General features: G+C 36.2%; 3 protein-coding genes across 5 annotated transcripts; 1 reads left to right on the top strand and 2 right to left on the bottom strand.

Annotated features, from left to right (window-relative positions):
• The first annotated feature begins 66,498 nt into the window (after nt 1–66,498).
• On the top strand, nt 66,499–210,520 carry LOC150097601 (32 kDa beta-galactoside-binding lectin-like). 2 transcript variants are annotated; one of them, XM_090407758.1, is made up of 9 exons: nt 66,499–66,656; nt 85,818–85,906; nt 106,784–106,985; nt 139,772–139,897; nt 153,280–153,374; nt 176,881–177,202; nt 190,259–190,330; nt 195,789–195,874; nt 208,111–210,520. In XM_090407758.1, the coding sequence occupies exons 1-9, from the start codon at nt 66,576–66,578 to the stop codon at nt 208,433–208,435; spliced, it is 1,398 nt and encodes a 465-aa protein (XP_090263884.1). In that variant the 5' UTR covers nt 66,499–66,575; the 3' UTR covers nt 208,436–210,520. The 2 variants fall into 2 exon arrangements, with proteins under 2 accessions (XP_090263884.1, XP_090263885.1); XM_090407759.1 differs by lacking the exon at nt 85,818–85,906 and having other exon boundaries at nt 66,529–66,656.
• A 9,869-nt stretch (nt 210,521–220,389) lies between these two features.
• Nucleotides 220,390–255,111, bottom strand: LOC150097600 (galectin-8-like). 2 transcript variants are annotated; one of them, XM_090407561.1, is made up of 9 exons: nt 254,953–255,111; nt 246,567–246,658; nt 245,619–245,820; nt 240,977–241,111; nt 239,583–239,668; nt 235,538–235,868; nt 230,957–231,031; nt 229,050–229,138; nt 220,390–220,936 (listed from the first exon to the last, which is right to left on the bottom strand). In XM_090407561.1, the coding sequence occupies exons 1-9, from the start codon at nt 255,013–255,015 to the stop codon at nt 220,597–220,599; spliced, it is 1,413 nt and encodes a 470-aa protein (XP_090263687.1). In that variant the 5' UTR covers nt 255,016–255,111; the 3' UTR covers nt 220,390–220,596. The 2 variants fall into 2 exon arrangements, with proteins under 2 accessions (XP_090263687.1, XP_090263688.1); XM_090407562.1 differs by lacking the exon at nt 240,977–241,111.
• Nucleotides 255,112–258,572: 3,461 nt separating this feature from the next.
• Nucleotides 258,573–285,082, bottom strand: LOC150097599 (32 kDa beta-galactoside-binding lectin-like). Its single transcript, XM_090406861.1, has 9 exons — nt 284,924–285,082; nt 277,131–277,219; nt 270,331–270,538; nt 269,040–269,168; nt 264,405–264,493; nt 263,164–263,485; nt 262,125–262,199; nt 260,331–260,419; nt 258,573–259,039 (listed from the first exon to the last, which is right to left on the bottom strand). The coding sequence occupies exons 1-9, from the start codon at nt 284,987–284,989 to the stop codon at nt 258,721–258,723; spliced, it is 1,386 nt and encodes a 461-aa protein (XP_090262987.1). The 5' UTR covers nt 284,990–285,082; the 3' UTR covers nt 258,573–258,720.
• Nucleotides 285,083–288,358: the final 3,276 nt, after the last annotated feature.

Here is a 288,358-nt window from a genome sequence, read left to right as displayed (position 1 = left end):
CAGTGCGTAGCCTCTCAGTTTTGGATTGTCTGTAGGTCTTAGATGAGTTTCATTAATTAGGATGATGTCAGGGTTGTATCTGTGAGAGAATTCTTGAAGTTCCAGTGTCTCGTTTTTTAGGCCATTGACGTTCCAAGCGGAGATCTGTAGTGAGTCTGGGAGTAATCTAGTTTTATTCATTAAGAAGCATTGATAAGATGGTTTGAGTTTCTTTTAGAAATCTTTTTGTGGAGTTTGGTGAAGGGTTTGATTTACTGAAGTCTTGAAGCATGTTTGCCAATGAGGCTGTGAGACTGTTGTCATGTTTGGAAGAATTTGGTCCTGCTGGATATTTTTGGATGGGCGGGTTACTTCGGCGTATTATCTGCTTCAACGGTGGCTTTCCAGACTGTTGGTATTTTCCATTTGTGAGAGCTGGTGTTTTGTTGTCTTTTGTTGGGTGTCAGGCAACTGGGGGAGCCGTCGACTCTGGTACCTGAGGGCAGGGTTGAGAGATATGTTTCTTTCTGTTGTCTGTTTTGTTCTTAGGGTAGTGACTGCAGCCTCAGTAGTTTGCCGGGTGGGGGGGGGGCGCAGTTCGCGCATTTGGCTGGTGAGGTCCTGAGTTTTGAGCAGGTTGTTGTGGAGTGGTTTTGCCCACATTTGAGGCATTTGTAGTCTGCTCTTCAGAGTTTCTGTGCGTGACCGTACTTCTAACATCTGTGGCACTGGCCCTACGAGGCTCTTTTCCTTAGTGGTTCAGTTGTGATTTTTAGACCACAGATCGTTGTTATGTTGTATATGTTCTTGTGTGTGTTAGGTATCTCTACGAGTACTAGGCGCATTGGACTCTTGTCGGCCCATAACATTCTGCTGACCTTGACAGGTGGGAGATCGTGGAGGCAGAGGTCTTCAGTTATTTCGTCTGTGCAGATGTTTTCTGTTACTCCCCTGAGTACAACTTTTAGGTTTATCTCTGATTTCAGCGAGTAAGTATAATATTTAATATCTAACTCATCCATGGTTTTTGTGAGGTGTCTCTAGTCGCCTATTGTGGCAGGCTGGATTTTAACTCCGTCGTCCACGTTTTTTTGCCAATGAATAGGCAATTTGGTGGTTTTGCATAATAGGCCTGAGGGCCGTCCATCGTTCTTTTCCCCATAGTATAATTGGCGGGACTTTTTCACTGATGGACGTGGGGAGGTCAGTGTTGGGGGCATCTTCTTCCATCCCCTCTTTTACCTGAGTCTCCGCTGTTTTACGCTTTTTTCGAGCACGGGTTTTTGTATGGTCTGTGGGTGCAGAGATTATCAGGTTCATCTTCCCTTCTTCCCCTGGTGTTGAGTTGTCCCCTTCTGTGGAGTCATCTATCGCTGAATATAGGTTTAGAAACCTTGGCCACTCTACCTCAAATTTCTTCAACAGTTTTTCGAGGAGGTCGTGCGACAGCTTCTTATCCAGAGATTGGACAATGTCGTCGGGACTTAATATCTTCATGTTTAAAAGTATTCAAATATGCTTACCTGAGAAATATATATAATGGCAATGAGAACAGGGAAGGGCCGGAAAATTGCATCAAAAGTCAAAGTCTTACCTTGTACTCCGCAATCAAAGAAGATTCTTGTATATATTTCACCACTGAAATCAAAAACATTCTTCGGAACAACAACCATCATGCCGGTCTCCGATGCACATATTCGAAATTCATAAAATCATTCCAAGCAATATTAATTAAGGACTGGCTTAAAGGGGGCAAAGCAAGAATGCTTTTCATCTTCCCCGTTATCTGTAGAGGACAGTGTAGGATTAGGTGTTATTGAGCTAATTATTGCTATTACCCTCTTGCCATGACCACAGCAATAGCCAAGCCCCAGTTAGAACGTCATTGACTACAGCATTGCCATCCATTACCCTCCAAGGGTAATGGATGGCATCTCAATCACCGCATCTCACTGTTGATTCAACGGAACCTCACCATGCAATATTAACTACCAATGTTAACTACCCATGTTAGACAGTTAAATAAACAGCCAAACAAGCATTATCTTATAGTTCTTATAAGAACTGGGCGATGGACTGAGTCCTTGACTCTTTATCCCGTCATCTGAATGAAGTAAATCTGTGTGGATGGAGTGTTATTGAGCTGAAAAGCTCTAGTCATGGCTGGGTAACGGCAATAGCCGAGCCTCAGTTAAAACTTCATTGGCTACAGCATTGCCATTTGTTACCCTGGAAGTCCTAAAAAGGACCTCAGATATCAAACAAGCATTAACATTAACATTAACATTTCTGGCTAGATGGGTGAAGCAAAATTGCTTTTCATATTCCCCTTTGTCTTGTAATGGTAGGACTTTAAATGGAATGTTTGTGAGCTTTATGCTCGCCCATTGAGGGCAGTGAAGTTAGTTGTGTTCAGCTGAACTTAAGATGGACTTTGGTCTTTTATATTTGTTGATTTCTTCTTCATTATATTCCGAGGCTTCCTTGATTAACGGGTTTGGGTGGTTACTTGTCTTGGTAAAGAACTTCTCAGCTAGATTTTTGAGAAGGGAAGAGATATAAGGGATATTAACTTCTCTATGGATCTGGGTGTTTCTTATGTACCAGGGGGCATCCAGAATCATCCTCAGGCTCTTATTCTGTAATCTCTGAAGTTTTAGAATGTTTGAATTTGCGGTGTGGCTCCAAGCTGGGGATGCGTAAGTGATAACCGGTCTAATTACCATCTTGTAGATTGTTAATTTTGTTTGCATATCCAGTTTACTTTTTCTGTTGATCATAGGGAAGAGCTGTGCTAAGACGTTGGATGTCTTAGAGGTAATGTAACTAATATGTTTGCTGAATAGGAGTTTACTATCAAGAATCACTCCAAGATATTTAACTTCAGTCTGCCATGGAATCTTTACTCCCAATAGATAAATATCCTCCATGGTGTGAATTTTACTTTTTTACTTTTTCTGTTGATCATAGGGAAGAGCTGTGCTAAGACGTTGGATGTCTTAGAGGTAATGTAACTAATATGTTTGCTGAATAGGAGTTTACTATCAAGAATCACTCCAAGATATTTAACTTCAGTCTGCCATGGAATCTTTACTCCCAATAGATAAATATCCTCCATGGTGTGAATTTTCTTTCTAGTGAACAGTATGGCTGAGCTTTTCTGGGGGTTAACTTGGATCCTCCAGTCTGCCATCCACTTTTCTAAGGTGTGTATGCTATTTTGTAATCTTTTAGTTGCCAGTTTTGGGCTCAGTGATCTTGCCATCAGTGCAGTATCATCTGCATATAATAACAAGCATTTAGCTATTAAAGCTCTGATCATGGCAGGAGGGTAACAGCAATAGCCGAGCCTCAGTTAGAACTTCATTGGCTACAGCATTGCCATCCATTACCCTCCAAGGGTATTGGATTCTTGATCCACGGAAAGTGAATGGTGATCCAATATTCTTAACAAGCATTAACTATCTGTTAGACTGTTAAATACGTCATATCTGAACTTACGGTAGGTGTCTAATTAAATATCTAAGAAAAGAGCCAGAAACTTCAACATAATAAAAAATATGAAATAATAATAAATAATATTATAGATCCATTTATATTTTATAGATAAATATAGAAAATAACTTAAAAGTTTCGAAATTAATCAGATTAATTATGAGAAGATAACATTCGACGTAGCAGTAGGCCATTGAAACCCAATTCAAGCACTAATAAAAGGCTAACTTTCGCGCCCCTGGACAGAGTTTGTCTCTTAAACAATATAAACCAAGGCACTACCTGTCATCAATTACCCAACTATTAGATACGAAGGAAATATTACAGGATATGATGGGTCACCTTCCGGACAAACAAGGACCGAGGTCATCTTTTGGAGACACCAGGAGAGAGATGTTGAAAAATGTGTTACTGGTGACAATGACCTTCCCATGAATATAAAGATATTTAAAGACGAATTTCGTCTGGAAAACGGATTTATGATCATGGAATGTTAGATCACTATATCAACGTGGTCAACAGAAGATTCTGAAACAAGAATTAGCGCGATATGAATGGTCCATTGGATTATGTGAGACAAGGTGGCCAGAATAATGGAGAATTAACAACAGAAGATGGAAATCTCTTTCTTTACCACGCAAAAAATTACGAAAAGAAAACTTTAACCTTATACAACTCGAAATACTTGTAAAGAATTATTTAAAACAAATCTTGAAGCAAGATTTGTTTTAAATCTCTTTCTGAAATCTCTGCTTTCATCAGGATGAAGATATACTTTCATGCATTTTCTTCCTAGGATGATGATACCTCTTATCAACAGTTTTCAAGAACAGGAATTGAAGCGGTTGAAAATATTCTTGGAAAAAAATGCAGGATTAATAAATCTTGGAATACTGAAGAAATATTACAGCTTTGTGATAAGTGGAGAAGATTACGGCCAATTTGGCACATTGGGAACAACACTCGACAGTATAATTATCTGAACAGACAGATTAAAAAGGAAGTAAAGTTTGCAAAAAAAATAACCGGTTATCTGAAGAAAGCAAAGAAATTGAGGATAATCTTCACCAGAATAATCATACGATAGCATACCAAATAATTAAGAAATTATCAAAGTCGTAAGAGCTGGATTATTGAGAATGAGGATGGAACAAATACTATTGATCATGAAAAAATATTGTAAAAATAGTAGGATTGGTCAGGTAAACTATTCAAGTGCGATGATAATTTGGACCACAAAATTTAGAGGGAACTGTCCCGATGATAAAGAGAACAGCGATTATTCTATATGTAGAGAAAAAGTAGAAAGAGCCATCTTAAGATCAAAATTGGGAAAAACAGCAGGAAGTGAACAGAACTACTTAAAGAAGGGGAGAACGCATTGTTAGTGCACTCCACAAAATTTTCCTGCAGGTGTGGAACACTGAGATCTGGCCAAAAGTTTGGCACGAAGTTATCCTTATTCCCATTCAAAAATCAAAATGAAACAGCATACGTGCAATCATTGCAGGACAATTAACCTCGTCAGCCACCCAAGCGAAATATTTTTGGACATCTCACTCTCATGTATTGAAGAAAAAATGGAATTTAATTTTTCAAGCTGGATTTAGAAAGAACGGGAGTACAATTGACCACATATTTAGGCTCCATATCATTAGAGAAAAATATGTAGAACATAATAAAGTACTGTGCCATAATTTTATTGACTTACAGAAAGCCTTTGATTCTATTTATTTGGCATGATGCCCTTTGGAAAATTCTACAACATTACAGAATAGACAACAAAATAATGCTACTGACTGAATCCCTGTACTCATCTTCTGAAATAATGGTTGAAATCAATGGGGAATTTTAGTTGATGTTTGCTGATGATATTGATCTTCTAGCGGAAAACAAATCCGATCTTTAGGAAATCACCATAAAATTAGCTTATACTCTTAAAAATATGACTTAATCCTAAGCACCCAAAATCAAAAACAATGACCAATATTTATGCTTCTGACCAAGAAGGAAGTGCTGTAGCTGAAACTGAAAATAAATTCTACTTGAGGATACACCCATAGAAGACGTTGATCAGTTGAAATGTATATAGGCGATGTCTTTAATAAAGATGGATGATCAAGACAAAAATTAGAATAAAAATTGCAAAAGCAACAACAGCACTCCAAAACTAAAACAACTATTGATAGATAACAAGCTTGCAATTATAGACACATTAGTTAACTCGCTATTCTATACGCAAGTGAAACTTGGTCCAAAAAGAAGATGAAAAAGGGTTGCTGGGATTTCACATGAGGTACGCTATAGATGTCTCCTTTCAGAGCTGAAAGCAAAATATCAATCAAGGAATGAGTGGAAGATTTCTGTGAGAAATATAAAGAAGAAGAAACCAGGACGCTTCGATGCCGAAGGATATATTCTCATAATTTTCAAAACTTTAAGTTTCTTTATATATTTGGCAATGAAATATGAATGGACCCATAAGATTTTAAATTTTAATATCTTATTTATTCCAAGGAGCTTCCGTAGCTAAGTCAATATGGACGAAGCCCTTTGGTCAGAAAGACCTGGGTTCGATTCTCGTCAGTGACGTGATCAGATAAAGAGACCTTTATCTGGTCTCTTTCGATTAAAGGTGAGTTAGCCGGTCTCATACGGAAGTAGGGTTTTTTTCACCCGGAAACTCGGGTTTTTCGTCCCCAGAATAGGAAAACCAGCCCGTGAACACACACGGGTTGCAGTCATAAAATATACTACGAAGTAGTGTATTTCCCTAGTATGGTAGCTCCCTAGCATATAGCTTCTCCCCACCAGCCATATTGCTGAGGGGATAGGATAGGATTTATGCCAAAGTGATGTCAAAATATATAATTTTTGATTATATATAACATGGAGCCTACGTAGCTGAGTCGGTATAAACGAAGCCATTTGGTTGGTAAAATCTGGATTCGAATTTCTTCTAGGACGTGAAGAATCTTTTCAGGCCTTTTCAACAGAAAGTGAATTAGCCAGTCTCATGCGATTCTCCAAGAAACAAGCAACCCGACTTCTGAACACACGCACATCTACAAACAAAATACCCTTAGATGAGGTGGGCAGAGGAATGGTAAGCACGCTGCATTAAAATTATTTCATCAGCGGAGTCAACCCCCCCTCAGACAGGTGAAAAGATGAATAGGTTATATAGATAACAATCTGCATTTTAAACATTGAAATTATTTAAGTTAAGGGATAATACATCCCATATTGTTTCATAGCCGAATAAGAAACTCAAAGAGTTTCATGCCGAATATAGAGGAGTTGGGTTTCACATTATGAGTAAATACCAAGAACAGTGATCGGAGCTTGCTCCACCCTTGCTATGAGTTGCCTCAGTGTTGCACTACCAAATGGGTTCTGTGTAGCACTATCCAGGTATTTGCTTACGCTTGGACTCGCCGAACTTTAGGTATTTACTATATTCGGCTATGAAACAATATGGGCTGTAATATCCCTTAATTTAAATAATTTCACGTCGCCGAATTGAAGCCTTTGGCTCTTCATATAATTAGTAATTGAAATTATAATTTAAAAAAAACAAGATTTCACTCACAGAATTTGAGATATTTTTTGCATGCTGGGCTAGTGAAATTTTATAGATGATATTTACAGAACATTTACAAACGGTTGAAATGTGAACCACCTCATCACCCTCGCTTTCATTTACTTTTAATCTTTTCATGCGGTATTAATTTTGAAAATTTTCCATAAGGGAAGAAACACTAAAATTAAAATTGCTGAAAATTGCAACATGGAAAAAAAAATCTACGATTTACTGGACTTTTACTTCAAGAAACATGGAATACTGAAGGGAATCGACTTAGATATAAATTTAATAAATTTAATTCGGTTGAAAAATCAAAGTAAAATTACTGCTTTTATTATTATTATTATTATTATTATTATTATTATTATTATTATTTTAATTCTAGAATCGACTTAGATATAAATTTAATAAATTTAATTCGGTTGAAAAATCAAAGTAAAATTACTGCTTTTATTATTATTATTATTATTATTATTATTATTTTAATTCTAGAAAATCCATCTGTTGCTTATAGTCAAATTGTTCCGAGCCTGCATATTAATTCTCTGATCGATTTCTCGGTTGATTATACCAGGATGTCAGAACATATCGTGAATGTGTTTAATTAATTTAGAATAACAACACTTAAAAGGCTTACAAGCTCAACATTTCTCAACATATTACACTTATGAATATACTTAGTCCAGCAGTGAACAAGCCTTAATGAGAGTGTGGGAAAAAAGAATAAATGAAAATCATGTAGGCAGTAAGCTATGTCTCCTTTACATATTGATCGCTGGCAGAATGACGATTTTGCAGGTCCGCATTTATACTTTTGGAGGCCCGAGGCGCAACATCATTATGAGGTCTCAAAAAGAAGCATTTTTTTAGTTTATTGAAAATAAAAGTCAACATTTCCATAATAACTCATTTCAATAACACAATACAGCATTAGTATACATATATTTGCATTTTAAAAAAAGTATAAAAATAAATCAGTTCAAATTTAAATAAAAAAATTAATAACTAAAAGTTTTTTTTTTTCTGGCTTTGGTTTTAGCAAATATATCTAAAATGTCATCATAATTAATCGAGTCCTTTACATCGGATTCAATGCATAATAATTTTAATTAATTTATTAAATAATTTTTTATTCGTTTCAACACTGAAAATGAGCGTTCAGCACTTGCATTTGAAATAGGCATCCTCAAAAATATTTTTAAAATTGTGTCTACGTTCGGAAAAGTAGACCTTAACCCATTGTTTATAAATTTGTACATATTTTTAATTGAAGAATTTTCTTCCTTTATTATTATTAAAAATTGCTTAACTTCATCAGTAAATTTTTCTAGATCAATATCAGTTCCATAAGTATGTAAAATTTTATGAATACTAGTCTTGTACTTGTCTTGGTCTATATCTTCCTTCAAAAAATGTCAACCATATCTAATATGTCGAAATAGCTTTTTTGTTCTTTCATTAATTTACAAAATTAGCTTATCGCAAATGACATTAAAAGTGTCATTTGCGATTAGCCTAGCCTAGCTTGTAAACCTGTATAGATATCTTTCATATTAGCAGGGTTATCATAGCTTTGCACTCTGCACATTTTTATATCCAAAGATTATTCTTCTAATTTTTTTAATACTACCGCTTCTAAATATAAGGAATTGTGTTATCTAATTCTGATGAACCCGATAAATGTTTCTCTAATGTCAGAATTTGCAGCAACATACCTAAATATCATTGCTGGTTGGTCATTATGGGCAATGTCTGGCGTTGAATCGAGTATTATTGCAAAATAAGCAGCTTCCTTAATTTCTGATATTAATATTTCTCTTGTTTTTTAGCTACTAACGTTATGAATTCATCATAAATGTGGTAAGAAAGATAATTTGATCTAATAGAATCATAGTTGGCGTACATTTTCATGTGATGTTTTAAAAAATCATCGATTTCACTTTCGTTTCTCCTTTGTTCCATTCGCCTTTTTATAGTAAAAATGGGATTCATTTACATTTCTGACATATTCTATTGCGTTCTGTGTATTCTTTTTTTTTTAATTTTCGATTTTACCAACATTCTGAGGCATATTTATTAAAATATGCTCGATAAACTGTTCATTAATAGTAAGTATCCCCACTGCTATATCGGTAGGATAAGAGTTAGCTGGTAAGTACAGACTCCGATTGAAAATTTTCTTCAGAACCCTCTTGATTTGTTTCATTTACTTCTTTCTCTCCTTCTATGTTTTCCACATCATTTTGATGTTCTTCATTTTCACTTTCATCTCCTCCGGATATTGATACCAATGTTTCGTTTTCATTCCGAGAAGTGTGAAGTACAACTTCAGTTCTACGAAATTCTTCATTTTCAGAACGCAAGAAAGACAAAATTGCCCCCTTTTGACTATTTAGATGTTTTTTCATTTTCGCTTAGTCGTTTTCTTTTACTAGCTCCGGATTCAAATTTTCTTGGCATCATACATATCTATCAAAAGCGAAATAAATATTTATTAAATCCAAAATAAACATATATGAATAAATAAACAATTACTTTAAAAGCTAAAAAAATACCTTTTAAAGCTATTTGTTTCTATTTTTACAAAAATAGAAACAGTAGTATCTTGGTTTTGTTAAAATAAACGAGTAACAGTAAAATAAGAATAATAAATTAATTGAAAAATATATTCTTACCGACTGCGACAACTACTTTAACCATACAATTAGGTATATACACTTGTATATAGTATACTGCTTTACAAGTACAGTACTAGCCAAATAACTTATCCTTATCCTTATAAGGACTGGCTTAAAGGGGCAAAGCAAGAAAGCTTTTCACCTTCCCTGTTATCTGTAGAAGATAGTGTAAGGATAAGGTGTTATTGAGCTATTAAAGCTCTGATCATGGCAGGAGGGTAACAGCAATAGCCGAGCCTCAGTTAGAACTTCATTGGCTACAGCATTGCCATCCATTACCCTCCCAGGGTTTCTTCCATCACACAACTTTTAGCCTAGCCAAATAACGGTAACTAAACTATCAGTTTAATTACCATTATTTGGAATTTCCTTTGCTGTTCTACGATATTTGACCCTTTTTGGTGCACAATTTATTTATTGTGTCTCTTCCCAAAATTAAAAACGAATTTCACATGTATATAATAAATATTAATATTAAAAAAACTTGGTAATATTAAACCAGCAACGTTGTAAGTCATTTTATATAAATAAATGACTAACTTATATCGATGGATTATAAATAATTATACAACTTCTGCGATACTTTATATTTAATGTTAAATTTTCTAAATAGTTTAAAATCTTTTAATGTAATTCTAAATATATATATTATTTGCACTTTTAAATATTCCATGTAATTGAATCATAATTAATTTAAAGAAAGATGCAATTAAAATCTTTCTGTGAAAGATTTCAATTGCAGTGTTGATTATTGATTTTGAGAACGTGATTTTGGTTGACAAGCTTCGTTAACAAGCATCATAGTTGCTACAAAAATTCTGAATACCGAAAAAATATTAATAGGTAAGGTAATAATTTAGTATGGCAATAAAAGTTTTTTTTTTAAAAAATAAATAAATAAATGCAATCAAATTAAGCTTGCTAATCAAGGTAAAACTAGGAACTTCATCAACTGTAAAGTTCAGATATTCTCACTAAAAATAAAAATTTTGAATTTACGGTAATAAAAATTGTAGCAAAAATCGTCATATTTATGGAATTACAACATGGATCTAAATATAAATATAAAACGTTTCAGTTTTTTACTTGACTTTTTATATTCTATATAGTTTATTCCTTAGTATATAGTTTTATATTCTAAGGAAAGAACAATGTATTTCAAATGGAAACGGAAGGCCTCGCAAAATTTTCAGCGGCCTCTAGTTTTTATATTTTGCAACTATAACCACGCTGTTTTTTTATTGTTCTTTGTGAGGAGTAAGGGTTTAAAATATGGCCTCCATAGAGAGTGAGGCCCCAGCTTGCGCCTCATGCGCCTAATGGTAAATGCGGCCCTGCGATTTTGTAAAGCATTTTTATGCGTCTTGAAGAAGTGATATCACTGCTGCACGCACTATTTACTGTTTACTCCTTTTTCAAATAATATTCAGATACTGGTCCCTGTAAAGATCCCAAAAAAGTGTGGGAATTCGCTGGTTTCAGAGAATGATGTGATTTGAAAGATTTTTTTTTTTTCCCCATATCATGTACTTCTATTCCAAATCTCTTCTGACCATAGCGGTGTTCTACTTTTTCTTCATTGGCATATGAGCCATCGAAGCGCCAGTGTTCATGAGGATAATTCAGCAAAGCAACTGATTTTATCGCATACTATTTCACTGAAATAATGACGAGATTTCATTGAATATGTTGTGCCCGCTTTCGACAACTAACTTTAAAAATTGAAATACAATACAATAAGGATATTTCTCGATTTTATTCGTATTTAATTTTTAAGTGATTCTTGGGATAAAACTTGAATTTTTTTTTTTAAAGCTTCAACATTCTTACACGCATGTGATCATAGATCTCGTGTCAGTTTAGATAACTTATTGCAATAGATCTAAAACTCAGAGAAATTTTTTTGTTAGGAGTAATTTTTTTGTTAGGACTAATATGAAGATTATAAAGTTTTTCCCGAACTTTGAGTGTCCAGAATTGCTACAATTTCCCGAATTTCAAGTGTCCAAAATTTCTATATGATCTACTACTTGTCAATTACTACAATAACACCTAAATGCTGTAATAAGTGATGCGTTTATTTTCAAAGAAAATTATTTAAAAAAATAAAGGGTGTTGAAATTTTGTTATTTATTTATATAAAAGAAAAAATAATTCATAGGAGTTATCTGAAATTAACTTAAATGATACATTTTTTTATAAAAGATTATTATTAACTATAAATCCTAGATAATTATTAACAATGCATTATTCCTTTAGCCAATTATAACGTATCAACTAGTAGTTGTACTGATATGTTGTTATTGGAGTGTATTGCGCATTTGGACTGCACTAAGGAATTTTTTTTTTTTTAAATTATTTTTACACATTTTTTGTAATTAAATAAATTATTAAATTTTTACTAATTTGATAATATCATTATAAAAATGTTATTTAATTGATAAACCTTAACTTTTATTATATCCTACTAAATTTAAGAATTTTACCAATGGTGTTTTTGTTTATCACAATGAAAAAGGGTGCTTTAATGAATTTGCCTTTGCTTCAGCAAAGAAGGTAAACAAATTTTAACTGTGTTTGTTATTGCTTCCGTTCTTGTGATTGTATTTGTCCCAAGGAAATTAGCCATGCGGAGTCGCGGATGATCTGACAGATACAAACAAATTGTTTAATATAAATTTAATATAAATATAAATATTCTTACACATATCCAGTGTATAGCTTGGTCATGAGTAGCTGAGCATGCATATATATTACGAGTGATATTCCACACTGTTTATGCGGTCAGTTTTGGTTTAACACTTGCTATATAAAGGTGTGTGATATTTGATAGTAAATTGTATCTGTGAGATACCGCGAACTCCAATGTCATCATAAGATTGTTTTTTTTTTTTTTTTTTTTTTTTACCGTTGAAAATGACTGGAAAAATATATCGATTGGATAATCCATCAGATGTTGAAGAAATTCAGCGATTTTGTTACTCGAACCGATGATGAGAATGATAGAGTCGAAGGCGAAAGTGATATTTGATTACTTAAATTAAGGGGATATTAAATCCCACATAGTTTTAAAACCGAATAAGAAACTCAAAGATTGGAATCAGAGAGTTTCTTGCCGAATATTGTAAACTATAAAGTATCGGCGACACTAGCGTTAGCCAATGCAAGTGATCCTAGTACGTAGTACAATACCAGGGCAACTCGTTGCAAAGGAGGAGCAAGTTCAGATCGCTATTCTTAGGTATTTTCCATAATGTAAAAACGCATTTCCTAGGAAATGTGTTTTTACATTATGGTTCCAATCTTTGAGTTTCTTATTCGGTTTTAAAACTATGTGGGATTTAATATCCCCTTAATTTAAGTAATGTTTTCATTGCCGAAATGAAGCTTATTAGCTCTTTATACTTAAGTGATATTTGATAGTAAATTGTATCTGAGATATACCGCGACTTCCGATGTCAGTATAGTATTGGTTTAGCTGTTGTTTCTTTCTTTGTTTCTTGTTCAATAATTCCTAGATTGTAAAAGAAAATAAATAAACCATCATGTATTATATTTGCAGTGTTTTTTTTTTAAAGTTTTATCAGATTTTAGCACATACTAATAATGAATGTATCTCTCAGATACACGCGACCTATGCTGCAATTTTTTCGACCTCGACCTCCGCAGGGGTAAGAATACATTTCAAATCGAACCCTGTCGTTATCATAAATATTTATTCAGTTGGCAATACAACCTCAAGGAAAACTTTAGTTAATGAGGTGGTTCTAATACGGAAGAACAGTATAAGAAAATCTGCTGAGTTCTATCCATAAATTCATATGATTTCCAATAATATTATAAGTTTTCTCTATATCTGGTACTTAAAAAAAAAAAAAAACTAAAGAGAAGTTTCTTTAAGAAATATGGAAATCCTTATCAGACATTTCAACACTATCTGCACGTGTAAAACAGATAAGAAAGTGACCTAGGAAAGAAAGAAGCTATAAAATTAAGAAATCTACGTCTGCTCAGAAGAACTGGTGTAACTGAATATTTATTACGCCCACCAAAATGAATGGGAGCACTTACTCCAAAGAGAAATAATTAAGATTTTCTTCTGAGAATAAGGTTGATTTGTTTTGAATACCATGGCAGCTTTTAAGACGTTTAAAAAAAAATTTCTGGCGTCAGACTACGGCGTTAAGTTTTATGAGCATCTGTATTGGATTATCATTTCTTTAATCATTTTATGGCAGAAATAGAGACTCCACGCGTTTTTTCTTTTTTGTGGGGAACAATATTTTTAATTAAGAACAACTGACTTCTTTTTAAACAGAAGTAATAAACGGAAAACTAATACAGGCCTTTCCTTAGCACAAAAATCTACACAGCATCCACGAGATCACAATTTCTAATAAAGCAGTGTGGTAAACAGCACTGTAATTAGGGCACAGAGAAAGCGAAGAAGGGTCCTTTCAAAGCCTGCAAAATAATTTATATAAAATACAGGAAAATGGTTATCATCATCATCTTCAACTTTCCATAAAGAGACAAATCCACTGAAGGAGGCAACAGCATACATTCACCATTTTATTTTAATATCATTCATATAAGCGAGATTTGGAGACACCTATAGGACATTAACAGCATCATCCAAATTTCTATTTGATTTTTTTTTCATAAAAATCAATTTTATATTTGGGAAGGGAGAATTCGAGAACTTAGAACAAAACTAATCCCACAGCCACAGTTCAACACTCGTTAACTCAGTGCTGGAAAAAAAAAATGGACAGTAACTGAACATATGCTAGTAATCACCACTATGGCCAAACCAATACGCGTGATAATTGTGCCTAGAGAATAAGTTAATTCAAATTTATGTATATGGTTAGCTGATTTAGTATTATTTAACATAACTACAATACCGACATGTTAAATAATGCTAAATCCGTTAACAATATACGTAAATTTGAATTAACTTATAGGCACAAATCTGATTTTTTTTAATTTAAAATTAAAAAAAAAATCAAACTGACCTCTTTCATAATCCATTGTCGTAGGCCTTTCAGTCAATTTTCACTTCAATAGTAACAAATGAACGTCGTAAATTGTTCTAAGTCGCTTCGTTGCGACAATTTTTAAATGCCTTCTCGCAGTGCCTGATCATCCAAGTGTAACAAACTCTTATCAACTATGCCCTCAACTAATAGCTGGGGACTCATTATGAACATTAATGATGTGCCCCGGAAGAGTATTCAAATCTGATCTGTTGTACTTTACCGAACCTCGACAGGCATCGTGTACAATCACCCTAACTACATTTCACACGATATCTTTCTTGGGTGTTTGTCAGGTCTGATATTTGGTTCTATGAAAATTCATCGAAAGAGTTCGCCGAATCTCTCTCTCTCTCTCTCGATATCCATTAAAATCTAAGGAAGTAAAGTTGTGTCTAATAGTCCGGTATTAGCCTGACTTGTATACAGGTTTCATAACTTTCGTTCCCCTAAAAATTAACCATTAGTATTGTCTTATAATATGACCGAGAAATATAAATTTCTAATTAACCAACTTTATTTTACATATTCATGTTTATCCATGCATTGCTTTTAACGAACGGACTCTTAAAAATGCAATACTCAAAGTGATTCTTTATATAAATATATATGAAACTCATAAAAGTTGAAACATTCATAGTACCTTAGCAGAGATCAATGCCAAGAATTTAAATGAAAGTAGTTATTCCGATTTTGAAGAATAAAATAATTTTACACGAGCTACTGTGCTAACTGCTGTGTTCACCTTTTTTTTTTAATTCAGGAAATAGTTGCCTATGATTTTGACATGGAATTAATTTGATATGCAAAATACTCAGTCCTTTTCGAGCGTGATTGCTTCGAACAATATGCAAAGTCCAAGCGAAACTTAATTTGCAATTTAATGATTATTACAAGTGTATTATAAACTACAACTGCTCGGTAAGTTTTTTTAAATTAATTTTTTTAAGCTTCTGACACTTCACATTGACAGACATGGAAAAACAAATAGATGGGACGATATTTGAGGAAGAATATATTACCACCAGCTACAACTGGCATCAATACACTGGAGCTGTTTTTCTTGATTTATCCAAAGCATTTGACAAAATATATCACTTCGTATTGCTACCTAAACTTATCTCAGCAGGTATCTCACTGAAAATGGTACACCTACTTAGATCATATATACAGAATAGAAGCATGCAAGTCAAGATAAATGGTACTACCCATATCTTGGCCGGAGTACCGCAGGGATCCCTGTTGGCTCCATTATACATTCCACACAACCCATTGTCATCCATCATGGCCCTATATGCGGACGATACAGCATTATTAGCCAGATCTCTTAGGCCACTTCTTGTTACTAAAAAACTTCAACAAAACCTTCTAAAGTTATAGAAATGGTTCTCCAAATGGAGACTACAAGTAAATCGCCAAAAGAGCTCAGCCATTCTCTTCACGAAAAGATCGATATCTCCTGCAGGAGACGTCTTACTATTCAATACTAAAATCTCTTGGCAGACAGAAACAAAATACCTTGGCATCGTGCTCGACAAAAATTAACTTTTAACCAGCACATCAGGACTACGTGTGCAAAGGGATCTAAAGCCATCGCCCAGATCTACTCCCTAACTAATAGGAACAGCAAGCTAAACATCAGAATCAAACTGCTTTTATACCAGCTGCTGATTCGTCCCATAGTCACTTACACTTCTCCAGCCTGGAGCCATACCTCCAACACTAATATCCTCAAACTGCAACGTGTACAAAATAAGTACTTTCGAATGACTCTAAACCCTCCATGATTCGTCAGAACCAAGCAACTTCATCGAGATACAAATATCCCATATATTTTCTCTTTCCTACAATCTTTATCAATAAACGTTTTCCTAAAAACGTCCATACACTCCGATCTAGTTCAGCAAGTTGTAGCATACGATTCAACGGATATATTTAAACATAAAACACCAAAAGGCATTTTAATTTCCTGTAGCGATACGTAATCTCCATGCCCATTCATGGAGAGCAAACTGCTCACAAAATTTTTCCTTCAGTGTAGCCGTAACAGATAGCGAGGAATATGAAAAGCATCTTACTTCACCCCTAAAGACATTAATGTCAAATGTAAAATATTACATTTCTAGTTCTCCATATATATGGCAGATCTCCTCAAGTTATCACAATCCATTACCGCCCTGTTATGCCTACGACACGACCATTATATCAAGTACTCCACACGCATGGCAGATCTCCTCAGGTTATCCCAGTCCATCACCGGCCTCTTATGCCGACGACACGATCATCACAGCCAGATCCCTCCTGCCACAACTAGTCATAAACAAACTGCAGACAGCAATCAACGAACTAGAGAATTGGGACAGCAAATGGCGCATCTCAATCAACCCAGAAAAAAAAACGCTCCGCAGTACTATTCACCAGACGAAAAGAAGAAACGAATATAACCATACAAATGTTCAGAAAAGTCATCCCTTGGCACAAATCAACCAAATATCTAGGAGTTCAGCTTGATAAAAGCCTAAACGTTTAGAAGCACATCCATAGTGTTTCTGCTAAAGCCAACCAGACTATATCAGAGCTATATCCACTCCTGAACAGGAACAGCCTCCTAAATATAAACAAAAAAATTCTCCTCTACAAATCAGCGATAAGACTTGAACTAACCTACACCTGAGCAGCCTGGGGACACACGGCTAAAAGAAACATCCAAAGCCTACAAACGATCCAGAACAAATGCTTAAAAATGGCGCTAAACGCTTCCTGGTTCATCAAAAATCTTCGGTTACACCGAGAAGCTAAACTACCAGACATCAAGGCCCACATGAGAGAGGCATTACAGAAAAATTCTTCACAGTCACAGACACGAACAAGAACTTAGATAAAGGGATAAGAAGTCAAGGACTCACTCCATCACTCAAAGAAGTTAACAGTTAACAAGAGGTTAGAAGTTAAAAAGAACTGTGATAGTGATGTACATTCATCAGCACAGTAATCGTATTATTGGGTGTATTTATATTAACTAACGATGATTTCACTATTCTTCTAGTTTCCTAAACGGGAAGTCTAATTTAATAGATCTTGTTTAACATCTATCGTGTAGAAAGACCTTTTTCGGAAAGTCATTTGCTTATTTAAACGCATCTTGTGTCTAAAAAGTTGAGAAGCGCCACCCAGCGATCCAAATACAATGTATTTGCAATAATACATTGTGCGTCACGCGGAAGTGATATCTAAGTTAAAAAAAAAAAAAAAAAAAAAAGTAGTTCCAAAATTCACCACCAGAGGCGCTGTATGGTGTACCGAATGTAGATGTCGTAATTCTTCTATGTATGTAAGAAGGAGAAATGCAACAAGTTTAAATAATACTTTTTATTCACTTCCATTATTCGTTCACGGGGTGTATTGTTCAATGTGCTGCCCTTCCCAGTATGCTATAAACTGCATCCTTTGCACAGTATGTTCATTGGCAGCTGGACAGGACTGATGTTGCACACATGCTGTGTTTCAGCGCTGGCAAGTTATCAGTATGATCCCGATAAACCCTGTTTTTGAGAAATCCCCACAGCCAGAAGTCACAGATGTCAGATCAGGTGAAGGACGCGGCCATACAGTAGGAAACGCATGGCTGATTACTCTGGCTTCCGTGAAATGTTTTCGAAGCACCTCCTGTACGGATCGACCGATGTGTGGAGGGGCCTCATTCTGCATGAAAATGACTGAATCCATGCACAGGCGCTGCTGTAGCTGTGGCACAACAAAATTGTTTATCATATCTCGATACTCTTCGGTAGTAACTGAGCAGGTCACAAAAACGCGACTGGTGAATGTCCTCAGAGAAGAAGAATGGTCCAATGATACGAAGCTGCAAGCCCGTATCAGACAGTAATTTTAGGTGAATGCAAAGGAGTTTTTGTTGGATTGCATGCGGGTTTCGCGTAACCTATACCCGCCAATTGTGGGTATTCCCAGCTCAGGTGAAAGTGAGCCTCATCTCCCACAAAATCATCCACGCCCTGCAGTGTCCAACTCCACTCGAGCAAGGAATGTTAAAGTGAAGGTCAGTCGACTTTCAAAGTCCTGAGGGCCTACCTCCTGTCAGACTTATGTTGAATGTAGAAATGCAGTGTCTTCCGTAGCATTTTATCTATTATTCATGGCCTGTTCTACAACGGCAGAAAAATTTCATTCACTTGTTGTGAAATGATTGGTTTGCGACCTCAGTCAAGTCGAACTCTCAACGATCCCGTTTCTTTAAAACGACTAATCATTCGACGCAGAGCAGGTGGGCATAGTGGACCTCGTCAACATTTGTTCAGGTGACCGAATTCGCAAGGTACAGTTAGGTAGTACAGCTTCACGGGCAAGGTTACTGTGGAAAATGACGGGAAAAATCCCGTGTCCATCTTTTATACACTCCTCCTGGCACCTGCCGAGTTGCATGATATGCAAATCCCTACATGGTGTTTACAACGCCTGTTCGTGTTGAATTTTGGAACTCCTTTTTTTTCCCCCCTCAGATATCGTTTTCGCATGAAGCACAATTTATTCCCACAAAGTTTCGTAGCATTTGCTGAATGGAGCTCCTTAACCACCTTGCTGACCATTATGGATCAAATACGCATCCTCATACACTTCGTATCCATCATATATTTCAATGTAATATCAATGGTATTACAATTTTAATATACACTTCGCTTCCATGGTAACCTGGACATATATAGACATCTTGGCCGGTAGCGTGGTTAAACAAGGTTACTTTTAATTTTGATCACCTTGTACTTCATAGATAAGAACATATATCTTTAACCATTTAACTTACCAATAAAATGGTCTTATATTATTTATTAACTCCTCAGTCCATTAAGTTCTTGTTAGGTGAATTTTATTTGTTTACCGTTCTCAAAAATTAACAGTTAAGATGTGATCGAGATTATTCTAAGGGCTCAACCCCTCTTTTATTTAATGCATTATACCCAAGATGCATCATACTTCACAGAACTTCGTACAGAGAGTTAGTTAAAATGAACTTTGCGGACATTTTGCACAAAACATGACGAATAGTCTTGAAATACCTCATTTTCCGTTGAACCAATGCTGCCATTACACATTCATCTCGCTGGACAAAATTTAACGACCAAAACCACTGTTACAGAAGCGTTGTTTTCTTTTTCAGATAAATAAATATCGAGGAGTTTTGCTACCAAGAAAGAAGAATAAGACATTTTGCTGGAGGAAAAAAAGTTGGAAGTGAATTGCTTGTGCCTTCAATTTCTTAACTTTCTTTTTTATTATGATATCTTTCTAAACGCTAGTGATTGATTATATAGGAACCCAAGGAACGTTATATTTGAGTAGCATATTCAAGGATTGGTATCTCTTAACTTTTTTCCCTCCCAAATGCCTTATTAAAATCAATAAAATGCAGATGCTTTTCTAAATGTTGTTTACATTTTTTAAATCAAACTTTTAAAGTGAATATTGGATTTGTTTAGAATCGTCTTGTGAAATCCATTGAACTCGGTATTGGTTCAATTAGCGAAGTTAATTTTTTTTCTAAGTTATCTAAAATTTTTTGTTACTTCACTGTGGCGTTCGGCAAGGTTATTTATTTGAAAAAAAACCCAGCAACAACCTCTTTTATTATTCTTATCGTTTGTCGCACTACTTATTGAGAGTTACGAAAAATTTAAACGAAGTATGCATATTAACTGCATATGAACTCTGATCATTTATGTGTTTTGCTAGATAAAAAACTAGAACTTCTGGGAGGGAAATGCTACTTCCTTATTCAGTAAATTGTTGACAAATTGGGCCATCCCAGGTCAAACAATCAGTGATACCATACTGAAATGGAAATGCAGAGCAATGGAGTCTGCTAACCGCAGTAGACGACTCTCACACTTATCGAACACGACCTTAGGGTGCTACGAAGGATAATATGTAAAAACCTCCATTCGTCGGCCGACACGTTGAATGCGGAGTTCCGGGCATCGACAACGTAATCATTATAGCTCTTGCTTAGATATCTCCAGGATTTAGAAAGGTGTCTAAATCCTTTTCACTGTGAACAACGCCTTTGATTGTTCACATCTCACACTTTGACACCTAATGCATTTGCAATTGGAAGTGTCCTAGATGACATTGAGTGGCATCCTCTTGGGTTCCAGAGCTAAGATCGATTAGACCTTTATTTAAATTAAGGGGATATTAAATCCCACATTGTTTTACAACCGAATAAGAAATTCAAACATCGGAATCAAAGAGTTTCATGCCGAATATAGTAACTATAAAAGTATCGGCGACTATTACCGTAAGCTAAAGCACATAGTTCAAGTACGTAGTACAAACTAGGGCAACTCGTAGCAAAGGTGGAGAAAGTTCTGATCGCTATTCTTAGTATTTTCCATAATGTAAAACCCATCTCCTAGGAGATGTATGATGTTATACATGGTTAAATGATTAGACCTTTGTTTACCTATAGGTCATCGTTGAAAGTAGCCGCCTTTTTTCCCCCTTTTTCTTTTCTTTTTTTTTCTTTTGCTGCGCCATGCAGTTGGACTGCAACGCATCAATGAATCCCCTCGTTTGATTTCCACACTATCTTAGATGACGGCAGAGATGATATTGTAGAGAATATGTTTTTATGATCAGAAATATGACTCCTTTCACTGACCACCTGATGTGGTTTACTGGCAACTCACAGAAGACCACGCACACTCTTCCATGTTGCACGGAGACGGAATCTTCCGGGGAAATAATGCTTCTTGTCATGCAGTCATCGTTGTAAAGAAGTGGGTCGAAGAACTTAGGGAGGACACGACTCATTTTGAATAGCTCGTAACAAACTACATACACTCTGCTATGTTGCACTAGTTTTTAGGGAAGAAGTATTCAAGTACAATAATGCCATGTCACCAGATCCACGATATAAGGAACTACTTCGGGAAATACACGCTGTTGGGGAGGAGGGGGTTCCAACCACTCTCAGTTATTAATTTCGGCATGCAATGATGAATGTCGAAATGAATACGTTTTTCTTCCAACTAAACACCAAAACCAACCAGAAGCTAGTTGGTTTTGGTGTTTTCGATTGAGTCACAGCTGAAGCAGCTAAGGCAAAAAGGTCAGTATATTCTGTCTGTTAATTGCATATATTTTTCTGACTGATTTGCCTGGGGGGGTGAGACAATCTTCCCGTGGCCCCCGTCAGTAGTGTTTCCATTGCTGGTACTTCATACATAAGAAACTCCAGAGATGTAATACTGGTAGCATGAAGCTAATGCCTTGCTACCCCTTGTTATTCTGGACCGCTCGATTGTCGTCCAGAATAACAAGGATCGCGTTGCTTATTTGGGAGGAGGGCAAGCTACGAAAAATAAGTTACAGTCCCCAAAACAACACTCTCTCGAGATCTATTCTTTAAACATAGAGGGACTATCTAAATCCAAAGCCGAAGTCATCGGCAAAATAGCCTAAGACAAAGTGATCAACGTCCTAGCACTCCAGGAAGCCCATGTACCTGATACAGCTCTCGATAGACTACAGATCCCAGGCCTAATTCTCGTGTCTTATAACTGCTATCCAAAGCATGACCTAGCAACCTACACCTGGCCTGGACTCAGGCACATAACTTGATGTGTGCCTGAAGCCAAATACTCCATAGGAATTAAAATTCAAAATACCACCATCTACAATGTCTACAAACTACCACCGCAATACTGGCCTGACCAGACGGACCGGCCGCCACCTCACCCTACTATCTATATTAGTGACTTCATCTTTCATCACACCATGTGGGGCTGTTCCTCTAACAAGCAAGATGGTGATAATCTAATTAACTGGATGGATACATATAACCTATATTTGATCTCTGACGCCAAGCAAGAAGGCAGTTTTCACTGAGCCAGATTGAACAGGACCTACACCCCAGATCTGTGCATAGTCTCTAAAGTCACCCTCTGCCAACAACCAGCATCATCCTCAACATATTCCCTTACAGTCAGCATTGTTCTATACTAATAGAGACAGGCACATCAATCCCAATTATTAGTAGAACACAAGTTGCTAGATGGAATCTTCCCAGATTCAACTGGAATGTATTTGAGAAACAAATTGAACAAATCATTACAGCAATCCACCAACCCCTAATAGCTACCAGATTTGTTAAACTAATCAAAACTGCAGCCAATGCTCCAATTCCCAGAGGCTACAGAAAACAGTATATTCCATGCTGTTTTCTGTAAGGAAACTGAGGAACGTTTAGTCAAATATGAAGAAACTGAAGACCCAACTGTTGCTAAGGGGCACATAGCAACGTTCAACAAAAACAGAAAGGATAGATGGATCTCAACCATCCATGAATTTGACTTCACCAGAACTATCCAGAAAAGGTCACTTCTGAGAAGATGAGGTGGGGCAGAGCCAACAACATACAAACCACCAGAGTTAACTCCTGACCAAATAGCTGATCATTTACTGAAAACCTGCAAGAAAAAGTCCAACTCTACCAGGAAAATAACCGTGCAATCTACCATCAGAAAAAAATCTGAAGATGGGGCTCCTAGCTTCATTAACTTGTATGCCCAGCATCTCTGGAAGAGGTACAGGAAACCTAAAAACTCACCAAGAATGGCAAGGCTGCAGGAGTGGATGGTCCCCTCCTTAAGTTTCTAAAACATCTCAGTCAACGACATCAAACATGGCTGGCTGCTTTGTTCTCAAAAATTATAGCAACTGGAGAACTATCAAAATTATGATGGGAAGCCAAAGTAATTGCTGTGCCCAAATCAGTGAATGATCCAAATAATGTCAAGAATCTACGACCTATCTCCTCGCTTTGCTCCACCTTTAAGCTCTTTAAAAGAATTCTCCTCAAAAGAATTTCACCACTTATCGAAAGAGCACTCCCGATTGAACAAGCTGGCGTCAGGCAGGGGATAAGTTGCTGTGACCAGGTCGTGGCCCTGAAAACACAGACTGAAGCAGGCTTCCAGAAAAAAAACTTAAATCCAGAGCCACTTTCAGTGACCTAACATCAGCTTATGACACAGTCTGGATCAGGGGGAGGCCTCCTCCTAAAGCTAGGCAATATTATAAGGTGCAAAAAAACTTTCCAGCTTTTTGAATCCATCCTCTCCAACAGAAAGATATGGATCCATATTGGTGGAAAAAAAGAGCAGGCCCAGATTCTTCCACAATGATCTCCGACAGGGCTCTGTGTTAGACCCTTTGCTCTTTAACATCTACATGTCTGACTTACAATTTCCCAGCTCAAGTAAATACATGTACGTCGATGATCTAGCGATCCCACACCAGTCTACTTCCTTTGTCAACCAGGAAACAACCTCGAACACAGACCTAAACATTCTGGAAGAGTACTGGGCCTGCTCTTTTTCCTTTTTGAAGAGTACTTCAAGCAGTGGTACCTGAAGCCAAATCCAACAAAAACTGTGTGCTATGGACACAGTTTTTGTTGGATTTGGCATTCCACCTAAACAATTCAGAGGAAAATCGACACCTCAACCACTCTTTCTGTGGCAAAATGGTAAAACACGAGCCTCTCCAGAAATACCTTGGAGTGAGCCTGGACAGAAGCCTAACCTATAAAAGGAACATCACCAGCCTGTCCAACAAAATTAAAACGAGAAATAATATCATTGCAAGGCTTGCTGAAACAACCTTGGTGTTTAGTGAAGAAGACCTAAGGTCGTCTGCACTAGCTCTCGCATTCTCTGCAGCAGAATTCCCCCGTCTGGGAAAGTGCACACACTAATATTATAGACACCCAGCTAAACTCTACCATGCGCACAATTAGTAGGACACTGAGAAGTACCCGCTCTCTCTTGGCTGTCTCCTATCTAACATTGTTCCACCAAATATACGGAGAAGACAGGCCTCGATTAAAGAATTTAATAAAGCAATAAGCAACCCACTCCTGCCTCTGCACCAGACTCTCAAAACTCCACCTAATCTTCGCCTAAAATCAAGAAACACTTTCTAGTCCAGTGACGAACTCTCTTCAGCTGCCTTACCATCAACATCTGACATGTGGAGAGAACACTGGTCCAACAATCTCCCAAAAAATGGTTTCCTAGTGAAGATCTCTGTGTTCTGGTTTTGCTCTTCCTAGGAAGATTTGGTCATCTGTCAACACGATCAGAACTAAACAGGGTAGATGTAGCTAGGTACTACACAGATGGAAACTGTCAGACCTCCCTTATTGTGACTGTTCCCGCATGGCCAGATGATCACTCATATTTGTGAATGACTGCCCAAGAGCCAATTTCCTGGTAACCTCCAAGATATCCACGAGGTGACAGATGAGGCTCCGGATTGGCTTTCTGGACTACACATTGACCTATAGCTGCTTTGTGTTCCTTTTACCATAAAAATAAATAAAAAACTGATTTGCCTGTTTTCTCGGACGGAAATTCCCCGAATTTTGGGGTAAAAACCTTTCCACCTCCGTAAGAGAGAGAGAGAGAGAGAGAGAGGGGGGGGCTAAAGCACCTCCTGTTGAAAGATTCTTCGAGTCTCAGACGGGATCCAACACAAGTCTTTTCAACCAAAGAGATCGTTGATACCAATCGAGCTATGAATGCAACAGTTTTGGTGTTGACCATAGTGTTGCAGCGCCATTTCTTTTTTCCATTTGACTCTTCGCGCCGAGTAACAATACAAAGTAAAAATAAAAAAATAAAAACTACAAAACATCGACTAGAGAAACTTTTTCTAGGTTTTTTTTTTTTTTTTTTTTTTTTTTTTTTTTTCGGCCGGTTTCCAAGTTAGTCAAACTTTAACAGAGACAAGTAGGTTTTTGTTTCGGAAACTCTGGATCTGTTCTCGAGGGGGTTATCCTTGATAAACTGTATTCAAGTGTATAGTGAACGTCTTATAAAATTACCAATAACAACTGACTATATGGATAGAAAATTCTGAAAAGCTTGTCATGCATCTCTTCGAATCCGAAATTGTTAATGTGCCATAAAATGTTTAGCAGTGTATTCAAAATATTATCGCCTTTGAAGATTCTAAATGCACTCCTAAAAGCCAAATGATAAACTAGAGTGTTTGTATATGATATAGAGAAACTTTAACTACTAAGGATACAGTAAGAATCAAAGCGATTAAGTCTTATTTATTATTTAAAATTAAGGAAATATTTCATAATTTAAGATATTAATAATAATCTAAATGTTAGAACAGCAAAGCTAGACTAACGTAATGCAACGTTCATTTTCTAGGTTGTTCTGAAAGGCATAAAAAGTAGTCCTAATTTAGAACACGGGATGGACCACTGCCAACACAAAGAGGTCAGTACAGTCTGCTAACAGTAACCATTAGTTTCATGCAAACGCCTCTAAACTTTGAGTGTTCATTTTCCATGTGCAGCAAGCTAGCTACTCGGATTACATATCGGACTAGACATACAGTATATAAGACTGAGAACGGATTGTATTTTTCCTTTTTTTTTTTTTTTTTTTTTTTGATACATCTCTGACTGGGTTGTCATAGAAACAGAAAGCGAAAGAAAGCTTCAAAATGGAGAAGTAAATACTGAGAGGATGAAGTCTGACTAAGAACGCACAGAGAGGAAGGCTTTGTGCGGATTCGCTAGCAGCAATCTACAGCATTCACCTAAACGTAATCGGGAAATCAATACATACATCCTTTCTTGCCAGTAGGGAGGCCAAACAGAGCTTCTGTAGGTCGCTTAGCTTCGTCAGATCCGATGTTAGGGCCCAAAACGGCGTTTTTCATTGTGGTCACGTCATATGACAAAAAAAAAAAAAAAAAAAGTTTAGTTATGATCTGTTTATAGTTGTACAAACTAATCATATACTGCTATTATATGGTATATTTTAAGTATTATGCGATTATGCGTTTAAAATATTTTTGAATTTCATTTCTTTTACTGTCCCAAAGCAGTCAAAAGGAAATTTTATAAGTAGGATATTTATTTTTTATGTTTCTGTAACTATTTCCCGAAGCAGACGCTTAGGAAATAGTATCTAACGCATGCGCAGAAAATTATAACATAAAGCAATATTAAATTATTAAATATGAAATTCTATACTAATTATAACTGAAAATCGCATGACGAAAGCTGGTTTCTAACTGAACTTGCAACAAGTCTTGATTTCAAATAATTTTCAAAAGGTTTAAAATAAAATATTAATTACAAGATGGCGTTTATAATTATCCTTTATTTAAAAAATGTTAAAATGTATTTTCTACATAAAAATAATTAAAGGCGTAAAATATTTTTCGCACCTAAAACTTTATTGTATATTGGACAACAAAGGAGACACACATTATTAAGAAAACGTTCCAAATGAATTAGTGCAACAAGCAGCAAATTATGAGGAAACAGACTTCTCCAAATATAAGAAACCCAAGGCCATCCTACTTCCAAATGAATATCTTTAAACAGCACCCACTCAGGCAGAGCACTTAGCTCATAAACTTTTTCTCACACAGCAACCTTATCGAATAACAGGGGTTATAAAAGCATTTTGCTTCACCCTTATAGTCAGCAACGTCTTGCGTAAGAAAATGAAATACCGTGATCCAGTACCCTTGGAGGGTAATGGATGGCAATGCTGTAGCCAATTAAGTTCTAAATGAGGATCGGCCATTGTTACCATATGTTACTCTCCTGCCATGATCAGAGCTTTAATGACTCAATAACACCTTATCCCTACACTGTCCTCTACAGATAACGAGGAAGATGAAAGCATTCTTGCTTCGCCCCTTTAAGCCAGTCCTTTAAGGACTATATGAAAATGAAATTTGATCTGCTTACAAGTTGTCTCTGGAGAGCTGATTATGATTATAGATTATATATTTTAATGATGATGCATTAATGAACTAGTGCCATTTAGCAATTTATTAAAACTCAGTAATCCTTTAAGAGCATTCGAAGTTTAATATTCTTTTTTTTTGTTTTGTTTTTTACAAAATGTGAACAAATTATAAATCTTAATCGTAGAGTTTAAAGAAATTTTCTCATGGGATTTTTGCCATAGCATACATTAAGATTAAAATGCACTTGAAAAACATCCCATCACAACAGATTTTAGTCTTTAAAGAAAAGAATATCGATTTCTCGTTCACATTTTTCTATCAAATGAAAGACTCCATTTGTTTCGAAATAACAAAGAACACTTGCCAGGATTAAGTTCAGATGATTACCTCCATTATGTTGAACCACCGGGATGCGTATATTGAATCGGTTTCCAAGGAAACGGGATAATTTACCTGTCCAAGAGACACATTTTTTGGTAAATTTAATTTCCACGGAGAGCAAAACACACACACACACACACACACACACACACACACACACACACACACACACACACACACACACACACACACACACACACACACGCACACACACACACACACACACACACACTAGAGAGAAAGGATAATACAAAGTTTTAATATCTAGTATTTGTGGTTGGTTTTACATATGTAAGTATTATGCGATTAATTTTGGGCCATTTCGTACACGTTTATTTTTGCATTGATATGAGTTTTTACACCCAAGAGTGAAACCAGGATTAAACTAATGGAGCAGTTTTTGACAAACAAATATCAAGTAACCCATGATAAACAAGGAAAAATTATGTTTGTTAGCATGGAACGGACAGACAACAACAGCGTTGCTGTCAGTTTTTAGCGATCTATGTTAGGCAATTCCCAAAAGCGAGTGACACGTGTATGTTTAGTAGGTGTGCCATGCATTTGTAAATATAATATTATTGTTCATACAATCATGCATGTTTTCGTTTGCGTTAGAGGAGGGGGAGCTCTAAATAATCCAGAAGAAACTAAAAATTTTATTATGGTGTGTATTTAGGTTTAGAATTGGCTATAACAAGTTGTTTAGCTTAGAAATAAAAAGCATACCATTTACTTAAAAATAATCAAATATATAGATTTTCTAATAAATATTATAAAATAACATAAATATAAAAGTATTTGTCAGAACAAGATATTCTTCTATATCGTTTTTAAGTGAAGACATTGAAACTGTTATTATCTCTTAGGGAGATCTAAATCGAGTATTTTACTTATTTTATTCGTAAGGTTTAATTTTTAAATAATTCATGTCATAATCCTGTGCATATACATCCACTTCTTTGCTTCCCTTTGATGAGACTACTTGGGGGCCCTCAAATAAGCTATGGAAATTTCACTTTCTATATACAGTGAAAAGATGTGACAGTATTCCTTTAAAAGTACCATATTCATTAAATTTCTGATTTTTTTTGTTTTTTTTTAATTTCTGGACTATTCTTTGGATGGTTAAGGTCGTGTAGATTCAGAGTAAAAAATTATTTTACAAAAGGAAATAAATTGAAGATAAAATTTATATTTATAGACAGCTACTTATATTCCTTCTAGTCAGCTGTTCCAGATTAACTACAGCAGCTGATGATTCATTCGGCCCCTGAACATGGCCTTTTATCCCTTTGTGTAATAACTTAAGCTGGAGGTCCAAAGCTGATATCGAGTAGGCTGTGAACGCAAAGAAGAATGAAAAAAAAAAAAAAAGATTTAATATTTGAATGTAATAGTGTGATATTAAAACGAAGAAAATGTATATTTAGTTAATGTACGAAGAAGCCTTTTTTTTTATTCTTTTAAATACAATACGTATTGAAATACTAAAGAATTACTATTTCATTTCTAAGAATTTATCGAATCATTTTTCGTTTCTTAATAAAAATAAGTCATTGGTTTAGTATGCTATAAAAAGCAACGTCTATGTCATAATCACTGGCTTGTACACAATGCACAACGAAAGACAGAAAAACATAGGATTCCAACATAAATATAAACATAGTGTGCCTCATAAAATAGCTTTTATGTCAATAACCTGCTGTTTTTGTAATGCACAGCTTAGTACATCTGGCTGTGATGAGTGACAGATGGCGAAAAACAGTTCGGAAAAATCTCCATCTAATACGTACGAAATGAGATTGCATCCAATATCAGTTTGTACTATATAAGATAATGGTGACTTCATGTGGAGTATGTGATATATGGAATGTAAGATAACTGGAAATAATGAACGCCTATGATGCCTTCAATAGTTCTATTCGGAATCGTTGGTAATAATAGAACAGAATCTCTCTCTCTCTCTCACACACACACACACACACGTGCGAGCCTGACTTCAGTAAATAAATAAACATCATACCTATTTCTCTCTTTGATACTATCAACTAGGTTTGCGACTTTTTTTTTTTTTTGACAATAACCATTCTATATTAGGTGACTTCTGTTTTCAATCCCAAATTAAGTTCAGAAAATTTATGTAAATTGTTTTATCAGATAAAGTGTATTTATTTCTTAAACCGAATTTCTGTCAACTGATTATAATATAAGTTGATTAACATATATGAATACTTCTCTGCTCAAGTATATCCACCATTAAAACTCCTCTTTCCTAAAACATTATTATAAAATTCACATTAATTGTGTAGTATTGAAATGATAAATATATTGCTATTCAATATTATAACATAAAGGATAAAGAGAAAATGTTTGTGTTAATATTATTTGTCTATACCTATTTCTGCAATGAATGGCATTTACGACGTTATCCCAAATAATTTCAGTTGTTGAGATATTCTGAAATATTTGCGACTGGATAAATAACAGTGCTGAAAATACGTCAAAATCTGTAGAAAATATTAACGAAACATTCTAAAATTATTACAAATTAGTAGTTCGATTTGTTAAAACTAAACATGCAATTTGTATGCAATACGAAAATAAAGTTGTAGAATAGAACACCAGACGACTTTGTAGCACTTCGAACTACGGACTGCGCTTGATAATACGTTTACGGTATTTGTGTTCATTGGATGCCTACTTAGATTTTTATAAACAGCTCAGTTAAACCATAATATCTAGAGATAAGGGATTACCAGTTCTTTCCATAACGTCTGAAGGGATTTATAATTTGTGAGAGAAGGAAAGGAGGATATCTAATGAAGGATTGCATTACAGCGAACATTTTTCGTTTAGATGGCGCTGGTGACCAGTAATTAACAATGAGAGCGGTACAAGATTATTTTCGTTTTTTTTTTTTTTTTAATCTGGTTCATCGGATATCAAATTTCGTAAGCAATTTTTTACTGAAAGGAAGATAGACATGACAAATAATACATATTATAAATGCAAGAGAACAGAAATCAATAATGAAGGATTTTATTACAAACGAGATTGAGCCGACATCTTTTAAATTATTAAATTTAAAAGCAGACAGAAATAAATTACAGATCGTTTTCTGTTAAAGAAAAAAAATTGAGATTTCTACCAAAAATAGATAGAGAAAATTATAAATATTGAATAAGAGTACTAAATGATTTAAATATGAGAAATATATACGGACAAAAGATCAATTTTCTGTTTAAAAATAGAGGAAAATATACAGAGAGAGAGAATGAAAAAAATAACATGAAATAATTACACTGGTTGAATATAAAAGTTTAAGAGTATACAAATAGATGAGATGATTTCATAAATCTTTGGACGGACAGACTACAGTTATATTGAAATGTTATAATACAACACACAAAATGACATGGAAAAGAACTAAATTAACTTCGGAATAAAAAAAAATTAAAATTAAAAAAAAGAAAGGAAAATTATCAGAAGAAGAGGAAAAATTGAAACTGATTTATAAAAGGACACTCTGGAATAAGTTTTGTTATTTAAAATTAATTATGGAAAAAAGAAGAAAAGGACATTAAATTAAAAGCTAATTTTTTTGGAGTTTTTATAAATTGAATTTGAATAATAAAATACAGAATAGTACACTGGTGTCCAAAACCTAAGGACAAACACTATTTCTGAAGATTATAACCGCAAATTCAGAAGAAACCGGCTTGTCGCAATTTATATAACTAACGACTTCGAATAGAAAGCGGGTACACATTCATATTTGCGAATCGCGAGCAAAGGGATCACGTTGTAGCACTCAACATGATTGAAAGGCAAAAGGCTGAGCTAAGCGAATTGTGTTTGAAGGAAGCTCTTCTCGTAATAAAGTCGCAAACTTGGATATCCTGTAATGTCACAAAGACATTACAGGATATCCAAGTAATGTCTCAAAGACATTACTTGGATATCCTGATCTAGATGATTTCACACTGGGAAGAATTATTGGAAAGCTTGAAGCAGGGCGCAGAATTACTGATGTTGCCAGAGGGTTTGGAATCGCACATAGCGTTGCATCCAGGCTCTGGGCAGTGTTTCAAACCAATGGAATGAGTTCCTAGCTCTACCACGGATCACGAAGACAGATTTTTGGGTTGTAACAGTAAAACGCAACCGACGCAGCACGGCAGGTCAACTTGCAAGTCGGCTCCATTCAAGCACAGGTACTCGGATATCTCGACAAACTGTGGCAAGATGTCTGCGACATACGCCCGAAGGCCTGTAATTTGCGTCCCTTTATCCGCAACTCATCGTAGAGTACGTGTTCATGGTGTGGTATCCATAAAAATTGGAAAAGACACCAATGGACCAATGCACACTCTTTACAAATGAGAGTCATGTTAGTCTTTCCTCCGATTCTAGATGACACTTTATCTGGCGAAAGTGGTACTGCTTATCATCGCATGGATGTTTCTTGAAACGGAGAGATACGCGGTGATGGAGTCATAGTGTGAGGAAACATGTTTAATGGCCGCACCGAGCTACAAATGCTGAAAAAAAGGGACTATGACCGGTGAACGATTTGGCGACGAAGTTCTTCAACGTCATGTGCGTGCTGTGGTGCTGTAGGCGAAGAATTCATTTTTATGGATGACAATGCAACACCACATCGTACACGAGCAGTGGATATACTTCTGGAGACCGAGATATTAATCGAATCGAGTGGCCATCACGCTTCCCCAATCTCAACCCCATAGAACACGTTTGGGACGCAATAGGGAGACGAATTGCTGCTCGAAATTCCCCTCCAGAAAATAAATAAATAAACAAGGCCTTACTCTGAAGAATGAGTGGGCCAGTTTAACTCAAGAACTACTGAATTAAACTATTCCAGTAATCCTAGTACGTAGTACAATCTCGGGCAACTCGCAGCAAAGGTGGTAAAGTTCTGATCGCTATTCTTGGTATTTTCCATAATGTAAAAACACATTTCTAGGAAATGTATGCTATTATTACATTATGGTGGGCGGTCACTACCCAGACCGGTTTCAGCCATTATTGAGGCTTCATCAGTGAGTAGGTAGACCAAATTAATACCAAAGGGTATAGCGAAAAGAACTTATATACTCTGCTATACGAGTTGTCAAAAAGGTGCAACCATTAAGTTACTTAAATATAAAGAGCCAACAGGCTTCATTTCGGCGATATAATCATTATTTAAATTAAGAGGATATTAAATCCCACTTTGTTTTAAAACCGAATAAGAAACTCAAAGATTAGAATCAGAGAGTTTCATGCCGAATATAGTATAAAAAACTATAAAAGTATCGGCGAATACTAGCGTGAGCTGAATGCAAGTAGTCATAGAACGTAGGACGATATCCTTATCATCCTTCTAGGCACGATTTATTTCACTGACCCTTTCATTGTTTCAATGAATTTAGAGATGCATGTAGATCAGCGCTTCCCAAACTGTGGGCCGAGGCCCCCTTGGGGGCCGTAGGTTTTGTTGAGGGGGGTCGTGAAATAATGAAAACAAATTTAAAATGTTTTAAGACTAAGTATATATTTTTTTATTTTAAAAGAAACGTATTTAACTTTTATTATTTCTTTTTTGTTATTTTTTATATTTTAATGGAAAAATTCACACATTGGTGTTCGTTCACAAACTTTGCTTCCTACGTATTTCGGCGCTTAACGAATATTAGTAAATATTGCTTATTCATATGTTTCATTTCAAAGCAGTGGTTAATTGTATTTACTTCGAATGTTATCCAGGGAAGTTCCAAATCTTTCTATCCCTTTCATAATGCGTTCGTAATCAGGGACTGTTGATATTGATTTTATGTTGATATTGACTCTATATACATATCAAAACTCGTTTTATATTATCACTGTCATCCGAGCTAGTTTTCTGTTACCAATAAACGTTTCGCATATACTTCACACATGAAAAAAAGCTTAAACAAGTTCATGTGGGGAGATAGTAACTCGCTTACAGTGGTAAACAACACGCCTTCCCTAAGAGCCACTATACTGCAGAGGCAATAAAAACAAGTACTTTTATTATGCCAGTGAATAAGGTATGAGGAGTCTGTGTAATATATTTCTCAACAAATAGTGCAATTAGAGACAACTGGGATAAAAACACACTAATTAATGAATCACATGTCCCCTCATACTGAAACTATGTTGTATAGACTGAAACAAAACCATATGTTGCACCAGCAAACACAGTATCTAACTAAAAACTATTGTTATTAATTAGATGTGTGTGAGTTCGATTTCCCAAGGCAGCAATAAAATTCAACCGAACGTGTTAAAATTCGTAAAAGTGTTAAAACTAAGTAATATAGTTTTAACACTTTAACAATAACTAAGAATTCGGTTGAAGAGAGTTAGCATTTCAACTCAATTGTCAGCTATGCTTTTATCTTTCGGTTGCGCGATCTTTTGTTAATACCGCACCAATCATATGCACGTTTTAATAAACAGACTGCCTTTGCTGTCTGTTTCGCGTTAGGCTTAATTACCGTAAAAGGAGAAAAGTCACAAAAGTGAAAAATGTTCCTGGTCCGGGGATTCCCGTATTCAGGTAATATTCACTAATTTCATGTTATCAGTCTGTGGTGTGCCAGTATTGGTAAGTGGTGATATTATTTGATCTAGTCTACGTTAAAAAATTTAACCCTGAGATGGATAAGTGGTTGATAAAAAATAAAAAAAAAATCCCGCGAACAATCAGAAGAAGCAGAAACAGACTAAAAAAAAAAAGGACAGTATTTCATATTTTACCAGAACAGACCGCATCGTCTTCAGAACCAAACGGTAAGAGGCAAAAATTGTAATATATGCATTTGATTTTTGCAATATTCGCTGTGTATGTTTTGTATTGAATATAAATACAATAAATATAATAATAATATATCTCTATTACGATTTTTTTCGAGGGGGGCCGTGAAATATTTTAATTTTTGCAAAGGGGGCCCTGACATCCAGAAGTTTGGGAAGCACTGATGTAGATCGTCGTAAATGATTTGCAATTGCCACATGCTTTTCAGATTTCCACATACTTGATTAGATCGAGAGAGAGAGAGAGAGAGAGAGAGAGAGAGAGAGAGAGAGATTCTTATACTTTAAATGGATTTAAGTTGTTGTATAGTTTAGCAGCGTCACCTACTGCAAAACAAGACAGTTTTGCGGTAGGTGACGCTGCTAAATATTGGTTGCCACATCGATACTGTCAGCAGTTTCTTTACAAAAAAAAGAAAAAAATCTACCCAGAAATATTTGCTTAGCCCTCTCTTATTGTATCTGGGACTTAAGTTGTATTCGAGCTTGCTATGAATGTGATATTCGTGTCGTTTCTTAGCCTCAATGATTTTCATGCTTTTAGTCTATTATTGCCCGTAATGAAAAATATCTTGCTTAAAATAACTTCTGCCACGAGATATGAACTCAGAATTCTGTGGGTGCATTGAAACAAGGATCCAAACAATTGGCAATACACTACATGACTGCGTGATTTTTTTAAAGTATTGTGAAACCAGGAAAATAAATTTGTGTCAAATGAAAAACAGTCAGTGAATCTATCGGAGAATTTATCTCAGCAGATATTCAGGACAGTTTCAACAGTTATTGTTATAATTTTCGGTAGCGATGGCCAAAGGTCGGAACTAGGGATTCAATTCTTTGCTGGGGAGAATTTTTTGGTAGCCTGGCTAGCAAAGTGAAGTGTATCTATTCTCCGTGGAAAAAACTGTGGATTCGAATCCCATTGTACTAATATCGATGCAGTACAGCAGGCCTACACAACTTGATTGTCTTGGATGGCCAAACCCAACTTGGGTTTGGCCATCAAAGACCACCTGACCAAGGGCCAGATAACTTCGGACCTTGAATCTTAGACTAGTCCACTGCAACTAAACTTAAGTAAATTTGTTAGTAGGTCTACAGTAAATACTAATTAATATGCATATTTAAATTTTTTAGAGAGTTACAATTAAAATTATAATCAAAATTATTTACAAACAGATATAGCTGCAAAATTTCTCAATAAAAACTACTTAAACATAAACACAAAGTTGACTAATAATTTCACTGAGAATATCACGCTTATTCTCAGTGAAATATTCTCAGTGTTTGTCCACTCAGGGTTAAATGCTCGATGTTCCGAATCAATTTTACGCTTTTTACTTAAGCTCATTGTGTCGAGATTGACAGTATTAATTACAAAAAACGAATGATGAAAAACTCATTATAATGCAGGTTATGATAACAGTTATGTAATATATTGCTCCAGCTACAACCAACCACTACACTGCCAAAGCCAGTGAAGGCACGGCCAACTTTGTGTAATACGATTCGTTCTTGTTCGTAGACATCAAGTTGTTATCACGGAGATGTAACTTTGAATTTCCCCGCAGCGACACTAGTGTGCAAACAAAACCTCGAAGCGATTGTAATAACGTTAATAAATACGACAGTGGGAATAACTCCAAATGCAATTTATTGTCGAGTTGAAAGAAACATGATTGTGACATTAATCGCATGAACGTAAACACGCAATCTTAGTCAAAATTTAATTCAATAGGAAAAAGTTGTCTAATTTCATATTCCCCGTATGAATTTCAATCAGGCAGACGGGTCAAAATAAATAGCATTGCGGGCCGTATGTTGTGCAGGCCTGCAGTACAGGCTCACAACCTTTCAAGAAAGGATTCACACTTAAAAAGCAGTTCGTTGCCAGATCTACTCCTGAGTACTTTCCTTATTTAAAAAAAATGAAAAACTGTTCTATAAATTTCCCCTTCCCAATTGCAACTTCGCTCTTTTCTATCACGTCAGATATTTGAATGAAAGAAGGTCCCATCCCATCCTCTCCGAGAAGAAATCAGTGGGCCAGCGTTGCCATTCTATCTAAATGGTGAGGACCACTTTGAGTCTTGCATTATGCCACACAAACATTAAACCTGACAAACTGAAAAGCGACATCTATGATACAGAAAAAGAACTAAAAGGTAGCATCTTATTATTCCTTTATGTCAGCTTAGCTCTGAGATAATGGAATCTTCGAGAAGTTCTTAAACAGGGTGCAACTCTCTCTCTCTCTCTCTCTCTCTCTCTCTTCGGCTACTATCCTGTACTTTCTGCGATATCCCAGGCTGTCTTGTTAGAGATAACTGACAGCACACACTGCTAGTTAAACTGTTTCTCACAGGAAAGGAAGAAATTTCCTAGGAACTAACGTTGAGCGACACGAGGGGTGAGTTGAAAGAGCAATGGGAAATCACTCCCCCCCTTTACTCATCTTTTTTTTCGTTCTCTGGTAGCCTTATAAAAGACAGCTTTCCTCTAGCGATTTGCTTATCTGGCAAGCTTGTTTTTATTTTGGTTTAAGACTAGGAAATCAACTGAACGGGATAGGTGACTCAGGTGGTAGCTGGTACAATGAGCGAAAGCGCTAGTGTAGTTTCGATAGATAGAATGTGCTAAAAAAAACTCACTTTATTCTTTACCAGCTGTTGTCATCGTAGCATGTCTGTTCAGCTTGATGCAGCGTACCAAAGAGGGACGCCTACTTCACCAACCAAGCTTCTTTCCTCCAGCTGTTCTGTATTTATATGCGCGATAATTTTTCACTGTAGAAGTTTATCACGTGATTTCTTGAGAGTTAAATTGCGAAAAAAAAAAGTTACACCAGGGATGTTTTTAATTGTTATGATAAATGATAATCGTATTTGAAGTTTAAAACTTCACACGCGACTGATTGATGACCTCATGCCTATTTGGTAAAATAAAACTTGGGAAATGATTATATAAATGTTATAATAATACAAAGAAATTGTTACTGCTATTGTTAATATATATCCTGTTAGGAATAACTCCATATCCACTACTGTACACGCCGAGTAAGCAGTGATCGAAATTTATGTGCAGTTACGTATCCATCTAATCGATTGTTGGCGCCACCTGCAATATCCACATTTTCTTAGATATTTCTATTTAAAAATGTATGATGGTTTTCTATTTAAAAAATGTATATACAAGTAAGACAAATTGCTTAAATATAACATTTACTTTTAACATAATAATTTTTCACCTTTAAATAATAATAATAATAATAATAATAATAATATAAATGTTTTATGTAGAGCGAACAAATAGACATCGTTCGAGATATTAATAGACTCTTGGATTGTTATGCAACAGCAGTTTTCCACGACTCAATATTCCCTAACCGTTTTCTGAAAAACTGAGTTCTTAGGTTTCCTTCAGAAATGGGTAATAAGATGTAGTAGCATTCATGATCTCTCCAGCCTTTGGATAATGCTAGAAGACTCTCCGGATTTTGAGTACCAATCGCTCGCCTGCTTCAAAATTTGCTGTGGTCAGAATTTGCTTGCCCATGGGAACATTCCACAGCGTTACACCATCAGTTCATAACTGTAACCGTCTGTCGGTTGAGATTATTGATTCCGATCGGGTCATGACTACTTTGTTCCCAATTTCAAACGAACATTTTGGACTGGTATTATCTTGAATCTTCGAATGTTCTTGCGAAAAAATTCTCACGTAGTTGTAAACAGCCTTACGCGATAAACACTTTACTTCCTACCACACACACTGGAATCTTTTATCTGTGAATATGTGGACAGGCCGGATTTAATTCATGATCTCTCCAGCCTTTGGATAATGCTAGAAGACTCTCCGGATTTTGAGTACCAATCGCTCGCCTGCTTCAAAATTTGCTGTGGTCAGAATTTGCTTGCCCATGGGAACATTCCACAGCGTTACACCATCAGTTCATAACTGTAACCGTCTGTCGGTTGAGATTATTGATTCCGATCGGGTCATGACTACTTTGTTCCCAATTTCAAACGAACATTTTGGACTGGTATTATCTTGAATCTTCGAATGTTCTTGCGAAAAAATTCTCACGTAGTTGTAAACAGCCTTACGCGATAAACACTTTACTTCCTACCACACACACTGGAATCTTTTATCTGTGAATATGTGGACAGGCCGGATTTAAGGATGTTGTGGACCCTAAACTATTACTTTTAAGAGTCCCTCCATTCTAGTGACTAAAGTTTAGCTTACTTATTCTGAAGCGGAGGGCTCTTGTAAAGTGATTGCCCTAAGCTATAGCTTGTCTAGCTTTATGTGTATATGCGTCTCTGTCCGTGGATGGAAATCGTTCGACCTAAAGAAAAAGTACACAACGCTGTTCTTCGATAGTACACTTCTCAGTACATTATCGATCTTTCACATAGCAAAACTAATTGTTAAAATAAACGTTCAGGAGGGAAAAAAGAGGAATATGCTGCCACCTACTTACTGCTAACAACGCAAAAACTTTATTTTTTATTTATGGCGACATGCTTGTGGATTATTTACGGTATCTCCCTCCTATATTACAGTTGTAACTTGGTGTTATTTTAGAGATTAGGCGTTTTAAAGGTATTTATTAAAAAGAAAAAAGAAGTAACTACTTCTTTTTTCTAACTAAAAAATTGTTACTTTACAATGCTCCGAGTTCTATATTGTCATTTCCTATGCTTTGAGCCTTATCGGAGACATCGCCTTCAAATGATAAATTAGTTACGATGGTTGAAAATTGGCAGAGCAGAAATCTATTTCCTAATTTTCAAATTAAAGGTAAAATGAAGTTCAGTGTTCATTCCTATCCTTCTCATCCGTCAAACGGGTTGAGTCCACTCCTAATAAGGGGTTACTGGCGTGTTAATACAGCGGGTTCGCCACTCTTCTGCTGCATCCCCCTAAGGGCTATATTAATGACTATATTGTGTGTTCACGGTACCGGCTTGCCTGCTTGCGGGATGGGGGAGGTAACCCTGCTGTCCACGCCCAAGACCGGCTAACTTAGCTATGTCTGAGAAAGATCCTCAAGCTCCTTACGTCGTCGACGAGAATCAAACCTAGGATATATATTGCGAAGCGCATAGCCACTAGGCAAGTGGTGTTCAACTTTTTTTACTACGCGAGATACTTTTCTATAAAAAGTTATTCGACGATCTACTCTCTTATATAGATCACATTCTCCCAACCTGATATCTGATTACGCACAAGTAAACAACTGAAAATAAACAACTAAAAAAAAAAAAATACACAACTAAAAACTTTATTTGTGTATTTAAAAATTTATTTATCACTTTTAATTATTTTATATATATATATATATATATATATATATATATATATATATATATATATTTATTTATTTCTCTTTTTATAAATATTTATTTCTATAGAGAAATAAATATTTATAAATATTTATTTCTCTATTTTGGAAAACTGAAGTTAGAAAAAACAACAGATTGATTACAAACTCACAAGTTACAGGAAATGCTGTTGATTTAAAAAAAAAAGTTAATGTGAAATTCGGCATTGTTTGGACCTCGCAATATTTTCATAGTCAAGTTGATATGAAGAAGTTGCCAATCACAGACAATCATCCAAATGATCATTTGTAATTTGGTTTCTTAATTGATTTTTTATGACGGTCATATTTGAAAAAGCGGATTCTGACCAGTATGTCGATCCGAAACACGACAGAATTTTTCGCGCAATATCAGTTAATATTGGGAATTTTTCATGTGCATACTTCCAAATGACTTCATTGTTTATTGATTTTAAATGTAAACTATTCTGAATGTTTATTATCTCAAGTTCTACTTCAGCTTGGTTTATATCAAACAGCCCACTAATTTTATTTGAAATTTCTGTGATGTTCGAGTTTTCTTGAAATGGATTATTGATAAAAGATACAATCAATTCGGTTTTATTAAAATCTTTAAATGTTGAATTTATTTCTTCCTCGACTAATTCTATTTCACGAATAAATTCTTTTAAATCATAGCGAAGCATTTCTTGATTTTATTCAAAAAATTTTAATAAATATGGGAGATGTCTAAATTAGCGGTCATTTATATTTTTCTTTAATAAAAGTAAGTATTGTTGGAAAGTTTTTATTGAACTTAACATGCCAATTAAATTTTTATCTCTACCTTGTAACTCTAAATTTAAATTGCTTAATTTTGTACAGAAATCTAATAAAAATGATAAGTGTAACAACTATCTTTTATCACTCAATTGTGAATAAATATCTCCTTTTTCATCAAGAAAAATTTTTACATCGTTAATTAATACAAGAAATCTTTCTAAAAATTGGCTTCTGTTGACCCAGCGAACATTATTGTACAACAGAAGTTCTTCCCTATCATCATCATCTGCCTGTAATTTAAATTACTGCTGTTGAAGGGCTTTTCCTCGAACAGAATTTACAATTTTAAATGTAATATCTAAAACACCTTTTGTGTTTAATCTTTTACTACACAGTACTTGTCGGTACTGTGTAGTAAAAAATCTGGATATTTGTCATCGTTTTTACATAATGAAATGAAGCCTGATTCATTACCTATCATTGCAGGAGCCCCATCAGTAGTAATAGACACAACTGTAAAAAGCGGAAGTTCGTGTTGTTTCACAAATTCATCAAATGCCGAAAAAATGTCTTCTCCCCTAGTCCTTCCCAATAATGGTGCAATTTTCAAAAGTTCTTCTTTACTTGAATAATCTTGAAATACCATGCGAATAAATACCATTAACTGAGCAATATCAGTGAAGTCGTTTGATTCATCAAATTGTAATGAAAACGCAAAACACTGGTGAATGTCTGACATTAACCTGGCCTGGAAACTTTTCTCCGGCAATTGGAACTCTTCCTTTTGGCAATTTGAAACCTTGTCTGCGGCCTAGAAGTAGTCCCTCTCTCTAGCGACGTCTTGAACCGAGAAGCTCCTTTCTGGAAGCGGGAAACTCATCTCTCAAGCAACGTGGATCCGGGCAGTCTCTCTGACGGCGACTCTGGACCGGGCGGCCTCCTCTCTGACAGCAATTCTGGAACCAGAACCCTTCTGCTTGCTTCAGTCCCTTTTATTAGGCCTCCTCTGAGACCTCGCATGAAGTTTGGAAACCCCCCCAAAGAATTGGTATGAGTCTTTCATCTTAAGTTTCAAGTTCGGCACGCCTTTTGTTCTCCTCCGCTTTCTTTTGATTGTAAGTTGCCAGCCATCGGAAAGTTGTTTGTACTCTTTCTGACTGACTTCGGAGATGTTTACACTTAGAGCCGGCAAGCCTTTCTCATACATACAAGTTTCAGTAACAATCTTTCTAATGCCGCCATGTACAGCTTCGGCGACAAAAACATTGCCTTTGTTTTTAACACTCTAACACATTCTTATTAAAGCAGTATATACAGTTAGCTTCAAAAGAGTTATTTACAAAAACATCTAATACAAACTATACCGAGACAAACAAAGTTTATTTTTTTTACAATATTCACATGAGACTTAACCTAAGTAAAAAATCGATGTCATGTGCTTTGGAATATTTAATATTTAAGCTACAATCGAGCTTTTACACTTTGCTTATAACCGTATTCACTCGGCTCGCTGTTTGACTTCCACTGATCCAAATCAATTCATTTACCCGGACTTATAAGAAAATTACTGATTTGACAATTTTAACGAAAAATAAATAAACAATAGCAATACACTTAAAGCGAATTAAAAATAATACAAAATAATGATAAATAAAATATTATGTTTTCAGTTTTAACTAAATTTGTAAGGAGGAATGCACAAGAGATCGACCAAAAATCGCTCCACGATCGACGGGTTGAACACCCCTACACTAGGCTAACCGCGCTGACTTTAGAGCTCATTACAAACTTATTACAGTACTAAGAAATTGTCTTAATATTCCATTAGAAAATCCAGCTATTACTTTCTAATAGCGTACGTTGTTTTTGTAAAGGACTTTCACAAAAAATTCCTATGCGATCAACTTTTATTGGGTTTATGTGTCAGACTGGAAGCAGTACATTTGATAATCTAGAGGCAAACTGATAGCTTATTTACTTACAAAATTATACTATAAGCATAGAGGGTCAAGAGGTTCTTGGAATAGTATTTTCTATTTATTGAAGAAATAGTTAACGCCTCGTGGAAAGAGGAGGAAGAAAAACCTGTAACCATCGATTCTTTATATATTTCTTTAGATTCCAATCAAAACTATTCTATTATCAAATGTGACTAGACCACGGAATGCTTTGATTTCTGACATTATTATGCTTATTGATATGCAAGCAATATAGCTTATGCTGTGAATATACAAAACCAAAAAAAAAAAAAAAAAAATAGCATTGTCTTTTTCTTTTTAAACCTTTTTAGGAACGTCTGTAGATACCATTTTATTTATCCCCAGCCTGTGTATCAACTGCTATTGTCTCCGGTTACACATATGTAAGGATATACGTTTCAGATATTAATTTTGAAGAATCAGACGGCATTTGAGGATCTCATGTTACCTGCCTTTGTAACACAGTCAAGTTCATTTTTAAACAAAGAATCGACGATCTCTCTGTCCACGATTTTTTTTTGTAACATTTATATCTCTTGCAATATACAAAACATAAAAGGAGGCAGAAATTATGAAACGTACAGAAATCAAATATCCATTTAATTCTGGTATTTGCATTTTCAATAGATTTTAACAAATTGAGCATGCGCAAATGTATTTATTTTTAATAGTATAACATTCATAATTTAATCATTAAAGAACTACGTTCGAACCTTTATAAGGACTTTTCAACTGGCAAGTTAGTCGTAGGGTTTTTGATCCCCAAAATTCGAGTTTCTTAATTCCCTCACAGAAACAGACAACCCATCCAGAGTATATATGCAAGTAGCAGACATAACACCTTATGCAGATAACCTCCTCATCGTTACATTGATTATGTTTATATGACGTCATGTTCTTTGGCACAATAGGCCATTGAACTCAATACGTTATGGAGAAGACAGATAGGATGCAATGTCAAAATAATCCATAGAATTAAATCTAGAAAAGGGGAAAAAGAAAGACAGACAAACGTCTAGACTGAGTTGACTACTTTAAGTTTTGTACTTTTTTTTGACATTTTCGTTTTGCTCTGTTTACAATCTTTTTGAATATTTATTTCCATCTTCATCGATTATAAGTTTTTAATTTTTTCCCCTTAGATAATTCTATTATGTATGTTCGTTCTTCGTTCTTCTAAACATCTCAGATGTTTGGAACGAGTGAATGTTGTCAAAGACACATTCATGAAAAACGGAGTTTCTCTTATTGGCCTGAAATTCATCATTTAGTTGTTCGAAAAAACATAACAGATAAAAAAAGATGTATAAACAGAGTAAAGAGACCTCGGGTATAAATTCTAATGATAAAGAAAAAGTTTATGCAGCATCATTTCTACAAGATGCATTAAACAAATTCTAGAAATGATTGATACTGGTGGAGTAGTTCAAGTCTATAACCTCTAAGTTTGTTGCATTGCATGGAGGATGATAAACGATTCGAAGTCTTTATCATCATCACAAACTTAAGAAGTAGAGAAGAGGCAAGGAGATGTTTCTTAGCAAGATCAGGAAAGAAAAGGTTAATCCAAACTAAAGGAAAAACACAAGATACAAACGAGCAAATCTACTGACTTAGAACATCAGGAAAAAGTTAAACATAGAATAATCCAAATGCAAGGGTAATAAACCCAAGGGAAAGTCTCTTCTCGGATCAACCAAGTGATATCTAGATCTTTAATTCTTTAAGAAAAGAGAAATTGACTAAAGATCGCCTTCAGAATCAGCTATTAGCTACTTAGATAGTTTTGGAAATCAGAAAAACGATTCAACGCGAATCCTCATCAATATTAGGATATTTTAAGCCACCCAGAAAGATACGAAGTCCTTTAAGGATAGTTTAATTTTGAATATACAAGGCATGTTCAAAAAAAGACCGAACGTTTGCTATAAAGATTTATTGCTTATTTTACAACATTTTAAGTACTGTTCCCTTCAAAGTAGTCCCCTCTACTGGCAATACACTGTTCCCAATGTTTCTTCCATAGTTGGAATGCTTTCTGGAACGCACTTTCTGTGATGGTGCACAGTTCTCTTATGGCAATTTCCTGAATCTCCTCTATGGTTTGGAAACGACGTCTTTTCAAAGTGGATTTAAGGTTTGGAAACAGGAAAAAAGTCTACTGGGACAAAGTCCGGAGAATATGGTGGATGGGGCACAACGGATGTCTTCACAACGCACAAGTCTGGTTTTTCCAAAATTCAGGCCTCTTCCAGCGTACAGACGCAGGAAGAGGCCTGAATAAATCCCTCAAACGCGCTAAATTTCATAATGGAACAATTCCTTTCCAATCAAAAAACACAACCAACATGATCTTGATCTTTGACCTACTCAACCGTGCTTTTTTTGGTTAAGGAGACCTTTCCCCACCCACTGCGATGATTGCATCTTGGTTTCAACATCATAGTCATAAACCCACGTCTCAATTTTTACGAAGTTTGCAGCAAACTTTCACTCACATACTTAGTTCTTCAAGCTCTTTCATTGTCACTTGCTCACTAATCCGACGAACAGCTTGTTCATGCTTGCTTCAGTGGATGTAACTCGACGACTAATGCTCACAGCAGAAAGGGGCAAATGGCAGTTTGTTGTCAAAACATGCTGCTAGGTACACTCAGTAGCCTCAGTGCGCTCTTTGTGTCGGTTGGCGCGCTATTTAAAAAAGTTCGGTCTTTTTTTGAACACGCCTCGTATATTACGAAGTAAACTTGGGGAAAAACGGATATTTCGGGGAAAGAGTAGGCAACTATCTAAGTCATTACGCCACCATAATAAGTAACAGAGATCTTAATGGGGGAATGGCAGACCTGAAGAGGATGAGAAGATCGTTTCATCAAAACCAAGTTTGATGTACAGAGATGGCAAAAGAACTCTCTTTGGGGGACTGCACATTTTTATTTCAAGTAAATAAAGAAAACATTCAAATACGATCTCTCACATACACGTTCATGTATGTAATCTTTCGATACAGTTTTTAATAGTTTGTATTCAACTAAAGGGAGTTTTTAGTGGAGTTCCATTGCATATTCATTTCTCGAACTACCATACAACGAAGTTCCTTGATATTTAGGGAAGAAGAAGGCAAACAACATTCAACCACTGAGATGTCGCTAACTGATATCTGAGCTCTATCTACTTTTGCACTCAGAGGAAGAAACTTTTCGTCAAATAAATTACTGTTATTATTATTAATGACACTTCCACAGAGTCCTAGCACTCATCACAGATGCCACCTACATGATAAGTAGTCACACTCAATCTTCCCTTTAAGTAAGGAAAACAAACAAGCAAGTCATGATGTCTTCTGCGCAGCAACTGGGTTGCTCTAGGAAACTACCAGCCTCGGGTGGGGGAGGCAGTGACTTTCGAAAAACTTCATAACGTACTTTACATATACAACTCCCAAAATTATATTTTCAAAAATCAGAAAGATGTTATACATTGTTATTCCACTGAAAATGCAATTGTACCTAAAATATACGTATACCTATTGTACTGTATGCTTTTACGAGGTAAAAAAAAGACTGTTAGTGCGTCTTTAACACTCAGTGAACGAGTCTCATACAACGGTCATGCAACGCCCTCTGCGCAGCCGACATGCGCGCAGCTTAGAGGAAATAATCATACGTAATCCATTGTATGAACTGCATCATCTATTGCATAGCAGATACCGCATTTATTTACTCGAATATAACTGGCTCGCACATATAACTCTCATCCCCGATTTTACTTCACGAAAAAAGAAATTAAAAAGTTTCGCATATACCTCGCACATGAAAACAATTGTCGGCTTACCTTTGTCGTTGAGTCGCACAATCTTCGGTTAATACCGCACCAATCATATGCAGGTCTTCATAACTGCTCTATCTCTACTGGTCTACCATTGCTGTCTGTTTCTCGCTCTGCTTTCACTTTTCATTAGTCATTTGTGAAATTGTTCATTACGTATCTCAAGTCTGTAAATTGCTAGTAATTTTTACTTGAAATAATGGGAAAGAAGATAATGCTATTTGGGTAGATGATTTTGATGATGCACACAAAGAAACCGCTCTTGAGGTCGGAAGTAGCGATAGCAAATAGGAGATTCTTGGTAAGTCATAACCATTTTCAGTTTTTTTCCTGAAAACTTTAATTTCCGAAAATCCACGCACATATCTCGCACCATGATTTTTTAACTTTAATTTTTGAAGAAAAAAGTGCCAGTTATATTCGAGTAAATATGGTAATATATTTTTTTGTCTAACTGCGATATTTTCTGGTCTATTTTGTTGATCTTGCGAGAGGAAAAACCTACGTTTTCAGGAAAAAACCATGCTTCCCCCATGAGATCAACAGATTCATCTGGGGAAAAATCCATATAAAGATTACTCATGTCATGACGAGAATTGAAACCTGATTTATGACATTAAATATAAAAGAATAATATAATATAAAATAGCACAATATAATAATATATAATATAAAAATAATAATTAGAATATATCCTCTAACAGCTTTTATTCCCCAAAAGGGAGTAGGCAGACCTCATTTAGTTTCAACAGGTTGTCAGCCAGAAAGTTTCTATTCTTCAGCCTTCACTGATAATAAGCTCAAGTTATTAATGAAGTAAGACTTTTTGGGGGGGAGAGTACGACAGACAGCTGTCACCATCTCGTTGCCCTAAACCATAACATATATATTGCATGTAATAGTGCGAGTTCTATATAATGATGCAGTTTTTATTGTTTCTTTTCAGTATCAAACATACACTGGTGTGGTTACTTTTTAGTTCTGCAGTACTTTCATTCAAAAATGAAAATATCTCATTCGTAAGTATAGTATCATCACTGTAAGGAGATAATGGTGTCCCTAATAGTATTTGCCATTCATGAAATGATTTAAACTTTCAAAGAATTTATTTGGGTTTAAAAGCAAAAAAAAAATCAGCTAACGCCTTTTTCCCCTGTATAGGGAGTAGGCGAGGCTGTTTTAGCCTTATCTAACTTTTGGAGACTAACTGGGCAGTTCAATCTCCACTGGTAGCCAATCAGAGATAGCTAGTCCAAGGCAATCGCTAAATTATCGGTACGCAGTGAATAAGACAGCTAGCAAGTTCCGCCATCTCGTGTTCCCTAACCCTAACATATTATTTTTTACACACAATATTTTTTAATGTCTAAAAAGAGTGTGGGTTCGACGGCCGATTTTCTTGAGTTTACGGGACGAAAAACCCGAGTTTCCAGGCGAAAAAAACCTGCAGTACCAGAGATCAACTAACTCGGAAAACAGTCGAGAAAAGGCTTAGAAAAATGTTCCTTTCGTTGGTGCCTAGATTCGAACCCAAGTTTTTCGTCACGCGGCCAAGCAACGTAGAGTGCAAACTGAGCTACACAGGCTTTAAAAATTCCATTCTTAAATTATATTTTTAATATTAGCATCTGCTGCTGATAAAGACGATGTTCCTTGGTTGGAAATATCTAGATTCCTTTTATATTTATATTCAAAATATATTTTTGTTTTATATTTGGATCATATTCTGCTGCTTTTGCATTCCTAATTCGCAAAGTCTGAGAATTCTTTATGTCAAAAAACTATGATAATTCAATCCTTCAAGTTTAGTTTATTCTTTATTTGGATTATGAAGCGGTTGATTCTTTTTCTTGTAAACCTTGTTTTTAATTGACCAGTCACATTAATGCTTCCCCCTCCCCCTGAATTCCCCTTCTATGCCTATAGATTGTATGTTAATCAGGCCGGCTTGTACGTGGAAAAATCCGAATTACTGTGAGAGAAAAAATTCTACCACTTTCATATTATGAGACCGGTTAGCTTTTAGTTGAAAAGCACTTATTGTAAAGATGGACTTGAACCCAGTTTTTTTTTTTTTTTTTTTTTTTTAGCCAAATAATATCGTTGCAACACAGAACTAAGGATTAGATAAAACTCGTTGTATCTCAACAGTAGATAAATCTTATTCTATTTTCGATGCTAAAAATAAAAATTAAATTACGATTTCGAGCATGAAGTTCACTTTTCGATTCAGTTTTTAATGCTTTTTCTACGAATAACGCATCTGCTTCTTCTTTCTCCATAAAGTAGTAGCTTAAGAACTTCATTCTTCATCATCTGACTTACCAAATGTCGATCGAACGATATTTTAAAGCTAGTATCGGACTGCAGAAAGTTTGACGAATTACCTTTAACTTGAGCACAGAACAACTTTACCTATAATAGACACCGGCAATAAAGTTCCCTAGGAAGGGGAAAGTAACATCATATTTTCGCTATGACAATAGCTGAGTAATACTTTACATTGTATGGAAGCTTACAATATTTGACACGTTCTTTACGTATGCATAAATGCCAATAGCTTGTTAGTTAATGAGATTGGTTTAAAAAAGTTCAGTATCTGCATTGTGTCATTGAACTCCTGGTATTGTTAACTATAGGCAAAATACACTAGATGAGCGTGTTTTTAACACCACGATATCAATATTATTTAGCTTGCGTGCAAAACTTGTGACGTCTGTTTAGTCTGAATGATGGATTTGGAAGAAGATGGATTTGGTTTTCGTGAAATATTTAGTGGGATTGAAACAACGACAACAAAAAAGCCATTTTGTAAATGAAATGAAGGGGAGGACGAACTTTGGTTACAACAGCTTTTAGTCAATAAATAAATAAATAAGGAAATTTTTTTTTTTTTTAATGAAAATCTTCAATATTTCTCATTACAGTTATTCGGATGTTTCTACTCTTTTTTTTCTATCTTAAAGTAAATGTAATAATTTTCACACAATTGCATAATTTTATTTTGCCTAATTTTGCCATTAAAACAGTCCTACTTGAAAACAAAGTTGAAATGACTCGATATTTTAGGATTCCAAATAAAGACTGCATTTCAATAAAAGTTGACCATACATGTTTTGCGAAATACATCTAATCATTATTGTTTATTTTTCGAATATCTATCTAGCGATGATTGTGTAATGTTATCTTAAAAATAAAATATGCATGAAAACTATTACTAAAATGCTTTCTCAAAGAAAAAATAATAATAAAAGATAAATAAATAAATAAAATAAACAATATGTAATTAAATGCGTTATTATTTTACTTGCGATACTCTAATACCGCCATTATAAGAGGGGGGGGGGGGATTTTATGATTATTGCTACACTGTTGTTTACATGTAGTCCTCATATTTCTTCTTTTTCCAGCTATTCTAAATATTTCAAAGAACTATTTACACCTATTTCTCTTTATCACTAGAATCCTGGAAAATATAAAGCCAGTTATAGAAATATTCTCGTTTAAAAACATTTCATATCTGATGATTCCGTACTTGTCTTCTCTCATTTCACCAACTTCAAGTCTAGCAGTTTAGTGATTTACACCCAAGTGTATCATATCGCGAACATTCGGCAATGCTGCGTCTACAAGGCATTTACTTCAGACAACACTACATAAAAGAAATAGCTAGATCAAATTTATTTCAAAATGCTCACTTATTAGTAGATTTACAGTCGAATTAACTACTTAAAATTCAATAATTAGTTTATTTATTCATTCTTCAATCAATTATGAGAAATTTACTTATTTCCATTTCCGGTTTCGGAAAATTGACCGCCAGTTGTGATGTCTCTTTTTGATGGTTGCGCCATCTATGGATAAATCACATAACTATAACAACTTGCATTTCATTCATTGAAATATAATTCTGCTTTCCAAATAACTGGTAATTAATTTATATTCTAGAAAGCAAAATTTGAAACAAACAAATAAATAAAGATAAGAATAGGTAGAACTTATTTTTAGAAGCTTCAAGCTAAATGCACTCTCGGACCAGTGTTTTAATTGAAAAAAAAAATACATTTTATTCAGATCATTTAACAAAAAGGGATCAGAAGAGCAAATTGTATGCGATTTATGTACAAGATTCTTGATAATACCTTTATAATACCCGACTGTGGAACACACACACACACACACTGTATTAAGACTCAATAATATATTAGGATTAAGAACAAGATGGTGGCAGTTGCGTCATGTATTCTCGTATCGCTTTAGTCTGTGCTTGCTAGCAAGATCACACTAATATTTAGGCGAGGACCAAGGCGAAAAACCTGCAGCCAACCAATTTCTAAAACTTTTGGAACAACAGGTCTAGCTACTGATTTGGAGAATAAAAAAAAACAGTATTCAGGGTTTATTTTATTTGAAATTAAGGAGCGAATTTTCATGGGACTTATTAAAATAATATAATTTGATATTACAGCTACATGATTTAAGTTGATCCGAAATCCCTGATCGTCACAACCTATCTAGTAATGGGTTTCTGAAAAGGCTTAGTGTCACACTAATTTATTCATAGGTTTTTCATTTTAGGAATAAAATCATTAAGCTGCCTCACCTGATATGTGACAATGCTCTTCAGATCAGACCCTATCCTGCGATTTTTGTTTTCTCCCGGGTTTAGTAATATATTACACAAAAATAAAACATTTTTCTACCATGTGAATGATTTGTAGTTGGTAAATCTAATAAAAGTTTAAAAAAAATGACTAAAATGCATTAAAATCAGTTTATAAACCATGTAGAATTTTCATTCTTTCTAGCACAATCATCACAAATGTCTTTCCTGTGATCCACACACGCAAAATGTCACATACTGAACAACGGACTTTGGTTTTCCGACCTTTGGCTCGTGGACAGATCTGGCATCTAGCTTGCTTCTTTACTTTTGGTTCTGGAGGTCCCTCAGTTTCAGCAAGATCAGCATTAGTGTCTTCATCACCTTGGATGTTCAGAACTTTCTTTATAATATTCGTAAGTTCTCTAGACAATGGATGAGTCAGTCTCCTTTTCAGGAGTAGTGTGATCCAAGCCCAAATTCTTCAAGTATTGGCGCCTGATTATCTTGTTCTTAGTTGCTGGCTGGAGAATTATCTGCGAGTTGATTCCTGCTTGATCCAGCATCCCATAAAGATAGCACAGAGGCCATCTGGTTTTTGCGGCTTTTTGTATATTTATGAGCCGTCTGATCGAAACTGTCAACATCACCTTTTGTGTTATTATAAAAAAGTATAACTTCTGGTTGCTTAGAGACCTCGTCAACTTTCTTGTCACTGTGCATTGATAGAAATAGATGTGGTACCTAACAGAAATTTACCACACCCTACAGGAGTATAAGAAAATCTTGGAAAACACAGCCCTACCAATACATTTAGATCTCCCAGACGATTGAGATCAAGACATCCACCACTACAATTAGTCCAACTACTATTACAATCTAACTTTGACATGAAGCAAAAGTGGCAAGAACAGCGGGAGAGCCAGACAGATGACATCACAAAATTTTCTCTCAATGAATTACAGTTTTGATGCTTGCTCACACCTCCCTCGAAAATCCTGGACTCAGCTTAATAGAATACGAACTGGTCATGGTGTATGTGCGGACATGCTTTTTAAATGGAGTAAACGACCATCCCAGCAATGAGATTGTGGAGCTCAGAGACAAACTGCGGATCATATTGTGACTCAGTGTTATCTCAGAGCATATTCAGGAGACAAATTGGACTTTTTAAGTGCTACACCCGAAGCTATGAACTATCTGACCAATATGAATGTAACCTTTTAATTTTATTGGTTTTTAAAATGACTTTTAATTTTATATGTTTTTAAAATGACTTTTAATTTTATATGTTTTTAAAGTGACATTGTATTGTACTGCATGTTTTGATATTCATGCCATACGAATAAATAAACCACACCCTAATACTCACTGGGGTATGCTATCACCCCAATGGTCTTAGAGAACGACACATACTTCATGAACTACATTCACTGATTGACTGATGTGGAGAAGGATTGTTAATTAGAGTATAGCTGGGTGGGGGGAGCGCTGTGCACATCTGCGACTAATTTGTAGAAGAAAATGAAGTCACCTGGGGTAACATATCACCCCAGGGAGCAGTCTAGGGTTAAAGGATTTAATTGTAATGTCCAAAAATTGTAAATCCATTGCTTTCATTACAATGAAAGGAATGGATTTTATTTTTAAGCAATTTTGAATTATACCAAATTATAATTTTATCGATAATTAACAATATTTTTTCATGTTTAATTTTTTTTTTAATTTTTCCATAATTTTGATATTTTATTCAAACACGTATACGCTGTACTTACAGTGTGTATGTATATTTCGAAAGTTTGCAGCGCCCCCACGATTTCAATACCCGAGCTGCCATTGCTAGGGAATAATTATATTCAAATTCCCCTGGGTAGACAAATGATTTTAAAAGACGTCTCTAGTAACATGGATTTATTATGAGACACAACTCTGACATGTGCAAAGGGTATAGAAATTTCTTCTATTTTATTCTGCTCGTTTGTTTTCACTGCTGAATCATTCTCTTCTCTCCAAGGTTTTGCTACACCTCTACTATGCGGTTCATTTGCATTCATACCTTGTGGAAGCAACCATATTTAATTCGAAATTATAAAGATTTTCTCTTTTTCAACAACAACAAAAAAAAAAACTTGAAGATTTCAACTTAATTTAAGGGATATTTTCTGTCGAGTATAATGACATTAAACACTTCAGATTCAAAATTCATGACACTTTTTTATTAGGATTTATTTATTGATTTTTCCGGTAAACCAGAAAAAAACATATTCGAAAAGGTTTTTACGACAAATAAAAGTATTTACGACAAATAAAATTTCTTTCGTTTATTTGAACAAATGCTCTTCACGTAGCTGTTATTCTGTATCAAGAATATTTTTCAGTAAGTTTGAAAAAGTGTATCCCTTCATCGCTTTATTACCTTGCTTAACAGTAAAACTTTGTCAAAAAAATCGGTAAAGAAAGCTCGCCAACTACGTTTAGTTTAAATATTTAGATGGGAAAGTTTTAAATATAAAAAACGCTTAATTTATGATACAATTATTTCAGCCAGTGCACTTCAAAATAATGTGATGATGTAGGAAACGTATAAGGATCAATGACAAAGCTCTTTAAAATTTATTATCAAATGATATTCGATAAGTATTGCAAGCAAATAAATCATCTAACACCTTATTATTCCCCGCAGGAAGCAAGCGAACTGTTTTTGAGTAGCTTTTTGAAGTTGGTAGGCAGTTGGTGTCCATCCCCTTTTGTTGATGGCCGCCATAATGTTTCGATCTCCTGGAAAAGCAAAGAATCGTGTTAGTTCTTCAGCCGGTTCGACACTCCTTTGCTGCATCCCATAAGGGCGAGTATTCGTGACTGTAGATCCGTGTGTGTGTGTGTGTTCACGAGGCCGGTTTGCCTGTTCTGAGGACGAAAATAATTTCTAAGTGAAATTTCTGTGTTCTCTGAGCCATCTGGTAAGATCTTTGCTATTCCCACCGGAGACTAACTGAACACAAAGCCGAATTATTTTGAATTAGCACCAAACGAGGTAAAGGCATTTGGCAATGTATATCATTATTGTCCATCAATTTTAAGTTCACCATCCAATCGGCCTGCTTTGTGGGAGGACAAATCGAAGTTTCCATCCAGGAAAAAGATTTCTTCGATTTCAGTCCGATTTAAAAGCTTAGTTCAGGTCTACAAGATGATCTTTGAGTCTTTCATGAGATTCAAAACAGATCTTTTCAACCAAAGAGCTTATTTGTTGAGGCCTGTATATCGTCCAGTGTCCATTGGACACTGGACGATATACAAGCCTCAACAAATAAGCTCGTCAGTGGCGAATAGATTTTATCAGCTTACCAGCAGATGCAGACAGGAGTGTAGAATTACTATTGACTTATTGGGAAATGTCTAGGAAAATGGGGATCCTGTGCGAGTAAATTTTTTGGGATGGTGAGTAGGGTTTTCATAATTTATAGAGCCTGTTATATATATATATATACACACACACAAATTTATTATTATTATTATTAGACACCTCCAGGGTTTAAGACTCATCGAGGGAGGGCACATATTCTACGACTCTCCATCTCCACCACTCAATCACATCCGGCAACCGCATCATCTACACCAACACCATCTATCGCCCACCACCACCACCACTAGTATTTCCACAGATAATCACAAACATGCCCACGACGGGATTTGAACCCTCAGCCTTTTGGCTGAAGAGCGGATATGCTAACCACTTGGCCAACCTTATTATTATTATTATTTTGGCGTATCGTATCCCAGACTAGGGGAAGGATCACACACCTCATACTAATACTACAAAGCGGTAGCGCACTAGGATTTAATCTTGGAGGGGGCCGAGCGCTCAGAATTTAACTTTGGGGGGAGGAGGGGCCGAGTTGAGTAGACGATTTGCGAATACAGTATTTCCACATCGTATACGAATACACACTACGCATCGCATACGACCTATGACTGACATCTGCAGTGATCGCTAATTCATAAGTAGTATAAAAATAGAAAACACGACACAGCATAAATAAAAAAAAAAGGAATTTTAATTAGAAAAAGATTTTTGGAAAATTTTCTAGTATTGTTTCCTTTTCTTTGGGGGGTGCCCTGGCCTCTTGCCTCCCCCCTGGGTGCGCCACGGCTACAAAGGTTAGGACAAATCCTGCCAAAGCCTTTCGTCATTTGTCAAATTTCAAAGTTACTTTGGTGAAATTTTTTCTTAAAAAGAAGACATCAAGCGAACGATGATCTAATTAGTGATCAGAAGAATGAAAAAATAATAATAAAACATTATAAGAGAAAACGATCACAGCGTGAGGATCTTGAAGTCCCAAATAGGGAGGTACCCATCCTCAAATTTAGCGACTGAATTGTAATATCTTCGCCTATATAAGGCTTTTATTATTTTTTTAAATTCTAATAATTAGGTAGAGAGTTATATGTCCTTGTAAAGAAAATTTTTGCTTTCTTTAATTAATAACAAATTTTTAAGAGGGTCCATCATGATGATTTTTTTCACCAGTCAATTCATAATAGTATTCTAGAGTAAACAGCGAAGAAATTTTGAGAGAGAGAGAGAGAGAGAGAGAGGATAAAAGAACCATTGTACATAAGTAACAGATTAAAAGTCCCATTTGATAAAGGCATTACGCAGTATAACGTCAAGTATTAGCTTGAAGGAAGAAGTCAATTTTCATGGATTTAACACTTCATATAGAATGACAGGAAACAGCCATTCAAGAAGGATTACTCGCGAAGTCTTCTTACAGATTTTCGTTGATTAAATAATTGATTGTAAACCTCTCTCTCTCTCTACAGACACTTGAAGTGAGTGCAGAATGAAGGGCACGCTATTGTGAGATCAAGCACACTTCACAGCATGTTCAAGTAATGAGTAGTTTACGGAAAGGATCGGTAATTAGTGATCTATGTATTTCCGGTGATGTTTTGTTTCATCATTAGGAATTTATTAAATGTAATTCGAAATGGTTTTGTTGGATTCCGCATTAAATGTGGAATGTAATGTTTTACATTGCATTTGGATCAGAAAGATTGTTGCTGAAATATGATGATATATAATAAGGGGAAAAAATGCAATATTAATCAGAGAAGGAATTGTCATTTCACTTAATGATCTATCGACAGTTTTTCCGTCTAAGTGAGATAATGGATTTTGCATGCAAGGTGCTAGTGTTATATGCAGAAGTGCATTAAGGGAACTAGTTAGTCGAGTAGAGAGCTTACTGGCTTCAACCGACATGAACGTCTTCAGGTGGAAGATGAATTTCATTGCCTAGTGCACCATGGCTACACTCATTGGATGACCGAAGGGGCTTAAAAACTTCCATGACTGGATGATTTGAAAAATAAAAAAATTAAAACTGAAACAGTCCACCTATGCTACGAATGTGGGTTTCCAAACTTTCGTGGGAGAGTCACACACGCACAAGAAAGCTCTGAAAGTGACGAATACAACATACACTTTATGGGAATAAAATAAAAGGAAACGTAGGTTATTCTTTCATAGTACATCACAGACAGTCCATCATCATACAAGAACATCGATTGAAACTACTGTAGAATCCCTCTGTTCGAACGATCAAGCAAAACAGCTTGCAGTTAAATCGTCCAGGAATCAGAACTCAACATCTCGCATCGAAAGACTGCAACAAGTTAGTAGTGAAACAACCACCAGCGTTAATAGAGCAGATGGTAAGGTATCTCATTCTAGAAGAATGAGAAATTAAGTGCTGGGTGGAGACAAATACTGAACTAGCAGGAATCTAGAGAGAGAAGATCAGTTACCTGTTTAAAACAGCTAGAAATAAGTTACAAAAAGTACTCGAGATCATCTACAAAAACACTTGCAGAAGAAATGAGTCTAAATTTGTGGGAAGAAGAAGAAGAACAATGGAAAACATCTAAAAAAGGATACCACGAACCACAAAGAGATGCCAACTATCAAAAACAGACTCCAACTGAAAATAGATGCCATATCTTGACGTATCACTAGGCTACTGACGAGACATTGAAAATTAAGACACTGCCTTCATACATTTTTTATTAATCCATTAATTATACACTGTTTGGAAAGAAGTCAAAGGACACCATAGTGGGAGGAACAAACAGCCATGCGCCTACCTTAATAAGATGTAGGACCTCCTTTCTCTACGGAGCATACTTGCCACAAGCGTACGATTGCGATCAATGGGAACTTTGGATCCTTATTGCTAGGCATGTAATAAGAACCTCTGCGTTTGTGGGGCGGACGTCCCTTGACCTCATCCGACGTTTCAGTTCATTCCACAGACATTCGATAAGATTGAGGTCAGGGCTCATTGTGTTGGGGGGACCAGTCAAATGTGGAAACGATTATGTCACCACACTTGACTATATATATATATATATAGTCAAGTGTGGAATATAATATATAGTCAAGAATATATATATATATATATATATATATATATATATATATATATATATATATATATATATATATATATATATATATATATATATATATAAACAAAAATTACTTTTATTTTAATATAAAAAGAAATATTATTACATAACAAAGATAATTTGGAGATATGCTTTTAAATAGATAGCAATTACGATAAATATAGATTTATTTTACATATTTATCGTCTTACTTTAGCCGCCACAAATTTTTTTAATAATATCTTTAATGTCTAATGAATCCATAATATTATTTTCAATTGATATAATTGATAAATTCGTTAGACGCTCTCCACACATTATTGACTGCAAATGATATTTTATTAGTTTCAGTTTTGAAAAACGTCTTTCCCCTGACGTTACTGATATTGGTAATGTTAAACAAATACGTATTACAATCACAGTATTCGGAAACGTGTTGGTTAATTTATTTTCGTATATATAATTTAAGACTTCCTGAGGAGCCGATTCTTTTTTAATAAAACATTGCAAAGTTTTTAATTCCTCAAATAAAGTCATACCATCAATATCGCAATTGTCGGAATCTTGATTGCCGCTCATTTTAAAAAGCAAATCTTTACGATGTTTCATTAAATCTTCATCGCTCCAACTTTTAATTTGTTAACGTCTCTTAAAACTTTAGTCCTCGCTATGTTGTTTTAAGAGAATGAATCTTTCCGTGACTGAAGTTATTGTCGTGTCTAAAATCGCGAAGAAAAAATTTATTTTAAAATTTTGTTTAGGATCATGCGTTGGCTCATCTGATGCTTCGTAGCCAAACATTTTTGTTTTTGTTGTTTTGTGAATGTCTGGAAAAAAAGGATCAATATTAAGATCGTTTGCTACTTCACTTGCAGTTCTAATAATATTTTCAAAATATTTTGGTCTGTTCGGCGAGTATTTAATTCTTGTATAACATAATCAAGATTTTCTGTAATTTTTCCTATATCAAATGTCGGATTCTGTATTATTTTGCTTGCAACATTTACGTGACTTAAGATTTCGTACCAAACATGAACAGAGCAAATAAATTTAAACGAATAAATCTTTGAAATTAAGTCGTCTGCCTGAACTTTAGAATCGATATCTTTAGTTTCATTTTACGTAATATCAAAAAGTGCCCGGTAAATTTCCTTGATATTATTTTCAAGTGGCTTTATTGCTTCTACTCTACTTTCCCACCTAGTAGCAGAAAGTGGTTTCAAATTTAAAACACGAACGTTTTTTTAATATAGCCCAACGCTTCACAGATATTGAAAAATAATTATATAAATCCTGTATTACCCATTACACTGTCTTGATAAAAAAAATTTACAGTTTCACAGGATATCTTAGCTGCATCATTAACTACCAAATTTAATGAATGAGCAGCACACGAAATAAAAAAAAAAAAGCCCTTGAATTTATTTCAAAGATTTTTTTCTGCAGTCCATTATGTTTGCTTCGCATATTTGAACCGTTATCATAAGCTTGGCCGCGAAAATCCGAAATGTTAATATTCAATAATTTTAAATAATTTTTTTATAAATTCAAATAGTCCTTGCCCAGTGGTATCTACTACAGATTGAAAATCAAAAAATGTTAATAAATTTCTGCTATATTTGTATCTTTATTTTGATTAACAAATCTAATAATAATAGATAATTGTTCTGTGTGGCTTATTCTGGAGTAGTGTCAAGAATTAATTAATAATATTTCGCCTCTTGAACCATTTCTAAAATTTTTTGTTTTATAGTTTCTGAAATTATACGGATGATTTCATTTTGTATTTTATCACCTAAATAATGAGCGATGTTTCTTTTTTGTGAAGTTTGGATGCGATGCAAGTGTTCTGCCATTATCGAATCAAATTTAGTGACAGTTTCTACTAACTTTAAAAAATTGCTGTTATCATTTTGATAACGTTTTTGTGAAGAATAAAAGCTATACACTGTCATGATAAATATTGTATTATGGATTAACCGTTCTATAACAGATTGCCAATAGTTTTTTATCGGTTTCGTATAATCTTTGTAGTGTGCAATGAATAATGCATTTCTTAATCAACGACATTTTAAGTTCGCTGTATTCTGAGCAGTTTTTAATGTGCCCGGAACTTGTCTAATGTATTTTTAGTATATGATTGAAATGTTGCTATAGTACGCCCACAGATTCGAGACCCTTCAACACTTCTGCGCATCTCACAAAAAGGAGAATCCATTCCGATAATAGGATAATCAATCCGTCTTCTGAGATGAGTTGTTTATTATTATTACACATTGGAAAATTAACTTTTCTTTTATGATCATTGTAGTCTTTGAAGTGGTAACTATTTTGCTTGTATAACAGTTGGAAAATTTTATCTATAAAGCACGTGTTGGCGCCCAATTCGTACGTCCTTCATTTCTTTCTCCCTTTCAGCATGAATCGACTATTCTTGGCACCAAGCCAAGTGAAGCTCTACGAAGTGCGGGCGTACTATAATCATTACAACCGTATTCATTAGTAAGTTGGGAATTTTGACTACCAAATATTTTGCAATAATAACAGAAAACCGAATTTCGCGATTCTGAATAAACTGAATACCTTTGTCTGAATAAACTGGATTCTGAATAAACTAGATTTTACCTTTGTAAAAGTTTTTCTCCGTTTCCTAAAGTTCAATAATAGTATGAATCGAAAAACTTGCTGCCAGATTCATCTTTGAGAAATTCTTTATTAACTACTTGACGCGGGCAATGCTCAACTAAACAATCTCTAACTTTGTTAGTTATATGATTTGGACAAGTACCTGGATCATTAACATTAAAATTTAAAGTAAAATTTGAAGTTTCCGGTTTCGCTGAATCGGAATCCAATATTTCTTCTGCTGCAACTTCTGTAGACAGTCCAGTCAAGCCAATTTCATTTTCGCATGTAACATTTGTTTTTTCATGTCCTCTCTTTTTCTGTAGTAGAGCTACATGGAGTACTTGTTTCGTCAGAACTTTTTGTTCTTCATTTTTTATGTGGTCCTGAAGGTTAAAAATTTATTCAGCGATCCAGCCAATTTATGTTCCAGTTGTTTTCGTTGCAAATGTCTTTTCCTGTTTGTGCACCAGATAACTTCTTTGGCTTTTTTCCCGACATCTAGGGGGTTGACATACTTGGTTAGACTTTAAAATAAGAAGAGCGGTAAAAGTTGTCCCCAAAAATAAATAATAGTTTCTTAAATTTCCCCTTAAACTTATTTTTTTAACCCCTTAACTGACTATTATTTTTTAAGGTGAATGGCCCAAAACTGACTTTTTTTTTATTGCAGAATTTGATTTTTCAGATATCTTGAATAATAAATATGTTTACATTTTTTTTTTTTTTTTTTGAAAATTAACATGTATTAGCCACTGATTGATTTCACAGTGATATTTATTTAATATTTTTTACATTCTGGTAATTGTTTAATAATGAAGAAATTTCTAGAATATTAAAATTATTTATTAGAGAAATTAGTAAATTAGAAATAAGAAGAAATATATAAATAAATTTCTTATTGAAAATTATTTATTTTCTAGACGTCTATCCGACATAAAAATCTTTTGTTTTCAAAATAAGATAATTAACTAAAATGAAATCATTTAACTGATTTTCAAACTTAGCAAAAATATAATAGACGTACTTACTTTACGTGAATAATAATCCAAATTCACAAAAAAATTTACTAAACAACAATAAATATATTTTATAAAACAAAAGGCAACTGCTCAAGTAACACTGTAACGCACAAAATGAAATGATGCAAAATACATCAAAAAAGTATCAAGAAAGGGCCAATTGCAGTATGTGTAAACAAACCTAGATCATCTAAAGAGTTTCATAGCTCATAAATAACCAATGTTTATTAATTTAAGTCCAGCCGTGTCAACCTGACGCGCCGATAAGAACGCCGAGAGTTTACCCGGCATATATACGCGATTTTTACCTATTTTTTTAATTATACTATATAAATTACACAATTACAAATAATGCTATTTTTAGCATAATTTGTAATTGTGTAATTCATATAGTATAAATACAACTAAGCCTCTTTTTACGCGATAGATACGTTTCTAAAAATTACGCGTAAATAGAATTCGCGTAAAAAGAACTACTGACTCCATAGAAAAGTGAAGACTGGTTCCAAACCTGAAATATAAGCAAAATAATGAAAAAAACAAACAAACATTAAATTCGTTAGGATCATAAAATTTTTATTTACATTTCATGGAGAACACACATACATATAATGAATTTCAATAACTTAAAAAAAAAAAAAAACATATCCATTTCAGTTGTTTGCTAAGGATTCTATAAAAAAAAATTATGTTATTCGCTATCAGTTTCTGACAATAAACGCAAAAGCTTTTGTTTTCGTGAGACTGTAATATCAATAGAACTACTAAATATGGTATTTTCGACTTCCGCCTTAACTTGTGGAATTCTTGTCATGTCTTGAACAAAACTACCACTGGTTGTTTCAGTAGTTTTTAGGCATGAACTCAGTTATTAATCGCTATGCTGACGCTTTAGATAAGTCGCGATATAATTCTCTGTATGAAGACATTAACAACTTAAGCTCACGTGAAAACTTCCCGGCAAGTTCTTCATTTGGATCATGTCAGACAAAATAATTGCATAAATTACTGGCCAGTAATTTGGGCAATTATTAAGTCAAGTTTAAGACCTTCTTTAATTATATCAGCAGTAAAAGTAGGATCATCTTGATCATTATCATTAACTTCTTCGCTTTCAGGAGTCTCAGAAACAATCTCCACTATTTCGTCTTCGCTAAGAGGTTTATCAATTGACAATTCTTTGATAGCTGCCGACGTAAGATCATCGAATCCTTCTCCGCCAATTTCACATGTCAAACTTATTATATTAGGGAACAGGAGCATTCTCTTTAACACATGCGAGCCAAATAGCTTTCCAACATGCATTCATAGTTCTGGTCTCAATTCAGATAACGATAATCGAACCTGATCAATACAATCCATAATTGAAAATTTTTTCCACACATCCATAACTGACAATGTTTCATCATCATTTAGCTTGTTCAAAAACGTACTGAAATGTTCGTCTGACATAATATGTTTTAAAAGTCGCAATTATACCCTGATCTAGAGGTTGTAGCAATGATGTGGTATTGGGCGGCAGAAAAAAAATTGCACATTTGGGTGTTCTATGGTAGGATGACCGGGTGCATTATCAAGAATCAAAAGCACTTTAAATTCGAGACCCTTTTCATTCAAATAGCGTCTAACTTCTTCCACAAAATGTTTGTGGAACCACTCAGTGAAAATATCAATGGTCACCCAAGCTTTTTTATTGGCCATCCAATGAACTGGCAATTTTTGAAAAATTTACGCCTTTCATTGGCCGTGGGCTTAATGATCGATTTATGAGCAGTGGTTTTAACATCCGATCTCCTAAAGCGTTCGAACAAAATAGGAATGTTATGCGATCCTTTGCTGCTTTGAACCCACCAACAGGTTTTTGCATTTTTGATAAGTAAGTTCTGTTTGGCATTTTTTTTTTTTTTTTTCAGAAAAGGCCGGTTTCACCCATATTCCGAACTTGTTCACGAGTGAAACCTCCATCTTCAATTATTTTAGCAAGTTTTCGTGGAAATGCTTTAGCAGCTGTTTCATCAGCAGAAGCCGTTTCATCTTTAATTTTTATATTATGAAGAGCATGTCTTTTAATAAACTTAGCCAGCCAACCATTGCTCGCATGAAATTCATATTTTTTCCTCGATTGAGATGAAGTATCTGGCTGCAGTTTTTTTTAATCTGTTCATAAAATCTCAATGCTGACTGATTGCTTGATGGAATTTCCGTCAACTGGCATTCTTTTTTGTACATTATCTTCTGTCCACATCACTAAAGCTTTTTCGGCCTTTTCTAGAAAAACATCTCTTGTGTATGATAATAATTTCGCACTCGATTTTGTACCAGAACATACCGCTTTTCTAATGGCCTCTTCATTTTTCTTTATATATCTGACATTTGATTCACAGACTCCAAAATGCTTACACACAGACGTCGCACCTTCCCCAGTTTGAAGACGATCTAAAATTTGAATTTTTATATCCAAGGAAACGGCTTTCCTTTTTTTTTTTTTTTTTGGTTTTCGGCAACATCATGTGAGGGCTGGATTAAAATCTTCGGTTAATGAAATGAAAGTTTGAAAATTACATATAGCTTACCATTTATTATTTCTTGGCAAAATTATTAATTTTATAACGCGATTTTTATTTTGATTTCACTTAAAAAATGCAAATACAAAAAATGCGGTAACTGTGTTGTCTACTCAAACATCAAATTCAAACCGCTAAGAACTGCTTTTTTATGCGCAGTCATTTATGTAATTCGGGGAATTCCCAATAAATGAAATTTGTAAGAATTTAGAATTTTTTTAATTGAAACGAGAATGCAATTCTACAAAATTCTTAAAATTTTCTAGAATTTAGAATTTTCTTAATTGAAACGAGAATGCAATTCTACAAAATTCTCAGAATTTTCTTGAATTACAGATTTTTTCCTAACTTAGACTTTAGTTTGGTCGCGTAAAAGTGAATAAAAATCGCGTAAAAAAATTATTTTTGATATCCCAATTTGCGTAACTCCAAATTCGCATAAAAAGAGGTTTAGGTGTGTATATACTCATGTATATATATATATATATATACACACATGTATATATATATATACACGAGATACCAAGAAATTTTGTATACTTCGTTTTAATCCTTTTTCTCCAGTAAGCAAAGCATAGTTTTGCGCGTGAAATATATTCACGTCTGAGCTACTTGTATATAGAGGCTAATATACAAGTATCCCATAATGCAACCCCCCCCCCTTTCAGGCGTGTATAATGCAATGCATAATAGGAAGGGCCACTACGCAGACCGTTTCGACCTCTATTGAGGTTAGAGATATATTGACTTCTGCATTACTTCAACCTTGGTATCTCTCCCGGGTCTGGCTCCCAATGAAGAGACCTCAATAAAAGTCGAAACCGGTCTGGGTAGTGGCCCTTCCCATTATGCATTGCATTATACACGCCTGAAAACGGGTGTGCATTGCATTATGGGATACATACTAAGGGGAAGTCATATTATATTAGTCATAGTATATTATATACAAGGTAAAAAACTTTCTACACACACACACACACACACACACACACACACACACACACACACACACACACACACACACACACACACACACACACACACACACACACACACACACACACACACACACACACACACACACACAATTATATTGATGTATTTCATAATTATTTATAAATATTTATTTATAAATGAAATGGAAATTCTTATGAAAAACAGTTGGAATTAAGTACCTGACACTACGGAGCCAGTGTATTATGTTTATTAACTGGATGTTCTCAGTTTATCTGTGTTTAGGAATGATGAGAAGTTTTGGTATTTGTGCATTAATAACATTTGAAATTTCGATGTGTCTCAGCCGTTCCATTTTTTCTTTCTCTTTTCATGGTTACATTAAATAAGCAATTTTGATTTGCGTTTTCTAATGTATATGCTAATGTCACTTTGTCTTTCCGTTCTTCCTATGTAAGAAAGTCACTCTTCTTGGGAGAATTAAGAATTTTGATAAATATTTGATATTTGGAATTTCTACAAGAAAAAAAAAATGTTGAGCTGTTGATTTTCCTGTTTTTTTTTTGCTTAATTTGGAAGGCTTTACCGATATGCACTTGAATTATTTGCTGTGCTACTGTTTAAAATAGTAAATACAAAATTAATAACGGAAAAACTCACGTAAAAAGATTATTTAATAATATCATTTTCGCCTGTGTATCACAGGCATCTTCAGTACATTTTAAGCTCAAATTAAACAATAACTGACAATTCCAAAAAGCGCCACCTAAGTAGCTAGTGTAATTAATTTTATATTTATATGTCTGCTCACGGTTTGCCATTATTAAAACTTGTTCAAAATAGTCGAGCGCAAGCTGTTGTTGGGGTGAACAATTATATCGTTACCTAATAAACCTTCATTTCCAACAAATTCGCATTCCTACCACAGACAGTATTTTATATAACAAAAAAGAATACAATAAAACGGTTTATGAGGAACTTTATTTTATTTAAAGTATTAAGATTGTGCGTACAAGCGGAAGCACTACGAGATTAAAATAACTGTTAATCAAGCGAAATGTCTTGAAATAAGTTAACAAAATATTGTAATTAAATTATAAATACATAAACTTTGAAATAAAGCGAACGTCGATAATTATTAAAAACACTATTTCGAACGCAACAGAAAAAATAAACAGATCCTGCTTCAAAACAACATAGAAGAAAGAATAAAAAATATGTTTCATTTCCAACATATAAACAAATTCCTAGTTTGGATTTAAAAGGAATTAGAATGTGAAATTATATTTGCGTTGCATGTCAATTCGATTTGTATTTAATATTTCTTGCAATGCGCGTTTCATCACTTAAGTGTTTTGATAAACAACTTAAGTGATATTTGTTATTCTTTTTTTTTTTTGCATTATTTTTACCCATTCTTCCCTACACGTTTTATTTTTGAAAATTATTATTCATGTGCATAGTTGTTTTGATTTTCCATTTCCATTGTTCTACTATAAACAAGCAGAATCGCGTTAGTTGTATATCTCGTTTAGTGTAGATAATAGCTCGCATTTTTTACACTTATAAAAAGACGTAGTGTAAATAACAAATTACTTTTTGACTCAGATTTGCAATAATGGCAGAAAACGAAAATTTAGTGAAAAAACCCGGAGAAGAAGAGTATAAGATGAAACATGGTTATTATTACCGTTCTCCAGTAAGTCTAATTTAAATTAAGATATTAAGTATTTAGATTGAAATAATAATAAACGGTTTGTTTTAGGATTAGCATAACCATAGTGTTTTGTAGACTATATATAATCGGTTTATTGGAATTATCGCCGTAGTAAGGTGAGGTCAGCGCATTAATAGTCTGGTAATTGGACTCGTTTTCGGTGTCCACTTATTCTGTTTTCAGGATTAAAAAAAAAAGTCCTTATGAGGGATTTGAATGCACCTATCTCCACCCAAAGGGTAAATACGCGCATCGTTCTTGCGACAGTAAAGTTTTTTTCATAAAGTGGTGACCCGAAAGAGTGATTATAAGATCTCTGTTACCTTCGTATGAGGCTAACTTACCAGCTAAAGAGTCACTACCGCGATATTGACCACGGGGATTTCCTAATATGAAGTACAGTACTGTAGAAAGCCACATTAGTGTACAGTATTTTTATCTTCTCCATTTTTATAAAAAAAAATGGAGAAGAATACCTCCGATTCCATAGACATCTCCAGACGAGGTAACTGATTTCGAGCAGATTAGGAATATAGTTGCTGATAAAGCATAAGAAATTCAGCCTAAACAAACTAAAAATAAAAGGGGGGGGGAGAATTCGCTTGCCTTTCAAATTTTTGTGCAGATCGCATTGTTCAAAGAATAAATTACTTAAGTGCCTTTGGAAGAATTGCTTATTTTGCAGACATCACTGCAGGTCGCATGATTCAATCAATAAGGGGAAGGATTGTGAAAGAGAAGGAAGACATAATAATTACTACTTCGATCATTCAAATTCTAACCAAACCAGCTCCTGGTTGGCCGAATGGGTACGGTTGTTTGTGATTGTCTTTTGGTGGGAGATGGATTACATCCAGTAGCGCACTCAGGATTTAATCTTAGGGGTGGGGGGGGGAGAGAGCGAGTTGAGTAGATGATTTCAGAATACACACTAGGCATCGCATACGACCTATGACTGAGCATCTGCAATGATCCCTAATTCATAAGTACTATAGAAACAGAAGACACGACACGACATAAATAAATTAAAAAAAAAAAGAATTTTAATTAGAAAAAGATTTTTGGAAAAGTTTCTAGTGTTTTTTTTACCCCTTTTTTTTTCTGGCGCCAGGAGTCCCTGTCCCCCCCCCCTTCTGGGTGCTCCACTTATTTATTTATATATTCTAATGGCAAAAGAAATACAGAACAACTACAGGTCAATGTCCAGTCTGGAAAGCCAATCCAATGTCTCATTCGTCACCTTGTGGATGTCCTGTAGGCGCTATGAAATTGACGCCTTCGGCAGTGGTTCAAAAAAAAAGCAATCGTCTGAGCTACGGGAGAACAATCACAATGAGGGTGGTATAACAGCCCCCATTTCTGTAGTAGGTAGCTACACATGCCCTGGTTAGTTCTGATTCTGTTGATTGATGACCAAATCTTCCTCGTTAGAGCAAAACCAGGCTGCAGAGCACAGGGATCTTCTACCAGGAAGCCGTTTGTTGGGAGATTGTTGGACCAGTATTCTCTCCAGACGTCAGGTGTTGATGGCAGGGCAGCTGAAGAGAGTTCACCCATAGACCAAAGAGGCTTTCTAGATTTTAGGCGAAGACTAGGTGGATTTATGAGTCTGGTGCAGGGGAAGGGGTGGGTTACTCATTGGTTTATTAAATTCTTTAATCGAGGCGTGTCTTCTCCGTATGTTTGGTGGAGCAATGTTAGATAGGACAGGCAGCCAGAAGAGAGGGCTGTTTCTCACTGTCCCACTAATTGTGCACATGGTACAGTTTAGCTGGATGTCTATAATATTAGTTTGTGCACTTCTTTCCCAGACAGGGGCACAATATTCTGCTGCAGAGAATGCGAGGGTTAGTGCAGACAACCTTAGGACTTCTGCGCCACAACCGCAGGTTGTTCCAGCAAGCCTTGAAATTGATATTGTTTTCATTTCAATTTTGTTGGATAGGTTGGTGATGTGCCTTTTATAGGTTAGGCTTCTGTCCAGGCTCACTCCAAGGTATTTCGGGTGAGGCTCGTGTTCTACCATATTTTTTACACAAAGAAAGGTTGAGGTGTCGATTTGCTCTGCATTGTTCAGGTGAAATACTGTGGACACATTTTTTGTTGGATTTGGCTTCAAGTACCACTACTCGAAGTACTCTTCCAGTATGTTCAGGTCTGTGTTCAAGATTGATTCCAGGTTGGCAAAAGGAGGTAAATTGATGTAAGATTGCAGGTCATCAGCGTACATATACTTGCTTGAGCTGCACGTAGATATTAAAAAGTAAAGGGAGATAACACAGAGCCCTGAGGGAGACCATAGTGGAGGAATCTGAGCCTGCTCCTTTTTCTGTCAATATGGACCCGGATCTTTCTGCTGGAGAGAATGGATTCAAAAAGCTGGAAAGTTTTTTGCACCTTATAATATTTCCTAGCTTTAGGAGGAGGCCCCTGATCCAGACTGTGTCATAAGCTGATGTTAGTTTTTTTCTCAATGAAAGTGGCTCCAGATTTAAGTTTCTTCTGGAAGCCTGCTTCAATCTATGTTGTCGGGGTCAGGACTTGGTCACAGCAAATTCTTCCTGGCCTGAAGCCAGATTGTTCAATCGGGAGTGCTCTATCGATGAGTGGTGAAATTCTTTTAAGGAGAATTCTTTCAAAGAGCTTAAAGTTGGAGCAAAGCAAAGAGATAGGTCGTAGATTTTTGACATCATTTGGATCTTTCCCTAGTTTGGGCACGGCAATTATTTTGGCTTCCCGCCACAGATTTGGTAGTTTACCAGTCATTATAATGTCTGAGAAAAGGGCGGCCAGCCTTGTTGACCGAGATGTTTTAAAAACTCAGGGAGGATACCGTCCACTCCTGCAGCCTTGCCATTCTTGGTGAGTTTTAAGGCTACCTGTACCTCTTCCCGAGATACTGGGTGTACAAGTTCATGAAGTTCGGGTCCCGTCTTCAGGATTTGTCTGATGGAAGATTGCAGAGTAATTTTCCTGATAGAGCTGGGACGCTTGGAGGTTTCAATAAAGGATTAGCCATTTGATCAGGAGTTATCTCTGTTGTTTTGTGTGTTGTTGGTTCTGCTCCGCCTAATTTTCTCAGAAGTGACCACCTTTTCCGGCTAGATGTGGTGAAATCGAGTTCATGGATGCTTGAGATCCATCTTTCCTTTCTGTTTTTATCCAGGGTTGCTGATTATATCTCCCGATGTGAGAACACTTCCCCGCTTATCGGAGGCATGAAATGTTCATGAAAAAGTTCCATGTTTGAGAGCTCTAAAGTAGGATTTCTAGATTATGTAAAAACATTTATAAAATACAAAACTATATACATAAAGTAATAGAAAAAATTCTTAGCTTACTCATGATACTAATTTACTATATTAATAGCGCTCATGGGTGGGAGCAACATAAAAAAAAAATCTCTGAAACTTATTATGGAAAATAATAAACTGTTAAGAGTGTGACAAAGGAGGAAAATAAGTTCGATTTTCCCCAGAATACTGTTTTAGGTTGTATATAGCTAAATCTTGGGTTTGGTTTAGGTTAAAAGTTATTCTTGGGTTAAAGGTGTTTGTCTCTCACAGAAATTATTGAAATACAAACTCCTTTAACTAAATAATAAACAATAACTAAACATTTTATTGTATTGAAAAACGATATTATATGTCTTTTTTATTATTTTTTATTTTTTTATCTTAGAACAGTCCTGTAAAAATCCTTGTGTTTCCTTCTTGTTCTACGTTAGCGAGCAATCTCTATATAGCTGTAAGATCACAATTTTATTTCATGTTTCCTGCAGTAGATGGCAGCACAGGTCTTTGGCATAACTGAGAATGGTAGATAGAATTAGTTGTTACTAGATTAGTTTTCTAGAACTTTGTTCTTGCAAACCTATCCGGGGTCTGTAGCTATTCAAGTAGTGTTAGCTCTGCGATCTTAATTTAGAAGAATAAGGTGGAGACTAGTCTTATATATACTGAAATGTACTTGTAGATTGTGTGTGTTCTTAATGAAAACTGAATAGCCCTTATAAAGGTCCTCGTGTTTTAGATGGAATTCGAGCTCAGGTCTTCCAACCGAACGCCAATATTGCGTTGTTCTTTTGACCTTACCACGGGTGCAGGGTAATGGATAATAACGAAACAAGTTTTTACCTCGCGAACAAGTAGAATCAAAGTGACAAGTAGGGATGCCACATTTCAGTTGTATGCGCAGTATGATCAGAAGTTCCGTGTTGGACAGCAGAAGAAGAAGTTAAAAAAGAAAAAGAAAATCAAAGGCAGACTTCGAAGTAGGAGCGTATTTAACATTGTTGTTGTGACCATAAGCTATAACATTTAAGAAGCCTCCCTCTGCTGAGGAAATTTTGTTCTCAGCTAAAATTTGCTCACCACAGGAGGCCTCTATAAAGTTATCTATACTGGGACAGATTCCTCTCTTCTTGTAATGTGAGGCTATAAGTTATATCTTGTCCATCTTATCATAAATCCGGCCTTGCTTGGAAGTTCTGCACAAGTGTATCTAGTTCTATTTGAAATTGGAAGAAAACTGTCCTAGAACCATTAAGTGTGTTAATACTTGATTTGGAAGAGGGGAACTCAAAATATTCCTTAGGTTTTTCATGTTCAAATATGCAACAATATCTGTTGAGAACCATAGCTAGTCTTTTAGTGCCCTTGGCAAATTCACAGTTAAGTTTTCCTTTTTTAATGTGACAGTTTGGATAATTGGTAAATATTGTACAGCATCCTTGGCAACTGCTCCAAGGCTAAAAGCATTCTTATGCTACTGCCTGTTGATACTGAATGCTGGCAGCTCCATTGACAAAACAATATGGGAGAAAATATAGCATAGATTAAGGAACTTATTAATGAGGATATGTGCACTACTCCCAGCTACGAGTTAGCTAGTGAGTTTAGAATGTAATTTGGATTATCACCAAAGCATTTTGATGATGCAAGATCAACATAAAATAGCCAGCCTGGCTGGCCGAGTGGTTAGCATATCTGCTATCCAGCCAAAAGGCTGCAGGCTCAGATCTCACCATGGGCATGGATGTTTGTGATTGTCCTTGGAAATACTAGTGGTGGTGGGTGGCAGTAGATAGCATTGGTGTAGTTGTGGTCAGTTGGTGGATTGAGTGGCGGAGACAGTTGTAGAGCAGGTGCCCTCCCTTGATGAGTCTTTGGGGTCCCTGGAGGTGTCTCATAATAATAAAATGAATTGTGCCAAATGTTCCTGCATGCTGCTCTTCCCCCCCCCACCAAAGAATTTCAGACAAAAATTTCTTTTCAACTGTTCAGCATCCCATTATTTTATTTCCTGATATGGTATCCTGCTGAGACCTTTACAATGGAGAGAAGAAGATTTGTAGGAATAATATCACAATTTAGAAGAAATTGCAGATTTTGCTTAATTGTTGAGTTCAAAATACAGGGTTGAAAATTTGTGAACAACAGCAAGAGCATTTGACGTGTTATGACAAATCATAAGCAACTTGCTTTGAAGGAGATGCATATATTTCCTGTAATATCTTACAGTCTGGAAATATTTTGAAAAAAAAAAAAAAGCGATCTAGAAATATTTTGCACACACTTCATATCTGCTTACATACATCCATAATATACAGTTGCTTGTTGTTGATGCAAAGTTGGGAAGAGATATAAAATGACTGATAACAGTAGCACTTCAGAATCACTGGAATAGACTAGTAATGTAGATAGAGGAAAATAGATTATTATTATTATTGTTATTATTATTTTGGGTGATTCCAGGAGTTGTTAGACTCATCGAGGGAGGCCCTAAACATCATGTCCACACAACTATGCGATTACATTCTCACAGTATCTATCATACCTTGTCTTGAACTCGTTCACCATCATAGCACTCACAACAGACTCTGGCAGCTTATTCCACTCATTTACCACTCTAAAAGTAAAGAACCCAGCTCTAACACCCCTGCTAACCACACTCTTGCCCAGCTTCCATAGGTGTCCCCTAGTTCTCGCACCACCAGTCCTGATCTCAAAAATATCCTCTGAATTAATCCTATAGAATCCCTTTAGCAATTTGAATGTCTCAATCATATCTCCCCTCTTCCACCTATCAACTAGTTTCTGCAACCCACAAATCTTCAACCTGTTCTCATATGGTTCATTCCATAGACCTGTTATCATCTTAGTCACTCGCCTCTGGATCCTCTCCACCTCCTCCCCATCAAGAAGGAACCGAGGTGACCAAATCTGGGCACAGTAGTCGAGATGAGGTCTTATCAAGGCTCGGTACAGAGGTACAATAACTTGCTTGTCTCTGCTTGTTAAGGTATTTTTCAACAACCAAGTGAGTCGATGAGCTGATTTAGCTACTTTTGCAATGTGCCCCCTAAACTTAATCTCCCTATCCACCAACGCTCCCAAGTCCCTGGCCTCATCAATCTCTTGGAGTACAGTTCCACCAATGTGGTATACTGCTGCTAATCTTTTCACCCCAAAATGCATAACCTTACATTTTGTCACATTAAATTGACATCCATTCTCCTTAGCCCAGAACTCCAATCTATCTAAGTCATCCTGCAAGACTTTGACATCTTCTGCATTCACTATTGCACTACCCAACTTTGCATCATCAGCGAACAAATGAATTGTTCCACTTAGATCCTTCCCTATATTGTTAATGAACAGATTAAACAGCAGTGGTCCAAGAACAGAACCCTGCTGCACACCACTAGTCACAGGCCGTCTTTTGGACTCTACTCCTGAATAAACTACTCTTTGATATCTCTCCATCAACCAACCACCTATCCATCTCACCAATCCTATATCCATTCCCATATGTTGTAGTTTACGGATTAGTATTCCATGTGGTATCCTGTCAAACGCCTTTGCCAGGTCCAGCAGTATCACTGTAAACCCATTTCCCTTATCCAGTTCAGCCGTCACCTTGTTATAAAACTTGAGCAAGTTACTGAAGCATGATCTACCCTTCACAAAGCCATGCTGTCCCCTGTACAGTATCTCGTTTTCATCAATCCATTCCTGTATTTTTCTCTTGATTACTTTCTCTAAGACCTTGACAACGACTCCCGATATGCTGATAGGTCGGTAATTTGCAACCGTAGTCTTGGATCCTCCTTTATGCAGTGAAACTATTTTCCCCTCTTTCCACACCTTCAGGACTAAACCAGACCTGAGACTCAGATTAAACAACATGGTTAAGGGCACTGATAATTCTTTAGCCGCTTCACGCAAGACCCGTGCCGGTATACCATCCAATCTCACAGATGTATTCACATTAAGGTTCTGTAATAGACTAGTCACCTCCACTTCATTCATCACTATTCCCATATAAACTAATGGTTCCTTCATTTTTTCAATGTCACCACCTGGATGATATGCTTTTGCAAAGTGCGCGCTCAGCAACTCCACTATATCGACTGATTCAGTGACCTCCTTACCATCATCATTCCTTAAAATCATTTTGCCGTGTACAGTTTTTTTCTTGCTTGCAGCATATTGAGAGAACTGTTTGGGATTCTCTTTTGCTTGCAAAGCTAGTTTCCTTTCATAATCCGATTTTGCTTTTTTTTACCACACTCGTTACCTTTCTAGCCTGCACTTTATACCGTTCGTGTGCCTGCAGGTCACCCCTTTCTTTCAATTCCCTCCACAGTTGTTTCTTTTTTTGCAGCTCAAGCTTAATGGTGTTATTCATCCATTTAACCCCTACTTGTTTTACTATTCGGACCCTAGGTATACAATCAGCCATTAATGACCACTTCCCATGCTCTATCGACGTCCAGCCCTTGCAGTTGTACATGCCATGGCACTGATCCAAGCAATCTCCTAAGCTTGGCATACTTGCCAGCACGGTAATTCCATATATACCCTGTCTTAATCGAAAATTCCACACCTTTAGCCACTTCCCAGGTCAAGACCTTATGATCACTCTCACCAATAGGTGGCAACATGGTCATATTCATTACAGTCAAATTTTCAGATGCTATTACCAGGTCAAGCACTCTCACACCCCTAGTATTTTCAATTACATGCTGTCTCAGATAGTTATCCGTTAATAATTGAATAAAATCCTTTTCCTTCCTCACATGTGTCCTCTCCTCCTTCCAATCAATGTTACCATAGTTGAAATCCCCCATAATAATTACCCTCCTTCCACTCATTTCATCAATTTCCCTATGCATACTATCTCCACCATCTATTCCATCACCTGGTCTATAGCAGCACCCAACTGTGTATTTTATTCTACCAGTCTCAATCTCACACCAAATACCCTCAAATGAGCTCCTTTCACTATCCTGCGATACAACTTCAATTCTCCTTGGCTGCAGTTCATCAGCTATCATCAATAGATGTACAGTTTGTAAGCCATGTATTGTATTGATGGGACTTCCTTCTGGAAGACTCAAGGGATCTGCTTGTGATACTAGATATAGAAGTTCAGAGAGCAAAGAATATAGGCAAGTGACTATGATATCAGAGTTATAGCGAATGGATTAGGTTTTGAGAAACAGACAGAAGGGAAAAGAAAGAAAGATGCACGGCAGTTGGTGAAGGGATTTTATTGGATAAATATGGGAAACATATTTTCAGTATGTGTTAGAAGTGGGAAGAAAATGACAGAGAATCATGCACAGAAATTAAGTAAAAGTATAGCCTGCAAAGAAGGAAGAGAAGTCCAAAAATTCAGTACTCTTATTACTCTATGCTGTTTCCTCTGGTTCGGTTTATACTGCTGTAGTTAGTTCCCCCCCCCCCCACATAATGATCATTTGTTTTACTTGACTTGATGTGTTATGACAAATCATAAGCAACTTATGATTTGTCATAACACATCAAGTAAAACTTATTTCCTGCTCATCACTATCTGTATTTCTCCTGGTTTTTATAGCAATATCTCACTATATATCTTGTCCTGTCCATTTCTTCACAACATATACTCTCAGCGTTATTAATGTAATTTCTTCTCTGATTCTCTACACCGAGAGGGTACAATTCACTCTTTACCATAAGCAGAAATTCACCATTTGCCTTTCCTATCCCTTTACCGAAATATGTTAAGCTCTTCAATTTCTATTCCTGTTGGGTTAGGAGATTCTCCTCCTCTCAAAAATGTTTTGCTGATGCACTCATCTCAGCATTGCAGGATATCTGAATTTATCAAATGAAATGACAAGTTCCTTCAGTTCGTAGGCAAATAATTATTATTATTATTACATTCACCATGGAGTCGACAGACTCATCTTGTGAGGTTCATTCAACTGTCAACATATTTATCATATAGAATCTTAAAGTCCTTAACACTCCTTGCATTAACAACACATTCCAGTAATGCGTTCCATTCACTGACAATTCTCCATGTAAAAAATCGACTCCTCACACCCTTCTTCACCACACTTTTAAATAACTTCCAGGAATGACCTCTGGTTCTTCCCCTCTCATCTTCTACTCTTTTTATAATCCCCTCTGGATTAATCTGATAAAATCCTCTCACTAACTTAAATGTGTCTATCATATCACCTCTCTTCCTCCTATCCACCAAACTCTGCAATCCACATCTCTTCAACCTCTTTCCATAGCCAGCATTCCAAAGTCCCAATATTGTCTTAGTCACTCACCTCTGGACCCTCTCCAATGTCTCCACATCACATTGAAAACCAGGTGACCAGATCTGAGCACGGTAGTCCAAGTGTGGTCTGAACCAGTGCCTTATACATTGGCACAACCACTTCCTTATCCTTGCATATTAGAGTACTTCTTATCATAGCAGCACTACGATGTGCAACCCTAGCATTATGCCCTCTAAACTTCAGTCTACTATCAACCATCACTCCCAAATCTGTAATCTCATTCACTTCCTGTGGTACGGCACCATCAATATAGTACACAGCCTTATGTTTCTGTACGCCAAAATGCAACACCTTGCACTTATCGATATTAAAACTACAACCCCACTCTTTTGTCCTAGTTAAAAGTCTATTCAAATCTTCCTGAAGGGATTCTGCTGATTCTGCTGACATCATGCTACTTATAATTCTTCCCAACTTTGCATCATCAGCAAATAACTGAAGATCCCCAGTCAGTCTGCATGATATATATCATTTACAAACAAGTTAAACATCAGGGGCCCAAGAACAGAACCCTGCGGCACACCACTGGTCACTCTTCTTTTTTGAGACACTGCTCAATCATACACAACCTGTGAGTATCATTCAGACAGTCAATCTCTGATCCATCTAACCAATATACTGCAGAGGATGGAAATCTATTTCCATCCTCTGCAGCTTGTACACCAACTTATCTATAAATGGTAATGTGGTAATCTATAAAAAACTTTTGCAAAGTCTAAGAATATCACTGTATATGATTATCCCTTATCTAACACACTTGTCACCTTATCATAAAATGCAAGTAAATTACTGAAACAGGACCTACCCTTCACAAATCCATGCTGACCTTCATAAAGAATGCCATGTCTGTCAACCCAATATGGGTTGACAGACTATAGTTGGAGATTTTTGTCTCAGAACCATGCTTGTGAAGTGGTACTATTTTGCCCTCTTTCTACTCTTTAGGAACCTTGGCCACTGCAAGACTTTCATTAAATAACCAGGTCAAGGGCATAACCAACTGTGGCGCACATTCCTTAAACATTCGTGGTGATATGTCGTCCATTCCCGCAGCCTTATTCACATCAAACCAACCAACATCTGATACACCTCTGTTTCTTTCACTTCCAATTCTCCTAGTATTTGTCTATCTTCTATATATTGTACCAGATCATTTATACCAGTATGATATACGCTGATAAAGTGCTCATTCAAAAATTCCACTATATCCTTTGTGGCTGTTAGTCTGCTGCCATGACTATCCACCAATGTTTGTCTGCCATAATTATTCTTCCTCTTGCTTGCCATATAATGGAAAAATTCCCTTGAGTTAACCTTGGCCTGACCAGCCAATCTCCTCTCATATTGCACCTTTTCTTTCCTTACCCTGCTTGTCACCTTTCTAGCCTGCACCTTATACTCTTCATGGATCTGAACACCACCAATTGTCTTTTACCTCCTCCATAACATTTTCTTTTCCAGCACAGCTTGCTTGATTTTGCTGTTCATCCATTTCACTCCCACTCTATTTCCTCGCTTAACATTTGGTATGCAGTCATACATTGCTTTTGTCAGATACTGCCTTATGAGTTTCCATGCATTGTCAACATCCTTTCCGCTCAGCTCATCTACCCAGTGTACTGATACTAACTGGCTACAGAGCTTCCTATAATCACCTGCTTTATACTTCCACATGTATCCATTTTTGGCAGTGACCTTTTCTTGTTTCATCACTTCCCAAACAAGTACCTCATGATCACTCTCACCAACTGGCGGCAGTGTCAAACATCTCATTAACATGGATTAAAATGGGAGATTAGCAACAATTATAGCAACAGGCCTGGATTAAATATATCAAGACATGATATATATATTTTGGCATTCCACAGAATATCAAAATAGATTTTTCACTTAAAGAGTGGTGAATGAGTGGAAGCAATTGCCAGAGTCTGTTTTGTCAATCCACATGTTCAAGGAGAGCTGCAGATATGTTAATATAATAGAACAATGTATTATTTTATTCATATACATACATTGTTCTATTATATTCACATACATAATTATTGGAATAGATGATATTTGACCAGAAATTCTCAAATATTATTATTGTTATTATTACACCTCCAGGGAGGGCAAAGACTCATTGAGGGAGGACACCTACTCTACAACTCTGTCTCCACCACTCAAATCCACCAACTACTATGAGGTATAGAGGTATAAAAGTTTTACGGTGGCTATACTGCATAAAACAGAACAGTTGGTTAGAAAGTCAAATTTTCAGATGATTAGAGTAGCTCACACAGTACCCATCTATAAAAGGGGAAATAAAACTGAATGTGAGATTTGCTGAGCAATTTCCCTGCTGAGTGTTCCAGGTAAAAAAATATCAAGCATACTTTCTGGAAGAAAAATGTGGAATAGTAAATCTGGAAAAATCAAGCTGGGTTTGGGCTAATCAGGGGGGGGGGGGGGGCATGATCAGATTATTACCTTATGATGGATAAATGAAATCATAGGAATATAACATGGATCTCTGTTTCCATTTTGGAAATGTGGAAAAGTCAAATGACAAGGTGCCAAGAGAAAAGCTGTTCAAAATGCTTTAATTATATAGATAGAAAAATTGGTTCAGATTTTCTATCCATGTAATCAAAGAATTTCTATTATTTTATTGACATAATTTGCATTTCTAAATGACATTACTTGGATGTAAAACTATATTCTTGTATTATGTGATGCTGAGCCTCCATAGCCCAGTCAGTATTGATGATATCCTTTAGTTGGAAAGACCTGGGTTCAAATCCTGTCTAAGACATGAAGAACTTTTTTAAGGGTTTTTTAAGTGAAGGCAAGTTGAAAAGCCTCATATAGAGGTGGAAGGTTTTTCATCCATAACGCAAACTACCCAGAAGGCAAATGCAGTTTATAACACAATTCACCGGTTACTGACTATTATAATAACGGAATTAACTCGCGTAAATTATTCTTTATTCGTAGAATTTTTACCTGAGTATCACAGGCATCATCAGTACAGGTACAAGGCTAATTAAACAATAACTGTTATGTTCACAAAGAACCACCTAAGTAGCTAAGGTTAAATTTCCTAAATTTATTTAATTATTAATATTATTTTTTTTTAAAATTTAATTATTAACCCCCCAACCGGCCACGACGTCTATAGACGTCGAGCTAAATCTGAATACGAAGTTATAAAACCTATTGAATAACATGGATAAGAAGAGCAAATTGGTGTCACTATTTCATCCACATTGGCCTGTAGAGAGGTTAAATAATAATTATTCAATTATAATAATTTAAAAAAATTTTTTCCTTTTTTTTTTCCTTTTTTTTTTTAATATAATTAAATATATATATGTGTATACAATTATATGTTAGGAAAGATTTGCTGCTTTATAAAGTACTATCTCCCACAACGGGGAAAGATGTACACCATCGGATCTGTTCAGGTTAGGGGAGTGAAGTAATGTTTCTTTGTATAGCCATTCCATTAGGAACCGACTTTTGTGAATGACTTTTGTCTTGTTCCACTTAACTCTATGTCTGGTGTTGATGGCATGTTCTGCAATTCCAGACTGTTCGGGTTCAAGATACTGGATATACGACTGGTGTTCTTCTAACCAGACCTGAGTAGATCTTCCTGTTTGTCCGAAATATAAAAAACCCACACGAGCAGGGAATCTGGTAGACACCTGGATAGCTGAGATGTTGGAGCTTATCCTTTGGAGACATTAGGAATGTGGAGATTTTTCTGATGGGTTGAAAAGCCACACTGATATTTAGTGTTTTTAGCACCTTAGCTATTTCACTAACCCCTTGTACATAAGGGATACATATAGGTTCTTCTGTACTTGAAGAGGATGCTGGAGCATGACTACTTAAAGCTCTTTTTATGAAGGACTTCTTATAGCCATTGGATATGACGGAGGAATTAATATACTGTAATTCTTTTTGTAAAAGTTCTTCTGAAGAACAAAAGGAGTGGGCTCTATGAACTAGTGTTTTTATAGTACCTGCCTTTTGGCTGGGATGGTGATGTGATGCGTGGATGTACTGGCCTGTATGAGTCTCTTTCCTATAGACTGTGAATTGTAGATAACCATCTGGTTGGTGAAGAATCAAGAGGTCTAGAAAGGCTAACTGCTTATTTACTTCTAGGGTGAACTGGATCCTTGGATGAAGTGCATTAATTTTTGAGAGAAACTGTTGTAGTTCTTCTGAGGTGCCCTTCCATATGGCAAAAATGTCGTCCACATATATGAACCAAAGATGCACTGTTCGAAATGCTCCATGAAGTAGTTGGCAATAGCAGGAGATATTGGATTACCCATTGCTGTCTCTTCGATTTGGGTAATCCAATATCTCCTGTTATTGCCAACTACTCCATGGAGCATTTCGAACAGCATATCTTTGACAACATTACACCCAGACCTAATATTTGTTTCAGATATGTGGACGACATTTTTGCCATATAGAAGGGCACCTCAGAAGAACTATAACAGTTTCTCTCAAAAATTAATGCACTTCATCCAAGGATTCAGTTCACCCTAGAAGTAGAAGTAAATAAGCAGTTAGCCTTTCTAGACCTCTTGTTGATTCTTTGTCAACCAGATGGTTATCTACAATTCACAGTCTATAGGAAAGAGACTCATACAGGCCAGTACATCCACGCTGCATCACATCACCATCCCAGCCAGAAGGCAGGTACTATAAAACGCTAGTTCATAGAGCCCACGCCTTTTGTTCTTCAGAAGAACTTTTACAAAAAGAATTACAGTATATTAATGCCTTCTTCATATCCAGTAGCTATAAGAAGTCTTTCATAAAAAAGAGCTTTAAGTAGTCATGCTCCAGCATCCTCTTCAAGTACAGAAGAACCTACACGTATACCTATACAAGGGGTTAGTGAATGCATAGCTAAGGTGCTAAAAACACTAAATATCTGTGTGGCTTTTCGACCCATCAGAAAAACTCCACATTCCTAATGTCTCCAAAGGACAAGCTCCCACATCTCAGCTATCCAGGTGTCTACCAGATTCCCTGCTCATGTGGATTATCATATTTTGGACAAACAGGAGGATCTGCTCAGGTCTGGTTAGAAGAACACCAGTCGTATATCCAGTACCTTGAACCCGAACAATCTGGAATTGCAGAACATGCCATCAACACCAGACATAGAGTTAAGTGGAACAAGACAAAAGTCATTCACAAAAGTCGGTTCCTAATGGAATGGCTATATAAAGAAACATGTGAAACATTACTTCACTCCCCTAACCTAAACAGATCTGATGGTGTGCGTCTTTCTCCGTTGTGGGAGATAGCACTTTATAAAGCAGCAAATCTTTCCTAACATATAATTGTATACACGATATATATTTAATTATATTAAAAAAATTTTTTTTAAATTTAAATTATTATAATTGAATAATTATTATTTCATAATTAAATACCTAAATAATTAACTTTAAAAAAATAAAAATAAATAATTAAATTTAAAAAAATAAAAATAAATAATTAAATAAATTTTGGAAATTTAACCTTAGCTACTTAGGTGGCGCTTTGTGATTATAACAATTATTGTTTAATTAGCCTTGTACCTGTACTGATGATGCCTGTGATACTCAGGTGAAAATTCTATGAATAAAGAATAATTTACGTGAGTTAATTCCGTTATTATAATAGTCAGTAATATGTCTACTCATGGTATTTCCTTACTGAAACAATACACCGGCCTCATAGCCTTTGGATATAAATCCAAATCAGACTATGTATTGTGCAAGAAGACAAGAATTTTGCTTGCATTAGCACCTAATAGTAATTTTGCATGATATAGTAATGAGTATCTTCTTACTTCATAAAGCCTTATGTTTTATCAAAGAAACTTGTATCTCTCAGAACAGGTAAATCTGGAAGAACACCCACAAGTATAATACCTAATCTTACAAGTATCTGAAGCCTTGCTTAATTTGACCATAATTCTAAACAACTTCTTAAAGTGCCTATATAGTACAGTTGGAAGAATGAGTGTTCTTTAGTTGAAAATGCAAATACCACAATTTAAATCCTATCAAACGTAAAGAGTCTTTATGCGGTTTTTTTTCATTTGAAGGTGATTTAGTCTCATAAGAAGGTAATAGTCTTTTCTACCCTGCAAACAAACCAGCTGAAAACCATATAATTTCATGACATGGTATGCACTCACTTCATAGTCTTAATTGCTCTATCACAATTTAGAATATGAATTTTTTCTACATGAATTTTTTTCTAAGTAATATAAACATTTGTGATGGCTATAAATCAAAATTTTCAGTAATTTTTTAACATTAACTATGCAATTTATGTTGCTGCTTGGCATAGCATTCCATTAGAAATTACACTTTATAAAGAACTTGGCTGAAGGGTGATGTATTGATGCATACCAAATGACCTTCTTAATGATAGTGAACATAAGGACTCCCATTTGACATCAGAAATCAATAGAAATTTTAACATATTAAAGTATGTTTCTTGAGTAAATCCCATATGAAAGTCTTTTATCACCACACTATTCCTGAAAAAAAAAAAACTACTCGCTCCTATCTATGCTCACCACTTCCTTGCACATCTTTCAGGGATACTTTCTTTTTCACAGGCTTTGAAAAATCTCCTTAGAGCCCATTTGACAATATCTCTCAACAGCTTATTCACCTTAGTCATATCATTCCTCTTTCCATCTAAATTCCACGGATCATATGCTTTCATTCTTTTCTCATTGCGCATTTCACAATTCCACTGTCATCTTGGTACCTATGTTTTGTATCACTTATAAAGTTTCTTTGTCTCCTCTTGAAAGTCATGTAACTAGCTATATGTACAATAGTCTAAGGTCTGAACAGTCTTATAAATAAATGATCTCTGTTCATTCTAAATAAATGGTCTTATAAATGATCTCTGTTCATTCTAAATAAATGGTCTTATAAATGATCTCTGTTCATTCTAAATAAATGGTATTATAAATGATCTCTGTTCATTCTAAATAAATGGTCTTATAAATGATCTCTGCTGTTCAATAATTTTCTAACTGTTGCTGCTATCCTCTTTGTCACCTTCACTACTTTGCAGTGTGCCCTCCCTTAACTTCCTATTCACCATCATCTCAAAATTCTTTGTTGCCTCCATCTCATTCATTATAGTCTCACCACTAAACTTTACATATCATTTGACCTATTCATCTGCTCACATTTTCTAGCCTGTTCGCTTCCTGAAGAGCCACTGCATCATAATAACCATTTATAATATCTCTTTCCAATTCATATAAAATGAAAACAACTGAATATTGTCAACAACACATTTGCATTATATTATTATTAAGAGAGATCTCCAGGGAGCTAGGGACTCATCTAGGGAGGCCACATATTGCACACACCAACTATCATGCTTGTACTTGAATTCATTCACATTGCTTGCACACATCATCATCCAATGGCAATCCATTCCAATCATGCACCACTCTGTAAGAGAAAAATCTAGATCTCATCTTCTTCTTGGCAGCATTAATTCTCAGCTTCCAAGAATACCCTTTTGTCCTTTCCCCACCCTCCATAAAATGAAAAATTACATCAACTGAAATCCATATGATCCTCTCAGAAGTTTGTTAAGTCTCAGTCATCACCACTATTTCTCCTGTTTGTAGTGTTTGCAGTCTACAAATTCTCAATCTGTCTTTATAATGCGTATTTCACAATCCTGATATCATTTTTAACGCTTTCCTTTCCACTCTCTCCACTGTATCAGTAAGTTTTTAATTCTCTGCTGCTGCTGTTCAATAAGTTTCTAACTGTTGCTGCTATCCTGTGGGTCATCTGTAAATATTATTATTATTATTCAGGCCTCCAAGGAGTCAAAAGACTCTTCGAGGGAGGTCCTTCCTAAGACATAAAGTCTGTCAAGACTCATCGAGTGGAGGTCCCCCCCTGAGAAACACAAAGTCTATCATACCACTCTTTAAACTCACTGACCATTCTCGCTCCAACCACTCCATCAGGCAATGCATTCCACGGCTCAACCACCCTCCACACAAAGAAACCACTCCTTACCCTCTTGCTCACAGTTTCCTTTCGTAACTTCCAGGGATGGCCTCTTGTCATCACTCCTTCCCGCTGATCAACCAAGCGAAAGAACTCCCCTGTGTCAACCCTGTAACCACCTCTCAACAGTTTAAAAGTCTCAATCATATCACCTCTCCTTCTTCTATCCACCAAACTCTGCAGTCCACATTCCCTCAGCCGATCCTCATAACCAAAATTGTACAATCCTGAAACCATCTTTGTCATCCGTCTTTGTATCCTTTCCACAGTTAATTTATCCCCTTCAAATCCTGGAGACCAAATCTGAGAACAATAGTCCAAGTGTGGTCTGATCAGAGACTTATACAACGGAATGATAACCCTCTTATCTCTGCAGGTCAGTGTCCTTCTCATAATAGCAGCAATCCTCTGTGTTACCTTCACCACCTTTGCATTATGTCCCTAAACTTCAGGTTTCTATCAATCATCAACCCCAGATCTCTTGTCTCCCCTACTTCCTCCAGTATAACTCCTCCCATAGAGTATGCAGCATCCCATCGATGTTTCCCAAACCTCAAGACCTTACATTTTGCTGCATTAAACTGACATCCCCATTCATTTTCCCATCTATCTAGCTTATTTAAATCCTCTTGCAGGGCTACCACATCTGCACTATTACTAATAATCTTTCCCAGCTTCGCATCATCCGCAAACAACTGAATATCCCCCTGCATTCCACTGGCTATGTCATTGATATAAAGGTTAAACAATATAGGTCCTAGTACTGAGCCCTGTGGGACCCCACTTGTAACCCTCTGCCTCCTGGAAACTGCTCCACCATACACAACTCTCTGATACCTATCAGACAGCCAATCCTGAATCCAGTTGACCAATCTGACATCCAGACCCATGTGCTGCAACTTAAATATCAGCTTATCATGTGGCACCCTGTCAAATGCCTTCCCCAAGTCTAAGAAAATTGCAGTATATGACTTTCCCTCATCTAATGTTCTTGTAACTTTATTATAAAAGGCTAGCATATTGCTAAAACAAGAGTGTCCTTTCACAAATCCATGTTGATTCTCACAGATAACATTACCCTCATCTGACCAATGCTGTATACGGTCCCTCACTACTTTCCTCAAGATCTTAACAACTGCTGATGACACACAGACTGGCCTATAATTAGACACTTCCAGTCTGTTACTACCCTTATGCAATGGCACTATCTTACCTTCCTTCCATTGTTTACTTGAACTCCGAACAGTAATGAGCCTCAGCATTAAATTCTGTGGGCATTAAATTCTCTCAGCATTAAATTAAATACTGTCAGGTGTTCACTTCAGTATCCTGATATTTACTAGGATACCCAGGAAACCCATTCACTATAAAATATCTGTATGCTGTGGCTCAAATATATATATATATATACACACACACACACATATATATATATATAGTTCATTTATTTTTCAGAGAGTGCCTATTAAGATTGAGATACCAGGAGGATTTAAGAATGTGCAAAAGATTGAAATACATGGCATGCCAATAGCCAATGCTGAAGAGTATGTAAACTTAGCATTTATAATTTATATTATACTTATAATACCATTATAAATTATAATTATTTAATTTTATAAGTTACAGTTGTATAATTTACCTTATTCAGTAAGCTATTAAGAGCTTTCACAGCCCAGATCTTTCCAATCAAAGGGCATTGTCATAAGTCTTGGAAAGATCTGGGTTTGTATCACCAAGTACATTAGCCATCATACAGAGATGGTAGGATTTTTCATTATGCAAAGCAGAAAAACTAATCAGAGAATATAGGAATTGATAGCCTTCATAGTATTAATTAGTATCTGTGACTCTAAGTTTCTGCCATGATAAACATTGAGTCTAACATGTTATATATAGGATAAAATGAATAAATCCTATGTCTTTTTATTCCCCCAAAGGGATACACAGAACTCAGCCCCAACTTTTAGAAATTGTCAAGCAGCCAGGTCCAGCCTCAGTCATTGCTGGTACTTTGGTTTACCTCTACTGGACTTATTAGGTAATGAGAATATGGTTGACAATTGTCACCATCCTGTTTCCTTAACTCTAACTGGTATTTTTGTCTGAAATAGTGCGAGTTCTATGATCAGTGTTTCTGATTTATGGGGTAAAAACCTGATAGTGAGAAAACTCTATTTACAGAAACCAAGGTTTGATTAATTTGGGTTGAGAAAAGATACAGAAAGAAGTTACTCAACTTATGAAGATTTTTCAGAATCAAATCTATAATGCTTTTTTTTTTTTTTTTTTTTTTGCCATTCTAGCATTATGGAAGTTATCACAAAGCTATATAGGCTATATAGGCACCTAAGGAAAAGATGAAAACTAAAACACTAAACTAAACAAAATAACAAAAAATAATTATTATAGTTATAAATTTTGATAATTTTGAACTTGATTTACATTAAAAAACTCAAGTTTCACTGCATGATATGTATAATAACAACAACAACAACAAATAGCATATATAAAACAAACAACAATACAGCAACAAAATGCATAAAATACAGCACATTACAAAATTCAAATATAGTTCATAAAATATTCGAGAAAATTATTATTCAGGAACTATTTCTCTTGCCAGACTTCGCTTAAACAACCAAGTCAAGGGCATTGACTTTGTTCCAGCTCTTTTGCACATTCTTTGTTAGAATACCACATGACATGCTATTGTTGAAATTGAGCAGAATGGATAGCTTGGTGAGAGGGTAGCTGGTAGGCACCACTAGTTGTGTTTGTGGGTGGGGAAGTGTTTTCAAAAAGGAATGCGATAAGTGGCGCACCATGAAGTTCTATTCTAGGGCCACTGTTGTTTAATTTATGTCAATGGAGAGGAGATTCAGTTGTTTGTTGGCAATGCTAAATTAGGAAGAGCAATGTTGAGCAGTGCTCTAATGTAATTATTATTATTATTATTATTCAGGCCTCCATGGAGTCAAATGACTCATCGTGGGAGGTCCTTCCTAAGAACATAAAGTCTGTCAAGACTCATCAAGGGGAGGTTCCCCCTAAGAAACACAAAATCTATCATACCACTCCTTAAACTCATTGACCGTTCTCGCCCTCACCACTCTATCAGGCAATGCATTCCACGGCTCAACCATCCTCCATGCAAAGAAACCACTCCTCACCCTCTTGCTCACAGTTTCCTTTCATAACTTCCAGGGATGGCCTCTTGTCATCACTCCTTCCTGCTGTTCAACCAAGTGAAAGAACTCCCCAGTGTCAACCCTGTAACCACCTCTCAACGGTTTAAAAGTCTCAATCATATCACCTCTCCTTCTTCTATCCGCCAAACTCTGCAGTCCACATTCCCTCAGCCGATTCTCATAACTATCCTTGTACAGTCCTGAGACCACCTTTGTCATCCGTCTTTGTATCTTTTCCACACTTAATTTATCCCCTTCAAATCCTGGGGACCAAATCTGAGAACAATAATCCAAGTGTGGTCTGATCAGAGACTTATAGAACGGAATGATAACCCTCTTATCTCTGCAGGTACTTCTCATAATTGCAGCAATCCTCTGTGTTACCTTCACCACCTTTGCAATATGTCCCCTAAACTTCAGGTTTCTATCAATCATCAACCCCAGATCTCTTGTCTCCCCAACTTTCTCCAGTATAACTCCTCCCATAGAGTATGCAGCATCCCAACGATGTTTCCCAAACTTCAAGACCTTACATTTTGCTGCACCATTAAACTGATACCCCCATTCATTTGCCCATCTATCTAGCTTATTCAAATCCTCTTGCAGGGCTACCACATCTGCACTATTACTAATAATCCTTCCCAGCTTCACATCATCTGCAAACAATCCCCTTGCAATCCACTGGCAATGTCATTGATAGAAAGGTTAACAATATAGGTCCTAGTACTGAGCCCTGTGGGACCCCACTTGTAACCTTCTGTCTCCTTGAAACTGCTCCACCATACACAACTCTCTGATATCTATCAGACAGCCAATCCTGAATCCAGTTGACCAATCTGACATCCAGACCCATGTGTTGCAACTTAAATATCAGCCTGTCATGTGGCACCCTGTCAAATGCCTTTGATAAGTCTAAGAAAATTGCAGTATATGCCTTTCCCTCATCCAATGTTCTTGTAACTTTATTATAAAAGGCCAGCATATTGCTAAAACAAGAGCACCCTTTCACAAATCCATGTTGATTCTCACAGATAACATTACCCTCATCTGCCCTGCTGTATACGGTCCCTCACTACTTTCTCCAAGATCTTAACAACTACTGATGACACACAGACTGGTCTATAATTAGACACTTCCAGTCTGTTACCACCCTTATGCAATGGCACTATCTTACCTTCCTTCCATTCCCTGGGCACCTTTGCTGAAGCCAGACTTTCTTGTAATGTTGTTACAAGAAAATTTGGATAGGGTAATTTGGACTGAAGAATGGGTATATCATTGTAATATCTTCTGCTGTCTGTGTCATTGTAAACGTATGTTAATTTTTCTTATATGTTTAATAGCTTTACTTTTTACTCTTCTATCTCTGTTCCATTCCTAACTTTATTCTTAATTCTTTATAGCTTTATTCTAAAGCGGTTTTTCTCTCTTCTCCTTTCTCATTTACTCTACTGCATGCTGTGATTATCCACCTTCCGTATTTACTAGTCGAATGCTTATGAATACTGGAAATTATTTGTCAGACTGTGCCACCAATATATCGTTTAATTGGCATAAGACTAAATATACCTTCCAATAGATTTCCGTCTCTCTCATGAGCGAAGTTTCTTTTATCAATGTTTACTTTAGCAGTCGTGGTTCGTAAGTAACTGAACTGCGTTTTTATTGCCTTAAATTATTTACCACTCACAAGTCCGATTTATTTAAGAATTAACAGTGCAGTTGTAAAATAAAAGATCAGGTAGCACTCTTTTAACAAATAATTAAAACACATTTATTTACAAATTATACATGAATTAAACAATAGGAAGATTGCTTTCTCTATCCATTTTGTGATCTCACGACCTTGCACTAAGGGTAGTAAACCCCAAAGAATTCGGCATGACTCTTTTATCTTCTTTCAAGTTTAACCCAGTCTTTGTTCTCCTCCGAAACTTGTCTCTAAAACTAGCGGACCTTTTTGATACTTTGTTTCAAAAAGAAATATGTCAGGTTGGTGCAGGAAATGTACAGAAATGTGAAGACAAGTGTTCGGACCTGTTTGGGACAGACAGAAAGTTTTCAAGTAACAGTTGGCTTGCATCAAGGGTCAGCATTAAGTCCGTTTCTGTTTAATATTGTGATGGAGGTGGTAACAGAGGAGGTGAGAGAAGATGCACCTTGGACAATGTTGTATGCAGATGACATCTTGCTCTGTGTAGATTCAAGAGAAGAAGCGGAAACTAAACTGGAAAGATGGAGAAAAGTACTGGAAGAGAGAGGTATGAGACTGAGCAGAAGTAAGACAGAGTATATGTGTTGCGCAGTGGGCGGTGGCCAGGAGACAGACCTGGAGCTGGAAGGAAATGTCATCAGGAAGGTGAGAGACTTTAGATACTTAGGTTCGACAGTGGAAGAAGATGGAGGAGGTGAGAAGGAAGTGGGATGCAGGATACAAGCAGGTTGGAGGAACTGGAGGGAGATGGCTGGAGTGTTATGTGATAAGAGGGTGCCGATCAATCTGAAAGGCAAAATTTATAGGACAGTAGTGAGGCCAGCTATGACATATGCTATAGAAACTGTGGCCCTGAGGAAAAATAACATTAGCAGGATGGAAGTAGCAGAGATGAGAATGCTTAGGTGGATGTGCGGTGTGACCAGAAAGGATCATCTGAGAAATGACTATGTCAGGGGAACAGTGAAAGTTACGAACTTAGGAGCAAAAATACAGGAGGCAAGGTTGAGATGGTTTGGTCATGTGATGAGGAGGGAGGACGAATATGTGGGAAGAAGGGTCATGCAGATGGATGTGCAAGGAAGGCGGAAGCGTGGACGGCCAAAGAAGAGATGGAGGGAGCTGGTAGAAGAGGACTTGAAGATGAAGAACTTGGATGTGGTGACAGCCCAAGACAGGAAGGTGTGGAGGAGACTCATAAGAAACAGTGACCCCACTTAAGTGGGAGAAGCTGCAGAAGAAGAAGAAGAAGTTTCTCCTTTCGGGGCTGCGGATAGGGAGATTGCTTTCTCTATGCATTTTGCGATCTCGTAACCTTGCACTAGGGGTAGTAAACCCCAAAGGATTTGCCATGACTCTTTTATCTTCTTTCAAGTTTAATCCAGTCTTTGTTCTCCTCCGAAACTTGTTTCTAAAACTAGCGGACCTCTTTGATACTTTGCTTCTCCTTTCGGAGCCGCGGAAACTTCTCTAAACCTAGCAGCACTCTTAGATACTATCTTTAAAGGTGTTAGTGCAGTAAGCAACTCTTATATACAAAACTAGTAAACAACTTTTCCTGCGCTCTTACACATAACTATATACATATACAAAGTTCCCCTGGGAAAGCATTACCTTTGTTTTTGATGTTAAAACAGTAAATACATTCACTTCCCACAGGGTTAACTACATTAATTTTGCAAAATATACATAGAAACAAATGAGGTTATTTACAGTTCTCATGGGACTTGACCTATGTAAAAAAATCGATGTAAAGCGCTTTGATAATTTTAAGCTACATCAAGTTTTTACATAATTTCAGTTGTGCTAAGTGTCAAGTTACTTACTTTGGCCAGAGTAAGTATTGGTGGATAGGTATAGGTTCTACCAAGTTTAGTAGGAATAAGCAGGTGATGGTTCTGGTATAAGGCATCGATCAGGCCACATTTAGATTTTTGTGCACAGAAATGGTTCACTCACTCAGTAATATGGATGATAAAGAAACATTAGAGTGAAAGAGAGTGCAGAGGCAACGAGACTCCAGACTCTGGACTGTTGAGTATGAGCACAAATAGGGAATGCTGTCTGCAGAGCTTGGTGGAACAGAAGGAGAAGAGAGAGAATTTCCCTAAATATAGATTTAGGGAAATTATTGCACAGGATGATAGGATAGAAGGACAACAGAGCATTCCTATAAACTGTACAAAGGTCACATGAGTAAGGAAGTGAAAAGGAGATTTTTTTTTCTTTCAAGCTAAGTGGTGAATGAATGGAGTGTGTTGCCAGCATGGATGAAGGATGATTCAACACTGAAAGTTTTAGGCCAAGTTTTATAATAGAATTGTAGTCGGTAAGTGTTTGGCATTCTGCAGTGAATCTTCTGACTCTGGAAGCCTGAAAAATTAATAATAATATTCTTCTTAATGGAAGCATTCACCAGTTTCACCAGATTCTGTACCATTGATGAAAAGTTCTTTGATTTATGTTTGCAGTGGCTTCCGAGATGTTCAGTTTCACTTCTTCTATAGTGTGTGGATTACTATTGTTTGCACATCCTTTGAGATAGTCCTATAAAAAGATATCTCATGGAGATGGGGGGGGGGCAGAGACCGGAGACCTAAAAGGTCTTCATTATGAAGACCTATTTGGTCTCCATGTGAAATGAAAGATTCTCCAACAAATTCTCAAAAGCCATGTATTCATTTCATTATAAAGCAAGAAAGTGCATTAAAATGTCCTAATAACATTCTTCTTCTTCTTTTGTCATCTTGAAAGAATATTGGACTGATAATTCCTTCATTATGAGACTGCATATCAAATGCTGATTTTCACTGAATGCACTGGGTTTTCTCGATAAGCATATAAATGCTTCAAACCATATAGGAAATCTGGCTATTAAGATACTCACAAGAAACTCTGCTTCATCAGTAAAAAAAAAAATTATCTGCAACTTGAATATTGTTATAGATAATGATCTTAAACCAGTTACAGTACCACAATCTGGCTGCATGATTGATTGGCAGACCGCAACTTGTGCATTCCATGAAGACATGCCCTTCTGTTGAGAGAGTTTCTACAGTGAACTTCACATCTTTCAGCATGATGTTATTCAGGACTGTATGACTATGGTTATGTTTTTTGATCATATACTGAACCAGTCTCTTCAGACTTGATGATAATATGGTACATTTTTTTTTATTTGTTTGACACTTCTCATTTGGGAGTCTTGTTGGAAAGCTTTTTGGCACAGCATATATAGTTATTACCAAAAAAAAATTTCATAATGAAAATTCTTTGTTCACAAATCAGAACAATCTTTCTTGATTGGAAACAAAAAAGAAAGAATAAAAGAAAAGAAAAAAAAAACAGCTTCATTCTCCAGCAACAAAACTCTAACACACCACCCATTTTCCATGTTATTATTAACTGCTTAACTATGTGATGTCTCCCATCCATTTCAGCCATGCTTACTAACAACCAATGAAATGGCATGTAAGTTGCATATGGAAACTTATGCAACTTACATGCATTATGTATTGCATTTTGTGTTTGTGTATATATGTTATCTTTATATATGTGTATATTTATATATGTTATATAGACTTACATATTCATTACAAATCTGGAAAGTCAAAAATTGGAAACTCTTGCTGCTACCTGAAAACCAGCAATTTTAGAAATACAGTATTAAAAAAAGAAAAAGAAACTATACTCCAGCAATGAAGATGAAATATTTTTTTGTTTGTGAATCAAAGTATCACTGTACTGTCAATTATTAGAAGAATGTAACATAATCAGAATTAAGCATTCCTGATAGCTTAGTTGAATCCCCTACTTTTCCATCACAAACAAATGCATTTAAACTTGTGGTCAGAATCCTGTGTAAATTATGGATGTTTGAAAATTATTATATTATGCCAGCCTGGTTGACCGAGTGGTTAGCATATCCACTCTCCAGCCAAAAGGCTGTGGATTTGGATCCCACCGTGGGCATGGATATTTGTGATTGTCTGTGGAAATACTAGTGATGGGCGGTAGATGGCATTGGTGTAGTTGTGGGTAAAATGAGCTGTAGAGTAGACAGAGTTGTAGAGTAGGTGCCCTCCTTCGATGAGTCTTTGGAGTCCCCTAGAGGCGTCATAATAATAATATACTATATTATGATATAATATTATTATAATATAGCACTCTACTCCACACAACCCACATTGGATACTTCTTTATCTACACTTCCACTATTACCACTATTACCACCTATACACTATGCTGTCTACCATCCATTAATAGTATTTTTGTTTGTAAATCATGTGTTGTCTGGCCAATTTTCCTTTATGTGGGATGAAAACCCTTGCTATCTCCATATGAGATTGACACCATCAGTTGAAAAACCCCACATAATAATTCCTCTCAACAGGAATCAAACTCGGATCTTTTTTGTTTGAAGTATAAATTAAAGATGGCAAGAAATTATATTCTTGGTTTCATCCTTTATTATTATTATTATTATTATTGTTCCGGGCAATTCCAAGGAGTTGACAGACTCTTCGAGGGAGGCCCTAACATCATGTCAAGAACAACTATTCGACATTCACACAGTATCTATCATACCTTGCCTTGAACTCATTCCCGGTCGTAGCACCCACAACAGACTCTGGAAGCTTATTCCACTCATTCACCACTCTCCAAGTAAAAAACCTAGCTCTAACACCCTTGTCAACCACGCTCTTGCCCAGCTTCCATTCATGGCCCCTAGTCCTCCCACCACCAGTCATATTTTCAAAAATATCTTCTGGATCAATCTTATAGAAACCCTTCAGTAATTTGAATGTCTCAATCATATCACCCCTCCTTCGCCTATCGACCAATTTCTGCAACCCACAAATCCTCAACCTATTCTCATAAGGTTCATTCCACAGACCTGCTATCATCTTGGTCACTCGTCTCTGGATCCTCTCCACCTCCTCCCCATTACGAAGAAACCCTGGTGCCCATAACTGAGCACAGTAGTCCAGATGGGGTCTTATCAAGGCTCAATACAGAGGAACCACAACTTGTTTGTCTCTGCATGTTAAAGTATTTTTCAGAAGCCAAGTGATTTGGTGAGTTGTTTTAGTCACTTTTGCAATGTGTCCCCTAAACTTCAATTCCCTATCCACCAACACTCCCAAATCCCTGGCCTCATCAATCTCCTGGAGTACGGTTCCACCAATGCGATATACTGCTGCTATTCTTTTCACCCCAAAGTGCATAACCTTACACTTTGGCACATTAAATTGACATCCATTTTTTCTAGCCCAGTCCTCCAAACTATCCAAATCATCCTGTAAAATTTTGACATCCTGTGCATTCATAATTGCTCTACCCAACTTTGCATCATCAGCAAACAAGTGAACACTTCCTCTCAAATCCTTTCCTATATCATTGATGAACAAATCGAAAAGCAGTGGTCCAAGAACAGAGCCCTGTGGCACTCCACTAGTCACAAGCAGTCTTTTAGACTCCACTCCTGAATAAACCACTCTCTGGTATCTCTCCTTCAAATCTTCCTCTCAAATCCTTTCCTATATCATTGATGAACAAATTGAAAAGCAGTGGTCCAAGAACAGAGCCCTGTGGCACTCCACTAGTCACAAGCAGTCTTTTAGGCTCCACTCCTGAATAAACCACTCTCTGGTATCTCTCCTTCAACCACCCTCCTATCCATCTCACCAACCCTATATCTATCCCCATCTGCTCCAGTTTACTGATTAGGGTTCTATGTGGTATCCTATCAAAAGCCTTGGCAAGGTCCAGTAGTATTACTGTAAACCCATTACCCCTATCCAGTTCAGCCATCACTGTGTTATAAAACATGAGCAAGTTACTGAGGCATGATCTACCCTTCACAAAACCATGTTGTCCCCCATACAATATCCCATTTTCATCTATCCAATCCTGTATTCTTTTCTTGACTAATTTCTCTAAGACCTTGACAATGATTCCAAGTATAAGCAAACAAAGTTTGCACGACTGGACTACTTGTATACTTGTATATAGTGGTTAATGACTTCACATCAGTTGCCTTAGCATCTTATAATGCAAGGCACATATCCTTACTGGCATGCATAATGCTATGCATTATGGGAAGGGCCAGACCAGTTTTGATCTTTATTTGAGGTCTCATCGGTTATACTATAAATTAAAGATGCCAAGAAATTATATTCTTGATGGAAATTTTTTCTACTTGGCCATGTTACCAATTATATATTTGGTTTAATCCTTTATCCAAGTGTAAGCAAACAAAGTTTGCACCTGAAGTGTTATATTTTCAGGACTGGGGCAACTCGTGGTAAAGGTGGGATAAGTTCTGATCACTTGCCCTAGTATCCCATAATGCAAAGCACATCTCCTTGTGGACATGTATACTGCTGTGCATTAAGGGAAGGGTCACTATCCAGACCAGTTTCGACCTTTATTGAGGTCTCGTCAGTGGGAGCCAGACCCAGAGGTGGTGATACTAAGGTGGAAGTAATGCAGAAGTCATATCACCATATACCAGTTGCCAAAAGATGTCAACACCTTATTACTAAAATTCTCTCGATTAGAGATAGTTGATGGAAGTTTTTTCTACTTTGGCTATGCTACCAATTATATATGGTGATATGACTTCTGCATTACTTCCACCTTAGTATCACCACCTCTGAATCTGGCTCCCACTGACGAGACTTCAATCAAGGTCAAAACTGGTCTGGATAGTTACCCTTCCCTCAATGCATAGCAGTATACATGTCCACAACGAGATGTGCTTTGCATTATGGGATACTAGGGCAGGTAATTAGAACTTATCCCACCTTTACCACGAGTTGCCTCAGTCCTGAAAATAGTTCAAGTGCAAACTTTGTTTGCTTACACTTGGATAAAGGATTAAACCAGATATATTCTTGGTTTCATCCTTTATCCGAGTGTAAGCAAACAAAGTTTGTGCAGGAAGTAACTTCACAACTGGGCCACTTGTATATAGAGGTTCTTGGGGTGCAATGTTGAGAATTTATGTGCAATTTCAGCTAAGGTATGGATATGTGATAATGATACAAATATCAGTGAGCATTGTTATGAATCTGGTAAAGAGATGGTGATCTGTACGCTTCAGGTTTGGACTTTTCTGAGTATTTGAAGGATGCAATGTCCTGTCATTCTCAAAATTGTAAGAATGATAGGACATTGCAGTAGAATTGAACCTCAAATGGTCTATAATCTTGCATTATAGAACCAGAAATGTTGTAACAAGGTTACATAAATTGTCTGTCTCTTCAGATAAACATTATGAATAAAAAATAAGAATGTGAGAATCCTATAACCTTGTGGTACATTTTAGGATGTTGGATCAGCAGAAGAAATTCATTATAAGTTTAGATCCAGTTGCTGACGGGAAGAACTTTTTTATGTCTACCCCCCACCAGCCATTTCACAAGTGAAATGATCGCTGCATAGGTAAGTAGGGTGTCTATACTCCTGGAAACTTGGATTTTTATTACTGCAATCCAAAAAAATCGACTTTAGGCCTCTCAATGTTTGAAACAATAATACTGGATAGGACTGGATACATAAGAAGGTGACAGTTGTCTACAAATCATTGCTGGACATGACCTCGACTTCTGGTGATTATTAAGAGTGGAGATCAAATTGTCTGCTGTTTTCCAAAAGTTACGACTAAAAGAGTTTTGTTCACTCCCTTTGGGAGTGAACAAAAGGAGGATTTATTTGATTTAACAACGAATATCATTTCTTGCTAAGCATAAGTAAATAGCTTTCTGACAAATTCAAATGTTGCAATCCCATACAAAGACAAATAAAGACAAGCACTGCTGTTTGTGGTGTCTATCTAACTTTTTATAAATGTTAATTATTATTATTATTACTACATGACACCTCCAGGCAGTCCAAGGATTCATCATGGGAGGGCACACTATATCTCATCCTCTCCACTACTACTTAATTCTCCAACTACGACACTACTTCCATCAATGCCATCTATCGCCCATCATCACCAACAACAGTATTTTTGGTCTGTAAATTGCATATGTTCTGAAGGCTAATTTGTCTGTACACGGGATGAAAAACCCAAGTTTCTGAGAGAAAAAACCCTGCTACCACCATATGAGATCTGGTAACTCGCCTTCAACTTGAAAAAGCCCATATAAAGATTCCCCTCATCATGACGAGAATCGATTCCAGGTCTACCCAGGTTCTTTTCCAATCAAAGGGCACAGTGTTCCGCTGTTCTTCCAATTGCACTGCGGCGGCTAACTTACTAACCTACATTGGCCTAATCTAACCTAAACATTTATTAAGAAAAATCTTGAAGTTTCTGCAAAGCATATGATTTACTATTATTACCAGACCATAATAAGTTAAAATACAAATACTCGTGGATGATTCTTACTATCAATACAATGTCCATCAACCTTAAACTTATTCACTGTTTCATTCATGCATTTCACTAACCTAGTGTTCTCCAAAGTGAAAAAACTTGCTCCTCATTCCCGTGCTCATGCTCTCCTTTTAAACTTCTAGGAATATGCTCTTGTTCTACCCCCCCCCCCCCTCCCTAGAGGTCTCTCTCCTCTATATCTCTCTTTTTTATAGAAAATTAACTTTCTTTTTATAGAGAGTTTATAGAAAGGTGAAAAGTTATGTCTGTCTATGATTGAGACAACTTTTCATCATGTTATGTCTCAATCATAGCACTTTTCCTGTCCACTCGTCTTGGTAGGCAGCAAGTATTCCTTCAATTGGTCTTAATATCCAACACTTTCCAAACCTCAACAAATTTGGGTGCATGAGACTGCCCCAAATTTGGGAAGCTTGCATCTTGAGAACTTCAGCTCAACAGCCAAGACAACCCAATATAGCCTGCTAAGGGGAACCTTTAGGATTCTAGGAACAACAGTAGTTTTCTCTCTTCTGCTTCATTTGCTTTTTGTTGCGCTTGCGTGCATGTGTCATAGTTGTATGTTCCCGTGAAGATGGCAATGTGACATTGCCAAAATATAGGAGGTATTTATTAAAGTTTCTTTTAATTAATATTCCAGTATACATTGTAAATTCCTTAAATAATTTAATAGTCACATTTATTTGGGTTATTTTACATGGGAAGGAAAAATATGCAAACATTCGGATAGTACCACTATGGGGTTCCCGCTTTCACTCTACTCCTCATTACCCCAAATTTCTGTATGGAATTTCTGAAATACCAAGTACTCAGCACAGCTACTTATAAATCAGCAGTTTAGCTGTGCTACGTAGATGATATTTTTGCTATTTGGCCTCATGACCTAGACACATTAGATACGTTTCTAGTACATTTAAAGAACCAACATCCAAAAATTCACTTTGCCATAGAACAAGAAACTAACACTGTTTCCCTCCTCTTAGACACACTAGTGAAATGACTACCAAAATGGTTCATTATCCCTCTCTGTTTATAGAAAACCCACACATACAGGAATGTACTTACATAAGCAATCACATCACCACCATCCTCCAAATATTTATATGCAGAGCCAGGGCTATTTGTTCTAATGACACATGACACATTCTAATGGCAACTGGATTTGAGTACCTTTACAAGAGTTTTTTTAACCAATGCCTACAAACACCATAAAGGTAAACAAAATACTGCATACTCCCGCCATAACTCCTATAACTAACATACAAGATCACAGCAAAACTCTTCTCATTCCTATGTTCAAGGTATATCTGAAAAGGTTGCTAAAGTTCTCTGTGATTATAATCTCCATACTGCCTTCAAACCACATGTGCAATTAGTTACTTACATCCATTCTCTTAAGGCATCAACTTCATCCTCTTGCGCATCCTGCAGTGTATAAAATGCTCTGTTTCTGTAGCTTGGCCTACTTTGGACAGACTAGTAGATCTGGTAACATCTGCCTTGAAGAACTACACTCAGTGGACAAAACATTAGAGAATAGGGATGATGAAAAGTTGACACTGGCATCCCTGCGGAGAATGAAACGTACCCAAACTGAACGCAGATAGTAAATAGGCAGACGTTGGGGGGCTTTCTGACAGTGAATCACAGTCAACGAACATAGGTAAATGTGGTGATCTTAGCAATGTTGATCATGGATGTATTATCGGTGCAAGAAATTCATTCTATCGCCCAAGTGGTAAGAATTCTAGGGGTCTTGAGTGCAACCATATCAAGGGATCTACTGTAAGTATACCATCAATGGATGTATCAGTACCAGTGAGCACGTGGTGGCCAACCACACACACACACACACACACACACCATTAATGATCGGGGTTGACATATACTGTCCAGGCTCATACAGACCAACCACAGGGCAATGGCAGCATAAATCACATCCAGTTTCAATGATGGAGATCCAAGCAGTGTCAGCGAGTGAATGGTATGCCATACCCTGCCTACCATGGGAACCGATGCCCTAGTCATGTACCACTGTTGACAACTCGTCATTGGATATTGCACCTCGACTGGTGTTGAGACCATCAAAACTGAATCTCTGCAGAGTGGACCAGAATCGTATGGTCTGATGAATCCCATTATCAGTTGTATTGAGCTGATGGGAGGGTGCAGGTCTGGTGGAATCAATGCCTCAGGGAGTACACGCTGTTATTCTTTCTAGAGGAGGACTGACACGCTATTAGGTAGGTATCTCTAATACTTTGTCCATTGAGTGTATATCCCTAATCATCTGTACGACAAGTTAGGACTGGAAGACCATGCCATGGATATTCCTTCGCACAAAATTAAATGGAAGAAGACAATTGTGCTATACAGTAGTCATTAATAATATTAATGACCTTTCTTATGACTAAAAATAGTCATAAGAGACTATTTTTAGAATTGGCATCGGCTATGAAGCAGTCCCCTAACAATAAGAATGAATCTATTAATTTGCTGAAGATCTGGGAGACAGTCGTTCTGAGACCATAATAGTACAGACTTCTGTGAATTAACTTCACTATTATCCCTAGAGGGCACCTTGTTAAGGCATTAGTTCTTTCAGTTGCAGCTTGAATTGTTTCCATAACAGTCTAATTGAGTGCTGTGTCACTTCAATTGTAACTTTTGCTCTGATGATGTTAGAAAACCAGTAAAATATTAGCAAGTTCAATAAATTAATTAAAATTCTTGTTCCCTCTTCTGGTGCTGTTTATACTGTGAAGTGTTTATACTGTGAAGTTTAAAAAAAAAAAAATCCAAGCCTTATAAACTGAAGGAGCTATACAAGCTCATCCAGAGCAGACTTTTACAAACACCCATGCCTGCAGTGAGACTCAAACCTTCAACCTGTTAGGTGGAGAGTGAATATGCTATCTGTTTGGCCAACCAGTCTAGCTTATGTTATGAATCTTAAATTTGACACTCGCCCCCTTCCTAGACCCACATATTCTGTATAATAAGTAATTCATGCCTAATGCCCTAAATAAAAAAGTATAAATATAACGTGGTATTATTTCTGGGAAAATTCACATGCTACTCCTCTTAAAAACTATTATTTTTATAGCTATTATAGCCTGTTTTTGTTTAGGATTGTCCGTTATTTTAAATACATTGACTTTTTTACTCAAGAAATTTTTAGAGCATTATAATCATCATCATCTAATTCCTGCCATGTACCCTCAAAGGATGTACAGGATATGATAGTACTACATGAAAAAAATTACATCATTACTAACTTCCTATATACAATTTTCCTCCAAATCAGTCTGTTACTTGTCAAGACTCCAACATTATCAGATCTTATATTTCTATTGTCTTTGCACTTTGTACCGTATCAATCCACCTATATCTTGGTCTTCCTCTGGGTCGTTTCCATGCCAACCTGGCAGAGAACACTTGTTTTGCTAATCTTTCTTCGCCCATTCTGTTTAAGTGACCATACCACCTCAGATTAGCTCTGCTAATAACGCATTCCTGGATGCTGACAATGTCAAGTTCTTTTCTAATATCCTCGTTTTTAATATGATATTCCCATTGATGCCATCTGTTCACGCCTCTAATCTTTCTCAGGACTCTCATATCTGCGGTCTCTAGTCTTTTGTCAAGTGTTTTACTTCTGACCAGGCTCTCAGATCCATAAGTTAAAACTGGTTTGAACACTGTCTTGTATACAGCTAATTTAGTGTTCCAACTAATTTCTCTCTTATTCCATATGAATTTATTCAATTGATTTCCGACCATACCAGCTTTGCTGATTCTGTTATCTATTTCTATATTTAATTTACCATCTTCACTAAAAATCATGCCTAACTAGCTGAAATGTTTTACTTGTTCCACAGGTTCTCCATTCACAACACAGTTGACATTTTCAGTGATTCTGCCTATTTTCATTGTCTTTGTCTTTTTATTGCTGACCTTCATACCATATCTATTACAACAGTTATTCAATTTAGGCAGAGAATCTTGCAGACTTGTAGCGGATTTATTTAGAAGTATAACATCATCTGCATAAAGTAAAGAGCTGACATTAACATCTGCAATTTTGATATCATATTTAATACCACTTTCCTTCATAATGTGATCCATATAGATAATGAATAACAGATGGGATAATGTACATCCTTGTCTCACACCAGATTTAATATTAAACCACCTTCCTGTACTTCCTTCAATTCTAACTGCTGACTTACAACTCAAATAAAGACTAAGTATTGCTTGATATAATGCCCCATTGACACCATATAACTGTAGCGTATTGAATAGCTTCTCTCTTGGCACCTTGTCATATGCCTTTTCCAAATCGACAAAACTTAAATACAGATCTTTGTTATATTCCCATGCTTTTTCGACTATTTGTCGTAAAGTGAAGATCTGATCCTGACAGACTCTATTTGGCCTGAATCCAGCTTGTTCTTCACCCAGCTTTTCTTCCACAATTCTTCTCAACCGTTTCTTGCATAGATCTTGCCAGGAACACTCAGTAGGGAAATACCTCTGTAATTTTCACATTCAGTTTTATTTCTCTTTTTATATATGGGTACTATGAGAGCTCTACTCCAATCATCGGGAATTCATCCCTCTGTCCAGGCTTTCTGAATTATGCAGTGCAGCCACTGCAAGACTCTTATGCCACTATACTTTAGCATTTCTGGTCGAATATCATCTACTCCTGCTGCCTTTCCACATTTCAAGCCTTTCATGGCTTTTTCTACTTCAAGTATGGATATGTATTCCTGACTGCATGCCTGGTCAGTGTTTTTTACCACTGTCCTGTCATCACTGCTTGTTTCATTTAGCAGTTTTTCAAAGTAATTACTCCATACTTCAAGAATATCTTTTTCTCCCGTTTTCATGTCACCTTTATCATCTCTAACTCCTTTTACAGCACTCTTTCTTCCATTCCTAAGCTTCTTCAACAACCTCCAGAATATTTTGTCACCTTCTTGATATTTATTTTCTATATTCTTGCCAAAGTCCTCCCATGACTTTTGTTTAGCTAGTTTTACACAGTGTTTAGCATTCTTGCATTTGTCTCTGTATTCTCTAAGAGCACAAGCTGACTTATTTGTCAGGAAATTTTGATATGCTTTCTTCTTTTCCTTCACTGCCTCTTTAACTTCCTGTGTCCACCATGGAGTTCTAATTTTTCTATCCTTGCAGACAACTTCACCACATGCTTCTCTAGCTGAATCAGTCAGGACTTTCTTCAAGGCTTGCCACTGAATCTCCAAGGTTTGATTCCTGTTCTCAAACTCTTTCATTTTTTCTTCAATAATCTTTGTGTATTTTAGTCTACAGTTCACATCTGAGAGCTGCTCAACTTTTATTCGCTTTAAAACTTTCTTACGTGTTCTTCTTTTCAATATGCAATTCAATTTTATCCTGCTCAAGACTAAATAGTGATCGCTTCCAATTTCAAATCCTCTGTAAACTCTGGTGTCTTGCACCAGGGAGAAAACATCACTATCAACTATAACATAGTCAATGAGACTTTTCTTATTCCTAGCCTCTTCTCTCCATGTGAATTTGTGCACATTTTTATGTTGGAACATGTTAGTAATAACCAGTCCGTGTCCTGATCAGAAATCCAACAGATATTTGTCATTATTATTAGCTTTACTCTTTTCTCCAAATTTTCCCAAAATATTTTTGTATGTCTGACAATCATTTCCTACTCTGCTATTTAGATCCCCAACAAGGACCAACTTTTCCTTTTTCATTGTGTCAGTTGCTTTTTCTAAAGCCTCAAAAAATTCCTCTACTTCTACTTTAGTAGAACCTTCAGTGGTACCATAGGCACAAATAAGTCTCATTGTCCAGTTGCCCATTCTGATATTTGCCCACATTACTCTACTTGAGACTGACTGCCATTCAAGAAGATCATCCTCATATTTTGTGTTGAATGCTATGGCTACTCCTTCTTTTCCTTGATTGTCATTGCCTGAATATAACATTTTGTATTTATTGCTCAGAAAGATCTCACCAGTTTTTGTCTTTTTTGTTTCAGTCACCCCTATTATGTCGATCTGGTACTTATCTAATTCCTCAGCTAGCTCCATTTCTTTGCCATTCAGGCTTCTTATGTTGATAGTACCAATCTTTAACTCTGGTGATGTTGAGTTGGGGTGTGTTTTCAGATTTGTTCCAGTAACTGACTTTTCACTGTTCGCCCTGGTTCCCTGGCAAAAACAACGGGGACCTTGTTTAACCGGGCAACGCCCCATCCGGCATGAAATTTTGTCATGTTGTACCATCATTTTTTATTTTGGTTTAACCAATAAGAATACAATTTGGTCGGCTAAATCCCAAATTGCCAGCCCATACTCGTTCGTTCAGTATCCAAGTAGATACCCAACAGGGTGCACCATGAGAAGGTGAGGATTGGACATTAGGTCAGAAGCCCTGGTCGGTTCTCCACATTCCTTAAAAGGCTATGTGGAGGTCTCCTCTCAGTTATACAGCTTTGACCCTTAAGCACCCCTAGAGAGTATTAAGTGTATTTTAAAGGAAAATATAGCAGAATAATTGAGGAAGAAAAATTTTATACATACCTTGTTTAGATGTCTAGATGTCTTCATTCTCCATACTTCTGCTGTTAGGCTGTTAAAAACAGGACGGAGAGAACGGGGGGGGGGAGAGTGTTTGACACAAAGCGGGAAGAATAAATTGAAAACCCGGGTTTTTATAAAATAATATATATATATATATATATATATATATATATACACACACACACACACACACACACACACACACACACACACACATATATATATATTATTATACTTAAGGGCGCTTCTTTGGGGAAGGGTTTTTATGGGTAACTGGGGTGGGGAGAGCGTTAATGGGGTGCAAGCCGTTTCGATCATGTGACTGTCATTTCGGGATACACTCATCCCAAAAATGTTCCGAGAACGGTCACATGATTGAAACGGCTCGCACCCCTGTTAACGCTCTCCCCCACCCCAGTTTCCCATAAAAACCTTTCCCCTTCCCCATAGAAGTGCCCTTAAGTATAATAATATATACATATATGTATATATATTATTTAAAAAAATCGGGTTTTCAAATTGTTCTTCCCACCTTGCATCAAACACTCCCCCATGTTCCTCCCCCCCTTTTTTTTAACAGCCGAACAGCAGAAATGTGAAGAAAAGACATCCTAGCATCTAAACAAGGTATGTAAAAAATTTTTCTTCCTCAATAATTCTTCCTTTAATATATAATTCATTTATAATGCCCTAAAACTTGAGTAAAAAAGTCAATGTATTTAAAATAAGGGACACTCCTAAACAAAAACAGGCTATAATAGCCTTAAAAATAATAGTATAAATATAATACACACCAAGTTAGCTTTGCATTAGGAATGCCCACCTAATAATGCATTGATCCACCTCTCTGTACAATCATGGCATGCATAGTTCTAGGAACAGGTTCCACAAGGTGCTGAACATCATTCGTGCATAACTCCACCCGTGTCTGCTGCAGCAACTCTATCAGTTCATGCTCATTCCATGGAAGAGGATCATCAGTTCTCACACCCTGTTCTAGTTTATCCTACACATGTTCAATTGGGTTGCAGTCAAGGGAGTTTGGGGGTCAAGGCAATGTGGTGAATTTGTTGTCATGTTTGTCCAACCACTCATTAGTTGCATGAGCCCAATGACAAGGTACATTGTCCTGTTGAAAGATGGCACTGTAGTCAGGGTAGACCTCCTGCAGATATGGATAGAGAAACCCCAACTGTGCAACCAGGAGATAGGATTTCAGATTGTTTAAAACAAAATGCAAACCTGGCCATCAACATGTTGCAGCAGGAAACAGGGCTCATCACTCCAGACGACCTTCTTCCATCTGTCGAGGATCAATTGCCAATGTTCCTTGGCCCATGCGAGGCGTTGTTTGTGTGGAAATGGGTTGAACTGCCCTGCTATTGTATTGGTGGGTGAGCTTGTGACATGTCATTGCTGAGATACCAGTCGTGACACCCGATGTTCACTTCTAGGATCAACCATGAGTGGCTGACTAATTAATCAAGTCCAGGTACACCCTTAATATATAGTAATACTGGAGCAACCAACAAGTGCGGCTGTTTCTGAAAAACTGGCACCTGCCCTCCTGGCCCCAACCAGGCCTGGTTGGTGGCATGTGCGAAGTGTGCAATATACACAGGTGCCGCAGAAGAAAAGGTGCCTAAAAGATGTCAAAAAATATGAGATAGTAGTTTAAACGAATGACGGATGGTACAGAATGGTATATATAATTAAGAATGTATGTTGTCTTCTGTTCGGGCCCCCTTCAGATTTCCCCCGAAACGAACAAATAAATTCTGAAATTGTATCTTAGACCTGATTATATCACTGTAATTTTTGATTAAAATTTACGAAAATATACCTAAAATAGTCCTTTATTTTTTGATGTATCATAAATCAACTTATGATTAATCGTTGAGTTCCGTGTAAAAAAAAATTTGTATAAGCAGGACTAATCCGTAGGTAACATTATACTGTAAAGTGGTTTTCATTTGTTTTTCATTTCCTGTTCGTTTTATTCACACTTTATTCAAAAAAAAATGTTTGGAAAGGCACTGAACATTAATCCACACACAAGAAAAATACTAGGCGCTGGCCCCAACTATCTGCTTGTGGTCAAATTGGCTTACATTGCCACATTTTCCCATTACTGACAAACGTTTACTGATTACATATGAAGGATAGGTGTGCCCATTTATAATAGCTGCATGTGACATTGATATTGTATGGTACTTAGTTATCATGCCGATATATAAATCAGCGGATGGGGTTCCTAATGCAGAGCTAACTCAGTGTGTGTGTGTGTGTGTGTGTGTGTGTGTGTGTGTGTGTGTGTGTGTGTGTGTGTGTGTATATGTATATAAAGCAAATTTATATCTGCTTTTCATGCTAAACTTTAAAGGTTTAGCATGAAAAGGTATATTTAAAATAATTGTTATGCATAGCATTATTCTTCACAAAGATTTGATTATATTTTAATCTTTTTTTTTTCTTTTTTTCATTTCAATAAAAAGTATTAATTATTTGAATTGCAGATTTACTGTCAACTTGGAAAATGGAGATGATAAAAAAGAAGACATACCATTTCACTTTTATACTCAGTTCACTAGTAAAGTTGTTAAACGGAACAGTAGAAACAAATTAGTTTGGGGAATTCCAGAAGAAGACGGCACCTTTCCTTTCTCTCCTTCTGAACCATTTGTTCTGAGTTTTTACACTTCATCCACCGGACTTGAGGTAAATCTCTCATGTTCATACAAGTATATTAATTCGCTTTACTACTGATTCATATTATTATTGACAGACCTCCATAGGGTTAGTTGATTCACCATTGGAGGTCCTTATAAATGTGAGCAAGGCACTTCGAACCTACATTGCTTTTGGCAATGTATTTCACTTTTATGCTGAGTGTGTGTAAGTAGCAGGAGAGATATACAGTAGAGCTGAATCTTTATGTGCACTTTAAAAAAGGTGCACATAAAGATTCTGGGATTTAGAAGTGATGTCAAAGAGTTGCTTGCATGCTTGGAGAAATGATCAAAACTATCACTCTTCTGTTTATGATGAAGGATGCAATCTTGTGGACAATATAAATATGAAGGTTACTATGATTGACTATCATATCAGAGATAGTATAAATTGTGTAGCAAGATATATTTGACAGTAATGTTTAAGAAAGAGGAGGTAGAATACAGTGACATTTTGTTAAGTGTTGCAGTGCAGAGTGAGTGTTAAGGAATGATGGATGAAAATATTTTTTCTATTTTAGTTCCTTACAAATAGTGTTGGATTTAATAATAACATAAGAGAAATTAGAAATAAACCATATCAAGCAGGGGTGCTTAAGGGTCAAAGCTATATAACTGAGAGTAGACCTCCACATAGCCGTTAAAGGAATGCAGAGAACCGACCAGGGCTTCTGACCTAATGTCCAATCCTTACCTTCTCATGGTTCATCTTGTTAGGTATTATTATTATTATATGACGCCTCCAGAGAGTCCAAAGACTCATAAAGGGAGGGCACCTACTCTACAATTCTGTCTCTGCCAATCAACTACATCATCTATCGCAACTACCATTGGCATCATCTACACCAACACCATCTACCACCCACTACTACCACTAGATTTTCACAGACAATCACAATCATCCATGCCCATGGCAGGATTCGAACCCACAGCCTTTTGGCTGGAGAGCGGATACTCTAACCACTCGGCCAACCAGGCCGACCTGATAGTCTGATCAGTATCCAGTACCTGGATACTGATCAGACTATCAGTATCTACCTGGATACTGAACAGACAAGGAATGGGCTGGCAATTTGGAATTTAGCCGACCAAATTTTATTCTTATTGGCTTAACCAAAATTTCAAATGATGGTACAACATGACAGAATTCATGCTGGCTGGGGCATCGCTCGGTTAAACAAGAGCCCCTTTGTTTTCACCAGGGAACCAGGGCAAACAGCAAACTCAGCAACTGGAACAAATCCTAAAACTCACCCCCAACACAACATCATTAGAGTTCAAAATTGGTACTATCAACATAAGAAGCCTGAATGGCAAAGAAAGAGCTAGCTGAGGAATTGGATAAGTACCAGATCGACATGCTAGGGGTGACTGAAACAATAAAGGCAAATACTGGTGAGATCTTTCTGAGCAATAAATACAAAATGTTATATTCAGGTATTCAACACTAAATATGAGGCTATTCTTCTTGAATGGCAGGCAGTCTTAAGTAGAGTGATGTGGACAAATATCAGAATGGGGAACTGGATAATGAGACTTATTTGTGCATATGGTCCCACAGAAGGTTCTACTAAGGTAGAAGTGGAGGAATTTTTTGAGGCTTTAGAGAAAGCAACTGATACAATGAAAAAGGAAAAGTTAGTCCTTGTTGGGGATCTAAATAACAGAGTAGGAAATGATTGTCAGACATACAAAAATATTTTGGGAAAATTTGGAGAAAAGAGTAAAGCTAATAATAATGGCAAATACCTGTTGGATTTCTGCTCAGGACATGGACTGGTTATTACTAACACAATGTTCCAACATAAAAAAAAGTGCACAAATTCACATAGAGAGAAGAGGCAAGGAATAAGAAAAGTCTCATTGACTATGTTATAGTTGATAGTGATGTTTTTTCCCTGGTGCAGGACACAAGTATACAGAGGATATGAAATTTGAAGTGATCACCATTTAATCTTGAGCAGGATAAAATTGAATTGCATATTGAAAAGAAGAACACATAAGAAAGTTTTAAAGCGACTTAAAGTTAAGCAGCTCTCAGATGTGAACTGTAGACTAAAATATACAACGATTATTGAAGAAAAAATGAAAGAGTTTGAGACCATGAACCAAACCTTAGAGATTCAGTGGCAAGCCCCGAAGAAAACATTGATTGATTCAGCCAGAGAATAATGTGGTGAGGTTGTCTGCAAGGATAGAAAAATCAGAACTCCATGGTTGACACAAGAAGTTAAAGAAGCAGTGAAGGAAAAGAAGAAAGCATATCAAAAGTTCCTAGCAAATAAGTCAGCTTGTGCTCTTATAGCAGCGCTTCTCAACCTTTCTAAGCCCAAGGACCAGTAAAATGCCTAAAACACTACAGAAAACTAGGTTACAAAGGTGTAGCTGGTGGTGGTGGTTGGGGGGGGGGCATCTGCCCCGGGTGGCACTTTTTTGGTGTTTAAGAAATCTTGCCATGCTGTCTATAAAACAGCAACTTAGTGATGAAATAGACTTCGACAATATCATCAACGATTTTGTGAACAGAAAAGCCAGAAAAATAACATTTTAGAATGTTGGAATTAAAGTTTTACTTCAAAAATAAACATAGTATTTTAAATTTATTTCCCTAAATGTCGGTTTGACTTTTTGTAATTTTTTTTAAAAACCTGTGTAGGAATTACCAACAATTCTAAAAAACTATGCTATTTATAACATAATAAATCTAAAAGCATGTTTTGAATACGTATGGTAACATAATTAATTAAATTGGAAGTAAACGATTAAAAGTGTATCATCATTGAAAAAAAGTTTTATTTTTTATTAAACAAATAAAAAATAAAACTTTAATTATGTTACTACTTACTTTTAATGAGATGGTTGAGCTTCTCAGCCCTTGCAGAGTTGCTGAATATCTGGCTCAATATTGGTCAGCTTTGTAAAGAGTTTGCTACTTTACTATATTGTACTATTATAAACATTTCTGGTTGTTACTGCTCTGTTGTAATATTCTCTGTCTGCGCTATTGCAATATTATTTCCTGCTGTGCTCTATATAAAATAATTCTTTAGGTATCCTTTTCTGCATATCAATTTCCCCTTCTTATACTGTATTAAATTCTTATTCTTCCTGCTATCTCTTTTCTCTACCTTCCGTGACTATATTCTTGTTAAAAGACTGCGCCACGAATGGTCCCGATGTGGTATATGAATTAGTAGTACTTGCAGTAGGTCTTTAGTTAATCCAAATCCTCTCTTAATTAAATTACAGTCGTGGCTTTCTATGCACCCTTTATCTTATCCATCATTTAATTCCCTGCTCACAGGATCGAGTTTATTTCGAAACAGTGCATTGCATATTAAATATCAGGCGGTATTCATTGAATATAAATAGCAAGCATATTTATTAAATGCTAAGACTGAATATGCAATACATGCAATAGGGAAGTTGCTTCTTATATCTTTAACTTAAGCTAAACTTTATATGGCAAACTTCTACAGCATACTTCCACAATTATGTAACATATCTTACAAAATCACTGCAATATAATTTATGACTCCTATTTTAAGCAAATTAATTTAGAACAGAATCTCTATGGTAATTTTCTGTAATTATGCAGCATAAAGCCTTAGAATTCCTTACAATTAACAATTAAACATTTTTCCCAATCACTTCTTAGGAATTTGCTATATTCTGATCCATACACTTAATAAACCATAAAATTGCATTAATTATTTTCAGGCTATAACTATTTTATCACTTTAAACTTAGCAGTCCATTAAGGTACATCCCTTACATCACATACAATATAATATACAACAATTGACACACATGAATTCTTTTTGCCTTTAGTGCACTTCTTCTCTATTCGTCTCGGAGTCCTTAGTATCCTTTTCCATCTCGGGTTTTGAGTTCTTTCCTTAGAGGTTTACGGAGCACCGGCATTTCATTCAGAACGATTGGTGGGTCAGGAATGTGATTTCCCAGCGTCTTGAAGCTTTGGGCAAAGGGGATTCAGCGTACGGAGCACATGCAGATTTGTCTGATCGGCAACGCATTGGGTCAGGCTCGGCTGCTCCCTCCATAGTTAATCGCTTCTGGTAACCGTCATTTTTGATCTGGACGATTTGCCATGGATCGACCTCCTCCTCTTTCTCTCCTCCTGACTTCCGTGTGTTGTGCAATAAAAAAATTGGAGAAAATTCATGCTGCATATAATTTTAGTTGAAGGTCGGCACACACACACTAAGACGATTTCTGTACTTTGTTTTTTATTTGAAGGAGCAATGATAATCTTTCTCACAAAGATAGGATGTCGAAAACTGCATGACGATTTTCAATGCTTCTTCAGATAATTCATTAAATTGACTTCTTACTGAAGGCGAGATCCAAAATCAAGCCAAACCAAGATCATGGAATTGCACTTTAAGTCCACTGTCACTTGAAAGCTCAATTAACTGTTCTTTTTTTTTCGATAACAAAGGTCATTCTCGTGACTGCAAGCCTGAAATGGATCGCGAACCCCCAGAAATTTCTTATAAAAGTTATTCGGAAAATATGTTTCAAAATTCCGTTTCAGATTTTTGAGGTGGTCATAAACCCTTTCCAGAAACTCAGAATCAACAAAAATATCATTTTCCACTAATAAAGATTCCAGTGTTGGAAAAGGTACAAATTGTCTGTCTTTTACATAATTAATCCATAAAACCAATTTTTTTCTCGAATGCCTTTATTTTGTTATAGTCATCAAGAACAGTTAAAGCATTTCCCTGAAGGAGAGATTTAGTTCATTTAATTTAAAAAAAAATGTCTGAAAGATAGGATAATTTTGATAACCATGCTTCGTGAACAAGGAGTGATACAAAATCAGAATTACTTTCATTTACAAATAATAAAACTTTGTGCCTTAATTGAAATAACCTTGTTAGTACTTTGCCCCTGGAAAGCCAGCGAATTTCAGAATGAAGCAAAAGTTGTATATATTCACTGCCCATTTTATTGCAGAGTACTGAAAATAACCTGTTATTTAATGGTCGAGCTTTAATAAAATTAACCAGCTTTACAGTGTTGTATAGCACAGTTTTATATTCTGGTGGCATTCCTTTGGAGGAGGCTAACGCTTCCCTATATATGAAACAATGTACCCAATTCATATCCGGAGCTACTTCCTTGACCATAGAAACAACCCCACTATACCTGACTGCCTGTAAGGGCACGAGCTCCATCCGAACAGAAGCCTATACATTTTTCCCACAGGATCCCTTTGTGTATTATGTAATTATTGAGAGTGTAAAATATTTCTTCTCCAGTTGTTCGGGATGGCAAAGTTCTACAAAACAGAATATCATCATGAATGTTGTTATCATGCACATATTAATAGTGCGTCATCTGTAACATCAGTAGTCTCTTCTATTTGTAACGCATAATAAGGGCTCTTCTTAACTCTTTCGATTAACTGAGATTCTACGTCACCTTCTATGTCATTAATTCTGCGACCGATAGTGTCATTTGAAAGAGGAATCAAATCAACATCTTTTAGTAACTTGTTGCTAAACATAGTTTTTACCACATCTTTTATAGCTGGAAATAGCAAATTTTCTCCAATAGAATGAGGTTTCCCTATTTTCGCTATGCACAAACTTAAGGGATAGGATGCTTCCAGTGCCTTGCTATTAATGGAAACCATGGTTGAAACTATATCTTTCCCATGATTTAATGTCCCTAAGCATTGCTGAAAAAATTCAATTGGCTTATTTTTCACATCACAATGTTCAGTTTCTAAATGTCGTTGGAGTTTCACAGGTTTCATGCACTCGTTTGACAACACTTCATAACACAAAACACATTGAGATTTCTGTTCACTTTCATCTCCACACCAAGTAAACCCGAATTCCAAATATAAACTGTTATATTTCCTACTGCATTTTTTTCTTGGAACTGCTTGTTTTTTCTACTTTAATCAGTTAATCAGTGTTATTTTCCTAATAACACTTTTATTAGGAAAAGAAAAATCTTTTCCTAATAAAAATTCATTTTTTTTATTTATGTTGTGCCATGTCTCCTCTTTCTATGCTACTTATGAATTGGCAATCATTGCAGATGCTCAGTCATAGGTCGTATGCGATGCGTAGTGTGTATTCTCAAATCGTCTACTCAACTCGCCCCCGTCCAAGATCAAATCCTAAGTGGCCACTGACTTTAATAGTATCAGATTTACTTGCCGTTACAACACGTGTATTACAATTAGGGTTAGCATCACATGTTACATTTGCTCTTCTTTTCAAAGTCCTAGTCCTAAGCTACTTTTCCATTATTAAAACACATTTCCAAAAAATATATAAATATATAAATACTGAGGTTAACTCACGACACACATTTTGTCCAAGTATCACTTAGCACTTCTGAAGGTATCCTGAGCTTTGGTTGAAGGAGGGAAACCTTCAATAATAAAAATCAGTAAATAACAAGCAATTGGTTGAAATGTGGATAACACATGTTCACTTCAAATCTGACAAAACAGCAAGGGAAGGTGGAAGCAATAAAATTATATTGCTGTTCACTTCACCCCTCTTTTATTATTCATCATTCTGAACAACAATATAGTTTTATTGCTTCCACCTTTGAACATTCTGACACTATTTGTTGGTTTTTTTAAGTCTCCATTTGATTTCAATAATTTTTACTTCCTTATTCAATTTTAATTTGTTTTGTTCGGATAATTTATTATTATTATTTTTATTATTATTTGACACCTCCAGGGAGTCCAAAGACTCTTCGAGGGAGGGCACCTACTCTACCACTCAATCCATTAACCACACCAACGCCATCTACCGTCCGCCACCACTGGTATTTCCATAGGCAATCACAAACATCCATGCCCATGGCGGGATTCGAACCTGCAGCCTTCTGGCTGGAGAGCGAATACGTTAACCACTCGTCCAGCCAGGCCAGCAAAAGCCACTGTGCCTACCACGGTTTGAACCTCAGACCTTCTGCGTATTAGACGAACGTGATAACCACTATTTGCTACCTTCCTCCACGATGTATATTAATCGATGTATATTATCCCGACAACGATGTATATTATCCCTTCTGTTATTCATCATCTATAAAGATCACATTATGAAGGAAAGTGGTATTAAATCTGATATCAAAATTGGAGATGTTAATTAAAAAATATATATTTATTTAATTAATTTAAGTATACCTGAAGACCACCTGTCCCATCGCTGTGGACCAAAGGTTGAAAAACACTGTCTTAGAGAATATAGAGACAAGTGTAAGAAAGCTAAACACTGTAAAACTAGCTAAACAAAAGTCATGGGAGGACTTTGGTAAGAACATAGAAAACAAATATTGAGAAGGTAGCAAGATATTCTGGTGATTATTGAAGAAGCTCAGCAATGGAGGAAAGAGTGCTGTCAAAGGAATTAGAGATGTTAAAGGTGACATGAAAACAGGAGAAAAAGATATCCTTGAAGTATAGAGTAATTACTTCGAAAAAATTGCTAAATGAAACAAGCAGTGATGAAAACGGCACAGTGGTAAAAAACACTGACCAGGTATGCAGTCAGGAATACATACTTGAAGTAGAAAAAGCCATCAAAAGCCTGAAATGTGGAAAAGCAGCAGGAGTAGAATGATATTCAACCAGAAATGCTGAGGTATGGTGGTATAAAAGTCTTACAGTGGCTGCACTGCATAGTTCAGAAGGCCCAGACAGAGGGACAAATTCCAGATGATTGGAGTGGAGCTTTCATAATACCTATATATAAAAAGGGAAATAAAACTGAATGTGAGAATTACTGAGTGTTCCTAGTAGGATATATGAAAGTATACTCGAGAAACGGTTGAGAAGGATTGTGGAAGAAAAGCTTGGTGAAGAACCAGCAGGATTCAGGCCAAATAGAGGCTGTCAGGATCAGATTTTTATTTTACTACAAATAGTTGAGAAACCATGAGAATATAACAAAGATCTGTATTTAAGTTTTTTTTGTAGATCTGGAAAAGGCATTTGACAAAGTGCCAAGAGAGAAGCTATTCAAAATTATACAGTTATATGGTGTCAATAGAACTGTATCAAGCAGTACTTAGTCTTTATTTCAGTTAAGTCAGCAGTTAGAATTTAAGGAAGTACAGGAGGATGGTTTAATGTTAAATCTGGTGTCAGACAACGATGTATATTATCCCTTCTGTTATTCATCATCTATAAAGATCACATTATGAAGGAAAGTTATTAAATCTGATATCAAAATTGGAGATGTTAATCTCAGCTCTTTCCTTTATGCAGATGATGTTATACTTCTAAATAAATCCACTCCAAGTCTGCAAGATTCCCTGACTACATTGAATAACTGTTGTAATAGATATGGTATGAAGGTCAGCATTAAAAAGACAAAGACAATGAAAATAGGCAGAAACATTGAAAATATCAGCTGCATTGTGAATGGAGAATCTATAGAACAAGTAAAACATTTCAGCTATTTAGGCATGCTTTTTAGTGAAGATGGTAAATTAAATATGGAAATAGACAACAGAATCAACAAAGCTGGTATGGCAGGAAGTCAACTGGATAAATTTATATGGAATAAGAGAGAAATTAGCCAAAACACTAAATTAGCTGTATACAAGACAGTGTTCAAACCAATTTTAACCTATGGATCTGAGAGCTGGGTTAGAAGTAAAACACTTGACCACAGACTAGAGGCTGCAGATATGAGAGTCCTGAGAAAGATAATGAACAAATGGCATCAATGGCAGTATTGTATTAAAAACAAGGATATTAGGAAAGAACTTGACATTGTCATCATCCAGGAATGCATTAGCAGAGCTAATCTCAGGTGGTATGGTCACTTAAACAGAATGGGAAAGGAAGATTAGTAAAACAAGTGTTCTCTGTCAGGTTGGCAGGAAAAAGACCCAGAGGAAGACCAAGATATAGGTGGATTGATACAGTAAAAAGTGCCTTAGAAATCAGAAATATGATACCTGATAATATTGGAATCTTGGCAGGTAACAGACTGATTTGGAGGAAAATTGTATATAGGAAGTTAGTAATGATGTAAATTTTTCATGCACTATATCCTGTACACCCCCCCTTGAGGCTATATATCAGGAATTTGATGATGATGACCATATCAAGCAACCAGAACTACTATGGAGAAGCCTTGTTTAACCTTGACAAGGGAATTAAAATTAACGGTGAGGTGGTGATTTAATGTAATCATTATGGGATATTTCAAATACAGCAACACAGATAGGGAAAGCTAAAAATTTACGTCTAGTGATAAGAAAACTGAATTTCTGGTTTTTGAAAGATGCTTATTTAAGACAGTATGATGAAGGAAACACAATGAATGAAAGTTTTGGATTTAGCCACATCATCATCAGAAATATCATTTTGAATGATATGTCATCTTTACTGCTAGCTGGAAGTGATCACATGACCTTGTATTTGGAAAAGGGTGGTGATTGTGATAGTCTTGGAATTTATGCTATGAATAGAAGTTAAAAAACAAAGTCAGTAATGCTTAGAAATGAAGAAATATTTAATAAGTGTAGTGACAAATTGTATACCTAGGGTGGGAAGAATAATAGGTTTGATGAAAAATTTATGACTAAAGAGATTGTAACAGGAATTGCAAATCAAAATATTATGGCACAAATATAAAGAGGGAGATGGAGAGCAGTTGCATCAGGATTACGAGTCTTCAGAAGGTAAAGTAATATAGTAAGATAAGAGAAATTGTAATATGAGAGAAGACTGCAGATGAAAGAAAATCCCAGTTTTTTTTTTATTCTTCTTATTATTATTGTCATTAGAAATCCATGGAGAAAAAAACTCACTGTGGCTCTACTGTGATACATAGTTTATCATACTGTGCTTTAAATGCATTCACTTTTTTTTTTCACACTCACCACACCTTCGGTAAATGCATTCTAATCACCCACTACTTTTCATGCAAAAAACCTACTCTTCACCCTCTGCCTCATATCCTTCCTTATACAGCTTCCAGGAATACCTTGTCTTCTCCTCCTTTTTCTTGCCATTCTTTGAAATACCATATTCACATTAATCTAGTAATAACCCCTTACCAGCTTATATGTCTCATTTCACATATATATATATATATATATATATATATATATATATATATATATATATATATATATATATATATATATATATATATATATATATATGTCTCAATCGTATCTTAATCAACCTTGGACTTATTAATATTAAAACTACAACCCCACTCTTTTGTCAAAGTCAAAAGTCTATTCAAGTCTCCCTGAAGGGAATTAACATCAGCAGTGCTACTTATAATTTTCCCTAACTTTGGATCATCAGCAAACAACTGAAGATCTTCAGTCAGTCCACATGATATATCATTTACAAACAAGTTAAACAGCAATGGCCCAAGAACAGAGCCCTGGGGTATGCCACAGGGTTCTGTTCTTGAGACACTGCTCATCATACACAACCTGCCAGTATCGTTCAGAGAGCCGATCTCTGATCCATTTAATTCCCATCCTCTGCAGCTTGTACACCAACTTATCATGTGGTAGTCTATCAAACGCTTTTGCAAAGTCCAAGAATATCACTATATGATTCTCCATTATCTAACACACTTGTTACCGTGTCATAAAATGCAAGTAAATTATTAAACCTGGACCTACCGTTTACTAATCGATGTTGACCATCATAAAGAATGCTGTGTCCGTCAACCCAATCCTATATTCTATTCCTAACCAATCTCTCCGACACCTTGATCATAACTGCAGTTATACAGACTGGTCTGTAATTGGAAACTTCTGTCTTAGAACCATGCTTGTGGAGTGGTACTATTTTGCCTTCTTTCCACTCTTTAGGAACCCTAACCCACTGCAAGAATTTCATTAAATAACCAAGTCGAGGGCATAGCCAATTGTTGTGCACATTCCTTAAGAATATGTGTGATATCACATCCATTCAGGGGATGCAAGGGAAAGGTTTCAGCACTTGACTGCGGGGACCACAACAAGGGGTCATCCGTGAAAGTTGAATAAAGGTGTGGTTAGTAGGGGTATGAGGACTAGATGTTTTGCTTGGAGAGTTGTGAATGAGTTGTCAGAGTCAATTATGAGTGCTTTGTCTGTTAATGGGTTCAAGGAGAGGTACGATAGATTGGGTCTCCCATGATGAGTCTTCGGACTTCATGGAGGTGCTCGTATAATAATAATTACTATTATCACAATTTTATTAACATCTAACCCAATCAGCACCTGATACGCCTCTTATTCTTTCACTTCCAATTCTCCTAATACTTGCCTCTCTTCTATATACTGCACCACACCATTTACACCAACCAGTATGATATACACTGATAAAGTGCTTATTTAATAACTCCACTATATCCTTTTCAACTGTTATTCTGTTGTCATGACTATCCACCAGTGTCAACCTGCTATAATTATTCTTTCTCTTGCTTGCCATATAGTGGAAAAATTCCCTTGAGTTAACCTTGGCCTGACCAGCCAATTTCCTCTCATATTGCACCCTTTTCTTTCATTACCATGCTCGTCACCTTCCTAGCCTGCATTTTATGCTCTTCATGAATCTGATCATCATCAACGGTCTTGTACCTCCTCCATAGCATTTTTTTCCCATCACAGCTTGCTTGATTTCACTGTTCATCCATTTCACTCCTACTCTATTGACTCGCTTAACCCTTGGTATGCAATTATACATTGCTTGCGTCAGATACTGCCTGATTAATTTCCATTCACTGTCAACATCATTTATGCTCAGCTCATCTACCCAGTGTACTAATGCTAACTGACTACAGAGCTTCCTATAATCTCACTCTTTATACTTCCACATATATCCATTTTTTTGGCACCAATGTCAACACCTTATTAACAACTACATTCTGTGAAGTTATAACCAATTCCAAAACATTAAAGCCTCTAATTGCTTCAGTCACATGCTGCTTAAGATATTTATCTCTCAGAAATTCAACAAACTCACTCTCCTTGTTCCCATACACTATCTCCTCCTTCCATTCTATATTCCTGTAATTAAAGTCTCCCATCAGGATCCCCTTCTTTTTACATGCCCAACCAATTTGCCTAATTGGTTGGGCATTACAATCAGTATTCTCTACATTCCCTGGCCTATAACAGCATCCTATCAGATATACTAGCCTGTTAATTTTAACTTCGCATGACATAGATTCAAAATCTGTGCATCCACTAACAACTTCCACACTTTGTTGACACAATTCCTCTGTATTAATTAACTCATTAACAGCACTTCCCCCCTCTTTTCACAATTCTATCCTTCTGGAAAATTATATAACCTTCCATTTCTATTCCTGACATCACATCCTCCTCAGACAAATAAGTTTCACTTATTCCAGTTATCTTTGGGGATTTTGAACTCCATCAGTGCAACAAACTCAGTTGTCTTGTTTTGAATACTCCTTATATTTGTGTACAAACATAACAATCCCCGTGTCTTTGAGACCACTCTACCAGCACAAACATTCTCTATTCTAGCTGCTATATCACACCTCTCTCTCTCTTCAGTCTGACCACTCCTGTTTCCCTGATCTTGACTCTGATTTCCATTCCTACCTGTCTCATCCTCACCTTTATGCATTCCATCACCTTGTGCTGCTGTAACCACATCTTTAACATCACATCCGTCTTCATCCTGTCACAATCCATTTAGTTGTGATATCCTGTCTCTCAAGTAGACTCTGATCATTTACTACATTACCTTCTTGACTCTGTGCCTTCTCAGAAAACAATAGCCTTTCTAAATACCCAACACTAAACCCATTCAAATGCAATCCATCAACTTTAAACCACTTCAACTTTTCTTCAAATTCACTCCATAGATTTGCAAATTGAATTCCTTTGCCTCACACAACTCAGCCATCTTACTATTCATTATCTATGCTCTCCTTATTTTCATTTCACTGCTGTCATATCTGGGCAACATGCTAATGACTTTTCTGACAACACAATTATTCTTTACCTGCTGCAACAACTTCCTCAAGTCTCTACCGACAATCCTTTTTTTTGCCAAACTAAGCGATTTGTGCCCACAACTACCACTAATTTTGACTCTTGGTCTTTTCTTTCCATAGTGTATCAGTTATTTGCTTCATTGTTCTACCAGGAAAGCATGTTTTGTGTACTTTATTAGTCATCACGCCTCTAATGATAGAGTTCCCATACAATGATATGACTATCCTTTGATTCTTTCTTCGTAATACAAACTTCCTCCTTCTCATTCTAATCAGCCAATCTCTTCTTTATATGTTTAATATTCTCTTTCAGATGTTTCATTTTGCTTTTCATTTTTACTAACTCTTTTTTTGGATCAGAAATATAAGACTGTGTACTATATTGACAGTGCCATACTGCAGTAAGTGGGTGAGATTTGAGAGTGATGGTCGACAGTAGACCGAAGTTTAGAGGACATTGTAACTGTTGCAATGGCTGCACATCGTAGTGCTGCTATGAAGTGTTCTAACAGGAAGTGGTTGTGCCACTGTATAAAGCACTGGTCAAATCACACTTGTACTACTGTGCTCAAATTTGGTCACCTGGTTTTCAGTGTGATGTGAAAACATTGGAGAGAGTCCAGAGATGAGTGACTAAGACAATATCAGGACTTTGGAATGCTGGCTATGGAAAGAGGTTGAAAAAATGTGATTGCAGAGTTTTGTGGATAGGAGGAAAAGAGATGATATGATAGAGACATTTAAGTTGGTGAGAGGATTTTATCAAATTAATCCAGATGGAATTATAAAAACAGTAGAAAGTGACAGGGGAAAAACGCGAGTCCATCCCTTGAAGTTATGTAAAAGCGTGGTGAAGATGGGTGAGGAGTAGATTTTTTACATGGAGTTCTTCCCAACCATACTGGTAATGTGTTCATTGAATGGAACACATTACCAGTATGTGTTGTTCATGCAAGAAGTGTTAAGGATTTTAACTGACAACATATTATGATCAATATGTTGTCATATAATAAATTTAGTTTAATCCTTTATCCAAGTGTGAGCAAACAAAGTTTGTGCCTGAAAGTATCTTCAGGACTGGGGTAAGGTGATACAACACCAGGGCAACTCGTTGCAAAGGTGGAGCAAGATACCAACACTCCTGTCTCAGTATCTCGTATAATGCAAAACACATCTCCTTGCAGATATGTCTAATGTTATGCATTAAGGGAAGGGCCACTACCCAGACTAGTTTTGACCTTTATTGAGGTCTCTTCAGTGGGAGCCAGGCCCAAGCTGAGATACCAGGCAGAAGCATTCGCAGGTCATCTCTACCTATAGGAGTTGCCAAATGGTGTGCCACCCTTTTTTAATAAATTACTCTGGATTTAGAGAAAGATGTTGAAAGTTTATTTTTCACTTGGTTAGAGTATAATAAATTTAGTTTAATCCTTTATCCAAGTGTGAGCAAACAAAGTTTGCGCCTGAAAGTATCTTCAGGACTGGGGTAAGGTGATACAACACCAGGGCAGCACACTTGGATAAAGGATTAAATTAAATTTATTATACTCTAACCAAGTGAAAAATAAACTTTCAACATCTTTCTCTAAATCCAGAGTAATTTATTAAAAAAGGGTGGCACACCATTTGGCAACTCCTATAGGTAGAGATGACCTGCGAATACTTCTGCCTGGTATCTCAGCTTGGGCCTGGCTCCCACTGAAGAGACCTCAATAAAGGTCGAAACTAGTCTGGGTAGTGGCCCTTCCCTTAATGCATAACATTAGGCATATCTGCAAGGAGATGTGTTTTGCATTATTATAGGAGATACTGAGACAGGAGTGTTGGTAGCTTGCTCCACCTTTGCAACGAGTTGCCCTGGTGTTGTATCACCTTACCCCAGTCCTGAAGATACTTTCAGGTGCAAACTTTGTTTGCTCACACTTGGATAAAGGATTAAACTAAATTTATTATACTCTAACCAAGTGAAAAATAAACTTTCAACAATATGTTGTCAGTTGAATGAACCTCCCATAATGGGTCTGCTGACTCCATGGAGGGTGTAGTAGTAGTAATAATAATAATAATCCTCCCCACGTCCTATCCACAAGATTCTACAAATTACATTTCCTCAGTTTTTCATACTCAACATTCCAGAGACCAGAAATCACCTTAGTCAATCATCTATGGACTTTTTCCAGTACCTCTCCATCCTTTTGATTACCAGGTGACCAGATCTGCACATAGTAATCTGTATGTAGCCTGGTCAAAGCCTTATATAATGGAACAATAATATCTCTACTTCTACATGTCAGTGTCCACTACATCATTGCCATGATCTGCTGTGCTTTTCTTCCCAATTTTAGCAATGTGTCCCTGATATTTTAGGTCCTTATCCACCAGCACCCCAGATCCCTTATCTGCTCCATCTCTGCTAAAATATCTTCACCAATTGTATATTCTGCATCCTATCTTTGCTTCACAAATTTTAAACTCTTACACCTTGTAACATTGAACTGGTATTCTCACTCACGTGACTAGTCTCTCAGTCAGTTCAAGTCCTCTTGCAAAGCTACAACAACATCTGCTTTACTCCTCATAGTTCTTCCCAACTTTGCATCATCTGCAAACAACTGCATATCACTATTCAACTTTTCCCAATATTAATAACATAGAAGTACGGGCATGGCAAACCCGAGGTACCTGATGCTGGACCATGCCTTACTTCATGTAATATATATCTGTTATATTATTCTGTAGACTGGTCCCTCTTCTTCTTTCTTTGCTTCTTTCTCCTCTCCTTGCTCCTTCCCCCTGATGCTATTAGAGTATTCGAGGGCTAGGGGTGAGGCTTTCCTATCTTGCTAAGTCATTTTGTCTTATGCAGCCACCAAAGGAGGCAAGCTAGCCTCAATAGGTGCCGGTCTCAAGCCCGGATAAATGATGTCAGGAAGGGCATCCGGTCGGAAAACTTCAGTACCAACTCAAACTATGATTATGAGTCAAAGAGAAAATGATATAAGGGCTAGGGCGTACCCCTTAAGCAACGCGCAGCCACATCGCCCTACAGCTGTGAGAAGTGAATGAGGGCTACCGCATCAAGGGCGGCTGCGGTTAAAGAAGTGAGCCCAGCAGGTGGAGAGGATGTTGCGAGTGGGAACACTGAATGTTGGAAGCATGACTGGAAGGGGAAGAGAGGTGGCAGACATGATGAGGAAGAGGAAGTTGGACATTTTATGTGTGCAGGAGACAAGGTGGAAAGGGGGAAAGGCAAAGGAACTGGGAGATGGATATAAATTGTTCTACTCTGGAGCGAATAACGAGAGAAGAAATGGTGTAGGAATTGTGGTGTGTGGCAGAATGAAGGGTGAAGTACTGGATGTGGGTAGAAGGAACGACAGGATCATGCTATTGAAATTGGGTCTTGGAGAAGAGCGGGTGGTCGTATTATGTGTATATGCCCCGCAAGTTGGTTGTACAGCAGAGGAAAAAGATGAGTTCTGGAACGTGTTAGATGAAGAAATGAGGGAATTGGAAGAAAATGAGATGGTGATTGTCGGAGGAGACTTGAACGGGCACATAGGAAGACAGAATAGAGACTGTGAAAGGGTGCATGGTGGCCACAGAGTGGGAATGATGAACCAGGAAGGAGAGAGGGTTGTGGACTTTGCAGTAGCGTTTGATCTGGCAATTGTGAACTCGTTTTTCTTCAAGAGGGAAGAACATTTGATAACATTTAGAAGTGGTAACAACAGCTCACAAATTGACATTTGACTAGAAGAAAACATCTTAAGGTTGTGACAAATTGTAAAGTAATTCCAACAGATCAAGTAGCACAACAACACCGACTGCTGTGCGCAGATTTTAAAATAAGATCGAAGATAAGAACTTCTGGTTGCCATGGGATGAAGACAATTAAGTGGTTTTGCTTAAAAGAGGAGAGTGTGAGGAATCGTTTTAGGGAGAGAGTGTTAGAGAGGATTTCGGATGGACTGGAAAGTGTACAAGATTGGTGGAAACATAATTCAAAAGTAATCCTGAGCTGTGCATTTGAGGTGCTTGGTGAGACATCTGGAAAGATTAGAGAGCAGAAGGAGGGTTGGTGGTGGAATAATGATGTACAAGTGGCAGTGACAGCTAAGAGGAAGGCAAAGCAGAAGTGGGATGAGTCAAGAGTGGAAGAGGACAGAGAGGTGTACAAAGAGAGAAAGCAAGAAGCCAAGAGAGTTGTGGCACAGGTGAAGGCCATGGCATATCAAGATCTGTATGATCAATTAAAAACAAAGGAAGGACAGAGAAAAATTTACCAACTAGCGAAATGTAGAAATAAAGCAGCTAAGGACATCTTACATGTGAGGCAGATCAAAGATGCTGAAGGAAGAGTATTATGGAGGGATGTGGACATAAGAAACAGATGGAAAATATACTTTGAGGGACTTTTGAATGAGGAAAATGCAAGGACTCACAGAAGAGATGGGCAGCCTTCTGAGGGGATGGTGCAGAACATCAGTAGAATGGAAGTGACGAAGGCCATGAAGAGGATGAGGAATGGAAAAGCGGTGGGCCCCGACAGAATTCCAGTGGAGGCATGGAAGGCACTGGGGTATGAGGGAATTGACCTGCTGTGGGACCTGTTCATGAAAGTTTGCCAACAGGAAAATATACCCGAGGAATGGAGGGAGAGTACTCTTGTTCCTATCTACAAGGGTAAAGGGGATGCACAAGACTGTAAAAATTACAGAGGAATAAAGTTGATGTCCCACACAATGAAGATCCTAGAAAGGGTTCTTGATGGTAGATTGAGGGAGGAGGTGGAGATTGCAAAGGAACAATTTGGCTTCATGCCTGGTAGATCAACAACAGATGCTATCTTTGGGTTACGACAGATGATGGAAAAATATCGAGAGAAACAAAGGGAGCTACATCTGGTATTTATTGATCTAGAGAAAGCATATGATAGAGTGCCAAGGCAAGAAGTCTGGAGGTGTCTGAGGGAGAAGAAGGTGCCGGAGAAATATGTCAGGTTGGTGCGGGAAATGTACAGAAATGTGAACACAAGTGTTCAGACCTGTTTGGGACAGACAGAAAGTTTTCAAGTAACAGTTGGCTTGCATCAAGGGTCAGCATTAAGTCCGTTTCTGTTTAATATTGTGATGGAGGTGGTAACAGAGGAGGTGAGAGAAGATGTACCTTGGACAATGTTGTATGCAGATGACATCTCGCTGTGCGTAGATTCAAGAGAAGAAGCGGAAACTAAACTGGAAAGATGGAAAAAAGTACTGGAAGAGAGAGGTATGAGACTGAGCAGAAGTAAGACAGAGTATATGTGTTGCGCAGTGGGTGGTGGCCAGGACACAGATCTGGAGCTGGAAGGAAATGTCATCAGGAAGGTGAGAGACTTTAGATACTTAGGTTCAACAGTGGAAGAAGATGGAGGAGCTGAGAAGGAAGTGGGATGCAGGTTACAAGCGGGTTGGAGGAACTGGAGGGAGATGGCTGGAGTGTTATGCGATAAGAGGGTGCCGATCAATCTGAAAGGCAAAATTTATAGGACAGTAGTGAGGCCAGCTATGACATATGCTATAGAAACTGTGGTCCTGAGGAAAAATAACATCAGCAGGATGGAAGTAGCAGAGATGAGAATGCTTAGGTGGATGTGCGGTGTGACCAGAAAGGATCATCTGAGAAATGACTATGTCAGGGGAACAGTGAAAGTTACGAACTTAGGAGCGAAAATACAGGAGGCAAGGTTGAGATGGTTTGGTCATGTGATGAGGAGGGAGGACGAATATGTGGGAAGAAGGGTCATGCAGATGGATGTGCAAGGAAGGCAGAAGCGTGGGTGGCCAAAGAAGAGATGGAGGGAGCTGGTAGAAGAGGACTTGAAGATGAAGAACTTGGATGTGGTGACAGCCCAAGACAGGAAGGTGTGGAGGAGACTCATAACATACAGTGACCCCACTTAAGTGGGAGAAGCTGTAGAAGAAGAAGATTAACATAGAAGCTAAACAGCACCAGCTCTAAAAGACCCTTGGGGATCTGTTTTGGGGGCTGTCATATTGTTTCCCCATACATAGCTTGCTGATACTTATCCCCATGTGCAACTTGCTTATACCTATCTACAACCAACCTCATCTGTTCCAATTTAATTACTGGCTTGTGTGCAGCAGTCTATGAAAGGCCTTTGCAAAATCTAAATGTACCACCACCATCATGTATGCACTCCTTCCAGTGCATTTTTGCCTCCTTATAATAAGTATATCATTAAAAGACTATCTTCCTTTAGTGGACTCCATTCTGTTTACAAGGATGATGAGAATGCTGCTGTTTTTAACCCAGTTTTGAATCTTGGTCCTCATTATCCTCTCTAACAGTCTAACCACAACTCCAGACACACAGATTATCGTATAATTCAAAGCCTTAGTCTTATAATCTCTCTCTCTCTCTTAAAAAGGGGAACAATTTTGTCCTCTTTCCACTCCTTTGAAACTTGGCTAAGTGTAAGACTCCTGTTAAAAACTACTGTTAACATCTTGAAATGTTTCCTCAAAACATGTGGTTGATTTATCATCGATCCCTGCAGCCTGATTATCATTGTTTGCTCATTTTTAAGGATACTTGTGGCATAAGATTGAATGATATATTCACGTAAACACAAGAAAGATATTTATTTAACCAAATATTTCGGTCTGGAAATAGCAGACCATCTTCAGTGGTATTACAAGAGCAGTAATACCACTGAAGATGGTCTGCTATTTCCAGACCGAAATATTTGGTTAAATAAATATCTTTCTTGTGTTTACGTGAATATATCATTCATTGTTTGCTCAGTTTCCTATATACCTCATGCTAACTCATCATCCTTCATCCTTTTTCCATCCTTCTCATTACATTCTTGAAGTTCTGCATAATGTCACATTTACAATGAAGAAATACCTTAAGGAATTACTCATTTAATGCCTCAGCTATATCTTCTGAAGTGGTTCTCATTCTATCATTTTCACCAACCAATATTATTTTTATGTAACCATTCTTTCTTTTATTGGCTCCATATCAAAAGAACTCCCTTGGATATATTTTTGTCTTATTAGCTAACTATGCACTGCACTTTTGCTATTCTTACAAAGCAAGTCACATTCCTTGCTTACTCTTTTGTACTCCTCATGCAAAAGATTATTCCCACTCATCTTATGCTGCCTCTATAATGCCTTCCTCTTCTTCTTCCAGACAGCATGTGTCAACTCTTTATTCATCCATTTCACACTTACTTATTTAACCTCTTGACCCTTGAAATACATTGTCATTTTCTCTGCCAGATGGTTGTTGAATACTACCCAAACAGCATTGATTTCCTTTTCATCCATTTCCTTATTCTATGGTATGAAATAGCTGCAAGCTATTTTTTGCACTCTTCATAATCACAAATCCCACATATATCCCTTTTTTCAAAGAAGTTCTCTTATGACTAGCAACCACCCAAGTGTTCACTCTCACCAATTGGAGGAAGATTTGACACCTCATTTATAATAACATCCTTTGATGAGATGATCAAATCCAAGACCTGTGATCCTTTTATGCTCTCTGTTATGTACCACCTTAATTAACTGTCTCTCAGATTCGAGAAATTCATTCTCTTTGCCTCCAGATGCCATGCCTTCATTCCATCTATATTACCATAATTAAAATCCCCCATATTTGCTGGGCTAATTTGCCTATACATTTCCTTTGCACTGTCCTTTACATTATCAAACCTATAGCAACACCCAACTAAATATATCATTCTGCCAACCTCTGTCTCACACCATACTGCTTCAAAAATCACTGCTAGTATTTGCCTCTTCTACCTTGGATAGACATAACTTCTCTGGTACCATCAACTCTGTTTTCATAAAAAAACACAATCTCCATTCCTGTCAGGATGCCATCCCCATCCAACCCCCACTTATTTGATATTATAAGGCTAGTAGGAGAAGAAATGATTATGGAGAGATGATCTTGATGGATGAAAAGTTGTATGAGTTATGAAATAGTTGTATTGTTTAATAATCACTCTATGAAAACAGGTATTTCATTTTAGGTTGGAATGACAACATATGGAATAGGTTGTTATTCCTAGAGGGAAGAGAGTGGTTAGCAATCGCAAATGAATTGAATGGATGTCAACAAGGTGATGGGCTGGATGATATTTCATCATGGTTTAAGGGATGTATTAAGGAACTAACAATTCCATTGATTGCTTAAAACATGTCTTTTCTTTCTACAGTGAGAACATTCCTTACTGTAGCAAGCAAATTCAACACAGTCTAAAAGAAATTCACTATATTATCAAACTTTCTACTGTAATAAACCATTCCCATGGTATTGTTAAATAATGTTGGTTGTGGCATTGTAATATCCTTGTGTTTATTATACTATTCTATATCCACTGTTGTTGTTGTGCCTTTGTATTAATCTTTTACTCTTCTGCCATTATCTTTATAATGTCAACTTTAATTTCAAACTCTCTGTTAAGTTCTCCTTATCTTATTCTTATCTAACCTGATTAACTTAATTCCCGCTTATAATCCCTTTATGCTGTCAGTGAGAAGGCCTCTAGAATAGGCAACTCACAGTTACAGTTAACTATCTCCCACGCTATCTAACTCAAGAAAAGTTTATATTGTTTTTCGACTGCGCCATCCTGAATTAATTTTATAGCACAAGAAGATTAGTTATAACACTTATAGAATAGATCACATTCTAAAATAATTACTTAAATAGTCAGTCGTGGCAATTTCTCTAATTTAAGCATACAGGTTCAGTTGTTTTTATGAGACAGTGCATTGATCAAAGATCAAGCGATAGTTTTAAACAAACAAAACATGTTTATTTTACCTTAAGCAACTATAACGTAATATACAATTGAACAATTTCTCTCTGATGCCTATTTAAACTAAAATTCGTAAATTTACAATTTAGACTAGCTATTCACAATACTTAAATAACTTGCTTTACAAAATGTAGTCAATTACTGGCTGTCACAATCTATATCTTAGGCTAACATTCTTCTTAATATATGTACTAGCTAATTCTCAGCCTCAATTATTTCTTTTAGCGACTGTACAATTATCTTAATAAAGCTATGTTTAGTGGACATACAATTCTTAACCATTACCTCAGCATTAATACAATAGAATCTACTCACAAACTTGCAGAAACATATACAGTACAGTCCTAACAGCTTTAAAGATTTGTGGTGGTCCTGCTGACTACTTTCCTCCGTCCTATATACTAGCCTTTGCTGAACGGCTTTTGGCGGTTGTCCTGCTGTAGTCCTCTTCCGGTAATAGCTCATTGTCGGTTCTGGATCTACTGTAGGCACTGTGTATCTGGTCACACATGGCACATTCCATTACTGAAAATACATCTCCGAAGAATAATCTGCCTCACCTGGTTTCCCATGCTTCAGGTTCACATTCCGACGAAATCTCAGAAGTCCGAGCGGGTCAACGAACTGCAGCAAGATGAAAAAACTCCACATGTTTTTGAGGTTCTCAAGACCTCTTATATGATTCTGAAATTCCTTGTTTTAGGCTTGGAGACCCCCGAATCTTCTGTAAATAACTGACATCATTGTTGTCTTGACCTTCAGTTTTGGCAGCAAAATCTTCAGTACCTTTGTTCACTTTCAAGTCGCCACCATAATCTTGTCTAATCCTCTTAACTTGAGGCAGAAATACTTTTGACATTCTGTTACTCTTACAATTTTACACCAAAACTTAATATTAAATCAATGTAATGTACAATTTGAATCTTTACAATATTTTATAATTTATGAACAATTCTATGGCATTCATTTTGTCAGATACTTATACACGTTTCCAATCAGCATTTATCCTTTAAAATACAGTAATGTACAATTTTGTTCTTTCCACATGATTTATGACCTCTGTAAAATCAATGTCGGGAAATTTTAACAAAATTTCACTGCATCAAATTTTACAGTACCTTTGAGTTTTCTGTAGTGACAGTCAACTATAGAAAAATCAAGCTACAGACCATTTGCAGTTCTAAAAAATTTGTTTGAATTTCTTGGGTACTTTAGAATGGGTGGAAGGAGATATTCTTTATAGAGTGTGGACTTCAGAGGGAGTGGTCTTGTTGTAGTAATCTGGTCGCATTTTATGAAGTTACAAAAAAACTACTCGATGAGGGAAATGCATGTGTGATATTTCTGAATTATGCAAAGGAAATTGTAAGTCATCACATGACAAGTTAATATTAAAATTAAAGTGCAAGGAATGAATGTGTTTAGATAATTGATTAGTAGTTTGGATTGGCATTTCACTATGACAATTATCAAAATATTGAGTGTGTGAGGTGTGTGTGTGTGTGTGTGTAGGAAGAGGAAAGTAATGTGGTAACAGTTGGGCCATTACTATTTAGTGTGGTATACTAGGGCCATTACTATTTAGTATCTGTGTTAGTGATATTGTGAAAGGATTGGATGGATATATTCAGTTTGTTTGTAGATGAGACAAAGCTGAAAAGAGTTATTATGAACTGTGCTGATGTAGTAGCTCTTCAAGATGATTAAGTGTAGGGTTTTAAGTTTTGGAATTCAGAAATGAAAGATGGATAGTAACAGGATTAAAATGAAGAAGGTATCAAGGCCAAAGATCTTAGAGCGAGTTGTTGACATAGATATCAGTTTCCAGGGATATCAGTATGCATTGCAAAGTGGAGGTCACAGATAATATGATAGTTACATTGAACAGCTACTTCTGGACTACCAAGTTTTCAAGAATGATTTCAAGGAGATGGTGAGGAAACTTTAAAAAGGGTAAAGATGGATAGCAAAGATTATATTAGAACTTCAGAATATTATACTGAAGTCAGATTGAGGAAATGTAATATATATTGTTAGATAGGATGATGAGATTATAAATTTGAACATATAAATGGTTGAAAGATATTTATCCAAAAAGATACCAAGATTTTCCAATGGCTGGAACAGTGTGGCAAGAGATATCTCCGAAGTTTCACAAGAGAGTGAGTAGTTTTTTTTGCATGGAAAGTAGTGCATGTGTGTGTGTGTTTGTGTGTGTGGAATGCATTACCTGAGAGCATGGCTCTCCCGGTCTATCCCCAGGGATTCCACAAAGCTGATCTTTGTGGAACCCCTGGGGATAGATCTGCCATTATGAGTCTCTTGATTCCATAGAGATCCTGTGATAATATATTTATTGATCAATGATTTAGGCTCAGCCTATTAAGAGTAAAGTTAAATTTCTCTTTGCTGATGACGGGAAAACTAGTGTACTGTAGTCAATTATTCTGGTGACCTCAGTTCTTTACAGGATAATCTTAAAAGATTGGGGGAAGGAATGTAGAGTGGATAGAGAAGAGAAGATTAAAATTTAATGTGGATAAATTAAAATATATAAATATATAAATTTGGTAAGAAGATGCTATGAAACAGATATCAGTTGAACACAATGGCTTTGGAAGCCATTATTAAATATAATAGATGTGTCCGGGTATGTTTACTTTATATAAATATAAGCTCTCAGCTAGTAAAGCTCATATGATTGTTGGTTTACTTAAAAGAAGCTTTGCTTGCAAGAGAAAAGAAGTTATGATCCCTTATGCCAACCCGGTTGGCCAAGTGGTTGTTTGCGTATCCGCTCTCCAGCCAAAAGGCTGTGGGTTTGAATCCCGCCGTGGGCATGGATGTTTGTGATCGTCTGTGAAGGTACTAGTGGTGGTAGTCGGCAGTAGATGGTGTTGGTGTTAGATGATGAAGGTTGGTGGAGTAGTGAGACAAAGAGTTGTAGAGTAGATGCCTTCCCTCAACGAGTCTTTGGACATCCTGGAGGCATGATGTAATAATTATTATTATTATGTGTCACTTGTCAAGCCAAAATCTGATCTCAGCTCTCAACCTTTGTTTATCCAAAGAATCATTAATGTACAAGCTAAACAATAACAAGACCATTATTGTTTAGTTTGTATATTAATGATATTGGAGCAGGTTTATATTGGAACTTTTTGTAAATATTTGTAGATGATTAAAAGTTGAGCATTTTGTCTATTAATTGCATGTGTTCTCTGGCCAATTTGCCTACATGTCTATATGAAGGATAAAAAAAAAACCTAGTTTCTGGGAAAAAACTCTACTACCTCTATATGAGATCTGTTAACTCCCTTTCATTGAAAAAGTACATATAAAGATTCCTCTCACTATGTTGAGAATTACACTCATTTCTTTTCCAATCAAAGTTCACATTGCTCTGTCATTCATCCAATTATGCTATAGAGGTGCTAAAAAATTAATAAATAATTTACTTTTTGTAAATTAGAACCACAGTAATTCTCTCATTTAAAAAAATTCTTGGCAATTCATAAACTTTCCTACCCATATAAGAAATATGTAATTAAGTTTTAAAAGAATCAGTTAATGATTTCTGAAATGGACTGCATATATAACTGGTACAAAAATATCTTTACCTTACATCAAAGACATACAATATAGATTAAAAGGATTGTAGATTACAATCTACAATTCACTAAGACAGTTTTTTCTCTTGTGAAGCGAATCAAGAATTGCCAGGACACCCCTCCCCTCACTTTTCTCTCTCTCTCTCTCTTCTTTCCAGATGTTCGTACTATCTGTCATTGGTACCAAGTTTTTGGATTGACAGGATGGACTATCTTAGTTAAAAAAAAATTTTAAAAAAAAATGGGCAGGTGGATGGAACTGTCTATCAAATGTTGCAAAGCGTAAGGTTTTGAAATTTGGTAAGCAATGATGAGATGCAAAGTATAAAAGTGTACACTTGGTGGGGAAACTTTAAAGGAGGTAGAAGAGAGAAGAGAGCTGGGCATGGTGGTGAAGGTCCTGAAATTCAGGGGCCACAATGCACAAGTTGTGAATAAGTCACATCAGATAATGAATGATGCAAAGGCCCCTGGCATGCAGAAATAGAGGTTTTGATGCCATTGTATAAGGTCTTGGTCAGACCTCATCTGGATTATTGTGCACAGATTTGGTCACTGGGTTTTCATGATGGTGACAAGGATATGTTAGAAAGAATCCAGAGACAATTCACAAAGGTAGTCAGTGGTCTTTGGAATGTGGAGTACGAGGACATATTGAAAGAATATAAATTGCAAAGCCTCATGAATAGGAGAAAAGGGCGGGGGGGTGGATATGATTGAGACATATAAGCTAGTCAGGGGTTGTTATCAGGTTGACATGGAAGAGATTTTTCGTAGAATGGGAGAGGTAGGGTAGAACAAGAGGCCATCACTGGAAACTGTATAAGGAGGGTGTGAGGAGAAGGTTCTTTGCATGGAGAGTGGTTAATGAGTGGAATGCATTGCTTGAGTGTGTTGTAAATGTAGACACATTGAATCAGTTTAAGGCATGGTTTGATAAGCATTGTGTGCAATAGTGTGTATCTCTCGCAATGAGTATCTGACTCCATGGAGTCAGATGTTAATAATAATATGTTACAAACAACCAAAAAGCAGTTAGCACTTGGATAAAAATCACTTCATCAGGTGGAAGCCAAATTACTGCACAGATACCATTTCAAATCACAAAGACTGTTTTTGGAAGCTGCTCAAGTTGTACAGAATTCTAATAAATGCATTAGAAATAAATAAATGTAAATTTTGGTGCACTGCTTTATGATCCTTTCAGCAGTAACTGCAAGTGATCACAAGGATCACAACTCTCTTTTCAAGCTTCATACACTGACTATCCTTGTTCTCTAGGAGAGTTCATGTTATCTTTGTTGAATGCAATTTCTGAGTGCCTAGATAATGTTAACTTGATCTAGTGAAATGTTGGCAAGTAAATATTTAACTCAGTTATTAAATTATTTATTTTCATTCCTGTTCTATGTAGCATTTACACAGTTTGGGCAGTATAAATATGAAAATAGGGGTGCACATCATTCATCATCTATATGGATTGAATTGTGAAAGAAAGTAGTATTGAATAATATCATAATATCAAATATTCATTTCAGCTCTTTCTTGCTGTATACATGTGATATTATAATTTTTTAATAAATGTAAATTCAGTACAAGTAGTACTTCAATATTCTTTAATTAAACTGAATAATTGCTAATAAGATTTTAGTAAGAAAATTAGCAGCAAAAAGAAACTATGAAATTAGACAGAATATGAAAATCATCAGCTGCATTTTTAGTGGAGAATAATGGTGCTGCTTGAATATATATGGAATAAGAGAGAAATTAGTCAAAACACTAAACTGGCTATATACAAAGACAGTATTCAAACCAACTTGAACTTATGGATCTGAGAGTTGGGTTGGAAATAAAATAGTTGAACAAAGACCAAATGAGAGGTTTAAGAAAAGTATATCAAGATATTAGAAAGGAACTTATCATTAGCATTCAAAAATGTCTGTGAAGAACTAATATAAGTTGGTGTAATTACTTAGTCAGACTGGTATTTGATGGCAGGATTGCAGAGAAAAGACCCAGAGGATGGTTAGAATCTAGGTGAATCATTGTTAGTAGTCTTAGGAATCTGAAATATTGGATTTCAGACAAAGAAAGATTAGTTTGGAAGAAAATTTTTGATAGGAAGCTAGTAATAATGCAAACTCTCTCTCTCTCTATATATATAATATATATATATAGAGAGAAGTTATGATTTATTGGTTTTGAACTTGTGGTAGAGTATACTGTCCAAACTCTCTCTCTCCCTCTCTCTCTATATATATGTACAGTAAAACCCCGTTTTTATGTTCCCGCAATTTACATTTTCCTGCCATATACGTCATTTTCCGTTGGTCCCATCGTAAGGCCTATTCTTACAATATATTGTTTTCCCACCATTAACAACTTGATGTGGATGTTATTTCCCGTTATTTGCGTTTTTTTTCTCGGGTGGCAATACTGATTTTCGAATTGATTTCTACGGAAATATGTGCATTTCTGTTCCCAGATGGCATTGCTTTCGGCTATAAGTTTCATTTCCGCCATCACGGTGACTTGCACGCTTGAAGCAGTAATGTAGTGATGAGTGATACCCTGATTTTTCAATCACAGTACGAATTGATATTGCAGAATTTCTGCTACGTAATTTAGTGTGAGAAAGTTGCTTTCAAGTTGCGGTGGTGGATTATCCATGTTAGTAACATGGAGAAAAAAAAAAGAAAATGTATTTCGGTAGAAGAAAAGATGGCAATTCTGCAACATGTAGATTGGCATGCCGGAACGCGTGTGCATTTAGCAAAAGACCTTGGACTCTCCGTGTCCACTTTGAACACGATAGTAGAAAACAGGTCAAGCATTGAACTCAATGCAAAGCAATTTGGCACTATGTCAAAAAAAAAAAAAAAAGCAAAAACAATCAACATTTAAAGATTTTTTTTTAAATAGATAAATGTAATTCTAAATTCATTTATTTTCAGTTATTAAATTTTGTAATCGAGTATGTAGACTCACATACTAGCAATAAGTCATCTTTTAGCCTTTTTTTAAATGTTTTTTTTTTTTTTTCATTTCTTGCTATTTACACTTTTTTCCATCAGTCCCCCTGTAAAGTGTAAAAAAGGTGTTTAACTGTATATATATATATATATATATATATAAAGAGAGAGAGGTTATGAGTGGAAGTAAGCACTATTTTTGTGGAAGAATGTTACATATATATTGGTTGTGAACCTGTGGTAGAGTATACTGTCCACCCTCTGTTGATTATGTTTCTTAATTTCCAGCACCACTTGGTTTGTCTCAGTGTGGAGTTCTTTGAATACTCAAATTTTACCTTTAGAAACTAGAAACATAATCATGTTCTTGAATATGATTATGTTTCTGTATGTTTTGTAACCCTAGAACTTTTCTTCTAGATGTAATTTCAGCTGAAAATAATTCTGTGCAGTAGTAATAGGGGGACGACATCAGCTAACACTGAGCCCAGTGGAGTCTAGAAGGGGATAATACTGGGTATAGAAACAATGGCATTTATATGCTTTATACTAATGCCAGGAGTGTCTGGAATAAGGAAAAGGAATTGGTAGTGCAGATAGCATCAGCCTGCCAAAAATTATTGGGATCACTGAGACATAGTTGATAGAAGAGGATATAATAACAGGAATAGAAGTCGCTGGGTGCAGCATTTTTCGACAGGATAGGAAGGGAAAGCATGGTGGTGGAGTACTGCTTATGATAAGTGACGACCTATGTCCTCTAAGAGTGGAGACCTTTGGAAGGCAATGGCACTAATGATTTTGAAAACATATGGTGTGAGGTAGAGGTGGGCAAGACAGGATATTTAGTGGGGTGTTGCTACAGACCCAAGAGCACAGAGTGGTGGGGACCAGGAAATGTTTAGACAGTTGAGTTTGACAAGTGCAAGAAGAATGATTGTTATTGGAGATTTTAACTACAGTAGTATAAATTGGGGAGAGGAAGATGCATGTAGCAATAAGGGACTGGAATTTCTAGAATTCTTGAGGGACAAATGTCTTAGGCAACATGTAATAGAGGGAACAAGAGTTTTGGATTTGGTTATAGCATCAGAAGAGTTGATAATAACTGAGATGACATCTCTCCCACCAGTTGGAGAGAGTGACCATATGGTTTTGATTTGGAAAATGAATAGACATGCAGGAGTATCAAAGAGACGGGAACGTATGTGGAATTATAAGGCAGGTGATTATAATAGTCTAAGACATCAACTTGGGGAAGTTTCATGGAAGGAGGAATTGGAAGGCCAGGATATCATTAGTACGTGGGAAATTATGAAAGAATATTTGTTAGCAGCAATGGTAAGTTGTATACCACGAGTGAACAAGAGGACACAATTTGGAGTAAAGTGGATGACAAACAATATTAAACAGGAATTGCATGCAAAAAAGAAGCTATGGAAGAGATATAAGGAGACAGGTGAAGAGAAGATGCATGAAGAGTATATAAGACACAGGCCAGAAGAGTGACTAGTATGGTAAGGAAGACGAAACTGGAATATGAGAGGAGATTGGCCCTAAGATCCAAAGAAAATTCTAGGGAATTTTTTAGATATGTGGCCAGTAGGAGGAGAAATGACTGTGGCAGAATGATATTGTGGGATAAAAATATGAATAGAGTGACTGATGCAGAGGACATAGTGGAATTGTTCAATGAACACTTTATTGGAGGATTTCATCCTGGAGGAGTCAGTTTTAATGCTAGAGGGATTGGGCAGGTTCAAGGTTTAGAGGTACAGGAGGAGAGAGTGTTTCCAATAGTGAGTACTCTGGATGTCAGAAAAGCTGTGGAACTGGATGGTATTTCACCACGACTTTCGAGAGAATGTGCTAGGGAACTGACAGTGCCTTTGACCTGGCTTTTCAATGAAAGTCTGGCTACAGGAATGGTGCCCATGGAATGGAAGAAAGGTAAGATAGTGCCATTGCATTAGGGCAGTAGCAGACTGGAAGTGTCTAATTATAAGCCAGTTTGTGTGTCATCAGTAGTTAGTAAGATCTTGGAGAAAGTAGTGAAGGACCTTATACAGCATTGGGCAGATGAGGGTAATGTTATCTGTGAGAGTCAACATAGATTTGTGAAAGGGCACTCTTGTTTTATCAATATGCTAGCCTTTTATGATAAAGTTACAAGAGCATTAGATGAGGGAAAGGCATATACTGCCATTTTCTTAGACTTAGCGAAGGCATTTGACAGGGTGTTACATGATAAGCTGATATTTAAGTTGCAGCACAGGGGGTCTGGATGTCAGATTGGTCAACTGGATTCAGGATTGGCTCTCTGATAGGTATCAGAGAGTTGTGTATGGTGGGGCAGTTTCATTGAAGCAGAGGGTTACAATTGGGGTCCCACAGGGCTCAGTACTGGGACCTATATTGTTTAACCTTTATATCGATGACATTGTCAGTGGATTGCAAGGGGATATTCAGTTGTTTGCAGATGATGCAAAGCTGGGAAGGATTATTAGTAATAGTGCAGATGTGGCAGCCCTGCAAGAGGATTTGAATAAGCTAGATAGATGGGCAAATGAATGGGAGGGTTGGTTTAATGCAGCAAAATGTAAGGTCTTGAGGTTTGGGAAACATTGATGGGACACTGCATATTCTATGGGAGGAGTTATACTGAGGAAGTAGGGGAGACAAGAGATCTGTAGTTGATGATTGATAGAAACCTGAAATTTAGGGGACATATTGCAAAGGTGGTGAAGGTAACACAGAGAATTACTGCAGTAATGAGAAGGACGCTGACCTGCAGAGATAAAATAGTTATCATTCCGCTGTATGAGACCCTGATCAGACCACACTCTTGGACTATTGTTCTCAGATTTAGTCCCCAGGATTTGAAGGGGATAAATTAACTGTGGAAAGGGTACAAAGGTGGATAACAAAGATGTTTTCAATACTGTACAATGATAGTTATGAGGATCAGCTTAGGGAATGTGGACTGCAGAGTTGGGTGGATAGAAGAAGGAGAGGTGATATGATTGGGACTTTTAAACTGTTGAGAGGTGGTTACAGGGTTGACACTGGGGAGTTCTTTCGTTTGGTTGATCAGCAGAAAGGAGTGATGACAAGAGGCCATCCCTGGAAGTTACAAAAGGAAACTGTGAGCAAGAGGGTGAGGAGTGGTTTCTTTGCATGGAGGGTGGTTGAACCATGGAATGCATTGCCTGATGGAGTGGTGAGAGCGAGAACGGTCAATGAGTTTAAGGAGTGGTATGATAGACTTTGTGTTTCTTGGGGGGGGGGGGGGGGAACCTCCCCTCGATGAGTCTTGATAGACTTTGTGTTTCTTGGGAAGGACCTCCCACGATGAGTCTTTTGACTCCGTGGAGGCCTGAATAATAATAATAATGTAAACTGAAGATGGTACAAGACACCATCTTCAGTTGAGTGCTGCTACAAAACCTGAAAATGTGGAGGGTCCTAACATTGAAATGGTTAGTCAAATTAGTTTATTATAAATGAACTATATCAGTATAAATTAGAGGGTTGTATTAGTATATAGAAATAAAGAAGTAAATTGATTGCATTTTTGAAAGTTGTGCATGTGAAATCATCCATTTGATATCCATTACTACCCATCAAATCAATACTATGAGGAAGAAGAAGAGTATGTTTTCAGGGTGCATCATTCCATATAGTGAAAATTGGAACTCTTACTACAGGTAGGGGGGAGAAAGGAAAAGGTTTAGAATACACATAATATACCTTGCCAAGAAAAAAATTCAAATCATAGTCCTCATTAGAAAAAAATATTACTCAGAGTTTTCTGGTATTCATTAGGACCACTCCTTATAAATTATCCCCATGAATCATATGCAGTGCATAAGATTCATAGTAAATGCTGAGGACTGTTGTCAGATATTGTAATGTCTCATGCTGTGGGACAAATTGTGGGACTCCAGACCTTTATCAGTCAAACTGTCAATTTGTTTAGGCAATTCAACTCTGTTTGAATTGCCCAAAAGTGCTTTGAAAGGCAATAATTTTATGCCAGCATCAAGAGATGAGGTTGATAGGACATCCATGCTTTGTCAATTAATCCAAAAGTTTTTACACAGACAGAAAATCTTGAAAATTTCTGGATCAAGTGTATTCAAAACCAGTGGGACTACATGTTATGCTAATTCAAATAACTAAATAGTGGATACTTTTTTTTTGCCTGATCATCAATATAATAATATTATATTGTCTTACATGTAACACATAAAATGTGTTAAAAACAAATTAGACTATGACATATTAAATCCATTTCATTTTAACTTTTTAAACTTCACTATTATCAAAATTTTATTAATTTACAGATTCAAGTAGATGGTTTTCCATTCTCTAAATTCAAATACAGAAATGTGACTCCAGATGATATTAAGTATCTAGTGATTCAAAATGATGTAATTATAAACACTGTACATATTTTCAAGCCAGAAATAGTAAGCTTTTGATTTGTTTTCCATTTTTATATAGCAATACAAATTTTACTAAGAGTGATAAATTATTTAAATAAAAAGATTTTTTACATTATTTATATTTTTACAATTTTTGCTTAAAAATTTGTAACAGAATAAACTGATTTTTCTTTGCAGGTGTCTTTATATCATCATGGCATTTGCTGTACTGTTTTTTTTTTTTTTTTAATATTTTCTTCACTATTGCTCGAATTTTATGTAGTTGAAAGAATTATCACAAAAGGCTCATCTCTACTTCTGCTACAATCTTTCATGCACACTTTTTATTCATTCACAGTCTGTATAGTTATCACTCTCTCTTCTGGGTATTGGGAATGTAAGAACTGTGATAAAAATGAGACAAGAACTTTTTTTATAACAAATCTTCATGGAGTCAACAGACTGATTATGGGAAGTGTCAGCAAGTACCATATCTATCATACTTAGCCTTAACCTTAAGCATTCACAACACATTCCACAGTACATTACACATACCTATCACTCCCTGTGTAAAAAATCTACTCCTGACTCCCCTCTTCACTACATCCTTGCACAACTTCTAGGGATAGCCTCTCATTCTTCCTCTCTTACCTTTCACTCTGTTTCATCCTTTCTATATTAATCTAGTAAAATCTAAAAGTAAAAAGGCTAACTTAAATTAGCATTTAAGTTAGCTTGGAGTCCCAGGCTAACTTAAATGCCAATTCCATACCATCACCTCATATCTGATTATACATTAGACTGAAATTTACATCTGCTAATTATATTAATTTGCTTCTAAGCAAATTAATTTTCTGTCTGACATTTTTCTGGACGTTTTATAAAAGTCAGTGGGATTGTCATCTTATTTTTCTGTACCTTACTGTTTTTGACTAAGAGTATTTATAAATTTGCTAACATCAAAAATTATAGTTTAAAAAAAAAGAGAATACTGTTGTCACCCAGTTATATCCTCAAGAACTAAATAAAAAAAAAACCCTGCTCAGACAATCACATGTACTCTGGTGTATGTGTAGATGAGCATTATATTAAGTTTTTCATCATCAGTCCTTGATATATGGGTAGGATTACTGGCCTGGTTGGCAGAGTGGTTAGCATATCTGCTCTCCAGCCAAAAGGCTATGGGTTCGAATCCCGCTGTGGGCATGGATTTTTCGATAATTTACCTAATTGCTTCAGGGACGGGAAATGAATGTTAGGAGACGAGTAGTGTGATAGGAGAGAATGACAAGCAAAATATGAATGAGAAAATAAGAGTCAGGAGTGTGGAAGGCTTGAATCACTGTGAAGTTTTTGGAGATGGTTTTGATTGGGTAAATGAATGGCAAGTAAGAGTGACTAACTTGCAGAGAGTGATAGATGAGCTGAAAGAGGAGGTGGAATGTCTTGTAAACGAGATGAGAAGTATGAAAGATGAGATCAGGAGAATAGAAGAGATGAATGCAAGGCAAATCTATTCTCTTTGGCTGCAGTAAGGGTAACTAGTGTGGTAGCTAAAGCAGATTATGAAAGTAAATTAGCAATGCAAGCTATAGTGAATCTCATACAGTTCTTTTGATATGCTGCAAGTAAAAGAAAAAATGTATATGGCAAAATGATTCTAAGGAATGCTGATTGCAGGGAGGTAACTGAATCAGATGAAATAGTAGAATTATTAAGCGAACACTTTGCAAGAGTATATCATCCAAGCTGTGATATTGCAGCAATGAGAGAATGAATGGCTGAGACAGGAATTGAAGTGAATGAAATGGAGATGAATAGTATATTACAGAACCTTAATGTCAGTACATCTGTGGGATTGGATGGTATACTAGCTCAAGTCTTACATGAAGCAGCAAAGGAATTGTCAGTTCCCTTGACCATCATTGACATCACTGACATCATTCGTCACCACAAGCGACTAAAATGAAAATGGGCTGGACATCTATCCAGAAGAGAAGATGAGTGATGGACCACTATACTAGTGAACTGGATTCCAAAAGAAGGGAAGTGAGGTCGAGGTCATTCTAAGAGAAGGTGGAGTGATGAATTGTCAAATTTTGTTGGGAAAAATTGGTCAACCATTGCCAAGAATAGAGAAAGGTTGAAGGAACTGGATGAGGCCTTTGTTCAGCAGTGGACAGAAAATGGCTGAAAAGAAGAAGATTATATACAGTAAAACCCCTTTTTTTACACTTTTCAGGAGACTGGTGGAAAAAAGTGTAAAAAGCAGGAAATGTAAGAAACATTAAAAAAAGCCTAAAAGATTTCTTACTGCTAGTATGAGTCTACATACTAGATTACAAAATTTAATAACTGAAGATAAATGAATTTACAATTACATTTATCTATTTAAAAAATCTTTAATTGTTGATTGTTTTTGCTTTTTGTTTTTTTTTTGACATAGCGCCAGATTGCTTTGCATTGAGTTCAATGCTTGACCTGTTTTCTACTATCGTGTTCAAAGAGGACACAGAGAGTCCAAGATCTTTTGCTTAATGCTCACGTGTTCTGGCATACCAATCTACACGTCGCAGAATTGCCATCTTTTCTTCTACAGAAATACATTTTCTGTCTTTTTTTCTCCATGTTACTAACATGGATAATCCACCACCGCAACTTGAAAGCAACTTTCACATGCTAAATTACATAGCAGAAATTCTGCAATATGAATTCATACTGTGATTGAAAAATCATGGTATCGCTCATCACTACATTACTGCTGCAAGCGTGCAAGTCACCGTGATAGCAGAAACGAAACTACAGCCGAAAGTAACACCATCTGGGAACAGAAATGCACAGATTTCCACAGAAATCGATTCGAAAATCAGTATTGTCATCCGAGAAAAAAACGCAAATCACGGGAAATAACGTCTACATCAAGTTGTTAATGGTGGGAAAACAATATATCGTTAAGATGGGATCAATAGAAAATGACGTAAATTGCAGGAATGTAAAAATGGGGTTTTACTGTATATATATATCAAGTCACATTGCATTCCCATTTCGGTTGGGTGCGCTGTCCTGTGGCTTATGTAACCCATGCTACGAAATTCACATTCGTGTCAATTTGACTGCATGATTGTATTTTTATTGATGTATGAAAGTTGTAAGAATGCAAAGCACATCAGTGATCAACTCAATTAATTGTAACCAAATCTCCATAGAGAAGTAGACAATGTGCTTTTTTACGATATATTAGAAAACAATAATGAAGGAGAATGCTATATTTGGTTGGTATGTTTGAATTACTCAAAATTTAAATTTGGAAGAGGAGGACAAGGCTTACCTACTTCTACTACAATCATACAATCTGCAAAAGCTCTGGCAGAAAATGAGACATTCAGTAGATTGACAACACTGTTTCTCATTGTAAATATGGGCAAAAAAGTTATAAATTATTTATCGAAAATTATATATTAAAAAATTGTCTATATCGGTGTCCTAAACATGTCAGTTCACACTTCATGCACACAAAACAGATGAAACTCAGGAAACAAAAACAGAAACTCATGAGATAATGAAAAACAACTCAAAAAATCATCGTCCACTTCTCTATGCATCAACCTAGATAAGAACAAACCCATAGGCCTCACATACCATATGTCAAAGGCATCTCCGAACGTCTGTCGGAGATGCCTTTGACGTATGGTATGTGAAAAATTATGAAGAAATACAAACTTGCTTCTACCTACAAACCAATCAACCAGATCTACAATATGCTACCTTCTCCTAAAGCAAACTATCACCTTTCCCTAAAGTCTGGGAAATTGTCATCCTCAATTGCATAAAATAAATTTATGTATGTTATTTTATTTTATTTTAATTTAATTTATTTCTAATTGTATCCATTTTTATTACTTACCTTACCTATCCTCTTCGCTCTCTGCGGAGCATAGGGCCTCAACCATTGGCTTCCATCTGACTATTCAATGCTTCTTTTTTGATCTCTTTCCAGGAACGTCCCAGCTGCCTTGCCTCTAATTCTAGTTCTCTTCTCCATGTCATCCTGGGTCTGCCTCTTTTCCTCTTGCCTTGGGGATTCCATTCTAGTGCAATTTTTGCTATTTCTTTATCTGGGTTCCTGATTGTGTAACCTATCCAGTTCCATTTTCTTTTAGCGATTTCATTTCTGATGCTGGTTTGACCTGTTCCCTTCTAAAGTTCTATGTTTGTTATTTTATTTGGCCAGTATATTCCTAGTATCTTCTTCAAGCATTTGTTTATGTAGACCTGTATTTTATTTATGTTTTCCTTTGTTAGTGACCATGTCTCATCTCCATATAGTAAAACTGGTTTAACATTAGTTGAAGAGCCTAATTTTGGTTTTTAATTTTATTTCTTTAGACCCCCATATTTTCCTCATCATATTTAATACAATCTGTGCTTTCTGGATTCTATTTTGTATGTCCTGTTTGGTTCCTCCTTGTGTGCTGATCACTGATCCCAGGTAGATAAAGTTATCTACCTGTTCCAGTGTTTTCCCTAGTATTTCAAAGACTAATTCTTGTTTGGGGTTTATCTTCATTACTTTGGTCTTGTTATGATTTATTTTCAATCCACATTTATTTGCTTCCTGGTTTAAATTACTATTTTCTTTTGGAGGTGTTGATGTTTTTGTGCCAAAAGGCATATATCACCTGCAAAATCCAGGTCACTGATTTTATTTGACCATCTCCAGAAATCTGAAGAAAGAATGCCAATTCTTTCTTCAGATGTTTTCCTCATCACCCAGTCAGTGACAATCAGAAAAATGGTTGGAGAGAGTATACATACTTGTGTTACTCCTTGTGTTTGTTGCAAATGGTTCTGATAGTTTGCCATTATTTATTATTTGGATTTTGTATTTTTCATGAGTTTTCTTTGTTATATTTATGATTTTATTATTATTATTATTATATCACACCTCCAGGGAGTCCAAAGACTCATCGAGAGAGGGCATCTACTCTAGAACTCATCAATCTCACTACTCCACCAACCTTCATCATCTAACACCAACGCCATCTACCACTGACTACCACCACCACTAGTACTTTCACAGACAATCACAAACATCCATGCCCACGTCGGGATTCAAACCTGCAGCCTTTTGGCTGGAGAGCGGATACGCTAATCACTCGGCCAACTAGGCCGGCATTTTCTGAGGGATCTTGTAGTGCTTCATTAACTTCCATATAGTCTTTCTGTCTATGCTATCAAATGCATGTTCGAAGTCAATGAATCCCAAATATAGGCTACTCTGCCACTCTATTGACTGTTCAACAATTATTCTTAATGTTATTATATGATCAATACGAGATCTGTTTGGCCTGAACCCAGCCTGTTTGTTCCTCAGTTTAGTTTCAATTTCTTGTTTCATTCTTTCTAGCAAAATTCTAGTAAATACTTTACTTACAACATTTAGAAGTGAAATCCCTCTCAAATTTTTATAAATTGTCATATCTCCCTTTTTTGGCAGTTTAACCAGGAGTCCTGTATTCCAGTCTTCTGGCCATTCCTCCTTTTCCCATATTTGATAATAGCAGGTGTAGCATTTCATCAGTAGTGTTTATATCTGCTTTAAGTAGTTCAGCCTGTATATTGTCACTCCCAGCTGCTTTATTGTTTTTTGTTTTCTTTACTGCATGAGTTATTTCTAGTTTAGTTATAGTTCTTGTATTTATTTAAGTATTTCTTCTTCTGGTGTTTCTGGTATTTCTTGTTCTAGGTTTTCTATTTCTCCATTTAAAATTTCTTGGAAATGTTCTACCCATCTTTTTTCTATGTCTGCTTCATTTGTGAGTAACTTTTCTTGTTTATTTTTTACAGGCCCTTCTCTTTTAAAACTCTTCCCAGCTAGCTTTCTTGTTATCTCAAACAACCTCTTTGGGTCAAATTTGCTTGCTGCTTCTTCAGCCTCTTTACACATTTCCTCCAGGAAAACTCTTTTATCTTTCCTTGCACTTTTTTTTACCTGTCTTTTTTTAAGCCTGTATCTTTCATTTATCCCATTTCTTTTGTTTTCTTCTGTACTTTGCAGAAGTGTATTCCATAAAGCTTTCCTTTCTTCACATAATTTGATGGTTTCTTCAGTGATCCATTGTTTGTGATTCCTACTCTGCCTTCCCAGAACTTCTTCAGCAGTACTATTAAATATATTCTTTATTTTTTCCCAGTTCTCTTCAATGTCTATTTCCTTATGTTGTTCTGCAAGGCTTCCATATTTATTCCTTAATGTTACTTTATATTTGTCTTTTGTATCCTTGTTTTTCAGTTTGGATATATTGTATTTAATTCTTTGGTTCTTGCCTTTAAATATTTTTCTTAGTTTCATTTTTATTTTTGCAATCAATAATAAGTGGTCTGTAAAGGCATCTGCACCTTCTCCAAGGTCTGTTTATTAAGATATGGTCTATTTGGATTTTGGATTTCTTATCAGGTGATATCCAAGTCTGTTTATCGATGTCTTTGTGTTTAAATATGATTCCTCCTATCATCATATCATTGAAAGTGCAAAAGTCTTTTAGGATTTCCCCATTTTCATTACAGTTTCCTAAACCTTCTTTTCCCATTATTCGTTCATATCCCATGTTACTATTTTCTACTTTTGCATTCATGTCACCTATAATTAAAAGCATATCTTTATTTTTGACTTCATCTACTTCTTTTTGCAGCATGTCATAGAAGTCTTCTTTCTCTTCTGTTTTTGCATTGTTTGTTGGTCCATATATGTTTATTATAGTCACATTTCTGTATTTAGTTTTAAATCTTTGATGATTCTTTCAGAGACTAGTTTCCATTCAATTAGTGATCTTCTAGCATCTGTTGTTAGCATGAAAGCTACACCTTTGCTATGTGTGTCATCTTCATTCTGGTTTCCAGAATATAAAATGTATTTGTTTGTTGTTAGTTGGATTTCTCCGCTACCATTCCATCTTGTCTTGTTTAGACTTAGTATTTCTATTTTGTATCTTTCCATTTCTCTGGTTAGTAAGTTAACTTTTCCACTTTCTTACAAAGTCCTGATATTCCAGCATCCAATTTTGGTTAAAAGTTTTGGGCCAAAGAGGTTTTTTCTTGGAGTTTTCTGCCTGTCAGCTTCCCCAATGGGGGCTTTCACTGGCTTGCTTCTTTTCCCCAGTACTTCTCCCTCTTGGTTTTGTGTTGGTTTTCCAACAATGGTTGAGGTTTCTGTAGCAATATGTTCTTTCCATATTATGGTTGCTAGCCACAAGTACAACCCTCCTCCTTTCTCATCCGGGCTTGGGACCGGCAATGGCAGAGTTATCCGTTTTTATTAGATATATTTTAATTTTATTCTATAACACGCTACTGCATGCATAGTGGGATTCCATTGTAAGCATGCGCTCTAACTGTATATTATTCCTAGTATTGTTTGAAATACTGTACTGATGATGTCCTAAGATACTTTAGGATGAAATATTTACTTATTAAAGAATTTAATTACTGTGTTTTACATGTGTATATTTAGTTATGAATCCTCCACAGGTTTCACTATATAATAGACTATGTGAGGATGGATGTTAGGAAGTTATTGAGAAGATTGAAAGACAACAGCATGATAGGAAAGGTTATAAATGTGTTGCCAAGATAAGACAATGACAGTTGTAACATTGAGCAAGAGTCATGACTGGTATGTTGGAAGAGCTGTGTAAAGAAAAAGGTAGGCAGTTTGTTAATGTGTAGGATGTATTCAATGGAAGGATGGAATTATAAAAAGTGATGGATTGCATTTAAATGTGTTTGGTGCAAGTTAGCTGTAGAGACTGTTGCTAGAAGGTGATGTGATGAGTGATGGAAACAAGAGGTCAAAGGAAGTAAGAAGTGATATGAAAGATCAGGAGAATAGAATGAATAAGGCTGAAATCCTTGTGAATGGGAAGAATAGCAGTGTGTGGGAGATGAGAGTGAGAGAACAGGAATGCAAGATGGACAGGGAAACAAGGAAAGTTTGGATGGACTGAGAGACATGGCATAAGGAGACTGGATGTTGGAAGCAGTAGCAAATGTGGGTATGGTCCACATAGAAATAAATTGGTACAGGATGCAATGGGAATAGAGAAATGGGCAGGTGTGAAAAAATCATCTGAGAGGTTGCATGGGTAGGAGTGGTTATAGACCTAAAAGTGAGTTGCTGTGTCTATTTACAAATGCCAGGACCATCAGAAAATAAGGGAAATGAAATTGAATCAGAAGACACAAATTATGAACAAAATGAATAATGATAATTTTCAATACAACAGGTAGTACAGGGTAAGGTAGTACAACACCGAGCAATGCCCGGTGTTGTACTACTTACACCCAGTCCTGAAGATATTTTCAGGCGCAAACTTTGTTTTGTTTGCTCACACTTGGATAAAGGACTAAACTAAATTTATTATAGTCTAACCAAATGAAAAATAAACTTTCAACTATTGACAATTGCTGACCATCATCATTATTAAATAGTTGTCTAGAACAGTGCTTCCCAAACTTCTGGATGTCAGGGCCCCCTTTGCAAAAATTAAAATATTTCACGGCCCCCCCTCGAAAAAAAATCGTAATAGAGAGATATATTATTATAATATTTATTGTATTTATATTCAATACAAAACATACACCGCGAATATTGCAAAAATCAAATGCATATATTACATTTTTTGCCTCTTACCATTTGGTTCTGAGGACGATGCAGGCTGTTCTGGTAAAATATGAAATACTGTCTTTTTTTTTTTTTTTTTTTGAGTCTGTTTCTGCTTCTTCTGAATGTTCGCGGGATTTTTTTTTAATTTTTTATCAGCCACTTATCCATCTCAGGGTTAAATTTTTTAATGTAGAATAGATCAAATAATATCACCACTTACCGGTACACCACAGACTGATAACATGAAATTAGTGAATGTTACCTGAATAAGGGAATCCCCGAACCAGGAATATTTTTATTTTTTGTGATTTTTCTCCCTTTAGGGTAATTAAGCCTAACGCGAAACAGACAGCAAAGGCAGGTTATTAAAATGTGCATATGATTGGTGCTGTATTAACAAAAGATCGCGCAACCGAAAGATAAAAGCATAGCTGACAATTGAGTTGAAATGCTAACTCTCTTCAACCGAATTCCATATGTGAAACTGCCATAACATTCATTATGTATATATATTACTTAGTTTTAACACTTTTACGAATTTTAACACGTTTACAATTTTAACACGTTTGGTTGAATTTTATTGCTGCCTTGGGAAATCGAACTCGCACACATCTAATTAATAACAATAGTTTTTAGTTAGATACTGTGTTTGCCCATGCAACATATGGTTTTGTTTCAGTCTATACAGCATAGTTTCAGTATGAGGGGACATGTGATTCATTAATTAGTGTGTTTTTATCCCAGTTGTCTCTAATTGCACTATTTGTTGAGAAATATATTACACAGACTCCTTATACCTTATTCACTGGCATAATAAAAGTACTTGTTTTTATTGCCTCTGCAGTATAAGTGGCTGTTAGGGATGGGTGTTGTTTATTGTTTACCAATGCAAGCGAGTTACTATCTCCCCACATGAACTTGTTTAAGCTTTTTTTCATGTGTGAAGTATATGCGAAACTTTTATTGGTAACAGAAAACTAGCTCGGATGACAGTGATAATATAAAACGAGTTTTGATATGTATATAAAGTCAATATCAATAGTGCCTGATTACGAAAGCGTGATGAAAGGGACAGGAAGATTTGGAGCTTCCTTGTAGAGCATTCGAAGTAAATACAATTAACCACTGCTTTGAAATGAAACATATGAATAAGCAATATTTACTAATATTCATTAAGCGCCAAAATACGCAAAAAGCAAAGTTTGTGAACCAACACCAATGTGTGCATTTTTCCATTAAAATATAAAAAATAACAAAATAGAAATAATAAATAATAAAAGTTAAATACGTTTCTTTTAAAATAAAAAAAAAATCTTCTTAGTCTTAAAACATTTTAAATTTGTTTTCATTATTTCACGGCCCCCCTCAACAAAACCTATGGCCTCCAAGGGGGCCGCGGCCCACAGTTTGGGAAGCGCTGGTCTAGAACATGTGGTCATGATGCACCTGACCAAGTATTTTGCATATATAATGCATAAGTGACATTTACGTATGTCTGCATAAAGGCTTCTAATTCAGTTGCCAGTTTGTCTATAACTGTTGAAGTCTGGAGTGTGTTAGAAGGAAAAAGACAGTTGTATGCTAGAGATGGGTTGCATCTGAACATGGAAGGTCATAAGCGATTGAAGAAGTTACTGTTTTCTGAACAAGTTGAAGTAATTGGGCAGGGAAACTAAAATCGAAAAGGTTGAGTATAAGAGAGATAAATTTTAACAGTGATTGTATATTTGTTGATCCTTATTTGCAGAATAGAGGGGATAAAAATCATCATGGGACTACTGAAATTAGTGACATGTATATCAGTTCTAAAGGGAATCTGCAATTTTTGTACCAATGCAAGAAGTATTCGAAATAAGAGAGAAGAATTTTTGGCATTAGTCAGTGCAATCTCACCAAACGTTGTAGGCATTAGTGAAACATGGCTGTCAGCAGAAGATGTGGTCACTGAAATTGAATGTGATGAGTACAGTATTTTCAGGGAGGATAGAAAAGATAGAACAGGGGGAGGAATACTGTTGATGATAGCTGATGTGTTGCAACCAAAGAAAGTAGTACATCAAGATGATATACATGAGAATGAGAGTTCATTTGAGACTGTCTGGTGTGAAATAGTGACCAACGCAACCAAATATACAGTTGGTTGCTGCTATAGGCCAGGGGATACAGGGGGGGGGGGGATATTGAATTCATGCATCAGCAAATTAGTGCAATGAATGCAGATTTAGTGATTATTATGGGGGATTTTAATTATGGTGATATCAATTGGAAGGAGGAAATATCACGTGGCAAAAAGGAAATGGAGTTCATACATCTTCTGCGTGATAATTACTTGAAACAGCACATAACTGAAGGGACATGTGGTGTGAGAGTGTTGGACCTGGTCATTGATTCAGAGGATATATGCATAAGTAAGGTGTCCTCGTTACCTCCAATTGGTGAGAGCGATCATGTGGTATTGACTTGGGAGGTTGCAAAATCTGTGGATTTTTCTGTTAAGAAGGGGTATATACGGACCTACAGGTTAGGCAATTATAACAAGCTTCGGAGTGAGCTTGCAGCCATCCCATGGCAGAACATATTGCAGGAGAAAGATGTTAGCAGTGCATGGGATAAAATCAGCGGGTATCTGAGGAAAGCAATATCAGATTGTGTCCCCATGGTCGGGAAGACAAACAAGGTAGGCGTTTGATGGATGAGTAGTAGTATCAAGCTTGATCTGCAAAAAAAGAAAATGTTATGGAGAATGTACAAGGAGAAAGGTGATTAGTACACCTATGAGCAGTATAAGCCTCAAGCTAGGAAGGTTACCATCACAGTAAGAAAAGCTAAATCAGATTACGAGAAGACCTTAGCCAAGAAGATCAAGGGTAATCCCAAAGAGTTCTTCCGCTATGTGACAAGTAAAAGGAAGAATGACTTTGGAAGGATAACTTTAGTGGATGCTGATAGTATTGAGATGACATATTCAGATTTAATAGTCGAGTTACTGAGTGATCACTTTTCAAAAGTCTCTCGCCCAAGTGAGGATATCTCTGTACCTGTAGCAATAACTAATGTGAGAATTGAAGTTAAGAAATCAGAGGTATTTAATATATTGCAAAATTTAAATGCAAACACTGCTGTAGATTTAGATAGAATATCAGCTCAGGTGTTGCGTGAATGTGTAAAGGAATTGTTAATGTCTCTTACTTGGTTATTTAACTTAAGTTTTGAACTCTGGTATGGTCCCTAGGGAGTGGAAAGAAGGCAAAGTAGTTCCTTTGCATAAAGGTGGCTCTAAAACTGCGGTAGTTAATTACAGACCAATCACCATCTCAGGAGTGATAGTAAAAGTATTGAAAAAGTTGGTTAAAGACAAAATTCAAGAATGGGTGGATCAGGATATGATACTCTATAGGGGGGTCAACACGGTTTTGTTAAAGGTAGATCCTGCCTTAGCAATCTATTAACTTTTTATAATAGAATGTCGTCTGAGTTGGACAAAGGAAATGCCTACAGTGGTACTTCTGGATTTTGCTAAGGTTTTTGACAAGATACCCCATGGAACACTGTTACACAAATTGGAGCAGATGGGAAGATTCTAAACTGGTGATATGGATAGGAGAATGGCTCAGGAAGAGATACCAGAAGGTAGTGTATGGATTAGCAGAGTCCAGGATGAGGCAGGTGACCAGTGGTGTGCCTCAGGGCCCTTGTTGTTTAATTTGTATATAAATGATATAGGAAATGGCTTAAAAGGAGATATTCATTTGTTTGCTGATGGTGCAAAGTTGGCTAGTGCAATAAAAAATCAAGCTGATGTTGAGAGTTTGCAGGATGATTTAAATAAACTGGCAAAATTGGCAAAGAGTAATGGATGTCAGTTCAACGTGGAAAAGTGTAAGGTTATGCATTTTGGGATTAAAAGATTACCTGCTGTGTACAACATTGATGGAATGGTACTCCAGGAGATTGATGAGGCTAGGGACTTAGGGATGTTGGTAGATAGGCAGATGAAGTTCAGGGGACACATTGCTAAGGTGTCCAAGATTACACATAGGATTATGTGGTTATTGAGGAACACACTGATATCCAGAGATAAATAGTTTATTATTCCCCTTTATAAAGTGTTGATACTTCCACATTTGGATTACTGTGCTCAGGTCTGGTCACCTGGATTTCTTGGAGATGAGGAGGTTGTGGAGAGGGTTCAGAGGAGAGTGACTAGGTTGGTGAGTGATGTAAAAAATGCTCCCTACATTGATAGATTGAGAGCTTGTGGATTGCAGAGGTTGGTTGATAGGTGGAGAGGAGGGGATATGATAGAAACATTTAAATTACTAATAGGTTTTTATAAGATTGATGCAGGGGAAATGTTTCAGCTGTGTGATAGTGATGGAAGAACGAGGTCATCCCTGGAAATTAAGGAAAAGTGTGGTTAACAAGGGTGTGAGAGAGCAAGGTTTTTTGCCTGGAGGGTAGTGAATGAGTGGAATTCATTGCCTGACTCAGTTGTGAGTTCTTCATCTGTAAATGTATTCAAGAAGAGATATGATAGATATTGTTTTGCTAGTTTGGGTCTCCTGCAATGGATCTACTGACTCCATGGAGATACCCCTAATAATGATGATGATGATGACAAGAATGGCCTTAATTTCTTAAGTTATTGTACTAAAATCTGATAGATCTCTTCTTACATGAATGATTGGATAACAGATTTCGCATAGAAATGTTTATTTAAATAATTGTTTATTGTGTATTTATTTAAGTGTACTTTATTTTTCAGCTTATTGGATCAAAAAATCTTATAGCCATTCCAGGAACTGCACAGATAGGGGATATGTTCTCTTTTGATCTCGCTGTACCACCTAACTCTGATAGGTGAGGCTCTATGTTTTAAATATATTCAGTATCATTTCATTTTGAAAACGTGATTACTTTTATTTCTCTTGTTTGATTTTTATGTATTGTTGTTATGTTTGTGTTCATGTGGTAGCAGTTATTCTTGTATATACTTTTAATTAGCTGTTGATTTTGAATAAATTCTTATTGTTGTTTGATCTCTAAACATAGTGAGACATTTTTGTGTAGTGGTCACTGCTGAACTATTGTTCAGTTCATGTACAAAGCTGTGAATGCCTTTGAAAATGAAGAGATGGGAAGGTATATATGAAGTTTGATTTTATTTTAAAGACAGTGGAAGATGTGGAAATAAAATATATAAATATAAATCTTAATAAGCTTACATTTTAAATTTGAGTAGTAGAAGATAAAACCTTATGACTGCAAATGAAGTTAAATGAAAATGAATGAAAAGATGGGTAGAGAAAAGGTGTAGGAGGAAAAGAGTGAAGAAAAGATGGAAAAAGTAATGCAAAAGAGGTGAGAACCAGTGAAGAAGTGATATAAAGAAAGCGGGTAGTGAATGAAAATTTTGACTTAGATAAAGAGAGAAGAGTTGGAAAGGTTGTATTTGTGGAACCCACCCACAAAAGGTTTTTGTAAACCTATTTAACATTCACACCATGAATGGGCAAAGGATTTTTTTTTCTATTATTATAGTCCAGAAACCCCACTCTTGATACCAAACATGGAACTTTTTCAAGACTTCAATAAGTAGAGCAGCGGTCTCATACTGGATGATGAAGTTCATCTCACATCTAAAGACAATCACAAACATTCATGCTCATGACCTGTTGGTTGGAAAGTGGATATGCTAACTTCTTGACCAACCAGGCTGGCAGGTTACAGAGATCTTGATTTAATGAAGTAGGAAATTAGGAAACTGCTGGCAAATAGTATGCAAGGGAATGAAAATAAGAAAATAATACAAAAAAGAATGAGTAAATAGAAGAAATAGTATGTTGTGGAGATTCAACAGTTAGAGGTGCAATAGATGAGAGGTCTTTCCAAAGCATGTTTTGCATCTGTAGATATTTGAGAAACAAGAGAGAGAGAGAGAGAAAGGAAGTGTAAGATTATGAGTGTGCTAATACAGTATGAAGTGAGTTGAAGGGTTGTAATTGTACATGCTTCAATGCATAGGATAGATGGAGTCAAGAATATTGTTCATTATGTAGATATTTGAAATTATTTTGATGGGATAGAGGATCTATATCACTGAGATGATCTGCCTCTTAATGGATTTGGAATTAGATATTTGGAAAAGCTGTTGAATAATGAAAGAATGAATGTGAAAATCTAGAGAAATTACTGTTGGTGGGGTGGAGTGAAAGTTTAATTAGTATAAACAGTTAAGAAGTGAATGATTTTATTATTAACTATGACTAAAATTGTGAACTGTGTACCTTGGGGTTGATCTTGATCAGCAGAATTGAATGTATCAAAACTCAAATTGAAACTAGTATATATATTTTTTTTTTTTTTTTTGAAAAACAATCATGCAGCTTAATTGGGATCAGGGCCATCACCAGATTAGATCGTGCTCTGAGACAAACAATTTCTTATATATATTTTGTCTTATAATTCATCAGGGGCAATATTTTGTCTTAAATATTGCCCCTGATGAATTATAAGACAAAATATGTATAAGAAAATCTCCAATTGCTATTTGTTTTTATTACAAGAGAAACATTAATGCAAAACAATTACGTAATAATATTAATTAAATGTTTGCTCTACAGGAATATTGCACAATAAAACTGTTTATAAGCTCTTCTAAATTTAAATTATAAGTTGATATAGTTTCTAGGCCAACCAATCTTTCTTGAGTCATTGCTGTTTGCAAATAATTTTTAATCAGTTTAAGCTTGGAAAAACTTCTTTCTGCACTTGCTACGCTAAGAGGACTCGTTAGCATAGTGACTGCACCTACCACAATATGGCTGAACGAGCACCCTTATTTAAGCTTTTTCTTTATGGTGATGTGGAAACTTGACTGGAGTTTGCCCTGATATTCTTAGCTCGAATGAAGGTGGATGATGCATACATGAAAAGTTCTTGGCCTAACAATGAAAAAAACGAATTTATAATTTAAAAATTATTTTTATTTTTCAACATAATCTCTATGCTACACCCTGTTGACGGTACTGATTGGGATTGATGGCTTGCATCATTAATTCTATTTCAAGATATTGGGAGCTAAGGAAATACATACATGCATTGATATGCATGTATGTCTGTTAAAGCATTCTTTTAAATAATTTGCAGTTCAACATTAAGATTTCCTTCTGTTTGGAGTTGTTCTGGATGCTATACTGGTTGAAGATAGGTCCTCCAAATTCTTGGAATTCCAAGAAAAAATTTTTTTATTACAATAATTTTTTTCCACCAGAGGTCAGGCTAGGGTAAATGATTAACAAACATTTAGATTCATCTTATTTTTGTGTAGTGTATTTACTACTGTTGTGTCGGAATAAAATGATGAGTCATCCTTTTTTCCCACCCAACACTAAGTTACCTCATAAGGAGAGTATAAGGACATGCTTATGCCTCCGGACAGAGAATGTGCCATTTAACAATCCAAGAACATGTAAATATCCAAATTTGTGAGCTCTAGACAATGTTAAAATAGCCCATGAGTTAAGTAGAAATTAGTTGTAAGTGAATTAAAATATAAAATCATGTATAAATTGCCAAGTAAATGTGTATAAGCTAGAGCAAACTTTAAGCCATGTAAAAGCAGTTCGTAGCCACGGCGTCCAATCGGCAGCCGCCATATGCATGACGACACCACCGCGTGAGGGAGCTGTTTTGGAGTATAAAGGTTTCGGCAGGAATTCGAATCGCTCTCTTATCTCTTGTCTCCGGGTTTCGTCGGCACCTAGTCCTGTCGGAGAGCTGTGTAGAGCTTGCTGCCACATGTAGCAAGAATCACCCCTTGCTATGTGTGCTATGTAGGCCAAGGCTGCAACTACAATGTATTCAGATCCATAAGAAGAAAGAGCCACTGATGAAATCAACGTCAGTGTTCAAATCTGTGTATGAGTGTTTTTCGGTTCGTATGGAAACAAAGGAATAGCAAGACCGCCATCAGTGAAGGTACAGTAAGTCGACCAAAGTATCCAGTTCAAGGCAACAATGGTAAGCGGAAGATTTTCTTATGTTAAATGTTGAATTAAAGTAACCGAAGAGTAGGGAAACAGAAGTTAAGGAAGCATGCTATTTCTGTGTAGTGTTATAGGAACAGTCTGCGATTTGGACACTTTTTCTACAGTTGAGAAGGAAGCATATTAGGCTCCAGCCGAACAGGAGGCCGAGGTCCGAACTGTTTGTGTGATTTAAGAACAGTAATGTTATATGGTCAGAACGTAACTAATTGTTAACTAAAATTTTGGAGTGGGGATTAAGTAAGAATAAGAAGTATTATCCTAGGGAAGTTCATGTCAGAAGTATTGAGTTGTCTTGTGTATATATGCAATATTACATGTGTGATAATATTAGGTAATTTAGTTATAAGAGTCTGAGAATAGATGTATGTTTAGAAGTGAGGAATTTATATCAAGTAAGGGACTATAGTATAGAAGTTTTGTATGTGATTAATTAAGTAAAGGGAACCCAGACTCTTTTAAGATTAAGGATTTGATTAACATGTATACCTGTCTTTGTGCAATAATAAATGTGTTTCTTTAAATATAATCAAATGAGTTTGTCATCCTTTCTGCGGATTTGAGCTACCGTTTGGAAAATTTCGTACCGTGCATTTTAGGGGAAACCATTAGTGATAGAAGAATCGGGACCACGACTGCATGCCTCATGATCCCTACATTTTCTTTAAGTATTCTTGGATAATGTATCAGAGTTTAGTTGCCGGCTGGCGCAGTCTTTAATCAATATAAATTCGTCGGCAAACGCATATCTGATATTAAGTGATACAAAAATTTATGTTAACTGTAAGGCTAGAGGAAAGACAATTAAAGATATAACGATAAGGCAGTCACACAGACATCCTAGATATAACAATGGTGCAGTTGACAGGATGTGCTGAAAGAGATTAATTTGCACACCAAACTGGTCTCAATCCCAGAAACAAACTCAATTGTGAAAGGTATAATAGTTAAATTAAGCTTTTTTGAAATTTATTTGAATTTGAATTGTGTTAACCAGAGAGCGTAAGTATGTCCCTATCTGAGATAGCCGAAATGACCGACACAGAATTTTTCAGAACAATGAACCCTAAACAAATATGCCCCAGGTTTTCAGGGGAGGGTAGTGATGACATAGAATCTTTCCTTAGCCACATGGAAAGACTAAAAAGGGCAGCAAACTGGAGTGATCAGCAACTTTTAACATTAATACGCAGTGGACTATAGGGGAAAGCAAAGAAAGCACTACACTCTCAACAAACACTAAACAGAGCAGTAACACTTAAAGACTTCAAGGAGGCACTAATATCGAAATTCAACAAAAGGAGAGGAATTGAACAAACACTTAACAAATTCTTCAAATGTATACAAAAGAGAGGGGAAAGGGTAACCAATTTCCTTAACACACTAACCAAACTGGCACATGATATAAAGACCCACACACAAGACAAAGAGCATATTGAATGGCTCACCTTACAACAATTTAGAACAGGGATCATACCCGAATTGCAGGAGAGCATACACAAAAGGGAAATAAATAGCCTTGAAGAGTGCTGGGCAGCAGCCTGTGAGAAAGAAGAACTAATAGCAATTATTGCCCAATCCTCTGAATACAGAGAGATGATAACCGAAGGAGGGCACAAGGAAAGGATAGTGGCTGTGCATGGGAGATAGTTGAGGAGTATCTTCAGAATGCAATATTCACAAGGTCACTTTGAAAAAGAAAAAAAAAATGTGGAAGATATGTAAGGATAAAGATGATTAGCATACACTCCAGCAGTATAATTATTTCATCACAATCAAGAAAGATGGCCAGCATCATAAAGAAGACAAAATCAGATTATGACAAGAAATTAGTTAAATAGTTAAAAAATTCCAAAGAGTTCTTTTGCTATGTGGCAAGTAAAATGAAGAATGCCTATGGAAGAATAACTTCAATGAGAACGCATGGGTGAAGTAACAAAAGATGAAATAATTGAGTTACTAAATGACCACTTTGCAGAGATCTATCATCCAAGTGATAATACTAGATGTGATAGGAACTGATGTGGGAATAGAGGTTGAAGAATTTGAAGTACTTGAGGATATCAGAATCTCAGTGCAAATACGGCTCTGGGATTACGAGGGTGGTCTGAAAAATTCTTGGCCTAACAATGAAAAAACGAATTTATAATTTAAAAATTATTTTTATTTTTCAACATAATCTCCCTTAAGACTAATACATTTATTCCAGCACCATTATCCCATCCATGTAGTGGTTCTCAGTAACATCTGTAAAATACCCCTCTACAGCTGCAATCACCTCTTGATTTGAAGAAAACACTGACCAGCGAGGAAGAGTTTTAGTTTTGGGAAGAGATAGAAGTCAGAGGGAGCCAAATCTGGGGAATAGGGTGGATGTTCCAACAATTCATAGTGCAGATCCCTTAATTTTCCCATTGCCAAAACACCTTTGTGGGCAGGTGCATTGTCCTAATGAAAGATGATTTTTTCTTCTGCAAACCAGGTCCTTTCTCATGAATTTTTTCGTCTAGTCTGGTTAAAAGATCGGAATAATATTCTCTGGTTATTGTTTTACCCTTTTCAAAATAATTAATAAACAAAATGCCTTTAGCATCCCAAAACACTGATGCCGTGACCTTTCCTGCTGATGGAACTGACTTTGTCTTATTTGGTGCTGAACAACTGGCTTCTCTCCACTGTTTTTGATTGCTGTTTGGAAACTGATGTGTAATAGTGAATCCAAGTCTCATCCATAGTAATAAATCGATGCACAAAATCAGTTCCAAGGAATGTTCAGAGATTTTCATGCAAGTGTGTTTTTGATCTGCTGTGAGCAAGATCAAAAAAAATAAACTTGTGCAAAGCTTTTCATTTGCAATTCTTCATGCAAAATATATTCTACACATTCTTTTGAAATGCCTACAGTCTTGGCAGTTTCACACATTGACTCGCCAGTCCTCCAATACCATATTGTGCACTTGATCAATGATTTCTGGTGTTGTTACACTTTTTGGACATCCTTCACATGGATCATCTTCAAGGCTGGTACAGCCATGTTTAAACTCGGCAGCCCATTTCTTAATTGTCAAAAATGAAAGAGAAGAATGCCTGTAAACTTTTATGAACTTCGAATGAATTTCTTTTGCCATTAAACCTTCTTTTACAAAGAATTTTATAACTGCATGATACTCAATCAATTTTATCCATTTCAAGGGATACAGACAACACGTTTGCTTCAGACAGCTGCATAAAACAAACTACTTGATAGAATGACTTGCAATTTCACATGGATGCTTATGACCGATGTACCAACTTAGAAAAAAAAATCTTGCCGTCTATGGTTGAGTCCAAGAACTTTTCAGACCACCCTCTTACATGGGATATCAGCTCACATATTATTCTAATTGACTTTAAGTTGTTGGACTCAAGTTCAATTCTGATAAAGTCCCAAGGGAATAGAAGGAAAGCAAAATTATTTCTTTCTATAAAGGAGGCTCCAAGCTTGCAGTAATAAATTATATATCAATCAATTTCTTAGGAGCTGTGGTAAAACTATTGGAAAAGTTCATGAAAGGCAGAATTCAGGAATTGGTGGATAAGAATAAGAAGCCATATGGGAAACAGCATTCAACTTTGTGTGGGTCTTGCCTTTGTAATTAACTTACTAACTTTTTATGATAGAGTGACAGCCATGTTGGATAAAGGAATGGCTGCATAATGATACTACTGGATTTTGCAGAGGCATTTGACAAGATACTGTATGGAACTTTGCTACACAAATTGGAACAAATGGAGATGTCTGGTGATATGGACATGAAGATGGCTGATGGATAAATAGCAAATCGTAGTAAAGGAGCAGAATCCAGGAGAAAGCAGGTTATTAGCAGTGGGTTTAATTTGTACAAAATCGATATAGGAAATGATATGAAGAGAAATATTCAGTTGTTTGCTGAGGATGGAAAATGAGTAGCATAACAGTTAATCAGGATGATGTAGAGAGCCTGCAGGATGATTTAAATAACTTGATAGTATGGGCACAAGATGATGGATACCAGTTTAATGTGGAAAAGTGTGAAGTTATTATTTTTTTATGATTTTTATTATTTTATGATTATATGATTATTATTATTATGATTCAGGCCTCCATTCAGTCATGGGAGGCCTATCCTAGAAAACACAAAGTCCATCATACCACTCCTTGAACTCGGTGACCATTCCTCTCTCACCCTCTTGCTCACAGCTTCCTTTCGTAACTTCCAGGGATGGCCCCTTGTCCTTGCTCCTTCTCCCTGTTCCACAAAACAAAAAGAACTCCCCAGTGTCAACACTGTAACTACCTCATAACAGTTTAAAAATCTCAATCATATCGATTCTCCTTTTTCTATTTACCAAACTCTGCAGTCCACATTCCCTTTGCCTATCTTCATAATTAACATTATACAGTCCTGATACCATCTTTGTTATGCACATCTGTACTCTTTCCATGGTTAATTTGTCTACTTCAAATCCTGGGGACAAAATTTGATTACAATAGTCCAAGTGTGGTCTGATCAGTTCTTTATACAATGCAATGACAACTCTTATCTCTGCTGGTCATTGTCCTTCTCAGTATTGCAGCTATCCTCTGTGTTATCTTCACCACCTTTGCAGTATGTTGTCTGAATTTTAGGTTTCTATCAATCCATCACCCCCCCTCAGATCCCTTGCCTGTCCCCCACTTCTTCCAGTACAGTTCCTCCAACAGAGTATGCAACTTCCCATCAATGTATCCCTGACTTCAAGACTTTACAGTTTGCAGCATTAAACTAGTACTCCAATTCATTTTACCCATTCATTCATCTGTCCAGTTTATTCAAATGCCTCTGGCTGGGTTACCACACCTGCACTATTACTTATAACCCTTCCCAAATTCATATCATCTGCTAACAACTGAATATCTTTCTGCAATCCATTGACAGTGTCATTGATATAGAGGTTAAACAATGCAGGTCCCAGTACTGAGAGCCCTGTAGGAACTTGCTTGCTTTGCATAAAGGTGCCTCTAAAACTGCGGTAGTTAATTACAGACCGATCACCATCTCAGGAGCAGTGGTTAAAGTATTGGAAAAGTTGATTAAAGACAAAATTCAAAATGGGTGGATCAGGATATGATACTCTATAGAGGCCAACATGGTTTTGTTAAAGGTAGATGCTTTAAATCATCTTTAAATCATAAAAAGCTGATGTTGAAAGTTTGCAGGATGATTTAAATAAGCTGGTAGAATGGGCAAAAGGTAATGAATGTCAGTTCATTGTGGAAAACTGAACTGGTTAAAGTATATATATCTTGGAGTACCATTCCATCAATGTAGTACACAGCTGGTAATCTTTTAATCCCACTTGGATTAAAAGATTACCAGCTGTGTACTACATTGATGGAATGGTACTCCAAGAGATTCATGAGGCTAGGGACTTAAGGGTGTTGGTAGATAGGGAGATGAAGTTCAGGATATACATTGCTAAGGTGTCCAAGATTGCACATAGGATTACTTGGTTGTTGAGGAACACACTGACATCCAGAGATAAAGAGGTTATTATTCCCCTTTATAAAGCATTGATATTTCCACATTTGGATTACTGTGCACAGGTCTGGTCACCTGGATTCCTTGGAGATGAGGAGGCTGTGGAGTGGGTTCAGAGAAGAGTGACTAAGTTGGTGAGTGATGTAAAAAATGCTCCCTACATTGTTAGATTGAGAGCTTGTGGATTGCAGAGGTTGGTTGATAGGCAGAGAAGAGGGGATATGATAGAAACATTTAAATTACTGAAAGGTTTTTATAGGATTGATGCAGGGGAAATGTTTCAGCTGTATGATAGTGATTGAAGAACAAGAGGTCATCCCTGAATATAATAAATTTAGTTTAATCCATTATAATACAGCTATATCGCCTGCTTCAGTTTAGGAGTACCCCTGTTTAAATGTCATTGGCTATTTACTCATGGGTTCTTAGGGCATTATGAGTGTAGATGTACTAAAAAGTATATGTAGCTTAAGGAAATAGAAATTGCACATACCTTTTTCTGGGTGTTGTGGCTTTTCCTCTGTCTGCGATGTCGAGAACTGCAGAGTGTGTGTGGGGGGTAGGCAGTTTGGTAGAATAAGGTAGAAAAACCCGGGTTTTTTTCGTAATATGTAGAAACATATACTTTTATATAGGGTGGGGAAAAAGTGAAAGGGTTAATTTTTTAAAATAGGGAGGGGGAAGGGGAAAGGTGGTTGACGGGGTGTGGACCGTTTCGACTATTCGTGGTCATCATCGGAACATATTGGGAAAGTCGTTCTTTCCCAATATGTTCCGATGATGACCACGAATAGTCGAAACGGTCCACACCCCGTCAACCACCTTTCCCCTTCCCCCTCCCTATTTTAAAAAATTAACCCTTTCACTTTTTCCCCACCCTATATAAAAGTATATGTTTCTACATATTACGAAAAAAACCCGGGTTTTTCTACCTTATTCTACCAAACTGCCTACCCCCCCACACACTCTGCAGTTCTCGACATCGCAGACAGAGGAAAAGCCACAACACCCAGAAAAAGGTATGTGCAATTTCTATTTCCTTAAGCTACATATACTTTTTAGTACATCTACACTCATAATGCCCTAAGAACCCATGAGTAAATAGCCAATGACATTTAAACAGGGGTACTCCTAAACTGAAGCAGGCGATATAGCTGTATTATAATAGTTTATAATGAGGAGTAACATGGGAGTTTTCCCAGAAATAATATACTTAGTTTAATCCTTTATCCAAGTGGGAGCAAACAAAGTTTGCACCTGAAAGTATCTTCAGGACTGGGGTAAGGTAAACTTCAATGGTCATCCCTGAAATTAAAGAAGAGTGTGGTTAACAAGGGTGTGAGAACAAGGTTTTTTGCCTGGAGGTTTGTGAATGAATGGAATTCATTGCCTGACTTAGTTGTGAGTTCTTCATCTGTAAATGAATTCAAGAAGAGATATGACAGATATGGTTTTGCTAGTTTGGGTCTCCTGCGATGAGTCTACTGACTCCGTGGAGATACCCGTAATAATAATAACCTTCTGCCTTCTTGATACTTCTCCCCCATACACAACTCTCTCATACCTATCAGATAGCCAAGCCTGAATCCAGTTCACTAACCTGACATCTAAAGTCATGTGCTGCAACTTAAATATCAGCTTATCATGTGGTACCCTGTCAAATGCCTTTGTAAAATCCCAAAACTGGCAGAATATGCCTTTCCCTCATCAACTGCTCTTGTCAATTAATTATAAAAGGCAGTTATATTACTAAAGCAAAAGTGCACCTTAACAAATCCATGTTGCCTCTCAGAGATTACATTACTCAAACCTGCCCAATTCTATAAATGATTCCTCACTAATTTCTCCAAGATCTTAACAACTACTGATGAAACACAAACTGGTCTATAGTTTGACACTTCCAGTCTACTACCACCCTTATGCAATGGCATTATCTTACCCTCCTTTCAGTCCTTGGGTACCTTTCCCGTGGCCAGACTTTCATTGAAAAGCCAGGTCAAGGGAGATGTCAGTTCTTTAGCACATTCTCTCAAAACCCATGGCAAAATTCCATCCAGTCCCACTGCTTTATTGACATCCAGCGTACTCAGTATTTGAAACACACTTTTCTCTTGCACTTCTAAACCTCGAACCTGTCCTATCCCTCTATTATTAAAACTACTTTTCCAGGATGAAATACTCCAATAAAGTATTCATTAAACAACTCCACTTCTTTTGCATTGGTCACTCTATTCTCATTTTTATCCGACAATGTTATTCTTCCACAATCATCCTCCTCCTGCTGGCCACATAGCTAAAAATTCTTTAGGATTTTCTTTGGATCTCAGGGTCACTCTTCTCATCTTCCAGTTTTGCCTTCCTTACCATGCTAGTCACACACCTGGCCTGAGTCATATTCTTCATGCATCTACTCTCCACCTCTCTCCTTATATCTCTTCAATAACCTCTTTTTTACCTGCAGTTCCTGTTTGATATTGTTTGTTATACATTTACACCAAATCGTGTCCTCTTCTTCACTCATGATATACAACTTACTATTGCTGATAATAAATATTCCTTCACAATTTCCCAAGCACTAATGTTATCTTGCCTTTCCAGTTCCTCCCTCCATGGAACTGTTCCAAGTTGATATCTAAGACTATTATAATCACCTGCCTTATAATTCTACATACATTCCTTTCTCTTTGATACTCCTGCATGTCTATTCATCTTCCAAGTCAAAACCACATGGACACTTTCTAAGTGGGGGCAGAGATACATCTCAGTTATAATCAGCTCTTCTGATGCTGTGACCAAATCCAAAACTCTTGAACTTCATGTTCCTTTTACTACATTGTCTAACTGTACTTCAGTAAATGATTGAAGCTAGGGATTTGGAAGTAGTGGTAGATAGAGGATTGAAGCTCAGAGGGAATATTGCTAAGGAGACCAGGATATATATCTCATAAGATAACTAGGTTTTTGAAAAACAAATAGCGATATTAAAGTTATCATTGCTCTTTCCAAGGTCTTGATACATCCACATCTGGATTAATATGCTCAGACCTGGTCGTATGTGTTTATTGGGGTGAAGAAGTGGTGAAGACGATCTAGAGATGAGCAACCAAGGTGATGAGTGGTCTGTAGAATGTTGCCTGTGATAAATATTATTATTAACATCAGACCTTCATAGAGCCAAGACTTATTTTGGGAGGTTTACACTCTCATGCAAAAAAGATCATGCCTTAAGCCCATTCACAGTTTCTGCACTCACCACAATTTCAGGCAGAGTATTCCACCCACCAACTATCTCCATGTGAAGAACCTTCTCCCCCACTCCCTTGCTCAAATCTTCCTTATACTGCTTCCAGAGATGACCTCTTGTTCTACGCATGTCTTCTTCTACTCTATAAATCTCCTCTGCATTAATCTGATAACAACCCCTCATCATCTTATATGTCTCAATCATATCCCCTCTCCTTATTCTATTCATAGGACTCTGCAACTTGCATTCCCTTAATCTGTTCTTATATACTGCATTCTATAGACCTGAAACTGACTTTGTGAACTTTTTCTGAATCCTCTCTAATATATCCTCATCCTACCTTGTAAACCAGGCAACCTGATCTGCACACTGTAGTCTATGTGGCCTGATCATGCCTTATCCAAAGAGAACCATAATTTCTTTGCTTCTGCTTGTCAAATTCCTCCTGATCATTGCCATTATTCATTGTGGCGATCTTACAGGTTTATCAACATAATCCCTAAACTTAAAGTCTCTGTCACTATCACTCCTAGATCTCTCATTTCTTCAAACCCTTTCAAAATTTCTCCACTCTGCATTCCAACCTTGCCTACCAAATTTTAAGACCTTCCACTTTGGGACATTAAACTGAAAGCTCCACTCACTTGCCCAGTCTCACATTGTATTGAAATCTCCTGCAAGGCCACAGCATCTGCTCTGCTCCTCATAGTTCTTCCCAACTTTGGCAAAACAACTGCATATCTCCAGTTAAGCCTATTCCACTATCATTAGCATGCAAGCTAAATAATAATAGCCCCACTCTCTTTTGGACCTTCCCTTTTTGGAATATCACATCCCTTTACACAACCTGTTAATATCTATTTGACAATCCATTACTTATCCAGTTCACCAGTCTCTTATGCAATCCCATCTGTTTCAATTTAGTTTGTTCTATCAAAGATTTTTGAAAAATCCAAGTATACTGTTTTATATGCACCTCCCTTATCCAGTGAATCCATCCCCCTGCTTGTAGTACATAAGCAGATTCAGCAATCTGCTTATGTACCACATAAGTTCTGAATCCTGGTCCTCACAACCTCTTTTAACACCTTATCCAGAACCCCAACACACAGATTGGCTATTATTGTAACCTCAGTCTTATCCCTGCAACTTTGTGAAGTTGAACATTTTTTTCCACATTCTACTCTTTTGGGACTTGCTGAGATTAATTCATGTTAAACAGGTGTGCCAAGGGTGTTGTTAATTCCCTAGAGCAGGGCTGTCCAAATCACTGCCCGCGGGCCGCATACGGTCCACGGTGCGATTTTGTGCGGCCTGATTGTGGGGTTTGATTTTCATGAGCGAAAAAATAAAATAACAATTTGAATCAAATGCGTATTAGATATTTTAATTCTATCACTAATCGATAATCTTGATGTTGATAATTTTATTTGGTGTTTTTACATCACTCTATACTCGCGTGTTTTTCAATTAGATGTGTCAAAGAAGCGTTCTTACACTTTAATATCTCTATTTGTTTTTCAAAAACCAAGTTATCTTATGAAATATATATCCTGGTCTCCTTAGCAATATTCCCTCTGAGTTTCAACTCTCTATCTACCACTACTTCCAAATCCCTAGCTTCAATCATTGAGACATATAACGGAATGAAACTCTTTGAGTTTCTTATTCGGCTATGAAACAATATGGGATGTATTATCCCTTAACTTAAATAATTTCACGTCGCCGAATTGAAGCCTTTGGCTCTTCATATAATTAGTATATTTATTAGGACACCTTTTTGGCAATTCTTATAGTAGGGTATGTGAGTTCTGTTTGCTACAAACTTGGTATTATCTAGGTCTACCTACTCACTGATGAGACCCCAATGAGGGTGGAAACTGGTGCGGTGCAGGGCAGATCTGGCTTTGAGAGGCTCCACTTGGAGGTAGGTTTTTGCCTGTCTCTGAGTGGGGGCCACCGCTGAGATTATGGCTCTGCTTGGTGGTGGGGGTGAACCTGCCACTGGGTAGTGCCAAAGCTGAGAAGTTCTTCTTGGTGATAGGGTGAGCCTGTCACAGTGGAACAATGCTGAGTTGGGCAATCCTTCAGGATCGTCTTATTTTTAGAGCCTGCTTCACCTATACAAAAAAGGTTGAAACCGGTCTGGGTAGTGACCTTCTCTCATAATGTAGAACAGTAATATAGCTCCTAGGAGCTGGGTTTCACATTATGAGTAAATACCAAGAACGGTGATCGGAGCTTGCTTCACCCTTGCTATGAGTTGCCTCAGTGTTGCACTACCAAATGGGTTATGTGGTGTGCTATCCAGGTATTTGCTTACGCTTGGACTTGCCAAACTTTATATAGTTTCTATATTCGGCATGAAAATCTTTGCATTTCTTATTCGGCTATGAAACAATATGGGATGTAATATCCCTTAACTTAAATAATTTCATGTCACCGAATTGAAGCCTTTGGCTCTTCATATAATTAGTTCTTACACTGTTTTGTTCCAACATACATGCTCTGGGCGCTCACGGGAAATGTGAGCGCATGATTAGTGTGCAATTAGTGTTGTTTGTTTGTTTAGTTTTCGCGGTTATGTCACTGCTGCTCACCAGATTACTAGAGATGCATTATGATGCAGCCCTTGCATAAATTTTTTTTTCTAATGCGGCCCTCACATTACCTAAGGTTGGATAGCCCTGCCCTAGAGCATTCCTTCAAAAAACACATAGTGATATATATCATCAAATCGTATTTCCTTATTGATGCCAAGTTTACTTAATTCTTCATATACTTTCTGCTCACTCACTCACTCACTATCAGTCCCTCCTTCTCTTTCACTCCAGCTTCTTCGATATTGCCTACAAAAGGATGAAATATTCTGATAAATTGCTCATTAAATACTTCGACTATATCCTCTGCATCAGTTATCAATATACTGTTGCCATCAACTAAATATCAACTGTCTGTAGTCATTCTTTCTTGTACCAAATATCAAAAGAACTCATTAGGATTTTTCTTGGCTAATTTCTGCTCATACTGCACTTGATAGCAAAAGTACAAGTCACCTTTCTGGCCCGCTCGTTGTACTCTTCATGTAACTGATTATTACCAACATTCATCTTGTGTTGCTTCCACTTTGCTATCTTCCTCCAAATTTCATTCTTAATAGGACTGATGCAGAGGAAATATTTTAGCCCTTGGACAGAAGTGGGAGGGGGGGGCAGAAGGTCATCCCTGGAAATTGAGTAACAGTGTAGTTAGCAAGGGTGTGTGCAGGCTAGCTTTTCCACTTGGAGAGAGAGAGTGGTGAATGAGTGGAATGAGTTGCCAAAGCCAGTTTGTGACTACACTTCCTGTCAGTGAGTTCAAGGAGAGGTATGACAGATATTGTGTGGATAGTTTGGATCTCCTTAATGAGCAATGAGCCTTTGGACTCCGTGGAGGTGTCATATCATAATAATAATAATAATAATAGCATCCCTGTTCAGAATGACCTGAGCAGAATGACATTGGATAGAGATTTGGTATTGCCAATTGTAAATTTTTACATTTTAGTCATCTCTGAATCACATCAATTGGAATAACTAATAAATTGAAGTGACAAAGGTTCCAGGTGAACAAGAAATTTAAGTTTAAGAGACATGCTCTAAAAGTAGTAAACATATCCTAATGGGATCACTACAATGTTGAAAAGAGATATATCGATGAGCAGAATGGAGTAAGGAAGTTATTCCTTTACGATAACTTAAAAAAAACCTGTATCTTTACTATCAGATTTAGTCACTTGGATTTTGACAAAATGTGGAACTGAAGTTCTAAAGGTGGACAGTTAAAAATAATATCAGGACTTTAGAAGGTTGATTATGAGGGGGAGTTTCATGATATCCCTTCAAGAAAGAAGATTTGAATAGACCATTGACAAATCAGTTTTTCACTTCTCCCACACTCATCATAACGTCGAATGGGATAAGAGCTCCATGCCTTACATACAGGAAAACTTCACTTCTCGGACATAAAATAATCTAAAATACACAAGGCACACAATATTAACCAAGGAATGATCCTGCATAATATTTGAAAATTGCTTATTAGATCTTTCTGCACATCAGACTAACTTTTCAGTCAACTATCTTGCACACATTGCTGAACAATAGCTAACCAGTACCATCTCCCACACTCCATGTGGTTCCTGTTTTCAACTCCTTATAATATGAGTTGAAAATGAGAACTACATGTTCTGTATTTGAGTAATGTTGTAGTTCATGATAGCCTTTTATTGTATTTTTATCTCAACCCTGAAGAAACCACTAGTATCTGTGGCGAAACAAGTCGGTTTTTATTTTTTTATATTATTATTAATAAATAAACCCAGTGTATTTCTCATTATAATTATTTTTACTGGTCAAAAATCTTCATATTCATCAAGACAAATCATTTATTGTTCTCATGTAAAGTTTTGCACTTTGGCTAAAAGACATAATGGATCTTATAGAACAGTGCCTACAGGGGATATTTTTTATTTCATGACATGGAGAGAACAAAAGTCAATCCTGGAAGTAAATTCTTGAATAAGAATATTGTTAGATCTTGAATAAGGACCTTTTTTATCAAAAGGATCATTCATTCATTCATTCAAGATTTAACAAGAATACAATAATAATCAAGAAATACTTGTACTGTTAGTAAAGAAACAAATTGTTAATAGAGAACATAATTGAATTACCTTAAAATGAAGTACAAAAAAAAAGGAGGAATTCGTCTGTGTAGATAGAAATATTGTTGTTTGAAAACACTAGTAAGAAAAAATACTCTATGCAAAATGTATGTCAATGCAAACAAAGTCCAAAGATTGTGTGTGAGTTACCCATGATAAGCATAATGCCCAAAGCGAAGGCATTCGTGGAAAGCAAATTGAACTCGCGTTCTCCAAAAAGAGCGCTCTTGAGGAGAAAAGTTGTGACTAAACAACTTAAGGACCAATAGGAAGGTGCCGTGAGAAAACTTCTGCAATGAAAAAAGAGGGCGCAACAAGGGATAATAAATGCGGGTTTCAAGCCCCATTTTTTTCTGTTCCTGTTTTCATTAGAACCCACGATGCTGACCAGTGGAAGGGAATTCTACGACTTTGGACGTCAAGTTTCTCCCCATTGCTGACTGGCAAGTATTGGGTGAGCTGTTCGCGAGATGTGTCCACTGACTCAGACCATCGGTAGAAGTGCTACTGAAATGAGACAACGGAATGTTCCTTCAGGGAGACAGGCAGTTTGACGATAGTGACCAGCGAGATGAGCGTTTGCCCAGCAGAGTGCAGAAAATGGTTGTACGGGATGAGCGAAGTAACCTCCATGTGGACACAACCTACTGAAGTAATAAAGTATCTAACAGTAAAGGACAGATAAAGGGGACATGGTAATCTCATGCGGTGGTGAAAATGTACAGAATTCTCTTATTTTATTAGCAATTAGCATTCAAGGAAAAGGGTGAATCAATTTCTAGTTGGAAGAAAAATGGACAATTACCTAGAGAACTTTTTGAATGACTTATATGCATTGTAATTTGTTAGTTACATTGGACTGGTAATCGGAGGACTTAAGTTCTTGTGTGAGACCTAATTAATGTTGTGGGGGGTCTGTGTTAGCTTAAGTTAAAATTGTAAATTTGTATTTTCCCATACTAAGTGTGTTTTAATTGACCAGAGGATATGAGTTATATGTTCATTAACTTGAGTGTTCATTTATGATTGTCAGTTGATTTAGTATAGGTATTGTGATGACCTTTTGATATGTTTAAACCTAATTGTGAACTCATTAGATCTTTAATAAACATGTTTTAGTTTTGCTTGAGCATGAGACTAATTTACCACTCATAAAAGTTTGAACCTATGCATGAGGGGAAGGTATAGAATAATTAGAAAGGATAGGGCCATGACTGCAAACTGAGATCTCTACAGATGCTATATATATTTAACAAATTTAGGTAGCTGTTAGAACTCTGGGAAAGTTTCTCTGAGCAAGAATTCTTATGTCCTAGGACTCTGACTGGCGCAGCTGGAACAAACAAATTTGTCAGAATTCGAAAAGGAGACGGCCCCAGAGAAATAGACTGGAGATCTCATTCTTAGTTGACACAAGAGGGATAATAGTAACATAGATTTAAAGAAAAACCACACATCTCGTCTGGAGGGCTTCAATCTCCCTAGACATGTATGGACCACTTTAAATCGGATCAGAACAGGACATGGGAGATGTAAGTATCTCTTGCATAAATGGAACTGGTCTGATACTCCAAACTGTGAATGCAGAAGAGGGATCCAGACTATCAATCACATTGTGCTTGAGTGCATTATCTATTCATTCTCGGTTTCTAAAGAGGACTTTTTTAAACTGACCCCAGAATCTCTGGAGTGGATCCGGGATTTAAGGATTAAGCTCTGACTCCTGATTCTTAATTTTGATGTTTAATCATTTCAACCTAGTGTACCAATTTTAACATGATTTTTACAATTGTTTTTATGCTGTTTTATGTAATTTGTATGTTTTATTTTAAGACCTGTACATCATACGCTAAATAAAAATAAATAAATAAAAAGAAAAACTGCGACGTAACAATATATTAATTATATTAAGGTATGTAGGAGAGAATTTTTCTCATTAAGAATTGAGGAGAGAGATATATATAGCAGAAAATTCTGATGCAATGTCTCTTGAGTAGGATTTGAATTGACTATGAACAAATGAGTGGAGAAAGGAGGTTGTTTTAATATTGACTAAGTTTTGCACCTTGGTTTGAGAATATGGAAATATTATCATCAACAGACCTCCATGGAGTCAAGAAACTCATCGTGGGATGAGTGGCACATGTCATTTTGGTAAGATGATTGTAGGATTAAGACTACCTGGAATATGGCTGAAGCAATGATTATGCTACTATATAGTTTACTGATCACGATTGTTGGGCGCAGATTTGGTTGCCTGGATTTTCATCTAATAACACTGAAGAGTTCAGAAGTAGCTGAGATTGCATTCAAGACTAAATTGTGAATGAGGATGGATTGAAAGTGAGTAAATCACAGAGCTTGGTTTGTACCAACTTTTTGTGACTTAGTACAACAAAGAGCATATCTCATAGGGTGGTTGAAGAATGAAGTGTCATCTATGAAGGAAGAAAGGAATTTTTTTTGGAGAATGGTAGGAGGGTGTAGGGCAGTGGTGTTCAACCTTTTTTACTACGCAAGCTACTTTTCTATAAAAAGTTATTCGCTGATCTACTCTCTATTATAGATCAATTTTCCCAAACCTGATACCTGATTACTCACAAATAAACAACTAAAAAAAAATACACTACTAAAAACTTTATTTTTGTATTTAAAAATTCATTTATCACTTTTAATTATTTTAATACAACAAATATATTGGAATAAAATATTTATTTCTCTATTTTGGAAAACCAGTTAGAAAAAACAATAGATTGATTACAAACTCACAAGATATAGGAAATGCTGGTTGATTTAAAAAAAAAAAAAGTTAATGTAAAATTTGGCATTGTTTGGACCTCGTAATATTTTCATAGTCAAGTTGACAGAAGTAGCCAATTGCAGACAATCATCCAAATGATCATTTGTAATTTGGTTTCTTGATTGATTTTTTATGCCGTTCATATTTGAAAAAGCGGATTCTGACAAGTATGCCGATCCGAAACACGACAGAATTTTTCGCACAATATCAGTTAATACTGGGAATTTTTCATGTGCATACTTCCAGATGACTTCATTGTTTATTGATTTTAAATGCAAACTATTCTGAATGTTTATTATCTCAAGTTCTACTTCAGCTTGGTTTATATCAAACAGCCCACTAATTTTATTTGAAATTTCTGTGATGTTCAAATTTTCTTGAAATTGATTATTGATAAAAGATACAATCATTTCAGTTTTATTAAAATCTTTAAATCTTGAATTTATTTCTTCCTCAACTAATTCTATTTCACGAATAAATTCTTTTAAATCATAGTGAAGCATTTCTTGATTTTGTTCAAAAAATTTTAGTAAATGTGGGAGATGTCTAAATTCGCAGTCATTTATATTTTTCTTTAATAAAAGTAAGTATTGTTGGAAAGTTTTTATTGAACTTAACATGTCAATTAAATTTTTATCTTTACCTTGTAACTCTAAATTTAAATTGCTTAATTTCATACAGAATTCTACTAAAAATGATAAGTGTAAAACCATTTTTTATCACTCAATTGTGGATAAATATCTCCTTTTTCATCAAGAAAATTTTTATATCGTTAATTAATACAAGAAATCTTTCTAAAAATTGACTTCTGCTGAGCCAGCGAACATTATTGTACAACAGAAGTTCCCTATCATCATCTGCCTATAATTTAAATAACTGCTGTTGCAGGGATTTTCCTTGAACATAATTTACAATTTTAAATGTAATAGCCAAAACATCTTTTGTGTTTAATAATATAGTGGTACGTTAAAAAATCTGGATATTTGTCATCGTTTTTACATAATGAAATGAAGCCTTATTTATTACCTATCATTACAGGAGCACCATCAGTAGTAATAGATACAAGTTTAAAAAGCGGAAGTTTATGTTGTTTCACAAAATCATCAAATGCCAAAAAAATGTCTTCTCCCGTAGTCCTTCCCAATAATGGTATAATTTTCAAAAGTTCTTCTTTACTTGAATAACCTTGAAATACCATGCGAATAAATACCATTAACTGAGCAATATCAGTGAAGTTGTTTGATTCATCAAATTGTAATGAAAACGCAACACACTGGTGAATGTCTGACATTAACTGAGTATTCAGATCTACACTTAAAATTTCAACTCTTCTCATAACCATTGTTCTGGAAAGTTGTAAATCTTTAATATTCGAAATGATTTCATTTTTATTTTTAAAATCAGAAAATAAAGATTCTGCTGCTGCAAGGAACGATTCTTTTATTAACTCTCCATCAGTAAAGGCTTTTTTGCTCTTGCTAATAAATGACACACTTTCAAAGATGCAATGGTGACTGATATTGGTTTATTTATTACTTTCGAAATCATATTTTGTTGTCCAGAAAGTCCTGCCTTTAAATTGATAATTTTTGATTTATGTATTTCGGAATTTGTGGGAAAATATTCATCATATTTTGCATGTAGCGATCGAAAATGTCTCAATATTACCTTTTTTTGGAATTGCTACAGATGAATTACAAATCAAACAACAACACTTTCCATTTACCATTGTAAAGAAAAAATCTGTTTCCCATGCCTTGTGAAAATGATATGTCTTTGGTTTCTTTGATACACTCATGATTATCCTCAAATTAAACGAAACGCATACAATGTACTTTTGTTATACGTCTACTTTTGTAGACGTATAACAAAAACCAGTCATTATTGAGACATTGTAAACTTTTATTATTATTTAACTTTGTATACTTGCAATTTCTATTAATTACTTGTGATGTCTTTTACTCTATACTTTATTCTCCGTTATTCTAATTTGCTGTGTGCGCTTTCTCTCTCTCAGAATCTCTCTTGTTACGAGTCTTATGCCTAAGATATCAGAAAATTTATTTAAAATGAGACTGCACCACTAATATCTTTGATTAGCAAAAAACACTCAAATATACAGCTGGTAGATTTCAAATTCCTACATTAAAACTTTCACAAACAGTCGTGGTCTATTCTTTTTCTTAATTTCACGCTTTGGCCAACTCACTTAGATTCCCGCTCAACAAGTCCGATTTATTTTAGAAACAGTGCAGTTGTAAATAAACAAACAGGCAGCACTCTTTTAACAAGAAAGTCAAATGAGAATTATTTACATTACTATGAAATATACACAATTTTAATGTTAAGGCGATTGCTTTCTCTATCCATCTATAAAAACTCTTTAGCAAAAAATTAGAACCTGCTTTCTTCAACATTAAATACTTTCTTTAACACATAAGGTTACCTACTCTCGGTTTACAAATTTTTACTTATTAATCTCTAAGCTTACTCGTAAAGAGGTTACCTAAATTTGTGTTAAGTTATCTTTACACATTTGATATCAACCTCTAACATGCCAATTGATTCTCTTATGGACATTTCTTAACACTGTTAAACATATATATCTTAAAAGTCTTTCTTGTATCAACTATAACAGGAATTATATAAAAGTTTTGAACTTACAAAGGCTCTGTATCTCGCATTCAGTCAAAAGTCTTTCACTAAAAGTTCTATGGCAATTCTTTAGTCTCAGATCTTCTTCAGGAAATTTTGGCTTGGCTGATTTTCATCGGAATGTAGCGGGCTGTGCGCTCATTCAGCTCCGGCAAAAGGTTACTTTCCCTCAGTGAAAAGAAAAACTTACGAGCAAAGGTGCTTCGGGAAATTTGCCTTACCTTTTCTCCTCTGCTTGGGCTCACCAAAAATGCCTGGACGACAGCCTTCTTTTTCTGCCATTTCAACAGCTAGAACTGCTGTTAACTGGATCCCTCTCTCTGGCCTGGAAACCTTTCTCTGGCAATTGGAACTCTTCCTTTCGGCAATTTGAAACTTTGTCTGCGGCCTAGAAGTAGTCTCTCTCTCTCTAGCGACGTCTCGAACCAACATGGATCCGGACAGTCTCTCTGATGGCGACTCTGGATCAGGTGGCCTCCTCTCTGACAGCAATTCTGAAACCGGGACCCCTTCTGCTTGCTTCAGTCCCTTTTTATTAGACCTCCTCTGAGACCTCGCATGAAGTTTGGCAACCCCCAAAGAATCGGTATGAGTCTTTCATCTTAAGTTTCAAGTTTGGCACATCTTTGGTTCTCCTCTGCTTTCTTTTAATTGTAAGTTGCCGGCCATCGGAAAGTTGTTTGAACTCTTTCTGACTGACTTCGGAGATGTTTACACTTCGAGCCTGCAAGCCTTTCTCATACATACAAGTTTCAATAACAATCTTTCTAATGCCGCCATGTACAGCTTTGGTGACAAAAACATTGCCTTTGCTTTTAACACTCTAACATATTCTTATTAAAGCAGTATATACAGTTAGCTTCAAAAGAGTTATTTACAAAAACATCTAATACAAACTATACCATGACAAACAAAGTTTATTTTTTTACAATATTCACATGGGACTTAACCTAAGTAAAAAATCGATGTAATGCTTTGGAATATTTAATATTTAAGCTACAATCGAGTTTTTACACTTTACTTATAATTGTATTCACTCAGCTCGCTGTTTGACTTCCACTGATCCAAATTAATTCATATACCCGGACTTATAAGAAAATTACTGATTTCACAATTTTAACGAAAAATAAATAAACAATACCAATTCACTTAAAGCGAATTAAAAATAATACAAAATAATGATAAATAAAATATTATGTTTTCAGTTTTAATTCAGTTTGTAAGTAAGGAGGAATACACAAGATATCGACCAAAAATCGCTCTACGATTGATGGGTTGAACACAACGGTGTAGGGGGTTAACAGCATAATAGTTATGTCACTGTTTGTATCTATGCATACAATATGTACAACTAATTTCATTATTTCTTTATAGATTCTCTATAAATTTCTTAGCTTCACTGGGAGACAATCCTGATTATTGCTTTCACTTTGACCCACGCTTGAAAGAAAAAGTTGTCGTACTGAACTCGGAAAAATCAGGAATTTGGGGTGATGAACAGCGCATAAAAGATGAAATATTTGTTGCAGGGCATGCATATGTTGTGCTTATCGCAGCAACAGAAACTAGTTACAGAGTATGGGTTAATGGTAAACAATTCTGTGATTTTATTTACCGGATACATAATACCCTTGGAGCATCACTGCTGATTGATGGTGCAGTTTCCATTTCCAATGTTGCATTAGATTCTCCTTTTGTAAGTATAGTCTTATTTTCATTTGTTAAAGAAAATGTGGAATATTAATTTGTATCAATTATTGATCATTATCATTATATGACACTTGCTGCCAGTTAGTTTTCATTCTACAAAATACGAAAATAACAAAGAAGTAAAGAAATTATCAGGTGATAGTGGATAAGGATCTAAAATTTAGAGGACACATAGCCAAAATTGTGAAGACAACACGAAGGCTTCTGAGAATGATGGGGAGGACACTGACATGTAGAAGTAAGGAGATTCTTGTTCCATTGCATAAGGCTTTGATTAGGCCACATATGGATTATTGTGCCCAGATTTGGTCACCTGGTTTTCAGAAGGATGAAGAGATGTTGGAAAGGGTTCAAATATGACTGACTAAGATAGTTTCTGACCTCTGAAATGTTGAGTATGAGGAAAGATTGAGAAGATGTAATTTGCAGTCTGGAGGAAGAGGGGAGATATGATAGAGACCTACAAGTTGATAAGGGATTGTTATAGGATCAATGTTGGAGTAGTTCTACAGAAAATAGTGGGAGATCAGGGGAGAACCAGAGGTCATCCCTGGAAAGTGTATAAAGAGGGGTGTGAGTAGATGAGTGAGAGGCAGGTTTTTTTCGTGCAGAGTTGTAAATGATTGGAATACCTTGCTTCATAGTGTGGTGTCTGCAAGGAGTTTGAGTGTGTTTAAGACATGGTATGATGAGCTGTGTGTGTGTGATAAAGGGACCTCCCAGATGAATCTTTGACTCCATGAGGTCTTGGGGGTAATAATAATAATAAAGAAATTATTAATAAACAGTCATAAAAAGGTAATGGTGAATAATGACAGGTAATAATAAAGGTGAATAATAAAATAATGAATAATGACATTATTCATTATTGCAATAATTGAAACCTACAGCCATTTTTTGCCATGTGTACTGTTGATGGAATTTTGTTTTACCCAATTTAGCCACTGCAAATGAGTTAGCTGGTCTTATATGTATGGAGTTTTTCATTTCATGCACAAACAATTAGCAGACGTTAATTGTGTATGTGACCTCAGTCTTAATTGTTTTTGCTATAATTCAAAATGACTTAACCCTGCCTTTGTCATTAAAAGGATACAGTTATAGCAAATATATATACAGTATGTATATATGTATATATATATATATATATATATATATATATATATATTGTTCAAGTTGTTTTACCAATAAAAGCAAAATTGTAAAATAAGAAAGGGAAAAATCTTTTTTTAAGCATTTTAGAAATAAAGGACTCTTTTAAGTGTGAAAAACTATTGTCCAACAGCCTGTCCTCCACCATTCTGACATTAGAGTTAGCACCTCCTATAATTGTTTATATGCAATACAATATACCTCAGTATATATGCATACTATTATTATTATTATAATTTCTTGGGCATCTCCCTGGAGTCAAAGATTCGTTGTTGTGGGAGACTTACTCTAACCATTGTTCATGATAACTATCATATCTCTCCATGAACACTTCACCAATGAAACACTCACGACTACTTCTGCAACAGGGTTCGCCACTAAAGGGCTACATGGTGTGCAGTTTTTGTAGAGAGCTCCTGAATAGATAAGTATTATTTTAAGTAATAATTGGTAAATTTGCTTGAATCTTATGTAGTATTATTTACTTTTCGTATCTTAGCGTGTCTGTGTGATTTTTGTGTGTTTTCTGAGTTATTTCAATTAGTAATTTAATAGATACGATTATTAGCGTGCACATGGTGCCGATAAGAAGGAATACAATGCATTCCAGATCGCCAATCTTTGTCCAAAAATTTTAATATAAAGGATTTTATTCAGTGTAGCATTTGTAAAATGTATGCTTTGAGGAGAGCGGTTGGAGTCTGGTTAGACAATGATAGTGGAGTGAATGTGTGCAGAAAATGTAAGGAATGTGAGGATTTAAAGTGTATTTCAGGTCATGAAAGTGATATCATTGTTGAAAGTGAGAATGTAGAAAATAGTGATATGCGAGGTATGAATAGTGATATTTGCGAGGTAGTACCAGATAGCTGTGAGAGTGGCGTTGAAAGTGAGAATGAAGGTAAAAATACAGAACGAATGAATGAATGAATTAACAGATAATAAAAATGATGAAACAGATGCAATGAGTGATACATAAGGCAAATCGGCAGCTGAAGCATTGACAAAAATGTTTACCAAATGTACCAACTAATAAACGGCAAAAGTATGATAAGAAAAATAAGAGTATGATAGTTAGTGTAAACAAAATGAAAGAGCGAGTGTTGTACGGAGATTCTTTAGTAAGAGGTGTGATAGATGAGAGTTTGACAAAATCATACCAACCTGGTGTGAACATTAAGGATGTAAGCAAGTCAATTAGAATGCAAAAGCAGAGGGTGAAAGAATTGATAGTAGCAGGAACGAATGATTTGAAAGGAGACAAAATGGCTATGAGAGAGGATTTGAAGGAATTACTTGAGGTAGCAAAAGAGAAGAGTGAGAGTTAGGATGGTGAGTCTGTTGCTGCGGTATGATAGTGAAGGGTATAGAAGGAGGGCCAAAATTGCTAATGACTTTATGCGCGGATTATGCAGGAGGAGTGGTGTAGAATTTGTGGATGTGTGGAGTGAGCTCGATGGGCGAAAGGATTTATATAAGATGTTTACGTTTGAATGGATTTGGTGTATGGAGACTTGAAAAGGTGTTGTTGAATGAAGTGGAAGTGGATGCGCAGAATCAGGGAAACTAGAGTTATTAAAGGGGGGGGGAAGTAGATATGCAGACTTTAGGAAGACAGTTGAGTGTATGAATGTGTGTAATATGCCCGAGCGAGTACGAAGGACAAGAAATCAGAATGGAATAGTTAGTATAAGGCATCAAAATAGAGATGGGACAGATGGGCTTCTGCAATTTATGTATACTAATGCCAGAAGTATTAGGAACAAGATGGAAGAATTTTTAGCCTTGGTTGGCACTTCCAGGCCACAGGTTATTAGCATTAGTGAAACATGGCTGACAGAAGATGATATAGCTAGTGGGATTGAATGTGAGGGATATGGTGTGTTCAGGAGTGACAGGGAGAATAAAATGGGGGGAAGAGTGTTATTGATGATAGCTGATGAGCTGCAGCCAAGGAGAATAGAAGTGGAACTGCAGGATAGAGAAAAGAGCACATTTGGGGCTATTTGGTGTGAGATTGAGACTAGCAGAACAAAATATACAGTTGGGTGCCGCTATAGATCAGGTGATGGAATAGATGGTGGAGATAGTATGCATGAGCAAATAGAAGAAATGAGTCGAAGGAGGATAATTATTATGGGAGATTTCAACTATGGTAATATTGATTGGAAGGAGGAGAGGACACATGGGAGGAAGGAATTGGATTTTATGCGGTTATTAAGGGATAACTATCTGCGACAGCATGTAATGGAAAATACTAGGGGTCAGAGAGCGTTACAGGTTATACAGGTGTTTATAAAAACATGGATATGATGACAGGAAGGAGAAAGATGCTAAATACTGGAGCAATCAAGAATGAAAGAGGTGAAATTCTGATAGAAAAAGAGAAGATATTACAGAGATGGGAAGAATATGTAAGTAAACTTTATGAAGACAGGGAAAGAGGAGAAAATCAAAGGAAAGAACATAGTGGGCAGAGACTGTGCATCATGAGGGAGGAATTGAATCTAGCAATTCAAAAGATGAAAGAAGGAAAATCGCCTGGAATAGATGGTATACAGATAGAACTTATAAGGAATATAGGTGAAAAAGGTATGGTAGTGTTATGGCAAATTATTAACGGAATTTATGAAGGACAAGAATTACCAGAGGAGGTTAGAAGATCAATTTTTATCCCCATTTCAAAAAAGATGGGAGTTTTAGACTGTAACAATTTTAGAACGATAAGTCTTATAACTCACACAGCAAAAATTCTGGTGCAAATAATTTTAGAGAGAATTAGGAATAAAATAGAAAACAAAATGAATGAGGAACAGTTTGGATTCAGAACCAACAGAGGAACTAGAGAGGCTATAACTTGTCTAAGAATTATTGGGGAGAAAACACTAAACCATGGTGGAAAGTTGTTTTTGGGATTTCTAGATTTTGAAAAGGCATTTGATACAGTGAAACATGAAAGGCTTTTTGACATTCTAAAAAATACTGATATTGACTCTTATGACTTGGAAATTTTAAAGAGATTATATTGGTCACAAATAGCGTCAGTATGTGTAAATGGAGAGGAAACAGGAGAATTCCCGGTGGAGAGAGGAGTCAGACAAGGATGCAAGTTATCACCATTATTGTTTAACTTTTATAGTGAACAAATGTTTAGAGAGGCACTTGAGGATGTAGAAGAAGGAATAAAAATAAACGTAAGAATCATTAATAACTTAAGATATGCGGATGATGCAGTGGTGATGGCAGAAAGTGAAAATGGGTTACAACAAATTATTCAAAGAATTGAAAACTCTTGTAAAGATTATGGACTAAGAATTAACACAAAAAAGACCAAGATAATGATAATGGATAGAAAAATAGGAGATAATGTAAAAATAAAATGTGGAGGAAAGATTTTAGAAGAAGTGGAAAGATTTCAATATTTAGGTAGCTGGATCTGAGAAAGGAACTTCAGAGTTGGATATTAGAAACAGAATAGGCAAAGCTAAATTGGCATTTATGGAAATGAAGAAAATTTTAATAAACAAGAACGCTAAAATAGGCATTAGAATTGGAATAGTTAAAGCAACAGTTTGGAGTATTGCAAGTTATGGAAGTGAGTCATGGACACTCAGAAAGAGAGAGATGGAAAGAATTAATGCATTGGAAATGTGGTGTTATAGAAAGATGGAAAAGATTAGCTATACAGAAAGAATATCAAATCAAGAAGTTTAAAGACGAGTTGGGATGGAAAGAACACTGATAAAGAATATTATGCAAAGAAAGACCAGATTTGCAAGACATCTTTTGAGAGGTTCTTCGGGACACCTGACAAGAACTATATTACAAGGGAAAGTTGAGGGAAACAGAAGACGTGGAAGACCAACTAGAGTGGTTTAATGACATCGTGTAATGGACTGGTTTAAGAATGATGGAAGCGACAGACAGAGAGAAATAGAGAAGAGCTTCTCATCTGCTGCAACCCTCTTGCTAGAGGATGCTACCGGACGACGACGACATGTGGAATTATCGGGCTGGTAAGTATGATAAGCTTAGTAGTTTGATTGGTTCAGTGCCATGGCATGTAAAACTTCAAGGGCTTGATGTTGATAGTGCATGGGAAGCAGTTAAGAAGTGTTTGCAGGAAGCAATGACTGACTGTATACCTAGAGTCCGAATAATAAATCAAGTAGGGGTTAAAATAACACCATTAAGCTTGAGCTGCAAAAAAAGAAACAACTGTGGAGGGAATTTAAGGAGAAAGGTGACCGGCAGGCACATGAAGGGTATAAAGCGCAGGCCAGAAGGGTAAGAGTGTGGTAAGAAAAGCAAAAGTGGATTATGAAAGAACATTAGCCATGCAGGCTAAAGAGAATCCCAAACAGTTTTTTCGATATGTTGCATGTAAAAGAAAAAATGTATATGGCAGAATGATTTTAAAGAATGCCGATGGTAGGGAGGTAACCGAATTAGTTAAAATAGTGGAATCACTGAGCGAGCACTTTGCAAGAGTATATCATCCAGGTAGTGACACCTGGATGATATACTCTTGCAATTCAGGAATGAATGAACCAATAGCTTATACGGGAATTGTGATGAATGAAGTGGAGGTGAATAGTCTATTACAAAACCTCAATGTCAATACATCTGTGGGATTGGATGCTATACCAGCTCGTGTTGAACGTGAAGCAGCTAAAGAATTGTCAGTGCCCTTGACCATTTTGTTTAATTTGAGTCTCGGGTCTGGGTTAGTCCTGAATGGATAGAAAGAGGGGAAAATGGTTCCACTGCATAAAGGTGGTTCCAAGACTGCTGTTGTAAATTACTGACTGATCAGCATATCAGGAATCGATGTCAAGGTCTTGGAGAAAATAGTCAAGAGGAAAATACAGGATTGGATAGATGAAAATGGGATACTGTATGGAGGACAGCATGGTTTTGTGAAGGGTAGATCATGCCTCAATAACTTGCTCACGTTTTATAACATAGTGATGGCTAAACTGGATAAGGGTAATGGGTTTACAGTGATTCTACTGGACCTTGCTAAGGCCTTTGACAGGATACCACATGGAATTCTAATCAGTAAACTGCAGCATATGGGGATGGATATAAGGTTGGTGAGATGGATAGGAGGGTGGTTGATGGAGAGATATCAGAGAGTGGTTTATTCAGGAGTAGAGTCCAAAAGATGGCCTGTGACTAGTGGTGTGCCACAGGATTCTGTTCTGTTCATTAACGATATAGGAAAGGATCTGAGAGGAAGTGTTCATTTGTTTGCTGATGATGCAAAGTTGAGTACAGCAATAGTGAGTGCACAGGATGTCAAAATTTTGCAGGATGATTTGGATAGTTTGGAGGACTGGGCTAAGGAGAATGGATGTCAATTTAATGTGGCAAAGTGTAAAGTTATGCATTTTGGGGTGAAAAGACTAGCAGCAGTATATCACATTGGTGGAACCGTACTCCAGGAGATTGACGAAGCCAGGGATTTGGGAGTGTTGATGGATAGGGAGTTGAAGTTTAGGGGGGCACATCGCAAAAGTGGCTAAATCAGCTCATCAAATCACTTGGTTGCTGAAAAATACTTTAACAAGCAGAGACAAACAGGTTATTGTTCCTCTGTATCGAGCCTTGATAAGACCCCATCTAGACCACTGTGCCCAGATATGGGCGCTAGGGTTTCTTCTTGATGGGGAGGAGGTGGAGAGGATCCAGAGACGAGCGACCAAGATGATAGCAGGTCTATGGAATGAACCTTATGAGAACAGGTTGAAGATTTGTGGGTTGCAGAAATTGGTTGATAGGCGGAAAGGGGGTGATATGATTGAGACATTCAAATTATTGAAGGGTTTCTATAAGATTAATTCAGAAGATATTTTTGTGAATAGGACTGGTGGTGGGAGGACTAGGGGCCATACATGAATGCTGGGCAAGGGTGTTAGAGCTAGTTTTTTTACTTGGAGAGTGGTGAATGAGTGGAATAAGCTGCCAGAGTTTGTTGTGGGTGCCATGACTGTGAATGAGTTCAAGGCAAGGTATGATAGATACTGTGTGAATGTCGAATAGTTGTTCTTGACATAATGTTAGGGCCTCCCTCAATGAGTCTATCGACTCCTTGGAGTTGCCCGTAATAATAATAAAAAACTCATTTTACCCATTCACCACTCTTCAAACAAAAAATCATCCAAACACTATTGCTTACCATGCTCTTCCAGTAATTTACCTCTTGTTCTCTTTCTTCCTGCTTTATTTTTTGGGGAAAAAAAATCTTCTTCAGTGTCAGTCATGTAAAAAAAAAAAAAAAAACCTCTTTCATTATGTGGTCAGTAGGAAGAGAAAATGATTATGGGCAAATGACCTTATTAGATGGAAAAGGATGTCGAGTGAGCAATGCCGATGATATAGTGGAGCAGTTTAATGATTATTTTATTGAAGCATTTCATCTTGGAAAAGCAACTTTTGTTCTTGGAGGGATGGGAGGAGTTGAAGGCTTAGAAGTGCATGAGGAGAATGTGTTTCAAATACTAAATACTTTGGAAGTCAGTAAGACAGTAGGAATGGATTGGTAATTCTGATGGAAATGCTTAGACATTGGTCATCCATTTTTAATAATTTTAAGATAGAGAGAAAAAGGAAAGCAAAGGCCCTTTTGCAGAAGTAGTTTCCCTGAATTTACACTAACTACACACCTAGATGTGGTCATGTAGTTCTTAATCGGATTTCACTGCATATTTTAAGAGAATTAGCTAAGAAACTGACTGCTGCTCATTCTATTGACCTTGCTGTTCATTGAAAGTCTAACAACTGGGAAAGTGCTCAGTGGATGGTAGAAGGGTAACATAGTGCCTTTGCACTCTTACTAATTCAAAAAATTTTACAAACTATAGTTTATAAACTTTTCTGAACCTAGTGAGAGACAGTACACAAAATTGGGTATATAAAGATAACTTTATATGTCAAGGTCAGTGTGGATTTGTTAAAGGGTGCATTATTTCAGTAATATGCTTGTCTTTTATAATAATAATGTGACAAGAGCAGGTGATGAGGGGAAGGCATATATCACCATTTTTTTATTTTACAAAGGCATTTTGATAAGGTGACACATGATGAGTTAATATTTAAGTTGCAACACATAGCGTTAGGTATTAGGCTGGTGAAGTGGATTGGAAATTGACTGTCTGATAGATATCAAAAAGTTGTGTATGGAGAAGCAGCATCAAGGAAGAGGAAGGTCACAAGTGGTCTTCTAAGGGATGAGTACTGGGATCTTTGCTTTTTTTTTAGCCTTTATGTCAATGATATTGTCGCTGGGTTGCAGAGATATATTCAGTGGTATGATTTAATGCAGCTAAATGTAATGTTTTAAAATTTGATATCCACGGAAGGGAGGTTGCATATTATAATGGGAGATCTATACTAAAAGAAGTGGATGAGGCAAGGGGGGTCTAAGATAGATCTTGCATAATGAGTCTTTAGACAACATGGAGGTCCAGAATAAATAATAATAAATATGTTTCTATCATGTCCTTTTATTGCCTGTCAATCAGTCTTTAAAGTCCACAGACCTTCATCTATCCTGATAACAACTGAGCATTCCATAGGCCTGCTACAATTTTGGTCACTTAATTCTGGATCCTGTTCACTATTTCCTCATTTCCATGGAACCATTGTTTTCTTGAGCACTGTTGGTGCCTGCAATACAGTTACTTTATTCAAAAACACTCTGAGTGATAGAAAGTTCTTTTGTAAAAATCCACTGTCAAAAATTATAATGCATTATACTAAACTCTGATCCCTTTTTGGCTTGTTAATTCTAGACATATGGTAGTCCTTCAGTTATCCAACTATGTCGGAAAAGTAATTTGCCAATTGGATAATTGAAGGGTTGTCTAACTGAAAGTACTATTACATGGTACCAGTGGCACACCCAGGGAGGGGGCCAAGGGGCCCTGTCCCCCTCCCCCCCCCCAAAAAAAAGAAAAAGGAAAAAACACTAGAAAATTTTCCAAAAATATTTTCTTAATTAAATTTTTTTAAATTTATGTTGTGTCTTCTATTTCTATACTACTTATGAATTAACGACTACATAAGGTGGGAATACCCTATAGCTCTCGGGAATCACGGCCGCTGTGAACGAAGTAGTGCTTTTGAGGACCAAGTGCTACTTCATTTCCCGAGCTACGCCAGAGGAGATCACGGGTATCATGTATTGGCGATCACACTGCAGATGCTCAGTCATAGGTCGTATGCAATGTAGTGTGCATTCTCAAATCGTCTACTCAACTCGTCCCCCCCCCAAGATCAAATCATGAGTGCTCCCCCCCCCACACACACACCCCAAGATTAAATCCTGAGTGCGCTACTGCATGGTACTGTACTAGTAGTCAGTTGACACATTAACCCATTCAAGGATTAGTAAATTGAAGGTTTGGTCATTTGAAGTATAAACGTCCTGAACAAAGTCCCACATCATTAATGCTGTTCTAAATGAAATTTCGAAATGGTAAATCTTTCACTATAATGAAGTATTCTTTTTAATACTTACATGTTTCTTCAACCTTTTGGTTCTCTCCCATGGTTTTCCAGACCACTCAGTTTTCTACCTCATCCATCCTCCATCTCACGCCTGCAATTTGTTCCAGTTCATCTCTCCATCGTACTCTTGGTCTTCCTCTTTGTCTTGCTCCATCCATTGGTCTCCACTCTGTTGTTTTTCTAGTCCATCTCCCATCATTGTATCTGACACCTATTTGAGATCTTATCCAGATATTTGTCTTCCTATCTCTTAATTTTTTTAACATACTTCTTTCCATGCAATGTTGTGTTGTTCTCTCTTTCTCTTTGTTTAGGGCTTTTGTTAAAGTCCATGTTTCTCCCCCGTATGTTAGGACAGGAAATGTGCTCTGGTCGAAAACTTTCCTTTAGACTCATAGGGATGTCACTTCTGAATACGTCTCTCATTTTCCCATGAACCATCCATCCAAGGTGAATTCTTTATTTAATTTCTTTTCTTTGGCAATCCTCAAAGGATAACAATTGGCCCAAATATACATATGAGGTAACTTGTTCTATTTCATGGTTTTTGACTTTGACAATTCTTTGGTTTATGTATTTATTCATCATTATTTTTGTTTTTCTCTCTATTTATTTTTAATCCAATTACTCTGAAGGCTTCATTTAGCTGATTTAGCCTTTCTTCCAGATCTTCAAGGTTATCTGCTATTAGGACAACATCATCTGCAAATTTCAGATGATGCAGCCTTTCTCCATTTATGTTTATTATTTTTGTTTCCCAATCAAGACTTCTAAAGACTTCTTCTAATGCAGCTGTAAATAGTTTGGGATCACCTTGCCTTTTTGTACTGGAAACTTTTACTGTTTTTAAATAATTTAATTACAGAAGTTGCATTATTGTAAATATGTTTTAGTGTTTCAATATATGGTTTCTCAGTTCCCTGAGTTTCAAGAGCTTTTATTGTTGCAGATGTTTTAACTGAATCAAATGCTTTTTTGTAGTCTATTTAGGCCAGACATAAAGGTTTATTGTATTCAATCGACTTTTCAAATGAGCTGTCTTAATGTGAATATGGTCCAAAGTATTGTATTTCTTCCTAAATCCAGCTTGTTCACAGGATTGTATTCCCTCAAGTTTAGATTTGATTCTATTATTTATAATTTTTGTGAAGACTGTATATATATATATATATATAGGATTATAGGTCTGTAGTTTTTAATTTCTTTCTTATTGCCTTTTTTAAAAATTAATATTAGAAATGAATTGTTCCAATTTTTTGGGACATTTAGTCCCCAAAAATGTTTTTAGGCATTTATTAAAGAGTTTAGTCAGCTGTTCGATGACAGGGCTTCCTCCCAGTTTTAAGAAGTCTACCATAATTCCATCTTCTCCCGAGGCCTTTCCATTCTTCATTTCCCACAGTACCATTTCCACTTCACCTTGTAAGATCTCAGGGCATTGTATTTTTCCTCACTTGAGTTATCCATGGTTGATTCTTGGATGTCTCAGTCCTTGTCTTCATAGAATTCAGTATAAAATTCCTGAATTCTTTTGATTATTGCATCTGTTTTTTTTACAAGTTCACCATTTATTTCCTCTTACAGCAGCTATTTCCTTTGTTCCAACTGATAATGTTTTTCTTAGGACCTTTCATATTACTATTGTTTCTTTAATATTAGTATTATACGATTATATTATGTAATATTATACGATCTAATTTCATTTTTCATCCTTTTGCATATAGTTTTACAAATTTCCGAATATTCTATTTTATTGGTCTCATTCAAATCTCTTTTCATATTTCTTCTTTTCTTCATCAGATTTAAGGTTTCCTGTCTTAATTTTTCCTCTCTTTGGTGCCTTTTTACACCTCCTATTTCTAGTGCACAATTCAAGAGAGATTTTGTTAAGACTTTATTAGCATCATCGATAGTAGTACCTGTGTTTAACTTTTTTAGTTCAGTTTTGAGTGATTCTCTATAACAGCTTTTATTGTGATTGAGGTTTTGTAGATTCACTAAATTGGACTTTTTTCTTATGAGCTTATTCCATTCCCATTTTTTGTTGATCCATACTTTTGCCCTTACTAGTTTGTGGTCACTTCCCGTATTGAATCTATTAAGTACTTCGGTACTATTTATTATATATCTTTTGTTGGAGAGGATGAGGTCTATTTCATTATAGGTTTGTCCATTTGGGCTTCTCCAAGTCCATTTTCAGTTGATTTTCTTCTTGAAAAAGCTGTTCATAATAAAGAGGTTATTTTCTTCTTCAAATTCAATAAGTCATTCTCCTCCTTCATTCCTCTGTCCAAATCCAAATTTACCAATAGAGTTCAGATGGTCATCTCTGCTTCCAATCTTGGCATTAAAATTGCCCATTATAATTATGTAGAATTCTTTAGAATTATTTAATGTGGATTTTAATGTTTCATAGAAATCTTCTATCTCTTCATCTGGATGGTCCACAGTTGGGGCATATATTTGTATAATTTTCAGTTGGAATCTTTTATGAAGAGACTTAGTTCATCTATTCTTGATGTTATTTTATTAACAAACAGGACATTGCCTTTGAGCGTTTTATTTATTAGGAATCCTACACCACCAGTTGAGTTTCTTTCACATTCACAGTGGTAGAGTAGATGTCCATCTTTTAATTGCATGAGAGTTTCTTCTTTCCTTCTTATTTCTGATAGGCCCACAGTGTCCCATTTTATATGGTCCAATTAATTCATCAGTTCTTCTGCTCTATCATCATTCCATAGAGATCTGCAGCTATATGTTCCTACTAATATCCTTCTGTCTATCATTGTTCATTGTAGGTGGTCTCATTGTAGATACTGGAGACAGTAGCATATTTTTCAACCTAGACCCTATGCCTAAGTCCAGGACATGTCCCTTTTTATGCTGGCTGACAGACGATCCAGTATGTAATTTTACTACTTGATTCATCATTTACATTGTCCTCATGGGGGGGGGGGGGTATTTGGCCTTATAGCACCATGCCGGCCAGATGGGTTGGTGCCTCAAAATAGTGCATAAGACGAAATGACAGCAAAATAGGAAAGATTCACCCCAAGCCCTCGAATGCTCTAGCATTGGGGGGAAGGAGCAAGAAGAGAAGAAAGAAGTAAGAGGAAGGACCAGTCTACAGATAATATAACAGATGTATATTACATGAAGTAAGGCATGGTATCTTGAGTTTGCCAAGCCCATACTCACTAAAGTGAGCCCCTGAGTAAACTTACATGTTTACTATAGTATAAATGCATTGCATTTATTTTATGCATATATAATTGCCTATTTTTGTTCAGTTTAACAATGCACTGTTTAAAATACATTTTATATTTTTCTAATTCTGCTTGATGAAATATTGACAATACTTATTTCATTGCAGGTTGACCTCATTTCAAAGAAAAATCTAAAACAGATTGATTTATCCAAAACATCCAAAACATTGTTTAATCAAGTAAGCATCTCAAAGCCATCTTGAATTGAAAATTTTATCTTTTGGGTTTAAATAAACTCTTAATAAATAGTCTTTGAAATAAATAAAAACAAAACTTCTTATCTAAGAATTATATGAACCATTATGGATGCAAAATAGGCATTACATAAGACAGGGAGGAAACTATATTGGCCTTGCAAAAACTTTGTTAAGAGAATTACAAAAATTATAAATATACAGTAGTAATAACAAAATATCAAAAAATAATAAAATACATGAATACAGCATGTTTCTTTGACAAAAAATTGATGAGGGGGAGAGATTGATATTATATCTTATATTTTAATTAGTACTGTAAGTTAGCTTAGGATTGAAAATCTTGTGTTCTGCTCTAAGGACCAGACATGATACTTTTTCAAACTACTTCAGGCCTCTGATAAGTGGAATGGTGGTGGTCTCAAACCAGGCAGCTAAAATAGTCTATCATCTAAATGCTTTTATAAACATTCAGGCTCCTGTGGGATTCAAATCCAAAGACTGCCAGTTGGTGAGCAGGTAGTCTCTCCACTCAATTAAGGCCAGTTGTTTTGTTTCATTGCAAATGTTTTATTTGATTGCAGAGGGTGAGTGTGTGTGCAAAAAGAATGCTTGCACAATGCCCACATTGAGTGTTTCTGTAACTGTAAAGTAGTGTGTAGATATGGATGGAATGACAATAGCAAGGAACAGATGATCTCAGAGGCAGCAAGGGATATTAGAGAAATTTTAGATGTAGTGCCAAAGATGTAGAATTTTGAATACACTGTCAAAATTTCATAAGCTTGATTTAAAGAGAGTAACTGCAGTACTCAACACTAAACAGAAGAATGATTTTATTGAATGGTAAGCAATATCAAGTAGAGCGATGTGGATAAACATCAAAATGGGGAATTGGACAAGAACACATATTTGTGGCTTTGGTCTCCCACAGATGGTTCTACTAAGTAATAGTGGAGGAATTTTTTCAGTCATTAAAGAAGGGAAAAGGTAGCTGACACAAAGAAAAAGTTGGTCCTTCTTGGATATCTAAACAGAGTAGTAAATGAATACCACACATATAGAAATTTTTGGGAAAATTTGGAGAAAAGAGCAAAGCCAATAATAGTGGTAAATACCCACTGGATTTCTATTTAGGACAAGGGGCTAGTTATTACTGATACATGTTCCAATACAAAACATTGTGTACAAATTCACATGGGGAGAAGACACTAGAAAGAAAGGGTCTTGTTGGTTGTTATTATTGATAGTAATATCTTCATGCTTCATATCTTTTTAGGACTCCATAGAGGTGCCTGTGCAATAATAATAATTATGCACTTCCGAAAGGAAGTGTGCTTAGCATTATTGGATACTAATGGAATTATATGAAATCATCAGCCTTGCACAGGCAGCCTAGATGTGAAGTTACTTCACAACCAAATTTTGTTTGCTTACACTTGGATAAAGGATTAAACAAGAATATAATTTCTTGGCAAGTATAAGTTACTTTGTAAGTAAGTGAAAAAACCTTTTATAATGCTTATTTTCTTTTTGTTATAATGGATAAGAGTGAGATAGACAGAGACAGATAGATAGAAGGGCCTCTTCTTCTTCTTCTTCTTCGGTATCATTTCCACTCAAGTAGGGCCACTGCAGCAGATCAACGTCCTCTAGTCCAAGACCTTGTTTAGGCCTTCCCTTACTTCTTTTGCCTGGTGGCTTCATCTCCAGCAGTCTCCTTCTCACATAGCTTTTATTTCTCCACATGACATGACATGACCAAACCACCTCAGCCTTGATTCCCTAATCTTTCGAGATACTTGGATTACCTCCATTGTTCCCCTGATCACTGAGTTTTTGAGCTTGTCCAATCTTGTTACACCACTTGCAAGTCTCAGCATTCTCATTCCAGCTGCATTCATTCTCTTCTCCCATCGCTTGGTCATCTGCCAGGTCTCACTGCTATACATCAGTGCAGGTCTTACTACCATTTTGTAAATCTTTTCTTTTAACTTACTAGACACTTTTGTATTGCCCAAGATACCTGAAACTTTTTGCCAGTTTACACACTCTGACTGGATCCTCCTATTGAGTTCTGAGTCCAGGTATTCATCACTTTAGACACATGATTCTAAATATGTGAACCTAGACACACTTGTGGCATGCCTGTGTTCTGCAATGTTATACTTCCTGCTGTACTCTATCTTATTTTTACTGATCCTCAAACCACTATCTTCCAAAGCTTTTCTCCATTGTTCAAGTCTTTCTTCTGCTTCCTGTTCAGACTTTATGCAAATCACCACATCGTTGGCAAACGTTATCTTCCAGGGTGATTCAGTTCTTACTGTCTGTCATCGAAGAGCATAACAAATAAGAAGAGGCTCAAAGATGACCCCTTGACGAACCTCAACCTTTACTGGGAATGCTTCAGTGGTTCCTGTTCTATGTCTCACCCTTGTCCTACTACCATCATACTGTCTTGTACGTACTTCTCTGAAATCATTTTCTTCCCCACTTCTCCATGTATCTTCAAAAGCCTTTTCCAAATCATTGAAGACCAAAAAAAAAGTTCCATGTTACTCTGACAGTACATTTATATGAGCTGTCTTAGAGGCAAAGATGGCATCAATGGTTTCCCAAACCAGGCATAACCCAAATTGCTCTTTGTTACTTGCAATCTGAGAAGAGATTGCTCTTGCAATCTCTTCTCAGATTCATTCATTACTTTCACAAACATTGCCATTAAGGTCAACGCACACAAAGATCTGTTCCTTACAAAGTAAAAAACAGATGTATAATGTACATCTGTTTTTGCCAACCTTACATCTGTAAGGTTGGCATCCTTGCTGATGCCAACCTTACACGAGTTCAGCTTAATGGATGAAGCAAATATCTGTGAGGAAAGGCAGACTCCCACAGCACGAGATGAAGGAAACAGTAAATAGGAAAGATTCATCCATAGCCCTCAAATACTCTAATAACATTGGCAAAAGGTGCAAGAAAAAAGGAAGGGGAAAAAAAAGAGGAAAGAAGGGTAGGGACCACGGATAATGGAAGTGGTGTTGTACCTGATGTTGGACCATGCCTTACCTCATGTAATATATAGAGTGTGTTTCAGATACTGAGCACTCTGGATGTCGGTAAAGCTTTGGGACTGGATGGTATTTCACCACGAGTTTTGAGAGAATGTGCCAGGGAACTGACAGTGCCTTTAACCTGGCTTTTCAATGAAAGTCTGGCTTCGGCAAGGTGCCCAGGGAATGGAAGGAAGGTAAGATAGTGCCATTGCATAAGGGTGGTAACAGACTGGAAGTGTCTAATTATAGGCCAGTCTGTGTGTCATCAGTAGTTGTTAAGATCTTGGAGAAAGTAGTGAGGGACCGTATACAACATTGGGCAGATGAGGGTAATGTTATCTGTGAGAGTCAACATGATTTGTGAAAGGATGCTCTTGTTTTAGCAATATGCTAGCCTTTTATAATAAAGTTACAAGAACATTAGATGAGGGAAAGGCATATACTGCAATTTTCTTAGACTTAGCAAAGGCATTTGACAGGGTGCCACATGATAAGCTGATATTTAAGTTGCAGTACATGGGTCTGGATGTCAGATTGGTCGACTGGATTCAGGATTGGCTGTCTGATAGGTATCAGAGAGTTGTGTATGGTGGAGCAGTTTCAAGGAGGTAGAGGGTTACAAGTGGGGTCCCACAGGGCTCAGTACTAGGACCTATATTGTTTAACCTTTATATCAGTGACATTGCCAGTGGATTGCAAGGGGATATTCAGTTGTTTGCGGATGATGCGAAGCTAGGAAGGATTATTAGTAATAGTGCAGATGTGGTAGCCCTGCAAGAGGATTTGAATAAGCTAGATAGATGGGCAAATGAATGGGGGTGTCAGTTTAATGCAGCAAAATGTAAGGTCTTGAGGTTTGGGAAACATCGATGGGATGCAGCATACTCTATGGGAGGAGTTAAGCTGGAGGAAGTAGAGGAGACAAAAGATCTGGGGTTGATGGTTGATAGAAACCTGAAGTTTAGGGGACATATTGCAAAGGTGGTGAAGGTAACACAGGGGATTGCTGCAATTATGAGAAGGACACTGACCTGCAGAGATAAGAGGGTTATCATTCCATTGTATAAGTCTCTGATCAGACCACACTTGGACTATTGTTCTCTGATTTGGTCTCCAGGATTTGAAGGGGATAAATTAACTGTGGAAAGGATACAAAGACGGATGACAAAGATGGTTTCAGGACTGTACAATTTTGGTTATGAGGATCGGCTGAGGGAATGTGGACTGCAGAGTTTGGTGGATAGAAGAAGGAGAGGTGATATGATTGAGACTTTTAAACTGTTGAGAGGTGGTTACAGGGTTGACACTGGGGAGTTCTTTCACTTGGTTGAACAGCGGGAAGGAGTGATGACAAGAGGCCATTCCTGGAAGTTACGAAAGGAATCTGTGAGCAAGAGGGTGAGGAGTGGTTTCTTTGCATGGAGGGTGGTTGAACCGTGGAATGCATTGCCTGATGGAGTGGTGAGAGCGAGAACGGTCAATGAGTTTAAGGAGTGGTATGATAGACTTTGCGTTTCTTAGTGGGGATCTCCCCTCGATGAGTCTTGACAGACTTTATGTTCTTAGGAAGGACCTCCCACGATGAGTCTTTCGACTCCATGGAGGCCTGAATAATAATAATAATAATAATATATCTGTTATATTATCTGTAGACAGATGGATACTTTGCAAAATAGAAATTAGATTTAAATAAATTGTGTGGAAGTAAAGCCTAATAAACATTGAGAGGACATGAGAGGCTAAGGAAAAGAGATGAAAATGAAACTAGTCAGAAAGGTTATAGAAGTAAAGGTAGTGTAATGAAAAAAAAGTTAAGATTCTACTAATTGAAATGTTATGAAAATAGTTTTAAACTAGATTCAGTATTATTCAATGTAGGAAGTTTGAGTTGCAGATATCCATAATGTCTAGAAATAAATTGCAGGAAAGTGTGAGGTGGGTGGAGGGAGAGAGAGAATAATATATCATCACCAATGATATCTTTTAATAATCATTTCTTTCTTTAAAATATTATGTTTATTACAAATATCATAAGAAAAATATACTGTTGAAGTTAGCAAATACCCTGTAGACATGTAATTCATTTTGAATTTTGTATGTATGTTAAATCAATTTTAAGTTTATCTTAATTTTATAAATTATTTCATTTAATAAAGAAATAACAAGAATAGTGAACAGTTTTGGAATGCCTTGTAAAAAGAGTTGTGAAAGTATGTTGACAATAATTTAAGGGGTGATATGATACAAATAATGAAAGTGGACCCCTTAGAGAGCAAATGTGGGATTCCCTCTGAGATCCAGTATTAATAACATATTATTGCTTATTTAAAAAAAAAAAAAAGAAGTAAAGACTAGATATGTAATGAAGATTATTGTAATTTTAGAAGACTCCAGTTACTTGTGCATTGGACGCATTTTCAACTGATGATGTCATCGTTTTAACTGGGATTGTTGATTCATCACCATCTCAGTAAGTACATTCTGTCATTTTGTAAAATTTTCAGTGTGATTACTTTAATTATTATCATCATCATCATCATCACTTCTTTTCCATAGAGTGAAAAGACTTATTGTGTGGGAGGGGATCCTCACTAAACACAGTGATTATCAACTGAACCTTAAGTCAATTAATGTTTCTGCACTTTACTATACTCTCAGGCAATGCTGTGTGCTCTATTAATCTTTTATCCAAGCAAAAACTTAGCTCTTCTTCCCCTGCTCACACTCCTCTTATTCAACTTTTACAGAAATGACCTCTTATTCTTCCCCAGTCTCCTTATACTCTATGTAAAATTTTCTCTCTATTAATGAGATCACCTCTCCTCATCCAGTTCTACAAATGGCATTCCCATCAATCTATTCTTTTCATACCCCAAAATCTAGAGACTTGACACCACCCTTACTCACTTTTCTCTGGACCCTTTCCAAAACTTTTCATCTCCTTAAAAACCAAGTAATTCATTCTATGTACATATGTCCATATGCAGTAGTACTATAGCCTCTGTTTCTACATGTTAGTCTTTCTCATCATTGCCATAATATTATAGATTGCCCTCATAGTTATTGATCATTGCTCATAAATTTCATGTCTTTTCTTCTGTCACCCCTGAGTCCATTATCTCTTTCGTCTCCTTCTACACATTCCTAGCAGTTTTCAATATTAAGCTTACATGTTGCCATTATATTATTATAATAAGCTGACTGGATTAGCTCAGCTAATGGAATAACCTCAAACTCAGTTGAGAAGAGGAACCATCAATGTAACAAGCATTAATAAGAAAGTTGTGGAACTAGCAGAGGAATTATAGCACATTTGCTATAATTCCAATCAAGGAAACAGACACACAAGCAGAAGTGAAATGGAAAAATTAATAAAAATCGTTTTATGAGAACCTTTACTCATCTAAATAAGTAGTCACAGCTCTGGTACCAAATGAAATTTTGGAAAATTTGGAAATACCATCTGTCTACCTGAAGAAGTAAAAATGGTTATCCACCATATGAAAAATGACCAATCACCAGGAATTGACGGTATAAAATCTGAGGAATTAAAAATGGGTGGACAAGTACTCTTTAAAGCTCTAGCAGAAAAATTTACTCAATATATACAATTAAGGAAAGCATCTACCGAATGGAAACCATCAAAGACCATAATTCTGCACAAAAAATGTAATAAAGAAGACATCAGTAATTACAGACCCATTTGTCTATTATCACACACATATAAAATATTTGCCAGAGTCATCCTAAATAGAATACAAACCTCCATCAATGAAAATAACTACAAAGAACAGGCCAGTTTCAAAAAAGGCTTTTTGACAATAGATCACATTCACACTATCACTCAACTAACAGAAAGATGCAGAGAATACCAGATTCCACCCTGTCTTCTTTTTCTTCTTCTTCTCTTCCACTCATGGTGGGTTGAGTTCCTCAAAGATGAATTTTTGCCATTTCTTTCTGTCTGCTGTCTTTTTATGAAGTTCTATTATGGAGTTTAAGTGGATGCTTTCTTCAATGTTGCCGATCCATTTCTTTTTGGTCTTCCTCTGCTGGGCTGTCCTTCAATTCTACCATTTAATATGTTTGGTAGTCTTTCTGGTTCATTCTTGAAACGTGTCCAAACCAGCTTAGTTGGATCTTTTTTTTGGTGCTGTAATTATTGTTTCTTTAAAGTTAAGTTCTCTGACTTTTTCATTTGTTTTTTTTCTTTCTGTCCAATTTGTTTTATTGATTTTTCTTAGGCATTTAATTTCAAAGGCATTGAGTTTATCCGTTTCTTTTTTCTTAAGATCCAGCATTCTGAACCATAGAGTACAGTGGGAATTATCATTGTTTTATATATCTTTAATTTGAGTTCTTTGTTTCATCTTTTTTGTAGTCTGCCCATTGTTATCCATCCATTATTGATTCTGTGTTTGATGGTTTCGAAATAGTCTAAATCTTCAGTGATCATTGAACCTAGGTAATTGATCTGCTTTACTTGTTCTATATTATTGTTTCCTATTTTCATTTGGATTGCTTCCCTTTTTCTTCCTATTACTATTAGTTTTGCTTTACTAAAATTGATTTTCATATCATATTTGTTACTTGTTTGATGCAGCTTGGTCAGGATATTTTCTAATTTTTCTTGGCTGTCTATAATGATAACTATGTCATCAGCATACTTTAAATGTCTTATATTTCTTCCATTTACAGTTATGCCTTCACACATCTGTAGTCCTTCGTCTGCTACTTCTTTTAGGTACAGGTCGAATAAATATGGTGACAACGGACAGCCTTGCATAACTCCTTTTTTAATTGCTATTTGATGTATTTCTATGTTTTTGTAATTCACTATTGCTTGCATTTCTGAATAGTAATTTTTGATACAATTTAATTGGTATTTGTTGAACCCACTGTTTTCTAGAATATTAATGTTTATTGAGTCAAAAGCCTGTTTGAAGTCGATAAAACAGCAGTCGAGTTTTTTTATTTTTGTCTCTCATAAGATCTGCTAATCTGCTTAATCTGAAAATTGCATCTATTGTGCTTCTGCTATTTCTAAATCCTATTTGCTCTTCTTCCATCTGTTCTTCATAGTAATGTTTAACTCTGTTTTGAAGAATCCTGATGAATATTTTACAGCAATGGCTTAGAAGGGTGATAGGTCTATAGTTAGTCTATATCTGACATCTCCTTTTTTTGTGGATGGGTATGATCTGGCCTGTTCTCCATTCTGTTGGTAAATTTCCTTTCATTAGTATTTTGTTGAACAGTTCCCTTAGGTAATTTATTATGCTTTCTTCCCCTTTTTCTAGAAGTTCTTTTTGAATTTGTTTATTCCTGGTGCTTTATTATTTTTCATTTGTTTGATTGCTCTATTCATTTCTTCATCTAGTATTTCTTTGGTGTCAGAAGTGTCTTGATCTATATTTTCTTCAGCTGCAAATGTTTCATTAAAATGATTAGTCCATATTTCTTTTATTGTTTCATGGCTACTTGTTGTGCTTCCATCTTTTTGCAGTGTTGAAACTGGGTTGGGTGAGTATGTACTAGTTATCTCTTTAACTATTTCGTAAATGGTCTTGGAGTCATGCTTTTTGTATGCTTCTTCACATATTCCTGTTTTTTCTTCTAAATATGATTTTTGCTAATCTGCATTTTTTGTCTATTTCTTTTTTCAAATTTTTGTATAATATTCTATTTTCTTCATGATCTTCTTTCGAGAGGTTAGTTTTGGACATTCTTTTTCTCTCCCATAAGTCCAAAATCTCTGGTGTAAGCCAATCTTTATTTACTCTTGTCTGGTAGCCCAGGTATTTTGTTGCTGTTTCTTTAATAATTTATTTACCTTTTTTCCAAGTCTCCGAGACTGTATCTAAAGCAAGATTATTTAATTTTTCTTTTAATATTCTCTGACAGATCTTGTCAAGCTATCATTGAGTTTTGAGATGTTTATCTTCTTTTGTTTTTGGTGGCTTATTCTCTTTCTTTTGAAACTGATTTTTAGTTTGGCTGATAGTAGTTCATGGTCTGTATCCATGTCAATCTTTTTTAATGCTTTGACATTTTGGAAGGAATGTTTCCATTTCTTATTAACGATTATATAGTCCATGCAGTTCTTGATTTCTTTGTTTGGTGATGTCCTGGTGTATTTGTGTTGTGGCCTGTGGTAGAATAAGGCATTTGTGATTAACAGTTGATTTATTTTGCAAAAATTAATCAAGTCCTCTCCTCTCTCATTCATCTCTCCATGACCAAATTTTCCCATTACTTCTGCTTTATCTTCAGAGTACTGACTGATCTTGACATTAAAATCTCCTATAATAATCAAGATATCTCTTGTACTTGTTTGCCTGATCAAAAAATTGGCTATATTCCTCCTCTTCATGTGACTGGTCTGGGGCATAAACTTCTATTATTTATATATATATATATATATATATATATATATTCTTTTATTTTTTTTAATTCTTTTTCTTTGGCTTTGATCTTACTGAGATGATTCTAGAGGAAACTGGTCTTATGTCAACTATTGAGTTTAGAAGCCATTTTTTAATGATTAGTGCTACACCTCTGTGATGGTTATCTTTTCTTCCTGAATAAAATATGCTTGCATTTTTTATGTTAATTATGCAAATTAAAACTCTATTAGTTTTAATTTGCCAGGTTTGTACAACGTTCTGATGATGGTTGAAATATTATATATGCAGTTTCTGCTTCTATTTGCTGGCCAATTCATCTTTAAAGATTTCAGCCAAATAAGGCAATTGATGTCTTCTTTAATTGCTAAAGAGGATAAAAGGAAGATGAGATGAGAATTCAATGAGGTAAAAATATCAAGAGCTTTTACCTGAATATTCCCTGTACTAAGAGGTATTCTTTTTTGGTTATAATCCTTAATCCAGAGTGATAGAAGATGCTCCATCTCGATCATTAAATGGCTTCTATTTTGGGTGATCTGCATGCTTAAAGAAGCTGTAGCAACTTTTCCTTCTTTGTATTCTTTGCTCTTATTTAATATAGTCCAAACTGTAGACTCGCTGTATCCCAGGTCTAGCACTACTTTCATGTCTCTTAATGATTTCCAGCTTTTCTGCTCGCTGCAGATTGATGACAAGAAATTTCGCTTAATGTAAAATTTCATGTAATGTAAAAAAATCACGTTAACTAATTAATCACTTGCTTAAAGCAGGAAATAGTATAATTTCACTCAGTCGCTCTAACTGATTATCGTGCATATCGAATCTGCGTTAAGCAAGGTTTTCCTGTATCTTGAATCTTGGGGAAAAGTAGGATATGTTAAGAGAGAGTGAGAGAAATAGAACTGCTGAAAAAGGAAATGGAAGAGATGAAGACTGAGTTGACAAGGATGAATAAAGAGATTCAGAGACTAGAGAGGTTAGCTGGTGCAAGAAGAACAAAAGTAGGTGTGAGAGAAAGGGAGAGAAGAAGGCAAGAGAATGGGAAATACAGAGAAAGAGAGGAAATATGAAAAAGTCAAGAGGGTGCAGAAGCATAAGATAAAGAGATGAGAGAAAGCGGAAGAGAAAAGAATGTTAAAGAAGTGCTTATCTTACCTTTAGGAACAATAGTAAGTGTGGCAATTGTAATGAAGAGAAAATGTGAAAGATATGATAATGATGATTAGTGCAGACCTGAGAGAGAGAGCATAAATCATCTGTTGAGAAATTGTATTGTATGTTCAGATTGGGAAAGTTTCTAAGGAGCAGAAGGAAGATAAGCTACTGCCATTCCATAAGAGTGGCAGTAGAATGAAGGTATTAAACTATAGAACAGTTTGTATTTCTTCTGTAGGTGTTAAAAGTTTGGAAACATTGGTAAGACTTGCATAAAGAATTCAGCAAATTAGGGCAATATTATTTATGAAGGCCAGCATGTTGGCACTCGTGTTTTAGTAATCTGGTTAATTTTTATAATAGAGTAACAAGAGAAATGGAGAATAAGGCATACATAATTTTGGATTTGCAAAGGCATTTAATAGGGTGTCACATGACAACTGATATTTAAGTGGGTGTGGATCAGGTTAGTGGATTGGATTAACAGCTGGTTTTGATGATAGAGTGTTGCATATGGAGGAGCAGTATCTGAGAGTATGAATGTGATTCCATAGAGTTCAGTATACTGGGACTGTTACTATTCACTCTTTATGTCAAAGCTATTTAGTTGTTTGTAGATTATATGAGCTTATTGGGGTTATTAGAATAGAACTGTTATGATTCCTCAAGGAGGATATGAACTGGAAAGGTGGGCAAATGAATTCATTTTCACATGATGGAGCTATACTACAAGAAGTAGAGGAAGCAAAGGATCTTGAGGTGATTGTAGATAGAAGTTTGAAAGTTCAGAGGACATATTGCAAAAGTTGTGAAGTAGATCCAGAGGTTCCATTGTTAAAGCCCTGATTGGAACACATCTGGATTACTGTGTTCAGATCTGGTGAGTGAGCGGGTAAAGAGGCAGATAATGAAATGATATCAGAATTACACAATATTGGTTATGAAAATAGACCAAGGGCATGCAAACTATAGAGTTTCGTGGACAGAATATGAAGGGAGGGGGGGGGGGGATTGAGACATTTAAAGCTGTTGAGAGGCATTTACCAGATTGACTCTGGCAGAAATATTTTATATGGTAGAAGGAACAAGAACAAGGGAACCATGCCTCAATGTTGCAAAAGGGATCAAATTACTTAGACAAGACTTTATTTTCACAAATCCATTCTGTCCCATAATCATTTTCCTGTTCATTCCTGTATTCTGCTGTTTAATAACTTCTCCAATACCTTAACCACCATGCTTCAGTTAGTGATTGGTCTGTAATTTCTACCTGTCTTGGAGTCTCTCCATGCAGTAAAACTATTTTATCCTTTTCCTGTCCCCTTGACATATTTCCAGAGCTAAGGCTTAAATTAAACAGCTTGGTCAGAGTAACTTCTAATTCCCTTCACAAAAATTCTCACAATACATCGGCTGCTATCCCATCTAATCCCATGGTCATATTTCTATTAAGGTTCTGATATTCTGAGTACCTCTCATTTGTCTATCTCTATTTTTGCATCAGTTAATGTCATATCTGGTGCTGTATTACTCCACCTGGATGGTATATCCTTGCAAAATGACTAACTCAACTCTTTTGTCTGTTTCTGTTAACTCTCTACCATCCAGTGGTGCACCCAGGGAGGGGGCCAAGCCCCCCCCCCCCCAAAGGAAAAAACACTAGAAAATTTTCCAAAAATCTTTTCCTAATTAAGTCATTTTTTTAAATTTATGTTGTGTCTTCTGTTTCTATACTACTAATGAATTAGCATCCACATAAGGTGGGAATACCCTATAGCTCTCAGGAATCCCGTCCGCTGTGAATGCAAGGCGAACGAAGTAGTGCGCTTGCGGACCGAGCGCTACTTCGTTTGCCCAAGCTGGGCCAGAGGAGATCATGGGTATCATGTATTGGCAATCACTGCAGTGCTCAGTTAGGTCGTATGCAATGTAGTGTGCATTCTCAAATCGCTACTCAACTTGCCCCCCCCCCAATATTAAATCTTGAGTGCTTGGCCCCCTCCAAGATTAAATCCTAGGTGTGCTACTGCAAGGTTCCTCATGTCTTGGAATGGAATCCAAACCAGGTCTTTCCAACCAAAGGGCTTCGTCTATACCGACTGAGGCTCTTCCTTCAATATAGTACATCCTTATATCTCTGCACACACCAAAATGCAACACCTTGCACTTATTAATATTAAAACTATAACGCCACTGATTTGTCTATAACTCCGCTAAAAGTCTGTTCGAATCTTCCTGAAGGGAATTAACATCAGTGGTGCTCTTTATAATTCTCCTCAACTTTTGCATCAGCAAACAACTGAAGATCCCTAGTCAGTCCGCATGAAATATAATTTACAAACAATTAAACAGCAGGGGCCTTGAGAACAGAATCATGGTCATACCACTGGTCACCTTCCTTTTTTGAGACACTGCTCCATCATGCACAACTTACTGGGATGGATAAGAAACTGATTCCAAGAGTCAGTCTCTTATCCATCTAACCAATGTATTATCCATTTCCATCCTCTGTAGCTTGCAAACCAGTTTATTAAACATTTTTGAAAAGTTTAAGAATATCACTGTACATGAATCTCCATTATCCAACCTTATAAAATGCAAATAAATTTCTAAGACCTATCCCTTACAAATTCATGTTGATCATCAAAAAAATCCTATGTCTATTAGCTCAATCATGTATTCTACTCCAAACTAGTCTCTCCAACACCATGACTACAACAGCTATACAGACTGGTCTATAATTGGCATCTTCTATCCTAGAACCATGCTATTCTGAACACTATTTTTTTATTTTAGTACTTTTATACTAGTTTTCATTAAAATAACCATTATTAAATTTTTAAATGATCCTATTTAGCTCTGCTCTACAAAAGAGTTTACTTAATAATACCACTTCAGCAGCATGTCCCGATTTTGATATCTTACTAGTGTACATTAATATTACAAGATAGCAATGCACAAATAGATAATAAATTAATAATAAGTTAACCATACATGTAACGTCCTGAGCAACAATGGCATTTAATGAATAATCAGAACATAATGAAAGGTTATTATTATTATTCAGGCCTCCATGGAGTCAAGAGACTCATCGCAGGAGGTCCTTCCTAGGAAACAAAGTCTATCATACCACTCCTTGAACTCATTGACTGTTCTTGCTCTTACCACTCTATCAGGCAATGCATGTCATGGTTTCACCACCCTCCATGAAAAGAAACCACTCCTCATCCTCACACTTTCCTTTCGTACTTTCCAGAGATGGCCCCTTGCATTGCTCCTTCCTGCTGCTCCACCAAGTGAAAGAACTCAATAGGATCTACCCCGTAACTGCCTCTTAACAGTTTAAAAGTCTAGATCATATCACCTCTCCTTCTTCAGCGTCCTCAGTATTGCAGCAATCCTCTAGGTTACCTTAACCACCTTTGCAATATGCTTCCTGAATTGTTTACTATTGATCATCACCCCCCAGATCTCTTGTTCCCCTACTTCCTCCAGTACAGCTCCTCCAATAGAGTATGCAACCTCCCATCGATGTATCCCAAACTTCAAGACTTTACATTTTGCTGCTTATACCGGTTCCCCCATTCATTTGCCCATCTGTCTAGTTTATTCAAATCCTCTTGCAGTGCCACCACATCTGTACTATTACTAATAACCCTTCCCAGCTTCACATCATCCGCAACCAACTGAATATCCCCCCCTGCAATCCACTGACAATGTCATGTATATAAAGAACAATACAGGTCCCAGTATTGAGCCCTGTGGAACCCCACTTGTAACCTTCTGCTTCCGATATTGTCCCACCATACACAACTCTCTGATACCTATTAGACAGCCACTTCTAAATCCAGTTGACTAACTCAACATCTCAACCCATGTGCTGTAACTTAAATATCAGCTTATCATGTGGCACCCTGTCAAATGCCTTTGCAAAATCCAAAAAAATGACAGTGTATGCCTTTCCCTCATCAACTGCTCTTGTCACTTTATTATAAAAGGCAATCATATTACTTAAGAAAGAGCATCCCTTAAAAAATCCATGTTGATTCTCACAGATAACATTACCCTCATCTTCCCAATGCTGTATATAGTCCCTTACTAACTTCTCCAAGACTTTAACAACTACTGATGACACACAAACTGGCCTATAATTAGACACTTCCAGTCTACTACCACCCTTATGCAATGACACTATCTTTCCTTCCTTCCATTCTTTCGGTACCTTTCCCATAGCCAGACTTTCATTGAAAAGCCAGGTCAAAGGAGCTGTCAGTTCTTTAGCATATTCTCTCAAAACCCATGGTGAAATACCATCCAGTCCCACTGCTTTACTGATGTCCAGATTACTCAATATTTGGAACACACTCTCCTCTTGCATCTCTAAATCTGAGGGCCGGTGCCACCATTTAGGCAAACTAGGCAACCGCCTAGGGTGCAAAACTTTAAGCTATGCTTTATTCATACTTTACTAAAATATCAAAATTAAATTGTGATATATGATTTAGTTATCGATTCTTTTTCCTTATACCTCACACATCACACTATTTTACTATTTAACTCTTGGTTCTTTTTTGTTCCTTACATAAATGATTTGAACTTACTGCTATTTAAAATTCAGTTAAGATAAATATTTTAAAACGTTAACATTTTAAAATATTAAATTTCGGTATTTTGTAACTGAATTATAACAGAGAATTTTCAAATGAATAAAAAAAGCCCTATTAATTTAACTGGAAAGACAATTTTATTTTGTTTAATGTCAATTAGAAACATTTTAGTTTATGAAATAAGGGGCACGCTTGTAAACTTTGCCTATGGCGCAAAATAACCTGGCACCGACAGTGGCCCTTCCCCTCTAGTATTAAAACCTTCTCTTCGAGGATCAAATACTCAATAAAGTGCTCATTGAACAACTCCACTATGTCCTCTGTATCAGTCACTCTATTCCCATTTTATCCCACAATGTCATTTTTCCACAATCATTTCTCCTCCTATTGGCCACATAGCTAAAAAATTCCCTAGGATTTTCTTTGGATCTTAGTGCCAATCTCTTCTCATATTCCAGTTTTGCCTTCCTCACCATACTAATCACTTTCCTGGCCTGAGTCATATTCTTCATGCATCTGCTCTTGATCCCTCTCCTTATATCTCTTCTGTAATCTCTTTTTCACCTGCACTTTATTTGATATTGTTTGTCATCCACTTTACATCAAATTGTGTCCTCTTCTTCATGGAATACAGCTTACTGTTGCTGCTAACAAATATTCCTTCACCATTTCCCAAGCACTAATGATATCCTGGCCTTCCAATTCCACGCTCTATGGAATTGCCCCGAGTTGATATCTAAGACTATTATACTCACCCTGCTTTATAATTCCACATTGCATATGTTTATTCATCTTCCATGTCAAAACCACATAGTCACTCTCTCCAATGAGATGTCATCTCAGTTATCAGCTCTTCTGATGCTATGACCAAATCCAAAACTCTTGAACCTCTTTTTCCCTCTCTTACAGACAGTTGTCCCTCAAGAATTCTAGAAATTCCATTCCCTTATTACTACAGGCATTTTCCTCTTCCCAGCTTGTACTGCTGTAGTTAAAATATCCCATAACAATCGCTCTTCTTGCACTTGCCAAACTCAACTGTCTAAACATCTCCTGCTCCCCACCTCTATGTACTCCTTGGCTTGTAGCAACACCCCACTTAAATATCCTGTCTTGCCCACCTCTACCTCACACCATATGCTTTCAAAATCATTAGTGTCACTGTCTTCCAAAGCCTCCACTCTTAGAGGACATAAGTCATCACTTATCATAAGCAGTACTCCGCCATCACCACGTTTTCCTATCCTGCTGAAAAATGCTGTACCCTGCTACTTGTATTCCTGTTATTATATCATTTTGCATCAACCACAGCTCAGTGATCTCAATAATCTTTGGCCAGGCTGATGTTATCAGCTCCACCAATTCATTTTCTTTAATCCAGATACTCCTTACATTAGTATAAAGCATAAAAATGTCACTGCTTCTATATTTATCATTATCCCCTCCAGACCCCACTGGACTCAGTGTTACCTGAGTCCATTGGGGGTTGGCTGAGTAGTTAGCATATCTGCTCTCCAGCCAAAAGGCTGTGGGTTCAAATCCCGCTGTGGGCATGGATGTTTGTGATTGTCTATGAAAATACTAGTGGTGGTGGGGGCAGTAGATAGCGTTGGTGTTTGTTGCATTTGGTGGAGATGGAGAGTTGTAGAGTAGGTACCCTCCCACGATGTTGCATTTGGTGGATTGAGTGGCGGAGATGGAGAGTTTAGAGTAGGTACCCTCCCACGATGAGTCTTTGGATGCCCTGGAGGTGTCACGTAATAATATTGGAAGCGTAGTGGGGTAGCATATCATAGCAGGGAAAAACAAAGATGAACATATTTTTAAAAAGATGATAGACCTGGTCTATGCAAGGTGGCGCACAAAATGGGAAAGCATATTGTTGATTAAAATGAAATAGTTTGAATTTCATTAAAACTTGGTGGTAGTTGTGGAAATTTCAAGCATTACATTTTGTTTGTGCATGTTTTCTTATTGGCTTTGTATTACATGCTTGCAGTAGTGTTCAAACCCATGGCATATATATTTGAGTATGATGTGAATTCCAACACAAATATGTAACTTATTGTAGAAGGTTTTTCCCCTTTAGTTAGAAATTAAATTAAACTTGCCAAAAATTTGTTTAATCCTTATCCAAGCGTAAGCAAACAAATACTGCTTGTGCAGTATCTTCATGACTAGGCTGCTTTTGTGTGTATATATATATCCACATTTGTGCTGCCCACAGTGAGTAGTAATCCTAGCTACAATGCAAAATATTATACACATCAGAAAGGATGTGTGCTTTGCATTATGGGATATTAAGACAATTGATGTGAAATTATCAGCCTCTATATATATACAGATAGCCTAGTTGTGAAGATATTTCATGTGCTAACTTTGTTTGCTTGCACTTGGAGAAAGGATTAAACAAGAATATAATTTTTGGCAAGTTTAATATAATTTGTTGTGTAGTTTATTATCATGATAATTATTCATTTAATTTCTTTCACAGTTTGTGTTCAACTCTGAATGAAATGTGAAATTTTTATTTTCAGATTTACTATTGATCTAGCAACTGATGACTCAAAAAGTCCTGAGATTGGCCTTCAATTGAAAGCTTCTTGGAGTGGACCTATTGCTCTTCTGAGTGCATATAAAAATAAAGAATGGAAAACTCATGAGAAACTTCCTTCTTTTCCATTTTGTGCTAAAAAACGTTTTAATATGCAGATTATGTCCATGCCTGATTTCTACAGTATCTGTATTAATGATTCACTTTATCATTTACCATATACTGTTGATAACAAAAAAATAAAATATGTGATTATTAAAGGTAATGTATTTATCCAGCGTCTTTTGATTGTGCGTGGTAATGTTTAAAAAGTAAATATACAAATAGAATATTTTATGTCTGCTGACTAATATTTAAATTACACACCATTTGAGAAGGAGCGAAATGCAGATATACTTTGGGTTATGATGTTCCAGGTTACCATGGTAAAGGTGTTATTAAATTAGGAACAGACCTAAAAAGAACTGAATCATAATTTTGGTTATTTGTAGAAATTATCAGAAAAACAAGCTGATAATTTCTATATGCACTATTTGTGTGTCATTGTATAAATTTACATTGTACACATGAATTTAGTTTTTCAAGAAATACAATTAATTTTACATAAACAACTTCTGAAAATTGAAAATCTGTTGAATCTTCTTATACCTTGAAAATTTTTCCCTGCAAGTATCACTTCTACTTTTATGTCCTGAACTTTTCAGTCCAATCCAGAATTGTTATCTCAGCAAAATCTTTTCACATGTGTTCCTCTCATTGATGTGGTCTTCCTCTAGGGCACTTCCATCACACCTCATCTTTAGTGCTTGTTTAACTATTCTTTCTTTATTTTACCATTTTGTCCATGTTCTCAAGCCATCTCAGTCTGCAAATTCTGATTTCATCAGTTAATAATGGGAATCTATATAGTGGGATAGTACTTGATTGTCTTCTTCACTTAGTTATTGTGCAATATTTACCAGTTCAAAGGCTTCTGCTGCAGGGACCTTCTTTTTGAAAATTTGTATTTTCAAATCAATATGAAAATCTTGATCTATTATGCTCTGGATTTCTGTTCCATATTAACAATCAGTTTAATGATTATCTGTAATAATTATATATAGGAGGAAGAACGGCTTTAAATGATGGAGGTAGTGATATAGTCAGTGATGAAAATGTAAACTCTCATTTAATAAATATTTCTTCAGGGTTTATGTGAAAGTGGATTTTGTAAAGCTGGGGAAAGGGATACTAGAAGGTAGTGGGACTGAATGACATTATATGTTTTTAGAAAATGTGCTGAAGAATTGAAGGTGCTCCTGACTTGGTTATAATAGACTTGCTATAGGAAAAGTTGATGCACAAGAGTGATGTGATGCCAAACCAGCCTGAAATTACTATTTTGTATTTCTGAACTGACATTTAAGGTACTGGAAAGTGGTTGTTTTATATCCCATAGATCTCGGATATAAGACACAAAATAGAGCTAATGGTAGGTTTTGTGCTAATAACTTACATTTTATATTAAATATTAGATACAGCAGCAGACAGAGTTGCATAGCCAGTAATATTTCTAGAGGCTTTGCTAAGGTGTTTGATAGATTTGCTGCATAGCAAGTTAGAATTCAGAAGACTCTTCATCACTTCCATGTTTAATGGAAGTGATAAATACAAGTATATTGTGGAAAATAACTCTTCCCCCAACACATTAATTCTCTTCTCCTTTACCCATTCAGTAGAGTGCAGACTTTGAACAGGTTTAAAGAAGTGGTATGATAAACTTTCCTGTGTCTAAGGTGGCCTTCCTGCAATGAGTCCTGTAACTCTATGGCATTTGTGAATATATTGGCATCTTCATGGAATTAGAGTACTATATCTCAGATTGTAAATGTAAATCACATAAATGCATAACAAAATGTAGATTTTTAAAAAATGTTTCAATGTATATTTAAAGGTGTTCAGATCAGAATTGGAATACAATATAATAACAGATTATCAGAATTGCTTTACTTTGCACACCGTTATCATGGTAATGGCATCATAACACAGGATATATTTGTCATATGTGCAAAATTAAAATCTTTAAATTTTGATTTAAACTAAATTTCTTCAATATATGATGAATAAATATATCTATAAATACTTGTATTTTATCTAAACCATATATCATTTTTATTTATTTAATTCTTAACTCAGTGTATTTATGTGAAGCATTCTATTTATATAACTATATAAATTTTAACTAGTTAAAATTTGGATACATTTTTAATTATGATTTAAAAATAGCAGTAATAATAAAAAATCTTAATGTATGTTTCATATGTAAAGAGAGAAAATATACATTGCTTCTGTCTCATTATGAACTACTAGAATGTAATGACTACTGTTATAAAATAAAATAAATTGTGGAAATATCTCTTTGTCCTTTTATTGACACTACAGTGAAACTTGTGCTTGGAATTCTAGATATTGATTTTTAATCAGTAAACCAATTGTATGTACTTCCTGTTCTTTGATTTGCTTGTTTCTACACACTGATGATGTACTGTTATTTTCGGTACAAAATATCTGTACTTTCGTTAAAGTTTATTACCATGGTTATCGTGTAATTTTGTACTGGTTGTGTTTTCAATCTTACCTTTAAACAAGCACAAGAAATGCTTGTTTAAAGGTAAGATTGAAAGTGTTATATTGACTGTGAAGTTGAATGATAGTAGTGGCTTTTACAAATGATCTGAGAGTCAGTATAAGTTGTGTGGAATAAGAAATATGAGTTCTTATCATTATCTATTTAGTAAACACAAAATAACTCTTGGATAGTCAAACTGTTACACATACACCTAGCCTATACCATGCTTTAAATGCATTCGCCATTTCCACACTCACCACACTTTGAGGCAGTGCATTCCAATCATCCACCGTTCTCCATACAAAAAATTTACTTCTTACCCCATCTCCCCCACCCTCCTTATACATCTTCCAGATATGGCCTCTCATTCTCATCATCACTTCCCATTCTATGAAAAACCTCATTCATGTTAATCTGGTAATAACTCATAGTGACTGAGGTATACAGTCTACAACTTTTCTCTTCTGAGATATTGATTGGCTGTCTGATAGATATCAGACAGCCAATCTACTATTGGCTCTGATAGGTATCAGCTAATTTACTATCCAACTTCATCCATTCCAGTTTAATTCCCAAATTATCATTTAGCATTCAGAGGCCTTTGCAAAATTTATGCCACTGTGTTTCAACATGTTTGTTACCTTGTTATAATAAGTAAATAGAACTGCTAAAACATGATCTACTTTAGCAAACCCATGCAGTCCATCAAAGAGAGTGTGACTTATCAAGGCACCTCTGAATATTGGTCCTTCTTACTGCTCTAATATTTTTACCCACAATTCCAGACATAGGCTGGCTTATAATTCAAAGTCTTATCACCTCCATTTATGAAACAAAACAATTTTCTACTCTTTCCTATTCTTTGAACTTGGCCCATTATAAGAATCATGTTAAACAAGTATGTCAAAGCTGTTGCTCCCTGGAACATTTTCTCAAACAGTGATATATCAAGTCCTATGGCCTCCTTATTAACATCATGTTTACTCAATTTCCCATATACCTCCAGCTCACACACTATTCTCTGTCTTTCCTTCTCACTGCACTCAAGCTCTGCATGATATCACATTCATTTTAATAATATATACCTTTATGAATTCCTCATTTAGTAGCTTAACTATATCCTCTGCAGTGGTTATCATTCCACCATTCAGTATCATCCTTCCATAATCATTCTTCTGTTGGCCACATATCGAAAGAATGTGTATGGACAGATGATACTGAATGGTGAAATGATAACTGCTGCAGAGTTTTTTTTTCTTTGCTATCTATCTGTTCATAGTTCACCTTTTGCTACCCTTACCTAGGGAGTCAACTTTCCTCACTTCTTTGTACTTATCATGCAGCTGATTCTTACTGCTCATCTTATACTGCCTTCATGTCTTCTTTTTCTTCCAGATCGCATGCCAACAGTGTTGAGGTATTCAGTGATCAATTTATAAGGGTGTTTCATCCTGATCAGGGTGGAATCAGGAGGAACATAGCTTAATTATGAGTGAGCAAGAGATATTTGAGGAAATAAATAACCTTCATATTAATATGGGGATAGGATTTGATGACACATCACCGCACATCTTAAGGGAATGTTCCAGGGAACTGGCAGTAGCATTAGCATGCCTGTTTAATAAGAGTTTTGCAACAGCACAGGTTCCAAGGGAGTGGAAGGAGGGCAAAATTGTCCCACTGCATAAAGGTGGTGATAAGGCTGTAGCTTCAAATTATAGGCTGGTCTGTATATCTGGAGTTGTGAAGGTCCTGGAGAGATTGGTGAGAAGTAGGATACAGAAATGGGTTGATAACAGCAGTATTCTCTGTGGTTGTCAGCATGGGTTTGTTAAGAGGAGACCATGTTTCACTAACTTATGTACTATAACAAGGTGACAAATGCTTTGGACAAGGGAGATATACAGTGGTGTACTTAGGTGACAAATACTTTGGACAAGGGAGATATACAGTGGTGTACTTAGGTGACAAATACTTTGGACAAGGGAGATATACAGTGGTGTACTTAGGTGACAAATACTTTGGACAAGGGAGATATACAGTGGTGTACTTGGATTTTTTCAAAGGCTTTTGATAGACTGCCACATGACAAGCTCTTAAATAAATTGAAACAGACTTCCGTGTTGGATCAGTGACTGGCTGTTGAAGAGGTATCAGAAAGTTGTATATGGAAGTGCAGTATCTCAAAAGAGAAAGGTCACCAGTGGTGTGCTGCAGGGGTCAATTTTGGGGCCATTGTTGTTCAATTTGTGTGTTAATGATATTGGGTTGGGTTAAACTAGTGATATCCAGCTGTTTGTGGATGATGCAAAACTGGGGAGAGCAATGCACAATCAGGCTGATGTTAATGCCATACAAGAAGACATGAATAGATTGCATGAATGGGCAGGTAAGTGGAACTGTCAGTTTAATGTTGCCAAGTGTAAGGTTTTGAGATTTGGTAAACAACAACGGGATGCAAAGTATACACTTGGTGAGGAAACTTTAACAGAAGTAGAGGAGATAAGAGATCTAGGAGTGATTGCAAGAAGACAAGGATCTGAAATTCAGAGGCCACATTGCACACTGAAAATATCACATCGAATAATGGCAATGATGCAGGAACCCTGACATGCAGAAATAGGGAGGTTATGATCCCATTGTATAAGGCCTTGATCAGGCTTCATATGGATTATTGTGCACAGGTTTGGTCACCGGGTTTTCATGGTGACAAGGATATGTTGGGAAGGGTACAGAGAAGATTCATAAAGGTAGTCAGTGGTCTTTGGAATGTGGAGTATAAGGACAGATTTGAGAGAATGTAAGTTGCAGAGCATCATGAATAGGAGGAAGGGGGGGGGATATGATTGAGACATATAAGCTGGTCAGGGGTTGTTATCAGGTATACATGGAAAATATTTTTCATAGAATGGGAGAGGGAAGTAGAACAAGAGGCCATTGCTAAAAACTGTATAAGAGGTGTGAGAAGCAGGTTCTTTGCATGGAAGGTGGTTGGTGAATGGAATGCATTGCCTGAGTGTTGTGGATACATTGACTCAGTTTAAGACGCAGTTGGATGAGCATTGTATGCAATAGTGAGTACCTCCCACGATGAGTCTTTGACTGCATCAAGATGAAATGTTAATAATAATAATTTCACACCTACCTTAATTAACTTCCTGATCCTTGGAATGTGCTCAGACATAGTCTCTGAATAGTTCTTGAGCAGGACCCAAGAATCATTGATCTCCTTTCCATCCAATTCCTCATTTCATGATATAGTTGCAAGCTATCTCCCCAGCTTTTCCTAATCAACAGTCCTGCAGTTCCACATATCTTTTTCACAGAAATCCTCATATGGCAGCTGCCACCTATATGATCAATCATTTATGGTCATTCTTACCAACTGAGAGATATTCAATACTCCATTTATAATAACAGTCTCTGATGAGGATCAAATTCATACCCTTGATCCTTTTATGCCCTCTGTTACATATTGCTTAAAATAGTTCTCTCTTAAAAACTTAATTCATTCAGATGCTATCCCTTCATTCCATTCTGTATTATCATAATTAAAATCACAATTAATGATCACCTTTTTGCTCGGCTATGCCTTTATTCTCACTGCCTTCCACATTATCAGGTCTATTGCAACATCTCAAAACCACTGTCACTATTCTTCCTCTTACATTTCTGTAAGGGGGGAATAGTGACTAATATATACTGCTGAATTTTTTCCCTTACATTTGGATGTGCATAACTCCTTTACGATCATCAACAGCATTCCTCCCCTTCCCACTTTTTCAAAAATCTTTCACTTTACATTCACTATTGCATCCACACTTCTCAGTGTCTCCCTTCTTATGCCCTCCATTACACTCCCTGTTTTCCTATTCTCTCACACACTTCTCCATTCACAGACACTTTTTCAATCTCTTCTACCTTGCTTTCCTTTTCTTCCACATTATTTCAGATCTATACACTACAGTCAGTCACTCTCCCTTCCAGTGACAGCCTCTCCAGTTGATCCTCATCAAAACTTAAATGTAGTCTGTCTCTCTCTTATACAGTTCATCCACTCAAAATCATTCCACATGTTCACAAATTGCAATTCCCCCCCCCCCCCTCACACAGCTTTACTAGCATACTATTCATCTTTGCTTGCTGTCTCAACTCATGACTGTCATACCTGGGCAACATACTATCTATCCTTCTTGAGAATCTTTTATTCTCCTCAACACCTAATGTCCATTCTCACATTCTACTTGCATTCTTTTCATATCCAGCTCCTCAATCACTCTGATCATTCTCCCTCCAGGAAAACAAACCCGTGTACCTTCTCATTCACCACATCCTTAGTAATTGAGTCTCCATACAGAGCAGCTCTCAAATATTTATTACTTCTTTTACACCCATGCTTTCATGTCTTGATTCACCTTCTTGCTATCACACTTGCTATCTGCTTACCATCAGTTGCATTCTCTTCTTTACAATCAATCTCCTCAGAATATGTCCTCTAAACTTCAATTCCCTATTTATAGTTACATCCAAATCCTTGGTTTCATCAATTTCCTGTAATAAATTTCTGTCAGTATAGTATGCAGCTTGGGATCTTTTTTTCCCCAAAGTGCATGACCTTAAAATTTGGCTGCCCATACTGTTAGTTCTACTTAATCATCCTGCAGGATATACATATCATCTAGAACCTCCATAGCTCAGTCGGTGTAGACAAAGACCTGGGTTCGATTCCTGTTTGTGACACCTTTACCTGGTCTCTTTCAATGAAAGTTGAGTCAGCTGGTCTCATAGAGATAGGGGGTTTCTTCACCTGTAAACTCAGATTTTTTGTCCCCCAGAACAGGCCAATTGGCCCTGCAACCACACACTGTTTACAGTTAGGAATACTTAAGACCCAGCTATATGCCAGTCCCCAGCCCAGATAAAATGGTGGGTTGAGATGGTGATGTATACCCCCCATAAAAAGGGGGACTCAGCCATTGTATCATCATACACAAAATAAATTTATATCATCTTAACCACCTTACCGGCCATTAAAGATCAAATATGCACCCTCAAAAGCTTCGTATCCATCATAAATTTCAATGTAATATCAATGGTATTTCAATTTTAATATGCACTTCTCATCCATGGAAATGTAGATGTATATATACGTCCTGGCCAGTAGCATGGTTAATTGACTATTACTCTTCCCAGTTTTGCACCATTGGCAATAACTGCATTTTGTAACTCCCTTAAATTATTTCCTATATCATTGCTGTACACTACTAGTCATCTGCCTTCTCCTGGATTTTTTTCTCCCATATACTACTCTTTGATGTCTGCCCATTAGCTAGTCTCCTCTCTCTTTTTCTCTCTCATCTACATTACTAGGTTCATGTCCAACTCTGTCTGCTCCAATTTATGTAATAGCTTCATGTGGTATTCTGTTAAATGGTTTTGCAAAGTCCAGCAGTATCACCATGTGCCATTTCCTTCATCCAACTCAGTTGTCACTTTATTATAAAAAGTTAGTCTCATTTTAGCAAATTACTATCTTTCACAGAACGATGCTGCCTTCCATAAAGTATCATATTTCTGTCCACCCATAATTAATTCTGCCTTTTATTAACTTTGCAATACTTTTTTCCTTCAAGGTTAAGCACTGATCAGCATTCATTATGTAGGATTTATGGAAACCTACACAATAAATGCCGACCACCGTGTAACCTTGAAAGAAAAAAGCATTGCAAAGTTAAAAGGCAGAAGTAAGCAGAATTACACTTATAATTAAGCAAATAACACTCGACATTTTGACCTCTATATTGAGGTCGTCGTCACCAGGAAAACATACATATGAACAAGGTACAAGTTACATGAGGCTACACAAAACTATTCTAAATCTTACTGCTTTATTAATTGTTTCTACTAGCCTGACCACTGGCAAAAAAAAGTAAAATAAATACGTAGATAAATAATAAATAGAAAAATTTTTTAATCATTGGTAGGTTATGCTTATGTATAAAAAAAAAGATTTGTTTTTCTATTTATTTTTATTGTATTTATTTTTTCCTGCCAGAGGTTAGACTAGCATAAATAATTAACAAAACAGTTAGATTTAGCTTACTTTTGTGCAGTGTCATATAACTTGTGCCTTGTTCATATGTGAGTTTTCCTGATGACTTAAATACACAGGTCAAAACATTGAGTGTTATTTTCCAAAATTATTCACTGCTCCCATGGTATCTAGAATTTGCTACCTTTGTTTCGAGCCTCCTTTAAGCAGAGTAACTATTTTGCCCTCTTTATGCTCCCTTGACACCATTCCAGAGTTGAGACTTAAATTAAACAACTTTTTAAGAATTCATATTTACATTTACAACTGGAACTGCAATACCTCCACCAGGAGATGACACCCTGGCAAAACTTATTATTGAAACTAAAAAAAATAAAAATAAAATGAGGTATCACATTTCTACATACCCTTGTAGATGTACATAACACACAGTATATTTTAAATGGTTCAGTCATTGATCTGCTTGATCAAGAAATAAATGGCAAGTACTAGTACCACCAGATTTGATACACACTTTCCTCTTTTCATATTTGAGATGCTTTGCAATGCATGCATGACCTGAGAGAAAGGCATGCATTGCAAAGAACTAAGAGACCAGCAAATGTTGTGTACAGCCCTTTGTAAAGCAACATAGACATTTGGTTAGGTTATTATTATTATTTGTCACCTCCAGGGAGTCCAAAGACTCATTGAGGAAGGGCATCCACTCTACAACTCTGTCTCCACCAACTGACTGCAACTACACCAAAGCCATCTATTGCCGACCACCACCACTGGTATTTCCACAGACAATCACAAACATCCATGCCCACGGTGAGCTTCAATCCCACAGCCTTTTCGCTGGGGAGCAGATATGCTAACCACTCAGCCAGTCAGGCTGGGAAAAAAACTCGTGTAGGCGGATTTGAACCACCAACCTATGGATAACTGCTTTGCTAACATCTACAGTCCACCACTCTGCCAGATGAGCTACCAACAGTCAAAAGTTACTAAGCAATACCTGGTTAATCATTTGGTATTAAATAAAACTACTCTTTCAAGAAATTTGTTAAATGAAAGTGATAGCATTATCAAAATGGCAATAAGAAATCTCCCTTTAGAATATTAACTCAATATGGTGCACAACTTTTTATCTCTTTAGTCCACCCAAAAACTACATACACTGAGTGACTTTAAATCTATGGCTTTACTTGTTTCCAGGGTATCTTGTTATAACACTTCCCAACTTCATATTGTTATCAAATAACTGCATATGATCCTTATAGGCTTGTAAATGGCAAGGAATAGTAATGAGCTAATATGATGTGTAATATAACATTTTAACATCACCAAGGGTTCTTTCATTACGCAGTCTAGAAGCAGCAGTAATTCAAGGACAGTATTCGGCTTCTGACAGTTTCCTTTGAAAATGAATAGCAAGATTAGAGTCCTTTCTTTTAAGCTTACACGGTGATCCGAATGCATTTTGAAAATTATGGAGACAACTACCGTGTTTAAATAAAAACTTTAGTTTAATTTTAGTTATATTAAACTAAAGTTTTTATTCAAACATGGTAGTTGTCTCCATAATTTTCAAAAATGCAGCGAGATTAGAGAGTAGAAAGGTAATAGACAGTGGTTAGTAAATGTGAAAAATGAAGAGAAGATACATGTAGATTCAAAGGAGAACCTGAAGTAATTTAGAAAAATTACTTAAGTATAGCAGAAGCTAAGAGGATAAAAAAAAGTGTGTCCAGATTCTTTGGTTAAGAGGTATGATAAATACAAGAATTAAAAAAAAAAAACATTTTGCCACTCAGCAGGCAATGATAATGAAGACTTTCAAAAAGAAGTATGTATGTAGCAGATTAAATAGTGATTGTACAGAAGAATGAGTCTGAGATGAGAAATGGGAAAAAGGATTCGAAGAAATCGCTGTGAGTGAAAGAAGAGTAATTCTCTTGCTATGGGATTAGATGGTACACCAGTTTGAATTTTACAAGAAGGTGCAAGGGAATTGGCAGTGCCTTTGACCACATTTAACTGAAGTCTCAGCTCTGGATTAGTCTCAAGGGGAGGAAAGAGGAGAAAATAGTCCCATTACATAATGAAGGTGCCAAGAAAGATGTAGCAAATTGCTGATTTCAGTGTATCATAAGTTTTAATTAAGGTAATGGAGAAGTTGGTCAAGAGTGAAATACAGAAATGGATAGACAAAGATGAGATACTATATGGAGGCAACATGGTTTTATGAAGGCAGGTTATGCCTCAGTAACTTGCTCACATTTTATAATACAGTGACAGCTGAGTTGGATAAAAGTAATGGTTTAGTGATAATGCTGGACTTTGCAAAAGCTTTTCACAGGATACTGCATGGAATTCTAATTAATAAATTACAGCATAAAGGGATGGATATAAATTTGGTGAAGTGGATGAGAGGATGATTGATGGAGAGATGCCAGACTGTAGTTTATTCAGGAGTAAAATCCAGTATATATGCCTGTGGCTAGTTGTGTGCCACAGGGCCCTGTTCTTGAGTTGCTACTATTTAATTTGTACTTAACAATATAGGAAAGGATCTGAGAGGAACTATTCAGTTGTTTGCAGATGATGCAAAATTCTTCAGGATGATTTCAATAGATGGCAGTATGGGCAAAGGAAAGTCAGTTTAATGTGGCGAAGTGTAAGGTTATGCATTTTGGAGTAAAAAGATTACCAGCTGTGTACCACATTGATTCCAGTACTCCAGGAAATTGATGAAGCCGGGTATTTGGTGTTGTTAGTGGATAAATGGAGTTAAAGTTTAGAGGGCATATTGCAAAAGTGGCTGAAGCAGTTTATCGGATTATTGGTTACTGAAGAATATGCTGATAAGCAGAGACAAGGAGGTTATTATATCTCCTCTTTTATTGTAGTCGCCGAGTAGAACTTTAAGCCTTTTTGCATCCAGTTCCAAGTTAGTTGATTTCTCTTTCCGGAGTTAGTGATCTCTGCAAGGGAGTAGAGTATTTGCTCTAGGAGACAGTTTTTAATCCCTCAAGTTAAGAAAATTAACCGTAAAACTCTCAGCTCTTTCAGACAATAACATAGTGTTATGACTAAGGGACATGATGTGGTAGCAGTTGTGACAGTTGTCTGCCATACTTGCTTTCTTCCTGAATGTCTATTAAAATCATTGATAACATAGGACTATTTTTTTTATTGTTAAGGATGGGAATGGCTGTCCACCAGTCATTGAGAGTTAGTGTGGGCTAAACAACTGACCTCCTACCTTTGGGAAATAAGATGTTAGAGTTTTTTTTTTTTTTTTTTTTTTATTATTTATTAAACCTCTGAGATATCTATTTGTAAGAGAAAAAAATATAACCACAGTAAAAAAATATTTAGTAACGTTATTAACATACAAATACTTCAGTTAGTGTATTACACACCATTATCAGTATAAAGAAGAAGAACAACGCCAATAGAAAATTCAAATAACACATTGAAACTGCGTGCTATAAAAATGTTTCTCTTTCGCATGCTTCATCACAGTTATTGATATTATTGTATTAAGTTTCGAGAAAGAAAGTTTACTGTCAAACAAAAGCGATGCAGTTGATAACTTAATAATTCAAAAGATATTTTACTTGAAATAATTTTATTTCACTACTGATATATAATTAAAATGGATATAATTACATCAATGATATATCAAATAAATAAGAATTATACATGAGTAACAGTATTTTATTTTTACATCAATAATATACCAATGCTGAATGGCAGTCTCTCTCTCTAAGCCTAAATTAATAATATTAAATTAAATATAATATTAAATCTCTCTAATATTAAATTTTGGTTTTGCTGGAAAGAACGAGAATTCGCTCAACATACACAGATGTACCTTTGAAACATAGATATTTTATTCTCTCGTAAAGCATGCGATGAGGAAATCTGGCATGTAAAGCTCCATTCACAGCTATAAAATATCCTTCACGTCTGCAAATTATTTGCATATCAAATCTCACATTGGAAGAAAAGGGAAAGTTCAAGACACGGATTTCATCATCCCATCTACCAGCATCACGGGTATTGAAAATTATTAGTCCCGTATCTTTCCAACGAGAACTATAGTGGAATGGTATGTCTGAAGATGGGCTATTATCCACTTGCAAATCAATTGAAAACCTAAAGAAACAGAGGAAGTTAATTTCATGAATATCGAAATACGTTGAATTTTGCTTATTCGCACAAAGTAAATATAATGGACTATGAATCATTTTAAAAGTAATATAATACATAGGTTAGAATGGCTATTTTAATAATTGGTAGAATGGTGATGGCCTTCCATATGGAGTCATGCAAATCTGTGGAGGTTGAGCTCAATATGTGTACTTCTAATAAGCATAATTTAGCAAAATTTAACTGTTGAATTATGCTTATTATTATATGACACCTACAAAGAGTCCAAAGACTCATCAAGGGAGGGCACCTACTTCCATAATTCTCAATCCACCAACCATACATGCCCCTACCATCATCTACACTAACGCCATCTACTGCTCACCTAGTAAAATACTAGTAGTGCCTACTGGTATTATTTTTGTCTGTAAATTGCATGTGTTCTCAAGGTCCCTTTGTCTGTATCAAAACTTAATTTAAAATGACCATTCACGTGACTTTTATAATCTACATCTAAATATACTCCACAATTCCCTCATCTCTCCAAAATTAGAGGAACCAAATCTTTGCTTCATTACCACTTTTTGCCCAAACTTTATTTCACTTATCACTGAAACTATCCAGACAACATTCATAACGAATAGTGTTCTCTGAACATGTTGCGAATCTGATATCGACTCGCTACATGCACCTCATTTTCCTCACCACAAGGTCGTTTTCCTATCCAAATGCTTCGGTCAAGCACCTTTAACATATTTCTTTTCGATCTCTGAATACCAAAGTATATAAACTAGTATTAGGTTATACTACATTAAAGTGATATCACTACTTGAATGAGGATATAAATTAAACTACACGACTGATGATAATTAACACCTTAACAATCTTTTCATACACTCTACATGTATATCAACTCCATTAATGAAACGCTATGGCAGTTTTGCATAATGTGCAAAGACCAACTGAACATCTGACAAACTATTCATAAATTTATGAATTACAAATACATCTGAAACAAATAGTGGATGTGGCTTTTGCACACCACGACGCTTGACCGCACGAAGGACGACTTGGTTTCGAGTCTAGTCGGCGACTAGAGGAAATTTTTCTAAGCTTTTTTCGACCGGTTCCCAAGTTAGTCGATCTCTGGCACGGGCAAGCGGGTTTTTCGTCCCGCAAACTCAAGAAAATCGACCGTAGAACCCACATTATTTCAGACATTAAATATATTCTGTTAGGGTTAGAGACCACGAGATGGCGGCACATTTGAGCCGTCTCTCTTCACTGTGTGCCACTTAATTAGTGATAGCCTTGGGCCAGCTATCTCTGATTGGGTACCACTGGAGATTGAACTGCCCACTCAGTCTCCAAAAGTTAGATAGAGCTAAATGGCCTCGCCTACTTCCCGTATACGGGAATAAAAAGGCGTTAGCTGATTTTTTTTTTCTGAAACAAATGCCAATTTATAGTTTGACCTTTGGATTCCCTTACGATGGTGCTATTTGTTCCTTTTTCTTCCACTCTTTAGGTATCTTCCACCACTACAATTTTGTTTGAGCAGGTGAAACAAAATTCCTGCTTACTCCCAACATTTCTTATTATACAAAACAATGTTCCACCAGTCCCACAGTCTTATTAATTTCCATTTACAAATTTCAAATCTCCACTTTTTCCTCCACAATCGTATTCCTTCCTATATGAAATACAGTGAAAAATATTCACTTTTAGGAGACTGAGTTCTTCAGAACAATTTATCTTTATGGGAACTGATCTATAAGTCATGGACACAATTTTTAGACTATTTTTATTTGCTTTTAATTTTTTTTTTTTAATCGAAAGACCAACCATGTGGGATGGTCCGTAATACTCCATGAAAGTGCCGCAGCAAGCATAAAAAAAGTTCAATCCATTCTCATTAAAAGAAACCCAGATAAGTCAGCGACCAAATAGCAAGGCAAAGTAGGTCTTCTTTCTTTGACAAAGAGTCGCATGCATCGGGAATTTCTGCCCTAAGGGCTAAACATAAATCAGACTGTTTACAGACCCATTCTCGAATGTCGTTGTCGTTCTGTGGACTTCCTTCCCCATTTTCCCTCCACCATACCATGCCTTAGGATGACTTGAGATCTCCTAATGAGTGGTTTTTCAAGTATGTATTTTATTCACGGCTAACTCACCTTTAGTCGAGTTAGCCGATAAAGGTTCCTCGCGTCATGGAGGGGAAGCGAACCCAGATCTTTCTGACCAAAGGGCTTCCTCTATACCAGTGTTTCTCAACGTGGGGCGTATTCCCCACAGAGGGGCAATTTGAATATTTTGGGGACAATTAGAAAATGTACATGTACATATTTATATTATACTTTTTCAGAATTTGGCTGACTATTATGCTAGGGGGGGGGGATCAAAATCTTTGAGACGTTGAGGTAATTATGTCTTTGAAATAAGCTAATCGGAAACAGTCGCACAATTAGTCTTCAGGAATTTTTAGTATCTAAACAATTTCTTGCCACATAGCCTGAGGGACCAAAAATTCTTAGCTTCACAGTTTTCTATGTATCACATATCTTATTATTTTTCTACTCGTTCCTTTTCCCATGCTGAACAACATTATGGCTGACCATATTTCCTTGAGACAAAAACGAGACATTGGGATGACAAATACGGGATGGGGGTTATGTAATATTCTGTATTCATAAAATAGTAAGACGATAAAAAATGTTTTTTTTTTATATAAATACGGTATTTTTGCCACGTCTTTTGCAACCACCAAGATTAGTTTTGGTGTTATCTGCACACAAAGCAACAATTTTGTTTCGTAAGGCAAATTTGTCACTTCCTTCAACATAGTACACTGTAGGTCGGATGTTTCACCGGGTAAGTCTATAATTTTGTCTTGAACACCACAATTTGGCAAAAAGTACTGCACAACGATTAAAAAAAGTTCGATGTCTTTTTTTGTTTGATGCATCTAAACTGACTGTAATGCTTTGTTTTATTCAAATCCTCTATTACTTCGCCCAATGTGTGTGTGTGTGTGTGCGTGTGTGTGTGGTGATAAAACATTGATAATTCCTGTTTCTGATTTGTTACGTGCTGAAGAAAATTTCGGTTCATAAATTTTATATTTATCAATGTCGATAAGCAATCATTTGCACGAAAACTTTGGCCGTGGAGCATAGTATGATAAGCAACAAGAGCTTCACTTGCTGCAATTTTATCGCTTTCACTATCACATCTCACCATAAACGAACTAATGTTTTTAACTGAAGCAAGCCAGAGTCTTTTCAGCATCCTTATGTTTCTGGCTACGTAGATGTTGGTTGATATCACTTCTGCCTCCATGAGCAATGGAAAAATGGACATTGCAACGTCCGCATACCACTTTTGTTCCGTCGCTATACAGCTTGTCCAGTTTAATAAATTTGAATGCTTTCTGGAGGTCGTCATTAAAACTGCAGTTTCGCCTCTTTGACATTGCAAGGATAAGCTTAAAGCTTTAAAAAATATATGAAATTTAAACTATCAGCATTGAATAACAAAGCCTCCGATTAGCATACAGGCAAAATAAAAACTAACGCTACAGCAAAACAGACGCCGCGTCTGAGACGCGCAAGTGTTGCCAACATGCATTTTTTTTTTTTTTTCTCTCTCTCTCTCTCTCTCAATAAATTACTGCAGATATCGATATTTAGTATCGAACAATGCGATTCCATGGTTATACAAATTACTGGTATCCATGATATTGATATACGATTATAGGTTATTATTTTATGAATAATAATTTATGATTGACCAATATTAAATTATATTTACAGTTTTTATTAAAAACGGGATAAAATTGACATGTTTATTAAAATGACGGGACGGCCTGGAAATATGAAAAAGAAAAAAAAAAAACGCTACTGTTCCGTTCAAAACGGTACGTATGGTCAGCCTAAACAACATACTAAAGGGAAGGATTTAAACAAGTTTACTTCCCATCAACTGCATGGCGTACGTCCTAAACCCACCTACTATTAGAATCAAATAATAGAGGAATTGCCGCATAGTCAGAAGGATCAAACTTTAAAGAATATAACTCCCTACAACTTGTATACAACACCTGTTATGCACTTCAATTTCACTAAATAAAAAAAAAAAATAATAATAACACATCTAGCCCGGATCAGCACTGTCATTTCACTATCTACATCAAATGAACTTCCATATTCACCACTCTTCAATTAGCAATGTAAGTATGGAATAATTGGCTTTGTTTTTACAGTATTTTTACTAATGCGAATTTCCCAACCTCACTATATATCAGTTTCTTAGTTGGAATGTTACAGTTTTTGTGCAACTACTGAGTTCTTGCTGCACAAATCTCCTCCGCAACGACTGCTTATTTCCATTATTGTCTCCATTTTGCATCGTTTCAATTTGTCCTTATTTATTCAATTATAAGAATACAGTAGTAGATAACTATCATACACTGATCTCGAAACAGCTATGACACTTTCTCTCTCTCTCACACACACACTTTCTCAGCAGTCATGCAAAAAGACTTTTGTATAAACTTTCTTTACTTGCCTATTCACACTCATTTCCATTGTCAACAACGTTTCTAAACCTCTGTTAATGAGAGAAGTGAATCAACTGAGGACTGATTATTATGATGATTACAATAAGAATGCACATTTACTACTAAATCTGAGGATACAAAACATCTGTTATATCACTCCTTTCTTAAAAAAAAAAAAAAAAAAAAAAAAAAAAAAAAAAAAAAAAAAAAAAAAAAATCAGCTAACGCCTTTTTTTTTTTTTTTTTTTTTATTCCCGTATACGGGGAGTAGGCGAGGCCATTTAGCCCTATCTAACTTTTGGAGACTGAGTGGGCAGTTCAATCTCCACTGGTACCAATCAGAGATAGATGGCCCAAGGCTATTATTACTATTATTACGGGCAACTCCAGGGAGTCATTAGACTCATCGAGGGAGGCCCCAAATCATATTCATCACAACTATCTGACATTCATACAGTATCTATCATACCTCGCCTTAAACTCATTCACCGTCACAGCATCCACCACAGACTCAGGGAGCGCATTCCACTCATTCACCACTCTAAAAGTAAAGAACCCAGCTCTAACACCTTTACTAACCACACTTTTGCCCAGTTTCCATGGATGTCCCCTAGTCCTCCCACAACCAGCCCTGTTCTCAAAAATATCTTCTGAATTAATTTTATAGAAACCCTTCAGTAATTTGAATGTCTCAATCATATCTCCCCTCCTCCGCCTATCAACCAATTTTTGCAACCCACAAATCCTCAACCTGTTCTCATACGGTTCATTCCACAGATCTGCTATCATCTTGGTCACTCGCCTCTGGATCCTCTCCACCTCCTCCCCATCAAGAAGAAACCTAGGTGACCAAATCTGAGCACAATAGTCTAGATGGGGTCTTATCAAGGCTCGATAGAGAGGAACAATAACCTATCACTAATTAAGCGGTACACAGTGAAGAGAGACGGCTCAAATGTGCCGCCATCTCGTGGTCCCTAACCCTATCACAATATATTTAATGTCTGAAATAACGTGGGTTCTACGGTCGATTTTCTTGAGTTTACAGGACGAAAAACCCGAGTTTCCGGGAGGAAAAACCTGCTTGCCCGTGCCAGAGATCGACTAACTCGGGAACCGGTCGAAAAAAGGCTTAGAAAAATTTCCTCTAGTCGCCGACTAGACTCGAAACCAAGTCTTCCTTCGTGCGGCCAAGCGCCGTGGTTGGCAAACGCCACATCCACTGAGCTACACAGGCTACCACTCCTTTCTTTTAGAGACATAATCCTAACGAGCGATGTCCCGTTGTATCACAGACTCCGGGTGACATGTCTTTGCCATCTTGCTCTTTTCAATCTTCTACAGATCTTGAAAGCATCTCTTTCGAATTCATCTTTACACTGATTCTACCTTTGCAAATTATTTTCGCCTGTTACTATAACTTCCATTATGTTCTTTCCAATCTATTGGCAAACACGCTTTCATCGCTTTATCGTGCATGCCACTGGAAGATCCATGAATCTCTGTTCCAGTCTTTACTTTCAGTCACTCTTTTTTCATTATACTTTTCAATGCACTTGAAAGATATAATGAAAAAAGAAGTTGGAAAAAAGAAATGTCTAAAGATATTAGACATTTCTTTTTTCCAACTTCTTACACTATCTTTTGATTCTGCAATTTCTTGGTGTATTTCGCAAAATGCGTAAGTCTAAAGCTGTCCTGTTTGGCCAAGTAAAAAAAACACTTTTGTCCCTTCGAATCAGTGGATTCAAATCTCACCGTGAGCATGGATGTTTCTGAATGATGTCTTTATGTGAAAAATGAATTTACTCAAACATGAGAGACCATCATTTTGCTTTTTGGAGGTCTAAAATGACGTGAAAAAGAAGTATGTTAGTCTCCGGATTATCAAGTCATTAGTCAACGATGATACTGAAATCGTTTAGATTTATGTTCTTTCATAGATGGAATTAATTTAACATAAAGAAAGCTATTGAGATTTGTATATAAGTTATTATAGGACTCAATGTAGTTATACGAATATATATTTAAATCACATTTGAATTTATTTCTTTCAATTTAAATTGAGCCTGTGTAGCTCAGTGGATGTGGCGTTTGCACACCACGGCGCTTGACCACACGAAGGAAGACTTGGTTTTGAATTCTATTCGTCGACTAGAGGAAATTTTTCTAAGCCTTTTTTCGACTCGTTCCCAAGTTAGTCGATCTCTGGCACAGGCAAGAAGGTTTTTTATCCGGAAACTCGAGTTTTTCGTCCCATAAACTCAAGAAAATCGACCGTAGAACCCACGTTATTTCAGACATTAAATATATTGTGTTAGGGTTAAGGACCACCAGATGGTGGCACTGGTCGAGCCATCTCTCTTCACTGCGTGCCGCTTAATTAGCGATAGCCTTGGGCCAGCTATTTCTGATTGACTGCCAGTGGAGATTGAACTGCCCACTCAGTCTCCAAAAGTCAGATAGGGCTAAACGGCCTCGCCCACTCCCTATACGGGAATAAAAAGGCATTAGCTGATTTTTGACTGATAAATTTAAATTTATTTATAAGCTTTACCCAGCCATCTCGATTGGACCAGTTGCAAGAGCACAAAGGAGCAAAATGTGTCCAAATTACATACTCCAATTGGGATTTAGGATATACGCGAAAATATCTATGACTTCAGTTTTGGTCTTAATCAGACAATTTGATTGGTAAGATGATTCGAATTGATAATAACAATGGTTGGTGGAATTTAGTGAAATTGGGGTCTATGCGAACATTTTTCAAATTGTATCAATTTTTGGTTAGTCGGATCCTTTGATCATGAGATAGCAAAATTATGCAAAACAAAATCATGTGTATCATATAAGCCAAAAATGGATGAATTGCAGTTTCATAAATTTCATTTCTAACTTTTAACATACTAGTCGATTTTTTTACAATGCCATCCAAGTTCTTTGACCAGAACTTTTACGAACATCACGGCAGCTTTCACGAAAACTATGAGATATTGACAATCCCAAATATATAACGCTGAAAACATTTAAATTATACTGGTTGCAAAAAACTGTAATAGCCTCTACAGGTAGGTTTATCTGATCATGTGAACAGCTTGTGGTTCAGTAATAGACGTCCTTTAACCAGAGTTCAAGACGGTATAATCTCCCCTTCCCCACCGCTAAACATTTCTGTTTTATTATTATTTCAAATTGGTTTGAAATAATATTTTGTTTCTTTTCTGGCTATCGATGAATCGTTTAATTCGCAAGATGATTCGAAATGACAAATAATTCATCTTTTGCCTGATATAATTTAATAATGATAAAATCTGTACTTAGGATCCCTATTAAAATTTGCCGAACTGCTTCTCTTGTGCATAAGTCTATTGCAGAACTTCCAGAGCTCAGTTGATATCAACGTTGATCTTTGACAAAGTTATGTTCGAATCCAGTATAACATCGAATAAATAGTTTTTTTTTCTCGTTTTCATTTTTGGTATATAGATAAAATTAATATCAAAATTTATACTAATTTTGAAAAAAAAAAATGGATATTTACACATCGAAATAACTTACGGTGTTCGATTTCCACAAGGAAATCCGGAAATTATGATCACACTGCCAATTCCAAAATGTCGGATACAGCATAATTCAATTGGAGTATGCTATAAAATAAATAAAATAGCTATTATTAAAATCGCACTATTTCATTCTGTAAAATAATTCAGGAGTTACTTTTAATTCAATGTTAACTAATCCATTCCATTATAAATAACTTAAGAAACCTTGTTGCTCAGTGGAAGTAGTGTTTATACTTACAGTGCTAAACCTTCCAAAGAAAGAGCATTGCGAGTTCGATTCCAATTGCTGACTAGAGGATCTCTTTTTTTTCCCTAAGCCTTTTTTCGGGCAGTCCTCGAGTTAGTCGATCTCTGGCATGGGCAAGTGTATTGTTTTCCCCCCAGAAACTCAGTGTTTTCGTCCCGTAAACTTAAAAAAAAAAAAAGCGACCGTAGAACCCACACTATTTCATACATTAAAAATATTGTGTTAGGGCTAGAGACCGCCAGGTGTCAGCACTTATTAGCCGTCTCTTCACTGCATGCCGCTTAAATTAGTGATATCATTGGTCCAGCTATCTCTGTCTACCACTGGAGACTGAATTGCCCACTCAGTCTCCAAAAGTTATATAGGGCTTTAAAACGGCTTTGCCTACTGCCTATAAGGGAAGAAAAGGCATTAGCTGATTTTTATACCGTTTCTTATATTCGCATTTCACAATACAATTGAAGATGTCCTCCCGCGATGAGTCTTCGGACTCCTTGGAGGTATCAGGAATAATAATAATAATAATAATAATAATAATTCCAGCAAGAGAAGTCGTAGAGACCTCTGTATTGCAGAAATTTGTAGATATTTTCCTTTCCTTCTTGCTAATAGATGACTTTGCCATATATGATTACACAAAACATGTCTGGGAAAAGAGAGAGAGTTGACTTTTCTAATAAGCATCCAGTATATGCAAAATATTTCTGAAGAATGCAAGTCTTACCATTTAATATAACATAGGGATTCATTTCTAGGGAATTGCAGTAGAATTCACATGAAATAATTTATAGTTATAATAGTTAGTGCTAACATTTTCCCTGAAAATCTTCTTCCAACAAGAAGAAAAACATGTTTTTCTTCTTGTTGGAAGAAAAACAACATATTTCTCGGTTTAAGAGATCTCCAGTGACTTATTACGCAGATATTTAACTTTATTTTAGAGTCATAATATGACTAATTATTCTTCATTAATTTATTATTAGTTTCTTCCTTCGGTCGTTTTCAAGAATCCGTATTTGTTTTTCAGTCATGCTTTTTACATGCTCGTGATTTAGTAAATTTTTTTGCATTTCTTTTGCATTTTGAAAACGGCGTTAACACTCTCGATTCAACAAGAAGTGATAAGTAACTGCGTATTGCTAATGCTGGTGTTATTACTCGTCACCAGTTATTAGCATTTGATCTATCACTTCATAACTTTTATTGAAAACAGTGAAGAGGACAAGATTCATCTCAGCTAAATGATATAATTACGTAATCACAAGAAAGATATTTATTTAACCAAATATTTCGGTCTGGAAATAGCAGACCATCGTCGGTGGTATTATTATTGTTAAATATTTATTTAACCAAATATTTCCAGACCGAAATATTTGGTTAAATAAATATCTTCCTTGTGATTACATCATTCAGTCTTATGTCGCAAGTATCCTTAAAACAACATCTCAGCTAACCCAGCGATTTGTAAGCTCACTTGATAAAGGTTTAACAGGACAATGCTACAGGCTCGATCTCTTGGCTTTCACGCCACAGAGCGCTACCAAAAGACCAAGATTAAAATAAGATTTTCTTTTACTCGTATAACTTATTTTGCATGATAATGGGAGTAGAAATTATAAGAAAGAGAGAGAGAAAAAAAAGAAAATGATACTTACTTGGTGGTATACTTCGGCAATAGTTTCACATAAGTCAAGTGGAGGATTATCGGCTAGTTGTGGAGCTAGCATGATCTACAAAGAAAAAAAAACGGAGGTCGCTTTTTTGTTTTTGAATTCATTTTCTAAATATTTTCGTTATTTCCTATTAATATCAATGTATATCTTTCTTCGAGGTCACGCGCGCACACAAATACAAGATTCTAGGGTAATCGAATTCCACAGGCTTGGTTATCTAATGATAGACTATTATAGGTTCGATGCTACTCACAGAAATTACACTATTTCAGGAGATAAACATACACTGGAAGTCCTTGATAGCCTCGAACTCAGCCATCACTAAACGCTGAAGGATAGACCATGGCTGCCTACCTATCCTTAAGAAAGTAGTTACGGCTAATCGAGCTCTGCCTACTCCTTTGGAGAATAAAATGTGTTCAAGGATTTAATTACTTTTACTATAATAAGGACATTCAATAAAAATTACATAGTCTAATAATGTTATATCCGCCTCCATTATTGAATGGCCATTGCAACCAACCAGGCGTCACTCAGATCACAGTGAAAGCTGTCCATGTACTGGAGGTTGGTGTGACATTCAAGGTATTGATCGACATGGGCAAGAGATGTGATATTACAAACTTTGAAAACGAATGATAGTTGGTGCTAGTTGAAGAGTGGCAGCATAAGGAGACTGCTAATATTGTAGGTTGTTTGCAGAGGCTTCAGTTAAGGTGTTTCAATAGTGGAAGGATATTGGACAGAACAGCAGTCGCTGTGGGCTTCATAGTTTTATAGTTAACACCGGTTGTCCCACATTGTGCAAGTCCTGCAGACGAAAAACTTGAAACAGTGCCATCTGCAAAGGAATGGACGGCAGTGTTTCCCAGACCACATTTGAAAGTACCCTTCCTTTTTGGTTCTTGAAGTAAGCATCCAGTGAAGGTTCTTGCGCCTAATCATCGACAACAACGTCTGCAGTTTGGATTCAAGAGATATCATTGGATTATGAAAGAATGGAGAAAAAAGTTGCCTTTTCGGAATCACGTTTTTTTCCAGCTATGTTCGCATGGATGTGAAAAGCTAGGAGCAAACCTGGATAAGGATTACATCCAGATATCAAAGGAACAAATAGCCATGGCACCCACCTTAATAAGATGTAAGAGTTCCTTTTGGAGAAATCGTTGTGGAAAAGAATACCTACGGAGCATTATTTTCCACAAGCGTACGATAGCGATTAATGGAAATTTTGGACTATTCTTCGTGTAGGTATGTAATTGTTTAATAAAAATTACACAATCCAATAATGTTATGACCACCTCCATTATTGCATGGCCATTCCAACCAACCATGGCCATTCCAACCAACCCCATCATAATGAGGTCTTAGATTGTTGTGGGGACCTTACCCTACGCTCCAGTTAGTCCCACAGATGTTCAATAGGTTTGAGATCACGGCTCTATGGAGTCCGTTCCAGTGTGGTGACGTTCACATCCACAAAACACGCAGCTACAGCAGGTGCATTTTTTTGCTGAAAGAGACAACGGACAGTTCCATAGAAACACAACAAAGTAGAACACATTACATTATCCAGAATGTTTAGATATCTCTTTGAGTTCAATGCTCATGGCACCACAAACAGCGGTCGATGCCAAACCAGGTAAAACAGGACATAACACACACCGTCACCTCCAAATTTCATAGTTGGGGTTATGCACTGGTAAGAGACGTTCACCTAGCATCCGCCGCATCCGTCCATCTGCTCGGTAGATAGATGTGTAGCGTGATTCGTCGTTGCATGACAAGATTCTACATCCCACTGTACCATACTCTTTGCATCACTGAGGACGCGTTGCATATTGGTTCGGGTAATGTGGGACTTGTATATTGCGGTCCTACCATGGAAACCCATGGTGGCCTCGGTTCTGAAACACACACAGATATATATACATACATATGGCTATGGTCATGTTCAGTGAGTCGCGTGTGTCGTGACATCCAATGCATGTAGCACTTGCAATTGACTCCCTGCGTTTTCATCTTAGTATGGTATTACGATTGTTTCCCTAGAATGATCCAATTTCTCAACAAATTGCCGAACAGATAGACTGTCAACATGGCATCCTATCGTAGCACCTCTTTCAAACTCCATAAGTTCTCTTCTTGCAATGATTACACCCAGACTCGGTTGCACTAACTTGGGAGAATAATATTCCTCCAATTTATACCGACTATAAACACCCGACTCGTTAGATGGAACGATACACCTTTCCCATGGGAGGGGGGGGGGAATCCATTGACTTATTTTCAAGCAAAATATACGAGTGGGACCTTTTGCCTTAAGAACGGCCTGTATTCTCTGTGGTACTGTTTAACGTTCCTTTGGGATGTTTGTCCATGTCGTCACAATGGCATAGGCCAACTATTGCAGATTGGATGGTGGCACCTTGCTGCTTTTGCCAACTGCTCATTCCATCTCATCTTTGGGATATGGTGAAATGAGCTGTTCTGTTGGATTGAAGTCTGAGGATTGAATTGGCTACTAAATTAAAGGAAGCTTGCTGTCAGGTTCCTCGATCTGATTTTCCCTTTGTCGTTTTCGACCGTAGGTGACTTTGTAGGCATTGCCCACAAAGTATTCCTGGCAAGATTCACCATTGCTCCCCACCCCCAATTTTATCCGGGCTCGGGACCGTCATATGACTGGGACGTATTCATGACTGTAATCCATGTGTTCATGGGGCAGGTTTGCCTGTTCTGGGGAATGAAAAACCCGAGTTTCCGGTTGAAAAAAAACCTCTACCTCCGTATGAGATCGGCTAACTCACCTTTAGTCGAAAGAGACCAGATAAAGGTTCCTCACGTCACTGACGTGAGGAACCCAAGTCTTTCCGACCAAAGGTTCCTCGAAACATTTCAATATGCTACACGCTTTTTGGCATGGCATATTGTTTTGTTGGAAGTATCCATTTGATAATGAATAAACTGCAGCCATGAATGGGTGAACGTGATCAGTGAAAATAGGCTGTGGTATTCAGTGTTTGGTATCAGGTCCCCAAAACGTGTGCCAAGAAAATATTCTCCACACCATTAACTCCATGCGCTAGCAGCTTAAGCTGTTGTTACTTATCAGGAAGGGTTCTTGTCCTCATGTTGTTGCCATATGCAGGCGACATTTTTCCAGTGTTGGTAATCACATGCCCACTGAAGCCGCATCTTACTGTTTTTAGCAGACCCGGGATGGTCGTCTGCTCTTGTATCCCATCCATAACAGCCGATGAATCGTGCACTCCGAGATGTTCTGACCACCACCATTGTACTGAGCTGTGATTTGTGAAACTGACGTTTCACAATCGTTGCCATTCTTCCTAACCTCATAGATCAATGAGCTGCTTTTATCCACAAGACTGCCATTGGCTTAAAGTTATCTAGTTATTACATCACTCTTAGTACCTCCAAAGACTGTTGTACGTGAAAAACTCAGAAGAATAAACTTTCGAGATATATTGTCTGGCATCAACAATCATACCACGCTCAAAGCCATGCCTTTTGCCCGTTCTGATGCATCAAACCAACCCAACCCAGAACTATTCCAGGTTCGGATTCTGGAACCAGAACCGTAGGATTCCTGTCTACTTGATTTACATAGAAAACTGCATCAATGTGACTCAAGTCTTCAGGAATGGTCTCTTTCCTTAATGGGGAGATGTTCCTATTAAAGTGATCACTCACTGTGTATATAAAGCGAGCGAGCGAGCGAGCGAGCGAGAGAGAGAGAGAGAGAGAGATTACAAATACTTTTTTTTTTACTGACGAAGAAAGGCATGTTTATCGATTGAAGATAATTCGAGCTGTATATGCCAAGGCATGAATACTTCTCCGAAATAACAATTAATAATAAAAGGAATAAAATCAATCTTTAAATGTGTAAAATGGAATAATTAAATATTATCCATAATTATTCAGCAATCAAGTACTCATTTCCTAATGTGATCCACGAAGAAAACCAAAACTTGATGCATCGAGATATTGCATCAAGCTGGTCAAAGAAATGTCCCAGGAACGAAGTCTGTTACTCTAACCTACAGCTCAATGTTTTGCTGAATTCTTATCGGTAAATTTTCAAATTAACAGCATCGCGATATGCGGAACTTGCACTGAAGAATAAGCCCAGGTATCACATTAAAGATATTTTAAAATGATATAATTTACAAATCTGATTGGTCTTCCATATCACTGTAATTATATCATTTGAAATATGCGATATGCTAATTTTTATTATAAGTCGTTATTTAGACATTCATAAAACCATAAATTGTAACACAATTTATTAAATTTAGACAAATGAAATACTGATTCCGGTAGTTATTTATGACAATTATATTAGAAATAAAAGAGTGGAATGAAACGTGACACCATAAGAGGATGCAGTTGCATGAAGTTTCGAAACTGCTATCTAGGATATTTCAAAAACGTTTTTTTTTTCAGCCGTGACGTAAATGGGGGGAGGGCGGAGGAAATGTACAACTCTCTTCCCGTATGTTGCCTTAACTTGTTTAACTTGCTACTAATTATACTTACATCAGCGCTGTCCAATGTGACATCCAAAACGGAAAGTTTTCCTTCCAAGTGAAGTAAACAACTATGATTCATGAAACTTCTGTGAGCAAACGGGAAATAATCGTAATTATTGATCTTGAAGTTGAAACCTTCTAATCCTACAATAATACGCATATGAAAAGAAGAGTCCTCGACGTTAGGAATGTAGATAACACGCTCATCTATTCCGCAATGGTCTCCTTGAATTGCATAGCATGCAATTAATTCACGACTGACTTCAAAATGACAGCAGAGATTAAAATCGGCCTTTTCATCCAGCGAACTCTTTATGCTGATAATAAATTTGGAGAATCTAAAAATAAATAAGTATATTTTTTTTAGCAAATTGAAATTATAGATTGTACATATTATTGGTTTGGTGGAAAAAAATCAAGACAATTTTATCAACGAGAATTTACAGTCTGGAAATGTTGGTATACATCGTCAATCTTTACTATCATCTCCAAATCAGTCTGTGGACTACCCAACTATTATACCGAGACATCTAGAAGAAACTGTTGTCAAGATTGACAACGACAATAGCCACAAAAAGACAAGTGCTGTACATTGTTTCATTGCAAATCGCTTGATAACCAAGTCTTTCTTCAGAGGTCTCAAGAGATGAAATTTACTGTGTGAAATCAGAAATTTGCAGTAAAGGCCTCATTACAAGAGCTTTGTGAACAACTGCGTTATTTTGGTACCCTAAATAAATCGACAATGCTCCTTGGTTGGCAAGAACCGGGTTCGGATTCTGTCTAAGACGCGAACCTTTATGAGGACTTTTCAGATGAAGGTGAATTATAAAAAGTAGAAGTTTATTTACTTACTTATTTCCAAATAAATCGGATTCTTCATCCTGCAAAAGAGGCAAACTAATCAAAAACATATCAACCAACATAACACGATGGCCTGAGAGTACTGGGCACATTGCCCATGTGAAGGTGGAGAACTTATGCTCTTAGACATCATTCAGTTTATAAAATATTTCTTTGCTCATTACAGTATTTGCACGAAATTCGTAGTCGTGCGTCGTGAATATCATGTGCTTGTGTCCGGGTCTGCTTGGACGTCTGTCCTGTTAGCTAAGCCATTGCACCAAAATCAAATCCTTTCTGTGGCATAACGTTTGCTTCTTACAGATGCACCAACTGGAGATGAATATCAACTGGTACGCTAATCGCAGTTAAAAAATTACAATGAAGATTTAAAATAAAAATTAAAAAATTGAATTTCATTTACTTTAGTATATTTATGGAACGCTGTTCTTGTAAATCGGGTCATCCCAAGTATATGCATGTTTTGCTGGTGTCTTTACGCAAAGGATGCATTTTCACAAGATATGTGATGCTGTAACTAATCTTATTTTTTGAAACACCCTCGTATTCCGAAAATTAAATTCAAATATATATCAGCAGATTAAAAAAGGAATATGTCATATTGAAAGGGATTGTTGTATCCTCAAATGACAGTTCAAGACTGCCATTTCGAATTCCTTCCCTGTACTGATTTATTTATTTATTTTTTTTTTAATGTTGGTAGCAAAGGAGAAAACCCAATAAGAAGTAAAATATTGATAGATAATAAAATATTTTCAGATACTTGGGATGTGATTTATCATACAAAGAAGAAAAAGACAGACATCAAAATATCAAACTTTGTCAAAGTAAATGGCATAATAAACAGTATATTTAAGCCATCCCTGGTACAAAAACACACTAGAATCAGACTATATAATGTCTTGTCAAAACCAACTCTACCATACGGAAGCGAAACATGGACCATGAAAAGGAAAGATGAAAAACGAATTCAAACAGCAAAAATGAAGTTTCTCAGAAAAACAGCTGGATATACCAGTGGGACCACAAAACAAATGAAGAAATCTTACAATCTCTGAAACTAAAACCAATTAACTACCACATACGACAGTATAAACAAGAGTGGCTGGAATATTTAAATCGAATGGACAACAGCAGGCTACCAAAAATATTATACAGATATAAAATAAAGTGGAAAAAGAAGAACTGGAAGACCAAGAAAGAGATGGCATGAGACAGGAACAGGCCACTTGGCCTAAAATCCATGTTAGGAAGAAGAGGAATAACGCAGATAAAAGTACAACTGAACAGAGTATTTGTTCCGACGATAGGAATATTAATTTAGGCTTTTCAACTGAAGGTTTGTTAGCTGATCTGATATGGAGACAGCAGAGCGTTTTTTTTTTTTTTTTAAATCTCGGAAACGCCGGTTTTTCATCCATACAGACACATCGGATAGAGAATACATGCAATTTACAGTCAAAATTAGTATCAGTGGGCGGTATATGGCTTGGTCAGGGACAGATCAGAATGGAGAGTATGTTCGTAGAGTCGCCAGGAGTCGGAAACGACTCAATGGATCATAACACACACACACACGGCATATTGTGTAGATGGATGATCGACAATGCAGATAGTCTGTTATGCGCTCTCGCGATGAGTCCGTGAATTCCATGAGGGAGGGATGGGGTGTCACGTAATATAAAGGAATAATAATGGATAGCGAAAAACTTTTGCTTTCTGTTCTTTAGTGTAGAAATAAAATCTAAGTACAAGAACCTTTCCCATCTTGCATCAGAAAATTCTTGTCTGTGTCACTTTCATAGGCTAGACCAAAGAAAACTCATTTTCTACCAATTGCATATTTTGAGTGATAAACTTCAAAATTTATCAAAAGAATTTTTAGTGTGGCAAAATTTTTCTAAAACAGTAATTAATAATTTCCCATTTTAATTATATATTTTCCCCCTGAAGAGCTAAGCAAGAATCCATTATGAAACTTTTATTATTATTATAAAATATCAGACAAGACAAGAAAGACAGTATTAAATTCTAATCTAGTCGTAGAATACATGAACTTTTTCTAAGCCTTTTTTTTTTTTTTCCTGACCGATTCCCGAGTTAGTCGATCGCTGGCAGAGGCCAACGAGTTTTTCATGCCCGCAAACTCAAGAAAATCGACAGTAGAACTCAACACTATTTCAGACAATATAGTATTTGGGTTAGTGTCCATGAATTGTCTGCAGTACTCTCTTCCCCAGATGCCAATTAATATCACTCATAGTAGTGGGTCAGCTATTCGGCGATTGGCTAATTGTGGAGGTAGCTGCCCACTAATCTTCAAAAAGTCGGTTACGGCTAAATGGCCTCGTCTATTCTCTGAGGAAAAAAAAAAACAGGCGTTAGCGGGTTTTTATAATGGAATATCATAAGTCTCTCACCGCCCCCGTCGGCTTGAGAGTATTAGCATACTGGCTTTTTTTTTGTTTGTTTTTGTTTGTTTATCTTCTTAAGCTTAAAATGTTCTTCAAGTTAACAATTGAAACCTGCGCTCACGAAATGTCTACGTCTTTAAAATTTACCTTTAAATCGTTGCATGTATTTTCTTTTATTTCTCACATCAATTAATGTGATGAACAGCAACTGCGTTAAGACTAAAACAAATAACAATATACCGTATACCTTTTGGCTATATATTTAATTTGATAAATCGAAAGAAATATTTCTCAGACGACCGTGGCGCTCCTTAAGAAAAACGGGAAAAAACTAAACTATTTGTTCCAAATTTGTCAAGGGATTTCAATGCTAAAGCTAAATGCTCATTACATAAACTATAATCAGCTCATATTAGAGCCCACATGAGTATGCTCCTATGAAGATATACTGTTAAACTAAATTATCCAGTTACTTGTAATTAAAATTTTATTACTGAAAACTGGAAGGAGTAATTATTTATTTAGTCAATCACCAGTGCGATAACATTTAGAGTCTTCATAATCTAGTAACACTACAATAAAACAACTTTAAATTATCCATTACGTAATAGTTTTTTTTTTTTTTAATATGATGAATAGTACTTTTCCCTTCTAATTCTAAACTGATATTGGACAAAATATAGCAAAAAGAAAAGAAACAAAGAAAAAAAATCGGACAAAAATAAAAGAATTTCGCTAGAATCTAAATAACATGATTTAGGGAAGGATACGAACGTGTCTTCCTGGGGTATCTTTGCTCTGATAGTCAGAATATCTCCAAACGTCAGTTTTCCAGGAATTGCAAGGATCAGCGGACAAGTCTGAAAATTAAAAATGCAAAATCCATTCATATAAAAAAAAAATCTGGATTTTTCACATTAATAAACGATTATAAATGAATTGTGGATTTGTTGGTATGCAGTGATCAACTTTTAACAATAAGATTACTGGCTAGATGGGTGAAGCAAACTTATTTTTCCTATTCCCCTTTGTCTGGTGCGGAAACCTAGTGGGGGGAGGAGTGTTGTGAGCTTTATGCTCGCCCTTTGGGGGATTGTGGGGATAGCTGTGTTCAATTGGGAGTACGATTGTCTTGGGTCTTTTGTGTTCAGTGTTCGGCTTCATTGTAGTTGACAGCTTGTCTAATTAGTGGTTTGGGCGTGCTTGCCTTTGAGAACTTTTCTGAAGAACTATATGGAATGCTGACTTCTCGGTGGATCTGGGTGTTTCTAATAAACCATGGGGCGTCCAGTATCATCCACAGCCACTTATTCTGTATTCGTTGCAATTTTAGAATGTTTGATTTAGAGGTATGGCTCCATGCTAGGGAGGCATATGTGATTACAGAGCGTATCACCATCTTGTATAACAATAGCTTGTTTCGCGTATCTAGTTTGCTGCGGTGGTTGATCATAGGGATGTTGGATGTCTTTGCGCCTGTGAGTTTAATGTAGCCGTTAAATCGAAGTCTTTCATCGAGTTGTACTCTAGGATATTTGGTTTCTGTCTGCCAAGGGATCTTTTCTCCGAAGAGCTGGATGTCTTTTTTGGTGGGTGCAGGCCTTTGAAAAATAGTATGGCTGTGCATTTGTGGGGGTTTACTTGGATCCTCCAGTCCGAGAACCAGTGTAATGATAATGTCCTGGAGTCGTCGGATTACCATGTGTGTGTGGGGGGGGGGGGAGAGATCTTGCTAGTATTGCCGTAGGACTGTAATGGTTGTCCTCGGGTTTTGTGGGATGTCCGCGACGTAGATTGTGAATAGTAGAAGGGATAGCAGGGAGTCCCGTGGAATTCCTGCTAGGATTTTGCGCCTGGTTGAAGCTGTTCCGTTGATTTTTTACCTGCATGGCTCTTTTGTTGAGATATGATTTTATTAACCTTATTTGATTGGTTAACATGTTTGCTTGTATAAGTTTAAATTCGATAAATTAGCATATTAAGAAGCAATAGAAAAATAAACTAGTGTATGTGGCGTATTGTAAAAAACACATTATAGACTATGGGAGCATCATCATTATTATTAAATTAGCCTAAAATTCACTGCAATTAAAAAAAAAAGACTAATTGTAGGGTATACTACGTATTACTAATATTCTTGATTTTAGATTTCCATTTCTAATACTTACGTATTGCATTGCTAAATTGGGGATGTGAAGAGCATGAATTGTAACAGAACCTCGTAATACCAAGTTATGAACTCGATCAAGTGGTACTTCATCCGTATATCCGTACTTGGTGAAGAATTCACCATTCACAGCAACCTGTGGATAGGCCAGCAAAAGTTTCAGTAATTTGTATGTATTTTCCTTTAGCATCTAAAGAGTAATATAGTATAATACAAAATTTTGAGACCCCATTATATGATTTTTTTGGTGGGGGGGGCAGGGAAATCGAAAGCTCAGGCATGCCCAGTTGAAGAGTGCATTGGGCGAAGACCCAACGATTGTAGTTGAGTCCCCTCGCCATTTACTGTTCTTTTATCAGAATAAAAGCTCCAAATAAAACTTTTTATTATAATTGAATTAATGTATTTATATGATGATTTATCATATTCGTCAAATTTTTTTTTCCAGTTTCACTTTTTACACTTACTCAGATAGCAAATATTTTATAATTGAACCATCATTTTTAATTGTTGATAGTTTTGAACAAACTATTGTTAATCAAATTACGTATTTAATGACAATTATGTCTTTAGGGGTGAAGCAAGATGCTTTTCATATTCCCCGTTATCTGTTGCGGTTACAGTGAGGGTAAAATTTATGAGCAGTTTCCTCGCCCTGATTGGGATAGAGATTATGCATCGCTACAGGAGGTTAAAATAGCTTTTGGTCTTCTATGTCCGTTGATTCGTATGCTGCAGCTTGCTGAACCAAATCGTTGGGATGTATAGACGTCTTTAGGAAGAACTCAGATGCTAAAGATTGTAGGAAAGAGAAAATATAAGAAATATTTGTATCTCTATGCAGTTGGTTGTTTCTAACATACCACGGGGCGTTCAGAATCATTCTCGAGCACTTGTTCTGCACTCGCTGTATTTTGATAATGTTAGTATTAGAGGTGTGGCTCCAGGCCGGAGAGGCATAGGTGATTATAGGACGAATCGTCATCTGGTATAGTTGCAATTTGATTCTGTTGCTGAGCTTGCTTTTTCTATTAATTAGCGGTTAGATCTGAGCGATGGCTTTAGATGCCATTGCGCATGTAGACTTGATGTGTTTATTGAAAGTTAGCTTTTCACAGAGAATTACACCCAGATATTTTGTTTCTGTCTGCCAGGAAATTTTAATATTGAATAGTAATACATCTCTTGTAGGAGATATTGGCCTTTTCGAGAAAAGAATGGCTGAGCTTTTTTTTTGGGGGGGGGGGGGGGTTGACTTCCAATCTCCATTTGGAGAACTAACCCTCCAACTTTAGGTTTTCTTGAAGCTTTCTGGTAAAGAAATGTGGTCGGAGAGATCTGGTTAGTGTTGCTGTATCGTCCTCATACAGGGCCATGATGGAAGACATCGGATTGTGGGTATGTCCAACATGTATATAAAAAACATCAATGGAGCTAGTAGGGATCCCTGTGGCACTCCTCCAGCGAAGATATGGCGCTGGGATGAGGTAGAACCATTGATTTTGACTTGTATTGATCTATTCTGGAGATATAAGTGGATTAGATGAACTATTATTAGTGAAATACCGGCTGAGATAAGTTTGTGTAGGAGTCTTTTTCTAGACCTATCAAATGCTTTGGATAGGTCTAGAAAAACAGTTCCTGTGCACTGGCGCCAGTTATAGCTGGTGGTGATGTATTTCACAATTCTGTGGATTTGCTGGGTAGTACTATGGCGTTGCTGAAAACCGAACTGTTCTTTAGGGAGGATGTTTAGGTCATTTACTGAGGTTTGGAGTTGTGAGAGGATGACCTTCTCCACTACCTTACCCAGGTTGGAGATAAGACCGATTGGACGATAATTTTGCGGTAGGTGTGGGTCCTTGCCTGGCTTATGTATAGGGATTGCATCAGCCAGTTTCCAGGTGGAAGGAAAATAATGAAATCTTAAGATTGCATTTATTATTATGGTCAGGTGCACTACAGCTTTCCGAGGCAGCAGCTTGATCACCCTGTTTGAAATGCCATCTGGTCCAGGAGCTTTTTTGTTCTTTAAATTTTTAATAATATTATATATTTCACCAGGTGATGTGGGTGCAATGTGGTCAGTACTGGTATCAGGAAGTTTGAGTGAGGGTCTGACCTGTCTGTGAATTTTGTATATGTGATTGAAGTATAAATTTCAATATGCAAGTTTGCACTGCTCTTCCAAATTTCTTGCCCTAGCCTCTGCCTTGTCTGCATCAGTGTGTACAAGGCCCTGGTCAGAATACTGGGGGAAGAGATTTGCCTCTTTTTTTTATATTTCTTAATAATCTCCAAACAGTGATCAGTAGGTGTGATAGAGGCTAATTTTTCTTCCCATAGATGGTCTCTGAGCCTTGAGTGCATCTCTCAGCCCCAGTAAGTCTGTTTAAATTTGTTTTATCTTGTGTGCACGAGTGTTACGAAATCTTTTCCTGGCTCTGTTTTTTCCCCTGATCAAGTTGATAATGTCTTCAGGCAAACGACCAGGCTTGTGGACAGATTTGTAGAAGGTGGCTACCTTATGGCGGAGTTAATTAGTTGGGAGAGGCTTGTAACTGCAGATTCTACGTCTTTTGTACGTATGTGAGGAACAGGGCCAATACCATCCCTGAGCACTTCCGACAATCTTCCCCACGATATATAGGAGTGAGGGGGAAGAGACAGGTATTCTTGTCTTCCCATCTGAAGTAGCAGATCCACCAACCGTTCTTGTTGGTGGATCTGCAATTCCATGCAGGGTGTTTGGAGTTCGGATCCCCGGCTATAATGGTGGGTTCTCTGACGCATAATATGGCATTTAGGTCAGAGCGTAATAGTTTTTAGGGATGGGTTATAAGGAGAGTCGATTTTCAGCCTGCCAGCAAAGCTGATGAACACTCCACGCCCATGATCTCAAGATTAGTGGTTGGAGGGTTGTTCACAGAATTGTGCTTGATGTAATTTTTAATGAAGATGGCAGTGCGCCACCTCTATAGACCAATATGTCATTTCTGTATAGGCGATAACCCCTTATTTTAGGGTTATCTGAGGGTCTTGGATGTGATTTACTGATTAATATAACATCTGGTTGATATCTGTTAGTGAAGTCTTGAAGCTCCAAAATTTTATTTCTTAGGCCATTTGCATTCCATGCAATGATCTGCAAAGAGGCTGTGACAAGTGTTTCTACTCATCAATTAGCGCTGTGAGGAGGACCTGTGTTTCACGGAGAAATCTTTTGGTGGAGGTTGCTGAAGAGTTTGACAAGTTGAAGTCTTGTAGCATGTTGGCTAGAGAGGCTGTAATAACAGCTGTTAGGTTTGTAGGTGCTGATTTGTTTGTACGTGCCACGTCAGCATAACTTCTTGTTTGCTTTTGAGTCACTATCTTTGAAGGTCTCTGACTGTGGACGCTGAGCCTCTGGTGTTCTTGTACTAGAAGAGGACTGTTTGGCTGATTCCATCCGTATATTTTTTGGGTGCTGAATGCATCCCTTGTAGTTGGCAGGATGGGGGCCACCGCATTTGGCACATTTAGCCTGGGTTGTTTTCGGCTCTGTGTAGATATTGGTTGGGTGTCTGTCCCCGCATTTCAAACATTTAAATTCAGCTTTACATAAATTCTGGGCATGGCCAAACTTTTGACATCTATAGCACTGCCCAGAATATGCCCTTTTTCGGAGTGGCTCTGGTGTGACAATGAGCCCGCAGATTATTTCAAGTTGTAGATATTTTTATATATGTTATGGATCCCTATGAGGACTAACGGCATGGGAGATTTGTTGGATCTGTACATTCTGTTGTTCAGATGGGAAAAACGCTTGCAGGGGAAAACGTATCATAAAGTTTCACCTTTCCTGGCCAATTTTTGTTGAATAGTTCTCCCAGTCTGACAATCTCGTTTGGCTGCTGTTCCATATCTTTCAATGTAGCCTTACCGGCACCTCCTGCAGGACTCTGAACTGTTTTGGTAAGAGCACCGATTCAAAAATTGCATGATCTTCAAGACACAACATAATAAAAGCCCCAAAACTCTCCTGCCTAATTTACAACCGTAATCCAATTTGCCTCGACGAAAATTTTTTTTTTTTATCAACACGATAATTGATATGCATTATTTTATCACTATTAGATGACACACGCCTTACCATCATGAAAACTAGGTGAAAAATAGCGTACTTAAAATCTCGTAACGATTTCTCTTAAAAAAAGAGATGTCAAAATTAAGTTGGTGTATAAAACCTGAGTGAATATTTTTATAATTTTTAAATTTTAATGACGTGTTATCCTGGATTTTCTTCAATTTCGATAAATTATATATAAATTATATATACAAAGTGGGTCGCTATGTTTCAAAGTTTGAAGATATCTACCATAATGTAATTTTTGAAAGTCTTACTTGACCTTTTGGCAGATACTAGAAAAACAATTGAAAGCTGTATTATTAACTATTACAATTTTCTGGTAATTTTTGAATGATCACTACCTGATATTCTGCGAAGAATAGCGGGTAACTTAAAGAGAATTTCAATTATTTACGTAAAAAATTTAATAACATATTTTACACGAAGTTGCCAATAGAAAACATGTTGCATAGCAACCTAAAACCCCCAATTTCTAAAGTTATTGCAAGAAGTGATAAAGAAAAAATTCTTTTACCTCATATCCTTCATCTGTAATAGTAACTACCAATAGAAATGGTTCCAAAGGAAGAAACGGCGAAGGTTTGCTTCTTTCGTTCAAGCCCCATTTTCCACTGACCCTGCTGTTCAGGGTTACATTTGGAGGATCAAACTGAACTCCGAATTGAAAAGCAATGTCTGCAACACTTGAGTCTGTGCTCTGCAAGCTAAGAAGAAATCTAAAGAGAGAAATTAAAATTAACTGTTTTGTTTTCAAAAGGTCTTTAAAAATAATTTCAGAATGAGCTGCACAACTGTTATGACTATGATTTAAAAATGAATATAAAATCATTACTTATATTGTTTATTTTAATGTCTCAGATACCATCTATTCATTTACACTTCATTCCTACTAATCTGTATAAAAATTACTCCTATCGATAGTTCTATATAAATAAATAGATATAAAAGTAAATTACACACTGCATCGATCCACACGTGAGGTTTTTTGCGCGAGCATACATTGTTTCAGAGAAGTGCTGTAGCAGTAGTAGTCACGAATGAAAACAAAGCAAGGCGTACGCTATGAATCGCTTGTTTATTCAGAAGTTAATTTTGTGGGAAATTCTAGGTTTTCTGTATGAAATACACATCCGCTTCTTTTGCATAACATGTTTAGTTCAATATAATTTACAAAAACGTGCTTATTAAAATACTGAGAAAATGCAATCATTTCTCAGTATTATCGTATTTCAATATGTATTAGTATTTCTCAGTATTATTTTTTGAGCAAGTATTTCAGAGGTGGATTATTCTGATTATTACCCATTCCCATCATAAATGTCGGTTTAACGAAAATGGGATTTTAATGCAGTTACGTAAAAATATTTGGATTAGTTTAAAGTTTATATAAACCAGAACAGTTCATTTTAATTTCAGCTTATTAATAAGGAAGTTCATTAGATATAATTAGTGAAATACTTACGCATTAGGCTTAGCATGAACAGTCCCATGGATAATGATTCTGAGTCCATTTCTCACTCCTTCATTAGGTAAACATATTACAACTGGCACCCTCTAAGAAAATACAGAAAGAATTATAAGTAATTTAAAAAACGATACATTTCTTGGACAAAACAAGTACCAAATGGTGATCAATAACAAACTGATTCTCTTCATTTATTGTCTGAATTGCTGCATATGGCATTAAGTCCAATCCAGTTCCCAATCATGACCACTTCTGTAATATAAATTGGATGAACATACCTACTTACCAGTGGCGTCGCGTGCCAATTTCAGTTGGGTGTGCTGGTCGTGTGGCTTATACAACCCGCGCTACCGAATTCAAGTGACTTTAACCGTATGATTGCATTGATGTATGGAAGTTTTAAGAGTACATAGCGCATCAGCGTTCATCTTAATTGGTCCAATGAAATTAACTGCAAAATAAATTTGAATACTTTAATTTATCAATTAATATAATTTTAAATATGGAAAACAAACGTCAAATAGGCTTCACTCGAGCATTTGTGAGAAGCACAAAGGATGGGATGATCGTGGTGAGATCAAATTATCATTGGCAAATACTAGAGTGAGACACGAATTATTTGAATTTTAATACGATTTTTAACTATATAATATAATACAGAAATCAGAAAAAATAATCACTTGTGGGATTATTTTTTCCGGATTGAATCAAAGAAAGGCTGGAATAACTCGTTTTTTTTATTTTATTTTTATGTTGGGGCCCATATACAAGAGATTGGCTGGTCAACGTATAGTACGTTAGTACCGTATATGAGTGATGGGTTGTGAAAGGAGAAACTTGCTTACGTTTGATTTAAACGCCTGCATATTGTATTCCTTGGGAAATATGTCAGGGGAAGACTGTTCCACAGTAGTGCAGTAGCAGGGATGAATGAGGAGGGAAAGAAACTTGTCTGTGGATTTCGAGGTGTACTGTAAAAGAATGTTCGCCGGCAGCTGTACGTGTTCCAATGGGTTTAGTACAGGGTGGGGAATCATTGATGCTGTTTCAGATGAACATTTCCCACTGAAATATTTATAGAATATACAAATTGCAGAGACCAAGCGTCTATATGAAAGTGAGGGGATGGGTCATTTATTAATCTAATTGCTCTCCTCTGTATTGAGTCAAGCATTTTGAGGGAGCTTTTTGGAGCCCCACTCCAGATGTGAGAGCAGCATTCGATAGACGGGTGGATTTGTGATTTGTATAATGTTAACAGCTGTTTAGGGGTGAAGTAACGTCTTGAGCGAAAGAGAAAACCTAGTTTTTTGGAAGCTGAGGATGCAATGGTTGTGATGTGTTTATGCCAGGAGAGGCTTGATGTCAAAGTAATTCCGAGAAGAGAAATTTTGTCTTGTCTGTGAATTTGAGTGTCATCGAAAACAATGCTGGGGGGAAATGGTTCTTTTTTTTTGTGAGAAATAAGACAGAACTGGGTTTTACTAGTTGAAGCTGACAAGGTTATCTGAGCCCAATTGGCAGATGGCTTGGAGGTCAGAATTAAGGGCAGCGGTGGTTGATGTTCTGTGGTTTGAAGTGAGTTGTGTAGAGTAGAGTTTGTCAAATGAAAGGGAGGAATGCAGTGTGCTGTCATCTACAAAACTATGTATTGGGTTAGAGGTCAACTGAAGTAGGTCATTGATACATAGAAGAGGGTCGGTGAGAGAACTGAACCTTGAAAGACCCCGACATTAGTTGGATGGTGAGAGGATAGGGAGCCGTTTACCATCACATAGTGTGCGTCCAGACAGGAAGCTGGCAATCCATCTGCAGAAGTCCTGAGGCAGTCCAAATGATGGGAGTTTGCTTAGTAAAGAGATATCGAGTGCAACTACTTGAGATTCAAATTTTTCCATAGCGTTTGTCCAGTGATGGGTGATGTTACTTATTATATACACGAGTCCAACCTCATTCGACTTTAATCATACAATCCGCGAAAGCTCTGGCAGAAAACGGGGCATTCAGTATCTTCATGTTTCCCATTATAAATATATGGGCAAAAAAACGTTAAATTATATATATGTATATATAGAAAAAATTATATATTAAAAACTTGTCTATATCGGTGTCCTAAACACGTCAGTTCACACACGCAAGACAGCAACTCATGACAACATTCAATTGCTTCGCATATAATAACCAATTACAGCCACTAACCACTTCTGGGTGTTATTGTCTAGACCAGGGGTCGCCAAACTTCTTTGACCGTCGACCCCTTCAAGAGTAACTTTTTATCGACCCCCTCTATTTTACTATTACGTAATTATAATAGGACAAGCAAAAAAGACGCTTATGTGAGTTTTTAGATTGTTTATTTTATAGTTAGTGTTTCTTGTATATACTATACAAGAAACATATACTATGTGTAATATAGTATATATTATTATATTGGCTTAACGTCAAAGGGATACGTTTTTGACGTCCTTAACATTACATATTTGATAGGAGGGATAAATAATATATAAAATATAAATTTAGATAACAAAATAGCAATAATACAATCTTCCTTATATACACGTATATGAAAATAAGACTTATTAACTTAGTATGCAATTTACTAACTTTGTTAATGCGAAGGGTGTGCTTCGTGACTCTTGACAAGATTAGCAATGTTCGGTTCAAAATTAGTAAGTTTCTGCCTTAAATCTCCACGGAATTCTATATCTAGCTTATTTCTTTGTTTTGTTAAAATGGAGTTAACATGGCGCTGAAACCAGCTTCAACCATCTACGAGCTTAGAAATGTAAGCAAAAAGGGGAGTACCACTTCAGAAAGTTTTTGATATTTTTCTACAACACAACATTTATATTCGTCCAAAAGTAACTGAAAACGTTCATTGCCAATCACGCGATATCGCGTGTTACGAATTCTCACTTTTGGTTGATCACGCGTTATCGCGTGACCGTCGCTACCTAAATGAACGAAAATTGGCCACCACACGAAATTCCAATTGTCAGCTTGGTAATGAACGTGTTAAAATCCTATTTTTAAAAAGAATCTTAGCTTCAAGATCAAGTGACAATTCAATAAGCTCATCTTGTAAGTTAGATTCAATATTTTCAATACCTGCAGAAAATGGCATGATAACCCGATCTGGAATGTGCATGTTTTCAAAATCTGCAAAGCGCAATTTAAAATCATCGCTCAAATTTTGAAGATGTTTTGTGTATATTTCTAAGTCTTCATCTTTTACTTCCAATTGCCGTAGATTCGAAAAGTACTGAAAATATTTTCGTAATAATAATGATTTAAATAAGGCTAATTTAGCCTGGAAGCCTAAAAGAATCGTCCGAGCTTGAATAATCGTGATATCTTTACCTTGTAGACGGGTCTGTACGTCATTAAATTTTGAAAATAAGTCCGCCAAGTAGAAAATATGATTCTTATTTCTCTTCAGTTCATCACTCAAAAACAAATTAACATGTGTAAGAAACTCTAGGGTCGAGTCGAACAACTCAACAAACCTTTGTAGACTTGCACCTCTAGACAACCATCTTACTTCAGTATGCAAGAGTAATTGGTTTGATACTTCATTTTTTTCACAAAGTTTGGCAAACAAGAATGCTGAGTGGAGACCACAAGAAAAGGGGCACTCGAAAATAATTCGCTTGGAGAAGTCAAAAGTAAAGACAATGCTGATTTGTTTCTATAATTCCAAAGAATTCGTTCTGCCTGGCCAAACGTCGATGGTGAGTTTTATCTCGAAGTTTTGAAGCGATTGATAGCGAGAATTCGTCGCATACGGCATGAATATCGTGACGACCGACCGTTCGTCAAAACACTGTCACTCTTGGCACTATAACTCGGCTTCCAATGAAACAAATGTCATAAATAGTCGACACAACACTAATGAAGATTGCCGCTTTCGATAACAAAAAGATACAACAGGTGGCGCCACTAATTTCTTCCATTTTCGAAAAGTTCAGTTTCTTTTTTGGACAGAGGGTGTAGATCCGATTCAAACTCAAATCTCTGCTTGTAGATGAAACTTCCGCTTACAACGATCCGCAAGTTTTATTTATCGAATATATGTAATCACAATGCATCTGAACATGCAGGAAAATTGGACGATCACATAAGGCTTCAAACTACAAGAACCTTTTTTCTTTTTTTGCCAATTTTGTTCGCGTTTTTTCTGAAAATTGAGACAAACCAAAAATGAAGCTGAATTGGTTGAAATTACTACGAAGCAATAAAGCTATGAGGTTATAAATAGTTGCTAAAGCATAAATATAATTTAAATTATTAAATTATTATTTAATTATTAAAGTAACACTGTCTATTTAAAATCTAATGCTGTATCATTAATTCGACAGTTTTGTGTTGAAATCTCAAAAAAAAAAAAAAATATTTACCAATGTCCTGTAAGAATGTGTCGCCTACGTTAGTCACTAATACTGTGCAATACATATACGTTGCTTTTTAATAAGTGTCGAACAAAGCTATTAACAGCCAACAACGTGCGTGTTGCTATAACAATATTCCATGTTTTCGTTCAGGTCGCTTCTGTTTTGAAGATTTTATTTTTATTCCTTATTATTGGCGTTGCTTAAATACGTAAACACGCAATAAGTATCCGTTCGTATTAAAATATTTTGTACTATATTCGCCGTATTATATAGTCTCAAATTTTCACTCATCTCTTCTTACACTTTAAAGAAAAAAACCCTGGAAGTGATTGCTATGCCTTATATATTTTAAAGGAAAAGTAATGTATGACCGATGTCTTTCCTTACAAGACAATTGGTAAAAATGATTACGCTTATACCAGTCTTCGGTTTCGTGTATTATAATTCATGTGATCATACACGATCTATGTTTCGTGATAGGACTGGTCTTATTCGATTATTTTATTTTTATTTTTTAATGCGAATGCCACCCATCAAAAAGGTTGGAAACCTATCATACAATCTGGTATTGTGGATAAACTTAGGTAGGCCAGAAATCTTCCACTAGAAATCGAACGAAAATTTGCAAGCCAATTCAAGCCTTCAGTAATCAGGGTGGTGGCCTCCGAACCCTCGATGAAATTCACAATCACTGCGATTCAACTAGGCTACTACCTATTGGTTGGTGAATGAATGCGCGTTTAATTGCCCAAGTATCCAAAGGTTGGCCAGACATCTATTGGACAATCACAAACATTCCTGCCAGGGTAGGATTTGAACCAACAACTTATTCATTGGACACACTAAAAGAAAGACAGGGAAAAAATAATGTAGTTGTCAATATGCACGATTAATTCTTTTATTGCTAGCAACTCAAGGATTTAAATCAATAATTATGTAGATAAAATGGGCAAATATATAAATCAAAAAAGTGCCGGCTTGGTTGGTGAGTGGATAGCGCACCAGCTCTTCAACTTACAGGATGAGGGTTTGAATTCGTGGTGGGCATAGATGTCTACGATCGTCTATGTGCGAGCAGAATTTCATTACCGGGTGGAAGGGTAATAAAATGGCAGATTATTCAAAAAAAAAAAAAAACTCCAACCACCCACAGTATTAATCTACTGTAGGTTCAATTTTTGTGGGTAGGAGCAAAATACGCTGGTAATTTCTGAAGGAAAAAAATTTAAAAGGAAACTAATCTGTCAAGAGTATTTTCTGGTCAAGTTCTACCTGATGCATCTTTTACTCTTTCGACCAGTTCAAAAAAAAAAAAAAAAAAAAAAACACTTTTAGGTGCTTGGATACTAAAATATGCTTTAACCCAGAAGATATCCTGTTAATTGAAGACCAGAGTTTGAATAATAGCGAATCTTCAATCCATCTCAAAAGCAGGAAAACCAAAACACTAATGACCATCACCACCTTTCTTTTCAGAATAAAGAAAAGTCAGTTTTTGATCCACCTTGAACATTTGTTTTTCACTTAATTAGCCATTGCTGGATTCCAGAGTCGTTTCGCAGGTGACCTTAGTTATGTTACTCGCCATTGGACAAACTGCGGAGGTTTCAAGTAATCGAAAGCATTCCATCTGACAGAAAGTCTCATTAACATTCTTTTCCTCATTGGAATAGATTATGCAGTCTTATCTCTGAAAGCTGAATGCATGAACTTCCAGAGATAAGAAATTCAGTAATTTGGCAGCTTTGAATAACGTTTTAGCCAAAAGGAAGTCTTTTTTTTTTTTTTGGTCAATCCCTTCTATCTCGACAGTCCGTTATGACTGCATATTCATACTTTGAGAATATAGCACTAAGATTACGCACATGGAGTATAGTTTTATGCAGCTGCAAAATAAAAGCCTCGATCCAGATTTGCGTGATGGAAGTAGTTTTGGGGATCTTCGTTTCCTTATTAAACGACATTCGAAACATCACGTGCAGAAAACAAGAGTAATTGTTACCTGGAGGGCACTCGTCGTGCATTTCGAAAGTTTTTTTTTTTGTTGTTGTTGTTGTTTGCTTCCCTTTATACAGGGCACATCTTGATGTATATCCCGTCATCTATATTTGCGCGTGTGATCAACACATACGCATTTTCACAGAGGCTCTAATCACTTAAAAAAGATAGCGAAATACGGGTGATGACGTAAATTTCGAACCTGGAAGTGAGGGGAAACACACTGAACTCGTGTACTAATCTGTCACAAGAGAAAAGTGGTATCCTGAATCTTATATTTCCAAGAATTTAAGAACGGACCATCTTCGACAAACATGTCCATGCTTTCAGTAAAGCATTTCAGGTAATTAACCCTGCGAGGTCGCGGCTGATCTGACAGATACAAATTGATATATCTTACACATATCCAATGTATAGCTTGGATATGTGTAAGTAGTAGCTGCGCGTGCATATATTATGAGTGATATTCACACTGTTAATGAGGTCAGGTTTGGTTTAACAAGTGCTATATATATATATATATATAAGGATGTGATATTTTATAGTCAATTGTATCTGAGAGATACCGCGACCTCCAATGTCAGTATAATATTGGTTTAGTTTTTCTTTGTTCAGTAATTTCTCGATTGTAACTGAAAATAAATAAGCCATCCTGTATTATATTTGCAGTGTTTAAGTTTTATCGCATTTTAGCACATACTAGTAATGAATGCATCTCTCAGATACAAGCGAGACGCGACCTACCCTGCAATTCTTACGACCGCGACTTCCGCATGATTAATGTCGATATATCATTTCCATTCTGAAGAAATAAACGAGTGGCTTTGGGATTCCGTAGCCTTAGAATTCGAATACACGATCCTAGTTTTCTGGAATAGATGATGCATGAAGATAGGTTTGCCTGTCTGTTTACAGAAGAAAATTTCTCATTAGTGATACCCAACTAAACATTCCATCTGTTCAACGTATGAACTGGATTTTTCGGTTCAAGTTTTTCAGGAGTCCAAAAATTCAACTCAGCCATAGCTTCGATGATTAAGTGGCCGAAGCGACAGCATCTGCTTTGAAATCCTTAAAATATTTATTGGCGCCTGGTTAATATTGTTAAGCAGATGCTTTAAATGTTATTTTAAAATGTTTAACTTTTTGTAGAAGGCGATAATAAAATAGTTTAAATTAACACAAGTGTTTGGTTTTATAATGACTAAGCAAAACTTATATTATAAACCGGATATAAAACTGCACGATCTATTTTACTAAAGGATACAAGAAAACGCATTTCCTATTGAGCGCAAATCATTTCATTTTGTGTTGTAATTATTCCAATAGCTTAACATTGGAAATTAAAGAAAACACTGAAATGGAGATAAGTTTCTAATTTAGATATTAGAACGTTGATTTAATATAGCCCAAATAGGCGTAATAGTAATGGGCGGGTAGAGACAATGACTTCGAAATTAATATATATATATATATATATATATATATATATATATATATTGAATCATTTAACTTACAAAATCGTAAAGCGTTACTGAATATGAAAATTTGCCACTAGAGAAAAAAATAAAATAAAGTTTTTCATTGAAAAAAAAAGTTCATTTCTGAACAGTATAAATACGATTTTATTACTCATTAGCGGCATATTAACGAAATAAATCTGTTAACGACTAGTTAGTGTTTTATTAAAAATAATAAAAAAACTGGACCATTGTATACCAGGTATATTTTGTTATAGAAACAAAAATGGTTAAGTACTTAAGTATGATAATTTTATCGTATGAGTTAATTATTTACAGTACCAAATTCAAATAAAATATTTACAAGAGAACGTTTAACAAAATATGCTGTTATATATGTTTAACCCATAAGAGCCAAACGAAAATTTTACAACTTGATATTTCATAAGTGTTTTTTTTTATTTTTTTTTTATTGCGATGAAATGTCAAGTACTTGGAATATTTAAGAATGGCAAAATTAAAAAACCAACTTACGGGATTGCGATAATGGTAACCATTTACGTATTCGAAATCGGCCAAAACATTTCGGAAAGCCATGTTTTATGTAAACAGCTAGTGATTGTTACACATAATGGAGGAAAATTTCCGCAAGCATTCGAGAACCTGTTCTGTAAACAGTGTACCTCATGACTTCTCGTCGATATGTTGAAAGCTACTTCAACACGATGCGTGCTCCTCACGGGATTATGCGTAACATTTACAAACAAAATATAGAAAATAAATGTATTATTAATTATTAAATTTATTTCGAATGTTTTTTCGATCTTTGAATCAGGGGAGTTTCTCAAAAAAAGTGGGTTTTAAATAATAAAAAAGTTAAAATATGAACACAAAACGGCAATATTGGTAAGGAATATTTATGTATTCGCCATGCCAAGGAGATTTACTCATTGGATATAGGTCTGAAATACTGCTTAGAATCGAGTTCACAGTTCACTATAAATTCGTCTTGAAACGAAGACAGCTTAGGTATCGCCCATGACGTGAGACTTTCGCAAAGATTTCAAAATATCTTACAAAGATGGTCTTCCTATGCTGGTTCAGGTTCAAGCAATTGTCCGAAATCGTTCTAGCTATCAGAAGGAAATATTGGAAGGGGTGTAAGTTTGGTCTTTAGGACATCACAAAATCACATTCTTGTTCTAGCGAAACTTTGACCATCAAGCATGGCCTTTTTAGTTCTGACTATTCTTCATTTTAAAACAATTTATTTCAACTGTATTAATAAAACCAAACGAACTATTTTATAGGGAAAAAAAAGAGACGTTTATTAACTTGCTTATATATTTCTATGGATTTCAAACCAGCATCTTCAGAGCATATTTACATGTTACAGTTAACTGGCGACAATAAGTGAAACAATTCAAATGGTAACGGACAAAAGATATAAAGTCTTAATTTCGCGCCCTCTAATGTTGTAAAAAAAGTATTACTGCTATGTAAGAGTTGATCATAAGACGACAGTCCCACAAGTTTTTCAGGTTAGAATTCTTCATAGCGATTGCTGACTAAGAATAATTTTTCTGGTTTGCAACGACTTCTAAATAGCACATTAGTTTTCTTCCATCTAATCCTGTGTGAGGGGATGTCCAAAGCGTGGTCTGCCAGTCCTGACTTACCATAATAACGGTAGCGAATGTTTTATGTTCAAGACGGATGTTAACAGATCTTCCTGTCTACTGATAAAAGGCCGAGTTCAGTCAAAAGGAACTTCATACACTTCACGATATGCTAGAGCAGCGTTTCCCAAACTTTTCCGACGACGGAACACTTCACAAATCCTGAAATTTTCACGGAACACCTTGGTTATTTAGCAATGTATTAATTAATAATTAAACATTAAATTAATTTGTGCTGATTTTCATTGAAATATCCCATTCCAATCACCGAAAATTTATATTATTATAAGTACTTACGAGTGAATGCAGACGTTTTCTCCTGTGCGCTGGTAGTTTTCTCCTCCTTTTGTACATCCTGGAGATCACTTTGTAGGCTGGTGGTGGATGAATCACTATCTGTTGCGTCACAAACACCTTCAATAAGAGATTTCTTAATACCAAAATTAAACAAAGTCCCTTGTCTCTTATTCATGTTAAAATTTAAATCCGCAGGCCTATTACTTTTAAAAAAATCACGGCACTACAGTTTCGAAACTTTCACCCTACAATACGAACTTGCAAAGAAAGTATTCAGTATTACTAGATTTGAGAACTGGATACAGATTATCTTGATCTTAAATTTTAGTGGAAAAAATTTTCTTTATACTTCCTTGCTGATTGGTCACTAACGTTTGCAACACACGTTATCTCTTTCAGTTTTGAGAACAGAGGATACGCCGCCCATTATTGTAATCGGCTTGCATGCAATTTTTATGATCGGCCATAAACAGCGGTATTCTCTTAACCGATTGTTGAAAGATTTCAATGTGTGAAAATTAACGATAATTCATGAATATTTCCATGTTTAAAAATATGCCGCTTGGTCACTGACATTTGCTACACAGATGCTATTTAGGTGTTCTGGGTCTGAGCTTTTCGACATATTCACGAATATCATTCTCCCCAGAATATTTCCAGTATAAAATATTTATTCATGAAAAATACTTAGAAAACTAAAATGACAAATTTCAGGAGAACTTATTGCGAAACAATGGTGTTCCGCAGAACTCAGTTTGGGAAACCATGTGCTAGAGGATGGAGTTTATCCTTAGCAGAGCGGATCAGTTGTTAATTTAACATGCTGGTTGAATGTAATGCAAAGGCTATATTTTAATGCAAACTATACTTGTTCAGGTTAGAATTCTTCATAGCCATGGCCGACTAAAAATCTATTAGATATTCATTTTAAAGTTCCAGAAGTATTTAAATCTGGCATTCAGCTACGCTAGTTAGTGTTTGAAAAAGGAAACAAAACTGAGCTTTATTATTCTTTAAGATATGAAAGTAATGAAATGCACTTGTTAGTTGGATGGTAATTCTATTTCAGTTTTATTTATCGGAATTATTTATCCTGAAATAATTCCGTTAACTAGTTCAGGATAAAGCAACTAAAAGGAGCTCTGCTTACTCCCTTTGGAGTAAAGTTAAGATTTATTTCATCTAATTGAAAACTAGAGAATCTGAAAATCCCGAATAAAATGAAGGCCAAGAGAAATCAAATCAATGCGTGTTATTTTCTGCTTTTCTTAAAGATAGTGATCGTTTGCTTAGACGAAAGACTACGCCTTAAAAGACAAAGTCAACCCAGTTCTCGCTGAAAATTTGCTACTGGTAGTACACTAGAATCCTACACCGCATGGATAATGAAATTTAAAGTTATCCTAACTGATCGGTAATTGGGACTTCTGCTGACCTAATTTTAGTATTAAAATTATATAACCGATTAAGCTGCATAGTCTCCGACTTGGTGACAAGAAAAGCCCAAGATTTACGATTACCTGTTAAAAGGCAAGATTTTAATAAATTCAGGTTTAAGATCTTTCCAGAAAATAGTTCAATGGTGGGATTTCAGGAAGAAATTAGATTACCGTTTAGTCAATTTTCTTGTAGATGCTAAAGAGTAGTATACCTGAATCATGTATACATTACAAGTTTGGGTATAAGATAATATCAGCTTTAACAGATAATTCAGATTCGGCGTAGTGTCCTCGCAGATAACTAGTATCCTTCTGTTGAGTAGGAAGACAACTGAATTTTCGAATTGCTTCCACAAGTGATCAGGTAGAATGTACATGCGTGTTTGAGATAAATTTAATAAATAGAACTAAGTGTGGGCAAGCAGGAGATGGGTATTGGAATAGCAGGCAATAGATCAATTGCGCGCACACACACACACAAGCTTAATTTACTCGGAAAACAGTATTAAAAAAAGATTAATAGGAACAAAGTCCAAATCAGATTAGGTGGCTTATTATAAAGTAACTTTGAAAGGTTTCGTAATTTAGATCGTCTCCCTTAAGGTCTCAGACTAATGCTCTGTTAGGAGTCGAACATTCCACATCAGTCCATATGATCAGTAGTTGCTGTGACTTTCAGGGCAGGGAAGCCATAGGAGATACGAAGTATTCTGAAAAGTTACAAGAGGTACTAGTCAAATGATAATAAAGATTTTATTAGAATACTCCAAAGCATCTAACATTGAATAAGAACATAATTATTTGCTTTAAGCAGGGATAAAGTTTGTAAGCTTGTAAAATCTAACGGTAGGATTATTTGAACATGAATTGACATGCGTTAAGTTCTCTTAGACAACGAGAATACGCTTTACAGTGACGCTACCATCGATTTTCACATGATCAACCCTTGCAGGTTCCATGCGGTGGGCAAACTCCGAGTTTAATAATCCATTGACTCCGATCTTGTAGGCATCAGGTTTTGACTGAATCTGTATATCGAAGCGTTCTCCAGGAACAAAAGGAGATTCAGGACTCAGAATTTCTTCGGCCCAATTGCCATTTTCGCGGGAGTTGTGTATTATTACTCTTCCTTGATCGAAACGGGGATTGTAGTGCAGTGCAATATCAGCGTCGTCAACATTATCAGTCTGAAGATTCATCTTAATCCTGAAAAATATTTAAACAGTTAACTAAACAAAAGGAAAATCTACAGAGTAGATATTTAATTTTTAAAGTTCAGTTAAATTTAGCAATTTTTCTAGAAATTACTGCTCTTAACCAAAGTTAGTTTTCTGAACTAAGTTTCTTGAAGTAAAAAAATTGTCATTCAGAGTGACATTATAAATACCATTTTGCTATTTGCATATGGCGTGACCTCTTAATGTCTAACTATGACTACTGCTGATGTTATGCTAGTGAGGGTCCTGTTGGCTGCTTGTTAAAAGCAGAGATTGTCTGCCACTGAGTAGAGACAAGATGTGGCATGTCTGGAGGATCAGATGCTCGAGTATGTTGGCGTGATCTTTTCAGATAAGTTTTTGGAGGACGCTCTGCACTTCAAGTCTTAAAGGACGAAGCGTAATTAAACCAAAGTAAATAAACTCCATTACGGGATGATAAGTGTTATGATTGATTCATTTATCAGTGTGATCTAGGCCTAACAGTTTTTGAACAGTTAAGGAAATCTCCATTTTGACTTGACATTTGTTTAGAGTGCTATCGTGAAACCCTTTATCACTCTGGATCGCTAGTAAAGATCACTCTAGCTGAGGAGTATTTTTAAGCCTTTAAAATTAATTTTTCAGGTTAGATCATTCCTATTGAGATGTTTTGTATAAAGTCTTGTCACTGAACGGTTACCAAGTAGCTGTTGAACTTTTAGAGCTTTATTAGACCGATTCTAATGTTTGAAGTCAGGATAGCAAGCCAGACAGATGAAGGGACGCTCGTTGTTTGGCAACCGATGCGATAGTTCCCAGCCAATGAAGCAGGCTTGCTTCAAATCTGCTTTAATTCTGTCACCACAGAATTATAGCAGACAATTATATGCAGCATACATACATCATTCAAATGAAAGTGCAGAGTAGTTAACAACCTTCAAACTCAAATGTGCAGTGAAAGACAAGCCTAACCATTTACAGAGAGATCGATTAAAAACTATACAACTATGAACAATACTTTAGACTCACAGTGGAGAAAGAGGACAATCTTTTCAATTGGATGCTGCTAGTAACATTACGATTCGTCCTGTATAATTTGAAGTCCTCTTTAAATTTTTGCATTTTCAATGCTTAATATTGAAATGAATTTATCTAGTTCACCAACCCAATGGTTATTTGAGAGCGAATAAAATGAGTCAACTACACATATCCTACTGCATTAGTATCTAATCTATAATTTAGAAAAGCATAATAGCATTAAAATTGATAATGCAAGTTTCTCTGAAAGATTAACTTACCTATTCGGGTTTCCATGTATAATTCCGGTAATTGTCACAACACCACCATCTTTTAGACCCTCAGTTATACGACGTACAATTGGATTTGGCTAAATAAAAAAAGAAAAGATGTTTAGCAAGAAATATTAAATAAATAAAAAAATTAAAGATCAGGTCAGTTTTGTAGTAGTTAGCCGTTTTGCATAGCTTAGTCTGCAGCTGAAGGTGAGTTAGCCAATTCCATAACAAAGTGGAAGAGTTTACTTCCTACAAAAGAGGCTGAAAATATGGCCTTAACAGATAGCCTTCCTTAACTGGCATCTTATCAAGTTCGTTGCTTGAGACAAACAACAAGATATTAGAAAGGAAGGTTGTTTCAGCTCAAGTCCTCTCTTCTCACTCAGAATTTACACTCATAAATTGTTCATTTCATCTGTAGACCACATTTGACTTCCTATCACAAGGGCGTCAAGGAACAGCACTAAAGCTTGAGAACATTACCGTTAGTCTTTTGATAAACCGTTTTGAGTGAACTGAGGCAAATGTACAAATTAATGAATTTTGGAAGTACGAAGATTGTCGAAATTTCAGTATACAATACGAAGGGAGAGAAGAGCAGATCAATAAGAGTAGGAATATACAAGTAGTTAATTCAAGCAGAAGAGATTTTTTTTTTCTATTGGTGAAAAATCGAGATGGTTGTGCAACAGTCTTTCTTTGAAAGAACTGTTTTGAGGGGGAAAAAACTTGCGTTTTTTATATACAGGTATTATTTCATAAATTGTTTTCTTCCATTCTTCTGGGATGTTCCTTCTTCCCATATTCTGTTTAGGAATTTCATTAATCTTAATTGAAATGGTTTATAACTGTATTTGCATAGTTCTGAATTTATTCCATCTTCTCCTCTGAAAAAAATTATCCATAATTAACATAACAGAAGACGTCATAAACTATAGAAAGAACTGGGAAAACCATGTAGAAAAATTAAATGACAGATGGCCACATATTCCCTGGAAATATAAACCAAAGGGACGCCGATCAAGAGGAAGTAACCCAGGAGGAGATGAGCAGAAGACTTTAAACACTTGTTTGCCTGTAACGTTTTCAACTGGATAAAACGCGAAGCCAAGAAGAAGATTATTTCATAAAGTAGCGAGGTCAACATTGATAGGGACTAAGATCCTTATACCATACCAAATTTGAATTATGAATCCAAAGCTATTTCATTATGTGCATGTATAAATATCGTAAGGGATCACAAATCTTTAGGAGACAATTTAAGGATTTTCCAACTTATAGAGACCATTTTTAATTTACCTTCAAAAAATGAGGCAATCGTTTTTCATGCAATACTAATTTCTAGTCATTCCTCCTGGAATAATTCCATTTCTAATTTAACAAGGATGCAATTGAATTTCACTCCCAGGAAGAATGTCATTGCTTCATCAAGAAGATGAAAATATTAAGAAAAAAAAAATTCCTAAGTTGAGTTATAAACGCCTACAGTGAAAATGTGCAGTAAATTTTATTAAAACAATATTCAAGAGCCACAATATTGTATCTCAATATTTAGAGCTTGAAGTGGGAGGCATTTAGGAAAGTAAAGTTACTAAAACAAATATAAAAGTTTATGCTAATTGTTTATTAAATATTCTATCCTTCAAAAGAGAATAATCCTTGGAATCAAATTCCAGATATAGGAATGTCTCTCAAAAAGAGAAACGTTTTGAACTAAGGCCTTAGAATAGAACTAATTAGTTCTCCAGAAGTTCTGATATGAATTTATTTCATAAACATGAAAAAACAAAAACATACCTCATTATATGATTCCAAAACAGCTTCGGTGAAGTCAAGTGGGGTGTCTGGCTTCATCTGAACTGGAAGGCGATTCTGTAGAGGGGGAAAAACATGGAGTCATCCATTAAACATTGCATCATCAAATGGTTCTCTAAACCAAGAGATTTCACTTTTCAGTTTGAAATTATAAATAATTTAGTTCTTTGAATAGAGAATGCTTCTGTAAAACTTTTACTTTAATTGTCCTTTTAAGACGACTATTTGAAAACAACTCCCTGCTGCAACTTAGATTTGATCAAGTGAATAACTGAAGCTGCTCTTCAAATGCAAGATGTTACGATTTTATGATGTAGGATTGATTTACAGTTCCACTCCTTACAAGAACGATTTAAGTAGTCGAAATCAGTGGCAATTCAATGTCTTAAGCTTCACTATTTTAGTTTAATTCGCTGGCAAGGTTTAGCATAGAAGCACTTTTTCGTTAAGTAGTAACAAATTTCACCGTACATCATGTACAGGTTTATACTTCGAAACACTTACAAAAAGAAAAAAAGTTTGATTAAGAATAATTCATTTTATTTAAAAACATTTCAGCAAGCAGTGAACATGCTAAATTGAAAATTAGGTAAGTTCCCCCTTACTGAAAAACATTTGTAAGTCAAGTCACTGACCAAAGTCATTTCAACAATACCGATATAGGATAACACTTGGAGAATGTGGCTGGGCTACTACTAGAGGCCATTAGGATTCAATCAAGGAGCTTTTGATTCACCTGACATCAATGTCAAGGATTTAGTTTATCTTGTAAATATGTTGGAAACAGTGTGATTAAGAAATTAAACGTTTCCATTTGCACTACCCGCAGAGTTTCACAGCCATTAAAGTTAAGGATAGGCGAGTTGAAGTACTGTCGCTGAGGTGTCAGTTTACAGAGCGATTAGTGGAACTTGACCGGTGTTTCTGTTCTTATTTGCATTATAGTAAAAATTACGAGTAGTTAGAATTACTTTGCAACGTAGGAATGTTACACGGTTAAGAATTAAGGAGGCCTACTTACTGGAGGGCAGTCAATAACGACATCTTCAACGTTCACATCGCCTTTTACTTCTATTATACAGGCTATCCTCATATTCATTCGATGAGCAAAGAAAGCGTATTTGCTACCGTTAACCCACGTTTGGAATCCCTCTTTGGTCGCAGCTATCTCCAGTACAAAGCTATCGCCAGGACGAATTGGCATCCCACCATCCCGTTCTTCTGAAGCCCATTCTTGTGCACTGCGCGCATTGCGTATGATTATTCCATCGGCAAAGCGGGGATTGAAATGGAAGACGATATCAGCAGTTTGCTCTTCGCCACACTGAAGATTTACATAAAATCTGCAAATAGAAAGCGCAAGTTACTTTTAGAAATCAGTTATAACAAGATGTGAAGTTAAGAGAATGTGTTATGTCAAAGAAAACACGACTTCAATTTATTAATAAATTTCCTTAATCTAAGTGTGGGTCGTAAATTCATAGGTCTGAGAATCACTATCGTATAGATTAATGGCCGAAAATATTCCGTTTTGGTTGCGAATCATTCCAGATTTTAGCTTAGGCACATTTTGCATGCGTTGTATGAATCACGGAACAGATGGATTTGTGATATTTAAGATGTCACAATTCCACGATAAAATGAGAAATAGAATTAGTGGGCCCCCGAAGTATTTGAAACCCTTATACAAGGATTAGGAGTTAGCATTAACGTTAATATTGCATTAAATCAAAGTGGCACAAAACATTGCAAACACTAACTCAGTTTACAGTTCTCTTTTCTGCTATTTTAGCCAAATTAAGTCATCTGTGGAAAGAATTGACCAATGATAGATCTAATACACATTCGAAATTTAAGATTCATGAAGTATAAATATAGAGTCCGGATTTTAAAAAGTGCAATATAGGAATGATTAATGGTACTGGGAGGACCCAACGTTTTTATTTTCCAGATTATTTTTTTGGGATTCATGTATTCAATTCCCTTAAGATAGACAAAATTGGCAAAGCACAACACGGTATTCAAGCTATCATACTCTCATTTGACAAACTACTTCATGCTTACAATTAAAGTTATAATTTTATTCTTGAATTGATTTAAATAGTCAAATACTTGTTAAAATTCATCTGCTATCCATAACTCTTAACCATATTTGAAAAAAATGTACAAGACATGGCTAGAATGTTGTGCATAGTTTACACTATCACGAAAAATCAGATAATCTTAACTATATCAGAAGTAAAGCAGAATGTGAAAAAATACCTCTGAGCTCCGCTAGGTACACTGCCTTTAACTGTAAACATATCACCAACCTTCGTCTTTCCAGGAATGCGAAGCTGAAGGGGATTTGGCTACAAAATAGAAAAACAATTTCAGTTTGGAAAGTTCAAACTAAAAGATTTTATCTAGTACATTAGAAATATTTATTCATAACTCTCTGGGAGTGATAGCTGTATGCCAACTTCAGGTGAAAGTTGTTTCAACTACAATTGTATTCAGTGCCCCACCTTTCCCTTACTAGCTGAAAAGGGGAATGCTTCACTTGATACGAGTGGCTTATGCAAAAAATTCTGGCGGGACACTATAGGATGTTATAAGTGCTGCTTTTTTGTGCTTAGTGGATGTATTGCACATTGAAAAAATCTGATGTGGGATGCAATAAGATGTGTTTATAAACAGACAATATTTGGCAGCGTAGTAATTCCAGTGGGTTTAACATGAGGAAAGCATCGCTAAAATTGCCATCCTATGCAACTAGTTTTGAAAAGAGTTGCTATATCGAGCAGAAAACTACCACTAGCATTGACATGATAATTTTATGAACAGTTAGTTAAGTCACTGTGCGTGACATCAAAACAGATGAATTTCATAATCGGATTTCGTCACACTCGAGTGATCCTAAGAAGAGAGGACCGACCAATTTCAGAAGCTTGGATTTTTTGCATACTATGTAGCTTTTTATTTTTTTTTTAAATTAAGCCTCAGGGCTTGAACAGTGTACAAGTTCATTATGAGCAGGCGTTCACAAAATGTTCAGTACCTTATGCAAAATTCGAACCTATAGTTTATGTAGTAAAAAGCAACTGCATTTACTAACTGAATTGCATTTCTTTATTCTTTGTCATAAGGAGTTTCCATTTCTAAAATACCTCTTCTGTTTACTCGTAGGATAATTCGTAAAATTCTTTATGATCCCAGATGAAGAATTTTGTTCATCCATTACATAATTAGGAAAAAACTGGAATAGTAAAAGGGTTATTTGAACTAATTAGTTAAATCATAAGTATGTAGGCTAATGTCATAAGCTTAGTTCGACCAACCTGAAAAATTCTCGTGCTGAAACTATACACTGATTATTTTACTAAAAAAAAAAAAAAAAAAAATTACATTAGTTCTTTTATCTTTGGCGAAATTAGCCAATTGCAGAAAGATTAATCAAAACAGGGGTATGGAAACGATTCTCGCTATTCGCGAGATAAGCTTGTGATAATCGACACCAAGAAGTTAGTCCGATACCATATTTCTAGTCCCAAGAAACAAAGTGGAAGTCATTGCTGGTGATAAGCCAACTAGCTAAATGACATTCACAACATCTGCGCTAACTGCAGTAAACTTGATCTCACAGGCTGTGTGGTGGTTGGAAAACAAATGCTATGCACTCAGCCATCCATGTCGCAAATGATTCTAGGAAAATTCGCCGCAAACATTTTCACCGTAAAACTTTAAAAGTACACCTCCCTAGTTTTATGCTCTCCATAGTACTGTTCCATATCATTCATTGCATTGAACTTCTAACCATTTCATCTTATCTTGCTGACTGCTTTTTTCACCTCATTACTTTTTTCTATATTGCTACTCTATTAGTTCTGATGTACCCCTTCTTATCTTCAACATTATTTTCTCCTGTACCAACTTCAGTGTTTCTTGTGTAATTCATATTCATTTCTTCTTGATCTCATCTTCTGGTACATTTTCTTCAAACTGCATCTTCTATCGCCTTCATTACTCCTTTCACTCTCTTAGATTCGATTTTTTTCCCTTTGTCCACACTTTTAAGTTTCTCCTCTAACACTGTTCTGTACCTTCTTTCCATTTCTGCTTCGCTTATTCTTGCTCTCTTCGTTTCTCATGTTGAGGTTTATATTTTATTTTTTTTAATTTCAACTTGATGTTTGCAATCACTAAACTATGATCCGAGTCTACATCCGGTCCATCAAAATTCGACACTGCTGTACTGATGTTATCCATCTTCTTATAAATCATATCAATCGTGTTCTTGATTTTCCCATCATTTGATCGCCACATCCATTTTCTACACTCCTTTTGCTGGAATCTTGTGTTACAGATCATATCTTAGTCCACAGTAAATTCTAACATTTTTTCACCTCCTTCATTTCTTTCTCGGAAATGATATTTTCCCAACCATCATTATATTCAGACTCTGGCATTCCAATCTCCTTTAATAATTAGTACATCTTGCTTTGATATTGTTTCTATTGTCTCTGTCAGACGTGGATGCATATATCTAGATTGATATATTAAACGGTTTTGTTTGAAATCTTGTTACTATGATTCGTTCATTGACTGGTTTATAGCCTGAGAGTGCCTTTCTAGCGTTTTTGTTAAGGAAACCAACTCCTGCTTCATGCTTGGTGTCACGCCATGACCATATGACTTTGCATCCATTTATCTTTCCTTCTGATGTCCATCGCAACTCCGCCAGTCCCAGTATATCACACCGATATATCTTCATTTCCTCGCGAATTAATCTTAATTTTCCTATCATCCAGTGTCTGTACATTCCATGTTCCTACTGATAATAGTTCAGTTAGTTTGTCCCCTTTCGGTATTGCGGACCTCGTTGATCCGGGCGACGTCCGAGCCGGCATGTTTTAGCTGTTGATCGTATATGCATCAGATAACAATCGTGTGTTTTTTTTTACCTTTACGGTCAGAGCATGGACACTCATCTGACCGATCGTCTTCCTTTATCCAAGCTTGGGACTGGCATGAGACCCACCCCCACTAAAGATTCCATGGCGGCTTTTTGCTTTGCTTCCTGGCAAATCAGAATTAACTTACAGCAGATTATTCAGTGCCTTTTTAAAGGGCTTAAGTTCATCATTAGATCCCGAAACATTAATGGTTGACTCCGAGAAAGCAACTATCAACGCTTTTTCTAACATATTTAGATCAACTATAACAGGTTATTTCATATGGCACAAAATCTTTATCGCAAAATTGTTGCCATTGGTTTGAAGTTATGCTATCAAACAGATGCTGAATTCATCACAAAAATTAAATGCTTCACAGCATTAGCATTTCTTCCAATGAGCGATTACTGATGGATTTGTTGAATTGACGATCCGCTGCCAAAGTTAATTATTTACGCAGCATCTTTTAATTTGCACCATTTTTAAATGATTTCATTATGTTATGTATCACTAACATTCACCTTAATAAAGATTTTCCTTTTCAAGGAATTTATAATACCCTTTATCATCCATTGATTATTTACAAAAATTAATGTAAAATGTTTTACGGCGAATTCTCCGGTCGCAAATATGACAGGTCTATATCTTATATTACTGATCTGAGTTAATTATCGATTTTCTTGCTCCTGGGCGTGTTCTTTCCCCCTCCCCCTTCTGCTATACAACAAATTTTAGGTTAAAAAAAATTTAACCTAAAACCTTTTCAGAATACATTTAAGCGTACGCTACAACAATGAATACATAAAATCACGTAGTTTTAATAGAAATCTAGTAACCTTTATGAACTATACAGTTTAACAGACCGTGCATACATTTTTGCTGCAAAAATCTTACAAAAAGGTTCATCTCAATGTGCATGCAAATTTTTTTTTTTTTTTTTTTTTTAATAAAATGAGTTTGATAATTTACGAACCGGCGTTTTCTAACATGCAGTTTTCTTACAATTTTAAGAATTCTAATTAGATTCTACATCCAGCCATGTAAAAATGTTTTATTCGGCATTTGATTTCGTACTAAAGGTGAATTTGTACCAGAGGCATAGCTAGGGAGGGTGGAGGGGGCGATCCGTCCCAGACGGCACTTAGAACTTTTTGAACTTTCGCAGTTAATTCTAAAATACACAGTCTCGAGAACTCATTTCCAAATATTGTATTACTATTGTGAAATTTTCCTCAAAATTCGCTGTAAGTGTTGCTAGTTGTGAGAGGAGTTTTCCTAAATAAAAGATTAAGAATTACCTACATTTACATTATGAAATAGATTTCGGCAATGTCGTCGACGATTCTGCTAACAGAAAAGCAAGAAAAATAAACATTTTAGAATGCTGAAATTAAAGTTTTACTTCAAAAATAAACAGTGTTTAATTTATTTCCCTATACGTCGTGTTGACTTTTTGTAGTATTTTTGGTGTGTATTGAGAGGGGGCGGCAAACTCAGGGACCGCCCCAGGCGGCAAAAGCTCTAGCTACACCACTGATTTTTATAATTACAAACTAGTATTAGGCATCATTTTTACAGTTATTGTGCTGTGTCAAGTTTCTTTGACACAGTACAATAACTGTGCTTTGACAATCCTCGTGAAAATTAGTAATTTTCACGTTTGATTGTCGTTATGATGGCATAGCATTCTCATTTAATAACAGTTGGTCGAGTCAATTCTTTAGACTTCGTTTAAAAGATCAAAATGGCCAATTTGATCTTTTAAATTCTCCGCCCCTTCCATAGTAAAAAAAAAAAGTGGATTTTTAAATAAATGCAACTAATTTGTTAACATCTCAGAGAATTAGCACAACACGTAATGCTTTGCGAGTGTGATTAATAAGTTTTTACTACGTCTGTTTCCAGGGGCTAATTTGGAATTGAAATCAGTACAATGAAGTATAGGAGACAAATCATTGCTTACCACTTCGGAAGTCGGAATGTGAATTGCATGAATAATCACATCATCATGAATTGCCAGGTTATGAATTTCGGACATTGGCGCCCCATCTCTGTGGTCGTATGTGATGAAGGACTCGCCATTCACTTCGACCTGAAAAGGAAAATTTAAAAGAAAATCATTAGAAACCTATAGCGGACTGCAATAAGTTTACACATTGAATTTTGTACACAAACACGAAGCATCCCGATAGACAAGGTTGAGTTGAAGTAATGGAATAGTAAACTGAAAATACCGAGGCTAGATGATATAAGAGCAGCAAAATGTAGGAGACAGTGCTAATGTAATGACCGTGGCTTAATACCGTAGTATGAAGTTACTCGTTTAAGTACCCTCGTGAAAATTAATGCATCACGAGTGTCCATCTTTCAATCAGATAATTCTGTTGTCCTTTTGGACAAGTGCCAAGGCACGTGCTGTTAAAAATAATGAAAACCTGAAAACAAAGAATGTAATTGGCAAGTATAAATGCTCTCGAAAATTCGTATTGTATTTTATACAAAGAACGTGGCTTCAGTTTTAAGTATCCTCGACAGGAAACTTCGCAAGGCCTCGTTTGACATTAGTCGTGCAAAGAAAAATGTTGCACGACTAATGAATTCTTCAATTCACTTTTACTGAAGTTATTCGGCGTTCAATATCCGAGATTCATTTTACAGTTCAGATATCTGAATCGGAGAATTTAAATGGCAGAAGGGATGAAAATGTGCAGGATAACCCAAAAGGTGTTACCGTTATACGTTAAAATCCTTTTAACCTGTTCGACTGAGATTTTCGCGAAAAAAAAAAGCGTAAGCATTTAGAAATGCAGCATACGGTGAAATGATTAAGTATGTATTGATGCAGCAGGTATCTGGAGTTTTTACTTAGAAGCTTTTCGCTACCTTCTCACTCCCATTCTACTCCAACAGAAAACAACTGTATACCAAGCGAATAGCGTACCGGTTCTAACTAGAATTAAACACTAGATGGCGGTACTTTCGTCTAAGAATGCAAATTAGCGATTGGAAATAACATTGGATTATTACACAGACGAATAAAAACGGCAAATTAAAATGTAATCCTTGAGTACTAAATAGTATAGTATTTTAGCCCAAGAGGAAAATTGTCATTTCTCGGTTGGTCGAGAAATGTCACCTCATTTATATGATGTAACCTTATCAGGAAATCATCCGAGAAGTTTACTGTGCGTGTATTTCTTTCACTGCAGATAAGTAAAGGATGCGAGATCGTTGGTATGCATGAATTCACTTACTGAATAGTTATCATCCGTAGCTGTAATGACGATTAAAAATGGCGTAGATGGAAGAAAGGGCGAATTTCCTTCACGTTCTTCAAGTCCCCATTCGTCGGCGATTCTACTATTCCGCACCACAACGGGTGGGTCGTAAAACCTTGGATTAAAGTGAAACGCTACATCAGCTGTACTACTGTCTAAACCAGTCTGGAGGTTAACGGCAAACCTTTCATAAGAAAAAAAAAAGAAAAAAGAATTTAGATTCAGTAAGATACGGAATTTAAAAATTAACTATTCTGAAATGTAAGATAAAAATACTTGTCATTTTGTATTTCAATAATTTGTATTAAAAATAGAGGATAAGGCAACAGTAGATGTAAACTTCAGTACAATTCAATTAAAAAATAACTATAGTTAAGTTAGTATATTTTAACTAAATATTTCCAACTTTATATGGAGGGGGAAAAAACTTTAGATTAATTTCAATCAACATTACATAATTAAAAAATAGTGTGACAGAATAAGCTAGTCAAACTTTTTGCAGTGAATTAAACGCTTTCTCGCGTTTTGTAAGCATCCATCTGAAACAGCCAAGGTTTTTTAAAAACTCCCTTTAAAAACAAGAAAGGTGTTTTAACTGATTCCACCAGCAACTTGCATCAATTCCGGCGAGATAATAGACAGAAAATTGAATAAAAACCGAATTTAATACAATCACGTATAATCTGTTTGCTAAAAAAAAAGATCTGGAGTTTGATTAGTTTTCGAAGTTCAGAACAAATTTTGTACACTTTAAACTGATGGCAGTGGAAGTATTCAGCAGAAATGAACATCAGCAGGCTTATTTCCCAAAATTGGTAACATGTTCAGTCACATTTAAAAAAATTTATTGAAAAGAAATAGGCAACCAGTATACCACTTTAATTTCGAGGTTTAGTACATTCTCAATGAGTACCTGATAAAGAAGATATTCCTAATATCTATCAGGTGATGCGCATATTTTGGGAGTTGAATTCGCTGAGCTGTTGTTTCTGTGCTCAAAAGAACTACTAGCTCTGAAATCAGCCTAAAAAAACTCACTTTTGTCTCCTGCAAAATTTACCGACACGGAAGTTATGACGACACCTTTCAAAAATTAAATTTCCCATTTCATCCTAACTTCCCTTTCCTGTTATGCTCAATAGCTTGTCACAGTCAGGTATCTGCTTTTTAGAAACTGACTATCTGCTAATTGCCGTGTTCTTCCAGGCGGTTTGCAGCACGAAAAATCTGGACTTTTCCAGAGAGAAAAGTCCACCTACCTATGAAATCGGTTCACTCATCTTCGACTGAAAACCCCCGATGAAGGTACCTTGTCCTAGACAGAATCCTATCCAGGTTTTTCAAAACAAAGGACACCGTCGATATATGATGAACTAAAGAGGCCGCGCGATCATAAGTTCAATTAACCGAAATCTTTTTCAAAAAGTAATTTGCTGTCTAGCATGATATTACATATGCAAGATGCGTTTGCTCATCACTTCAACGCAAGATATTTCGGTTCATGTGATCAAGTGCATACTTGTTACCTATTTTTCTACTTCATATTTAGAATGATGTTATTTCAAAAGCTGAAAGATTTGATATTTGCCTGAAATCGAGTTCATTCTAACAGCGAAACTCATGATGAAATAATCTACTTTAAAAAATATCAAATAGCTCACGTAGGAGGAATCAACTAAACAAAAACTATTAGCCTAGTTCCTTAAAACTTTAAAAATGAGAATGATGAGTCATAAGTGCCAAAGCCTTGAGCTCAAACCTCTGGGCTTGGCCTATACACTACTAGAATACAAACAACTGTACAGACCTTTATAAGCAGGCAACACACGTATTGCAAGGATTTTGACTACATACTAAAAGGAATAGCTTTTTAATACCATGATAACTTCAATAATTGGAGTTAAGATGGATCTAAAAGAATGTGAAGAAAGAAAACGAGTGGAAATTAAATGCGAAAGTTTCTTATCCAGATGTGGTGAGTGTAGATGGCAAAAATTAGAACCAGGGACTAAAATGACAGATTATCTTCTCTATTGGAGGAAAAGTAGACGACTCGTTGCCAAGTAAGAACACCACTGCTCTACTTATCAGAGGCAGGAAGTGGCTATTGTCATGTCTCGTTTCCCAAGTAGGACACGGACACACTCACTCTTATGGCCTTGCTACACTGCAAGTCGGCACTATTCGAGGGTACAACAGAAAGCAGTTACATAGGCTGGCCGCTGGAGCTCAGTTGGTATCGAAAATGCCTTTGTAATGAGTGATGCGAATCCAATCTATAATGCGAAGAACTTAATGTTTTTCTAGAGCTAACTAATCTCATAGAGGTGCAAATTTTTCCCTTCATGGGAACTGATTTTTCATTGCAAAATCATGCAACTAAACTTTAGTTAAGAGAACATGCCATTTTACAGACCCAGATACAATGGACCCAGCGTTAGTTTCGGGCCATAATTCTCATCTGGCTTGATCTGATAATCAAAAAAGGGAAGAAAGTTGACTTGTAGACATTCATCTGCAAGAAGGATAAAACGCACAGCTTGATTAAATCAAAAGTGATCAACTTTCAGAGAAACGACCAAGTGGGAATTAGTACCAGTGATCATAACTTTACTCATGTTATTCTACAGATCTTTCTTCTCCCAGCCAGTCTGAACGTCATATCTTGACACAACTGCCAACTGGAATAACTGAGGGGATTTCTATGCCTCTTCTGGTTTGATTATTGCTTCTGCTCTTCAAATCTAAGCAGAAATGGAATGAATGAAAACGCAAGTCATGCTCCGTTCTCAACTAGCATTCTTGCATGGAACGAGTTATTGCTATATGGTCATTGCTGTATTTTTGACAAAATACATTTTGACACAAATCATGATCCTCTCGTAATCTAAGTTGATCTTAACCCTGCGGAGGTCGCGGCTGATCTGACAGATACAAACAAATTGTTTAATTTAATATAAATATTCTTACACATATCCAGTGTAGAGCTTGGAGGTCATGGCTAGCTGCGCATGCATATATTACGAGTGATATTCCAAAATGTTTATGCGGTCTGTTTTGGTTAAACACGTTATTTAAAAAAAGGTGTGCGATATTTCATAGTAAATTATATCTGAGAGATAACCGCGACCTCTGATGTCAGTATAGTACTGGTTTAGTTTTTTTTTTTTTTTTTCATTTACCGTTGAAAATGGCTGGAAAAATATCGATTGGATAATCCATCAGATGTTGAAGAGATACAGCGATTTTGTTACTGGAGTTCGACGATGAGGATGATAGAGTCGAATGCGAAAGTGAAAATGATATTTGATAGTAAATTGTATCTGAGAGAGAGATACCGCGAATTCCGATATCAGTACAGTATTGGTTTAAGTTGTTTTTCTTTGTTCAATAATTTCTAGAGATTGTAACTGAAAATAAATAAACCATCATGTTACTGCAACCCAATTATTATATTCAGTGTTTAAGTTTTATCGCATTTTAGCACATACTGGTAATGAATGTATCTCTCAGATACACGCAACCAACGCTGCAATATTTTCGACCGCGACCTCAGCAAGATATCTTTTGCCACATTTACTGAGCCTCTTCATAAGACAATGGACAAGTAACTGGTAACTAGTACGACGACTTGTAAGAACTAGTGACGATCCAGCATCCACCTGCGGAGATACTGTTAAGACCATAGCACTTAAGCCGAGTCTTCTCTCGGCTGCAAGAAGTGTGTTGTTAAAACTTCACAGTCCAAGAGCCGGATGATCTAACATTTGTTTTCAACTGTTGGACAAACCAAATCCGACCGCTTTTCACAAGGTGAACGTTACTTATCGATATTAACAGATTTTTTTTTTGTCCAGAAGAAAGATTTATATTGCATTACGAGATATTTAAGTCAAAACATTACTGGTACTGTAGCCAATCCTACCTCTTCAGGAATAGGACTCGTTAGTACCTCCATCTATGAAATGAATGTTCTGGCGAATTACATTAGTTCTGGGAAAGGCGAATGAGATAATAGGGGCATTTGTTTTTAACCGTAACATTGTTTCATTTTAATTCAGAAAACAGGTTTACTATTCAAATTATAAATTCTGATAAAAAAAAATGACGTTTTCAATGGCTGAACTAAAATATTAACCACTTAAGGTTGAAAATGTGCAAATATTGCATTTGATGCAATTAGTACAATGAGCTATACTTGAAGTTACGTAAACTTGTACTACTGGAACACTACAAGCATTGAAAAGCTCAAACCGGTCGTTACCCTACACAGTGAAGCCACGTTTCCCCAGATGGCAGGCAACTAATACTAGGAGAGCGTCTGGCAGTTTTGAAATGCTGATGTGGCATGTGTGGCTAACAACCAAATTTAGCCTTGACTCACAGCTAGTTAACTGGACGCACGGGAAGCGAGGAGAACACGTGCGTGGGATGTAGCATTGGAAAGTCAGCACGGACAGCAGACAACGCTGTTGTTCGTATACGTGTTTTGCTGAGCCTACTTGCAAACAAAAGATAGCTTGGTTATATAGCCGAGGAAGACCAGTTAACATTGTCTATTATACACGTTGAGTCAAGGACGTCACGTGATACTGCATTCTTGTACACGTAACTTGTTAGCAACACCCACGAGTTTGCCAGAAATTAACGTTTATATCAAAAAGGAATGAAAGTTGCTTAACTTCAGTATAAACAGCTACGGAGCTTTCTTTTTAAGCATGGGTTGTTTCCACAAGTTACTAAATTTAAATTAAATAGCAGCATCATAGTCGCATTTATCTCCTTAATGCAATTCAGTATAAATGCATGCACACGAAAAGCAAGGATAACAGGTTCTATTATTGAATTCAGCAATGGTTAAAACGAGGATAAATTATAGAGCTGAAAGCATTCAATTTTTTTTTTTTAATTTCCCACATTTCTGAATCCTGTTACGCTTCAGAGGGTAAAGGTCATAAAACAAGCATGTGCAGATTGCTTTTGTTATGGTGTGGTTCGTTGACCAGTGTAAAATAATATCACCACTGAAGGAAATAGGAGACCACGAGAAATCGGTTCACTTGTTACCGCTACATTCCAGTGAATTGGTACTATTCTGTATTTGGAATGAAACAACGTTACAATATTGTTATCTAATACATTCGGGACTTTCTAAGAAAAGAATTATCATATCCGACTTGGATTTTGCAGTAAGAGCTCCTCACTTGAGATCTTTTCGGCATCTGCTCTAACAAGATATTGCAGTACTGACGGACAATCAATCGTGATCTGGTATCGACAGAAAGTCGAATAAAAGTATTTAAAATTTTCCAACTGCATGAAGAAATTAAAATCATGTTAAATTCAAATTTAACAAGTCTAAACTCGTCGGATCTCGTTGTTAATGGAATTCAGCTTACGGATAAAAAGTTAAGAAAAAAATCGCAATTTTTATTTGGAGACAAAGAATAGAATGTGTTGTACGTGCCTTTCGAAGTTCATGAATCGACACTGTAGAATATTTTCCGAAATTATACAATACTTTTACGATTATTGTATGATAGTAAACCAGAAAAATGAGATATTTCTCGCAGATTCAGCACGACTAAAATTTAAAAAAAAAAAAGTATAAATGCCTATCATGGATTATTTATCCATCTGGGACATTCGAAATGCCAAGAAACTTGGATGGAAGGGGGAAACACAATAAGCCCTTCCTTGACCAGGAAGGATATACACTACCACCATCACTGCCTATTAAACTGAGTCATGGAAAATTTTGAAGCATTGGACAAGTATGAGCTTAATTCCAATAATTAAATTATAAGACTTCCAGTCCAATTTCCGAACTGGAAGTTTAAAAAATTGGTTTGGGAGCAACGGAGCAAAAATTATGGATTTATTTTAACTGAAAGTATCAAGATGAGGTGGATTGGATTGTCAAAATTCACTTCATTTCTCCCGCGGACTTGGGTAAACTGCTCCACTTGGACATTGTAATGGAGCAATGATACCAGGGAAAGTTAAATACGAATGATAATTTCCCTTCCGAGAAACGTAACTATTCGCAGTTAAAATGTATATGCCCTTATCAGTTATCTTACATAATGGATAAAGTATGCTAGCACTAATTTTGGTTGAATTTATGACTTCAAATGTTTTCCTAGTTTACAATTTCAAAACTTATCATTGAGCCATAGTTAAGCTTATGTTTTAGTTTACGTGTGATAATCTTTACATGTTGGAAAGTTCCATTTTTAAAATTAACGTCCTAAAATACATGGATTTAATCAGCTTTGATCTGTTATAAAACACTGACCAGTGATCGGAAAATATAGTGAAAGAATGTAAGCAAACTGACGGTGGTTAAAAAAAATTGGAGAATACGTAATTAGAATCGAAAGATATTTCAATAGGTCTGAAGGCTTCTGCTTAAGTTAGTCCAGAATAAGGTCTGAGACTGCACACGCTTGTCTCTCCTCATTCTTCACACCTCATTAAGATGGAACAGCTGGATAAATCAAAACTTTCATGCTCGCATATCTAAGCACTGTAATGTCCTATGCCTTGAGAGTGCATCTGTGTGAAGAAATTCTTTGCTAAATTAAGCGAGTAAAGTCAGAGCTGAGATTCACTGAAATAGTAAAGCCAGACAGGAACTGAGCATGCTAAGTTTTAAACACTTATTAAAACTAAGAGTAAAAAAAAAGATAATGTGAGATGATTTACTGAAAAATTATTCCGAAAAATGGGAGTTTTCTCCCAGAGAAAAGTTGTAGGAATTTAAAAAAACTTACCTGTCTGGATCTTCTGTCACTGTACCATGAATATAGATCTTTTGTCCACTCTTCAACCCGCCAGGAATTGGTATGTTAATTGGCACCCGCTAAAAATATAAATACTTAAATGAGTATACGTTCAAGACAAAAGTCCATTATTGATACGATAGATAGCGAACAGTTATTTCTAGCTGTCGTATACAAAATAAAAATTTTATAAGTTCTGATCGGCGAAAGATTAATAAAATTCGAAAGGAAAAAAATGTACAATATTATTTTGGCCGTGTGTTTCGCCAAAAAATGGCCAAATTTTATCCAAAAATGCCACAATGCGCATATTTTAACAAAAATATGGCATACATTTAGATTATGTTGTTTGAATAAATCAAGCAAAACAAATTGTGAATATAAACAGGGGAGTAATTACAATTTCGGCTTATTGCAACAACTGGATCCTTGAGATATTGTATCCTTTAGCTTTTTTATGGTTTAACCTTTCTTTTTATTGGGGTCTTCGGCATTGAGGCATTTCGCCAATAAGTTAAGCTTCATTGCTAATTGTATTTTTAAGTGAAGAACAGGAATGATAAGCATGGTTTGCATTGCCATCTCCCATTCTTGTGACAGACGGTGCCATTCCGTCCCAAGAATGGGAGATGGCGTGCTCTTTAATGAAATTTATGGCAAAAAAGTTTCAAAAAAAAAAAAAAAAAAGATAGGAGTTTCATCATTGTTCTAGTACGACGTTGGGATGCTCCTGGAAAGGATCACTTTTCAGTTGAAATTAATGGACGAAAATGAATACTGGCTGACATTTTATGTGGAATAGTAAATTTAGCAGCTTGGAATTACAGCCGAAGCAACTAGGGTTAGTGGATTGTATAGATTAATTGGATGGCGTGTTCTCCTAATAATTAAGCTTGCTTTCGTTTGCGGAATGAAAAACCTGGGTTTCCGAAATATAAAACCATCTCTCCAAAATATTGGCAGCTGAATTAGTACAAAGTTGAGCTGATTAAATATTTGCAAAATGTTTAGTCAGTATGAACTAATGTATTAACGTGTGAAATTCATTCGCTAGCAGGAACGAGCTTCTTGGAAATGAAATTCGCTGACTAAAATGGAAATGGATAAAGTTTTTTTTTTTTTTCAGTGAACGTTAAATAATAAGGCTGATTTGATTATCCAGATTAAGAATTAAAAACAAAAAAGGAAATAAGCACAGACAATCATGAAAGGTGCATTTGGGAATAGCATTGTATAACGACACTTATCAGAATTGAAACTCTGAGCCGTGTTTAGCAAGATATACCAGAGAATTTTCTTGCCTACTTTTCCCACATTAAAATGATCCCATTGAAACAAGTTGTAATGTCAATTTCGTCAAGCCAGGATAAGAGTCTTTAATAAGGATTGGGGACCTATAGTAAGTTGACATCGTGGCCGGGATAATCCGGAAACCAAGTTATGGGAACCTTTTCAAACCATCTTTATTCCAGTAGGTCTCACACACAGCGATGAAACCTAAAGACAATTTAAAGAGTCTTAAGACAATCAACAATATATTGAAACACATTTACAATAATGCAACTTCTGTAATTAAATTATATAAAAAACAGTGAAAAGTTCCCAATACAAAAAGGCATCCGGTAAGGCGACACCATATCTCCCAAATTATTTACAGCTGCACTAGAGGAAGTCTTTAGAAGCCTTGATTGGGAAACAAAAGGAATAAACATAAATGGAGAAAGGCTGCATCATCTGAAATTTGCAGGTGAATATTGTCCTGATAGCAGATAATCTTGAAGAAAGGCTAAATCAGCTAAATGAAGCCTTCAGAAAAATTGGATTAAAAATAAATAGAGAAAAAAAAATGAATAAATATATAAACCATAGAACTATCAAAGTTGAAAACCATGAAATAGAACGCGTTACTTCATATGTATATTTGGGCCATTTGTTATCCTTTGAGGAGTGCCAAAGAAAAGAGATTGAACGAAGAATTCACCTTAGATGGATGGCTTATGGAAAAATGAGACATTCAGAAGTGACCTTCCTTTTTAGACTCATAGGGATGTGACACCAAAGCTTTCGACCAGTGCATACTTCCTTTACTAACATATAGAGGAGAAACATGGGCTTTAACAGAAGCCCTAAACAAAGTTGAGAACAACACAACATCACATGGAAAGAAGTATGCTAAAAATAACATTAAGAGATAGGAAGACAAATATCTGGATAAGATCTCAAACAGGTGTCATGGATATTGTAAAATACATTAAACAGGCTAAGTGGAGATGGGCTGGCAATATTGCCAGATGCAGTGACGGGAGATGGACTAGAAAAACAACAGAGTGGAGACGAATGGATGGAGGACGACCGAGAAAAAGGTGGAGAGATGAACTGGAACAAATTGCAGGAGTGAGATGAATGGGAGAGACAGAAAACAGAGTGATCTGGAAAATCATTGGGAAAACCTTCGGCCAGCAGTGGACAGAACCAGAAGGTTGAAGAAGACAATCAACCACCTAAAGACAATCAACATTCATGACTACTGCGGGTGTCGAACAAGCAGCCAACTTAGAGCGCTATGCAAACGACTTGCTAACACGAAAGCCTTCCTTCGATCAAGCAAGAATCCTTGGACTGGTTTGATTACAGCGTGCAAGTGACCAAACATTAGGCTTAGAAGGCTCTTATGCCTCTTTACGCAAGAAATTATTATAAACTGTTCAAAAATGGCTATTCGCAAGAACTCGTGAAAAAATAAAATTTGAGTAGTACTTTTAGAAGAATCTAATTAACTAGGTCAGCGTTTCCCAAATGGTGGGTCACGACAGCTAAATGCTGGGTCGCCTAAAAAGACTCTTGGGTTTTCTTTTTTTTTCCACGAAACTAAATAAAATACAAGTAAATAGCGTTTAATCGGGACTAATGGATAAATAATTTAATTAATAGACTTACTTGGCTTTAGTTTGATTTCTTTATATTTTTGTAAGAGTAAATGCTTTTTTATTATTACAATAATAATAAATGAAAACTATGAACATTCAAATCTGTTTTATTTTATCTATTGGCCATAAAAATGTTAGTGGGTCACGAAGATGAAGTATTAAAATAACTGGGCCACGGGGGAAAAGTTTGGGAAACCTTGAATTAGGCGGTTTCACTTGGTGTACAGCAGGCATAATTGTCCAATTAAATCCAAAATTAACGAAATATTTTGTATCCATCAAATCTTCCAAGGTTTTATTATTTCAAGCCAGAACAGTTAGTTCTTCCTCTGAGACTAGACAAATAAAGGACCCGAGATTAAATAAAAATCCGTTTAGTCCTGGAATGACTTAAGGATGCACCAAATTAGATGCATTCACGCATTTTGCGAGAATGCGACGGCATTTTAATTCCACTACTGGATACTATGAAATATCTGCAACAGCAAATGCAAAAAAATAAAATTATTAAATGGGAGTACAAAAACAAGTTGATGTTAATACTGATAATGTCAAGTCGCAAGCATAAAGGATTCCATTGCAGTTCGGGCACAATTCTGAATCTATCAACGAATAGAAGATCGGCAAAGTAGACCGGTTTGTCCAGCGAAAGGAATTAAAGAATAGTACTACGACCTGACACTAGACAGTTCTTTCGAAACTCGCATATTCAACAGAATTTGATCTCGTCTATCTAAAGTTAGATCTTTGATGTCGTTAGAATTACGATAGAAGACCAAAACCATTGGGTGATTAACTATGCTCATCGGCCAGTTTGTTTTTCAGAAGGAAAATAGTCTTATTGAAGCGCGCCGATTCTTAAGATTATGAAAGTCAGAACACTGCTTAACGTTTCAACAGAAACGTTTGAAATGCATAGTAGCAAAGAAGCATTTCGATTGGATTAAGTCATTCATGCCTAAATGATTTTAAAAGGGGAAAGTTTGAAGCGAATTCGATAAACTTATCGCCGCCGAAACATTCAACTAAATCTTCAACTTGTGTAAATCCGATTGCTATTTACAAACCGCTTTAAGTTCTCTACCATTTTTGAGATAAATGGAAAGTTTAAACACTTCAGTAAAATAAGCAGCGGTGAGATGTCAAGTCACGCTAGAAGTTACCTGGATTCGCACATGGGCAATAAAACTAAATATTAAAAGCAAGAGTTTTCCCGCATTGAAGTCTATAGAGGTCTATCGGTAAGATAGAACTAAATGTAAGAGGCTTGGATGCTATTTCTAGTGTCTGATGCTAGTGAAGTTAACGTTGCGTATGAGACATTTCAGCTGATGGTGGCTTTTTCGGGGGGGGGGAGGAAGAACACCAATAGAATTGCATTTTGCAAAAAAAAAAAAAAAAAAAAAAAAGATCACCACACAATTCCGAAAATTTCCCATGAATCTCAATATAGATCCGAATACGTTTTCTATCAAAATAATCACGAAATACAGTTGAGCTGATCACAACGGAATCCACACCATTGTGGCTCCTATTGTAATAGAACTTATTTGAATAATAACAATTGTTGTCCCGGTGCAGTAAACTACGTATGCTTTTGGTATAGTTAAATACCTTAAGTGGCTAGCAGAGGGCGACAGTACATAGAGGATATGGCAATGAATGCTTGTTCTACACTTCAAAGTTAGGCATCATGACCGATCAAGTCAGAGCGGTAACTAAGGCAAGTACTATGCAAAAATATGTTCAGTAAGCTGGAGATTGGCCGTTACTTGGCTAAAAGCTGAATTGTTAAAGCTGACATTTAAAGTTTAATTCAGCACCATAAACGCAGCGACAACCCCACCGTCAGTAATTGCACCTGTGGCTCTATTATTAAAAACTGCTTTTCATCGCTGACGACCTTTTGCTTTCGTAATACTTTGTTATTTCCTAAACATCCTCGTATCTGCCTAGTGTGTGATACCGGTCTGCTGACAGTTCAGAAATACAGAACCACGCCCGTTAAAACAAGAGTAGCGGATACTGTATAACGTATTATACATTTTGGCTATATTATTTCGAATTAGCTACAGTCCCTGATGAAGATGTGTGGGGTACAAATCTTAGTTGGATTGAAAAGAAATGAGTTTTGATGCGTAGCTTATATTAATGGATCGCAGATTAAAGACAAATCTACTATAGAGTTGGATAGATGCAGTCCTGTTGTATAAAGCAGAGTCGCATTTAACTCTTGCAAAAGCGCGCAGTAGAGAATGATACATCCTCGCTAAAATATGGCACAAATCAGGTTGACACTAATAGTTTACGATACCATACGAGTGAGGAAGGTCTTATAGAATAAGCAGGAATGATTTATTTCAACGTCAGACAGTAGCATTCCTGGGCATTTAATTTTCAGTTACCCCGTTGTTTTTTGATACAGGTTTCCCTTAAAATGCAAGTATTGTGCGATGAGAATTTAAAGTCTTAAGCAGAAACTGTTCGACTCATTTATGATCAAAACGGGTTGCGGGTTGGAAAACCGTATTGTCGAATGTAGGCGGCAGAAATTCTATTGGAGATTACTTCAACAAAGTGCATGAACTACTTTAAACGTATCCATGACACTAATTGGTGTTATACTTACCCAAGCTTGGGAAAAAAAAAAAAAAAAGCTGAAGTACTTAACATAGATCGGGTTTAATGTTAGTAGTATTGTCAGCGGTCAGGGACAAAGCACTGAAGTCAAAGTTGCACCATTACTCTCAGATTAACATTAGGGGAGGAGTGACGACGGGCTAATGCTCAAGATATTTGGATGGTCAAGGTTTCAAAGCTGACCTAATTACAGTAAAGAGTTGCATGTTCTGTTAAAAGAAATGGCTTTCTTTCCGTTTCCATGCCAGCCCAGCTTAAATTCATTTAGAAATTACACTGAAATGAATTTAAGCTGGGCTGGCATGGGCGAAAGTCAAATTGCAAGAAGGCATGGACCTTTTATATCGAAAGGGGAAAAAATTAACGGATAAAATTAAGAATTTCAAGTCGACTACAATTTTATATTCTCAGCTTAAAATATAGACAGTTTGCATGGAGTTGTGATATTTCCACACGCCATTCTCAGACATTTAAGCACTTTGTTCTTCGTTCATATGTTTAACTTTGCACTAGCAAAACACTCGACTCTCTCGCATACCAGAAAGAATATTTCGTTTTCTCAGCTACTTGAATGTATTAGCTTTTCTGTACAGTACCGCCACCTATTGATTAAAACCGATGCCCACATACGATGAAACTTTACATATACAGTTCGATTAACAAGATTCCTTTTGTATTATCTCAGCTGTGACAGACGAGAAAGGTGAATCATGCTGTATATAGTAACATACTATCCACTGTTTATTCTAGGTAGTCTATATCACACGCACGTGTAGAAGCGTGAATAGGAAACTTACTGTTTGTTCTTTTAAGTATAATTCGGCGATTTAATTCCGTCAAGTTTAAAAGACAGTTGATATTTGAGGTAGCAACACCCCTCACGAACATCTTGATAAACCGGTTTGGTTTTTCTAACGCCTCTTTACGATATGCGTTTCCGTCAAGAATTTCATACGAGGCCAAATTGGGAATGTAAATATGAGTAATACAGAAGCGATGCCACTAGGTAAGCGCACAGAAGTAAGGCTGACGAAAAGAGTAGGAAAGAAGGAACTGAATGTTGAATATCCGTAAGAGAAAAAAAAGTGAGGAAACTAAGCAGGGTCGATCTTAAGAATTTCGAATGCGGAAGTCGAAGTGAATGTTCCTGGGAAACTGCACACCGTTAAGATATCGGTAACGGCCATCCACTGTCCAGGCGCGGCCAGGAAAAGAAGGATGGCCAAGGAAGTTGGCTACACCTACTTAGCTGAAGACAAAGTTGAGCAAAAATCCCACGAAAAGGAATGGTTGCTTGACCTTGACTTAACTCTTATGCAGTTAAGGAATAAATAAAAAGAAAAATAATAACCGCCATTTTTAGACAATCCTCGCTGCTTGGTTGCACTTCGAGGGCAGACTGATATATTTCAATAAGCTTTTCTACTTCAAATATTAAATTTTAGATTTAAGCAGAATGTTAATATCAACAAAAGATTCCAATTTTTGCGGTTGTATGGATACTTCAATAGGTTGTACTTTTAGCAGCGCGAAAAAAAAAATAATAAAAATAAAAAATAAATAAAGACTACAAATTCACTGCGTTCGGAAAGTAGACTATCACTTTAAAAAATCCTAAAAGTTTGTTCCATTATCTGCTTATTTGAGATTGAGTAAATAAAAAAGAAAAAAAAAAAACGTGTCCTGATTTGAAAGATTTCCTTCTAAGACCACTCTGAAAACAGAGAGCTAGAAGACACCCACCACCTTTGGTATGTATAAAATCAAAACGAATATACAAAATGAAATTATATCTAGATTTAAATTAAAAGAAAATTCTATTTCAATTAAAGCTGTTGCTTTAAATCTCGCTAAGTTTAGACAGTTTTATGTTTCACCCCATGCGTATATAAAAGACCTTTGATTGTTCTTCACTAAACAGAAATAAATGAGATGTAAATCTAGATATTTATTTACAATGTTTTAATTACGCATTAATATTTACTCAATCTCAAATTTAATCTACAAGGTTTAAATAGTAAAATTTTTCACAAGAAATAACATACGCAACAAATATCTTAAAATCGAAATACTTATGGACATACGCTAAAAAAAAAAAAAAATTAAATGATAACTTGTATTTAAAAAAAATGGTCAGGTTCGTCGATGTGAAACCCAAGTTACTTCATTATTCCTATATCACTTAATGAACTACGTAATATTATTAATTCAACTTACAGGGTGATAGTAATGATAGCCTTTCTCATGCTCCACATCCCTTAAAAGTTGCCGAATATTCTCCATCTGATCAGCACTATAGTAAAACACACCCGACGATAGAAACTTTATTTCTGTCACCCACGTCAGACTAACTCTCCGTTTCACTGACAACAAAATTTTAACCTTTTATCCTGCGCCATCTAGTGGCCAAGTGATATCCCTCACGTGTGACAAACTACGTGAAAGTTGTCTGGCAAGCTGTATAACAATATATCCGGTGATCAAATAAATAATATGAAGTACGATTATTCTCGTTTTGATTTTTTCACGTTCAGTGCACCTTTTGTTTTCACAGCCCTTCCATAAACCAACTGCCATTCAAATCCTAAATATTATATTGTTCTTGTCTTCACTTAAAGGCAGAAGATAAGGCAACTGACGCGTCATTATATCTCATAACAAAGCTTCAGTACCAATTTAATTATGAAAGACGAGCGGTAAGGTCATTTCTATGTATATTAGAGAATCCTGACGTCATTAACAGGATCGAGTAAGCGAAGAAATGTAGTTTGATGACAATAAGCATGGCAGACTTTTCCTCATCACATTCCCAGCTATGTTTAAATTTTTTATATATATTTTATTTTATATTTCTTAAGTGGAATATCGAAAGTTTTTTTTTTTTCCCATTTGATGAGTCTGGACTCCCTGGAGGTGTTATATAATAATAATAATAATTTGGAATTTTGTTTTTATCTATAAGTGATAGAAAACGACGCTATCAATCACTGTCGTCTGCTTTGTGTATTACAAGTTATAAACGTCGTTATCAGAATGGGCTCTGGTAGATATATGTACGAGATTCATAACAGTTTTATGCATATGATAAGTGTAGTAACAACAGCAATTTTGTCCTATGTCTGGATTTCAAACAACACAACAGAAGCATATATACAACGATGGTCTTGCACAAAGCAACTAACCCACAAAGAATGACTTTACAAAACAGAAAAGCGGTAAATAAAATGATTCTGTTTACACAGTTGTATCAGTAAAACGTGGCACAAAAAACAAACTGTATTAAATAGTTAACATTTTAAAGGTTCTGTGAACATTATTCAGAAATGAGTCACTTAAGATATTTATGTAGAATATTATTGCCAGGTAAGTGGAAATTACAGTCTGTTGCTGTTATATTTAACTAGTCAATAGCGTGAAGGGAAGCCATGTAACTTAGTGGTTTATGTATAACTCAATAACAAGTTTAGGTGAGCCTACTTTTTTGAGAAGGGGAAATAGAAGGTCTGTGTGTATCCTGATTTCCGTTCCTCATTCTATAAAGTTCTAAAACGATATCCTGATATTACATCACGTACCGTGATACAGTAATGTTGTGCGTGCAACAATGTGTACATAGTAGTGTATAGTAGGGATCTGGCGCTACTCTTTAATTGGCTGCTTAGCCTCAGCAAAAGTCAGATCGCAATTTATATAAAATATAGTAAATTTAATGAATTTAATGCTATTTAATGAATTTTTTTTAAACGAATTGTTTTTGAAGAAACGATCTCAAAATAAAAAATTAACTCTGAGACTTTTTAACTTGAAGGGGCGTTCATAATTAGGAAGTCGCTCCACGTACAAAAACTTAATTTTGAGGGAGTGTATAATTAGGATTTCGCCTGGGATGCAAATTTACTCAATTAAGGTACTGTTCAGTACCTTAATTGAGTAAATACGAGATACTTAAATACGAGAAAATAATCGTAGAACTATAATTAATATTTAAATAAGCTGCATCTCCCGTAAGAAAATCGGACACACGAACCCTAACTTTAGGAAATTCCTGTTTGCACTAGTGTGTAATATTGACAGATTTTCAGGTTTTCCTAGCGTATTAATAACACGTTTTACAACAAATAATTATTATTTTATAAATAAATAGCAATATTATATTTCAACTTGTACTATAATAAAATTAGTCAATAACGGAATATCATGTACCAAACATACGTGTAGGGTCGGTCTTAAGCCTATTGATCCAGCAGGACGACGAAGCAAGACATTTAATAAAATTTTGAAAGATGTTGCTGGACAAAAAAGCAAGAAAAATTTCTTTATAATTAGTTTTTAGATAAATGTATAATCATGACATATACAGTATAGTGTTATCTAATTTTTAATATTGTTTAATAGTATATTTCCGATACTTAATTATCTTGAATTAGGGACTCCTCACCCCCTTTTAATCCGTATTCTTTCCTTTTGTAATTATCCTGTGCACCATCTTGGTTTATAACTCAATCTTAGACCTATGGTCTTCACATCTTGTACTGCTTTAACGAACTCCCCACATCAACTCTTTCCATTTCTATACCAAAAATGTTCTGCCTTCCTTCTTCTCAAATAGCCTTTCCGTTTACCAGTTACAGCTTAAAATAATCCACAGCCACGTAAGTCATTGGTTGGCTATCCTATGAGAGAACAGGGCCTCCCCTAGGAATTTTGTCGCCATGTGCAGTAGCATATTTTGCCGCCCCTTCTCCCTTATTTTTCGTATAGTTTATGACAATTTTGACGCCCCCCCCAAAAAAAGAGAATTACAGGAAAGATAAAAGAATACAATTAAATAGATTATTGGTAGAAATAAACAGTTATAAACTAGCTTACGAAACATTTTTGGTAACAAAATATCAACCTCCAAATAAGCTAAAAAAAATGACATACGCAAAATTGACTTCATTTTATATTCCTGTAAAGGTTTGAGAACGATGTGACATTACCATTATTAGAGGCCAGATGCATGAAAATAAAACTAGGAAACAATTTTTTTTAGGGTTGGAATATTAAGGTTAACATGGAGCATGCAAAGAGGGGTGGGGAGCATCCATTATGTGAGTACTTTCCTCCTCGAAACTTACAATATATTATTTTTAAATATAAGTTTTCAAAATTTTAAGAGAGAACCTGAAATTCGAATTATATAAGTAATTTCCAGAAAAAGATTTTGGCTAAAAACTTTTTCTGTTGAAAGTTATTTCTCTTTTATAAATATATACTGAAAATTCAAAAAGGTGCTGTGCTCGTTCTAATTTCTGAAATCAAAAAACGTGCATTAGGACTAAAAAAAAAAAAAAAAAAGAACTACAGAACTGTGTAGATATCTTTATTGCATTTCAAAACAAAATGTAGATTACTTAATTTTTTTTTGTTGGCTAAAATGTAATTTTTTATAAAATCCGCATAAGATTTTCCTCATGCAACGATTCAATTTCGATAAAATAAACGAAAATAAATATATCTAATAATTAGAATGAACAGTATTGAACATTTTAACCAGTTGTCGATCTTTGGTACAAGCAAGTTTGGAAGAAACTTTTGTAAATTCTGTAACTCGGGTAAAAAATAGAATGTTGAATACAAAATATAAGAGACGATGTTCTTAATCTTAGC

The sequence above is a fragment of the Typopeltis vanoorti genome, chromosome 17, assembly GCF_054136105.1.
Source record: "Typopeltis vanoorti isolate ZY-2024b chromosome 17, IOZ_Tvanoo_1.0, whole genome shotgun sequence".
NCBI lineage: Eukaryota > Metazoa > Arthropoda > Arachnida > Uropygi > Thelyphonidae > Typopeltis > Typopeltis vanoorti.
Note: the sequence above shows the minus strand (reverse complement) of the source record. Positions and strands in the feature narration are given on the sequence as shown.

Bases quoted from the DNA above. Each gene is read 5' to 3' on its own strand.
- LOC150097601 (XM_090407758.1), top strand. From the start codon at position 66,576: ATGGCAGAAAACGAAAATTTAGTGAAAAAACCCGGAGAAGAAGAGTAT. The intron at 85,907-106,783 runs GTATGTAAACTT...TTTGAATTGCAG, and splicing joins CCAATAGCCAATGCTGAAGA to ATTTACTGTCAACTTGGAAA. The intron at 195,875-208,110 runs GTAAGTACATTC...TTTTATTTTCAG, and splicing joins GTTGATTCATCACCATCTCA to ATTTACTATTGATCTAGCAA.
- LOC150097600 (XM_090407561.1), bottom strand. From the start codon at position 255,015: ATGGCTTTCCGAAATGTTTTGGCCGATTTCGAATACGTAAATGGTTAC. The intron at 239,669-240,976 runs GTAAGTATTAGA...TTTAATTTTCAG, and splicing joins CCAATTTAGCAATGCAATAC to ACTTGTCCGCTGATCCTTGC. The intron at 229,139-230,956 runs GTAAGTATCATT...TTTATTTTATAG, and splicing joins TTGCCGAAGTATACCACCAA to CATACTCCAATTGAATTATG.
- LOC150097599 (XM_090406861.1), bottom strand. From the start codon at position 284,989: ATGGAGAATATTCGGCAACTTTTAAGGGATGTGGAGCATGAGAAAGGC. The intron at 277,220-284,923 runs GTAAGTTGAATT...TTATATTTTTAG, and splicing joins GCTATCATTACTATCACCCT to CGGGTGCCAATTAACATACC. The intron at 263,486-264,404 runs GTATTTTTTCAC...TTCTATTTGCAG, and splicing joins GTACCTAGCGGAGCTCAGAG to ATTTTATGTAAATCTTCAGT.